At 43.3% G+C, this 209,201-nt stretch overlaps 8 protein-coding genes across 11 annotated transcripts; 5 read left to right on the top strand and 3 right to left on the bottom strand.

Moving 5' to 3' along the window:
• Window positions 1-10,785: 10,785 nt before the first annotated feature.
• On the top strand, window positions 10,786-28,292 carry ankrd10b (ankyrin repeat domain 10b). Of its 2 annotated transcripts, XM_071516167.1 has the most exons (6): window positions 10,786-11,128; window positions 12,046-12,198; window positions 13,361-13,452; window positions 24,023-24,294; window positions 24,916-25,023; window positions 27,561-28,292. In XM_071516167.1, exons 1-6 carry the CDS (start codon window positions 10,931-10,933, stop codon window positions 27,800-27,802), a joined length of 1,065 nt encoding a protein of 354 aa, XP_071372268.1. In that variant the 5' UTR covers window positions 10,786-10,930; the 3' UTR covers window positions 27,803-28,292. The 2 variants fall into 2 exon arrangements, with proteins under 2 accessions (XP_071372268.1, XP_071372270.1); XM_071516169.1 differs by lacking the exon at window positions 27,561-28,292 and having other exon boundaries at window positions 24,916-26,863.
• An 828-nt stretch (window positions 28,293-29,120) lies between these two features.
• ube2al (ubiquitin conjugating enzyme E2 A, like) lies at window positions 29,121-33,575 on the top strand. Of its 2 annotated transcripts, XM_071516147.1 has the most exons (6): window positions 29,121-29,317; window positions 31,245-31,325; window positions 31,439-31,464; window positions 31,740-31,829; window positions 31,911-31,999; window positions 32,741-33,575. In XM_071516147.1, exons 1-6 carry the CDS (start codon window positions 29,274-29,276, stop codon window positions 32,867-32,869), a joined length of 459 nt encoding a protein of 152 aa, XP_071372248.1. In that variant the 5' UTR covers window positions 29,121-29,273; the 3' UTR covers window positions 32,870-33,575. The 2 variants fall into 2 exon arrangements, with proteins under 2 accessions (XP_071372248.1, XP_071372250.1); XM_071516149.1 differs by lacking the exon at window positions 31,740-31,829.
• A 1,162-nt stretch (window positions 33,576-34,737) lies between these two features.
• Window positions 34,738-39,615, bottom strand: ing1 (inhibitor of growth family, member 1). Its single transcript, XM_071516170.1, has 4 exons — window positions 39,367-39,615; window positions 37,347-37,526; window positions 36,651-36,799; window positions 34,738-35,708 (listed from the first exon to the last, which is right to left on the bottom strand). Exons 2-4 carry the CDS (start codon window positions 37,483-37,485, stop codon window positions 35,076-35,078), a joined length of 921 nt encoding a protein of 306 aa, XP_071372271.1. The 5' UTR covers window positions 37,486-37,526; window positions 39,367-39,615; the 3' UTR covers window positions 34,738-35,075.
• Window positions 39,616-41,382: 1,767 nt separating this feature from the next.
• Window positions 41,383-47,413, bottom strand: naxd (NAD(P)HX dehydratase). The gene is made up of 11 exons (XM_071516161.1): window positions 46,240-47,413; window positions 45,682-46,113; window positions 45,205-45,355; window positions 45,011-45,056; window positions 44,813-44,901; window positions 44,088-44,196; window positions 43,362-43,412; window positions 43,145-43,249; window positions 42,894-43,014; window positions 42,164-42,284; window positions 41,383-42,014 (listed from the first exon to the last, which is right to left on the bottom strand). The coding sequence occupies exons 1-11, from the start codon at window positions 46,751-46,753 to the stop codon at window positions 41,864-41,866; spliced, it is 1,890 nt and encodes a 629-aa protein (XP_071372262.1). The 5' UTR covers window positions 46,754-47,413; the 3' UTR covers window positions 41,383-41,863.
• A 1,289-nt stretch (window positions 47,414-48,702) lies between these two features.
• Window positions 48,703-53,628, top strand: rab20 (RAB20, member RAS oncogene family). The gene is made up of 2 exons (XM_071516189.1): window positions 48,703-49,198; window positions 53,020-53,628. The coding sequence occupies exons 1-2, from the start codon at window positions 49,009-49,011 to the stop codon at window positions 53,619-53,621; spliced, it is 792 nt and encodes a 263-aa protein (XP_071372290.1). The 5' UTR covers window positions 48,703-49,008; the 3' UTR covers window positions 53,622-53,628.
• Window positions 53,629-54,493: 865 nt separating this feature from the next.
• col4a2 (collagen, type IV, alpha 2) lies at window positions 54,494-109,231 on the bottom strand. 2 transcript variants are annotated; one of them, XM_071516155.1, is made up of 48 exons: window positions 109,081-109,231; window positions 108,716-108,833; window positions 108,568-108,619; window positions 90,311-90,391; window positions 72,703-72,837; window positions 72,567-72,611; window positions 72,344-72,460; window positions 72,088-72,156; window positions 71,892-71,927; window positions 71,667-71,720; window positions 71,511-71,546; window positions 71,305-71,346; window positions 71,001-71,072; window positions 70,831-70,875; window positions 70,548-70,595; window positions 70,420-70,455; window positions 70,259-70,303; window positions 68,976-69,027; window positions 68,653-68,766; window positions 68,210-68,359; window positions 68,028-68,099; window positions 67,635-67,786; window positions 67,408-67,480; window positions 67,099-67,205; window positions 66,515-66,698; window positions 66,026-66,076; window positions 65,638-65,712; window positions 65,447-65,545; window positions 65,047-65,268; window positions 64,746-64,907; window positions 64,428-64,598; window positions 62,389-62,532; window positions 62,158-62,283; window positions 61,876-62,057; window positions 61,466-61,529; window positions 61,288-61,362; window positions 61,057-61,164; window positions 60,799-60,906; window positions 60,600-60,671; window positions 60,101-60,226; window positions 59,804-59,920; window positions 59,383-59,544; window positions 58,615-58,713; window positions 58,338-58,484; window positions 58,132-58,248; window positions 57,504-57,695; window positions 56,188-56,474; window positions 54,494-55,892 (listed from the first exon to the last, which is right to left on the bottom strand). In XM_071516155.1, exons 2-48 carry the CDS (start codon window positions 108,775-108,777, stop codon window positions 55,638-55,640), a joined length of 5,040 nt encoding a protein of 1,679 aa, XP_071372256.1. In that variant the 5' UTR covers window positions 108,778-108,833; window positions 109,081-109,231; the 3' UTR covers window positions 54,494-55,637. The 2 variants fall into 2 exon arrangements, with proteins under 2 accessions (XP_071372256.1, XP_071372257.1); XM_071516156.1 differs by lacking the exon at window positions 66,026-66,076.
• A 159-nt stretch (window positions 109,232-109,390) lies between these two features.
• Window positions 109,391-152,786, top strand: col4a1 (collagen, type IV, alpha 1). Its single transcript, XM_071516150.1, has 52 exons — window positions 109,391-109,592; window positions 128,836-128,889; window positions 131,499-131,588; window positions 131,895-131,939; window positions 132,146-132,190; window positions 132,445-132,507; window positions 132,646-132,699; window positions 133,016-133,042; window positions 133,170-133,244; window positions 133,348-133,410; window positions 133,729-133,764; window positions 133,891-133,929; window positions 134,394-134,489; window positions 134,684-134,719; window positions 134,837-134,896; window positions 135,685-135,720; window positions 135,836-135,880; window positions 136,010-136,042; window positions 136,594-136,654; window positions 136,773-136,808; window positions 136,965-137,111; window positions 137,239-137,322; window positions 137,585-137,668; window positions 138,044-138,114; window positions 138,617-138,808; window positions 143,223-143,391; window positions 143,702-143,794; window positions 143,922-144,026; window positions 144,167-144,264; window positions 144,475-144,625; window positions 144,754-144,867; window positions 145,028-145,195; window positions 145,330-145,419; window positions 145,570-145,722; window positions 145,932-146,030; window positions 146,180-146,269; window positions 146,633-146,772; window positions 146,860-146,986; window positions 147,114-147,194; window positions 147,370-147,468; window positions 147,638-147,688; window positions 147,769-147,954; window positions 148,123-148,256; window positions 148,410-148,482; window positions 148,642-148,713; window positions 148,898-149,026; window positions 149,169-149,267; window positions 149,367-149,579; window positions 149,672-149,849; window positions 149,956-150,070; window positions 150,518-150,690; window positions 150,871-152,786. The coding sequence occupies exons 1-52, from the start codon at window positions 109,521-109,523 to the stop codon at window positions 150,950-150,952; spliced, it is 4,926 nt and encodes a 1,641-aa protein (XP_071372251.1). The 5' UTR covers window positions 109,391-109,520; the 3' UTR covers window positions 150,953-152,786.
• Window positions 152,787-179,482: 26,696 nt separating this feature from the next.
• irs2b (insulin receptor substrate 2b) lies at window positions 179,483-193,451 on the top strand. The gene is made up of 2 exons (XM_071516172.1): window positions 179,483-183,034; window positions 190,983-193,451. Exons 1-2 carry the CDS (start codon window positions 179,659-179,661, stop codon window positions 190,985-190,987), a joined length of 3,381 nt encoding a protein of 1,126 aa, XP_071372273.1. The 5' UTR covers window positions 179,483-179,658; the 3' UTR covers window positions 190,988-193,451.
• Window positions 193,452-209,201: the final 15,750 nt, after the last annotated feature.

Raw genomic sequence — 209,201 nt, forward strand, 5'->3', positions numbered from 1 at the left:
TCACAACACTTCCCACACCTCATCCTGTGGGAGTTTACAATACTGGGAGCTAGAGAGGAAAAACCAAAATGGAATAAAACAGTATACACTGGAGGGGTTAAGGGTTAAAGGTTTTAACAGGAAAAATTCATCAAAAAGAGAGATGGAAACATCTAATACGCCATGTTGTAACAAATTTCTCACATTACTCTTATCTTCCTTTTCTACTTAAAGTCATTACTCTCTGTTTCCTTGCATTTTCTCTCTGACTGTAATGTAGAATAATGTCAGAGGAGAGAATATACATTGTGTCAGACGTCAGACTAATCATCGGTGTGTCTGTGTGTGTGTGTGTGTGTGTGTGTAGCGCAGGCCTTTGTCCGCTTTGGCAGACAAAGCAAATGCTATTTACTAACTAGGTCAAACTCCCTGGGTGCACAGTCTGTAGCTCTGTAGCCTGCATGGTGACAGTAGAAACATTCCTTCACAATTATTGTATATTAACAGTTTTTCACACAGCAGAAGGCTTTGACAGGAGGCTTATTGTATACAGCTTTTTATGCAACGGTTAAAGTAAATAAGCTGTAAAAAAGAACATGGGGCATATTAAATTACAACAATTACAGTGAATAACTTGACATGCAATACTGTGGTTAGCTTTACATAGAAGAGGATTAATGGAATAGTACTGCAAGAATAGCAGTGCCATTTATTTGCATCCATATAGTAAATATTGGCCAAGATGGCATCAACACACAGGACAGGTATCTGAATTCGACAGCTTCTGTCTGCTCTCTACTCAGATTCCTTGAGGTGAAGATTCAGACTCAGTTACAACATGTTAGTGTGGCATGTAGTTCATTAGGGATCTGAGGGCCTTTCATGCCATCTCTAATGTGGAAAATTTTGTTTTCGTTAAGAGCACCCCTTGCATAACTAGAATTGTATGAAGCCCTTTAGGGTCAAAGTTGAGGTTTTCTTGTTTAATCAATTATGGTGACATCTTTATTGGGTGCTGGACTGAGTATTTGATACAAATTGATGCAGAAGGTCTTGATAAACAGACTGCAGCCACCTCCACCGTGCCCTAAAGGTCCGCATTGTCTGTGATCCACACCACTAAGCAGAATGTAAGTAATGAGAGTGATTCTGCTTCACACACACTTAACTGGGGCAACCTTTAAGCCAAGGCTGCAGACCACAGAATTATCATTAGTGACGCGCTCAAGGCTGCAAGCTAAACAAAGCAAAGCAAATGGGAGAGAGTTTGTCAAGCTGGTGGGTCGTCTAAGGAAACGGGGTGGATCGAATTCAGAAGAAATGGTTTAGTAAACCTAATTTCCTGCTTGACCCTGAAAAACTTCACCATTGCCGCAGGTTTTGCCTTGTGCTTCCCAACTAGAGTAAAGAGATGAGTCACATTATGAACCAGCTTGCCATACTCACTAAGCTGGTGCCTGACATAAAATGGAAATGTGACAAAACTGAACTCTTGCCTCAACCAACCTTGACCATACTGTAGAAAGCAGAGCACAGCAACTCCATAAGATGCCTGGGGAAATCATCATCTGTTTGTGTAATAAGTGTTGTTAATACAGTTAAACATGTTTTGACATGCTGGAGTAAGAGGACAAAGAGTCTGTGATAAGAGGGGTAGTTTCTTTTTTTAATGTGGGTACAGCAAAGGCCTATGGATTTTAAAAGCTCCTTAGAAACTTCAGATCTACTATCAAACTAGTATTAAATTAGAGAAAGAAACGCAGGCAGGGAGACAGAGAAAGAAAGAAAAAAGAAAGAAAGAAAGAAAGAAAGAAAGGAAGAAAGAAAGAAAGGCAGAAATGAAGAGAGAAAGAGAAGGGAAGATAGGAAGGAAGAAAGAAAGGAGGGAAGGATGGAAGGAAGGAAAGAAGATAAAAGCTCTTAATCATCATCTCTCCACGTGAGAGCTGGTGCTGCACTGGCGTCAGAAGCAACTGATGTCATCTCCAGAGCTGAACCCCCCCCCCTGCCCCCCTCCTCCTCCTTCCCCTTCCTTCCCTGCCCAGCAAAACTGCATCACTGCTGGGCACAATGATCTGTAAACCTTGCACACAGACTGGATAAATGACTATAGATCTCCTCCTACAGGTATATCTCAGCTGTCTTGTATGTTTTTTTTGTTTTGGTGATTGACAGAGAGACCGGCGCACTGCCTGATCTGCTGTAATCTAATGAACATATGCTTCAGTCCCAGGTGCCCTACAGTCTATTGTAGACAAAGACGCTTTCACGCAGATAAATTAACAATGCGGGGGAAAGAACAATGCACTCAGGATGCACGATTCCCTAAACTAGTGGCATCAAATGTAAACATGCAAACATAGAAGACGAAGCAACATGACACTAGAGCAGGATGAATATTTGGAACAACATACAGTATAGCAGCGTGTGTGTTTCTGTATGTGTTTGTGTGTGTATGTGGTAATATGGTATACTTCCTTCCTGCAGTGGCTGAGAGATAGAATCACACAAAGCCAGACACGGCACAGAAGATCCATCTGCATTGGATGAAAACTGTACAGAACATGCAACAATCCAATACTGTATGTATAATGTGTCTATGAATCTGCGCCATAAACATCCCAGTCCAACCTCTGCACCACCAGACCCCTCTGTCATGTTCAGATTATTATGTGGAGAGGTGTGTGTGTGTGTGTGTGTGTGTGTGTGTGTGTTGTGGTGGTGGGGCGGAGGTGGTGGTGGGGATAAAACGTCAGAGAAAGGAACAATCATTCTAATACACTGGAAATGTGAGAGAGATTTGGCTCTAGCAGGTGCAGCTCTGAGATAAGAGACAGCGAAGGGGAGAAAAGGCAGGAAACACAAATATAGCAGCTTACGTACAAAGATGAATGACCACAGCCTTGCATATAGAGCTATGGCTGAGAATCTCTGTACGCAGCTTGCACGTTTATTATCAATGGTGCTGTGATAGACAGTGTTCAACTTAAAAAACAGAAACATGAAAACAGAAGAAGAATCCTATGGGTGTTACATTATGCAGCCAGACATAAAAGCATACCGTTCCTGAAAGTTACAAGACTCATTCATTACATTTCATATCATATTTTCCATACTTACTCATTCCTCCTAACACCCCCTATCCTCCTAATGTGTGTTATTGCTAGCAGTGTTAATACTATTACACTTACCAAAAATCCTTTAAATCCAGAAGAGGAGAAAACTACAAAGATAAGGTAGCTAAAAAAATGATGAAGGTACATAACCTTAGAGAAATCCTATTTGATATATCAATAAAGTCTGTGATCATTCAGAAACTGTTTTTGGTACATATAGCCAACACTGAGTAGTGCATATGGATAAACGTGAAGAGTTTGGGCTAAGTGGAAGGTATGGGCTAGTTTCAGATGATTGGTGAACCAAATCTAAACCTTTATTTTGTAAATGTGTCAGCCTGTCCTGTTGTTAGCTGTATCCAACCCTGCGCATCAGGCCACGCTCTGCATTATGCCACTACCGGCCCCTTGGCTCTCCCTTCCCAGCACTGGCCCGCTCATTGCTCCACCCCCTGGCTCCACAATGGAGGAATGACCTTCCCATTCCAGTCAAACAGCAGATTTACTCCCTATCTTCCATTATAGGCAGAAAACTCACTTGAATTGCTTTCATAATAAAAAAAATAAAAAAAATCCTACATCTCTCCTTGGCTCTTTTTATTTCTTTTCCAAGCACTTCTCTCTTCCATGGTCATTCCAGGGTCACAGGAACACGGTCAGGGCATTATGGCTCTGACACTCTTTTCTACTGATTGCTTATAATATTTGTTATCTAGAAATTCCAGCTCATTCTACTATTGCACTCATTCTAAATGTCAGCTAAATGCCTAAAATGTAAAATGCATAATGTCAGATCTTACATATTTGGCTCTTCCTGCTGTCAAGAGATTAATCTACAATTTGTAGTCTAACAGTCTAATATTAGTTTTGATAGAACAGTCATAATTCTGATATCATTCAATAGAGCAGTTTTGAAATGGCTTGATCTGCAGCACAGTCTCTCATGTTAGAGAGCATGGGACTTTTGGGTTTCAGACTGGGTTTGGGTGAAACGTCTCACCCCAAGAGGAAGTCACCCACAAAAACCCACACAAACATAAGCACTGTTGTGATGTGTGGAGCGAGTGGAGAAGGGCAAATATGATGCTGTTGAAGAAGTTGGTTAAACTCAACCTCTCATCTCACTCAGGAATCCACTTGTGAGCCGGCTCAGTCAGGAGTGTGGCCGTTTCTAATGCTGGCAGCCACAAGACTCGTGGGTCCAACACTGACAAAAGACACACTCCAAGAGGAAGCTGCAGTCTGAGGGGAAAGCTTTTACCTTTGACCCAGATAAACAAAAGCAGGAAGAGGGAAATACTTAACGCAAAGGCTTGTTCCAGCACGTATTCTGCAGGCTGTCTGTTCTGCTGCGTGCTTTTATATATACAGTAAATAGACAGTTACATGTGTAATGAGGAAATGAGTAGGGGGGTCCTGTGCTCTGTTGCAGTGTGCATCTGAAGTATAAACTCACACACACACACACATGCACACACACATATGCGCGCACACACACACACACACACGTATGCGTACACACAAACCCCCACAGAGTTATAATATCTATATTGATTATATGCATGGTCTTTGAAGCTTTCTAGCCAAGAAGCTGCTCACTGTGGCATATTGCCAAATGCCTCTGACTGACATTTTTCAATCTTCTAATAAGAAAACAACTTTAACTTAGGCTAGTGTATACACACAAAAAAGTGCATCTGAATTATATTTGCAGAGGTATTTACTTATTTGCAACAACACATTTTCTAATATATAGGAGTGCTTTTAGGGATGCGAAAGTTAAAGCGAAAATTCACCATTCCTATATTCTATTTCCATGATTTTCGAGGCTATACTGTAAGTATGGATTGGTGAACAAATCCCTCCCAGATCTAGAAATAAAGGAGCCAAGACTCCCGGGATACAACAAGCCCTGCTTCACTGGAGCAGAGTCCCTGACGGTGAAAAGCGGAGATTAACTTTGTGGATACATTGACAGCAGGGTGACCAGAGTACACACAAGCAAAACCACACGACTATTTGCAAAGGATCAAAACACATTTAGATGATGGGAGTATTACTTGATTGAGAAAGACGTAGAAGTGTCTGCATGTGTGATTGGAGGGGGTCGGACGAAATGATCTGACGCATTTCCAACTCACCGGGTCTACATCCCTAACCCTCCAACCCCTCCGCTGTCGGAGTGATGTCTAACAGCTTTGCGTCATCCTGCTTTCATCAGTGGGGAGTTGACTCAGAGGAGAGGTGTGTTTTCAGACAACAGCAAACAATCCATTGTGCTCCAGTAACATTAATAGAGGGGGACAAAAACAAGTAAAGCAAGGGATGACTATTTATGCACAGAAGAAATTGCAACATGCACCACCTCTTTAATGCCTAAAAAAAGACACACACGCACACACACGTAAGCACAGAATTTGTCACATAGTCTAATTTGTCCATTTCCGTCCACGCAGCAGGCTGATCAATAGGGACGTGGTCCCAGGAGGCGGCTGGACCGATGTTAGCTTGAGGACTCTTTCTCAGGTCGGCCTCACTGGTCTGAGCAAACAGACAGCCAGTCAGGTGGGATATTGACCCAGGCTGATAAGTTATCAGCGCACATTCCAGAGTAGATGTGTAGTCAAGGTCAGTGACAGGGATCAAGACACAGGAGCGGGGCCCAGGTCCATAAGCGAAGGGCACTGTGACATCACCAAGAGAGAGAAAGATCACTCATTATGATGGCTTGGTACTCAACAATAGGATTGAATGTGATCCGCCCAGAAAAAAAGACTCAATGATTCAGCTATAATGACTACTTTGATGTATAATCAGCTCTATTGTACTGACCTTACAAAGTGACTTTCCATGTCTATAGACCAATATAGCCTTATATCATACTCAAGCAGACTGGACAACCTTAAGTTAAAACAGGCTCACAGATAAGGCCCACGTCCTTTTTCACTGTAACCATCTCTTGCACTCAGAGATTGTAACCCTGCCCTCTGGCATTTGGTTCAAGCTGCCAAAAAATCACTACCAACAGACACAAACGCTTGTTTGTCCCGGCAGGCATCACACTGGTAAATAGATAGACTGTCTGCACGAACTGCATAGCAGCTCAAGACACTTTACTGTTGTTTTGTATGTAAATGTTGTGTTCTTGCTGTGCTCTGTTGCACTCTGTATATGCTACAAATCAACTGCTCTCTGGGAGTATAATAAAGACTGAGCTCAACTCAGAACACTGATCAAAGATGTAATAGCTTTATAAATTGATTGGCTTACACAGCTCACATATTAGCTGCTTAATACTTTTTCAGAGGAGCGGCCCAGAAGAAAGCAATATCCTAAATAAGATCTCCTCTTCCTCTCATGTACTTCTCCTAGACACAGATGAGTTTAATTTAAAATTGGTTTGAGATTTTGACCATTTTCTCATACTTCTGAAATTCTGCTCCTGGGAAACAAGCCTTGGATTGTCTCACTCTGGTATGTCATGCTTCTCGCTTAGCTCTTTCATTTTGTTCCTCACATGTCTTAATATGAGCTCATTCTAATGGGTCAGTAAGAAAAAACATCTCAAATCTATCAGCAGTCTGTGAGTGTAGCCATCTACAAATGAGATTTCATGCTTTTCTTATTTGCCTCCAGCATTTCTTACGATGAATGTATATTCTCATGTGTTCTCTCTTCATTGCTCTTAAGAGGGGATTTAGGAGAAATAATTCAAATATCATTAATCCTAAATTAATACAATATTGAGATATGCTATATTTCTCCAGAGACAAAGAAAAGGTGATCTCCATGTCCATATTCTATGTTCTTATTTGATGCTCAGCAGGAGATTCCATAAGAGATTAATCCTTATGAGCCAACAATTGAATAGCACTGCATAACCACTAACGATGTAACCATACTCTTCATTATACACTGATGCCTTACAGGAGCCACTTTAGAAACAGGTTCACCCTATTGAGAATACCTACTGAGCGGTTTAAATGGTGAGTGAGGCTTCAGTGAGGCTCTGGATAATGACACATTTTTAGATCTCACACTTAAATGTAACTTCCCTATAGTACAGCATGTGTGGTGTAGGCTGAGATATTTTTAGCTGTTATATTTCACATGCTTTTTGTTTTACAAGTGATGTAAGAATCTGTCCAGAAACAGAATCAATATGGTACCACCAACACTGTTATTAGTTATGACAACACTCAAAGAGAAAAAGAAAGGAAGGAGTGACATTTGAGTAAGGACCTATGGGAAAGTAGGAGGTGTCAAAATAAAGGGATGCTATCAGCAAGACAGGGAAATTGAAGATTGAGTAGATTGAGGTTGAAAAAATATGTTAATATGACTGTGCAATACAATCTGTATCCTTTATATATGATGCGTCTGTGTCTGAAGCTGAAGCTGAACCGTGGCTCTGAGTTGTCTTGTCAAGAGAGAGCTCCGCTGGAGAGGGTGGAGTCACTTGTTCCCTCTCTGTGGCAGGAGAGCCAAGATCTTTGCTAACGACCTACATACAAGGATGATACTGGTAATACAGAGAATTGTAAACACTGTGTTATTTTGTTGGTTATTGCTAAAAAATACATTTCCTCTCAGATCCTGTACGATAGAATTCATATTTATATGATTTAAAAATGTTGTACTGACCTCTAAGGGCCAGAGTGTTGTATTAATGTTGTATTGACCTCTAAGGGTCGTAAGTGTTGTGTTGCTGGATTAATATTGTATTGACCTAACAATGTCAGTTTGCAGTAAACAATACCAAACAGTCAGAGGTCTCCATCCGTCTGTCCTTGCTTTAGAATGGACAATGCTCTTTTTGTGCTTCTTGTGCTCGCAGCACAAACAAGATTGGGTAAATATACACTTGGCAGTAAGAAGAGGACAATCCGTTGGTTTGCAAAACACAGTCTGACTGCAAGAAACCAAATGCAACATGCAAACACAGAGGAAGCAGGCCGCAGGAGAAAAATACATCTGGTAGATAACTAATGAGTTGTAACGCTGCTGATGTAATCAACAATCAGTGTTGTAAGAATTTTAAAACAACCACAATACAAGTCATTTACGGTTGTTAGTCATAAATGTTCTCACTTTAGTTTGTGTCTAGCCACAGCAATTACTTTTACTGTGTCATCTCGCACAAAAAGAGCGGCAACACCCAAACATACACCTAGATGTCACCAATAGATGTGTATAAGATGAGAGGGAGTCAAGCTGAAGAGAGGCGAAGGAAGAGGAGAAAATTTGGGAATGAACTGCAGCACGGAGGATGCTAGATGGCTGGCCAATGAAGTGAGGCATTACATCATCACAATGAGATCAGAATGACGCACCTCACCAAGCTTCATTAACATTCTCTTCATTCCTAACCCTTCCAATACCCCAAACCAGCCCGGGAGCAACGAAAGAGCACAACAAAAGGTTCGCTCAATTAGGCCATTTTTTTATGGAGAGCGAAACTGCCACTGCATACAGTAGAAAAATATCATGATAATAGTAATATTAGGCGAGTTTCATCATCTTGCTTGGTGCAAAATCAGGTGGGTATCCAACCCATAACCACTGTGACTGTGAAAGCAAGCAAATAATGAAAAAGTCATGGTTTCATACATTAGATCTTAATGTAATATTAAGATCTAAGATTTGCTCCCAGTCTGACCTAAATTAGTACGTTTTGGTACTGAATCATAGTAGACTTCTTGTTACCACATGGCCTACTACTCAGAGCAGAGGGACCTCAGAAAACCATGTCATGTGGCAGAGGTAGACTGTTGTGGCCAATATCTCCCTCCAGTGGCCACAAACAGTTCTGATTAACAAAATGGTTTGTGTATTGTGCTTTGTTTTGCTTCATTGTGTTTTATTTTGTTGCATGCTGTATTACATTATTTTGTTCTGTGATTGACTGTTGATTAGTTAGATCTAGGTAGGCTCATTTGTTGTAAAGTACTTTGAGATGCATGCTTGTGATCAAGGGCCACATAAATAAATGAACTTGACTTGTCATAGATGGTGAATGAAGTGCAAATCTATCTTGCATGAATATACAAATACACTTACAAATACAAATACAGGTGAAATACAATAACTCACATTAAGCAAACATTCTGACATTACCGCCTAACTTCCCTGTCCTCATTTTAGTCATAACCTTATCTCTTTGTCTAATTCTTGTTCTCTACATCCATCTTGTGGTAAAAAGGAAACATGACATAGGGAGCAAAATGTTCCCATAAAAATGGGGTTTCATGTACTTTGTTGCCATTTGAGCTGCTTTTTGCAAACTGATATTACTCCCTGCCCTGCGAGTTTTGACAAAGGAGACAGTCGAGAGATAAAAGTGTCTGTATCCAGGCCTATCAACACTCATCTCTGACAGTTTTTGATTTGATTATGCTACTATATTTAACTGCAGCCAATAGCATATGAAGTGACATTTCACCCATAATACATCTTAACTCCATTTTGCCCAAGCCCTTGATGGAGCCTAATTGATGCTCCAAGTAAAGATTTTCACTACAATCTTAAGATCATTGGGAAATGCTTTCAATCTCTGAAAAGCAAGCTATAAAACACCTTACTAATTTACAGCAGGATCCCTCTGTGAGCCTTTAGGCTATGATATATTTTCATTTTCACCATTTCACTGAGCTGAATTTAACCCCACGTGGGATATGGGTTCCTAGATGATGCCACTCACAAAACAAATCCAAATTCACTAAATCTCAAATCAAATGAATTTGTGAGAGACAGAGTTTCTATAGTTTTGGAGTCTCAAAACAATCCCAAGCAGGACATTTTCTCCCAAATATTTTTGGCTGGCTTTGGCAAAGAGCAATTGTGTTCATAAAATAAAAATAAAATAAAATGTATTGCGTTATTGTAGTTGTAGACAATACTAAATGATGAACGCCACTTGGGATTCTTGAGAAACTTAGATGTTTGGTTTCTTTATTTTTGTGTTCTCTTGTTAGCTTTGTTTAGCAAAGTGTGGAAGCTGATCAGGCTGTTTTATCAGTAATATGATATAATAATTTTTCAATAATTTTGTTTAATTAATGTTACAGCTTTATGTCCAGAAAACGTTGGCATATGTCTTCTTCTTCTCCTTCTTCCCCCCTCCTCCTCCTCCTCCTTCTTCGTCGTCGTCGTCGTCTTCTTCTTCGCGGCAGTTTAAATGCTTCCGAGCATATTACTACCCTCCGCAGGCCAAAAAAGGGACTCCCTGCAACTACTTCAGTCTACTCCACTCCTGTATATTCGCATGTATGACTGAATTTGGCCCCTCACGCCCACGTCTACCTGCTTGAGCCGTGGGGAAAAGAAAGAACGGCAATGTTGAAGCAATATGTTTGTTCTAATCGATAATAATTCACCGATAACAAGTAAAGAACAATATCGTTTTTGAACAGTAGCTAAACACAATGTTAACGAAGTCGTAAGTACCGGTATAAACGGTAATTTTAGGTTTGCGCATTAATATTCAATCTCAGTGTTGTGCGGTCGCAGGTGTGGATGGTTTCGAACGTGCCTCGGCCAATCAGAACCGAGAACTGAAACTATCAGTTTCCTTGATCAGACGTTCGAACAGAATCCGGGACTGTGAAATCCACTCCGGAGTTTGCGGCTCACTTGCCGCTTCTCAAGTTTCACTTCGCGTGTGCTTTGCTTTCTGCTTTGTGTTGTCAGGCAGAAACACACACCAACGCAGTCGGGGTGGCGTGTGTCCTGATTTACGGGCACCCGTCAGCGACGAAATAAAGGCATTCGTAATTTATCTGCTCTCATATAGCTAGTTAGCGAATATCGTGTTACTTCTGCTCTCCTTAGTTACAATGTCGGTGGGAGTTGAATCCGGATTCTCTAGTGAGGAGGTACTGAACGTCCGTTTCCCTCTCCACCGGGCGTGCAGGGATGGAGATGTCGGCGCCTTGTGCTCCCTGCTTCAGTGCATCTCAAACCCGGCTGACCTAACGGTGGAGGATACCTTCTACGGCTGGACACCTATACATTGGGCCGCTCATTTCGGAAAGGTAGCTTTCTAGCTAGCCTAGCTGTTCGACGTCCTCATTTTCCTCGAATGGACATTTTGGGTAGCGCTGTCCAGAACGATAGCGGTTAACGCTTTCCGCCTCGTCTCGGCCATTTGCTAATGTTAACTGTTACAGTTAGCTGACGAGCTAGAAAGCAGCTCGTTAAACACACGACTGGGCAGGGCGAGGCGGGCATTTGACTTTGAAATTGATACGTTACTACAGTTCATCTCTTTTCTCTCGGAAAATATATATTGCATACAGATATAGCAGTAACGTATCGCTTCCGAAAACCTTTGCAGATGTGGAGCGGGAACAATGTTGAGGGGCCAATCAATGAAAGGCTCACTCACTGGTTTTACGAGGACCGTCTGTCTGCCAAATGAGCCTATTACTAAAAAGAAAAAACTGTAGAACTTGGTTGCTGAGCACAATAAATGTTCTGTTTTTCAGATGTTTCTTGGATCTTAGTATTAAGATTTATGTTTAAACGTGCGGCTGAGTGGACAGCAACTTCCAAGTCAACACAAAACGACTAATTTCAAATGCATTGGCAGTTAACATCTCTCATACGCGCGCGCGCGCACACACACACACACACACACACTACCTCTTCACTTAAGCTAGGGAGGTCAAAATGTTTGTTTTACACCACACCTAGGAAAGGTCAGGGCTACAGTTTGTAGAGGACTTGGATCCATGCCTAAAGTTAGAAGTATGCAGACTGAGTCAATCTGCACACATCACCAGCAGTGTTGCATTTTTCTCTGTAACCAGGGTCTCACCGCACTTGTCCATACCTGCCCTATCGCTTCTTGCTTATTGCATTTTTTTCCAGAGAGATTTGATTAATTAAATCACTTCCTCTCTCCCCTCTCTCTTACATTTCTGTGTCTCTATGCATTTGTCTCTGACAGTTGGAGTGTGTGATGCGTCTGGTCCAAGTGGGCTGTGGTGTGAACGCTGTGACCTCCAGGTTTGCACAGACGCCCACACACATTGCTGCATTTGGGGGCCACCCTGAGTGCTTGTTATGGCTACTCCAAACTGGTGCAGATATCAACAGACAGGTATGACACCACATGCACACTGAAAATTAAACAGTCTAACTTGGAACCATCAGAATCACTAAGTGCCAAGTGCAGTATGTGAACAGCAATTTGTCTTGGTGACATTGCTTGAGAGACACATTGACACCACACAGTTTTACACTGTTACAAGGACAACAGTACCTTAAATACAGTAAAAACAGGCATTATAAGACTTTATGTGCCTTTAACATTTAAAATAACACGTCACAAAAATGACTCCCTCCATAAAAACACTAATCTGTACAGACGCACACATGCATGCCTGAGTGAAAAAGGCAGAGCAGCCAGTGTGAGAGGTTGAGCTCAGAGTGATCTCATCAGGGGGGGGATCATCCTAACTTGGGGTCATGACCCCTGCAGTATACTCTAGCTCCTGACTGTTCCACTTGACCTATATTCAGATTATGTATCTAACACATTTTTTTCAGTTGTGGTTGCTCTCACACTCTTCTGTGTTTGGCTTTTTATGCCTCTTTGTGTATGTTGTCATGCACAGACTTCAGCACTAGGCTGTATTTTCTGCTCCACTGCGCTGCTGAGAGAAATCAGATTAGTAGGTCACGATTACATAATGTGTCGTCGTCATGAAACACATCACTGACTTTTATTTCTAATAATGCTCTTTGAATATAGTCTGCATATGTTTAAAAAACCATCACAGTCGGGGTAACTCTACGATTTGTGACCCCCCCCTCCACCACCCCCACCTCCCCTGGATACAATATTTGAGCTGTCTGTTGTTGGAGAGCAGAAAACCACAGCATTTAAGCATGGCCTACATTTACAGTGTGGTTAGAGGAGGGAGTTGGTTGAAAATCTTTCTGACTCTGCAGCCTTTTTGCTGTATTTAATTTTCCTTCCCTCCACCCTCTTACTGATGTGTAACCGTAAAGCTGTGTGGGTGGTGGTGAAGTCTGGGTGAAAAGTTCAGTCACACCCTGCTGTCCTCCTTTTGAATCTGTTTTGAACCTTGGAATTGTAAAGGCAGGGACTATGGGAGGGCAAATATGAGTTATGTATTCAGTATTGGAAACTATTTCTAAAATCACTCCTCAAAGCAGTGTTTTGGCTTATGCTACTGTTCTTGTGCACAACACTATCTTTTTTTCTTTGTATAACTGCCATCTCCGTCATCTCTCAGGACTATGTGGGCGAGGCGCCCATCCACAAGGCTGCTCGTGCGGGCAGTCTGGAGTGTATCAACGCTCTCTTGATTCAGGGAGCGAAAGCTGAGTAAGTCCTGTTAGATCACTCCTGTGTCCTTTTTTTTTCTTTCCCTCTATACTATCCAACATCTCAGTTACACCTTTACAAGGGATCACCACCAAAACCCAAATAGGAGCAGTGATGAAATTTAAATGCTAGATATATTCTTTTGCAGTTTCTACAATGTTGCAGACAGGCAAGATTAGTCAGAGGATCTGTGGAAACCAGCAATTTAACCATCAGGGTTTGAACATTAGATTTGGGAAACATACATTCGTGACACGTATTACAATTTAAGTAATAATTTAGAATTTAGAACAGCCACAGACAATTACCATATGCAGGCTAATTTTTGTATTGTAGATGTAGTATGGCTGGCCTATATACACCTGGCCAAATGGGGTTGACCTAGAAAGATCAATAAATGAAGATTCTCTATTAAAGCCCTGCATAATAGAACTCTGCTTTTCCCTGCAACGGCATTCAGTTCTGGTGTTCAAGTTGTACACCAAAAAACTGTGTGGAACCTTTGAATCTCTCTCCCAGCGGGATGTGGATATTCATGGTGACGCAACTTGTTAAACAGTGAGTGAGGAGGTTTAGCCAGATGGTGGTTTGCTAAGTAGTTAGCAACAGTGTCTGATGCAGAATGTCCCAAAGAATTCCCCAAAGACAAAATACCAGGTTGATCATGTCTTTCATGTCTGGTGGTAACGTCTCCAGCCTGCACTCAAAACAGACCACAAGATTTATTGGTCAGAGAATATTAACAGTTTTGGTGGAGCTCCCTTGAAAATGTGACACATCTTGATAAACCCTTGAAATTGTTGTTTAATGTTGCAACAATTCACATTAAGTTGCCCACTGTGTAATAATATTACTGTTAAAACTATTTGGCTTCAAAGAGAAGGATTTGTACCTACTTTTCATATAGAATTGTTTTACACTCAGCTGAAACTTAAATAGTGCTGATGTGGTTTGAGGAAGAACTAAATTGGTGTAAATGAACTGTAAACCATTAGCTCAGCAAAGTGGCTTGAAACTAAACTAATAAATCGCTTCAAATCCAGCGACATTATTATACATGCACAAGAACAACTTAATGTAAAGGTTGACAAAATCTTTTTAGCTTAGTAGGCCATAATGCATGTTCTTTGTTGAATCTAGAGTGTGTTTTTCTTTGTTAACCTTTGTTTTGGTTAGTGTCTTACATACAGCTGTATTGGATGACCAAATGCACATTTGCTCATTTTCTGAAGCCCTTTTCACTGTCTGTATGAAGAGGCTACATTTCTGTTGCATAGAATGAAAATGCATAGATCAAAATTGAATGCACTGATGTTAGATTACTTCTTAACTTGCTTGGAGACAATGTACAAGAAATGGAAGATTAGGTGTTGTTTCCTAGTTTTGACCAGGCTATTTTGGCTTCCGTCATTTCTACCCTTTTTTTAGAACAGATGTCATTTGACATAACAAGGCAAAGCTCTTGAGATTGAGAATATTGGGGGAAATAATGTTTGGTGACAAATGAATTTAACCGTCCCAACCTATCTACCCTGGCGCCTAGTGAGGAAGTTGATAAGTGACTGACCTCAGCTGTAGAGTACAGCCACACAGACACACCTTTAGAGTTGGCAGCTGTTCTTGTGGTTTGGCAGGATTGTGCCATTTATAGAAAACACTTTGTTATTGTTGGTGGACCTGAAGCATGAAGAAATGCATAAGGAGACACAACCCATCAATCCAGTTTCTTGAATTTAGGCTGTGACCAAGTTGTCTTGGAAAGCTCACTTGCTTACATTGATAGGTAATAAACGCATGTGTAATACGCATCCAAGACTGGCGGGGTTACAAGAATGTGCTGACTGGTTAGTCAGGTCACTTCAAATTGATTGCAACTTGCAATATTTTTCCTTGCTTGTAGCCTCAACACAGCATAGTTCTTGTAAGTCCCAAAGCTGATGTGTCAACTTGACCAACTCTCTTAACTTACTTAATTTATAAATAAGTACATTAATACACACTTAATTTACGTACTGCCAGAACATACTGTACACCAATTGTATTTGTTGATTAATTTATTTAAAATTTTAATTTATTTTACATTTTTGTACTCTCAGTTGAAGTGTTAGTTTCACTTGCAATTTCATCTCTGGAACAAGCTGTATGCCTTTTCATCTTGACACCATCGATGTTCAGAGAACTGAAACTACCAGGGAGTTTTCATGTGTGCTCTGTTAGTACTTATTTATCCTGTCATCACTTTGTTAACAGTCTTCACAATGATGGAAATGGTCATGATTTGGTGTAACAAGGATTTGAGTTCACCAAATGCTATCAGTGAAAATGGCTACACTCTGGCGTGTCATTGTGAAATTTGGGTTATTTCTGTTCATGAGGCATTTGTTACAGTGTGGAGGAAAAGGCTTTGCATTGGCAGTAACTGAAAAAGTCAGATCAGCATTGTTAGAATTCTTCACTACAAACTGATAGGTACTGCTAGCAGCAATCTGGCTTATTGACTTCTGCTCCAATGAGGAATACAAACAATGCTTCTTTTTTTTTTATTAGAGTTGTTGAAACACAAATGTAGAATATTTTCCTCACAGTATAACAAGTCCTTGGTGAAGAAGAATAAAAGTAAAATTTTAAATGTCAAGTTATTCATTTGAGGAATTTAAAATGAGGATGCAACAAGGCCGTCCCAGGAGGCTGGGGCACATTATGTTTTTTATGGTCAGACTGTAAACCAAGGTGATGTACTTTTTAGTGTTCAGACTTAATTTTCCATGACATTTGAAACCCCTGGTTGCATTGACTGTTTTATCAAATTAAATCCAATGTTTTCCCACTGACATGTTCAATAAATGCTTCAGTTCTGGTTGAGTTCATGTAATGTGCATTTGGTCATCAGCTGCTGAGTAATATTGATAAGTGATGAAAATGATATGTGATTTTTTCCCCTGCAGATCTTTGAGATTGTATTTTATTTATTATGATAATTTCTTTTAACTCATGACCCAGAAATATAGAGGGGCACAACTGGGAGGGAAACTAAGGCAAACTAGGTGGGGAAGAGGCTCATGACATAAAATATTTTAAGTTTTTAGACTCAATTTCCAAGAGCAATTAAAAAAAAAGTCTCTAGTTGTTACAACAGCTTACACCTAATCAGATGTGTTATCTAGTAATGTTGTCTTTTACTAATAATATATTCACCCTTATTTGAAGTTTTTAAAGGGGCTAGCTAATGTCAAACAGCTGCAAACAAAATCACTCTTCTGCTGTTGCGTAACTTTCAGCCTGTTACAAGATTTGAGTTTAAAATGAAACAAAGTATTTAAATACATAGGCGCACACACTTCAATGACCCAAAACTGAACTGACAGATTTTGATAGGGATTGAAGGGATTTCTTTTGGATTGTAGTATTGGAGGTATTTTGTAACATACTGTGTTAGTCAACTCTTCGGGCTATTAACCCTCTGAGGCATCAAACAATGCTGTGGAATATTGGTTGAAAAATTTAACGTTGATGACATTTATATGAGGTTACTTAATTTCTGCATACATGTAATTTGTGCATACATGTTCTTGTTAAAAAAAGAAAATACAGTTTAATAAAACTTTTGGCTGTAGTCACAGCTGATCATTACTGAAAATACAGATCTGTTTTACTCTAATCTTAAACAGTGCAAATTAATCCAAACTTTCTACAGCCTCAAAATGCATGTAAATGTTTGTCACATAACTGCCAGTCCTTGAAATGTGGGCAATAAATATCAGCATTGAAATGATAATCTTTCTTCCAAGTCAGTAGTTGAGTGACGTGTTTTACTTGGGGTTGCTATACTGCAACTACGGATGGGTCCTTTGGATTTTGAACAAATTTAAATAGCTGACAACAACAAATAGTTTCACAGTGAATTTTATTAATGGCAGTTATTAATAATTAATGATTAAATGTCCTCTATAATTTTCTCTTTGGATATTGAGACCATATTTGGGTGAGGCAGTGTAATTCATCATCATAAATGGGTAAATATGAAAATGGGCCTGCTTAATTGTTTTTCTTAATAGCATAAATGATATGTAAATGTATACAATACAATAGGTTTAAGAAGGTAATCAAGTATAAACTAGGCTCTACATTTCCTTTAACTGTCATAACCTAGTCTTAAATTGCTGTAAAATCCAGGCTGACCAACAATACACGAGAATAAATTACGCTCAACCTCTTATGGCATTGGCGGTCTCTTTATAGTATAAGTTAAATTGTCGCAGAACTTAATAAATGTCTTGCACCATTAAGGTTTGATCTTAAATTCCAGCTTTTGCCTTTCCACCGGCCGTGTTTCATATATCAGGCATATTGTCCAATCTCCTCCACAACAGTTTGACTCAAAGTTTGACTAGAAAGGATTGTGCATTACTCAACTGACTTCCTTCAGCCTCATGAATACTGCTCGTTTCTATTTTGACACTTCTTGTTCCATCACCCCAAGGAGAGCCTTTTCTTAATTCCAGGTTCAGGCTTTGGTCTAATTTCATGTTGCCCCTTTTCTTGGAAATCTGAACATTTAACAGGACACCTAGTTGCTTGCTGTCTCCACTCTAAGACCTTGCTTATTTTACTGACCATGCCTGCAGTATCTCACTGCCTTGGTATTCAGAGGACATTTAGATTAACCCTCAAAGCCTCTTTCAAATACGAACCCCAGTATGTGGATACTAAATTCCTTTGTCGTTGCGTTGTCCTGTAACCATCTTAGTTATTCAGTAAGGGCCCGATTTAGACTGTGTAACGTCATGCGGGTCTTACACGGATTAAGACATACGCGTTGAGGTGTTCCAATGGTCTATTCAGTGTACACACTGAGGATTTTGGTCGTTCCTTTGCTTGCGCATGTGTTTATTCCAAACCATGGTTTCTTTGTCCTGCCCACTGGTATAGTGGATAATCGGGTCATGGACTTAACTCCTTTTCATGTCTTTCTGCTAAAGCATTGCTTTTTAATACCATGTGGCATTTAATTCAGTTTTTGTTGGACAATGGCACACAAAGGTTGAATTGGCAACATATCCATATCCAGTTCGATAAAGACATGAGATATACTTTACAAAATCTGAAATGATTTAGGCTATGATGTTTAGATTAAGAAACAACACAATGCAATCTGTCTCTGATCGTGCATCTTTGTGCGTCAGTATCTGGCCAATGGATTCTTTGGTTCATCTACTTAAGAATTGCACCAGGCAGCGGGAGACAGAGGCCTCAGATATCCCCACAACATCCTTGAATACCGTGTCCAGCTGACGCAGCCCCTGTTACCAGGATGGAAAGGGCTCACCCTACCTTGAGTAACGCAGAAGGGATGTTGACTGTGCGATCTGGCTCTGCAACGCAGCTGCACAGCTCCATTTAATTAATTTCTTGGTGACCTCCGTGCGCCCTGTTAGTGCCATCTCCTTTAATCCCTTAAAAAATCGAGTACATAAATGGCAGGACACCTCTTGTTTGCTTATTTGTGGAGAGTCATCAGATTGCTTTAAATACCATTCCATTTTTTAAGAGACAAGTTAACAGCATTCTGCAGTCTAATGGATTTAGTTTAGTTTTTGTGACTTGCCAATTCATATCCTGTTGGATGTCTTTGGCATTTATTAGTATGGAGATTTATTTACATCATGAAACAATGGGAGCACCAGACGGGAAAAGAACATACAAATGGACATGAAAGTCAGAATCTGTGCATCGTAATGTGAAGCTGGGCATGCCTTGATATTCATCACCTCAAGTGCACATCTTGCAGAATGCCACATATCCCCACGCGTAACTCCAGGTTGGAATCAGCCGAGTGGAATGCACGTGTAAAAATGTCTTTAACGCCACTGGAAGGGGAAGGGGAGGTCCAGGTCGGGCCGTTAAATGAATTGAGAATTATTCGTAGAATGTTGAATGATAACAGCTCGATAATATTTCAAGGTGGGAACATTCTGTTTTATGGAGGAGGATTGTGACAAAGGGGCTTGCTTACACTGATCAAATGAAACTGGTCTTGTTTGCTGACCCCATCTGGATGTCTCACACTCTCATGATCAACTGGTGGACAATGGGTTGAGTTCTTTCTTTGAAAAAAGTCATGTTGATTCTTTGGTTTTGCAACCGTGAAGCCAAATTGCACTTCTTAACAGCATTCTTTGCCCAAGAAGACTTGAGATTTTTCAGTTTATCATTAGGCAGTTAATTCAAAAGAAAAGAATATGTTTGTCCCACTTTTCTGTACATGGAATTTCAGATCAAACATTCCAGTTCATTCAATTATAAGTTGAATTAATTATAAATTATGTGTAAAAATGAGCGCGGTTATTAAAAATTACAATACATGAACAGAAAATATTTTTCTAGTTTTTATATAACTCCTAAAAAAATAAAACATTTTAAAATATTTTATTCCTTGTTTTTTTTTTTTTTTTTTTTTTTTTTTTTTTTTTTTTTTTTTGTCATGAGCCTCAAAAGTGTTAAGGTTGTCCATTAGTAAATTAGGAACAAGTAGGATAGTGCGTAGAGGCTGCCGTTGGATAGAGTAGTGCAAAGAGAAAAGCTTGCTCAGTCAGATGGGTTAGATTTGCACAGCAGCATTAGCTGAGCTATTAACTGTATAATGCTAACAATCATCCTGTTGCAATGGTTATTCACTGTCATTTTATTGTTCAAAATATTTCACCTTATACAAAGAACTGTTTTATTTTGTATGTCACAGTATTAACCCTATACAATGATATCATACAGTCTGTTTTGACATCTAATCTTTGTCACCTTTTCCTTTATGAAAGTGACAATAAGTTTAAAAAAAGTTCTCTGTACTGTTAACAGAAACAGAACCGTACGTCTTAATGTCTTGCAGCCATTGAATTGGAAATGACTTGGTTTTTTCAAGTAATCCTAGAAAGGGGGAGAATAGACACTGCTGAGTCTGCCCCGTTCCCTGGGATAGCCGCACTGTTGTGGCATTGAGTGTTCTCACTATCGCTTCCTATCTACACACTGGCAAACTGTTGAGGTATTTCTTGCGGTGATTGGTTTTAATGCTAGGACTTTATGAATCAAATCTAAAAAAGTTTTAGACCTGCATGCTTTGCTTATTATCCATGACTGTTCCTGTATCTAGTTTTTCTGTTTGTTTTTTTTTCTTTTGTTTGTTTTTTTGATTTTGTGAAATAACCATAGGAGCCCCTTATGTGGACAGGTTTAATCATGTGAGTCCCATGTCAACATGTAGCATGATAATAGGTTGCCTCTGGAAGGTTAGACGATAGTGGGAGAAGATACTCATTGTGTGCTTAGGACGGAAAAGCAAAGCATACCAGGCATTTACAAAGAATTAACGCTTCCTTTTGAATTTGCAAACATGGGCCAATCAGTATACCCAGTTATCCATGTTGTTGGATCAATGAACTGGATCAAAGTCTCACCAAAGGAATATTTTTTTTTTTTGATTTTCAGGATATTGTGAAGCAGTGTTCTCTCCAATTATAGGCTTAAAAATAGTTAAGCAACAGGATTGAATTTTCAGAAAGAAGAGTTTACATACTTTGATTGGCCAGTTGAACTCATCGCCAACTGCAGCCAACAAGCAGATGATTTAGCTAACATTTTTAGCAAGTATTTTTCTAACTGATTGACACTTGTTTTTTTCATCTGCTTGTATCATCTCCAGTGTTGGTCTCCTATATTAGATGGACCAGCTGGTCTATTTGTATATGTTTCAAAGCATCCACTGTTGTAACGCTAGTTAAAGCTCTTTTTGCTCCTAGCTTAAAACAAGGCTGAGATAAGCAAGACTCTTAAGAGTTTCTATGACTGCTAAATTGTCAACAAAAATGAATTTTGTTGTGTTTTTATCCCCCCAAAAAGGTGGGTGGACAATCCATTCACCTTCAGTATTTTTTTTTTTTAATCTCTTCAGAGAGTTGGAAAACAAGCAGATTTGATCCTCAGCCAGCAGGGGCACACATGGTTCCAGGGGCTGCAAACTAAACCACTTGACTACCTCTGCTCAACAAAGATGACACGGTTGACTTAGTTTTGCATTTACCATAGAAAGAATGACTATTAATTCAGGTGACAGCACCCATTGCTTAAAGGAGAAGGCAATGCAATCATTCCTTAATATTCTTTTATCGCTTAGTGCTGCTGTCATTCATTTACCTTGGTGCTCCTCTGGTTGTGCAGCCCTTGGCAGAGGGAGCTATTCCTGTTCCAAAAAAGTAAGATTTGTTTTTAGAGTACTAAATTGTTAAATTAATTGAAACAAAGCAGCTGCTGACATTTGAACTGTAGAATTTCTATTCCTTGGAGTGAGACCAGTCCATCTACCTTACCACAAAATGGTTTTCGGTTTAAACCTTTCCAAAAGAGTTATCTCTTGGAAGCGTTAATTTGAAGGGGACGGGTAATGTGTATGCAAGTTAATGAGTGATTTTAATTTTGATTCTTCAGAAAATGTTTTTCATGTGCACTAGTTCTTGAACAAAATGTTTCTTTTTTGCACACCTGTTTAGATAAGGATTCAGAGAAAGAACAGTTTCTAAACAACATGAATGAGCAAACAGTGACCATATATTTTTAATGTTGTCTAATACCAATGTATGGAAGAGTGTCACTTTGTTTTAGTAGCTTAACAGCAAATAATTCTTTAGAATGAAACCTAGTGTTTTATCATGCAGTGCTCAAAGCACTGAACAAGTATGCCATACTAGAGATGGATTTGATATTATAGACATATGAGATGGCCGGCAAAAGGAGAAGTATTCATTTTTTCCCCTTCTCATTTCCAGTTGTAGGTGCAAGCTGCACACGTGGGCCACAAGTCCACTTCTTTCACAAAGATGTAGTTGTTTCCGCAGAAGCTCATTTTGCAACACAACACAATGACATTTAGCCTCAGAACAAGTGCAGTAGTGTTTTCAGATTGACCATTCAAAATATTTTCTGTTTGGCATCCCAACAATCACGCTGAAAGGCATCTACTGGTTAGTGGGATAGTTTTCTAGGTGCTTCTCAAGCATTAGTTTGTAGACATTTGTTCCTGGACAGTAGTTCATAGCAGCAGAAGACAACTTATTTGGCAACTTCAACACCAGATGGCTGCAGCAATCTGCTTTAGGCAAAATATATAGATATACAATTTATTTTAATTTACATAATTTAGTTTTAGTTTTAATTTTAGTTTAATTTCTTGTCATGGTCAGACTAGTTGTCCTTTGTCCTTTATCATCTAGTGACATTGCTTCCATACTGCCTACCAAGTGTTATACCATGTATAAGTCTGAAAATGACAGTTGAAACGTTTGGCTACCCCCTTTGAGTAAGAGTCCCACTCAGCACTGTTTGCTCATTCATAATCCCACTCAGAAGATCACAAGATTCCTGCTGCAACTGGACATGATTAACATAACTGTGTGTGATGCACACACTCAAATTCATATTAGCAATGGATTTACAAATACATATTTTGGTAATAATGCTGAGGTTTCTGTTGGTTAATTTTATTTTTCATTTTCTTGTTTATCTGTCTTTCTTAAAACAAGATGTAGCCTACTTAAGCTTGGTTCTGAGAGCTCCAACATGTGGAAAGAAGACTTCCAGATTTCTGATGCTTGAAGGTCACATTCCAACACTTTCATGTCCTTGTTTCATTCTCCCTCTTAACAATGAATTACATGAAATTTCCCATGAAGACAACTATGATGCATATTGGACCTTTTTGGATGATGAATCTCTGAATCCTGTACTTGTTCCTTGAAAAATCCTTTTATCTTGCCTTGCCAGGCTCTTTGACTTTTTTTTTCCCCTCAAGATTTTTTTTTTCTTTTAGCCTCCCACATTACACACATCTACATTATCTATACCTTCACACACACATAATGGGTACACACTCTATTAAGAATTTTTGGCAGACTTTGCCCTCCTGCAGTGCTAAATTGGAACATAGCAGCACTACTGCCTGGAATTTTTGTCAGCATTGCAAATGTCCTTCAGCTGTGTCTCTGGAAATGTGTGATGACTGCAGCCTTTTTACGTTGTGCTGAATCCTCCTTGATGTCCACCAGACAAGACAAGGCTCTCAAAGATTTTCATCACCCCAAAAATGCATCTCCTTTGGGTTCAATGAATCGTATATAACTAAATAACTATTATTTATCATCATAACCAATAGGTCAGATTGTTTCAGGTATTCATTAAAATAAATTGGTGTATACTTTCAGTCATCTTAATCATGTCCTTTTGCAGCAGACACTTACCCCTTTTTTTGGAAACTTTGTTTCCACATTTTAGTTGTATTATGGAAGATGAAAATGATCCCAAATGGATCAGTCGTCATCTCTCATGACGATGACGAAGAGGATGTGAGAGGATAGAGCAGCACAGGCAGTTTGTGTACATTTCTGTGTGTGTGAGTGTGTCTGTCTGTCTGTGTGTGAGTAATTGCTTATCGAGTTTGTGTATGTGTGCGTGTGTGTGTGTGTTTTTTGTGTTAACCGAAAAAACTGTTAGGGTCTCTCTAACACAGTTCCTTCCCGTTGTGCAGTATGAGGAATGCCAGTGGGCTGACGGCTGCTGACCTGGCCCATGCCCAGGGCTTCCAGGAGTGCGCGGAGATTCTCTCCAATGCCCAGAACCTTCAGCGGAACCTGGCTCAGTCTCAGACTCAGCTCAATGGGTTTTTTCTGAATGGCACGGCCCAGAATGGGGACCGCTCTCACCCCACTATTCAGGGACGGAGCTTCCCAAATGTGCCCAACAGAAAGAGGTCGTTTGACGGCATGGAAGTCAATCAAAGCAAGAAGGCAAGAACTAACGGTAGGTCTCTTGGCAAATCAAATCTGATCTTTAATGTGTGCGTACGGTGATGGAGGGGTCTTTGGCGGCTAATCATTTCATCAGAAGTTGTATCCAACTTAGATGAGCTTTACAAAATATGGTGCTTCGCAACATCTGCTAAACTCTGATTTATCTATTGTAAAACCAACTAATCTTCATTTAATTCTGTAGCATTATAATGCTGTGTGTAAGAGAATACTAGTCAGGATTCTGAAGAACCTCAACTATTTCAACTTGTCAGGAAAGATTTTCATTTGAATCAATGAGAACAAGTGTCCAGATTTATATTCACAGAACCCCTAGTACAGTGTTACTTGTTGAAGGCAGAAAGGCCATGAAATTGGATGTATCAACAGGAACAAATGCACAAATTGCATGTATTTTGCTGTTGTGGCATACTTTTTTGTTTTGTTTTGTTTTGTTTTTGTGCTTTTGCTTTTTTTGGTTGGGTGTGAAGGGGGGCGGGGGGGGGGTTGGTTCTGTCTGCCATTTCAGTAGACTACTTTGTTGGGATGTTTGAGGTTGTGGACGAACGAGGTTCTGTTCAACAAGTACTATTCATTCCTTTTTCATCCACATGGTGTCTCTGCTGGCTCTTAGGTCTGGGCATGCCACCAGCAATGCTGAACGGGAACGGGCCACTGGGTGGTGCTGGAGAGGTCCAGATGGAAAGCATGAATGTGGAGTTGGCAGCGACTGTGAGCTCAGGTGGGCCAGGACCCTTTGCATTTGGCCTGAACGGGTTTGCACCGCCACATGGGCAAGGCCCTATGGACCAGAGTGAGGACCAGGGGGGAGAGGACAGGTCAAGCCCGGCACCTAAAGAGCTGGAGATCATCACTGTGGCGTCAATGCAGATCCCTTGTCGCTGCACCAACTCCTATGCGTACCTGTAAAGGGCTTGTGTGTGATGGCACACTCTAATGTTCCCAATTGTGCAGAATGTCTTGGGTACCATGTGGCTGTGGTTTCCTGCAAATTGTATGCATAAAGGCATACATTGTTTTTTTTTACTTGGTGTAGCGCTATATTTGAGAAACATTCGTCAATTTGTGTGTTCTGTATTTTCTCCTTTACCTGGTTATACTTTAATGGATAAAAGTTTTCTTAAGATGTCTTTGTTTTGTTGTCATATAGGTAGATTTGACACATTCAAATTTATACAGAAAATTCTTGTACAATCCTTAGATTTTTTTTAGATAGGAAAGGATGAGTTTTGTTTTGCACAATTTTACAGCAACGTGTCCTAAATTACATGATGATTGGCATTCCTTTGACACCTGTAGGCCCACCTGTGCAGATATAGGTCATATTTGCTTTACAGAAAGAAATGAGCCTTATGCTGAGGACAAATCAGAGAGGTTGCAGTATTGCCTCTCATATTATGCTTGCAGCATAAGGTGAGAGGAGACAACTTAAATGATTATCTGAAGATCTCAACATTGGCCTGTGTACTCTTGAATATGAAGTGCTAGGTGTTAGTGAAACTAGCCTTGTTGTTACTTCACTGTCAGTAATTTACACAGATTTATTTACATTCTGTTGGAATGGCTAAAGAAGTTGTAATCCTCATTCCACATAGAAAGATGGGAGTGTGTAATGTCTTCTTAGACTGAATGTTCTTAAGAAAAGGGAGAAAAGAGAGTGCCGCTTTGTTACACATTAAATATAATATCTAAATAGTGATTGGAAGGTGATGGGGTTTTCAGGGGAATCCACAACATGAATGGCTTAGGCACCCTTCACTTTTACATAATGGCAGATTGATAAAGGCATTTATTTAAAAAATTAAGAGTGCCTAAGCTCTTTTTGGTTTTTGAATTTGATTCCACACTGTGGAAATTCCACTTATTGTTCAACTACTCATACATTAGCGATGCTTTTTTTTATATTCAAGAATTACCTTATGCCAAAGCATATCCTAACATGAATGTAGCTTATAAAGTATAAACTATTCACTGTGCGGCTTTTTTGTAGCTTTTAGGTGTCATGTACTAGGTAATTTAGGGGCTTGGCATTTAGTTATTCCTGTTGTGTTTTTCCTTGTGTCCATTTTGGCAGAGGAGACTGCTTTATTGTTTCCTCTGTATGGTGAGTAATGGCGTTTGCTGTGTAATAGCAAAAGCCTTAATGTTTGCATTTTTTAAGTAACTAGTAAGGCTTGCACATCTGTATATAAGCATTGATAACCCACACTACACTTTGGAAATTGGTAATTGGTTGTTTTACAATCAGTTAGTATTGCTCAAGCAAGTTTGCATGAGTATCTACATTTTGCTAAAAGCTTGATTTCTTGAGCTGTTTTGAACAGTTAACCAACGATTTGACATAATCTCCAACTCTGAAGGATGTCTTGGGGACATTCTTCCATCTGGTAAACGTTTTTTGTAGTACCATACATCACTCGTCGTGCCTGTTTAGCTTTAATTGTCAGCTGTTGACTGCATATTGATGCAAATTGGAGCTTCCAATGTTTAGTACTGAGCAGTTTTAGTTTTGTATTTGCTCATGTAATCTCATTAAATGTTGATTAATTTGATAAATATGATTGTGGTGGGCTTTGTGTGGTTTCTTAATGGTTTTCATTCACTGGCCAAGGCCTGTTCCTGTTTTAATTTTAGTGATTGAAAGTACCAGGTGGTCTGGGGAAAATTGGATTGAAAGTGGCATGTTTTTCAGATGAATAGAAAGAAGGGGTGATATTCCTTGTAAATAGTTAATTCACTAGACTAAGTTTAACTACTTTAAATCCCCTATGCTTGATCTGTCTGGCTTCGGCTTGTGACATGCCGACATCTGCAAAGGACTTTGGATTTTCTTGACTCTGTGCGATAGCTGAACCAACAGAGTGGGAGTGGAAGTAGGACAGTGTGCCACAGCCATACAGCACAGATTGTATGTCAAAGTGAAGTGGATCAGGATGTGACCCATTTCAAACAAGGCCTAAGGTCAAAACTTGTGCAGTTATGTAAGGCTTTCTGGAGTGTATTTTGCAATTCATTGATCAACATTTTGTGTAAGCTAGACTGGTTTATCAAGGTTTTTCTAGTGTGCTTGAAATGTCACAGAATGGCCTCTACATTACCTGTGTAGCTGCTGATATAACAGGCCCTCATGGAATAGTTGTGCAAAACAAAACCAATCCACTGATGTTTTATGCTTTTCTTGCCACTCTCATAAGTAGAGCAGCAGGAATATGGTCATATTTTATATATTTGCCAATTGACAATTTGTCTCATTTCCAGTGGCAGGTGAAACTCTGTGTGGGGCTTTTCCCTCAAATGGTCACAACCAACCAGAACTCCTAATTGGGTGTGACCCAGCAGCAGAAATCATCCACTGCCAACATCATACCTACAGTGACACACCTGAGACAGTTTCCAACAGTACTGCAGGCAGCCAAGTGGAGCACCAGAAGTCTGTGAAAGCAGAGCAGTTGTATGACCATGCTCTGTTCAGCACCATGCTTCTTTACCATGGGTCCTAAAGTCCAGATGATCTGGTTGACAGGCCGTCTGTTTTTTTGTTTGTATTTTTGCCAAACCTGATGTAAGCCTAAATAAGCATTCATTCGCCTTAAAGTCATTGAGAGGTTCAGTTCCTCATAATTTAAATTATTTGTGGTTGTAAAGGGACGGCCCAAATTTATGTAGTTCTGGAGGGCGGGCCGATTTTGTTCATGGATCTACAATTATTTTTTGATTCAGTTCTCTAAGTGGATTTCTGTTTGTGTTAATAAGAAAAAGTGCTAAATGCATTACAACTTTTGTTTATGTTGTGACTTTTGTGTTCAGCTGTAAATAGCTTTGTACTTCTTATATACATCCTGATAAACTGTAGCTCTGTCACTGAAATAAATAATCTGTATTGAACCAATGCCTATACTTCAGACACCTTGTTTCTGTCTCAATTCAAAGTGGGGTGATTTCATTTGTGTTTTTCCCCCACATATTTCTTGATGTTAATAAAAACTAGTAAAGTACTGAAATGCATCCTGTGTTACTCGATGTAAAACAAAATAGGCATATATAGTTTTGTGAAACTGAAACTTTGATCTTGCTGACCAGTTTATTTTAGAACTACTTCACACATACAGTATATAGTGCTGGAGAAATTAAATCCTTATCAACACCTAGATAATGTATCTTAACAACTTAAATTATAAGGCTGAAGGTATCAATACATTTTCTCCAAGTATATTGGGCACATGGAAAATCGTACTCGGTTTTTTTTTTATATATTCAGTGTAAAACTTTTCTATGCCTCCTGCTTTTCAAACTTGGTCCAGAAAACAGCCATAGCGATTAGAATTGGTCTTAGTATGTGTACGATTTAACTGCCTATATCAGCCCATTTTATCCAGAATACCGAACATAATGGTGCAAAAACGGCCCACCCCACCTCAGCTTCACTTCACTGAACCAATGACTAAAAAATAGGAATACACAGCTATGGTATGGTACACTCGGTTGCCAGTCACCTGTCACCAGAGCCGACCTTGATCACAGCCTGCACTGCACAAATAGCACGTCACTGTGACCACGCCCCCTGAAAGACGCTGCCCCCGATAAGCATAAGGGACATAACGCAAAAAGTATATAAGTAAAATATATTTTCACCATATTGATTCTGCCGGTGCATAACGCAATCTAGCCCCCGGAAATATCTTGGTTTAATAACAACGTATGGCTGTGGTGATATAAGGATATACAGTCATTATTTCTTGTTTGTGAAGCACTCGCATTGTTTGCCCCCCTTTTGTGAAGTGGTATCGCCTGATAAACCTAGCTGGGCTAGTCAGACTCGGGATTACCAGAGAGAACGACGCAAAGAATCGGGTAGCTACAGACTTGTGCTACCGTGATGGTGTAAAATAATCATTAATACAGTAACGTTTCGATAAAATAAGCTGCCGTTAACATCTCAGTGTTGTCAGTAGGTAACTCACAAATTAAGCAATGTCAACTCCGGCAAGAAGGCGACTTATGAGAGATTTTAAACGGTGAGTCGATTTTCCCAGGAATTATGCTGATGGTGGTATGATGTGTCAAAAACAGCTAACGCTAGCCAAGCTAGCTAACTGTTAGCTAACATGAGCCAGACTTGGCTAACCACAGTTTATTAACATAAACACTTTGACTCGCAACCCTCTAGAGTAAAAGGTGATGTTAACGCGAACACCGTGTAATTTATCTAGTATTTGTTACAAACCTGAAATATTTAAGAAAACATGTTCCGTGTGATGCTTCACGCGTAGAAGCTAGCTGCTATGTGTTAGCAGGTTAGCCAGCTACTGGATAATTTTATTGTAGCAGTTTACGGCAGCTGGCTAACTTCCAATCGGCAAGTTAACATTTAAATGTCTATTGAAAAGTGCCTCGCCATCTCAGTTTAACGTTAGTGAAGACTAACGTTAGTGTTTCATGTATTTCGATTTCATATGGCGGTAGCTCAAGTACATGTAGCTAATCGACTATTAACTTGTCTTACATATGTGACAAACTAACGCTAGCTTGTTGATCTGTTATTGGCGCTAGCTAGCTTAGCTAAGTTTGGTAAAACGTAGATAAAGTTTCTCAGATCTACCCTGAAGCGTGATTTGACATTACACAGTTTGTTCCTATGATCTCAGACTATTATATTAATGCTTGTGAACATGGCAAAACCCGAGGCGGAAAGCCAGGATGTACAAACAAGGCTCTAATCTCTGATGTCATAAAGATGCATCATGGAGCTTTTGACAATCATAGAACACCTTGATTGTCAAAGGAAACATGTTTGACAAGCAAGCTGCATTTCAATGCAGTGTGATCATGTATGAAACAATGTGCCCATATCTTCGTAAAGCCAACCTGGGCACCTTGAGTGTCCACAAAGTTGGTTTCACGTTACTGCTAATGGAAGCCCAAGTCAACTGCCTTCAGTCTCTTGATTGTATTGAATGTTGTCTTTCTTGTTCTTGGCATCTGGGGAGAATTGTTGCACAGATTTGAACAAAACTTTAAATACTTTAAAAGGTCCTAGGAATTATGTGAAATATAGCCACAGGCAGCAGCCCTGGTTCAAGCCAATGTGGGAATGTAAAATAAATTAATGCTGACGGCAGTGTTGGGCTCAATATGAATTCATGCTGTGTTTTTTAAGTCTGAGCAATCTTACTAAAAACAATTCACAAGCTGCTTTGAACTATCACTCTGTGGTATCACTTAAGCACAATTTGCTCAATAGACTGTGAATTAGCTGGTTATATGTACTAAGGCTTAGTACAAACAGTGTATTAGATAATTTTCAACTTTGATCTTCAATAATAGTGTTGCCATCTGGGTAGTTAGGGTGATGATGATTTGGGGGATAAATAAATCTTTAAAGCAGCACAAGAAACAGTTTTGATCACTACACTATTGAATCTCTTTTTCCCTCCAATATTTTCCCCTGTGGAGGCCTAGTGTTTAATAATGTTGATATATTTTTCAGTTGATACTACTTTTCAGATGTAGAAGAGTAAATAATTTACACATAACAAAATGTCCACTGTAAATGTGTGTTTTTGTAATTCATAAGACACTGACTTGATTGAGGAAGTTGATTAGTTGCTATAACATTGTGCATGTACAGTATGTGTTCACTAGCACAGTGCTGAATTGCATTTCATGAATATAGCCATTGTGGGTAAATGAATGGTACAACCAGGGTGGGGTTTGCCACCAACCAAATGCTGATAAATCGTAAACTATGGCTAGTAAGTCTTTTTTTCCCCCTACTAATCACTTTGTCAGGCAGTTTTGTCCATTCTAAAAAAAAAAAATCTGGCTGGTTAAATGGTGAAAGTGGAATTCATCTGACACTGTGGCTGGTAGAAGAAATTTGGTTTAGCTTATGGATCACGTCTTTAAACGAAGCCTTTTACTTTTTTTTTCATGGTTGTGAAGGCTACAAGAGGACCCTCCAGCTGGTGTCAGTGGTGCCCCATCTGAAAACAACATTATGGTGTGGAATGCAGTCATATTTGGGTAAGATGTTGATGCACAGCCAGAATGTATTTTTGTGTCATGTACAGATCATTTGAACTCAAGTGTGAAATGTATGACCAAATATTTTTTATTTATTTTTTTTAACCTCACAGCCCTGAGGGAACACCTTTTGAGGATGGTGAGTATCTCACTATGTTGTCAATGACCCCGTATTTGTTTTGTAAGGTATATTGTCACTATATTGCATGGTAGACATATCTACAAAGTTAGTTTCCCACATCAGAACCCCAACATTTACAATACATTCACATATAGTTTCTATTAGACCCAGCCCCATGGTTTGGCCCTCTGTGGAGTATTTGTTTTTAACTGACGATATGAAATATATTGTTATTCAGTAATCTTATGAAATAAGAGTTGCATTTCATTCTGTGTCTCTTTTCTTTGTCCCAGGTACATTTAAACTCACTGTAGAGTTCACAGAAGAATACCCCAACAAACCTCCCACAGTACGATTTGTGTCAAAGATGTTCCATCCAAATGGTATGAATGTTGTCCCATCCTATCCTGAGCCTTATATTATTGATGATGGTGGATAGTGTTTAATTGTGTTTTCATCTACAGTCTATGCAGATGGCAGTATATGTTTGGACATCCTACAGAATCGCTGGAGTCCCACTTATGATGTATCCTCTATCCTTACATCTATCCAGGTAGGCAGTGTTAAAACAATACACCAAAATAGTAGAAATCATAATTAGGAGTATTGCTGAAATCAGCTGGCATGTAAAGATTTACATGAATAACTGATTTTTACTTCCTGCTAAAGTTCTTGCTGAAGTGTGTGGGTAAATTTGTAGCAGAGACAACCATCAATCTTTATCTTAAAACTCTGAAGGGAACATGATGGCTCAAACCTGATTTCATAACCTCAAATTGTTTCCATTCACCTCAATGATGAAGTGCTGACTGCCTCAGGAGTTTACAGTTGTAGTCACAGTTGAATCCAGATAAAGATACACTGAAATACAAAAGGCTGGAAAGATAACCTAACAGTAAGAAATTCTGGTGATGTGTATTCAGACCTATAAATGTAATACTCTGCACATTGTGAAATCTGGAGTAGAGTTCTATTTTATTTTAATTGTTCAGTGAATTCTGTTTAAAAATTCCCTCAAATTTATCCTGATATTCTGGATCCAAACCAAATGAACTATATATTTTCTAAAGAATCTTTAGTCCTCGTTAGAGCGGGGGAAACCAAACCAGAGATGCACAGTATTCCACACTGTATGGGTGTTTGTGTGAGACTGAGTGGGTCAGTGTTAAGATGCAGGTTGGTTACTGGTCAGAATTATTGTCTATTAGCACATTGTCTACTTATAAGTGTGCTGTATTAGTCTTTGATATCTCTGATCTATAACCTATAATCACACCCACTGTTTTTCCCCCAGTCCCTGCTTGACGAACCAAACCCCAACAGTCCAGCCAACAGTCAGGCAGCTCAGCTCTACCAGGAGAACAAGCGGGAGTACGAGAAGCGTGTGTCTGCCATCGTAGAACAAAGCTGGAGAGACAGTTGACCGCACAATCCTGATGGCTGCTCTCTCCAGTGTTGAGCTGTGTGCTGCAAGTTTTAGTGGAGTACCTCTTAATTTTTTTGGACCCCTCACACCTTTTTGATTTTAAGCTTTTATGCACTTTACCTCCACCTTCCTTTCATAGAATCTGTTTTTTCTTGCCTGCCAGGAGCGATTTCTTTTTTCTTTTTTTCTTCTGTTCTCTCCTTTTTCGGTCTATCAGGGGAAATGTGCTGAATCTCGCCTTGGATATGTTTTGTCAATATGGACTGGTTTGGGCCATCAGCCAACAATGCCGGTGTGCTACCTTGCTGTAATAAATCCCCATGACAGATTACGTTAAATGTTTTGGAGGATGTATCAGTAAGTCATGATGGGTCCTTTTCTATTGCGCCCCTGATCTGTCATGTCATTAGTTTGTTTTCCCAAGCAGTTTCTCTGGGCTCCAATCCGATCACTCACCTTTCCTCGGGGAGAATTTGCAGCCTGAACGTCATGGACTACAACTAAATCTGACTGACATCTTTACACCATGTTTTTGCTGTGTTGTGAACTCTGTTACATGCATGACAGAAAGAGTGTATTCACGTTCCTGTTCAGTACTCATGTATATAAGAAGAAACTTGCATCTGAATTTATGTACAGATTTTGCACTGGTTGTCCCCCATGTCATTTTTTTCAGCACTTGTAAATAAAAAAGGCAAATTCATCCTCACGTGGAAGTTCTTTGTTCAAATTGTAAATCCAATACTAGTATTTGACCTAAAGATGACATTCTTGCTTTGATAAGACTTAATACTTAAGTCTCAAAAATATGTTACTCCAATGGTTTAGGAATATTTGAACAGAACTCCCTCCCAACCTAGATAATGGATAAATAAGACTTATACTCATGATATATTTTAGTATAGCCTATTGGGAGTGATTAGTAAGCACAAAACTACTATCACTACTGGAAAACTATGCCTAACAAGTCTTAGGAATTACTATCAGAGCTACACTGATGTATAAGAAGACCCACAAGTCAAAAAACTGGTATTGCCCAACAAGTAAATCACTTGCACATAAAAAATACTCATGTAAACATGCGCGTCTATACATAGCACTGAATAACACTTGGTGTGACACGTGAGGAGTTGTTGCTTTGCTATTTTTGAGTACGACAGTGAAGTGCAGGCGTCAGTGATGGGGGGAGTGCTATCACTGAGAACCTCTTCGCAAAGGCCAAGTGACTCCGTAATACATTCTTTGAGAGTTAAGATCTAGGGCAGAGAACACAATCATAGCTGCATGCAACTGGACTGCAGACACATTTTCACTTTACCCATCTTGCATCTAATATACCTTATGAATCGGCATGCAAATTTGAAGAGTGCTGAAAACTGCGATTCATAGGGGCTGGATACCAGGCTATCTAATATAAGTATTGATTTGCAGACTAGAAATGCCACTGTAAAAGTTTGGCTGCAGGTAAATTTTTATCTGCATAACTTAAATTAACAGTATGACAGGAACAGCCATACAGTTGTAAGAATCTTTCCAATCATTCCAAGGCAACACAGAATAACCCGCTACACAACAGACTACAACAAAACTCTTCCAGAGCTCCCCATTATGACTGAACAATACACTCACTCAGAACTCTTCATTTTCAGATGGAATTCTTTTATGATTGAATGGCAGCTTTCTTTAGAACTCGCTACAATATCGCTCCAATTAAATTCTCTAGGCAGAACCTCAGTTTGCCTCAGACAGAACTTTGCATGACGACGTCACTCTCAGCCTTTACCTTGGTCAGAATCTTCACTGAGGCAGAACTCTGTATAATGACACCACAATCAGATGAAATTCTTCATTGTTTATGAAGGTTTTATTTGTTAATTCAACATGAACAGTGAGGTGGGTAATGTTGCATGCATGATAAAGCTTCGCCAATTATAACTACTGGGGTGTAAGTGCGGGACAGTTGGTTCAAAACATGCAGGTTGCATTACATTATGTCCATTCTTCACAAATAATCCTGACCAGGAGGGAGCTATCTTGTTGTACAGCTATGTAGCAATTACAAAAATAACTATTTACAAGACATCCCTCATCAATTCTTCATTGTTTTTAAACAGCATTGATAGTAAATGAATACAAAAATTCAACAAACGGACAGAAAATTAACATTTATACATTAATAGTGTTCACTGGCCAGGCAGAGCAGCTACCTGTTGTACGCCCTCTCCTTCTTAGCCCTCTCCAAGGCCTTGTCCATGGTCTTCTCATTCTCACCCCTACACTTGGGGCAGAACCACTTGCCCTTGGGCTTATGATGGAGCCCCACGCAGGAGAAATGGAACCACTCAATGGGACATTCATCATTATCGCAGCCGATCATCTCCCCGTAGGACACCTGCTCACACAGGCAGTAGGTTGGCTCATCTGGATCGATGGGCAGGTCCGGAGGCGACACCTCTCGCTCAGACTTTCCTTTGGACCTCTTCTTCTTCTTAGAGGATGTTTTGGCCCTCTTTTCCCGGGACGCTCCCACTCCCGCATCCTCAGTGTGATCCAGACCGCCATAGCTTTCCCGATTTTCTCCATTTTTCTGCCGTCTTGAGCGTTTCCCTCCAGCCTTGTCTCCACCACCTGAGCTTGGGGTAACCTCATCACGCCTCTTGTCGTGGTGGCCTGTTTTGCCCGGAGTGATGGTGGCCGATGATGACGACATCATGGATCCTGCAGTGGTCGTCATGGAGGTTGCCGTAGGGACGTGGCTCTCTGGGCTTTCCTGAGAGGAATGAAGGAGCTCGGAATGCCATTCTACTTGTCGTGTTCGGTTCTCAACCAACTCCACCTGGAACAAAGCATCATGTTTTTTTTACTTACATTTTCTTTTCTTTACTGTAAAGGTCTGTCATCAGTTACTTGGAGTAGATGTGGTGGTAAATAACTAAACGTGTAGATGTCAGGACCATCTTTTTCCCCACCACAGTGCCAGACATCTCATTACTACATACTGTAACATATTTTTAAATTAGGAAGAAGACTATGGCTGCCACTTTTTTAGTTAATCTGACTTTAAAATCAAGAGTGCAGCCCTGGCAAAGCAGCTTGTTCCACACAGGCAGCATATTTCAACAATATTACTTGGAGGCAAGGGGTCAACCAATGTAACTTGAGTGAAACTGTTGATTCTATGCTGCACTATGGCTTGTACTATGATCTGCCTTGTATGGCAGCAGGCATTCCTGTGTGCACATTCCATTGACAATGGTGATTCATGATAAGTCAATAACATTTAACCAATTTTGAAAATGCATTGCATCACACACACATAATGGATTTCACTGATTTCCCCCCCTCTCAGCCGTAAATATGCTCACACTAGACAATTAGGTGAGAATGGGGTATCACACACTTAATATCAGAGATGATCTTGTTGGGTCCTGACATATCACTGATGTCAAAACCTCCAATCTCACACGAACATGCACAATCCACTGTGACACTAATCGAAAACAACAATGAGATGTACAGCCAGACTCTACTACCACTGCCTACTGTCGGTCTTCCCCTCCAATTGTTGGGGTGGGTAAATATGATGTAAATGGGCTGGGTAATCCTCTATTTTTTGTAGCTATAATAAGCAGATCCATTATTTATCAACTGCTGGACTTCTGAGGCTAAAAGAAATTGCAAACATGCTTGTAGAAGGTCTGTAACCACTTTTGTTCTATGGCTAAATTCAAAAGCTAACACCCCTCTCATCCAAGGTGAAAGATTGTTCTTCACACACCATTTGACCTGCAATCTGGATCTTTTCATCTCCAAGCTCTTGGCTGCGGATCAATGCCCTCTGAATGGATAACTGAAGCTTACGCCGCTGGAGTGAGTCAGATTCCCGGCGATACCGTTCATAGGCATCATCAAGCTCTTTCAGAACATCTGCCAAAGACAAATAAAGAAAAAAAACATGTCCATCAGAAGTAATGCCGAGAATATTGCAAGTAATACAATAAGGTACAAAATAAACTTCTACCCTTACAGTTTAGTACTTGACATAATGGATAATTTCCTTGACTGTTTAGGTGGGTGAAGGATGCTTTCTGAAGCTTTGGTATTTAATATAATTAACAAATTACACTAGGTGGCTAATCATGACACTATTCTGTCAGATTCTATGTCTACCTGGAGTAGACATCTCACTTCTGTCACTTTGACTTTCAAATGCTGTGCTGTCACATAAATCCATAGTTTCACAGTTTATTCATCAATCAACTAATGAGATACCAACCTAGACGGTACAATGCATCATTAAGGCTGGTAACATACTAGAATACGGTTAAAATCCTAACTGATTTTGAAAATGCACTGCATCACACACGACCAGTTTTCACAGATGATTTTTGTCTCCCAGTCACAAATCTGCTCAGAAAGAGATTGAGGTGTGTTAAACATCAGTTTCTACACCCATACTGTCTAGCTTCTTTACCTTGATATTTTGCGTCAATTTCCTTCATGAGGGACACACTCCTTTGCAAATCAAAAGGCAGCGATTCCACCAGATCCAAATATTCTTCAACATAATTTGCGACAACATGGCTCGGGTCGCCATTGGTCGGGTTCAGCATCGTTGATCTGTCTTTATCACAGGAAACTCTACCCTCTGTATCTGTCAACCAAAAAAAACAAACAAATTAAATATAAAGCTCCTTGTTCAAGAATTTGCAAATACAACATTTGAACTCACTAAACACCAATTAATTTATGAGGCTGCGTTGTGCACTACAAATGTACTGGCTCATCACGCTATCAGGGTTAGATGACAGGGCTAGATTTAAGTGACAACAACCGCTACAATATCAAGTGGCAGGGAGTTGGAGGAGAGCAACATCATGATTAACAAACTGTAATTGGTAAGAAGCTTGAGAAAATGCTCTTTGTGCAGCCCATACATTTCTGGCAAAATAAATGGGTTTTAATAGAAAATAACTGCCACAAATCCATGTTTACTGTTGCCACAGATATTCTTCAGAGGAGAGAAGATTCACCCCTCTGTATACTTTCAGTGTTACTGCTGGATTATGAGTTAAGTGTAAATGAGTAAAGAAAAATGACTAGGTGTGAAAGGGGCTACATAGCTAAAATGCCAATTCATGTGAATATGCAGGCATCAGACCCCAATGTTTCTGCGGTTGTGGAATTAACTCATCCCAACATCCCTGAATACCATTGCTTACATGGCCACATACTGACAATTTTCTATTTTTTTTTTTTTAATTATGGATTTACTGTGCCTAGAGCGCCACCTCTGGCCAATCGTTAAGTGGTTTCCCTTCTGCTACACCCCCTTTGCTATTGCTTAATAGCCACACTGCCCTTGCAGTGTTTTAGCAGAGGATTTTTGTACCAAATTAGAGATTTAGCCGACAACCCATACTTCATCCTACTTGTAGCAGTCACCCATGTACCATCCATTTTGTCCCATCTCATGTAATCAACTGGATCTGCATTACTTAATATTTACAAGAAGTCCAGTTTTCATCCAGTTTGAGTGATCTGAAATCACCCTGGAAATATTGCCTGTATTAGCCAAAACGTGGAAGGATGCAACTGATCTGCATTCAGCGCTTGTGAAAATGGCTACGTGTACTCTTCTCTTGAGAAATCTGCAAGGAGATAGTTTGAGACCTGACAAAATTATCCAATAAAGACGACGACAAATAAATGCGTAGCGTTAGTGATATCAAGAAAGATCATTAACGGCTTAAAATTGTGTTTTTATTTAGTAAGGTTAGCAGTCCTGGTTCCCAGCAAGGTCTTCGCCACGATGGAGGTTGACGTCTAAAATCACTACCCAAGAAACAAAGCTAAAAAAAATAAATAGCTAGCCTATATTTTCCGGACAAACGAACTCGTACGTGGATAAGTGATAACCAACATAACGTCAGATTAACCACAAACAAGCTTACATTCAGCCTGAATATTTTAAACTAGCACATTTATCAGTAGCTAGCCAACGTAACTAAGGCTAACGCAAGTTGCTAGGTAACGTTGGGTAACTTTTTCCTATCTTCATCGTCCACTCTGTGGAGTACACACCATGAACTGAGATGTGATTTTTTTTTTACTTGTAGCCGACTTTATTCGTTGGTTGATTAATTAACCGTATATGCTAACGACGTCCACAATGTGACAAACAGTAACGTTAGGTAAACAACGGTTTCATTCAACCACAAAGGACACAATGTCAGGAAACAAGGTACAAAGACAACTACGTTCGCAAAATCTCTGCAAATAACAGTATTAACAACCAGCTTGACATTGTATACCCACTCCTTATCCCTTGATGTTTGTTCTAGTCAACCAAGGTAAGTCAGCTAAGTTAGCTCATGCTAGCTTATACTACCTAGCTAACGTTAGCGTTTAGTCATAACAAGGCTAATACTTGATAACACTAACTAAACTTAGCTAGCTAGTGGCTAAGTTAAGTGCCCTGCAGAAAACGTTACCTTTAAGGATATTCGTAGTTTCTTCTGTATTTAGTAACGTATGTAGTCTGTGATACTGGTTTTGCTCCTAGTCTTGTTGCCAGCGATAGGTCGGTGTATGGACTACTACTGTACTAGCCCAGCAGCGGCTAATGTTAGCTGTTAGCTGAACCAATCTGTTCTGTTGTGCGCATGCACAACTAACAAGCAGCTATGGCAACAGCGGTTGCTGAATACATAAATTCATAACGATGTATATTTGCTTTGTCGTTCAGAATTAATTTCTGACGACATTCTATTTCTTATGAATATGCATATAATCACTCAGTGAAGCTCAACTAACCCCGAAGTTTCCATCGCTTTAGCACCAGCACCCAGCTTGCTCAGGATTCGTTTGACCCGTGGTATGGTGAGTGCTAAGTCAACATTGCCACCCTGTGGCTACAAAGCTATATTACTACTATTTAGACTGGTTTCAAGAATTAATTCACTTTGCTCACACAAAATCAAATTTATTTATTCTTTATTTCAAATTTCAAACAGGTTTATGGTTTACTGAGCACCAATTTATCTTACCATCCAGCGGCCCCGGAATGAGTTTTGAAGTGGGGGGGTGACTTGTTTTTTTTTATCTTGACCCTCCCCGGAGCTACAAATATTTTTCCTTGAGCCTCCCTGAGTGACTGGGGGAAAATGCATGACCCTCCCTCCACCATAAATAACCATATGTTATTATATTCACATCAAAGGTAGGTAGTATTGGAGAAAATAAAAGGAAAGGCTGGCCTTTTCCAACCATAGATGTTGATTGTAAAATTATGAATTGATAAAATAAAATAAGAACTGATGACTTTTTAAATATTATTTTTTAGAATAGACCCTGACGGTTCCCCTCGTGGTGCGCGTGCGTTCACGTTCACTGTGAACGCACGCGCACGGCGTATCCAACGTGCACAATGGGTATGACAGCCGCTGAGAATCTGAAACGCAATGAAAGAGAAACGTGGAATTTGGAGGGGCTGGGTCCTCATGTATAAAAGACTGCGCAGATTTCATACTGAAAATGGCGTACTCACAAAACTTGAAAAGTACGTACGCACAGAAATTTTCAGATGTATAAAACCATGCGCACGCCAGGTCCTGCGCACCTTTCCTTTATACATCCCAATCAACGTGAAATTGAGCGCACATGCATGAGCCTCTCACCCCGCCTCGTCTCCTCCCAGAATTAACTATGCAAATAACTTTAAATACGCCCCTCATGCCCTCATGTCATGTCATCAGTTCAATTGTGCAATTTTACCTTTATTTACAAAAACACTGCATGCGTAAAAGCACATTGGAAATATTTGGAGAGGGGAGCACTGAACACAGGCACATTCACCATCGTTTTTGACAAGAAGGTCACATGAGGGGCGTATTTACAGTCATTTGCATAGTTAATTCTGGGAGGAGACAAGGCGGGGTGAGAGGCTCGTGCATGTGCGCTCAATTTCACGTTGATTGGGATGTATGAAAGAAAGGTGCGCAGGACCTGGCGTGCGCATGGTTTTATACATCTGAAAATTTCTGTGCGTACGTACTTTTCAAGTTTTGTGAGTACGCCAACTTTCAGTATGAAATCTACGCAGTCTTTTATACATGAGGCCCCTCGTGTCTTTCCTGTAGGGACTGTGAAGAATATGAGCCCGGACACGACGCAAACCCATGAGGGTATTGTGGCTGTCCACCAGGAGCACATCTACCATATCATACTGCTGATGCGTCGGGCGTGAGGTCCAATGAGATTAAGGTCGGGGTGGGAGATACCAAGTTTAGTGAGTCCCGTCACCATACAGCGGTAAAACACATATTTTGAAAAGAAAAAACGTATTTAAAATAAATACAAAATACAACCATTTAAAGTTGTATGTCCCTCCCTTGAAGCCAAAATAAAAAACATAAGTCCCTCCCCCAGTGCTTAAAAAATTATTTGACGTGCCTCCCCCGTTTTGCACCCCCCCCCCCCCCCCCTCTCATAAATAACGAACAGTCCCTTACCACTTTATTACCATAAAAGTGGGGGGACAAAAAGTCTCGTTGTCCCCTATTCCGGCGCCAGTGTTACCATCTCAATCGCTGTGAAGAATCGGCCTCAACACGTTTGATCGATCAATACAGTCATGATTTATATCCACAAATGGAAGATGGTGTGCTGTTGGTTCATTTTATGGGGTTAATGTCATACACCTCAAATAACACATCAGCGTGTCCATATAAATATGACCTGAACATTTTTTGCATTGGATTTTGAGTACTATCTTGGAGGGTATAGTCCATACTTCTCCATTAACCTCCATTCAAATTCTGCCTGGTGAGGACACTTTCCACTAGCCCAGCCACAGCCTGCCCAGCAAGTGAAGTTTCTATCCCTGTGCGAAAAATAGTGTTTTATGTTGACAGTGTTTTATGAATGCAAAACTGAGTATGTATATGCTTATAAACAACGTTGTACAATTTGGATTTCAGATGGCAGTTTTTAGCTTTCAAAGAGCTTTTTGAAGGCTGAACCAATCTCCTGGATCATGTCTGAGGTGGTGGTGGATCTGCCGTGTTGGTGGAACGCTTGATTGTTGCACTGTCTGGTAAGAGAACAGGCCCCAAATGCCGCCACCATTGCCGGATTCATACTGAGGGAGGATAAGATTGATAGATTAGGAAACATATAATCACAGATATGCTAATAATGTCTTTAATAGTAAAACGACACACTTTAAGGATACTATGTAATAGTGTATCTGTGTAAACCCAATGTCCAAACAGCCAATCATTTATGTACCTTTTAACCATTCCTGCAGAGGAAGCATAGGCCCAGTGTGCCAGCACACCCAGAGATCCAGAGAGGAGGTCACCTTGTCCACCACATCTTCTTCCGCTGCCCTCAATATTGCATGAGATCACTGAAAACAAGACAACACTACTAGAGATCTGCGTGCGTGCGTGTGTGTGTGTGTGTGTGTGTGTGTGTGTGTGAGAAAGTTCTCAAAAGCAAAAGAACTACAGAGTGTGAAGTAAATATCTGCAGGTAATGTGTAATGTTATTACACAATACCTACATCAGTGGCTCTCAACGTGGGGTCCGGGGACCACCAGGGGTCCTTGAGGGGGTTCCAGGGGGTCCCCAGAAAATCGATGAATTGTTAAATTTCACCATTATTTCATTTAAAAAATGTTAACACAATTGAAGAATGCAGAAAAATGACTATTTCAATTATAGTTTCACTGTTATCTCTCTACCTACAATAAAGATAGACTTGTAATTCTGGACACAATCTTATCTAACAATAAAAATATTCTCATATTTGGGTCCAAGAGACAAAATCACATCAAATGGGGGCAGTGGCCCTAATGTGTACTACATTAGGGGTCCTTGATGTGAAAAAGGTTGAGAATCACTGATCTACATTACCTTGTGTAATGTTATTACACTGATGTAAAAAGTGAATCATGGGCCGACAGAGTTAAATGTGTCTTCTAAAGGTGTGTGCCTGTATTTGCTTGATACTAACCCTTGCTGCCGTCTGTGATGAGATCCTGTTCCCCTTTCAGCACCACAGTGAGGTTGCCCATAGCTACACTGAGCTGCATGGCACTGCGTTGATGATCACAGCTGTCCATAGGCTCATGGTGCTGAGACGGCATTTGTAACACACAGACAGGACGGACACAAATAAACAAACACACAGGATTATTATTGTGTTTGAATGCAGAATGATATGCTGTCGATTGGTGATTGATTGAACTGTGCGGAGAGACCCACCAGTGCCTCATACAGTCGGGTGAACTCCATGAAGTTAGGTGTAAGGATGCCCTTCTGGTACCCTTGAATGACAGATGGTTGCTGTGAAACTAGCCATAATCCGTCCTGTTGAAAACAAACACACCACACAGACGCAATCAGTGAATACAATACGCCTGTCTTTGCAATAAAATCCAATCTGTTCGACAGCCAGGACTTTATCAAGAAAAGTACTCACTGCATCAATAACTATAGGAATATCTCTCGCTTTAGACTTTTCTATCACCTCCTAAAAGACAAAGAAAACATGTTTAATTTAGAGACAATGTAATATTAATTGTGATTCAAAGAAAAATACTTCAGTGATGTTGGTCCTATAAATAGGCACTAAACTGCGAGCCCTTAAAGCTGCACGAGGAAGATTATTATGTAAAAATACACCTGTTTTATCAGCCTTATCAAAGTGGGGCTACAATACAGAAGAGCACCCCCCCCCCCCCAATTGAGACCCTGTAGATTCACTATTTGCCCAAATGAAATTCTGATGTCAGGTATGTACACTTCTCCCCCCAAAGGGAATGATGAATTGAAACTAAAGCATGAAATACAAAGTGTCTCCTGAACAGCAGCACACAAGCGCTTTGTCCAGAGATGGACACACTAATATGAGATCTTTAGCCTCTCTCATCCCTTTGGTATAAAGTGATTTACAGACTGGCTGGGTTGGTAAACATGAGCATGCTGTGCACAATTTACTGACGTCTAGATAATTTCTGGGTAATGAGGTTCAAATTTCTCAGTTGCAATTTGGAGCTGCCAACGTGCAAAGTTGCCTAGTGCAGCTTTAATTCAGCATTGTATTGCATCTGGCAAACAATTGTTGAAAATGTGTATGAATTCAGTTTTCTAAGTATGAACAAGCAGAGGGTTTGGGTGCAGTGGAGTGTTGGTATCTTCCACATGCCTTGGCTGTTTTCAGTAGTGCGTCTTCCCTCCCTAGACCTGGTCCCACCACAAGGCCGTGCAGTCTTGGGAGCCATTTCTCTATCTCTTCCACTGCATTAGCACTGTCCCTTGATACACACACACACACACACACACACACACACACACACACACACACACACACACACACACACACACCAATGTGTTATATAGAGTGTTTACATACACACAGTATTACCGATAATAACTCCTATCCTGGTTAAGCTCTTTTTCAGATAAGCTATTTATATGCATCTTCATGCCTTGCACATTAATAATCCTGGTTTACATAGATAAAAAGACTTATGAATGTTACCATGGCAACTGAGCACACACACACAAGCGCCGTGAAAACCAACAGTAAAAGGGATAAGGTGTATACATGACTCAATATCTCAAATTATTGGTATATCCCATGTATGCTATTTGGATTTCAATCACAATCTGGAAAAGAGCTTGTCTGGGTTATTGTAAATGGGATATGATGTTTGCACACATAAACTGAGAAAAAATACATATAGCCTATATTAATTTATATTTGACTTTCCCGAATAATAGCATAATATTGGTGAGTATATAAAAAGACTCATAGTTGAAGTCAATATATACCATTCCTCTATCAAAGATCAGATTGCCAACAATCAAGATAAATAAATCACAGAACGGTACTCTATTATTCAATGTTCCAAGTGGTACGATACTTACAGAACAGGATGAACTATGAGCTCAGGACTGTATGATTTGATTACAGTTGCAGCATCTCTAGTGCAGAATACATGAGACAGGTCAGCGCCCTAGAGAGAGCAAACAGGCAGCATCACTGTATGACCACTGGACACAAATCAAAAAGATCATGTCAGAATGAGAAATGAGAAATGAGAAATCAGCAAGCTTTTTGTTTACCACTTTCAATGCAGAGATGGCAGCAAAGTATGGAGCTCCTGTGTACCTTTACATGATATTCAGAGAAAGGATGGAAAGAATTATGAGCAGTGTTCCATGGAGAAACAAAAGCACATCAGAATTCAAATCGCTGTTTACTAAATAATACTGTTTATATAGTAAACCAAACCAGAAGGTGGTTTTGCACAGCGTACTCTTGGCATCCTCCAATGATGCCAATCCGTCCATCTTGTCCCTTGTGCTTTTTGGATGTCAGGGGAGGGATTGTGCTCTTTACCAGTGAAAGGATATCATCACCCATGCCTCTGTGTGACGTGGAGCCAAAGCTGTAGCAGCGTTCAAACACTGGGGAAATAAACATGGTGGGAGTTAAAAAGTGTGGAAAGCCAGTTTAGCCTGAGTCAGTATCTGTCTGTTTTAGCAGGTCTCTCTCACGCACAATACTATTGGAGTTGCTCAACAAAAACACCAGATGTACAACTAGCATAAGAGTCAACCATCTCATCCTGATAAGGACAAATTAACAAACCATCTAATTCACATACAATTAGGTGTAACAAAGTGACGGCTCTATCATGGAGCCTTGTCATTATTGCGGACACATCTTCCATTTCCTCTTTCTCGTCACACATTCCACCTTGAGGCTCCATATGTGACACCGAAGCTAATACCTAATGCCTGGGGATCTGTGTTCAACGGTTGACTTTGTTGGGTGAAACAGTCTGCCTGGGGCGAAGGCCGTCTGAGATGACCGGACGAGCCGCGTGTGCATGTGGGGGAGGCGCTGGAGTAGACGGGGGCGCGTGCAGGCGGCGCCGTCCTGGAGCCGAGGCTGGAGGAGGAGATGCTGGAGAACATCTGACCCAGCATCTGGAGCATGTGCAGCTCCCTGGCGTGTTCAGTCTCTCTCCGGCGGTCCTCCGCCTGCAAGCGCTGCTCCTCCATCCGGTAGAAGCTCTCCTCTGCCTGGGAGCTCTGCTCCAGGAACTGCTCCATCAGCTTCTCCATGGGGAAGTTAGCACGCCGCTTCCTTGGCCGTTTAGGTCTGCTGGATGACAAATTACTGGCCAGCTGGCTGCTATTGTTTGGTCTTACTGAAGCACCTGAAGTGGAGGGAAGTGAAACATTATGAGATCCATCCGTTAGCAAATACATTCAAATAATCATAGTATTAGATGGTAAAAAAAAAAAAATGAATTAGTGTATGTGTGCAAGGAGGGTGCACTTACTATTGTTGCCCACTGTCACTTTCACAGGAATAGGAATGGGAACTGTTGGATATTCCAACTTCACTTCAGTCTCTGCGGGAATAGGCCATTCCCCCATGCTCTCCGAGCATGCATCCTGAGCATCTTCTCCATCCTCCTCCACGCCATCCACCATCTCGTCTCCCCCCGCCCCGCTGTCAATCAACTCCTGGGGGTCAAGAGCGGGCCGGTTGCTCAAAATTCTCTCCATGGTGTCGTAAAACTTACATATCTTGTGATACTGCCCGTTGTTCCGTAGATTGCCTTCCTTCGCCAGCAAATACTGTCTCTTGAGGCTTTTAATCCTAACCCTGCATTGTTCCGGTGTCCTTTCAAACCCCATCACCCCCAGCCTCCGCGCCACATCGCGGTAGACGAAGCTGTTTCGGAAATTTCCATCCAGCGCCGTCTGGATATCCTGCTCACCCCAGATGTTCAGTAAGGTCCTCGTCTCCACGTCCGACCACAAAAAGCCTCGTGTTGTATTGGCATGCATAGCTGATCCCAACACGCTTGCTTACGGAGTAACCTCCGAGACAAGGAGTTGAATGGAGATGTTAACACTGCGGATTATGATGGACGTCTGGGCTGGATCTTTGCTCTTCGCTGCATCAAAGCCGCGGGGCGCCGTTAACCCAAACAACGTCAACAACAACAGCTGGTCGTTTGGGTAGCTTAGTACGACTTGGAAGGCTAATACCTTCAGTTTTAAACTCTGGGATCATTACAATAGCTTGTATAGAGCAACTCTTTGTATATTAACCTAAACCTAAACCCGTGTCTAGTATATTTATCCTCTACGTCGTTGACAAAATGCGTAGCTTACTACGTTTCTGGGATACACTGACTGGGGATCGGCTTCCCCGCCCCTTTCACAACCTCAACCTTCATTAAGGAAATTACAAAACTGACCTCTGATCAGTCCTCTGAGGGTAACTTCACCTTTCTCCGCCTGCTAACACCGCCCATGCTAGGTGTCTGCGGGGTCCTAGAGACCCTAACTTGTTATTTTCTCCAACCAACCTGGCAAGTCTTCGAGGTTGAGCACCATTGATTTGGGAAGACACTGACACACCGAGGGTTAATCAGTTGGTATCTACAACGAAGTCTAGACGCAGACGCAGATTGGCATGAAAATGACTTTGATAATTCTGCTTTCACTTTACCTTTCTCGTTCAGACAGGCCAATGTTACGACAATCGACAGCGCAACTGTGATAAAGCAAAAGGCGACCATCTGAGTCTGTTGCAGCATTCTGTCATTCACTCTCTAATTCTCAGTGTTTCACTGAAACTGTAGCCACCGACATAACCAACTTTCCCCGAGAACAAGCCTTCTTACCTAATCTGGAATTGCGTGTCAACGCTGAGAACAGCACAAACATATTATTGTTCATGAGGCACGCTGATCGGTACAGGACCGGAAGAAAGCTTATGTTGCCTTTAAAAGCTCCTCGTACGCTCCTACATCCGAGTACATGCGCGAGTTATTTTGGTTGGAATAATAACAAAATGGACTCTTTTTTTTTTTTTTTTGGATGGTTGTTGTTTTGTTTTAGAAATCAAGTGTCACGGGACGGTTCTGCTTTGTGCTTCAGCAGCAGGATAAAGAGAAAATGTGCATCAGACATGTAATAGATGTTTTATTTAAGGTATTAGCGGCCCAGCTATCTGCACACCTTCAAAAAAAACTTCACTACAGGTGCAAAGGGAGATAAACAAAACAAGAAACTCCATGTATTGACTGCATTGCAATACACTGTTTAATACCTGAGCTTTCGGTCGCAGGTCACCCATTATCATTGTTAATTAATATATTAGCCAAACGTGTGAGTGTGATAATTACGTTAAACACAAAGTGAAAATAGAAATATAAAACATATAATAATATGCATACATTTTAGCATCAGGTGTTGACACGGCTCCCATATGCTCACAGAGTCCTGAGCGTCCCACCTTAGCGACACGGTTGTCGCTGAATATTCCCACCTTCCGTGTCATATTACCTCTTTGTTGGGTCGTTCATGCGCGCTCATACTGGAAGTACGATTTTTACGACGGCACTTCAAGGCAACATGAGTTGATACAATACTGGAATTCAATTGGTTGGAGATCTTAAAGGTATAGTGGCCTGCTAAGGTCCAGAAGCAGCACCCTCTGGGATAAAGGTTAAATTAGACTTTTCACTCAACACAATAGACTAAAACATACTGGTTTGTGTAAACGAGCTATCAGCTTTATCTTGATAATCACATGGCGCAAATGCAATTACTGTTCGACCTCTTTGGCTTGTTCAAAATTATTTCGCCCGCAGTTTGAGAAACACACACAAAAAAAGATATATTTCATTACCGTGATCGCAAGTTAAATTTTTTCGATTCAGAAAGAGTAAGAACGAGAGAGCCTGTGTGTCAAGCGCGTGTGAAACGTGCCATCCGCCTGCCGGGGCGGACCCATGTCACAAATCAGGCGTCCCTTTTCTACCTACAGCTTTGGCTTCACGTACTTCCTGTTTCATCTCACTTACTTTTTGAAGTTCGTTAACAGATCTGACCGAGAACGGGCTAATACTCCCATGGCTAACGTTGGCTAGTCACGTTGTCAACATCTAATTTCTCACTTATGGGATGGCGGATCCCAGAAACTTGGTGTTTTTTTCTGACGGGAATTCGCTAACAAACTTAAGTTAAATCGACCAGCTAGACTGTTTCCTTTCGACACTGTAAATAAAAAGCGGACACGACTGAGCATCATGCCCGAGGTGTCGAAGATGAAGAAGCCGGACGTCAAGGTTGTAATCCTGGGAGACATGAACGTGGGGAAAACCTCCTTGCTCCACAGGTACACGGAGAGGAAGTTCAAAGACACCATCAGCACCGTCGGAGGGGCGTTTTTCCTCAAACAGTGGGGACCCTACAATATCTCAATATGGGACACCGCAGGTAATACTCCTTTCATGTGATTTATCATACTTTTCGACAGTGTGTTTCAAACTTAGTCACGTCCCTTCCCCCTGACCTGGTTCATTAACTTTGTTTACCTGATAACGCGTGATCCCTCCACCTGAGGCAACCATTGGCATGTGACTGTTTATCTCAGCCATGCTCTGTGTATAGAGGCAGCCTAGTCTCATGAGAACCATCTACATTTTTGAAACTCTTCCAGTTGCCTCTAAATAATAGGTCACATATAAAACTGATAGTGCCAGTCGTCAATTCTGATTGGCTGAGACACATTCGAAGCCGTTGTAACATAACCGATAAACACACACCTGTGACCCCATTATTGATAACATACTAGTGCGCTAGCCAATAACCAACTCAAAAACAATCACCACTCCTACAGGTACTTAGGGTGTCGCTTAGCAACCACTTAAGCTATTGTTCAAGTGCTATATTGCTTGGCGGAGAAATAGGCTACCTTTTAATTATTTGATTGTCATTGATTAAAATTAAAAGCTTCAGCTTATTGAACATTTACGTTCTTTATTTTTTTAATACAACTTACTGCCGTTTTTTTTAAGCAACGAGCAACTCTACTCCGTGCCCCGTGTTGCCGTACAACGCAGATGTTATAAAATCAGTGTGAAACATTGGCTCGTGGCTTATTGCTTCATATTGGACTGATTTGACCTCAGCGAAACCGTTGTCGCTACCCTACTTTTGCAATAGCACGCACAAATACTAGTTCTAGCCTGTTTTATGGCTCTTAAGGATTCAATACCAACTACCTGAGATAGGGACTTAAAGAAACTGTACATAGCAACAGATCTAGATCAAGAACTACCAATCAGAAAGTGTGACTTTGAGCTCAAAATGCTCACAACACAGCCTGCTTCTTAGGAAGTATGTCCAAAGAAACCTCATATCTTGTTGACAGAAGATATGCAACAGTAGGTCATATAGGCTATCTTGAAAGTCTCCCATTGACACAATTACATGCAAGCAGACTAGTCTGTACTGCACTGAACCACTTAAGTACAGATGATGATAATATAGAGTATGAAAGGGTCAGCAGTGATGAAGTGTAGGGCAGAGCGATCAAGTACATCGAGTGAGTTGAGCCCTATGGTAGATCTTCAATCTACAACTGAGAGTTCTTGTTCATTCATGTTCTGTGGTGCCTGGCAAGTTACACCTCAGCAAGTCTGTAATAGATAGTATTGTTCATTTGTTTTACAGGGAACCAGTGCCTTGATGCACCTTTTGACCTTGATTGTTCCCCAGACCTGACTCAATGGTTGGCAATCCCAGGATTTCAGAACTGTATTACGAAAGTCTTTTTTTTTACTGTCTATTGCATACAAGTTCACAACTTAAGCCTACCTAGTTTCTATCTCTAGTAGAGCTAACTCTAAGGTTCATAGCGGCCTGACAGTTTTTTGTTTTTTGTTGTTGTTTTTTTTTTAACTACCCTGGCTATTCAGGAGTAATGATCAGGTGTTTGTCCCAGTTACTATTGGTGAATAATCTCTAAACTGCCACATTTTTTCCAACATTGTAGAAACATTAACTATATTAGGCCTCCTCAGGCAAATACATGTCTAGCAAAAATGAGCTAGTTCATGTTGGTGTACTACAAAGATAAGGAATGACCAAGTCACCCATACACCACTTCCTGTCTGTGTTCCAGATCCCCATGACCTCTCACAAGATGCTGTTGCGTTCTTTTATTTTAGTCACTGTGCTAGAGAAACGCTGGATCAGCGCTGACTCATTTCAACGGGAGTGTTGCAGACCTATCAGCACAGATGATAAAACTACGGGAGGGTGGCCATTAAGAGTCCTAAAATCTGTTATATTTTCTCCTGAACACTTTCAAAACAGGTTGTGGTGCTCACTTTCCCACGGATACTGCTGTCTCGGAGTTTTGTTGTTGACTTATTTTCAAAACTCCAGGCGTTTCAGCTGCCTGCTGTGTTCCTCTTATCAGTCACATGACAGCGCCATGATAGGATGACCGTAGCAGAGAGAATCATGACTCCACATGCTTTAACCCCTCTTTCGCTTTCCCACACTTACATGCTACAGTACTTTCCAGAAAGACGATTAATGTATCTGCAAGCGAGGGCTGAGTCTGGGTTTTTTCATTATTGGTCACAACACTTCAACTAATTCCAAAATTCCACTTCCACTTCCACTGTTAGATATCATTGTTTGTGATGTTCAATGCATTCCAGGAGTTATTTTGTGATGAAGAGTTGTAATTTACCTTTTTGTTGTATCCACTTTCCCTCAACCCTACCTCATCTACTTTTACTTCAGTAAGTGATTCCCTACGTTTCCCAGAATGCCTTTTGAAAACCCCCAGAGAACAGACATGAATTTGCTGCATGTAACTGGAGTAATGTTAGCTTGATATTGTGTATTGTGTATTCGGTGGATATTTGTTTTTTCCCCAACTTCTATAACTTGTGAAGCGAAACAGTAAAAGCACATTAATGAATATATTTGTTATTACTGGAAGAGGGAAAACCATTTACAACCACTTTTTCAATATTTGAGAAAATAATTTACTTATGCGACCTAGTTCATATGGGAAATGAGCTATTGAAATTTGAATGTTTTTATACATAAGAAAAATGTTTTCTTAAATATTGAAACCAGTGGTTGTAAATTTTCCGCCAGTAATCACAAATAGATTCATCAGTGTGGTTTTACTTGTGTGCTTTACAAGTGGAGAGAGCAGTAGCAATAGCTGTTGACTCAGTTGCCAGTTGAGAAAAAGTGAGAGTTGTGCCACTTTTACAAAACGCAACTTGTCTTGTGGCTGCATTGCATTCTGGTCTATTGAGGCTACTGTCAGTGGAGAAACTGGTCTCTCTGCCTCTTCTACAATGGATTTCTCCCTGTCTGATTGTTAAACATTGGTGCAAAACGGTGAGCCTAAAAAGAAGCCTTTAGTCTTTTATTCTGAGGAACTGACGCCAAAACCAGACATTTACTGTTAATGTTTTAGATAATTGAAAAATCTTCTGCCATTATACTCAGTTGTAGCTGCGCTGGAAATATCTCATGATGTGATGTCACGTTGCCTATGTTCAGCCAGTTATCCATGAATATAAGAAAAATAAACCACTAAACAACAAAACAGACCCAGGAATGCAAGGTACATCAGCAGTGCCTGTTTTTTCACAATGTTCAAGTGTTTTAGGGTTGATTTTTCCTTTAAACAGATCAGTCATGTAATGGTTACAACATTGCAGTCCCCTATGTTTTACCACCAGTGTCGGCAAAGAACTGTTTTTCCTCTTTTTACTGTACAAGACTATTTCAGACCATGAATCCAAAAAGTTTCCTCTACGTATCTCAGACAAGTGGCACATTTCACTTGGGCTAAGGTCAAAGAAATACTGCATTTCTTACATTTGCTGCTGCCGCTGATATAATAAACAAGGGGAACAAAGAACTCTTGCATACCCTATATTAATAAATTGGCTACCAGACTGACAAATTATTCACACACTGTGCACCGTCAAGAGTTGTGCATATTTCAACAACAAAGGTTGTCTCTGTTTTCCAACCGCTGACTGACTCACAACGTTTCTGTCTCTGTCTCTCTTTTGCAGCATTTTCTCCTCCCTTTTTCTTCTGTTCTTTGGCTGTTGTAAGATTGTGTTGCCCATTGTTTGAGCTGAATGGATTTGAGTAGCTGTGTGTTCATTTGGCTCTTTTAAATTGTGTGTTGGATACATTTATGGGGTTTGAATGGGTGATTGTCTCAGAGCACCTCAGTCATTGTTGATGTCCACCCGTCTCCCCAGGCCGTGAGCAGTTCCATGGGTTGGGCTCCATGTACTGCCGAGGTGCGGCAGCCGTCATCCTCACTTATGACGTCACCAATTGGCAGAGCCTCGCCGAACTGGAGGAGCGCTTCCTGTCCCTGACCGATACCGCCAACCATGACTGCATTTACGCCATAGTGGGCAACAAGGCCGATCTCACAGACCCTAAGGCCCAGCTGGCTCAGGACTCAGATGGAGTGTCTGAGGATCGAACTGAGTGTGAGGAGGACAGGACGGGGCCGCAGGTACCGTCCGCCTGCCCCACACCCCCGGCCTCCCCCGCCTCCCTCTCCGGCGTGACGGTTCACAAACAGGTCTGCCACGAGGATGCAGTGGCTCTGTACGGGAGAATACTGCGCTACAAGGGCCTGGAGGAAAAGAGCAGCCTGCCCGCAGAGAAGATGTGCTTCGAGACAAGTGCCAAGACGGGCTTTAATGTGGACAGTCTGTTTGAGACGCTATTCGACCTGGTGCTGCCTTCCATCCTGAGGAAGAGGAATGAGAACCAGGGGTCCCCTACAGTGGACCTGGAGGACTGCAGGGGCGGCAACAGCAAGCGGACCAAAACTGCCTGCTGCTAGTGTCTGCCGGGGGGAGGGGAGGGGGGGGGGCTGCCACTGACAGAGAGGGACTGTTTTTGCAAGTTCTGCAAGTTGGTCTGATCTGCAAGTTGGTCCGAGCACCGAAGAGATACTGAGATGGTGCTGCTTGGTTGCCTTGCTTAAATCCGTTAGCATTAATTGCCTGATAACACACACACACACACACACACACACACACACACACACACACGTACACACAGTTGATGCTGTTAGACAAAGTGAAAAAGCAACTCTTTATTTCATAGATATTTTAAGGATTGCTGTGTGTGAGGAAGGGAAGCAGTTCAGTGTTGGGTTATTTGTTTCTACACTTTGAAACCGTGCATCCAAAGGACTGAAACCACACTTGGCTGCCAAAGATGCGTCTACGTGCAAACAGACTAATATTATATTCAAATGATGCACACCAGAAGTCAGTCACTGCTATTTGTTAATGTTTTGGAATGAAAATGTCACAGATCTCATTGTTTAACAGCACTAATTGTTACTTGGGTGGCACATTGCACTGTGTATAGTAGTCCTATTTTAAGGATTGTTTTCAAATTCATAGAAATCGCACACTTTTTATTTTTGCTCTTATGTTCTGTTATCAGCATTGATATTGATCTTAACATTCCATTTGCACATGATCTGAACTGTTCAATAAGTGTAAATACATTGAATTTCACATTGGAAATATACCTGTTAAATTTTTAAAGATACTATGATAATAAAGATTTTTATTTTGAAATCATGTAAAGCAGTTTGTGTGGCATGACTGATTAGGCTAAGAGAACATAGAAGTAGAGTAAATGAAACAGTCACATGTATAACAAACAACATTTAATGTATTTTTCAATTACAATGCAATGATATTGTCGCTTTGTGGAAATGAATATGATTACATTTAAACAAATGGTCTGAATTTACTTTACCTAATTAGACAGTTGAATCTCTAAAAGAATGTGTTTAGACGGAGTTGCAGATTTGTCCTCCTGAATTATGTGAAAGAAAAGCTCCAAACCAGGATCGCTGACCAAAGCAAAGATTTGCCACAATCAAATCTTTGGATCAGACCTTTGATCCGAGCTGTTTACATTCTGTACTGTTGGCAGCTTAGGGCGGTTAAATTATTAGTAGAAATTTGTAAAGGAAAACCGACCGTGTGAAATGGGTAGGATTCAACAAAAAATACACATATATTTAAAGCTCTGAGGGGAAAAAATCAAGTTCATTCAGCTGATATAAATACAGGGAAAAGAGTCAGTGCATTGTGTGTGATCCAATGGTATATGTAAGAGTAAAGAGCTACAAGATATACACAATTCAGAGATAGGCGATAAATGTGTTAAACATATTAACAACTTGGAAATGAGACTGTCATTCTGTAAAAAAAAAATGTTAGGTTTTGTAAGAACATTGGAAGGAAAGTAGAATAATACTTTCAACTTAGTGTAAAACACTTTGTTTAAGGCCTCAAACCAGACATCATGTACGGTTGGTTGAGAAGCAGTGTTAGTGGCATTGCTGGGCTGCAAACCCTGAACAAGAACGAAAACATATTTAGAAAAGTACTAAAGCAGTGCATACACATGGGCATCTTTGGTTCAGCTGTATGGTGTATGTGTACGGTCTCTGGTCTGTTAACACAATGTATCATAGTAGCTGAGGTAATAAGTTAAAGAGTAAGCACCATTCCACATTAAACATATAAAAATACACTTTTCTATAATGCTGTTGACGTCCTGATGGGGCTTCTATTCTACCTCTTATTAACAGTGGGGCTTTTCACTCACAGCTTGAGGCATCACACAGTCCTTCCGTCTCTAAGCCTGAGCTTTGTGGTCTGAGGAAAAAAAGTTTCCCATTTACACTGATCTAAGGTCAGCATTTCAGATTCCCCTCTGTTTCACAGGTTTAATACACGTACAGAGAAGGACGACACTAGATCAGTGTCATTGGAACAACTTCTCCCTGAAACTGAAAACACAGAGTCAAAGGTGAGCTGGGAAGTGTTCACAGGTTCTTCATGCAGACCTGGCAGCGGCTGATGCGTGACAGGAGCTGGCCTGCTTTGAGGGTCTCTGATGCTGGCTCGCTCTGGAACGACTGATCTATGGAGGTTAGCCAGAAGCTGTGCTTGTTAGCAAAGTAGTGGCAAGTGCCTTTGGCCCCGTTACACTCAATAAATGGGGTTGTACGGAAGTCTTCCAGGCAGGAGCCGGGCGATGACAGGGACTGACCTCCCCCTTCATCTCCTGCTGCCGTGTGCTGTGGGGACAGACAGGAGGGTGAGGAAGAAAGAAATGAGGTAGGTGTGAGCAACAAGTAGCAATATTCTTTTTGCAATGGGGTATATGGGAAAAGCCTTAATTTTGAGAACTACTAGCACTAACAATGGCACTGATGTGAGATAGAGGCTACCGATGGTCCCATTTGTTCAAGGTAATTATATCACAATTAATTTGACCATGATTTATTGATGTTTAAAAGTGCTACACCTTTGTTTGAGGAGACACCTCGGGTCATAATGACTTCCTTGGTCCAACAGGAAGACCAAACTCACCATGAGGAAGGAGTAGCCAATCCACAGGCTGCGCCAGCCCGCAGGACACTGCGGGATGGTGATGTCCTGGCTGTGGACCGCTATGGCAACAGACGGAGCCTCACACACTGAGCACCGGCTGATGTACGGTTTGATCTCTCCCTCTTCTACAGGCATCATTGGAAGAGGTGCAGTTGTTGACAGCCAGTAAGACTTATCGTTTCTGCTGGCATAGTAGCATATATCTCCAGGGTTGCAGTACAGGAAGGGCATGGTGTTGAAGCGTGGGAGGCAGGAACCAGCCAATCCTGAAAAAGGCCAGTCAGCCGATCAAATTATACTTTGCAATACACACATGTATTGTACAATAAGGCACAAGTGGGACTTAAACAAGCTGATTATTTGCTCTGTTGTTAGAATCGCATGCATTAGTTAAAGATGGTCAAATTTATGGCATGTAACCTTCAAATAAAATGATCTCTTTAGCTCTATTGCCTATGCATAGTTGATTCATTTACAGACAAAATCAGATTACATTCATCATTGATTCATTGCTTAAAAACCAAAGTTAAAAGTGAGGTAGAATTAGCATGCACAATTAGACTGAGAGGATGGAATGAGGTAATGATGTATTGATGTTATCACAGAGGAGGATACTGCTTGCTATGCCACAGTAGACAATGCGATGACTTTGATAGGAATGGGAAATTATAACTGCTAGTTTCAGTAGCTGCTAGTCTGCCCTCCTCTGTTAGTGTTTCAAGTAATCTTCGTCTTCTCCTCTCCTCACTTTCCTATTCTTTCAGTCCTAAATGCCAATGCAGCTCTACATAAGCTGTAGTTATTATTGTATTATATTATTTGAACCCAGTTAGAAGCAGACAACAAATCAGTCTTTGGCTGTTACACTTGTCTTTTCAATGCAACTTCTATCATCCTATCATGCCAGGATGGATAGATTGGCAGGTCTCAATGCTCCCAGATCAGATTTTGCCCATACTATGATCCAATGAGCCTGACCTAGGGATGTGGTCTGGCTCATCAGATCACAATGTGAGAAAAATCAGACCTGAGAACTTTCACACACTTGCCCAGTTAATGTGTTCTGGCATGATCGGATAATAAAAGTCGCATTGAAAAGACAAGCATAACCGTGTCCAGACAATAGACTGAGAACAACAATTATAAAGTAGAAACAAACTAAATAGATAATAAATAGAATAGAAAATGATATTTGTACCCTATAGAATTTTGAGAAGGTAGTTACTAAGCACACTAACCTAGAACAATTATCGTTTCAACATAGTTTTTGGAACTGACTGTCCACTCTGACTTACCGAGATCCTGGTTGTGGGCCTTTTCCTGGCCCTCAAAGTACAGCAGACTGTACCCATCCCACAGTTTGGACATGCCCACAGGGCACATGGGCTTCTGCTCTGACTGGCTGTGTTTCACCAGCAGGTAACCCACACTGACGCTGCGGCCAGGCATACCAGGTAACCCAGAGATACCAGGGTTACCACGGTGACCTATGGAGGGGATGATTTGAGTTCAGGTTTGTCTCTCACAAAATAAACAAATAAATCCTCATATGCAGTATATGTATACAGTATATACTGTATTTGTATCATAATGCCTAAGGTATACTTATGTAAATACAAACCTGAAAATACATATATGTAGCCGAATTCTTTCATAATTGCCCTCAAGCCCTGGCAACCCTCCACTAAGCTAATTACATCATAATGCGAAAAGAGCCTGATGGAGTTTCTAGACTCCAGCTCTCTGTGGATAACTTTCAGTTCTCAATCCTTAGTGGTTTATTCACTAAAGCAACTCTCACTAAAATTATGATCAAACCCCCCTTGGTGTCTGGCTCCCTGCCCAAGCCTCCACCTCCCCCTAAATCCTTTAATCCAGGCTTAGTTACCCTAATCCTAAATTGCCCCATAGTGTCAGACGCACCTTCCATGCCTTGCAGACCGGGGTGGCCCATTTTTCCAACGTTTCCACGGAATCCAGGGGTACCTGGTGTACCACCAATCCCGGGCATGCCCTTCTGTCCCCTGGGTCCCATGAAGCCTATACAGTAAGGGGGTTTCATTATGTTACTGTATAGGACAATTCATTGAGAGATGTTTAAGAACGAGTGTTTGATTAGAACAACAAACCTGGATCCCCAGGGAGTCCGTGTGGCCCTGATTCCCCTCGGATCCCCTCTGGTCCTCGGATACCCTGCGGCCCCGAAGGGCCCCTCTCCCCTGGAAGTCTGGGCGGGAGTGGCGGACGACCCTGGCTGCCTGGGGCCCCAGGAAAACCTGCAGCAGAGATGGATCATGTGATGAACAGGACATAAAAAGAAAATCTAAAATGGAAAGCAGCAGAGGACCAGTGAGCACTCTTATGTTACAATGCTGGTATAAGATCATATTAAAGTGCATAATTTACCTGTGGGTCCAGTGTTTCCTTTTGGACCGACTGGTCCTCTGTCTCCATACGCACCAGACCTACCAGGATATCCCATCATTCCTTGCTCTCCTTTCACTCCTGTAAGACAAAAGCAATTCAACCCTATGTGGACACATAGTTGCTGATGTTAAATGGTAAATGGACTGCATTTATATAGCGCTTTTCTACTCTACCGACCACTCAAAGCGCTTTACAACAATGCCTATATTCACCCATTCACACACACATTGATACACCGATGGCAGCAAGCTACCACGCAGGGTGCTGGTGCAACCATCGGGAGCAATTTGGGGTTCAGTATCTTGCCCAAGGACACTTCGACATGCGGACTGGAGAAGCCGGGGATCGAACCACCGACCTTCTGATTAGTGGACGACCCACTCTACCTCCTGAGCCACAGCCACCCCTATGTTGATATCATCCATCTGTCTGGGCTTACAACATGAAAGTCACGGGTATGTTCACAAGATTTTAGGGGCCAAGATAATAATGTAGTTGAATACCAAACCATAGGTAATGGATTATCTGATGCAGCAAAACATTTATTAGTACTTTACTTATCATGTCATGTGCAGTTCAGTTGGTTGACCATCATGTATTCCTGACTCAAATAAGGTTAGAAGTTTGATTCTTCTTAGGAGCTGCTAATGCGAAAATGCTGACACTCATGATACAGTAGGTAACTTTGGATAGAAGCGACTGTTAAATGGCTTATCCTTGGAAAATGCTTAGACCTTTGATCCATACCTTTCTTGCCAGACACACCGCTGGGTCCCCTGTATCCAAATGGACCTTGATCTCCTTTGAATCCTTTGCTACCAGGGAATCCAGGGAATCCATAGTCTCCAAGAATACCCTTTTCTCCAGGGGGAGAGTCCACACCGGGAAGTCCTCTGGCTCCAGGGAAACCTGGGAAACAAATCATTACAGGTAATAAATACCATCGAAACAAGAACTCATCAACACCCAATCAGTCTTAATTAAATTACAGCTCACTAATTTCTTTAATTATGGTCTAATTAGATAGAAATTAAATATAATACACAGTTGATTAAGAACTGTTACACAGAAAGTTCTAATAATGCAAGGAAGATGGAGATATGGCATTGCTTTTGTTTCCATTAACAATGGTTTGCTTTTCTCGAGGTGTAACCAACTACCTTCTCACCTGGGAATCCTTTAGCTCCTTGAAAGCCGGGGTACCCAGTTAATCCAGGTCTGTCTGGGGTCCCCTCTGGTCCTTGGGGTCCTCTGAACCCTGGCAGTCCTGGGTGGCCGTGGTCACCTGAACAAATCAAACATGGGCTGGTTTCAAACTTTATGTTGGTTTAATGGAAAAATTATTTACAACAGACCCTAGGTGTTGCTATGCATCATTTATTCTTTTATTGAGAACCCAGTAAGCCTTTAGTCTTGCTGGGGTCCTATTAGGAAGCCCTATTAGTGCAACAGGACAGTGACTAACCTGGAGGTCCCTGAAAGCCTTTCAAACCCACTGTGCCTGGAATACCACCCTCGTTGTTGGGGTTGCCACCCTCTCCCTTCTGTCCTTTAGCTCCCGGCTCCCCTGCTGGTCCAAAGGTATCCACGCCTGACAAGAGATAACAGGCACCATCAGAAAACATGTCTGACTCCTAGGGTCTTACATAACAGAAACACAGACACATGGTTTCAACAAAGACCCTTGTTTCATGAAAGAGTTTGCTCACTGTTTTAAGCTATATAGATCTTCATGATATAAATCTTCCTCATATGAATTCATAGTATACTGTATATTATGGTAATTTGGTATATTATGGTCATTTTTCAGTCTGGAGTTGGAGCTGGAGTTCACAGAGCATTCCCATCTTTTGGTTCACCGCTACACCACTGGTTCTGACTGTTACAGTTTTACAACATTTACAGTGCATTCTAATGTACACAGAGAAATAGTTTCCATGAACACTTGTAATTCTGTGGAATACCTGGGACTCCGGGGATTCCCTTTTGTCCCTTCAGTCCATTTAATCCATACAGGCCCGTCAGGCCAGGGAAACCTGCAAACATTAGCACAGATAAGATGGAATGAATATGGTGGACAACAAATATATAGCTTCTCTCTAGTTGTGTTTGTGTGTGGATGGATTATGAAACAAAGACAGATCGGTGGGCCGGTCCTGTTACCTTTGTCTCCTGGGAATCCAGGTGAGCCAGGGGTCCCTGATTTTCCAGGAACCCCAGGAAAGCCCTTCTGACCTTGGTTACCAGGAGATCCCCTCTGCCCGTCTGAGCCTGAGAAGAAATGACTGTTGAGCACAAGTCTATACAAGTGAGGGTCAAAGCCATCACAGTGTAATGCTCTTACGATGTAAAACCTGTAAAATAATGTAACATACTTTAATTGGAATGTGTGTGATAAGGAAGTGAATGGGGGTCTCATACCTGGGACTCCACCTATGCCAGGATCACCTGACCCGCCCTTCATCCCCCCGATACCATCGAAACCAGAGCTGCCCCTGTCCCCAGTGTGTCCGATCAATCCTTTGTTGCCTGTAAGGAGGGTGTCAGCCGTTTCATATCAGTCAAGTCCGAGCCTCTAACTGTTCTGCCATCACTCTACTGATGGTATTGATCAACATCGGATGAGAAGAAACTGAGAAGTCTATGACTTACCTTGCAACCCTGGGAAACCAAGCTCCCCTCTCAGTCCTGTAGATCCAGGAAGGTCTATGGTAGGACCTCTCTCACCTGTGAAAGTATGCTAAAATTACCAAACAGTTGAAATACTCACAACATAATCACTTCCTACTGTGTATCTAACCAAATTTCTATCTGTGTGGGTTAGGGTTACCTTTGAATCCCTTCCGTCCTAGGTCTCCTGTAGCGCCATAGGCACCAGGGCTTCCTTTTTGTCCCTGAAAAGTAACAGACAAAAAAACATTGTTAGACCGTACAATAAAAGTTACAAATTAATAGTAATAATGATGACAGTGATGGCAGCATTAATCTAAATTGCAGTGATAGGTGAAAACAAACAGCTATAATTGCTTTGAAGAGACATATAATAGACTTTAGGCATACTAATTTGAATAGACCACTTGAAATCCACTATGAAATCCCCATTATGGCTCTGCTCAGCCTGTTTAAACTTCAAGAGGAAGAACACACACCCAGTGAGGTGCAGACATGACGCTTTTGTAAAAACTCCACCATGAAGAAACACACTATTCTCTTTTCTTTTAGCTTTTTTTTCCCGCTCACCTGGTTGCCATCCATCCCTGGAAAGCCACTAATTCCACGAATCCCAGTTATGCCTGGCATTCCTTTTGGCCCTGGGAGTCCTTCTGCACCTGGGTTTCCATGGAGACCTTTCTTATTGTTGGGTTCTCCAGGAAGACCGTGAGTCCCCCTGTGTCCCGGCACACCGGGGTAACCCTTAGAACCTGATGTGGAAAAGAGAGGGATGTGAGCAAGCAAGGTGTGTCAAGATGGAGGAGAAGGTGAGAAGGAAAATGTGATTGATATTGGGCTACTGCTGCACACCTCTGGGCCCAGTGAAGCCTTGTTCCCCATGGTTTCCATAGTCTCCCTTGGCTCCCTTCATGTCAGCAATGATCTGGCGCGGGATGTGAGGCTTGTCCCCTGGTGCCCCCCTCAGACCACGATCACCTGGGAGATGATGGTGGGGCACAGGGGCAGAGTCAATATGCGGTACTCTCAGCATAAAACACCAGAGAAATGATACCAAAGATTTTTATGAAAGAAAGCTCTCACCCTTCTCTCCGCTCTGGCCCATGCCTCCTTTCACGCCATCATGACCCAACACCCCAGTTTCTCCTTTCAGCCCGCCAAAGCCCGCGGGCCCTGCTTCACCCCTGGGCCCCTCGAAGCCTGACATGCCGCGGGAACCTTTGCCTCCTAGGGCAGAAACAGACATCAGAGGTCACAGAAAAGAACATTCTGACCTAAACCGAGTTCTAATTAAAGCTGTACAGTAACAAAAGCAACCCAAAGAAACAATTACATATATGTCACATGATGGTTCATTATACTGTATATACTTTTGATAAGGGAATACGTACCCCTTTCCAATCCAAATGTCTCTCTGCCCAAGGCCCTATCTGTTATGGAAGCTTTTGGCAAAGTATCAGGGTATAAGTTGAATGTGGGGAAAAGTGAACTGTTCCCGGTAAACAATGTTGCCTTGAATAGCTCATTTTCACACTTTCAGTTCAGAGTGGTCCGTGATCAGTTTACATATCTAGGAGTAAAAGTAACACGAAAGTACTCAGACTTATTCAAGGCAAACATTGCTGCTCTAGTTGATAGCCTCAAGCAATCTTTTATATATTGGAAGTCTCTACCTCTTTCACTCATTGGCCGGGTTAATGTTATAAAAATGAATGTGCTCCCGAAATTCTTGTATTTTTTCCAATGTTTACCTGTTTTTATACCCACGTCATTTTTCACTTTAATTGAACAAACTTTTCTGTCTTTTATTTGGGATGGTAAAGTACCACGCATTGGTAAGAAACACTTACAAAAATCCAAAGACTCGGGGGGTCTTGCACTACCAAATTTCCAAACACATTACTGGGCAGCGAATTTCAGAGGCCTTCTATACTGGATACCACCAGATCAAGGGCATACAATTCCTCTCTGGGTCCAGCTAGAGTCAGAATCATGCAAGCCTGCCACTCTGTCCTCTTTACTATGTTGCTCTCTTCCATTTCCTTTAAGAAAATGTGGCGACAACCCAGTGGTAAAACAATCACTCAGGATCTGGAATCAATTCCGATTAGCCTTTAACTTGAAACATCTTTCCATATCTGGTCCAATTTCTCAGAATACCATGTTTCCCCCATCATTAAATGATGGAGCCTTTAGGGTTTGGCATACGTCGGGGCTATCATCTTTATCACAGCTATACATTGGTGGCACGTTTGCCTCATTTGACCAGCTGAAAGAAAAGTTTAAGTTACCCGCATCTCAATTTTTCCGCTATCTACAAGTTAGGGATTTTGTACGCAAAAACACACTCGGATTCCCCAATATGCCCACAGGAACCCGTCTAGATGATATCCTTAGCTTTAATAAGGTTTCTAAGGGTGTAATTTCAATTATATACGGAATCGTTAGTAACCTCCTGAACCCACCAACTCCTTTCAAGGCACTATGGGAGAATGACCTGGGGGAAGACTTTGATGAGGAGACATGGAACTCTATTCTGAATAGGATTCACTCCTCCTCTTTTAGTGAAAGGCATTGTCTTATTCAGTTTAAAGTAGTTCACCGCATTCATTGGTCTAGGGCTAAACTTGGAAAGATATTCCCTAACACTGACCCTACCTGCCCTCGCTGTAAACTGGAACCAGCCACTTTATTTCACCAATTCTGGTCATACCCTAAACTGTCAGATTTCTGGGGATCTATTTTTAAATATTTTTCTGAGGTCTTTGAATTTGATTTTGAACCTTGCCCCCTTACGGCTATCTTTGGGATTCTACTGGTGGGCTGTCCATTATCACGTGCCCAATCTGATACAGTAGCATACGCCACTCTTTTGGCTAGATGGGTCATTTTGCTCAATTGGAAACTTACCTTTTTGCCCTCTTACAATCATTGGGTCAGAGACTTATTAGGCTGCCTTAAACTGGAGAAACTTAAATTCAGCTCCCGTGGAAAACCTGAATGTTTTTATGTGACCTAGTTTCCATTCTGGGCCTACTTTGAGCATGTCAACCCGTGAGCCCCTTTATTTATTTATTTATTTTTTTCCCATTCTACACTCTCCGAATACGTATGGAACCAACCCTTGACTCCTGGAATTCCTGGGTGTCCATCTGGCCCAGGCAGTCCTGGGTCACCTGGTGAACCGTGCTCTCCTATGGAACCATAATCACCAAAAGTCCCTGGGGTCCCTTTCAGTCCCACTTCACCTACAGGACCTGGGTCGCCATCACTTCCCCTCCCTCCACTGATGCCTGGAGGATGACGGAACACAAGACCCGGCTGTGTTAGACACAGGTATACATGGATCTTCCCCACAGCAGGTGGACCTTTGTTGTGTGAAGAACATATTTGAAGATTGTGTGTGTGTGTGTGTGTGTGTGTGTGTGTGTATGTCTAACCTGGCTGTCCAGTGGCCCCAGGAAGCCCAGGTGAGCCTGCTTTGCCAGACACACCAGGATAGCCATACTTGCCAGCTGGCCCAGGTCTCCCTTCCTCCCCCTGCAGGCCTGGAGGGCCTGTCTCACCCTTGAAACCAATCATACCAGGCATGCCGTCCATTCCTGGAGGAGGAGGATGAAGAACATGAGAGTGCTAAAAAGGATCCAATTCTGTCCCCTAATGTTGAAAATGATTGAATGGTAAGAGATTAGTATAACAAATTGTTGTATTTGAAGATTACTATGTGAAAACATGACTAACCTTGATAGCCTGGCTCTCCTTGCTCTCCAGACAGGCCTTTAACTCCCTGAAACCCGGCCAGTCCTGGGTCGCCGGGGGGTCCGGTTGATGCTCCTAAGATCTCTCCATGAGGACCCTTGTCACCTTGGGCCCCGTCCCGGCCAGGCACACCAGGCAAACCGGGGTTTCCTACCCCACCCTTGCTGCCAGGCCAACCCAAGTCTCCACGAATACCGGAAAAACCTGCAGAGGATCGATAGCAGGTAAGAAATTAAACTGAGCTGGATGAAAGAAAGCGGTATTATTTTACAGCAATGATTTAAAGATAAATTACATTCTATTCTATGTCTAGGTCTAATTGTCCATTGAGTGTTGTCGATAGTCATGCAAATATCATCTGTGTTTTCCCTTCACACCTTACCTGGCTGTCCAGGAAAGCCACCTATGCCTTGATCTCCTTTTTCTCCTTTCTCTCCCTCTGCTCCACGCAGACCGTCTGGTCCTTTAACACCTGGGGGGCCTGTTGTATCACAAAATATAAACAGGGCATTAAATATGATTAGAAGCATTCCCAATGAGGCAACATTCAGCACTTGTTTCTTGTTATGTTACCTGGGAAACCCGCTAATCCAATGGGTCCTGGAATTCCAGGCAACCCTGGAGGTCCTGGTACAGCTTCACAAGGACCTGAGAAAAAAAATAACAAAATACACTCTTTAGGACAAGATCATGGTTTTACGCACAAACGACTGCCGTGAAACTATTTAGGTGGTGACTTTTGCTTGCTTGTTGCCCAGCGTGGATTGTGGTCCAGAACATAACATTATCATTACATTAGCTGACTAAGTGAAAACTAAAATGGTGGAGGGAAAACAAAACAAAACAAAAACAAACAAAAAAAAAGAATTATTATGCACACAGGTCAAAAAATACAGAAGCAAAGCACAAAAGAGTTGTTATGAAGGGAGCTGTAAGGTGAAAATGTTGTTATACCAGCTACCTGTTACATCCAACTGGCCTCCATCTCCTCTTGGACTAGGACTACAGCCTCCTTTCAGTTGCAAATGAGAGAGAGAGAGAGAGAGAGAGAGTAAGAGAGAAAGAGAGAGAGAGAGAATGAAAGAGAGAGGCATTCGGAACAAGAGTTATTTAAAAGCAGAAGCATAATCTCAAACAAGCTCTGCCACAGCTGGTTTGAGGGATGCAGCTACTGCATCAGGGCTTGTCTCAGAGAAAGTTAGCGCGAACAGGAAGGGGGAAGAAAGAAAAAGGATAAAACCATCAGCAAAGATTTATTTGTCATGCTTCCTCCCTAAAATCATAAGCCATTAATGTTCAACCTAGCTGCTCTGCAGTAAATGACAAAAAGGCGAGGTAATGGAGAGAAAACAAAGAGGAAAGTCATAAAGGATAAAGGGAGAAAACGTGTGTAATGCCGTATCAAGATAAACAATAAAGGTGAGGGACAAGACAGTCGGCTGCCTCTCACCTGGGCTGCCGGCGGGTCCTATAACTCCATTGTAGCCCGCCGGGCCATCGTCACCGGGTAGACCAGGTTGGCCTTTGGGTGCTCCGAGAGCCTGTCCAGGTTCTCCCCTCTGGCCCGCTGCACCGGGCAGACCAGGCCGGCCTGGGAAACCCTTCACTCCAGGCTCTCCCACTGGGCCTTCACCCTGTCCACATGAACCAGGACACTCACTGTAGTACTGCTAATACCAGACACTTGTCATTTATTAGGTGGTGAGAGTCATATTTTATCATTGGATTAGATGAAACCTTAATGATCCCCATGGGGAAGCTGGTTCATTGCAGCAGCAGCAGATAATAGGACAGGTCAAGGCAAAGATAAAGAAGCAAAATTAAGAATAGAATAGGGGTATTAATTATCAGACAACCAACATTACAACACCAGAAATTATATGAATGAAGAAATATGAACATGAATTTATAGCATGTATGCAAACTGGTGTGCAAACTAACAGCAGTAGAACTAACTGAAACAACATTGAGACAAAGAAAAAAAAAAAACATTCAATATGGAAATATCATTATGGCAATGAGTGCTGTACTCACTTGAAGACCACGGCTGCCGGGGAAGCCAGAGAGCCCGCTTGGGCCCGGAACACCCTGCACTCCTGGCTCACCAGCTCGACCCGGATCACCTGGGTCCCCAGCATATCCTGTGGAGATCACATGTGTACACGCAGTCACACACACACACACACACACACACACACACACACACACACACGCATGCACACAAACACATCCACACGGAAGCGACACATACATACACATTACATTCAAAGTACTGTTAACCCACACCCATCTACACTCCTGGTGCTTGTGTGAAATGAAGTGAAACAACAGGTGGCCCCGCACCTTTCTCTTTGGCCACAGTGGCGTCGCCTTTTCTGCCTCTTGGGCCTTGAAACCCGCTGGGACCAGGGAACCCCTACAACACAACAGAGAAATACATAAGGGAACAGAGAGAGACAAGACAACAAAACAAAAGAATGAAGGAAAAAACAGAAACTATGCTCAATGATGGTGGATGTTGTCAGGTATCCAGGTGCCTTCACATATACAGTATATATTATTTTTCTTACAGGCAATCCGTTGGCACCCTGGGGTCCTGCCTCTCCTGAGTCGCCCTGCTGACCGAACTCTCCACTCATCCCGTCATCGCCACGGCCACCAGCGGGGCCAGGTGAGCCTATTTGAGGGTTTATGACGCTGCACTCACATTGCCCGTGATCACCTAAACACACACACACACACACACACACACACACACAATGGTCAGCCACATGTCCTTGGGCATTTTAGGCATTTAGCTGCTCTTATCCAGGGCAACTTTCAATGACTGAGCAGAGGGTTCAGTGTCTTGTTTGGGGGATTGAACCTGTGACTTTCATGGTTTTGTGACAGTCTCTCTAAGGCCATAAGGCCATCCTGCTGCCTCAACAATCCTCTTTTAGTATCCAGTGTGCCTACAGTACCTTTCTCTCCTTTAAAGCCTGCATTGCCTGGTCTTCCTCTCTCGCCTGGAGCCCCCTTGAAGAACTCTGCCCCTGTAGACGCACAGAATCATATAGTAGAGTCATTTTAGGAACAAAGACACACACACATACACACACACAAGCATGCGGTCAGTCAGTCAGTGTGTCGGTCAGTCACTCACATGATCCTTTGGGACCTGGAGGACCCCTGATTCCTGACAGGCCTTTGAAGCCTGGGGGTCCGGCGGTGGTGGCAGGGATTCCTGGCTCTCCTGTTGGGCCTTTCTCTCCTGCCTCCCCCTTTATACCAAATGGCCCTACGAAGTCCCATGCTGAAGGACAAAAAAGGACATTTACATTTTGCATTGACATTTCAGATATTTCAATGAAGCTCTTATCCACAGCAACTTAGAATGAGTACAGTATTGGTTGTTGGTCAATTAATCAAAGTTCTAGATTATCATGAAGAACTTTGTTGTTGCAGAAGGCCCTTCGGCACATTTAGCTTGATTCTAGGTTGATTCACACTCAGGTTGATTCTGCATCAACAGCTATCTTGATGATGATTATTTCAGTGTGTGAGAATGTGTTATCGCATATCATTATATAGCTTTCATTTACAGACCTAGCTGCTGAGATTCACCAGCTGGGCGTCCTGGGGGACCGGGGAAGCCTTTGTCTCCCAGCGGGCCCCTCTCTCCTTGTGGACCCTGCTCACCAGGGGGACCGGGAAGACCAACTGTAAAAGTCAAAGCATAATTAGAAGGAACAATTATTAGCATTCTGTGCAACAGCAAGCAACCTCTAGCAGTTCCAGATAACAGCTGCTAACCTACACAACAGATAGGAAGTCACTGAAGTTGCCTGTAACTGTTTTAATTGTATTGTAGCTCCGAAACAAATGATTGACAGATTAGTTGACCGTTTCCTGAATATTAATCACTGTACCATTTTGAGACCAAGGCCATGAAATCAACTCTCCAGGGTCGCCTCTGGCTCCCTGAAACACAAACCTTATGTCAGTCCTTGAGTATTCAATGTCTGTGGTTTCACTTGTCTTTTTTTAACCCTCCTGTTGTGTTCTGGTCGAATTGGACCGATTTACAAGTTTTCTCTCTGAAAAATGTAGTTCATTTAATCTGATTGTCATAAGGTTCCATGACTTTGTCCACACAGGGCATCTGAACACACAAAATACATTTTGATAATTTTCATTAAATTTTGGGTGTTTTATTTAACTTTTGTACACCTGTGGTGTTTCCTGTCAAAAATGACCAGCCATTAGAAATGAATGGGTGAGACTACAATTAGTGTATAAAATTGAGTTCAGGCACATGACCATTCATCAGATGGACACACTTCCTCTCCCAGACCCCCACATGCATGTGTGTTTGAGCATACACACACACACACACACACACACTAATACTAATACTACTAATAAAATCATACCGGTCAGTTTTGACCGGGAACACAACAGATGTTATTTTGTTTTTTATTTAAAAATTTGAAATGGTTTCAAAACAAATGTCCTTGTTAAACTTTGACACAAAGTAGTCTGTGATAAATAGCACAATATGTTTCATCTGAGTATTTGTTACAGTCAAAATATTCCATACATTATGTTTTTTTTTTACTCAAAAACGAGTTGTATGAGCTCAGGTCAATGAGGCCTACAGGCCATAAATAGCAAATAGAAGTTCAAAACTTGTAATGTTCACAAGAACTTAAGTTGATAAAAAGATCTAACACAACATTAGGTGATAATATATGTATTATTATGGATTTATAATCAGCTATAATTGGGCGGCCATTTTGGACCGGGAACACAGAATTAATTAACATGAAACGAACACACCAGGAGGGTTAAGATAATTTCTTTTGGCATTTTTGCGTTTATTAGATACCCTGTGGGCAGTATACATACCTTATACCAGATTTTCATTGGGAAAATAGCATGAATCTACAGCGTGTCTTTAGGGGGGATGCAACATTCTGTATTGCAGACCCACTTAGTGATTTAGGCTGATGAGATGTTTGTATTTCACATAAAAATCTTGCTTAGTGCAGCTTTAATGTGTCCTGGCATGATCACATCAGAAAATTTTCATTGAAAAAGTATAATTGGAGCCTATGTGTCTTAGTGCAAACAATATCGTTGTCAGTCAATTAGAATAAATAGTATTGATGCATGATCCATAATCAGTAATCATGATAAGCTGCATTATCACCTTAGAACCACCTCTGCCATTTTGTCCTGGTTCCCCAGCGTCTCCCTGAGAGGACAGACAGAGAGACAGGTATAGATGATGAGACCACGGCACTACAAAATTATCATTTATTTTAACTGGATAATAAATTATAATAAATCTCAGTTTCCACACTAACATACCCTGAGTCCAGGCTGCCCATCTTGACCAGGTGCACCCTAGAACAACATGCAAACATCATATGAGGTGAACTCATCACATGGTTAGAGGACACTGTGGCTGAAATGTGCAGAAATGTGCTCGTGCTAACCCGTGTTCCTGGGAATCCCATCACACCAACTTCTCCTTTGTTGTCAGCCTGAAAGAGACAGAGAGAAAAGGAAATAAGAAAAGGAAATAAGGAAAAAAGGAAATGACACGCTGTGTGCATGTGATGTTTGTGTGCGTGTTTGTCTGCATGTATGTGTGAGAGAGAGAGAGAGGGAGAGAGAGAGAGAGGGCGAGACCAAGAAATAGTGAGTGTACGAGAGAGTGTGTATGCATGTGTGTGCATGTGTGGAAGTGTGCATAATTGCCCATAATTGATCACATACCAGATCTCCTGTTTCTCCCTTCAGCCCCTTCTCTCCTTTCCTTCCCTAAAATAATGAAAAAATGATCATTTTGTGGGAAAATGAAATATCCAAATTACTTAATGTATTTCAGAAACAACTTTTTAATGTCAACATAACATAAAGTAAGGGGAGTTTGCTGCTGTACTGACCTGGGGCCCGTAGGGGGGCAGTGTGTGGGGATGGGTTGAGTTCCCTTGAGGCCCTGGCTCTCCAGCCTCACCCTGTGGCGACAGATAGATGTGCAATGAAAATCAGCCAGGTCAGAAAGAAGCAGATGAGGAAGTATAGAAGTAGATCAATGACTAAAACAGGGCAGATGAAATGTACAAGTGATGCGTTTTGATCTAACTGAATTTATAATATCCATGGCACAGCAAACCATTTTGTTGTCAGAGCATCCGCCTCACAGCAGTGAAAATGGACCCGACTAATAGATACAACATGGTCACTCACTTGTTCTCCTTTGACACCCTTCAGCACTTTGGTCATGGTGCCCTGTTCAGAAAACATAGCAGTTTATATTGCATCCATACATTCAATTTCACCTTCTCCTCAAGTTACATGCTTGATATAAGATTCTAGTAGCCTTTTATATGGTATCTACACAATCACATGCACTGATTATAAAAGCACAGGCACATTTTGTTGTTGTAACATACCTTTGGTCCAGGGGGACCTGGAGGCCCCTGGGGACCCTAGAAGAAGACACAAAGAGCATCCGAATTGAATAGATAAGAATAGATTAGAGGAGCAGGTATTCAGAAACGTTATACTCAAACAAATGCACAAACCTACACACACGCACACACACTTACTTTTGGTCCTGGAACGCCTCTGGTACCAACCCATCCAGATTTTCCTTGTGGCCCCTGAAAAAATACAGAATGAAAGACAGTAGATGGGAGAGACGCACAGTGGGGGGAGATGGGAAAGTATGAGATGGTGAAATGTTATGACAGTAATAATATTTTAATATTATCTGATCATGTCTGTGGGATCAACACATTTAAGTAACAAAGACTTTGAATAATGAGCCTTACGTATATTCCAGGGAACCCTGGAGCACCTGGATCCCCCTGTGGAGAAATGACAAGGAGCCAAGAATTGTATACCGGAGCATGTGGTGGTTATGCCTTCATTACAGCAATATCAAGTCATAAATGCCTTTGAATAAAGCTAGAAGTCCTTCAGAACTGTAGTAATGTATGGTGTGAGCCCTTTCCCCTTGCTCCTCACCCTAAAACGCTCCATGAAGACACTCAGCTCCAGAGAGTCTCCCTTCGCTCCCTTCCTGCCTGGTTCACCCTGAGAGAGAGAAAGGGGAGAGAGGGAAAGAGAGACACAGACAGAGAAAGCATAAAAAGAGAGAGAAAAGAAAGAGAAAGAGATGAATATGTTTAAAGGTCACTTACAGGGCTTTGGGGTTGATAACACTTCCTGTATTTTACTTTAATTGTAATCACTATCGAGACAGTGTTGGAGCGACACATACAGGGAAACCACGCGAGCCTTCATAGCCGGGTTGTCCTGCTGTCCCTGGGTCTCCCTGTGTCCCATTGCAGCCGTCTGCTCCTGGCCTCCCCCTGGGCCCAGCCTGGCCTGGGTGGCCCTGCAGTGGGGACAGATCAAAACAGTAAGAACAGACCAGCAACAGAAAGCATACATACAGTAGTTGAGTTTCTGTTGCATTCAGCCAAGTTGCTGGATGGACTTACAGGAATTCCATCTGCTCCAGAAAACCCAGGAACGCCGGTCATTCCCTGCAGTGCGAGGAGAATCATATATTAAGCCAAAGGAAGTGTTGGTGTAATTGCTGTTAACAAACGAACACAACACAGGACCATGTCTCACCACAGCTCCTTTAAGACCAGTGATGCCTCCACGGCCCCGGTCACCCTTCTCTCCCTTGGGCCCTTGGATGCCGAGTTCCCCTGGTCTCCCTGGTGGCCCCTGGGACCCCTGGGGGCCAAGAGGCCCAGGCTGGCCCTGAGGTAGGAAAGGTAGAAAGAGGGTCGATCAACGTGCAGTCAAGGATGCAATACATCAAACAACCAGGCAGAGTTCATTAGCTTACATTTTGAGGCACAATCTATCAGAATGAATTATCCTTTCATTTTTTGTATTTCTTCTTATCAGTAATGTCATGAGTGTTACAATTTTAATAAAAGCTAGGCTTTCATGCAATAATAAAATAGGTCATGTTGGAGAAAATGTAAACTCACCTGTTGAAAATACAGGAATTAGAATAGACGAGATTCACAGTACAGGAAAATATGGGTTGAAGAGATCAGAGCATCACAACAAAGCAACCAAGACACTCTATAGTACAATTCTGCTGCTACTCTGGAACAATTTCACAAGGGGGAGACATAGGCTACACCTTTCCTTTACTGGTGAAACCCTACTCTCTCCTCCAGCACTCCAGGCTCTCTACAGCCATCCAGTGGCCATACAGTAGTTGAGCAAATGGCCACTGGCAGGATAGAGCTGCCAGGCAATTAAAGATCTTTATCATGTAGTGATACAGACCATTATATTTGAACAGTATCCATGCTACACTTTTGTTTTTTAATAGCTTCCTCAAAAGTTCTGTCCACTTTAACTCATGACCTACTGTAAGTAGAAAGAGGGGAAGAATCTGAGTGAGAGTGAGAGTGAGAGAGAGAGAGAAAGAGAGAGAGAGAGAGAGAGAGGGGGGGGGGGAATCTTGTCTATTAGCATGACCAGTGTTAAAGTCTGAAGTTACTGTGGTGCAAGTGGTGTACACGCATTCCTTTGATTGATGCAATCCATTTCTAGTCTCTTTTCTAGGGAGAGAGCAAGCAGACACAATAAGTGATAGTGGTAATTATATAAATATATTATTGTCTGTCCTACTTCGGTTTATGCACGCAGGGAAATCTGCCTGGGAACAGTGTAAAGCCTGCATGGTGAAATATCTGTTTTGACCTGCAATAACAAGTCAGACCCTCTTCATCTCAAACACATCTCAAGACTCTCTGAGACTGACAGACCCATACTCACACAACCACACACACACACACACACACACACACACAGCCACACGCACACACACACACACACACACAATGTTATTACACAAGACATACATACAGAGATAGGGCGGTGAAGAGATAAAGGTATGGTGGATAGAGGCAGAACGTACTGTCAGACGGCTCTTTTAAAAAAAACAAGAAAAAGATGATGCTCACAGTGCACCTCCCAGTCAGTCAAAAGGCAAATCAAAGGGTTTTTCAGACAGGATATTTTGGTTGCTGGCCATCTGAAACTGCAGAAAGGCCCCTAATCTGCCAGCTAAATATAACAGTTTGATTATGATACTTAGTGTGTTGAAAGAGAGAGGACAGACAGTCAGATAGGGAGGAGGGAAAATGTCTGTGAGCTTGGCAGTGGTAGAAATATGTTTCTATTCTCCGCCCTGTACCTCTGCTACACTGAAATACATCCTATTTTATCTTTTAATAGACTCGCAATGTAGACATATAGATCGGTATACAGGTTTGGCAGTGAAATATGGGTCTTTTCTTCACCCTCCATACCTACATCACTGCTGCATTTCAATAAAGACAACAACAGGACACAAACACACACACACACACACACACACTCCCAAGGGCAGGGCAGGGTCAAGTACTTCAACCCTTGGGAACAAAGATCAGGTAGAATCTCCAGAGAGATGGAAAAAAGGTGCTACACACTTCAAACACACACAAACACACATCTCAGCCCTCCTCAGTAATAGTACTCTGTGACGGTCTAACTCCCTGTGTCATTCCCATGGCTGAGAGGGACTGGACTACAGCCAGGGGAGATGCTGGCGGGGGCGGGGAGCAGACAAGAGGTGGTGGGATGGAAACAGAAAAGGCGGGGAGAGCACTTGAAAAACGGCGGGTCAAGAAACAAGTGAGGCTGATGATACCATGGGAAATGGGCCTGTTTGGACGGTCTGGGAGTTCAGGGGGTCGGTCTGCGATGACCTCTGAGGTTTGGGGGTCTGACAACGTTACTGTGAGAACCAACAAACACACTGATGTTTGTCCCCAGGCAGACATGGTCTGGGCCTGCTGGTATGAAGCTAGAGCCAAGGGTCTTAGGGTAATGCAAAGGAATTAATAAAACCCAAGAGAGCCTAAACAATGTCAGACAACAATTCAAACAATCTCACTGACAAATCAGATACAGATACTGTGAGATATAGAGGCTCAGTTGAGCTCATTTAATTGACGGCTAGATGTATGTGTGTGTGTGTGTGTGTGTGTGTGTGTGTGTGTGTGTGTGTGTGTGTGTGCGGGCGGATACATCCTATGTGTGTGGTAGGCAAGGCTTTGTCTTTGGGTGGCTTTTTGGAACAGGAGGTGTGTGTTTGGTCTGTGGTTCAACCCAAAACCTGCAGCTGTTCCCTATAGGGCAGACAACAGACTGACAGACAACAGTCCTGTCAAAACAACTCAAACTCTGTAACCTACATGGAAAATGACTGGTGCAATACAGCCTGGTCTGGGAATTGTTATATCTAAGCCAGAAAACCAGCTAGAACATGTTTGGAGTGTGTATCCAATCAATAACTCTCAAAGTGTTTCTCATCGATCAAATTAGATTCATTTTAAATTAACATTACAAACAACATAATGTCATAATGTTCATGTCTGCCTTCTTGTCATGATGATGGATATAATTTGGCAGGTATATCTTTGAAAGGAAACTGCCACCTGTTTCCTTTGCCACGAGAGCCAACGTTGTCTATTGTTACAGTGGTGACACAAAAAAAAAACTTGTACACAATGTAAGGGGAACTCTACCCATACACACACTTAAATCACTGACCTCATAACAGGGAAATTAATCAAACTGACAAATTTATTGAAGACAAATGGTCCTGTCACAGTAATAATTTTGCTGTAATTCCCATTGGAGAAGAAAGAAAATATACAGTGACAGAAAGGAGGAGTGGAGTGAGATGGAATGGAGTGTTGGAATTCTGAAGCGGCTGATGTCTGGAGTAGACTGTGTGTGTGTGTGTGTGTGTGTGTGTGTGTGTGTGTATATAAGTGTGTGTATAAGTGTGGAAGTGCATAAGAGATTACTGTCTGGAGCACCGGGATGGTATGTGTGCTGCTCTGTATCTTTCTGCATGGCTAAAACACAGGGGTGATAAATACCAGTCTTCATGCAAAGCTGATAGCGGGGGAGATGTTTCTAAGTGCTTATTTGTGTGTGTGTGTGTGTGTGCGTGTGTGTGCGTGCGTGTGTGTGTGTGTGTGTGCGTGCGTGTGCAGAGGAGTGGGCTTAAACCATCACTGGCTACAATGCTAGAGTAAAGTCTAAATCAATCTGACCAGACCTTTTCCCTGCTATAGTATACTATGTTGTTCCATGAGCTCTCTCTACACCTCCTAGCTCTATTTTTGCTAATAATTTCCCCTCTCCTTCCTCTCCTGAGCTAAATCTCCCTAGTCCTCTGCATGCAGTTCGTCCTCCACTATAATTACCACTCCTCCACAGCCTCACTTCCTTCATACCTCTATACTCCCCCGTTCTTATCTGCTTACACTACTTCCACCCTGCCTTTCCTCCCCTCCGCTCCCCAAACTCTCGAGACTTCTCACATCCCTTTGCATCTCTTCTCATCCTCCTTTTGTCTCCCTGTCTTCCTTTCGCCTTCCTCTCCCCTGCTGGGAGGAGAGGGACCCACAGCTACCCCTGCTAATCAGCCAGCCACGGGCCTATATGTGGAGAGAAAAGTGCAAGTGTAAAGTTGAAATGGTGCAGTTACAGTAAGAAGAGTCAGAGAGATCACTCAGGAGGGCAAAACGCTGTGTGGGTAGTGATGAGAGGCGTTCAAATTGTCGTCTGCTATCCATTGTACTTCTGTGTAAACCCAATGGAGAGATGGGGAATGAGAGGGACTAGGGAAAGAGAAAGCAATCTGATACAGATTTAGTCTCATACAATTCTGCAACTGCATAAACAGAGATAAAATAGATCAGAGGAAACGTGCTCTTCAAACATCCTCCATGTCTTGGATTTACAAAGGACACTGAACTTATGAGCGGTGTGTGCCTGTTTGTGTGTAAATGTGTGTATGTCTGTTTATGTCCGAGTTCCTCTCTGTCTTTGAACGCTGATCAAGACTTCAGTAGACTATGAAGCTCAGGAGATACATGCTGCCCTCTGCCTTTCTCGGTTAACTGCAGCCTTTTATTTTTCTTCCTCTCAGTGAAGGCTCACGTCATTCCTTTAACCTTTCTGTCTCGTGAGCTCCATAATGGGAAACGACCAGTCATCACTCAGCAGTCCAATCTAATAAAGTCTCAGGGGGGAAGAGAGAGGGAAATGAGGAAGGCAGTGGGTAGATCAAAGTTGATAATAATCTAGGTCGATAGGTACCTCAGATGATTCCATTATGCCAATTTAGTTTCATTTTTCATTTTCAACCTTTTACTTTCCATATTAATCTGTAGCATTCCTTTCTCCGTGTGGTCTGTGTTTCGCTTTAACTCATCTTTTTAACTCTGTTGTTTACTTAATAATACTGACAATGGGGGGAGCTGGTGTGCGCGGCTCTTCTCAGGAAATTTGCCACAAGAAAGTTTTCCACATACTCTGCCGTACCGACCTGCTGTTGTGTGAGAGATAAAGCTAATTTTAACACAGTATCATCAGTATCTGAGTCAAAAACACATTGCTCAAATCGGTACTTCCCGCTCTGGCATGGGTGTATCACCATGGCAACGGAAGAAGCACGGAACCACGCCTGTGTATCGACAATCCTTCACATTCCAGAACACTGTACATCCTTTCACTCGCACACACACACACACACACACACACACACACACACACAAGCATCTCTATTCCCTAAAAGGATGCAACATAAGCCTGCAATGACATTTCAACATGTCAAAGCGATTCTATTCTCTGATAGGGACTCCAGATCTCTTCCAAATAGTGCTGCTCGTAGTTGAGGTAGGGAGAGGGGTGGTGTGTGTGTGTGTGTGTGGAGGGGGTGGTGGTGGCGGGTGGGGGTGGTAGATCTGGGTCTGATTAGGCCTTGCAGCAGAGTGTGTAACTCTGTAAGCCCACAGCAGTGAAACGTGCTCCACACACCAATCACTGCTGTCTAAGGAAATCTTGTATCTCCGAAGAGAGGCTTATATTCAGACTGATGAGACCATGAGTTTTTAAAATTATACAGTGGATTTTAAATGTGTTTCACGGATGCTAGGCTGAAATGATAACAGTCGCTCCCTAATATAACCTGCATTTAAATCCTCAGTCCCCCTCCCCCAGCCAGACAAGCAGAGTGGGAACAGTAGGCTAAATAAGAGAGACGGGGAGACAGATGGACAGGTGGAGGAGAGCTGTGAGCACCTCAAGGGAAAAGAAAAAAACACTGAGATGACAGCATCAGATAGAAGAGAGATGAATAAGAACAAGAGAGAATAAAAGAAAAGAGTGACAGTGAATACAGGCAGGAAATCAGGATTGTAGAGGCAGACTCAGAGAAAGATGAAAGTGCAATAAAACTGCCAAGCGGCGTCTGCTTTTTATCCGATCACTTCTCACCTCATTGGAGGGGCATTAACTACCGCAGAAACACACACACACACAGGTGTACACACATCCTGGGCAAGGTGAACAGAGTAATTGAGGCTAAGGTGAGGGATGATGGGATCCTGACAGAAAAGAAATTCCTTATCTCTCTTTCTTGCTTGTTGCTCTCTCACGCCGGTCTGTCATACTGCTGTCTCACAGCAGATAAATATACATCCCGTCTCTTAGTAACTGCTGGAGTTAAACACATGTCATTCCCAACTCCACCTTGGCTATTTTGCATCACGTTCTGCCCCCTGGTTTCATAAATCTAACAGGTCACTGACAATGAGACGTCACGGAGCTGATCATCCCGCAGCTGTAGGAATGTGTGAGGAGGATTTTGGACAGTCTCATCCAGTTAAATATGACCTGTGAGAGGCAGGATGAGGGGAGACCTGGTGCCCACTGGACAGAACAGGTTTGAACCAAACCTCTGAACTAAACAAGACACCGAATGCTGTGGTGCTGCTGAGGTGATGGGGGTGACTTTAATAAGATCCACAGGTGCAGGTGTGAGACGGGTCCCCCCCCCCCCCCCTCTCTCACACACACAGAAAAGTAAATGTTTATTCAACTGTGATATTTAGGCTACATATTGCTGTTGTAGGTATTGTTTACTATTCTTATTCTCTTTATGTCTGCCCCCCACCTCCCACCCTATTTTTTCCATACAAGAGCCCAAACTCATATTTACTTGCCTGCCTATGTGCACAAGTATGTGTCGTCACCTACATTTCTAATTACTAAATTGAGATATTTATGTGTCCTCTTCACTGCAGCTCTTCTGTATATCTGGCCAGCGCCTTTATGACGTCTGTCTGACCCATATTGGACAAACTCTGAGAAAATCCCTCCTCTTCACACTGCATGACGTGCAGTGACCAAATTCTTTCTCTCTCTCTCTCTCTCTCTCTCTCTTCCTGTGTGTGTGCGGGTGTGTGTTTGCATTTCTGATTTCTAACTCCCAGATCTACTAAAAGGGCCCCTGTCTGATATGACAGCATAAATCTAATCTGGGCCCAGAGTCTCCTCTGGGAAGGAAGGTTCGGGAATGACCCACTAAGAGCAGGATGGGAAAACACAGACCAGCAGGCCAACCTCTGACCTCCGAGACAAATAAAATAAATCAATAAACAAACGGCCGGAAGCTCCCTCTGTCTGTTGGGAACAGTTTTTGTAATTTCTTATCCAAGAAATGAGTTACTGATTAAAAAGTCACAGTTTATAGGTTGAAGGGGCAGCACAAATAAGGTTATGATGAGAGATGGTCAAATTAAAAAGCATTGTAGAGGTGAACATGAAAACCCTCTGGTATCAAACAGAACAGGAGTTTAATAATATTCCCTAAATAAATGAAAATTCTACTGTCCTCTAGGTGTTGGTGTTGCTCTTGTCATGTTGGAGCTCCAGGACGGAGAAGTTATTTGCTTTGGTAATTCATTGGTTCAGTCCCTCTCCCACAAGACCAAGAGATAACATTTAGTCTATGACTGATCCAAGTTATGAAATACCTCCTGTTCTCAGGGAACACACACACACATGTATGTACCTACGCACGGACATACACACACACACGCACACAAATTAGTCACTGTCCTTTCCCACACACATAAACCATCCCTCCATGCCTCCTTTTCATGGATATGAGCAATTTATTCCAGTCTACATTTACTTTGTTGCAAATCAGGATGCTGTCGGTCATCACTAACAATGTTAATATATAAAGTCTCAGCTGGCTTTCTCTTCCAGCAGCTGGACATACAATATCTCCTCAGAAATAACACAGGAATCTAAACAGGATGGTGAGGAAAGACTGATACTGTGCTGTGTGAACGGTGTCCTCTGATGTCATCAATGTGAGACAGAGAACTGCCAGCAACTCACATCCACAGAACCTTCTATGGGCCGTCGCTGCACTCACATTCACACAACACTCATGCAAATAAACTGCTAATAGACTTGAAATCATGGTGAGTGTCTTTGTGAGCTGCCTGCGGTGCCATGCCAACTCCCAGAAGGCCGCAGCTGAAAAGTTTTGACTCCATATAGAGGAAGACGGCTGAAGCCACTGAAGCCTTTTTCTCTAGAGTCATGGAATAAAATCCCTCTAGTGGTAGCTGATCTGTTTCCTCCTCACACTACTGAGGGAAGGAAAGAAGGAATGAAAGTAGAGAAGAAAGGAATCAAGAAAGAAGAAATGGTGTGAAAGGAGGGGGGAGGGGAAGGAAATAAGGAAGGAAGATGGGAAGGAGGGAAAAGGGGAAGGAAGAAAGAATATAAGGAAGGAAGCAGGGAAGGAAGGGAGGAAGGAAGGAATGAAATGAAGGAAAGACGGTATGTAGGAAGGAAGGAAAGAAGGGAGAAGGGAAGGGAAGAAGGGAAGGAAGATAGTAAGGAAAGAAGGAAGGAATGGAAGGAGCAAATGGTGAAAAGATGGAAGGAAGGTAGATTCCAGCAGGCCATCATTACATGCTTGCTCATTCTGATGTGTGTTTCTGACTCCCACAGCCTGGCCCAGACACTTTGGTGGATTGAGTCCCACTGCTGTGTGACCCATGTGACCCGGCTCATATGTTTTTCTTGGACACATTTCCTAAAGATCAACATCCCCTCTCCATGATGCCCAGGGGGACGGGACGGGACGGGACGGGGCTCAGCTCCCCTGGAGGGGGGTGAGGGGTTAGGGGAGGTTAGTAGGCCTGAGGGGTTCAGCCCAGAGGACGAGGAGGCTGGAGGGTCCCAAACTGGATGCCCCGAGGAGGACTCAGGGCGAGTAAATAAACGTCTGTAGATGATGTTTAGATATCTATGAGAGTGTGTTTAGATCTCCTTGCTGCAGTCAGCGAGGTCAGCTTCCCGTCTCCCCTGCTGGATAAATGTTCTACTTCTGAAAATCCTCCGTGATGGTTTCATATTAGAGCGGATATAAAATGATGGAATCAGATATGAAAAAAAAAGCGAGAGAACCATGCAGGCTATGGATGGATCAGCGACGAGACCTGCACTGATGAAATATGTAATGAAGACTTGTGATTTTCTTTCTAAAAAGCCTTCAGTAAGTATCAATAACGTGAGCAATGCCTTGACATTGGGAAAGAAACCCCCTGGCTGGACCTGTAAAAACATCTCTCTGTCTGCACTCAAGCCTTCAAGATAATGTTGTCCGCTGGTACAATAACAGAGCCTTCTGACTCATCCTCTTAAAATCTCTCATGCGCAGAGAGAGGGATGAAGTGCAGGGAGAAGAATGGATGACACTCAGACAAACACAAGACATTTGTTGTCACTTGCTATGTTTCTGGCTGTGGTTGCTTTCTTGCTGTGGTTTGGCCACGTTCAGCCCAGTTTACATTAGAATTAATGTGTTTAGATTCTGAGCTAACATGTGTCGTCCTTACTGAGCACGTGCACACGCTTGTGCCTGAGAACTGACAGCATCCAGAAAGAGAAAGGGGTGGTGGGGGGTGGTGGCGAGAGAATGCTAATGACCCAGTGGTTGGACTGCGGTTACTAATTCCTTGTGATGTGTGTGTGAGTCTGTGTATGTGTGTGTGCTGCTTTTGCAGGGGTATGTGTTAAAGATCAAGGCTCGGGGGGATCCCAGGCTGAGAACAGCACAGCTTGGACCTCCAGCTATCCCAGGGGTCTTTGGGGCCTGACACCTGTGCTATTGCCTCACGCTGAAGGAATGACATGCCTCAAGTCTGTGGTCCAAGCACATGTGTGTGTCTAAACAGGACACAGCTGCAGTTTGTGTGTGTATATGTGTGTGTGTGTGCGTGCGAGAAAGAGGGAGAAATACTGCATACGGTCTCAAATGAGGTGTTGCCCTCACCTTAGAGACTAATCCCTCATATGCGTGTGTGTGTGTGCCTATCTATGTATGCGTGTGCATGTGTGTTTAAATGTGTGTATGTGAGTGTGTGTGTGTAAGGGGATCTATGATGGGCGTATAGCCTCTATAATCCCATTGTTACATTTATCACCATGATTATAATGCTATTACAGCTCACATCCTTCCATACAGTGGATCCCCCAGAGAATTGTCTCCTTCTGTTTATTATAGCCCACACAAGGAAAACTCAATTTCCTCAACATAGCTGTACAACGGCGTTATATATATACCCAAGAGTATAAAGTTATGTATTATGCACTGTATTTGGAGGGTAACAGTTTGGGAGACCATTGGAAAACTCTATGATAAAGTATGAGAAAGTTCCTTTGTGTTGTTTTTACAGGGATCCGTTATTTTGACCCAAACCAGATTTAATACCAAGCTCTTTCATGGGGATCAGAGGTTTGAAAACAACATGATCCTTGATATTGAAGCAGGTTTGCAGTGAAAAGAATTGAGACTGGATAATGAGATCAACAGTGGAACATCCAGCTGTGATGATCCACAATCCATCCAACTCTCACAATGTCTTGATTTTGGCCCTGATTGACATGGACTTCAGCCAATCACATTAGAGTCAGGGATACCCATGTAATCCGCTATGTCTCTTTCTGCACCCTCCAACCGTTCCAGCTGGCCTAATCCACAGTCCACTTGGTCCAGCTCTGCCATCTTGGAAAAATCTTTCATTTTCCCACACTGGGATACACTGCCCACTCCCATTCCAGCTGTGAAGCGCATTCCAGGACAGTGCGCAATTGAGCAAATCAGGGCAAAGGCCCACGCGTGGGATTGGTTACTGATTGGACGGCTTGTCATGCGATTGAGGACAGGTTCTAGCTTCTAAATATGGACATCTGCCTTGTACCTTGGAACAAAGAACTGCCTGATTGATTGATTCAACCAATTAGGGCACAACACTTTCAAAATTACAAGATTGACAAAACTGAGTGCTGAGTACAAACCACAGAGTGCTGAATACAAGCTGCAGAGCGCCACAGGCGACAACAATCGCTGCTCCTGAGAAAAGGTCTGTGCTGAAAATGTGGCTTTCTCAGAAAAGTGGAAGTCTGGGAGAGATAAATGTGAGAGGACTAGCGGAGCTCTAATTGTTTCCTCTGCAGCCTGCAGCAGGCCCCTGCCTCAGGCTTCCACAACAAGGCCTGATGGGGAACACATGGCGTTGCCGTGGTGACCCACAACTCTGGTCACATTCTTCCTATAGCCCCGAGGACCTTCTCCTCCAACCCACCATCCCCTGGCCGCAGTGTGGAAACCAAACACATGCACAGCAGAGGATTAAGGGCAAACGGCTTTATTTAACACTTTCTTCAACTGATTTATTTATTCTGAGACACAGACAGACTTGATTCATCTAGAATAGCATGTCTGTATGTGTTTCTAAATAAGAGAGAATGTGTAAGAGAGTGGGAAAGTGAGATGGGGGGCGGATGGAGAGAGCTCTCTGTCGAAAAACAGATGGTAACAATAGGCATCAGCAAGAAAACTACATATAATCTCATGAGTGACAGGGTGGGTAATCCTCTTCCTGTGCAGTTTTGAGAAAATTAAAGAAAGGGGAAAGGGTGGTGCACATATTGCCGTATTTTTTAGGTGATCAGGCCTGAGGTCATCCCTCTAAAGTAAGCTTGAGTTCGGGGTCACATCCAGCAGCAGACTCCCAGCCACAACATGAGACAAAGTACAGTATGTCTCCGCTTCATTGTGCTCATCTTGATCTTTGTTCACCCCGTTTGTCCTCGGTTACGCTGACGCCATGTGCCCTGGGTTGATGATAACACAGTCAGGCGACAGATGGGTGCTCATAGGTTACACAAGGCCAATGTCTACCATCTAAATACACAAGGTCACACAAATACTGGACAACTGCACGACTACGTAGCAACTTTAATCTCCTTTGCTGATATGAACAGGGGGTAAGGATCAAGGTGGTGCTGACATGACATTCTAGGTAATTATATGAGAAAATCAAAATTTGGTTTCTTTTATGTATCCATCTAATCAATAGGCCCTTCCATGGCTGAGATACTGTGTAATTACTCCATCTTCTGTAATAACTATATGTATCAAGTGTGTGCATGTGTGTCCCTGTGTGTGTGCGTAAGAGTGCATGTGTGTGTCATTTAAAAGAGGTGCTCCTTTGTATGCACAAACAATAGCCCTCTTGTCCCTAAAGAGCACCCATCATCTTAAAATGTGAAAGTGAGGCACTTTTACAGGCTCTTAAAGCCGGACCGCAGCTGGGTGCAGGACGGACGGGTCAAGCTTGGCTTTGGCAGCGAGGAAAATAAAAAAAAAAGAGAAGGGGAAGAGAAGAATTTCTTTTGATTGCAGAGGCAGACGAAGATGTCATTGAAGAAATATGACGCGATCTTGTGATGTAGATTATCTGAGTTATGGGTTATGAGGCGCTTGTGTGTCTGTGAGCTGCAGTATGTGTCTGTCTTCTGTAGCTTGTTGTCCTTGACTGAATATACCCCACACTCCACACCTAACTTACACACACACACACACACACACACACACACACACACACACATACAAATAAATATGCTGGCAATATACAAGTGTTCAAAAACCATTTCAACAGTTCTAGTCAAGCATCACCAAGCTTTAATGAGCCAGTAGTATCAGTTGTCATTTTAGCTTCAATTTCATGGTGTACTTAGTGGTTGCTGAACTGCTGAGTCGGCGGGCCTATAGTTTAATTCACTCTTATGTAAATCTATCTAGCAGACCTTACTGGACTGCAAGTCTTCCCTTTATTATTACTGATTATTTATTATTGCTTAATATTTTACAGCGCTTTGCAACTTTGTTAAGAAAAGTGTGGTACAAATTACTGTGACTATTACTCAGCTCTATTGTTCACTGGTCTGTATGTTCAACATCCAGACAGCTCTGACTTGTGTCTAGGAGCAGAAGTGAAAGCAAACAAACCACACGAGGAATGTGTTAGGTGTGAAGATTTAACAGGCTAGTTAAGAGTCTGTGTTTCTTCTATGCATGACTTCGCAGTCTCACCATGATTTTTAACAGGTTCGGGTCAGACAGTGGCTCAGGCGTCTTTAAAATCCTCGACCCTTAGCAACAGTAAGCGGTGACATTTCTCTCCCACTTTTGCCATGTATATTGTGGTGTTTTAACACACACACACACACACACACACACACACACACACACATGCAGCTGGATACTGTCCGTCTAAGCATCTCTTTAGAGATTTATTTTTTCATGTTATGTCTTTTATTGCCCCACAGCTTGCCTAGATTGACTCTCCACACAGGACAAAGCCAGCCCATGATCCCCACTGAATTCCTCTCTCCAACAATCTTAGCCAGGGGAAAAGAAAATCCTCCCATCCAAAAGTTTTAGTGATAGCAGCAGGTTTGCACTTCCCTCTCCTCCCTTCCCCTCGTCCACACACCCATACACCCTGTTCTTTCTCATCATCCCTCCATAGGGGCTTGTTCTTCTCTGACAGGCCCGGGGGTCAAGGTCAGGGAGAGAGGCTACAGGAATGGATGAGGCTCCTGATTGCAGGTTTGGGCTGAGGGCTTGCAGCATGACTACCCACACACATCATACTGCCTACTGATAAGTACAGCTCTAACAGACCCAAAAGCCAGACAACCAAGCTGTCAGCAAATCAGCCCACTAACTTATCTCTCCTTCCCTCCCTCTCCTTTAGGGTTACTGTCAAACAATCTGTTTCCATCAGAAGAGATCAATCATGTCTGATCACTGAAGTTACTGACCACTGATGGCAATATGGGTCTAATCAGAAGAGTTCGACAAGTTCAACGATGTAAGGGTCGAGACTCAGAATAAGTTTATTCTTTGTACACACTGCAAATAGTGCATCCAACTAAAATGTCTGCATTCATGGTACTATAAGGTGCTTTTAGTAAAAGCATCCGCCAAATGACATATCGCTGTTGTTGGGTAAAAAACACAAACAGCATTGTTTTTAGCTTGATGGTCATGCATTTGTGAGTTTTATTTAATTGGTTTTGAAAAGGTTTCATAAACCCAAGTGTTGTACAATGTTCTCAACACAATGAGGAGGGTGTAATTGTTTAGTTGAGGTTAAAACATGAAAATCACCAAAATTGGAGTGGTTTTCACCTGACATTGGTGATATTTATGTTCTCACTAGTCTTTGATCTTTTTCCAGAGCAACAGCCTATGGCATTCTCTTCTGTTCTGTTATCCTGTCCCCGAGGAGGCAGGAAAGTACATGACGGTTATGGGCACTGAATTCAGAATGTATATATGGACTTGTTTTCATGGAACAAGGAAATCTTTGCCATTTATAGTCACAGGCAAAAAACACAGGCGCGCGCGCACACACACACACACAAGCTATCTTGTTCCCACAAAAACAGAGACACTGTCTATATTAAAAAGATCAGTGGAGTGTCATTGTGCTCAGCTTCCTGTGACGTATGTCATTTCCTGTCCCACACTGACTGTGGCGGCTTTTCCCATGGAGGAAGGGATAGCATCTCTCCATCTGTACAGTGTCTATAAACCTGTGTCTCTATCACACACACACACGCGTTATCTCTCTCTCCCTCCCGTGTCCTGTCTCTCTCTCGCTCTAGTTCTTTATCTCTCCATGTCCACCATATAGGACAGGGGGAGATGGTGAGCTCACTCTGATTCTCTCTGCTGTTGTTCAAGCCGAAGTTTCTCCCTGCGACAGCCAGCGCCCCTCCCTGTTTCTGAGAACTGAAGGGTGGAAGACTCCCAGCACAAAGGAGAGCATTGATCTGCTAAACATGTTTTCTGGTGAGGACGCAGGGTGCCTTGTGTTCCACTCCTCACGCTGGTCCTGGCTTTTCATGGCTTAGAGAGTGCAAAGCGTTCTGCTTTTACTGTACTGCCTAGCTCGCTGGGCCTGCGTTTCTCATCTCTATTTGGGAAGGGTTTACTCTCTCCATACATTTCTTCAAACATTTAGCGTTCCTCAGCTATTAGCACGGCCTCGTGAACTACCTCAGATGCCTTATGTGCCTAATTTATTTCCTCGTTACTCTGTTTTAGTGTGCTTGTTTTCGGTTTTATTGCAGCAATCTCAGAAGCACAATCCACTAAAGATACAAAAGAACAATGCACACTGTGGAAGTGTGCTGTGGGAAGCATGATATTTTTCTGAACGCCTTCAATGCATACTCTGCCAGGGGAGTGGGTGGTAAGGCTGGAGAGTGCGCTTGCCAAATCTCTGCTCTCCCCCAAAGAAAAACCCCATGAAATTAACATCTTGACTCCCTCCTAAACAATTCTCTCCATTCTCTCTCTCTCTCTGTCTCGCTCTCTCTCCTCTCTCTCATTGCATTTTTTGACACTGTATCTCCTTCACACTCACCATCTCACTCTGTCCGTCTGCATGTTCATTATCAGGCTCTTTGAGAAAATTATGTATGGGATTTCTAGAGAACTGAGTCCTCCTCTCTGCTTCGTCATGGGCTGAAAACTCATCTCCTCAAGAAAAACATAAGTCATAATCACTTTGCCATATCTTCCTCCATTATTCGCACCTTATGTTTTTATCTTGAAGTTCGACACAGATGTGATGATGATACTACCCTAATAACAGAATCCCACTACTAGCCAAGTTGACATGGCTATGGCTGCCATTTACACATAAACAACCTTCGCCCAATCACCACAGCTGTGTCCGGTCTCAGCCAATCCAGACAGCTGTGAAAGATCAGTCCAACCCATTCAGCACAGCGCTCATCGCCGTGGCTCTCCTTGGGGATCGATCTGGATGGAAAGGAGAGGGACGTGAAGCAAGAGAGACGGATGGGATGAACGACATCTGTGAGAATCCATCTTGGTCTCCATTGTATTCGCAAACAAGTCCATCAGTTGGATTATGTGTATAAGTGGGGAAAAACTAAGAGCTGAGGATTTGGATCAAGTGATGTGCAAGACTCCTAAGCCATGGGAAATTTACGGCTCAAATATGTAAGCAATAAGGCCATGAAACACCACAACAACTGACAGACAAAAACAGTCGAGAATTTATAATGCGTGGCTTCTCAGAAAGTAGAAACTTATCTTTTAGGAACAAATTGTGAAAGAGCCAAATTATTTTGCTGGAAAAAGTTTTTACAGCACATCTTCAGCAGACCAGATGTGTCAATCAAGATGGAAAGATGGAAGGGGGGGGGGGGACCGGAAGATGTTGTTAATTCTGTTTTTTCTATTGTTTTTCAGAGTAAAAGCTAAAACCATGCCAAGGTTTCACTGGCCGTAATGAAAAGCCCCTCACCCCCTTGGCACCATCGTTATCACTTATTCATTGAACAATCAAGGTCATTTCCCTCTCATCCGGCCAACAGAAGAGGGGGAGAGAGAGAGAGAGAGAGGGAGAGAGAGAGAGAGAGAGAGAGAGAGAGAGAGAGAGACCCTCTCATCGACCCTCTCATCGTGCCTTTGCATCCTTCAGAAGTGGAATGTGGAATGCACTTCCTCTCTCTCTCCCTTTACTCCTCCTTGTGGGGTTTCCTGTATCCACGGCGAGCGTGTAGGTCAAAGATCGGACTCACTGTAAAATTGGTCCGGTAAATTCTCAATGCATGCCAGCCAGAATACAATTGCTAGACCATTCCTTTCTTCACCTCTGTATTTTTAAGAACACCTCCCCAAGGCACTGTCTGGAGGTTTTAAGACTCCATTTCAGGCCTTGGGTTTACCACAGCACACAGGCTGAACTGAGAGGTTTACAGCTCCTATGAGCAATCTTTTGAAGATGAAAGAAGCAAAGGAATCTGGACAATGCTATGGAAAACCTTGTCTTTGAATTAGAGAAAAGGTCAGCCTTCCCTGCAGACAAACACAAAACTGATACATGTAGTTTGAGATTTAGATAGAAACTCTCATTTCTGCCCAACTTTTGTGTTCCAACTGAATTCCATGGTAATTTTATTCACTGCAGATTCATTGATGAATGATGACACCAAAATCTAATTTGATGCCCTTGGGTTCTCATTGGCTGGTTTTAGAATCATGTAGACCGCCTGTCTCTCACTCTAAGCCTCTTATTTCATTATGAAGATGATGTTTAGTCTGTGTCGCCCTGGCAGATTTCAAAGCATCAGATCTCTCCTTTCTGTCTTTCCTCCCTCTCCCTAATGGGACTCCCACACTCCACTCTGACCTCTTAAGGTTAATGGTGTGAATTTCACCACTTACGCTATAAGAATGTGCGATAAGCATGTGAAGCCTGTGGGAGGAGAGGCCTCTTTCTCTTTGAGCTAATAAGTTTGTGCAGTATATGGCTAAATCTCCAAGTTAGGATCACCCATTCACATTATCTAACAAGTTTATATTGCATTGTTGTGATGCTTTGATTTCTCCTGGATAGCTAATAGAAGGTTTTAGGCTGTGATCACATATGACACTCTTTTCTCCTGCTCAAGCAGCTTTGTGCTTCGCTAGTAACAGAGAGAACAGGGGCGCAAGGACAGTTACAGCATTTTTGTTGCTATGCAACTTTCTAATTGGTGTTAGCTAGCTAATCTGAAGTAACAAAGGAGATAATGCTGGTGAAAATAATAATGGACAAGAGAAAGTTAGCGATTCCATTCTGAAACTAGGAAAACTATGTCTGAAACTATGACATTGACATTGACAATGTGCAGTGTAGCTAAAGTTGAGGGATGTTCAGGAGTGCCATAAAACACAACACTTTAAAAACGTGAAGTGCATGGTTTGGAGGGAGATGTGCACCTTCTGCGACCAAACCATTGAAACTAACTGAAAAAAGGCGCAGGTGCATCAAAAAAGCGTCCTATGTGATTACAGCCTTATTTGGTCCTCTAGATTGAGAACAAAAGGATGAGACAGAGGTTAAGGAAGGGAGACAGGTATCTAGAAAGCTCTTTGGACGAGTAGTTTGAGTATGGGACTTACCCTGGCACCTTTCTCTGGGAAACACTTGCAGCCTCCACTGCAGTCTCTTCCTCCACAGGGGCCACTGTGCTTCTTCCCACCCTGCCATGGAGAAAACAGACAACATGCAGGTTAGAGCTGGGCCACAAAAGGCCAAGGTATACATACTGTAGGTCTGAAATATATATGAAACCCACTGAAACATTTTGCATACATTATACATGCAAACATCTGAGAGCTGTGCCCATGTGTTGTTGCCGCTGCATTTTGTTTGCCTTCCTCTTTGAGCAGCAGTATGGGACAGGGTGTGGGGTAAATAGTTGTGTACTATAGGTGTGACAGGCTGTGTTTGTGTACTCTGCGGTTTGTGAATACGTTTGTTGTTTACGCCTGCGGATCCGTTGCATGAGTGTGGATGATTGTTGCAGTGCTGTCTGAAGCCTTGTGTATATTGGTCTGGTGTGCTGAAAGGATGTTTTGGATATGGCTCCAATGACTCATGACGGATGTCCAGACATAAGGGACAGCCGTGTGTCCATAAAAATCCTATTCATCAGAGAAGCTGGGCCTGGCCTCTGACAACAAGAATGTGTCTGGGAGAAACTCAGAAAACTCCCCATCTAGATGTTAGTCTGCATACCAACACAACCACCCCCGCTGCCATCACTGGGCGATCTGCAGCAGACTGGACACAAACACATGCAGCCCATGGCCGGAGGTCACTGTGGACATGACATGATCAAAGAGAGCAGTCACACAAACAGGGTTTCCCAACCCACAGGTCAGGGGTGTCAAGACACTAATGGGTGGCTGAGACAGGCTTGTCTTCTTGGGACATGATAAAAGACAGAATGGAGTCTTGGAGAATGGTTCTGTTTATCTGGTAGGTCAAATGGAAAAAAAAGAAACACAATGCAAAAGCCAATTTGAAACCACTGCCTTTGGACCACATTATGACTCACCATGGTCACAGAAACAAATCATTTTAAAGACTTGACAAGACTGTAGACACAATAACTTGCTAAGAGACAGAAGACACAAATTAACCCTCAACACTGCAACACAGATACGCTTTATATCAAGATGTTAGGAACATATCACGCTTCCAAATGTTCTTAATAGAAACAGAGCATTTGAATAGTTTGAAATGTTCTGTTGTGTTTTCACCATGGTGCCTGAGAATGGATAGTAATGATAGGATGGAAACACACACACACACACACACACACACACACAAACACACACACAGGGCATTCAATTCCAAGTTTCCACAGTTTTGGGAATTGGGTGAAAAGGCCCTTCAGTGAGCTTTCAATTAGCATGTATGAGTGAAGCTTTGAGTCTATAGACATGCAGAGAGGCTCCATCTTGGCGGTTCATCTCATAACGTCTCTGCCCTGTGTCTGCCTACGTCCTCCACCTACACAGCCATACCATAGCCTGCTTAGACAGCAAATGCCTCAATACCCTCCCCCCTCCCTCACATAAAAAAAAAATAAAAAAAAGAAATATTCAAAATGGCCACTTTATGCCCACAGTGGCAACAAAGTGGCGGATAAAGAATCAGAATAATTCTCCCTCATCACTCTGACATGAGATCCCAAAGGCCCAGCTGACAAAGGCCACATTGAGACCCTCCTCACACACAAAGACCCTCTTTTACCACAGAGACTACGTCCTTTAATGATCCCCTATCTCCACAACACAAAAGACCCTCTTCCCCTCCCTCATGGAATGCACAAGGCTGAATTTCTTCCTTAACTATCTGTTCATCTGAAGGGGGGCTTTTCAAACTGCTGTTTGATATAGCTGAGGCATGATGTTATGGGGTTTATTTAGCCTGCACGCTATGGTGGTAGACCCACTCTATTCATAACTCAGTACATGGCCAAAAATGGCATTCTCTACTTACACCCAGTCCTCATTCGAAACTGATTGTCAAAGAGTTTAGCGTACTTTCGATAACATACACCTTGCTAAACTTAACTTTCAGGAGAGGAGACAAAACCAGAAGGTCATTCCAGACCATCATCCCAGTCAAGATGTGACAGAGGCGTTGCGTGACCCCCCTCTACAGTGAAGTGGACGTCCAAAACACAGACAATAGCCTGCGTCATCTCCGGACAGACACACAAAGGAAAGGTCCCCATAAAGGCAATTACATGACAGGTAACTATGCAAAATCCATTAGAGTTCACAGTTTACAGGCTGAAAATAGTTGATGACTGTTTCAGCAGAGGACAATGGGACTGTGCTACAGTATCCTGTTTCCCCCACCCAGCATCACAATAACCCACTTTTCAAAATCACCTTTTTCATACTTTCTGTGCAGTAATCATTTTAACATTGTGGGGAAAATGGTGTGTGTATGTGTGTGCACTCAAGCTCTAAATACTATATTACTCCACCATATAAAGAAAACAAAACTTCTAAAAATGTCAAATGTTAGCTGAATTAATGAGGTCCTCACCATAATAATAATAATAATAATAATAATTATAAGACTAACCAAGGTATTTCATATCATTTCCTCTCCAGTCATTCTCTATTTCCCCTCTTCCTTGCAGTATGTTCAGACAAAAGACCAAGGGTCAGATAGGGGTCTCTAGTGAACCAGACCAGACCAAGTCTTGGACCGAGTAGTCGCTAACATACCGGCCCATGTGACACGAGAGACAGATGAAACCAGACCACCCAGCACCACAGCTGGGGGTTTTGGCTGGCCGACAACAATCTGAAGCTATTAACATAAATCTGACACCTATGTAAAGCTATAGCGATAGAGGACCAGCTCCCAGTCTCAACACTGGGAAACTGAACGCTATACCAGACTCAACACTTCAGCCTTGGGACTCAGAGACACGCAAAGAAGTTATAGGCAAAAGATGCATTGCTGAAGCGTCTGCTGGTGAGTGTTCATTTCCACTATAGACATAAACATTAGCTGATGTCATCCTGCAATATCTCCCATTTTCACGTAAAGAAACAATCAATATTCTTACTCTACATTCCACAGAGATTGTCAGAGTGGAAATCAATGCTCTTCCTCCTCCCTTGTTATGAGAAGTGCCAGACAACAGTGTGTATGGTATATGAAACAATGACAGCAACTCCATGGCAGTTCCCAGGAACCATGTTGGGACGATTATTCATCTGTGGTTGCTGGTTTACAGTACAGCTCTCCAGTGTTGATCATCTCTCATGTCCTAACATCAGCGGTCTGGGAGAACCACTGTGGTCTGCTCTACCACGATAATGCATGCAACAACACACACACACACACACACACACACACACACACACACACACACACACACTCACATAAGCATGCTTTCCACACAACTAAACACCCACCCACTCCCCTCCACACTTAAATTTATTTGACCAACCCATTTATCTGTGTGCCACTCTCTGCCCACACAGGCACGACAAAGGAGAAGTTAAACATTCCCTCATTCCCTAAAGCTCAGACGATCCCAGACAACACTGACCGCTCAATATTAACACTTCAGACATAGCAGAGGGATGGACTCAGCGTGTCTATGTTGTTTTTGAGCCAACATGGAGTCTCATGAGCCAAAACAAATCCTCCTACTCCTCCTCTCTTCGTAGGTTCTTGTTGTGAAACGTGTCTGGAGTGTGTGTATCGGTCTCTCACTGTAAACAGACCTGGCAGAGGAGGATAACCGTTAAGAGCTGCGTCATGAGGAGGAAATCTACCAGTTAGCAGCTCGTTCCCCTTTAAAGTTGAACTTTCATTGGAAGGCAAGAACACCATCAGAGACATACTATGAGGGATATATCAGGTCAAGGGTTTGTGTCTTTGTATTCATTACAATGGAGAGATGAGTTATAGAAACCCTGTATCTCCCTTCTCTTTTAGCAACAGTTATTACTAGTGATGGGACGATATATCGAAATTCAATATATTGCAATATATCGTGGGGCAGAAAAATTAATCGCGACATTGGCTACATTTTATCCTGCTGTCGTAATCACAAATGAAATGGCTTGTACATCACAATTTCACAAGCTCTCCATCGAAATTATATTAGATGAACTTTGTAATGACATTTTTAAATTGTTGTTTACATTCTAGCAAGCCAGTGCCCTTGCATGAAAGATTTGTGGCTCAGAGGTTAACATAATTCTGCTCAGTCATACTTTGTCATTGAACTTTTATTTATTACATCGTATGGTGGTTGTATCAAATCGTGAACCCCATATTGCATATTGAATCGTATCTTGAGATAAGCATATCATCCCATCCCTTGTTATTATATTTGAATGTGAAAGTAACTGTTTGGTTCAACAAGTAATGGCCACGCTGAAGTTGAAATCAAACAAAGGATTGCATATAATGACTGACAAGTAAGTATTATAGATTGAACTTATTGTTTCACTTTTGAAATACTACTTTCTCCTTGCAGAAACAGGCTCTCTGAATCAGCCTGAAGACAGTCAGCCACAGGAGAGCTGGTATGACAGATGTCGGTTGCCAAGTCTGTACAATATACAGTGCTGCCCTTCAGGAACAGACTGGAGAGACAAATATGGTTGTGTGTGTGTGTGTGTGTGTGTGTGTGTGTGTGTATGCAGGCATGTTCACACACATTGTCTGTTTGTCCATCTACCTGCCTTCTTTTGTGAAGACGTTCGTGTGTGGAGTTTGACTTTGAGTGTGCAGGTGTGTATACAGGGAAGTGGGTATTTCCAGTGAGAGGCCACAGTGGTCAGATTAATGCCTCTCTTAATGAGGAATGTTGTTTTTTTGTTGCCTCCCTGTTCTTTATGACTGCACTGGTGCTTCCCTCCCATGTACACAGACTCCCTCAATATATATGAAATGAATCCAGCTGGGTCAACAGCACACTTAACTCTCTCTCTCTCTCTCCCTCTCCCTCTCTCTTTCTTTCTTTCTCTCTCTGTTAATGCTATTAGAAGAGAGCGATATACATTTATTTATTTCTCTTCTTATCAAAGCATCTTTATTTGGCTTCGTGAGTGCAGAGGTGGGCGATGCTGAGAACTCTGTTTATTCAATAAATCTGTGTGCTATTACGTATCCTTAATGAATAGGTAGATTCCCAGTTTTAATCTTGTAGGTGTCCAGTCTAACATTCTGTACCATCACATATTCAGACAAAACAACAAGCTGTTCTCAGAGCTTGTCGTTGGTTTGTGTGGACCGTCTGTGGTCAGCTTGAGTCACCATGGTCCTGGTTTATCCATGTACTGTATACAGAAGGTTCACCACAGGCTGAACCACATCCTAGCGCTTCCAGTCAGTGTCAAACCCAGCCAGGATCAACACAGGACCTCAGGCACAATGACAAGATGATGACAAGATGATGACAAGACCAAAATATGGGACCGATGTTCAGACGAAACAAACCGAAGACAAATCAAATGCAGATAAAGAAAGTCAAACTTGAGAAGATCGGGAACCGTCAATTATACACAAGACAGAAATTTTACTTGTCTTTTGAGAGGGAGTGGGAATTAATTTGGTTGGAGTCAGTCACATTAGACAAGATGGACACATAATCCCCAGGTGGTTGAAAAGATGCTGAACTCCCCCCAATAATCCCCTTCTTTACACACACACAGACACACACACACACACACTCACACGCACTCTCACACACACACACACACACACACAGAGAGAGAGAGAGAGAGAGAGAGAGAGAGAGAGAGAGAGAGAGGGAGAGAGAGCTGAATTCAAAATCCAATTTAAATTACTTCAGTTAATGCAGATCACAGCATGAAAAATGACCATCTATGCAATCCAGAAAATGCATCACTCAGCCTCTCTGCCCAGAAACAGCAAACAAGAAATCAAAAGCACACAAACACACACACACACACACACACACACACAGTAAGAGAGAGAGAGAGAGAGAGAGAGAGAGAGAGAGAGAGAGAGAGAGAGAGGGAGAGAGAGAGAGAGAGAGTCAATGATGTCGACCCACAGCTGTACATTCCACATCTCTCCAGACAAATCACTCACTGAGAAATCCAATGTTCACCCCCGGATCATTAATTTGCCTCCAACTAATAACATTATTTAGAAAATGTGTATGAAAATTGGACCTAAGGATGATCTTTTTCTAAAGGGGCTTTTAGTGACGAAGAAAGACGCAATTCAAATTAACTCCGTAAATCTCCTGTTTCCGCCAGTCATTTTCCTCATGAACCGCTCATCTTTGGTATGTAGATCTCAGATAAATGTGCGAGGGGATTGGGACTCTCAATATATCTCAATGAAAACGACAAATTCCTATTCGCTGTCGGTTAAACTTCCAAGCACTCACAGATGTCAACCCCCAATGTCACCGACAGATCTTAAAACAGCCATCACTCCCAATGTGAAGTGATGGATATGACAGATCGCCTCTCCAAGATGGCTTCTCAGCTTACATACATGAAACGGCAAAGTGGAGCATAAACAGTGTTTGTGTGAGACTCCTCCATGCTTGAGGGATCAAATGAACAGAGATCAGAGGCTACTGCGGGTCGGGATCGCTGTTTGATCTGGGATCGGTGGTGACACGCTCCTTACCTCTTCTCTAACTCACCCCATGGGGAGGACAGCGCAGAGGAAACAGAGCGGAGAGATGTAAAATATGGCTGCTTTGATTATGATAGTGAAGAATCTCAGGGCTATTGGAGTCAAGGGTAACCAGATCCTGCACCGCAAGGAAGCATGTGAGCGTAAGTGGTTGATCTGAGGTGTGTTTGGCAGTGGCTGTTGCTCATCCTCAATGGGGGATCTGACCTGTGACCTTTCCTCTTTGGCCTTGGACCAGAGGAATGTTTGAACTCAGTATTCAAGTTGGTAGATGACCAATCCACCTCTCTGCTGCCACTGGTCAGGTATAGCGAACCCCAAGAGGGCTGCAGCAGTAGCCACACAACCTCCACAGTCATGAGTAAACAAAACCAAAACACTCGCTTAGGGTGTTCTCACACTACTCTGCTTTTTGGTAGAAAAAGTGCTGCCACAAAACTACTTTTTGTGCTGATCATATGAAAAAGTCATGCAACGCAAACTTTCAGCTCTATTTTTGTTAATCAATGGCGCATGGCACAAGGCGCAGTCAAAGGTGTGGCGACAGGAAAAGGAACCAAAACTATTTGCTATTGGTTCATTCCGAACATTCCGTTATGACCGATAAATTAAAGTTCTGAATGAAACCAAGCACTGGTTCATAATGTTCTTTTTCATGTTCCAGATCATGGGAACTATACATTACAAGCAGTAGTAAAGCTTACATGACGGCGCATCAAGTGTGTTTTGTGTGTAATCATCACTCATTCATTTGACAGTTACCTTCTCATGGTCAAGGTCTCAATTGTGTTGTGCAGTTGTCAGGACAGGAGAGGAGTCAGAGGACTGACGCTTTCGGGATTTTTTTTTTCAAGTGGAGAGGGAGACACAGGACTGGCATACAGGAATTTATTACATTAACAGGTTTTATTACATTTTTGACCTATTCAGAGGGACATTTAATGATATTTTGAAAGTTATTACATTATCTGACTGTTATTATGTGTGCGTGTGTGTGCGTGTGTGTACATGTGCACGCGTGTGTCAGACTATATATCACTGCTTTGACTTCGCAAGGTAACAGCTGCACCTCTTCACACTAATGATGTGAAAGACCTCATCTTAGTGCGATCTCGCTGAATATGAACCATCTGGACACTCTCAGCAGGAAGCTCTTTTGCATTACTGTATGTGTAACACATCTGTGACGGAAACGTGTACGATGTGATACGTCTTGATGTACGTCTGCATTGTATCTCTGTCTCAGTGTGAGACAGTGAGTGTGTGATACTCCCTTTGCCAGCTGAGAAACATCTCTGTGTAGGATTCACCGCAAACAAGCGAGGATCTAATCACCCCGGCAAAACAAGTTGTGTGTGAAAGGCTATGAAGGCTAAATGATGTTCTGCTAATGAAGTTTGGAATGACTAGTGTGACCTACATGCTGTAGTTCAAGGCCATTTAACTGCCCATGACCAATTCACTGATTAATAGGCTGGTGGCTGTGACAGCAGCCGAGGTTGGGCTCTAGAAGAGAATGAGGTCAAGGATCCAACTCAAGGATTTGTGATTCTGTATGAAAGGAAGATATCTTGGATGTCAGATAGTGAAACACTGTTTACAGCCTCCTTATAGCCCACATCCGGGTCTCATATAGAGATCTACAGACACGGCATCCTTATAAGTCCAGGACAATATAAGGAAAGATTTGGGAGAGAGTAATCTTGTTCTGCTGGATAAAAGAGAGAAGAAGCAGGTCTAAATGACCCTTATGGTGGGTGTGAAGGTATGCATATAAAACCACAAATGTGTGTGTGAGTGGGCGTACATACGCAGACTGAAAATAGTTGAAAAGCAGACTTGGTGGACAAGCCATGCTATTCATTGTTGCTGTCTGTGTGACTCACACAAGAGTTGTGGGAACTATTTCCCATTCACATGCACACACACACACACACACACACACGCACACACACACACACACACACACACACACACACACAATCAAACAAAAAGTCAGGAAAATGTGACTGGTAAAAACGTTAGAGCACCATTTTAATTAGTTTATCAGTTGGTTAAGAACAATCAATTCAATATTTTATTTGTTTCGTATGCAGGGTTTCCTGTCTTATTTTGTCTTTCAGTCTGGTCCTTCTTCTTTTAAGCAGACTACTGCAACATAAACTTAAAAAAACAGAATGCCAAAACCAAAAGGGCCTAAAAAGTAGGGCAGCATGTCAAACGGGTGAGTTTATAATTCCAGTGCAGCTCAGCCTTCCGGCAATAGTCGAACATAGAATTGTATAAAATAATCAGATTGCAGTTGTTAAACAAACACATTCACAAACATACACACAGACACCAAGACAAACACACACACACACACACACACACACACTCACACACACACACACACACACACACACACAGCAGAAAGCAAAACATCAAACATAACCATGTTTGTCTTGGCTTGGGTTTTAGTATTGAGGCATATCTTGATACTGCACTAGATCTCCCATAAAAGGCCTCCATTATGGTGATAAGGGGAATTCTGGTGAGCTGCTGAGGGCCACGTTATAGTAAGAGGCCATTATGGATCATTATGGATCTCATGGATCTCTCACTTGCTTGATGTTCAACTTGTCTGACCATTGACCATTGCTTCTGTTCAGCTAATTCAGCTTCCTTTCACACCACCATCTACTTCCCATGAGAGAGTTTAAGAGTCTCTTCCAAGTTTGCACTCATATGGATATTCAGACAGACAGAAAGGCACACACACACACACACACACACACACACACACACACACACACACACACACACACACACACACACACACACACACACACACACACACACACACACACACACACACACAATTGGAAATGGGGCAAAGAGTGTATGATAAAGGTGACGATAAGGAGATGAGATGATACATACAGGTGAGCCTGGGGCAGAGATTTGTGAAGAAGAGAGAAAAGAGAGATAATACATTGAATGTCCAAGAGAGGAGAAAAAAAATGTCTGAGGTCCAGCATGGGAACAGCTGTGAGACTGAACACAGGAACTAGTGATTTCCCATGTTCATGCAGAGCAGCCATGGAAACCAACTCAACATTTTGAGTAATAGAGATATATAGAAACAGAGAGAGAGAAAGACAGAGCGTGACAAGGTCACACTGGAAAGAGTAGGACAGGAGTTTGGGGAGAGAACATGAACCAGAGGATGGGGAGCAGAGAGAAGCGGGGCAGAGCAGAGTCTCCCACTGCGCTCCTCTGGCTGGGCTCCAGTGTAAACACAGCTCTGGTTTCTGCCCTGGGCCTGACACAGCTGGACCCTTCCTCTCTTAACTGGCCTCAGGTCACACACAGACTCAACTCCATTTCCCAGGGGGCCGCGCTTCTAATCAGTGCTTCCTGCTAGGGCCGTAGCTAAATGGAGGTGGGATTAGGCTCTGCTGGCTAGCTCTCTTTTCCCGCAGCTTGGTGCTAACAGGCTAACCTGTCCAACATTGTCACCCTGCTGCTCACCTCTCTGATCAGATGATCAATGACATCCAGATGGGAGGATGCGCTTAGTAACAACCCGGACACCCGAGAGGCCTGAGAATACTAGGTGTGTTTGTATTTTTACACTTATGGGGACCAAGAGACCTCGCGTGGATAGAATGATAAGGAAAATTGGGTTTAGGGTTGAGATTTGCTTTAGGTTAGGGCAAGAGTTGAGGTTAGACAAGTAGGGGAGAGGGTTAAGGTTAGGGGACAGGGAATGAATGTAGTCAGTGAAGGTCCTCGCAAGTATAGCAATACAAACATGTGTGTGTGTGAGAGTGTGTGTTGAGTTCAGACACAGAAAAGAAAGGGGATGGTAAGACAGAAGGAAACACTGACTGTCATGAACCCTGATACCTATGTCAAAGTGAGAGAGGAAAGAGAGAGAGGGGGTGATGAGAGAGAAAGGAGAGAGACAGAGAGAGAGAGAGAAACAGAGACAGAGAGAGAGAGAGAGACAGAGAGAGAGAGAGAGAGAGAGGGGGGAGAAATCTGGTCTATTAGCATGGCTAGTGTTAAAGTCTTAAGTTACTGTGGTGAGAGAGAAAGAGATTGGACAAAGTCATGTTATCATAGTGAGCGGATTTAACTTTGCTAACATTCTTCCCATGACAAGAAATAATTCAATCTAATCAATTAGACCACAGCTGGGCTAAAAACGGAACGGTGTGTGTCTTCTGTCCAGAATAGGAATCGTTCAAGGCACAACAATGAGCTCAGTGAACGGTCCAGCTCCTAATTACTGTAGATGAGATGTCATGGACAGTTGCTGGAGGGTGGGGGGGCTATATACCCTCTGCAGGATATGACTAAGTCCAGCCTAAACGTCAGTGTATCTTTAGCGTCACATGGCTATCTCCAAGAAACATAAATCAACTAATTCAAACAAATGACTCCAGAAACCCTATCGCTATGTGAGCACCTGTTGAACCAAACAGCGCGTAAACTAGAAAGCCCAGAGTGATTTTGTGAAAACGAAGTAGGTATGTTCTTTGTCCAAACACAGCTGAAACAATCCTTCCATGTGAGCTCACTGAGAAGCTTCTCCTCCGCTGAAGAGAGACAGACGACCAGAGACGCACGTGTAGCAGAGGGACAGGAGGAGGGATGGATGGGGAGAGAGCTGAAATGAGAGGGAGAGAGAAAGAGAGAGGAGGGGAGAGAGAGAGAGAGAGAGAAGGACCCTCTGCCAAGTGTCCCTTTCAGAGATAGATGGAGAGAGAGTGAGGGGAGAGAAGGCAGGGGAGGTAGAGATCAGGGCAGAGATGAGGCTATAAAAGGAAGAGAGAGAGAGAGAGAGAGGGAGGGAGGGAGGGATGGAGCGGCGGAGAGTTGTGCTGAGAGACTGAAGCCCAGGAGGATTGGGAAGACCAAGGCTTTGGAATTCTTTCAGTGTAGCCTGATGGGACCCCTGCGTCCCCCCATTAATCACCGGGAGATGGGGAGAGGGGAGAGGACGGGGGTGGATATACTGTATATAGGGACTTTCCGGAGGCAGCGTCCACAATGAATTTACTTCCTAACTTCATTCCAAGTCAAATAAAAGTCAGTTCACGCTGGACTTTCTAAACTAAATTAACATTTTCACAAACTGCTGCATTCCACAACAAACTGCAACTATGAAAACTCAACAAGGCAAGAAGGTAACATCTTGCCTTGTTGCCCCTGAACTACTGCTGCTAGTGGGTTTAAACAGGGAGACAAGAGAGAGAAGTGTTAAGGGAAAGGTGATAAGGGAAGATCTGGTTCCGTTTGTTAAAAACTGAATGTTAAAGGAAAAGGAAAAGGCTGCATCTTTAAGGCTCAACTTGATAAAGGCTGATAGCATCTTGTCTGGGGTGGGTGCTGTGAAATCTTCAATCTTGGAAGTACAGAGCAATTTCTGTGCGTGTGTGTGTGTGTGTGTGTGTGATAGAGAGAGATTTTATGCATATGTGTGTGTGTTGGGAGGGTAGGTGGGTGTATGTGTGTGCGCACATTTGGAGTGTGACTGGGGGTTGTCACACATGAGTGGGAATGAAAATGGAGCGTGAAAAGTGGTTATCCATGGAATCAAACCACTGGCATCCCTACCTTTTTATTTTCTTGCATTTTCTTCTATTTTCTGCCTCTTCCATTTTCATATTATTAGCCTGCGTTTGAGAGTTTCTTTGTGACAATAGAAAGACACTGACTATGTTATAAGCTGTCATAAAGGCTCTGTACAATAGCAGAAATGTATACAATCTACAGTATACTGTATCTGTGTGTTGAAGGCTAGCAGACACACATTCTCTCTGGTTCATATCAGCTGACGTTTTTATCTGCGTATCTCACAAACTAGTCCGACAAGGAAGTATGACCTGGTCCTGTGATAGTTTCAAGAATCCCAGAGTCACCTCACTGCTCTTGGGTCTCTGAAAGGATTTTAAAGGTCAAATATAATGTAATGTAAGAGTGTTACTCATCTCTGAGCATGTACTGTAAGGATCTAAGTGCAGAAATGAGTTCAAGCCATGTGGACCGCACAGCATCCAGATGAAGTCAAATGGTCCAGTGGCAGACACCCATGACTGCATGGGGAATAAACCCTTTGAGCTACCAGAGTGTTGTCCATGTGTGGAGGCTCAGAGGGATCAGAAAAGAGACCAGAACTACACAGCATGCAAAGCACTGGATGGGAAGATGGGAGTCATTCTACAGCTTGAAGCACATTTTAAAATAGCTTGTCAAATATAAAAGTTCCTAAGGTCCAGATTTAGCTGTATATATACAGAGTATATTTGATCATATAGCAAGTCAAAAGGAGAAAAATAGCAGCCTGCTAGCTGCAGGAAAAAATTCAAACGATCAAACAATACAAGACCACCGACAATGCGTTAGGCTGTTATACAACATATATACATGAATCTATATCCATTCTTCTTCTCTTGCTGCATCTACAGAACGAACAGGACTGGGTTTACATAGAGAATATACGACTCAGTAAACATTCTCTGGAGTAACCAAACGATGCGGGGTCTCTCTCGTACGCGGGGTTGTAAAGAAACCCTGACACATTTGGCTTCCCCCATTTCCTTTTCCTGTTTAAAGAGCTTCTCTGGATAATCTATTTTCTGTTCACACAATTCTGGACTCAGGATGTTTCCCACTCAAAATCGAACTCCACTAAGCCCACAGATAAACACAACCCACACTCACCGCATGCCAAAAGGAAAATTATGCACACACACACACACACACACACACACACACACACACACACACACACACACACACATCCTGCTTCCAAGCAGGGAAAACAAATTGGCAAACAAATTAACGACAGTTTTCAGTACCTTACAAGCAACCCCAAGCTGACCTTTCAGATATAGACTTCACTGACCTTTTTTCTACCAGCCTCCCCTATAACAATGTTCTGCCTCCAGTAACTGTTTCAGTGTGTTGTGTCCATGCATGCCCAAGCCTTCACTGGTTCATGGGAAAGGCCCAGGCGTCCTTGTTAGCTTTAACTGTACTACTAGAACTTGACCAAATTCCTTACACACACTTTGGTCTGCCCTTTCACTTGACCCCTGTCATGTTTAGGGTTCATGTCTGTCAGGGGTTCACATCTGCATCACAATCAATGGAATGAATCACTCATGTAGGCATCACCCCCAAGGAGGCAGTCTCCAAACCAATGGGGGCGAACAGCCAAGCTCACCAGGCCTTTCCTTATTGTCACAATGCCGAACCTCAGAGACTAATCAAATAATCACCACACAAAGTCTTGTTTTATGAAAAATACTGTTGCTGAGGAAACAATACTTAAGCAAACAAAAGACACACATACATCCATTCATGCGTACAAGCAAGCACGTCCACACAAACACACACATGCAACATAAAAGGACTGTAGAGTATGTGTTTGTGTGAAGAAGAGAAGGTAGAGGAGGGGATTTTAAGCAGTAAGAACTCACAATACCAAGAAAGGTCAGAGGGGTGAATCTCTGAGGTGAGGGCAACACCTCCATCTCTGTTTCTCTCTCTGACTCACACACACACACACACACACACACACTCTCACACACTCCACTCACATACCAGTGACAGGGAAGCCCCACACATGGCGTTCTCGTCCGAGGCTGTGGCTTCCTGTGGGCCGGTACAATGGGCCCTTCCCCTGATTGTTACAGCCAGGCACTCTTTATATCACAGGCGTTATTTTGGCAGGGGATGTGCCGACCGTTTTTCTGCCCTTATCACCAGCAGACATCTTCCCCTCGCCCCGGACACACGCCTTCCTCCTCCATAAAACAATCACATCCAAGAGGTCAGTCACGTGTCTGCCTTCCACTGGGTGACCCTGTCACTCATTCACAGCTACACATGCACAATTAGAGACACTCTTATGCATACTGCATAGACTCTATTAAACTCAGTGTTTCCCACATGACCTGCACAGCTATGTAACTAATGTAAATTCCTTGTGAGCATTTGCATTTTCTTTTCTTTCAATCATACCCTTATGGATATTTGGAACACATTCAGTTTGACTGCATAGTTGCTGTGGAATACCAGGCCAAAAGGGCACATGCAAAAACCACATTTATCATAATCATCCACTTAGCTAAGAAGAGGTAATCGCTACAGCAGACGTTGGTGCTACATTTCCAGGTAGGATTCTGCAGCCAGAAAGATCCCTTCTGCCGTCACAGACACACTTCCCACAACTCACACATCCGCTGCCAGTATTATCCTCTCATTCCACCGGCCTGAAACACATCTTGAAATATATTCTCAAACACGGGAGAAACGAATCCTCTCCAAAAGTCCTCCATGAAACATCCTGTTAACATTACTGCCTCAAGAGCCTTCCTTCCCACTCCAGTGGAGACTGAAAGGCTGTGTGTGTGTGTGCGCGCATCCATGCACACATCTTTGCTCTCAAGAACCCTAGGGTTACATTTTCCCAATAAAGTATGGCATCTCTATGGAGAATGCAGAGCAGGAAATCCTAACAAAATAGGATCCTCCAATGTACTGTAGTAAACGTCCCTAAGGCCTTGTAGTGTGCCACTATGGATTCAAAGGGGCATGACTGACAAAGCTGACCTTGTTCATAAACACAGAGGCTCTCACTTTATAACTCACTGTGCTGAAACAGGGAGTCACATTGCACCTTGTGTAGTACTTTCTGCTTTCAATAGCAGAGGAACATGAAAATTGTGAAAATAAAGAACTAAATCACACATCCGAAACATCTTGAGAATGACGTTTTCAGAGAGGCAGGGGAATGCCAAATGTAAAACATCACATGTGGACGGATGGTGGGAAAGAGCTGCACAACACAGAGACCGGGGTCCGGTTCAAAGAACTGAAGCAGTCCCACGGGTCAGATATGGATTTGATATTAAACAGACACAGACATTTTCTTAGAATCAGTTGAGATTAATGATCAATGTGTGAGTTTGATGTAAAACATCAACAGAGGGGTGTATGACTGATGATGCATTAACTTGCTGCTTCCCTCACACTTTTTACATGAAAAATCAACACTGAACACCTACAGCCTGTAGCCAATGAAATGGACTCCTTGGCATCCTTTCAACAACTTCTGTAATGTCCATAGAGGGAGATATTATCCCTAAAACTCAGATACTGGCTATAATTTAAATACAGAATCAGAAGCTATTTTACTTATTTCAAATTACTGGAACTTGCAGGCATGGATGGTGTCAATCTAAAAATAGTCTCCTGTTTCCTAGTATCACTGCCTTGGTCTGAAGCTGCACAATACACAGAGGACCTGAGCTGTGTCACACGCTTTTCATCAAGCCCAGACCAAATCTGATAAGAGCAACAGACAATGGGGCCTTTTCATCACACCCCAGAAAATCACTTTTCATCTGACGGGCTTGAGTATGATATTAAATATCTAGTTATAGAACCTTAGAGCATCTGATACTGGCACAAACAGTCCTGAGCATGAGCAAGAAATAAACAGAAAAGCAAAACACATACACGTGCACACACACACACGTTGCACGCTCACACACACACACACACACACACACACACACACACACACACACACAGAGAAACACAGTGTGCAAATCAGCATCACAAGGGTGGAATGGGAAAAGGGGGAAATAAAGTAGCCCATGTGAAGTGAGAAGGTCCGGAGAGAGAGAGGATAAAAAATAATAAAACCACTATAAGGCCATTTTTATGGGTTATTTAATGTCCAGTGAAACATTATAATCTTTTTCATGGAACATCCATACTTTCTCTCAGAGGACTCGTTTAACTGAAATTTTTCTGGCAACTTGTAACAGTCTGGTACAATCTGAGCAAGAGTGTGTGAAAAAGAGTGTGTTTATGTAGGTGCATGAGAAAGAGTTCAATCAATTCAATATTTGTGAACAGGAATGTCTTTCCTTGTGATGTCAGCAAACGCAATGAGCTGCTCCATTGACAATGAATTGGAACCTGACTTGGTGGAAAATTATTCTGAATTTCATGTCCATAACGCTAACAGGCATGATACCAGTGCATCATGGGTCCCATAAATTCCTCCTCAGCACTGTCACTATGAGAACAAAACCTTTCCCATTCACTGTCATTGGAGCAGCTCCAAGATTTTTTTAGAAGTGACATCATCAACAGTCTTTTCTGTCTAGTTTCTAGCCTGGGAGAGAGTTGTTCATGTTCACAAATCAAGACTGGATTAAACATGATTGTGTCTGTTGAATTTACATTTAGATTTTATATTGATGCTCTTATCAGGAATGACTTAAAATAAGTGAGAAGGTATTGGTTCAGCATCATGCTCAGTCACACTTGGACAGGACATAAGGTAGTTCTCTACAGCATTATTTTATTAACACTAATGTAAACACACATTTACGGATTAATAATAAAAGTAAGGCCTTCATATTAGGATGTTTCGAGTGAACCGCCATCCTCATCACACTTAACTGAGGTACTGTAGGTCTGGATAGATTCATTAAATCTTGGGGAGAATAACGTAGACAGACAGACAGACAGACAGACAGACACACACACACACACACACACACACACACACACACACATTCAAACAAAACAAGAAATGTAATGGCACACACGCGTTTCTCATTAAGGAGGGTATTGGTTAAGGGTTACTCTATTACATATAAAAGAAGCATGACAAATTTATCACTACAAAGGTCAACAGAGTTTCATCCTGTCTCAGGAGGTCATGACCCCACCCCATAATCCCTGCCAGGTCAAAGGTCAAGCCTCAAGTAAATCATAGCATGGCCCTACATGACACCCCATCTTTATTTATGTATTCATTTAGCAAATGGAAAGCAGTGAGAATGTTCTTAAATGAATAGTTCACCCAAAAATGAAAATTGTGTCATCATCTACTCAACCTCATGCCAGTTGAAACACAGGTGAAGTTTGTCCATATAACACACAGGGAGGCTGCCAGCACAACTTGGTAGCAGCCTTCTCCAAAACAACTGAAGTCAGTGGGGACCAGTTCTTCAGAGTTCCAAAAAGACCTACAGTATATTTATACCATAATTTAGTGCAAATCTTAACTACAGCTGATTGATTTGCAACAAATAATGGTGTATAGGCCTTTCTATTCACAGTGTGATTGTTTGGCTGTTTTTGTTTTGGAACTCTAAAGAACAGGTCCCCATTGACTTCAGTTGTTTTGGAGAAGGCTGCTACCAAGTTGTGCTGGCAACCTCCCTGTGTGTTATATGGACTAACAAATTTCACCTGTGTTTCATTTGGCATGAAGGTGAGTAGATGATGACAGAATTTCCATTTTTGGGTGAACTATTCCATTAATTCAAGCAGTCTTGCGCCATGAGTCATTTCTAAAGAAGCAGTCTGAGTTTTAGCTTCAGGTTGCTTTACAACATCATGCTCTGCAAAGCTGAAGTATCTGAACCCTCCTACAAGAGGTAGCAGTCGGAAAGAAACGCCCCAAAGCCTTTCTCCTCTGGCACTCCCACTGTCAGCATAACATACTGATGTGTGTGTGTGTGTGTGTGTGTGTGCCTGGTAAGCAGCTCCAAGCCTGACTGGCTAAGACTGGAGACAACTGCTGTCTTTTTTTGTTTTAGCCTTAATTGTCAACAGGTTGCAAGTGAATGCATACAACAAGTAGTGTGAAAATCAACAACATGTGAGATAGAGAACTTACTGCTTGCACTCCCGAGGCGAGGATGGCAATGGAGAGGCACAAAAGCAGCAGCCTGTAGTCAATGAAAATGACAGCGTTGATTATGCTGATCAGTTAATCAAGTGGTGATGTATTACAGTTGAATGCAATGCACACATATTCTGCTTGCCTCAAACTCCTCAGGTCTCTGGTGTGCGGCACGGTCCCACTCATGCAGACCGCAAACTTCATTCCTACGCCGCTGTTTCCCTTGTTGCAGAGACAGGTCTACAGCATGTCTGCCCGACCTGAGGCACACCAACGCTAACATCAGTAATCAGTGGCTAATATTGACTCGATACATTTGATCCATCTGCTGAGAGTCTTAATGAATTAGCATATGTCCTATACCTCAAACAGTTTTGCTGTAAAGTAGAGCGCATGCTGCTCCATATGATGTGCTCTAAGGGAAATAGTTGCAATCCTACTACAATATAGTTTCTGACAAGTGTATGTTATTACTTTGTTATTGCTTTAATAAAATCCGTTACTTACAGTCACTCAAGGGTTGCGGTGAATAGTTTTCTCGGGGAAAGAGAGGCGCGGGTTCCTGGGCTGGAAAGTTTCAGAACAGGTACCACAGTCACTGGCGCACCAAAACCTCCTCCAATATTGTCATAAAAGTACCAAAGTGTGCAGAGCAGTCCCTCTCCTTACCGAGAAAAGTCAAAGTGTTTGTAACAACAGGGTTGTGTCCGTGTGCATGGGCGAGGGTGGTCGTTTCGGGAGGGGGTGTGGTGCAGGAGAAACAAGACCAAGTTGCATTGATCAGTACCTCACAACGTCTCGGACAAAGATGCAGCCAAACGTGCGGCTTATGCTCTGTTGATAACCTGTGTATTACTTGAAGACAGAGGACAAGAAGCGGTCAACAGGTGGTTGTTTGGGGCCACTCTGCACAGCCGCGCATACAGTTTCCACTGCGCACCGCCACGATGCTGTTACCGACCTGCACCCTGTTTCTACTGGCGTCTCTCTCCTCAAATGTAGACCTGTCAGGGGCTGAGGTAAGTGCAATAAGGATCTAGAGCTATACTGCCCTATTGGGGAGCTTACATGTATACTTGTGCAAGAATGAAAGTATCAGGTGAATTGTAGCGGTATCTGTTGTTGTGTGGCGCGCATCTTCATGCGCTTCGCACCTTCTCCAAGCTCAAACTGAGAGAGTGCGCCTGGAGATGAAGTCCAGTCATTATTTCATAGTTTCTTAAGAAATGTATTGAATTGTGCGGCATATATGCATATAACACAATCTTTTCGTATTATGTTAGGATTTGCTCTGTTTATACAGTTAATAAAGAAAAGCAGTGGTTGTTGAAAATTGCCACAACTTCCAGTGTTTCGGTGTAATTTAGGCGCACATTCTTTTCATACTACAGCAGATATTATTATGCAAAGCTCATCAGAAGTTTAATAAAACTCAGCCTGCAGTACATGTCCCCTGTCCCATGTCTCTTAAGTGATTTTCTGTTTTTGGATCGGACTCTGGCAGGCTGGTGGCGTCCATCTGCTCACTAGTCCAGCCTACTGCTGGAGGAGAGCAGAAAGAGATAGAGAGAGGGAGAGGAAACAGAGAGAGAGGGAGAGGGTGGGGCAGAGTGGCTGGCTGAGGTTAATTTGTGTGTGTGTGTGTGTGTGTGTGTGTGTGTGAGAGAGAGAGACAGAGACAGAGACACAGATTTAGTGTGTGTGGTGTGCAGTGTCTCATTTGTACTGCTGACCATTAATCATTGATATAGATATTATCTATGTAAACTTTTCATGAATGTTTCTCTTTGGTTTAGAAACAGAAACATCCTACTCTTTCTCTATCAGACAGCAAGTGGCTCAGTCTGCTTCGCCCGCTCATCCCTCCCCAGACAGAGCGATAACTTTTCAATATTGCCTCTTCAATCTTCAGTGTGTTCTGTATCCCTGTTAGCCTGTGGGAATTTTAAGCATGCAGCCTCTTCACCTTCCCTCCCATACTGACACACAGTTGCACAGTTGCAAGGGAGGCAGTGAGACATTTAGAGTGATCAGGGAGAAGCCAACAGAAAAGCTGTTGTTGATATTCATGTTGTTATAATTGAGGGAGCCTTTAACTGTCTTCTCAGTTTACAAAAGAAAATGCCTGTTTGATGTTGGATGCCTTATGTTTGGTAATATGGAACATGTTTAGAAATATCAATTATATCTGAGGAATTTTGCGCTAAACATTGTGTCATGTTAAAACTTAAAGTCTGAGGGCAATGGGATGAGTCAGACCAGTTATGCTTTCAATCAGTAATATAATAGATGTTCTTTCTCAGCTGTGAGGATTTCACAGGAAAAGATAGTCCTTGCACTGTGAGTAATATCAATGCAACAGACTGGTTTCCATATCATTTTCTCAACCTGTCAGCGATGTAAGTCACTGTTTTAGTCAGAATTCATTAGGAATTGCCAGAGGAAGTGGCATTCCTGAAAAAGTGCCATTGGCAATATTTGGATGCTCATGAGAAAGAGGCATTTTCCAGAAGCACTCCTGCTCCAATCGCCTCTGATCCCATTTCCACTTTAAAAAGTATATGATCCATGAATGAGTTAATGACAAACAGCAGTGGAGGCAGAGAGCTGGAAAAGAGCATGAGAAGGGGAAGAAGAGGATCGGAGCTTGGAGACAAACACACTTGTGCATTGGAGTCTCCCATGAGAATAGAAACATTTTGGGTGATTTTCTACTCCATATGTTCTATTCTCTCTCCTAACGTTGACTCTGTGGGTGCTGTTTGTTGAAATGTGAGTAACCAGAGTGGTTGGAGTCTGCTGAAAGGCTTCGACAAACATGTCAGAGCTGATGCTTTATTTTAAAATCTAGGTGGAGTTTCCAACAGAAACATCTCCTAGCTGCTAGCACACCCGAGTAACAGAAAGCCAGGTGAGGGGGAGGCATCATGGGTAGATAACATAACGTCTAAACAGGAGGAAGAGGAGGCTATTAATCAGTCAGTATTACTGCACAACAGAGCAATGTTTCAGAGGAAAGTAACACCTCACAGGGGAACATGGCAATTTCATTATGTGGGGGAGTTTCTTGATCTTCCAGGTGTTTTAAAGTTATATTTTCAGATCTAATGGAAGGCTGTAGATGTGAGGAAACAACACAAAATGCCAACAAAATATTTCAACAAGAGACCGAGAGATTCAGGACAATGGTTTGAGGTATTAACTGATATAAGAGCAACAATAACATAGGATCCACATGCTAAAAAGTAAGTATCCATTACTGCTATTATTCTTAGAGGAACAGACAATATCGACAAAAGAGCTCTTAGAATATTATTATCCATATTATGCAGTTCTCAGTTATTAATAGTGGTTTCAGTAATGTTTAGCTACAGACAGACGCAGTAATTCTAATAATCTCTCCATAAAGGCTGTGCTTTGATTTAGGAACCAGCATAGGAGAGCTGTGGAGAGCAGACCTATCAGGTTAAACAAAGCAGCAGAGGTGGCTTTTATCCAATGTGTGGGTTTGGAAGCAGAACCGCAGGACATAGGACATCTGGACCGACAAACTCCCAGAGAGAGAGAGAGATGAGAGGAGAGATGAGAGGAGGAGAGGAGGATGGGTGAAGAGGTGAGGAACCAGTTGGCTGAACGTCTTGTCACTGATCAGATGACATCAAGGAAACTGAGCCACAGAAGATGAAGGGGTGAATTATAGAGGATTTCAACATTCCCATCCACCCATGGGAGGTCCGCAACAGGACGTTTGTGATCCTGACAGACGCTCTCACCCGTCCAAAGCGTCACGATAGACAGGATATATAACTCTCCTGTAGCACCACACAGAAGGGGCTTTCTTCGTCTGTCATATTCAGGACATTCACACTCATTCCAGGGTGAAAATCAGTTCCAAGAATAATTCGTTTTTCAACATAGTCTCTTCTCTTCTTGCGTCTGCAACCTGCGTTTACATTAATGTGAGTCTGGTGATAGAAATCAGTGGGTTGGCTGATGTCCAGGCGGGGCTCTTCAGTGTGTTTATCTCTTCTTTATTTCCACATACAGAGGGACGTGACTTTCCCTGAGTATCGGAGCCTCCTGTTTGGTCTCCCTGGCAATCAGCGGGGCTAACCTAAGGCCAGGAGCGAATATATGTAAACACTCAGGCACACACGCATGCACATACACACGAATGTGATAACACTGAGCATTCGAATATGGGTCAGGTTAACTTGAGGAAGGCTATAACAAGAACATAATGTAAGATCGCCCTGCCCTTACTAACCAATCATGTCTCCTCCTATTTGGCTATTAAGGGAGGAGGTAAAGTGAAGAAGCAACAGGCTAATATTTAGATCCGTGTAGACCTTTGCTCCCCTTCTTTTTCACCGCGTGATTTGTTACAGAGTGAACCTCTCCACAGTGATTATATAAAATTCCTCTCCCTTGGCTGTCACTTAGTCTGGTCAGAATGAATTGCCAGTGATTCCTAGAGGAGGAGGAGGACGGGCAGATTAGCAGATTCCTGGAGTGAGAGTGTGTGTGTGGGATGAGTGGATTGGGAAAGGCAGTAGCCGGTGGGAATTAAAGGCAAGATCCTCTGTGCTGCCTAGTTCCCCCTCCAGGCTCGGCCATGATGTTCCAGGACGGCCCCAAGGGAGGATGAACAGAATGCAGAAACGGAGGAAGCAGCACTAATAACTGTTTATCCTCATACTGCACCGGGGATGTGTGTGTGTGTGTGTGTGTGTGGATTGTCTCTCGAGAGTTGAGGATTATGATAAAGACTTTGTGTTCTGTCAAAAAAAGCTGACCTCCAGCCTAGAGTGCAGACAAGAAGGCTGGTAGTTTGGTCTGGGCCTAATCCTGTAGACCCCCCCTCCTGCCCAACAAAACCCCCCACAGAGACAACAGCTGACCCCGTCACTGCGACTGGCCACCAACCAAGCAATGCACCCTGGGAAAGCATGACCTGCCTACCCCCAACATTGTAAAAATGCCTACATTTGAAAGAGTTGTGATTGTCTGTGTTTGTGTCTCTTGTGTATTTTGATAGGGGTTCCTGGGTGGCAAGCTTCTCTGGCTTTAATACTCAAATAATGTGGCAGGTATGCCCCACTTTGTGTGTGTGTGTTTGTGTTTGTGTGTGTGTGTGTGTGTGTGTGTGTGTGTGTGTGTGTGTGTGAGCCCCTCTGTGTGTGTTCCCCCCTTGTGCCAAGTGAGAAGAGGATTAAGCGATAGTTAAGCACCGTAAAACCCCTTTCTATTCCCCATGGTCCAAGGATCATCATGAGGGCAATTCAATCTGACTTGTCACGGCTATACAGTATTCTACTTTTCATATACAAAATGTTTCTGTAGTCCTACAATATGTTTACCATAACTATCTCAAGAGATCAACTTGACAGTGTGTGTTATCCTCAAGTTGGTTACTAACCGAGGGTCAGTTGTTAATAGTGAACATGTTGTTTTGCCGACAATTTAACTGTGAAATTGGTGTGAGTCATAAACGCCATTCACAGTTTGGACAGTGATGGTGTAATGGATACGTCTGTCTGACACACACACACAGACGACTGGCAGGATGAGGGAGCTGGGAGATGGAGAGTGATGGAGGGATAGAGGGAAAGCTTAGGAGGAGGAGGGGGGTTATGAGCCCCAGAAGTGGGCGAGGAATGCGGGTTGGAGCCGGGGATGACACCCCGTAGCAAATCTTTTAGTCTCACTCTCTGGTCCTTGACCTGCTCTACTACCCCCTGCTGCCAAATGCTCTCACTCTAGCCTGACGGAGGATAATGAAGACAGTGATGATGGTATCATTAGATTTATGACTTTCTGTTGTTTTTGTATTAGTCCCCATGAAACAGTGAAGTTTTTGGCCTTCTCTGTCTGTTCCTTCAGCTGTTCTGCCTTGTCAGGTTTTGACCTGGAAGGATTCCAGTTGAGTGTCCTGCTTCAAGCGCAGGACAAGAGTCAATGTGAAAGACTTGTTTCTATCCATGAATCTGCCTTAAAAACAGTGTTTATCAAGGGATTTTGTACAATGTGAATACATGATGACGTTATCTGTGATTTTGTGACCCTCTGCGTTTTGTTATGAACACAGGTGGGACCCAAACGCAGGACACGGAGAGGGTGGTGTTGGTAAGGAAAGGTTTTATTGTTAGGGAGGATCTGGATGAGGGGCTGATGGCAGGAAACAGGAATCCGGTGGCTGCAGGGGGGAGTGATGGTGAGGAGGAGCGGGGCATGGCGTGAGCGTGGGATGAGGGGAAGCGTGGCAGGCAGGTGCAGCTTGGAGGCTAGGAGGTTGCTAGCAGGCAGGCAGGAGGACAGGCAGGCAGCTGATGATCCTGGGGGCACAGGAGAGACTAGTTAGTCACAGGAAACACAAAGAGACAAAGTCATAACTACCACTGTGGTTGAAACAACAATCTGGCGAAGAATGGTTGAAGAGCCGGGGTAGATACACTGCAGGTAGATGAGCTGATGAGAGGCAGGTGAGCAGACTGGGAGAGGTGATGAGCCGATTGCAGACAGGTGCGCAGGATGAGCAGAGCCGGGAGCCAGGAGAACGAGGAAGGGAGACCACGCCCATGCCAATACACACACACAAACAAAACAGACAGAGAGAGAGACAGACAGGGGAGCACTGGGAACACAGGGAAAGGGAAACACAAGGAAACACTAGGGAATCTTCTGGGGGTACGGCCACGGCCGTAACACGTTTGTGTTTAATACGGCACAACTACTGTGTCTGTATATGGATGTGTGTTTGTGTTTGTGTGTGTGTGTGTGTGTGTGTGTGTGTGTGTGTGTGTGTTAGTGTGTATGGAAAAACTCAGAATATCCCCATGGCAACAATCACAATCCACATTGGTCATGCACCATTTCTATTTTTGCTATAAAAGTGCCCTCCTCTCTCTCTCTCTCTCTCTCTCTCTCTCTTTCTAAATGTTGTGTTAAACACGTATTGTCTTGTAAAGTAAACACACATGTAGAAACAAAACTCCTCCTGCCTCAGATGAGGAAGAGGTAAACTGATGAAGGCTTTGTCTGAGTTTTTTTCTCCTCATATTTATCTTTGTTGTATCTTGCTCTGCACAAGGCATGGCGCAGGATATTTGTAACGAGAAGAGAGAGCCATGCTGTTTCTAATTATTTTGCTCTTAGAGATGCCACAGAAACTTAATTCACATTTGTTTGTTTCTCTAAAAATCCATTCAAATCAAATAAAGAGCAGATCAGAGTTGGCTGAATAGCTCAGTCTGTCTTCACAGACCCTCTTGTGTGCCACACTGCAGGACTGACTGTTCTTGGGCTGCTGTTACATTGCCATGTTTTTAACCGCATTTGGAGGGATAATATCACCCTCAGCAGGGATGGGGTTTGGCAAATGACAAAAATCACTGCTTACAACAGATTTGGTTTTAAAAGAATACTTCTAGCTATTTGTCCTACTCACCCAGAGTCAGACAAACTCGTGGATGCCATTTGTATGTCTGTGCATGCAAGTTGAAGGAATGGGAACAGTTCTCTCCATTCCACTCTCCATCTCCATTGCCTGAATGTTAAGACTGTCAGATTCTGCCTCACAGTACAGAACTCAAGATTTTTTGCTTGATGTTTCACATTTTACTTCTTTTTAAAATGTCTCCAAGTACCACATTGTTACTGCTGTTGGAATTACTGAAGTGACAAACACACAGGCTCACATGTACTAAGGTCAGGAGGTCATTCAAGAGAAAGTGAGCTCATGGGTTGAGACTGGGGCCAGTGGTTCAGGTTCAGAGGAGGGACCCTCTGACTTCCTTCCTGACAACACCCCCCCTCTGAGACACACACTGTATCCCCTGTCCTCACTCACCACCACTGGGCCCCTCAGCTACCTCTGCTGCCCTCCCTTGTCAGAGAAGCTGAACTCATGTTAATTATTTTTGGGGCATTTTTGCTTTTATTTGACAGAATACAGTGGGGGGGGTGGGGGGGTGGGGGGGGTGGGGGGGGTGACATGCGACAAGGGTCCCAGGCTGGATTTGAACCCAGAATGAACCATCTGCAGTAGAGACTTTAAGAGACTCCACTTCAAGTTTCTAGGAGAGACTTTGTTGTAGAACTGGGGTCAAGGCCAATGTGTGTGTGTGTGTGTGTGTGTGTGTTAGTGGAGTTCATGATGGCAGATAGAGGTGTATCCAGTGTTGAAGAGAGACAGAGGCCGAAGACACATGAACATGTGACAGTAAAGATGAGAAAAACACATGCTACATGTTAAAAGTTAACTGATTAATGGCCTTGCCAGAATGTGGTTATATGCAGGATATGTCATCTACTTTGAGCATTAGATGAATGGAGATATTTCGGCCCAATTGAACATGACAGCGTAATCTGGTTTTTAACTCTTCTGTGCCCTACACCTCTCACTGTGGACCTCACATTCTCTCGCACGCTCCCTCCATCCTAACTGAGCTAGAGTTACACTGTGTTTCTACCAGACACAGTACTGGGCTGTTATGGCACTGTATTCACAGAGGAGGATTGATAGAGATAGCAGATCTCTGTTATGATGTCCCACTATGTCATGTGAGTCAGACCGGACTGTAACTCACAGGACCTGAGCATGCTCACGTATCCATACCTACACCCTTGAACCTCTTTCCTGGAAGAACAGATGCTTTATTCATCTCCTTCACTGTTGCCCTTTTATGTTGCTGCTGGAGGTTGCGCTCTGTCGACTTGCTGGACAATGAGGATTGTTCATTTAGCTCTTATTCTATTGAAGTATTCCAGAAAGCTTTATCAGATAGCCTTAAGTAGGAAATAAGCTAGACCAGTCACATGATACAGTTCACATAAGTCGAAGTGGCGACATACTGTACACTGCATTGTCTTGCTAATCCCTCAACGCATAGCTAAGCCTGTTCAGGCATTTTAGGCTGATACGAGAGCAGTTTTGTTGTCAGCACCCAGTATCTCTCTGGCAGCAAAGCACTGGCCCCAGAGCTGTGATGTCTATAAGTTACAATCTCGCCATATGTTAAAGTGGCAGTGATGTCATGGTGATGTGGGAGATAAGGCCTGATAAGGGAACACAGGAGAACAATAGAGAAAAGCTCTGCCTATTAGATAGCTATCAGGAGGCAAGGCAGCTGAAGTGTATGGTATGATAATGGTGCTAAAAGGCTCCATTTAAGCTTTTTATGGACTTGGAAGTGAATGGGAGAGATGAAGGCATTCTTTCACTGGGCCTTGGAATTTGCCTGTTTCGTCTCTTTCTCACACTTATTCTTGTTTCCTTCAGCGCCGCCTTAATTATGTATCCCATGAAGCCCAGTGTGTGTCATTATGAGGCGCTCCCAAAGATGATGATTTTACAAGGGGATAATCCTCTCCATGGCAACTAACAACATCAACATATGTACAGTACGCCCTAATGGGAAAAACCTTTGTTGTGTAGGATGTGAAATAGAGCACACACACACAAAGACACACACACACACACATAGACACACACACACACACCCACACACACACACACAAACAGCAGCAGCTCCTTCCTGGACATGTATACTCCCTGATTGACTTATTGTGTCACTCTGTTAATGGCAGGAGTGGTTATACTTCTTTGTCTAAATTACAAACTCATTTGTCTAAGTTACTAACCCATATCCCAGATGCTTCCATGAAACAATATAGTGTGTGTGTGTGTGTGTGTGTGTGTGTGTGTGTAAGCTGGTTTTCCATTTGAAAATTACACCATTGTGTTTCTTGCACATCTGTGAAACAATAACATGTTGATTTCTGTTGTGTGACATATGCTAGGTTTTTTGTAGTACTTTTTAGAATAAAGTGACCATTCATCTCATCAGTTCCTATTATGGATGTACAGATCACATTAGCCCACAGAACAATGTTGTCTTTTTACATGGCTAACTTAGTTAGCCATGTAAAAAGTTAGGTTAGTTAGGTTTGTGAAAGTAAACATGGGCATAGGTCTTTCATCACTTCCTCTCTCATGCTGGTCTGAGAAAGATCTTGTCCATCTGTCAGGGAGATAAAACAAAGTACAAGTTTCGGTCAGTGCAAAATAAGTAATAGAAAATCCATTTTTAATAAAGAGTAAAAACAAGATAGAGTAATACAATTGAGAAGAAGGGAGTGTGTGATAATATTTGAGGTTAGGGGTTTGAAGTGTGGTTTGTCCCAAGTCACAGAGGTCACTGCTTCTCCTCACGTGCTGACGCTATTCCCAGATACCGGAACACTCTTGAGAGAGCGGCGAGGCTGACCCAACCCCTTCTTGTCTTTGTGAGCATAAAAGGCAAGGAAGAGGCTTTCCTCCTTAGAGAAAGAATGGCTTCCCTCTTCCTAAGTCCCACATCCTGTGGCACAGTGCTACACATTCACAGAGAGGCCAGAGGCAGAGCCGAGCTGCTGAGGCTCTCAGCCTGCAGCAGCTCACTTAGACTCAACTGGCTCTCTCTCAGAGAAAACAAACTGCAAGTTTTTGTTATTGTTACTCTCTCTCTCTCCCTCTCCCCCACCACCCCCTTATCATTATCATTCTCTCTCTCTCTCTGACTCAATACCATATTTGTTAGCAGAGAAGAACAATTTCAAAATTTGGTTCTAGGGCAAACGTTTCAAACATGTAGGGAACAAGTGAAAGAAGTGGAGAGAGAGAGCTTACGATTAGATGTTTGTGTGTATTGGTACTTGGACCGAGTCGTGTTCCTGTGGGATTGTTGAGGAATGTTTTCTTTTACTATGTGGAACAATAACCGCCCAAACTAGTGATGTGTGGGCACGCAAACAGAGCCTTGCACAGAAACCAAGAACCCCATCTCTCCCCCTGGCAGGGGCAACACAGCAGGATAAATCTCACAGCTAGCTAGCCAACTCTCTCTGCTCAGACAGACACGCTGCAGAAGGTTTCCCAGTACAGAGACCCAGCAGCCTCCTGTCTGAGGACTGAAGAGCTTCTGTTGTCCCAAACATGGAGCCAGCTTGAGGGCATGTCTGCAATCAGCTGTTCTTGGGTGGAGTGCTAGTGTTCGTGTGGGAGTGCTGTATGTGTGCGATTGCAACTCTGCATGTGTGTTGTGGGCGAATGTGTGTGTGTGTGTGTATGTGTGTGTGTGTGTGTTTGTGCACTAGTTAGAGCCGGAAAGTCCCCTCTATAGCCAGAAGATTAGTAGAAGCCTCCCTGAATTTGTTAACAAGTTAACCTTTCACTCTGACATTTTGGAGAGACTGTGCATGCACACACACACACACACACACACACACACAGATGTGCATACACACAAATAGATGCACACACACACACAGTGAGGAAGAGCTTGGTTATCAAGATGACCCTTATACTGGGCAGCTCGTTTGAAACTCTAAATCCTCTCTAATGGCCTGGCCGAAGGTTAAAGGTCAGCAGGACGACCCTCCACAGGTCATGTGACTGGTCAAGAGGGGGTGCAGATAGACTACCTGATTAAGAGAGGTCGGGGACCTCTGTAATGCAGGACTGATTGTATAGGATCTATTGGAAGCATTAATGTGCCTTGGAATACGCTTGAAGGCATTTTAGTAATAGGTGGCCTATTGGATTCAGTGTTTGGTGATGGTGATGACAACTAGAGCAATGTCATCACTAATGCTACACCCTGAAATTACTTTTAATGAATTGTAATGAGGTTGTTTTAACTGACCAATTGAGTTTTTATCAGCCACTTTGGCGACAGTCCAACCTACACATCCCCCTCTCACACCTCTTTTTTTCTCAACGTGCCGAGTGGGTGAGCAGGAAAGGGCAGATTTCTGGAGTGGCCTCTATACCAGCTGGAGTTATCCTGGCATCTGGCTAGCACATGAAAATCAATCAACTCCAGGGTTTCTATATTAGCACACGCACACACACACACACACACACACACACACACACACACACACACCAAGGCCTGAGAAATTCTCCGAAGCAATTTTCCCATTTTCTCTAAAAGCGGCTGGATTTTGCATGTGAGAATTCCTGTGTGGACTGTTGGCTTGGCCGGTGCTGTACAGTGATGGCAGAGCGTTCCTGCTTTATGTTGCCTGTGCGCTGACATGCTCAACAACCTCATCTGTCCCTGTGTCAGCGCTGTGTTTGTCTCATGGGCCTGTCCTTATGACAGATCTCAGTGTAGACTTGCTTGATATGTGGATCCCAAACTTGATGTTTTGATTGTGTTGTTTTCTTAACTTTGAGACCATGCCGTTCTTAGCTGTCCTGGTCTCCTGACCCCAGCTTTGATGACAGGCAAAATGAACATGGTCACGCTTGGTCATGCGTGAACAGAGTGGCGACTGGCTGCTGTGTTTGTTAACTTTGTGTGGTCATTAACTTTGTGTGTGTGTGTGTGTGTGTGTTCAGTTCATGTATTTGCTTAGAGAAAGCAATACCTTTGTCAAGGGTAAAATAAGCATAATACCTTGACTTGTTTTATGATAGGTAACTATTCTATATTTTGAGGGATTTTTTAACGTCTGGTTTTCATTTGTATGTTTGTGTTTGTTTGTATGTATCTCTCTCTGTGTGTGTGTGTGTTTGTATGTGTATGTGTGTGTGTGCTTATGTGTGACTTTGTTGCATGCATGATTTGTGTACAAGTGTGTGTGAGAACAGCTCTCTGCAGATGCATCTGCTTTTGGTTACAGAAGCCCTAAATCATTTCTGTGGTGTAGATGAATACCTGCTGCCTTCAGCCGAATTAGGGCATGTTTTACATCAAGATGGTCACAGCCAATCAGCGGCGCAGGAATACTTAAATAAAGGAAACAGAAAACATTGCCCTGTTTTATTGCCGGAATGAACATACATTATGTATCTAAGTATGATCCTCACCTTGTGCTTTGTCTTGATCTCTACTGTTTGTCTCTGGAGTTTGTAATCCTAGTATGGGAAATGAGATAAGACATGAATCCTCAAATATTTAAGATATTTGTTTTCATTAAATTAGCTGTGATGTGTAACGGCAGCCAAAAACCAACTACTGCCGTTAGAAACTGTAGCCACAATAATAGCTACAATTATGCTCCATTTTGGTCTGATTTGAGGCTCAGTTTCCCCCGAAAATTACTCAGATGGTACTTTTTTATACTTTGAAGTCATGTATTAAAAGTAAGAGAATATGAAATATGTCTATTGACTAGAGAATGCAGCTCACATGGGCTACTATTCAGCCCTGTGGTTTGTTATCATCTTTTATTACATATTTATAAAAAAAAACCCAGGTGGTTTGGCTTAAACTTTATTATCAGACCTGGCATTTAAAAAAAATGCTGTTTCACGGTGTACCATTACAGTGTGTACACGTGCGGCTCACACACACACAGACATAGACACACACTCACACTGTTTACAAAGCCTGTTGCGCCAGGAGCCTTGTCTTCCAAGTATGGCAGTCAGACAGAGAATTCCTCTCCTCTCCTATTCTCTCATCCCAGCCTCTCAGTACCAGAGAAGGCCTGGAATGCAGCACGCAGTTCAACCCAGCTCATCCAGTCTGAGTGGGAAGATGACGCATATCTCTCTCCCCTCCTCTCATCATCTACCATTCCAGTGCTCATCTGCCCAGTCTGTCTCCAGTGTCAGTGTATAGTTGAGGGCTGTGGTGGGAACAGTGTAGTTGTGGTCAGAAGCACCTGGGACCTTATGGACCAAGCAGCGACCACAAATAAATACCCAGAACCACAAGCTGGAATGAGCCAACGCTGAGACACAGACTCAGGGTCATACTGGAAGAATATACCTTCTTTTACATTATTACATGGGAATTAGCTGAGTAGTAGAACTATTATGTGTGTGTGTTTCCTTGTTTGTGTGCACACGTGTTCATGTGTGTGTTGCTATTACATACCATGTGTTTTACTGCAAGGTTAAGTGCAGACAGGTCTATGCGACAGAGTCCAGTAGTGCTTAACTCTTAATGAGTCCTGCTGCCAAGATCCTTCTGTCTTTTATGGAGTAAAACTAGCCTGATTGTCCCCATATGGAAACTGTGATCTGTGGTTTAACGCCATGAGCAGGTCTTTATGGGGTGGCTTCCACGGGTTACACATATTAGACCAGCTAATGCTAATGCCACAGTGGTAAATTGACTGTAATTGAGCAGGATCCTGTTTGATGGCTTATAATAGGGGCGAGTGTAGCTACGGCCTGCAAACATTTCTGACATGTATTGGAATTGGGGTTGATTGTAAAAGGATACAGGAGCTGGGAAGACTCTCTTGAACACGTGAGACTTTGAAAATAAAGCATGCGTTGGATAACTCTACTTGTTTTTCAGTGGCTGGAGTGGGACTCACTCAATCCACACAAGAGCCCAGATGTTTGTGTTAAAGTTCATGGATACGTTCAATTTAACAATGTTGCACAATATTTACCAGTGGGACACAAAGCCAGAGCGCATCGCACGTCATTAAGAGCAATTAGAGCAGCCGTCTCAAAATCAACCAAAACAACTGAATGGCAAAAACACAGAGCCAAATGTAAACACGTGTAAACAGAGTGATGCAACATTATGGTAAACTATTGTACCTTTCCTTGCATGGTGAAGCCTGTGTTGAGTTGACATGATTGCGTGGCCATAATAGGGCGACGATTTCAGTTTCATTACACCAAGCCAAAACAACTGACTGGAAGGAGTAGCGATAGTCTAAACCTCAGAGACTCAGGCTTTCCTCTGGAGAAATCTGGGCAGGAGAAATAAATACAAAACACTCTCCTCTCCCTACCATCGAGGTGCCCCTAGGATATTTAACCCCAGACTTCTCCAGTGGAGCTGCACAGTGGCCAACAGCAGAAGATTTTGTTTGAATTGGTCAGCTCCCAGGTGACAGTGAGTCTAAGTGGATGAATGTGTGTTAGGGCATTGTTGAAAAAGCGCATTCGTGCTCAGCAAAACCCTTTCTGGATAAATAAAGCAAAAATGGCCAAGTGAGTTAGAATAGTTATCTCCATGGTTTCCCTCTCAGTGAAACCCATATCAATGTGGAAGGAAGGCTCCTCTCCGCTCCCCCGTGGCCAAGGAGATAAAGAGAGAGGGAATGCAATCTAAAGTCTACCCAAATATTCACACCGCTAGGCCAGGAAAACTTGTGTTTTGGTTTCTGAAAGCAATAACAACAACAACAAACAGTCTTCCGCAGCATTTGTTCTCTGATAAGAGCAGTCGGATAAGGCCCAGGACCATTGTGCCTTACTCTGGCCAAGGATGTCAGCCTCAACAGAAAGTGGAATCAGAATTAAAGAGGAAATAACTTCAAAGGAGAAATAGCTTCTCAGCTTGCTGTGCGTTTATATAAGGAAGGTTATAGATATTGTATCACACGGTCACGCTAGGTCATGCGTGAACAAACTGGTGGCTGGCTAGTGTGTTCGTTAACCTGGTGTGTTAATAAATGTGCGCATGTGTGGGTTGTGTGTGTGTGGGTCCTGAGGGAGAGGAATTAAATTAATGTACTTACAACACATACACATTTTTTTTTTCATGGGCAACAACGCGCAATACCTTGACTTGATGTCGTGAAGTTTACTATAGTTTTTTGATAGGTAACCATTCTCCACTTTCAGGGATTATCACAATGTCTGGTTTCTATTTGTGTTTGTGTGTTTGTGTGTGTGTGTGTGTGTGTGTATAAAGCAGCAGAGAGAGAGGGGGTTTGGAATGACAAACCCTCCCACACGTCAGACTCAGCGTTAGGTTGGGCACCAAGCCTCTCCAGGATACTCCAGGGGTTTGTGGGATACGTCAGCAGTAGTGGGAGGTTATGGCGGGAATGTGCTGGTAATGTCATGGTATTCTACAGAAATGTGTGGCCATAGCTGTTCCCGGCTGCAACATGACATTGGCCAGATGTCAGTGTGATCTCCAGTTTACATGGAAGGAAGTACACAGTCAAACACCTACGACTTTCTAAGAATGTAACCCAGCAGTGGTTGAAAATGTACTGTCAATGTAAAGCACTTCAGTGTGGCAATGTTTCTGCCCCCATCTGGTAGAAATCAGTACTGCTGTAACTTGTGCTGCGCATCATACAAATAGTGTAATTGTTTTCATACAAGATACAAGAGTTCATGTCCTTCCTGAATAACTAAAGCAGGCATGTTGGGTGGCCAGCTACAAAATGTGGAGCGTATTTTGGCCTACTTTTGGCAAGGAGAACAGAGGCTCTGAGTCACACAGCTACAAAAAGCTGAAGGACAGACTTTTATTGAACGGCTGTACCCTCTGGGTTGCAAAGACAGGAACCCTCTATGTGGGTTGGGGGAAAACCTGTTGCCTGGAGAGAAGCACAAAATTGCGCAAATACCCTCTTTTCTCCCTCTCTCCCTCATTTACTGTTAGTACAAAATTGAGTTAAGATGTCTCAATAATGTAGCAGGATGTTTCAGTCTACAGTATTTTGATGAGAAACACAAGGTCAGGAATACAGTTGATTGGGTGTGGTCAAGACACGGTACCCTAATGATGTGGCTGCTGGAAGGCCTCACAGTTCCGGTTGACAACAGGTTTCAAGATTTTGTAATACAAAAATTCATGGGAAAAGCCATGGGAACCGAGCAACAACCAGGGAAAACACTTGAGCATGTTGTAATACAACCAGCCAAGGGAACTAGAGTACTGTATTCCCAGAACTGCTGCTTCCTTTCCCTCTGTCTAATCAAGTGAGGTCAGCTGGGGTCAACGACTAAGTTAAGGTGAAATCTGGGAAACTTCATTAGAGATTTATGATGGGGCGTCCATGCTAGCCATTCTGTAACAGTCTCTTCTCCTGTCGAGATGGTGCCTCGACACTTACCATCTGCCGCCATGCATCTCTCCATGAGGATCCAGTTATGCAATCAATGCCATACACTCACCCCCTGGTTTATATAAAGGGTGTTTGTGTTAACGTCAGGATCTCTGGAGCGGTATCTCTTGCTGGACAAGGCCTATAATCTGGAGAGTAAACATTACTCATCATCTCCTCTCTCCTGGGCGCTGGACTTTAGAGAGGACCACATCTTTGGTGATGTCAGACGAGTCCCGCGAGCAGTGTTGACAGCAAAATAGATATGAAGTCCCCAAATCCATCAGTCTACATCATGAAGCCCAGTGCTCCACCCGTACACGTGCCTCTCTTTACCACAACGCCACAAGCTTTGGCAATTACGCTGCCCCCCGCCCACACTTCCCTCATTCTCATGTTCTCCCTCCATCTCTCTCTACCGCCCTTCCTGTTGGCATTTCATGCTTCTATCTCAGATTCCGTCACAGCTAACTTTCAAGCCTGAGTTTCCTTTCCAGCTCAAGCCTCAGTAAACAACCACAAACAGAATGCCAGGCACTTACTCATCTATACACGCAATTATGACGAGGCACTGGGTCGCACACCACCTTGTATACGTCAATACTGTACCAGCACATGTCATGTTCATTTTTTCAGTTTGGAGATTTGACATCCAGCCACAGAGGCTTAGGAATGACATAAACACTTGTCCAGAGGCACGTGAGGCTGTCTGCTGCAGGTGTTTACTTGATCTGGTAGAGACGGTCCAGAGCTCAGTGACTCACCAGCCACTGTATATTCACAGCGGACAATGACTAACACTCAGCACTACCGAGCCTCAGGCTTCTGCTCAGAGTCTGTTTGCTCTCTGTTTGGTCTGTGGAGCATCACGCTGTTTGGGGAGAATGCCTTCACTCCTGCCAAGCTACAGCTCATACATAACAAAATCCTCACTCCTTTCTTTCTCACATTCTATGGCTCCAATAAACTCCCACATGTGCGTGCCATACACTGCACTTAAAGTCTCCATGTTCACTTCACCCTGGGCTTGTGTGTGAACCGGTAAGCCTTCAATCCACCTTTCACCTCCAGAGGAAAAGTGCAGGGAAATGGTTTAAATGGTGGAAATGGTTCCCTGTCCTGTGCTATTTGATAGTCATGATAGCCCTCAGCATCCTATAGACTTATGGATCTGTGTGATAAGGCCTTCTTAAGATCCCTTTTTCTCCAAAGCCCAGATACGAAATCAGACAGTAGTCCTCTCTATGGCAGCAAGACTCATTAGCAGGATGCTCTTTTTGTGCGGATGTCAGTTTGGTCTTTGTGCCGTCGCGCCCATCTGGTGTTTGGGTTTACGGAGATGCATAACGGACGTAGAAGGAAAACAAACTGGAGAAATCAAAGACAGGAGCGCTACTTTGATCTACCTGCAGATTACGGTGCTGTGTTTAGAGATCCAGCGTTAGATGTCTTAGAGTGGTACAGTACATTACACACACACAAGCACACATAAGGAAGCATCCTCATCATGCGTGTCGGTACGGGGTTTGGGTTCTGTGGTCATGCCATGAAGAAACTGGAATGTCTGCTCGGCTAAGTTGTGTCTAACAAGAAAGTTGGAGAAAACTGCAGAGAAGACAGACAGAGAGCAACAGGTGAATGAGGAAATACTTATTCTTAACCATGAGCAGCAGCTGTGATTTACTTTAGTGGTGTTGACAATATGCAAGCTTGTTCCCTCATTGCATTAGCGTGCTTTAATTCCCCTGGTGAATGGTCAAAAAATAATGTTAATGCGGCACCGGGAGCTCCATTGCTGCGAGCCAGCAGGTTGGCTGTAATGAAACACACATGTAGTTCATTCTCAGAGTCAATATTCCTTTTCCTCTGTTTGTCTTATGATACTAATCTGATCTGAAGCAGGTGTTCCTGCAGTTTTCCTGTGGCATATTAGAATCTTGTGAAAAAGAAAACTAATCTTGAGAAACCATATGAGTGGAGAGGTGAGATGGACTGAATGAAAGGGTGTGAGAGACCCAGAGTGGGCATGACGTCGCAGGCCACACATGTACAATACACTGCCTATAGAGGGGAACAAGAGCACCGGGACAGGGCGGGGGGGACTGGAGATTCAAGGTCCTGAGAGTGAAAACTGTGTTTCCCATGGTTTCCCATAGTTGTAGGAACCACATATTGATTCAGTTAGCCTGAGGTATGTCAGAGAGGGGTGCGTGTGAGAGAGAAAGTGGGGAATGAGAGTGAGAATTGAGAGGGGAAGTGAGTTTATAGATAATGTAGAGATGTAGGGAGGGATGAGTGATGTATGGGATGTCAGCAGTGTGTGAGTGTGTGTTTAAGGAAGTTCTGAAAGGATCACGAGTGTTGTTGATGAATGGTAAAGGAGCCATTTGTTTGTTGCATGTGTGTGTATGTGAGAGAGAGACCGACAGACAGAGAGAGAGAGAGAGAGAGGTTGTTGCGGGCTGTGTGGCTGTGTATGCTCTGCCCATGCCTCCAGAGTCTCTAAGCCTTGACAGGCTTTTGGCTGGACGCCTTGCACGTGAGTGAAGCAACAGCTGGCTGATGCTGAGAGGGAGGAGAGCAGCGGTGGAGGAGAGAGCCAAGGCAGAGCAGGCCAGTTCCCAGGCCCTGGCCTCTGGAGACCCCAGAGGAGAGGAAAGGAGGGGGGGGGGGGGTAATGAGAGGAATGAGGCCAGCTGCATACATGTCCTGCTGCCTGCCTGCAGTGCTACAAAGCTCCTCAGTGACCTTTGATCTGACTTAGCTGATTACAGGAAATTATATACCAGGATAAACCAGTTTTTCTCCATCGTCAACAAAATCCTCCATCCTGTACCACAGCTGAGTACCTAAAAACTATTGATGAGGTGCACAAAGGTGGTGACATCTTAGTTTGAAGATGCTCCTCTGTGAGATAGATCAGGAGGATTAAATCACTCCAAGATGCACCATCATGCACCTGGACCATTGAATGGTATCTGCATCTGCGCCTATTCCTGCCCACGGTGGGGTTTTACAGTGTCAGTGGGATATCTATGATCCATCTGACAGGGGCAGGACACTAACATGCTGTAAAAGAATGAAGAGATTGTGTAGCACACGTTGCACATCTGATGGACGACATAAATACCGACCCTCAACAGCTGTCTGTTATACTCTACAGCTGGCAAAGATTATCTAGGTCACCATGCAAGTCCAAGGCTCCATTATATATTTCTGACCATGAAAATGTGAGATAAGGCCTGAAGAAGGTTTCAAATAAAAAAATGTAAATCGACAGAGTATGTGCTGCTTTCTTTAGCGGATGTACTGCTGGTTTAAAACTGCATTTTCACCCATAATCCCCACTTTATTTGTCACCCACAAATCTATACCCTTATAAAATAACTCCAAATGGTCCAAAAGTGATATATTGTTTGACCATTTATTCTTATCTTTCTCTCTCTTTATCTCCAGGGGTGCGGGACATCATGTGGAAAATGTGACTGTAGTGGTGTGAAAGGAGCAAAGGTGAGACTTCTATTCATCATTTCATTTTCCACCATCAATCAATCCTTAAGCAGTCACTCGATAATGAGCCTTTAACTCAATCTGCCACTGATGATTCAGACAACGGAAGTGTTTCATTCAGGCTCCGGGCCTGAATGTATGAGTGTGCGGCTCAGACCAGCGCAGGCTCTGTATGTTCATCGCAGGCTCTAAGCAGCCGTGACAATGCCTGCTATGTTCTGACTAACGGGTCAGCTCAGTGGGACGGGCGGGAGCCAGGCCTGGGTGGAAAATGGTGGATGGGGCTCAGTCACGGAGCAGAGACCCGGACGGGAAGGAGGATCAGGTGGAATTAGAGCATGTCCGGACACACAGCTGGCTGAGGGCCTTATTCCCACCGGACACAGCAAGGCTTTCAGATGCAGACACAGAAGCAGCAGGGACACTAGCCACGGACTAGCTGTGAGCCCTTGAGCTTTCAGCACACTGGCATGAGTGTTAATAACTGAGCTGAAAGCTGCTGTGAGTTGCTATGCACTGACTTTGGCAAGGGTAGTTTTAACTAGCTGTTTTTGTTTTCCTGTAAATGGACACTCAGACAATAACACCTTTCATTCATTCACAATTATTTATTATTTTAACGTGAAAGGTAGCAACTAACATCCAACAGGGATTTATGTGGGGTAGACAGCTGGACAACAATAATAATACAGAGATGAGACAAGTAAAGATAAATGAATAACAATGAGATGATAAAACAAGCGAAGGAACATAAATAAAACAAAATAAATACATAAATAGGATAAATAAATACATAAAAAATAAGGAGAGGTGGAGGAGGAGAGATAAAAATAATCTATGCCGATACATATACATACAGAATATAAACAGTATATGTAAATAAGTCAATTGTTTCTATTGTATTTAACAGTAACGGTGAACACCAAAAAATATTACACAGAGGCAGAAATGTATGCATACTTTATAGATAGATATAGATACTTGGATACTTTATACATAAACCACATTTGATCGGTTGTGAAAGTGGCCAGTAAGCAAATACATTTGAAGTTTATCCTTCAAAGGAATTAAAAACTAAGCAGATGTTTTTGTACCGCAGCTCCTCCTGTGTGTTTGTGCATTATTGGCCCAGTTGTATCAGAGCTTTGCAGTGTGTTATCTGTCCTCTTGGTGCACCAGTCTGGCCTTTTATGGCTCATTCTTACAGAAGCAGTAGCCAAACATTCAGCTGACCAAAAACAACAGACGCACTGACTGTTTCAGTGGAGTCTGGCCAAAACACTGTGGTTTCAAAGCACCACTGTGCTTTGAAAGGTGATGAAGCCCCTCACAGCCTTCCCAAATTCTCCTACCAGATTTATTTTCAGTGACATCATTTCCTGACACAGTTGCCTTGGTAACCAGCCCTTATCGTGATTCCCATGGTCCACAGTGCATCATTCGTCCTCACTGGTCTGAGTCAGGAATGTGTGGTCAAGGAATAGCAATCAATTGGGGTTGGATCCAAAAATCACTGTTTTTATGGCTCCTCTCCTCTCCATGGCCTAGATTTCCATGTCACTCTCTCATCCGTGGCAACTCAGAGATGGTTGTGCAGATTACTGGAGTAGAACATCAGGCCCTCAGGAGGATTATGCTGCCATCTAGTGGCACATAGAGAAACTTACATATCCCAGAATATTTCTGGGAAGATGTTTCTGCCAAAAGATAAATACATAGGTACCAAAGTCCATTTCATTTACACAGAAGAGCTTTTTTGTGATCAATTATTGTATTGTTTTTAAATTAAACAGATGTACAAATACAGCATGGAAACACAAAATTAACAGAGGAGAGGCTTTATTATAAATTCAAATACATTATTTTGAAATTAGCTCTGAAATAAATAGACAACATACTATAACATATTTAAAATTATATTCACAAATCATCTTGCTTTTTTCCAATGATCTGTAATGCTTTATCTGTTGATTCATAAGTTAACCAAAGTTAGTGATTCTTATATTTCTGTTGTACTTCCACTATATTTTTATGCTGTTACTTTTTCTTTCTTGATGTCCTGTGAGATGCTACATGTTAGAGACTTGCCATTTTTCACACTAATAGAGAATGGCATCTCCCAGGATACTGTGTAAAATGACCTCAGTTGGGTGCTATCATTAAATACATATTATCATTTCTCAAAATGTGGATATCAGGACCTCTGTTTGGGCCATTCTTTTTTATGAAAAATCCACCAATGGAGGCTTGAATATTATATACACAGGAATACACAGTAATGTTAATACAAAGAGGGAAACATACACAGTAGCTCTGTCACAATGGCATTGGATGGATATCCTTATTACTATGAAACTTGCTGTAGGTGTATGCCCGCAATATGCCCATTGGCGATATTAAATTATAAAATAGCTTGAAACCTAATGCGTGAGGTCATAATTATTCCTTCCCATTGCAAGGGAAACATACTCATTTGTCACCTACTGTGTTTTTAATTCATATTTTAAAGTTGTGTGACACTTACAAACAAGCAAAACAACCAAAATATATATAAAGTTTAAATTATTTTTTTCCCTTGCATCACCAACTTGATCCTCTGTGCCTCACAGGGTGAGCGGGGATTTCCAGGTCTTCAAGGCAACATGGGATTCCCAGGGATGCAGGGACATGAAGGGCCTCCAGGGCCAATAGGCCCCAAGGTGAGTACACACACACACACACACACACACAGATACAAAATATGGTTGGTTTCCATTATTGTTATCCTGCAGCAGGGATTATCAATCTTTTGAGACACGAAGACACACTGCACACTTGAACAAGACACAACAATACAAAACACACCAACATATTGATTGTTTAAGAAATGTCTCACAGGATTGATGATTATGATTTGTTCTTACTCAATCACGAAATTTTCAAGTTAATATGCACTCACTTTGGCCCACCAGAGCCACATTTTCTATGGTGTGTGTTGCTTCATGATGTCATTTGTCTCTCCCTAGGGAGATTTCGGTGAGCCTGGCGCTGCTGGACTGAAAGGAATGCGGGTGAGTATCTGATCTTGTCTGTCTGGCCACACCAACAACAAGACTTGATGTGAGTGTGCACACACACTTCTGCCAGGTCAAAAAATTATTGCTTTGGATGTCATGGACAAGTTCACCAGCTTCTTTAGTCGATGTGATATCACTGATAGTTTCTTTCATGCACGTACAGTTTGCAATATGTTTACAATATGTTTGTGACATTGCAGGGTCCTCCTGGTTTGCCAGGCTTCCCAGGAAACCCAGGACTACCGGTGAGTTCCTGCACAAGTCTCACATCCTGCCACATCCCAGCAAAGTCCTCCCATAACAAATAAAAATGTTGTCTCATGTAATTACATGTAACATGTAATTACCATCACAAGTAATTATGTATTTAAGTCTATTGAAACTGATGCCCTCTTAAGAAAGACAGTTTTGCAAATAAAAACATTGTTTAACAAAATGAAATTGTGTGTGTGTGTGTGTGTGTGTGTGTGTGTGTGTGTTTCTTCACTCCCACTCATAGGGCATCAATGGAAACGACGGCCCTGCAGGTGCACCAGGAATTCCAGGATGCAATGGAACGAAAGTAAGCCAATTCTCAAACCTCTACTGCAGTTTGAAGCATTCACCCAGTTCTTTGTGTCCGTTCCTGATATAAAATTTTTCGTTCATAACCTGATCTCTGTTCGTCCCTGACTGACCTTGTTGTGTGTCTGTGTTCCAGGGAGAAAGAGGCAGGGACGGTACTAATGGTTTCCCTGGCCTTCAAGGACCTCCTGTAAGCAGAAATCAATATGACACCCACCAACACACTGACCGGCACACATTTCACATGTCACTGTCTGGTGAAAACCATGTATCTCCAAATTTTTCACTTTTCAGGAACTAAGAAAAACTGGCTTGTTTTTAGATTGACCACCATTAGTTTTTGAGATTGTCCAATGGGTTTTAAAGGGTTTCATAAGGAGTTACACGGTTTTCACATGACAACAGCGTAAAGATAACTGTGCCCCATCTCAAAAATGGAAACATTCATGCCACCAGATGATGCTGCCTGTACTGAGCTGACTGTCTCTGCTCTCCTCTCTCTGCAGGGTTTGCCGGGAGTCGCTGGAATGAAGGTTAGCTGAAATCTATGAAGCTTTAAGATCTTACGTGTGAAAAATGTTTGTCAATCAACACCAGCATGTCCTTCATACCAGTAAGAGACACATGAGAAACCATTCCTTTTTGTTTTGTCTCCTACAGGGTGACCCTGGTGGTGTTATTGGCATTGTTCCTCTGAAAGGAGAAAGAGGATTCCCTGGCACACCTGGACTACCTGTACGTTGTGCATGTGTGTGTGTGTGTGTGTTTGTGTATATGCATTTGTGTGTAGAGTGAGAGAAAGTAATCTGAATTCTTCCCACACACATCTCTCTTCCAGGGACAAAGTGGCCATCCTGGACCTACTGGCCCTCCAGGACCTCGAGGCTATGAAGGATCCAAAGTGAGTTACTGTTACAGTGATGGACTGTTCATGAGCCGCAGTAAAAGCACTAATATATTTCATTAGCATAGGAATCTCAGGCTCAATGTACAGTGCAAAACACAACAAATATTCGGACTGAAAAAAAGACAAGCTTCGCAAGTACAAAAACTAAGTATATTCTGGGTAGACGTACTTTCATAGATATCTGGCACAAAAGCAGTATGTCTGTCAGTCAGTCATATGTATGAGTTCAGAGTGAATCATCATCGCTCATCAGCTAGATACAGTATTGATCTGACCCAATTGTTTGACTGACTGGAGAACTGTATTCTATAGGGTGATCCTGGCCCCCCCGGACCCCAAGGAGAGAAGGTAAGACTAATAATAGAAAGTGATCTTACAGTCATAAAATAAAATCAACCGTCTTCTCGCCAAGCTCTGATTGGCTGCCCCAGCTGTGATGTCACAGGAAGTTGTTTTTCTTCCCCTCTCCTGTAGGGAGACAGACTGTCCTTCCAGAGTGAGAAAGGAGAAAAGGTAAGGAAATATTCTAAACATAAAAAAGGGTAGAGGAGAGGTGGCTCCCGTTATGCATGCAGTGGAGTTTGGTGAATAAAATCTGTACAGTATTGACTAAATTAGGTTTGAGGAAAAGGGAGATGCTCAGGACTGAAAGGTTTTCTCCTTTGTGTGACTTACTTACCGAACCCTGGAAACAGAATAGCTTTTTTTTGGAGGCAGCAAAGGAGGATCTTTAGTTTGCCCTCTGATAAAAAATAATGAAGCCTTTTGCAAGTTGGAAATTTCCATAGTCACTGTTGCATTTTCATCTCTTTTTCATTTAATTATACTACCAAATGTTCATACTTTATGTTCAAGTCTGAAGATGATGATCATCTATTTCCCAGTGATCATCAGATGATGAATTGCTTTTTTCAAAGTATCCAATGAATTTTTTTGTTGTGGTGCTGTATTGTAATGGTTGGCCTCTCCTCCTGCAGGGTGAGCAAGGATTCCGTGGCCCACCCGGCCCACCTGGACCTCCATCACAAGAAGTGGGAGGACACCCCGTCACTCAGTACCTGCCTGGACCACCGGTACACATTCAGTCACTTTCTTTTCAGTCACTGAAGAGAGATTTTGCCATTGCTGTATTTTATGTACACAGAGCATTATTGCTGGGTGGATGGATGGATAGATGAATGGATGGATGGATAGATGGATGGATAGGCCCTCTATATTTAGGCCCTCTGTTCTTTCCTAAATGTGTTTGTGGGGGTTTTTTCAACAGGGAGAGAGAGGATCTCGAGGAGACAAAGGAGATAAAGTTAGTATTTTACTTTCAAATGTTGTCACATTACAATACACACAGAGTGTGATCTTATAGAATGTTCAAGCTTTCTACTGTTTCTGAGAGCCGTTGATCACCTGGTTTCCTTTGCAGGGCTTGTGCATTCCATATCAGAACGGGGTCAAAGGTGAACAAGGCCCACCCGGACCAAGAGTGAGTGGCAGAGATCCTTCTCTATAGGATCCTTGTAGATTTCACATTTGTGTAATAATAAATTGAAAAAATACTCATCTTGTTAAAATGTCAGCATGGGGCTTCTATAAAAGCTACAATACAGAAATACTTGCTAATATAACTTTTAGATATATTTATGTAGATTCTTCAGAAGATTGATTGTAACATGGAAAATATTCCTTTTGCAACTTACATAACCCGTCATGACTAAAACTACAGGATTATTCATCTTCAAGGTTTACAAATATTACCAATGAGAGCACATGGACCTAGCTATCGGTCCATGTGACAAAATGTCAATCTGAGAGTGAAAAACTGTCAGATTTCAATAGAACAGTGCCACAGTGGATTGAAGTTTCAATCCAAAGTGAGATCTCTACTATTTGAAAATTGTACCTCTATGCTCTTACAAATTGATTGCTGACATGAAAGTAAAACTCATTAGGAAATATCATTAAGTTATTAGCGAACTTAAGATATTTGTTAACATTATTTAATGTGGGATCACCTGTATTTTTGAAACATTAAGACATAAATTAAAGTTATTATTTTTTACCTCAAAATGTAGTTTTTTGAACTATAAAAGTACAGAAAATGTGTGGGCAAGCTGAAAGCAGCTGGAAGTGTGCTTACAATGGAGTCTCTAGTTGTAGATGTGGTTTAAAAGGATTGGAGATACTACTACTACTACTGCTACTACTAAACATAATAATATGGACTTACATGCTGGATAACATTAGAATGAGTTTCTGTTTCTGTGATTTCAGGGCAAACCTGGCAAGGATGGAGATGATGGGCTGAAGGTAATAATAATGCTCTGTACAGTCTTTTCTTCTCTACCTATCTACCAACTGCTGTTTGGTTTAATAGCAGAAGGTATCCATCCCTGTCCTAATGTCTGTGTCTACTCTCACACAGGGAGAAAGAGGCGTCCCTGGGACTCCTGGATACGATGGGATCCCGGTAACTAATGCACCTTCATTCACTTGAGATCCGCCAATGTCTGAACATAGTTGTGACCTGAACATTCAAGACTTTAATCCAGATGTTGTGATTAGGGAGCAGGAGGCTAAATTCTCTGTGTTATTTCAGGGTGAAAAAGGAGAGAAAGGACCACCGGGATATGTAAGTACCCTCTCTCTCTCTCTCTCTCTCTCTCTCTCTCCCCCTCTCTCTCTATCCCCCCCCTCTCTCACCTACTCATCACTTTAACCATTTCCGCCCATTTATTTCCCCATAGCAGTTCTGAAACGTACCAGCAGATGTCGCCATATTTGCATTCAGCTAAAATGTTTCAATAGGAATGTGTCCAATAGTCTATGGGCAAAGAGTGCAGAATAGCAGTCAAGTGGCCAGAGTTATAAACACAAAGATATAAACACTGAATATTCAAGAAAAAAATATACAACACAAATATACAACACACTCCTGACAAAGATCCTTTGGGTGATGGACGTGTTGAGAATAAACACATCCATCAACAACCATATAACCATATTTTCTTTTCACAGAAATTCGACATAGGTGTTTTCCCTACTGTAATATCTACTTATATCCTTAAATTCTTTATTTTTAGAGGATATAATAAGATTTATTTTGTCAGCGTCAAGTCTGGATGAGAGTGATGTTTGCTTGACATCATCTTGTCCTTGATCTCTGTAATGTTGCTGTTTCAGGGTGAGGGCGCCCCCGGTCCCATCGGCCCTCCTGGTCTCCCAGGGTTACAAGGAGAGAAAGGTACAGTGAGGCCACCAAACACACACACACACACACACACACACCCAGTCACATTGTTGATCAATTTCCATAATATCCATGTTTTTCTTATTCTTTTTCATTTGTTCTCAACTTACAGGTTATCCTGGTCCTGCGGGAGAGCCGGGTCCACCAGGTAAAAGAATCAAGTGTTTAATTTCACTGCTTTGTTCTTCAAACATCATGACATAAAAACTTGAATTCACCATGCTCCACATACTGCAGCAGGTCTGCATGAAACATGCTAACCAGGATAATGGACTAACTGCTGCTCTCTTGTCTTGTACTTCAGGAAGGCAGGTTGAAGGGCCTCGTGGAGAGCAGGGTCAGAAGGGAAACGTGGGTCAGAAAGGAAACCGCGGTCTAGATGGAGAGTCTCTCCGTGGACCTCCAGGAGAACATGGGGACAGCGGCCCCCCTGGGCCCCCAGGAGCCCCGAGTATGCCTCATCTTAGACTATTACAATCATTTTTTATAAATGACACCTATGTAGAGTATCCATATTCTTCAAATGGTTAAAAAAATAATAATAATGTTTTGTAATGTGCTGTGACACGGCCACACAGTTAACCCTGGTGAATGCAACATTGAGAAAGGAGCTCCTGGCCCCCCTGGACCTGCAGGGTTACGAGGCGAGCTGGGACAGAAAGGTAAGAGGGCCTTCCATCAATACTGATCAGTAGGAGTGATGGATGCATTGATCCATGGCAATTAATTCTGTTGTTCCTTCTGTGAAGCACATTTCTGTCGTTGATGTGTAGTGATACCTGCGTACATACATAAACACATAAACACAACTCCAAACGCAGCCCATAAGATCATCAGAGCAGCCATAGAACTTAAACACCTTCATGCTCAGCTGAGGACATTTACATCATGTTGTGTGGATTGGATGTGTCTGTGTCCCATCAGGTGACAGGGGAGATACCTGTCTTCAGTGTGAAGCCTTCGGCGCCCCTGGATTGCCTGGACCCGCGGGCCCCAAAGGACTGCAGGGTGAGAGAGGATAGGATTTATGCAAAACACACACACACACACGTCCATATAATGGAAGTGTCTAGTTTTCATACAGCCAAAATCATTGGCTGTGAGCTAAAGTTGGCATGTTTTTTGCTGGAGATTCATCTACTGTAATTTGCCTTTCACAATTTAAAAAATGTGACAAATGTACAAACTAACTTTTGAGTATTTTCTTTGGCTTTTGGAGTATTTTTTGCCATTTGCCATTTTGAACAATGTCTACATAAACAAACCAATGACAACCAATGTTAACTCCAAACTTACATTTTTACCAGTATATTTACACTGTGATGGGTACTGAATGAGCTAAGGAAGTACAGTATACTGAAATTGTCCCTGGGTCCCTGGCAGGATATCCTGGGCCGGCAGGCAGTAAAGGAGACAAAGGTCAACCTGGCCCTGCTGGAACTCCTGGAAAGCATGTGAGTAGAATCTCATACGAGCTCTGTGCAGGTTCTACTCACAAGATGACAGGGAGCTGAATGTTTTCACAGTTCATTGTGCATTTCATTGAGGAATCGAATGGAGAATGGAACAAGAGGAAAACATCACATGTCATCATCCATGTTGCCTTATAAACTCATTGAGTTCCCACAAAATCTATTGAATTGCACCTGAATTGTGTGTTGTGTACACATATGTCTACCCTGCAAAAAAATGTCCATCTTAACAATGTAGTATTTAGTCTCAAAATCTTGTAATATCTTAAGTATATAAAAAAAACAGTCAATGGGGTGAGATACTTTCACCCCATAGAAATCAACTTGTTTCAAAACCTTTCTTGAATCAGTAATTTTCTTGATACTAAATTCCTGAAACAGGTGAAACTGCATTGGAAACAAGTGGAATTTTTCACTTGTTTTAAGAAAAATAAGATTTTAAGACTGGATATGATATGAGACTTGACTTGTCACCTATCTGCAGGGACTGCCAGGCAGTCCTGGGCTGATGGGATCACCCGGTGCTGTCGGTGAACCAGGCGACATCTTCATAGCTCCCGGCCTGAAGGGAGACAGAGGTCTGCCTGGTGCTGCTGGCTCCCCAGGCCTGCCAGGTGTGGACGGACTGCCTGGGAGAGACGGCCTGCCGGGTATACCTGGCCTTAAAGGAGAACCTGTAAGTGTGTGTGTGTGTGTGTGTGTGTGTGTGGTTTGTTTGATGAGGCAAAATATCAGAATATGGCAGCATAAGCTTCACTACTGGTGTAAATGCCTGCATATTACCACAATACAAAGCAGAGGGAACTGCCTGTGAAATGGGTGATCAGAGGGGCCCCTGGATCTAGAAGAGCTGACCCGCCAAACTCAACCAGTGTCTGCTTTTAAAACATTTTAAAACCCTTTTAAAAACACACTTTTACAGGCACCTTTCCTCCACTTTTTACTCGAACATTGGTTTGTATTTTGCTTTTATTCTTCTTTTATTTATTCTGTACATTTACCCGGTAGCATTCTTCTTTATTCTTTATTCATTGTTAAAGTCCCCATGAAATGTACTCCCATTACTTTTACCTCCTGGAAAACAGAGTATCTTTCATTGTGACCTCATGCTGCACTAGTAGGCGTAAATATACATTTCTAACCAATAAAACCATCAGATTTTTGAACAGTCCTGCCCCTCCGCAGTCCTCCCATCAAATAAAACTGCCTTTCTCTCCCTGATTGATACTCCATTGGTTTAGACTTTTGAATGATCCCTCACTGCATTATGCCCCACCCCAACATCCTATTTCAAGAGGAAATGCATGATATCCAGGAAGTAAAGATGCCATTTCATAATAATAATAATAATAATAATAATAATAATAATAATAATAATGATAATAATAATAATAATAATAATAATAATAACCTTTATTTGTATAGCACCTTTCATACACAACATGCAGCTCAAAGGGCTTTACATCAATAGAAGGCAGATAAAAGACAGATAAAAAGATAAAATTCATATAAAAGAACAAGCAAAATGCACTGCATTAAAATAATCAAACCAAGTAAAATAGAAAGGTAAAAGTACACAACAAATATTCCCACTTTTAGATGCACATTGTGAGTGAACCCATATGTTTTTCTGTAATTTTCTTTTCCCCTGTCCTTCCTGATTCTACTCTTGATCTGATATTTACGTCAGATCTCACTGCCTAAGGCAGATGAGAATCATAGATTCTCCTCTTGGTCAAAAACCTCACCATCCACAGATGGATGAGAATCATACAGAGTAAAGCTCTGTCCCCCCCCACATATAGTGTTCACTCGTGCAAATAAGCATTACCCGGACAAGACGAATGAAAATTTGTACTTGCCCGTGTCAGCTCTGTTGGGATCCAGAACAGAAACAGTTAAAATGAAAGCTATTTAAAAGCTAAGCTGAAAAGATACGTTTTTAGCAGTCATTTGAAAATGCTTACAGAGCCCGCCTCTCTACTATTCTTTGGCAGGGTGTTCCACAGTTTAGGAGCATAGTTAAAAAAGGCTGCATCCCCAATCTTCTTTTGAGTGGGGTTTTGTACTTCTAACAAACCAGCAGTAGAAGACCTAAGGGCTCTTGATGGAAGCAGGGATTCTGTAATGTAGGCCGGTCTAAGCCATTAAGAGCTTTGTATACAAGTAAAATAACTTTAAAATCAATTCTAAAGGACACTGGGAGCCAGTGCAATGCAGCTAAAACCGGAGTGATATGCTCTCGCTTCCTTGTTTTTGTTAAAAGTCTAGCTGCAGAGTTTTGGATAAGCTGAAGCCTCTCAATAGACTTTTTAGGGAGGCCGGTAAAAAGGATGTTGCAGTAGTCCAGTCTACTTGTAACAAACGCGTGAGTTCGCTTTTCAGCATCTTTCTGGGTTAGGAAGGGCCGCACCCTGGCAATATTTCTAAGATGAAAGAATGCTGTTCTGGTCACCTTGTTTATATGGGAATTAAAACTTAGATCAGAATCTAAGATAACACCCAGGCTTGTTACTTCTGATTTGATCGAGGGATTCAGGTTCCCAAGTCTTTTGGCTTTGGGGCCGACCAGAAGTATTTCTGTCTTATCTTCATTCAGTTTTAAGAAATTTGTGTTCATCCAATCATTGATAGCCAATAGACAAGTAGTGAGGGAGTTTAAGGCATCTGCATGATTTGGCTCTACAGAAATGTATAGTTGTGTATCATCAGCATAGCTATGGAAATTGACATTATGTTCTCTGATAATATCACAAAATGGAAGCATGTATAGTGAGAAAAACAGGGGACCAAGACAGCTTCCTTGTGCAACACCAGAAGTTAGATCATGTTTCTCTGATACATGATCTCCAAGACAGATGAAAAATTTCCTCCCTGTAATGTAAGTTCTGAACCAGTTTAGGACACATTCAGAGAGACCAACCCAGTTCTCCAGATGATCTATGAGAATATTGTGGTCGATGGTGTCAAATGCTGCACTCAAGTCCAAAAGAACAAGAACTGAGACCCTGTTGGCAGTAGTGCTAAGTCTCAAATCATTGACTATTTTGGTGAGAGCAGTTTCTGTGCTGTGGCTGGCACTGAAACCTGACTGAAACTTCTCCAGAATGTTGTTTTCATTTAAAAAGTTGTTAATTTGGTTAGAAACCACTTTTTCAAGTACCTTACTTAAAAAAGGAAGGTTTGATATGGGCCTGTAGTTACTTAGGACCCCACAGTCCAAATGTGATTTCTTCAACAGCGGTTTCACAACAGCGGTTTTAAAGGCATCAGGAAAAACCCCAGTCCCAAGTGATGTATCAATGATTTTCAGAGTTTGAAACACTATTGAAAACCCTCTTAAAAAATGTAGTGGGGACAGGGTCAAGAGAGCAGGTGGAAGATTTACTCTCTATTACAAACTTATTAAGCTCTGTAACAGAAATACTACAAAATGCCCTCATGGATGTATGCCTTTTACAAGGTTGGTTATTGAAATTACCAGCACCTGAAGCGATACTAGCCCTGATAGTTGTGATTTTGTTTTGAAAAAAGTTAGCAAATTCCTCACATTTTGCATCAGAGGCTTGGCTTAAAATGTCAGAGACAGGGGCAGGATTCAGCAGTTGGTCAATGGTGGAAAACAGTATTCTAGGATCACTCCCGCTCTCTGTAATGATCTTTGAGAAATGGACTTTTCTTGCAGCACGTACAGCATTGTTATATGCAGTTAAGGATTCTTTATAAATGCTACGATGGACCTCAAGTCCAGATTTTCTCCACTTCCTTTCTGCTGCTCTACATGTTCTCTTGAGCTCATGGACAGAGTTATTTATCCATGGTGATATTTTACTTTTTGACCTTGAGTTGGGCCACTTTGTTCAGTGTATTACTCAGATAGTTATTGAAAGCATCAACCATTTCATGTACTGAGCAGTTTAGATGACATGAGTCCAGTTCTCTTACAAGCTCTGAGAACTCAAGTTCTGCTGTTGCATCTAGGAACCGCTTTTGAGCAACAATTTCTTTCATGTTCCTGGTTACAATCAAATGAGCATCAAAGAATACACAGTAGTGGTCGGAAACAGAGACATTAGACACTGATACATTGTCAATCATTAACCCTTTCGTCACAACCAGGTCGAGTGTGTTACCATGTTGGTGTGTAGCCTCAGTGACATGTTGAGTTAGTTCTAAACTGTCCAGTAGGTTGATGAATTCCATAGCCTTCGAATCAGACATATTATTTATGTGAATGTTTAGATCACCATTCAAAATGATTCTATCATATCTGGTGATAATAAGTGATGCCAATTCAGAGAATTCTGCCTAGGTGGCCGATAGAGTGTTAAAATAAGTACTGGAGCTTCAGCTTTGAGGACAAAGGCCAGATATTCAAAAGACGAAAACTCTCCTAGGTCAACCTTTGTACAGTTAAACTGATCTGAGTAGATTGCGGCTATTCCACCCCCTCGTCTAACTGTCTAACTGACTGATAGAGGTTGTAATTTGGAGGACATGCTTCAATAAGTGTAGCATTGCTATTTTCATCTAACCAAGTTTCCGTTAAAAACATGAAATCAAGTTTAAAATTAACAATAAGATAATTAATTAAAAATGATTTGTTTGTTAGTGACCTAACATTTAGTAAAACTAATTTGAAGTTTTGACAGGGCCTGAACCCAATTTTGAGTGATGAGGGACACATATCAAATTCGATAGGTTTGCAGAGTGAGTTGAGTACATCTTATTTAGCCTGTTCCTAGTCAAAACAGGAATGGGGCCAGCAAGAACACTGGGTCCCGGCTTGATATGGGAGCAGTCACGGGTGCCATCTCTACAGCAGCAGGGACCCTGAACATATCAGTTGTTATGTTTTCTGGGGTTGATATCAGCACTGTTGGCCTGACACAGAGTACTTGATGCAGCCGGTGAGGATGAATGCTGGGGAAGAGGAAGTGGGGGGGAAGGCTGTTGTGGTGGTGTCTTGACCGAGGGGAGAGATGGAGCTGGGGGGCACAGCTTTGAGTGTGGAAAGGTGCTTTGTATTTCTTGCTCACACATTAAAGCTAAGTGGACTGGACATAACCTCTCTCTAATCTTGCTTGCAGGCCAGAGAGGGCATCAAGGGTGAGCGTGGACTGGACGGGGACCCCGGTCTCATCGGGCCCTCAGGAGAGAGGGGCCCCCCTGGGGTGCCAGGCTTCGGTCGACCAGGAGAGCCTGGAGAAAAGGGCGGCCAGGGGAGACCTGGCCTGCCGGGAACCCCCGGATATCCCGGTAGGCTTGACATGTACACACAAACCCACAGATGAAAAGACAGACACAGGCGCATAGTCATAAAAACACATATCACATTAAGGAACTATCACATAGAGAACTTCACCATAATGTGCACATGCCCACACACACACACACACACACACACACACAGAGGAATAAAACCTAGACAGAGGCTTCTGAAAAGAGTTTATTGTTGGGACACATCTCAAAGTCCTCTGGCAGGATGTTTCAGCAAACACACACAGACACACAGGCATTCACACATGTGTAATCTACTTATCTACTTATGTTACCTTGCCTCCACCAGGTCCCAAAGGTGAGCCAGGTCAAGGTGTGAGCACTCCTGGACCTCAGGGTGTCCCTGGACCACGAGGAGAAAGTGGCATACCTGGACTTCAAGGTGGGCATTGCCACATTCTGCATGCATGAATAATTTAGGGTTCAAAGTCTTTGTAAAGGCCAGTTTTGGGACAGCTGTCCTGTTAGGAATTGGTCCTGTGTATCACACAGCCTTTGTTTGGCTGCAGGTGACACAGGAGTGCGGGGAGACCCGGGGTTGCCAGGTTTCCCTGGAAAGAAGGGGGACTACGGTGTCCCTGGAATTGGATTCCCAGGCCCACCTGGGCCTAAAGGTAGGAACGTAACCTTCCTACTCTTCCTCTCAACATCACATGGTCACTCATGGATTCTTCAGCAAAAACTTAAACTTTACATGATAGCACAACATGTGAATAATTGCCACTCAGAGGAAACTTCTTGTCCATGTTTCCAGGAATCTCTGGAATCCCAGGTGCTGCGGGAATACCAGGAGAACCAGGAAGACCAGGAAAGGAGGGTTCAACAGGAAAACCTGGTATACCTGGACAAAAGGTGCATATTTGTGTGTGGATGACTAAGAGGGCTTTAGCGTGCATGCGTGTATATACTATGTGTGTGTGTGTGTGTGTGTGTGGATCGTAAACAAACAACCACAACTATGATGTGTTTTGGATGTTGATCCACTGGGAGGTTTGACTGTAATGTCAGACCTGTGCTGCCAGTGTTGAGACGTGAACCGGTGCTCATGTCTCCCGCCTGCAGGGTGAACCGGGGCGAGGCCTGCCAGGCCCCAAAGGTGCACAGGGCTTCCCTGGAGATATCGGCTTCCCCGGAGAGAAGGGTAAACTTGGGCCAACTGGTATCCCTGGACGAGAAGGAAACACAGGACCACCGGGACCTCAGGGACTCAAAGGTGCAGTAGGGCTCTTAAAAAAATTCCCATCCCAATGTGAAGTGTGGCTTGATTTCGTCTCCTGTCTGGTGCGTTCAAAGGCCCTTCTGCCTAGCACAAAATCATTTCTCTCTGCTCTTCACCTTCAGGTGACTCTGGGCCGCCAGGAAGCGCTGGAGTGATTGGCCCAGCAGGCCCTCCGGGAGAAGGCCTGCCGGGAGCTCCTGGACCCCAAGGACTACCTGGGGAGCCTGGGCCATACGGTGAGGAAAAACTCAGAACCAAAGCATTCAAAGATTACACATGCCAAACAAGTTCAGGTTCAGATGCACACACTTCAGTTCTTTCAGCTGACTGTTGCAGTGGAAATCACTGAATACACTTGATATATTTGTGTGTGTGTGTGTGTGTGTGTGTGTGCAGGCAGGGAAGGTGTGAAGGGAGAAAAGGGCTTGCCTGGTCCTCCTGGTCTGGACATGCCAGGGCCTCAGGGAGAGAAAGGAGCCTCCGGGTTTCCTGGATTACCCGGTGGTAAAGGGATACCGGGGCGACAGGGCCTCTCAGGCAGGGACGGACTGACTGGAAGCCAAGGTGAGACTGACAAGCAAGGAATACTAATAATAATAATATAATAACAATCTTGATCTGTAGACAAGTCACAAGTCATGAAACATCAGTCAATGGTCATTTATAGCAATCTTGGTGTGTGTGTGTGTGTTTGCCAGGTCCTAAAGGAGAGATGGGGGTCATCGGGACACCAGGAGTACCAGGATTTCCCGGACCGCCTGGCACACCTGGATCTCCTGGTCTGAGAGGTGAGAGAGGAGACTGGATGCTGACAGAGTTCCCAATCTATATAAATATCTTCAGCCGGTCTCTCTGTGGTCCACAGTGTTCTTGGTTTGTTTTTAGGTTTCTGACAGCGGATGGAAGTGATAATCCCCCTTTTCCACCTTTCCTCTCAGGTGATCCTGGCATTCCTGGACCAAGAGGAGGGTTTGGTGAGTCTGGACCTAAAGGAGAGAGGGGAGAGCCGGGTCTGCAGGGACCTCCGGGGAACATGACCGATGTGGATATGGAGCACATGAAGGGGGAGAAGGGAGACAGCGGAGACAGAGGTGTGAAACAACAGGCTGGCCCTAATGTACAAAGACAAAATGGCTGATACAGATACGTTGGCTGGTGCCACATTGAGTCACTTTAGTCTCACACTGGCTCATTAAACATAATAGTACTTTTGTCATGCGGTCCATTCTGGATCCTGACCCGTGTTTAAGAAGCACCACCACAGATCATACCACCGTCATTAATCATATTTTCCTATCAGGTGGCCCTGGGGTCACTGGAGAGAAAGGCTACCCCGGACAGCCTGGAGACCCTGGCATGCCAGGGAAAGATGGAGAGCCTGGTTTACCTGGACAACCAGGTGAGCAACATAACATTTTAGACGACATTTAAACAGTGTAGAGCTATCACAGTAATTATCTTTTTTGTCTTACTCAGAAATTGATTCATTCAACTCTAATTAAGATTTCACTTTATTTTTTCTAACTCTCAATGTTTGACTTGGCTCAGGTGAGAAAGGAGACCCAGGTTTTCCCGGAGAGCCCGGCAATATTGGGCAGCCTGGACAGAAGGGCACTATAGGAGAGATGGGACTACCAGGTAGGCATGCTCCAACAAAACACTCTTCATCCTGCTGGAGAAACACTGTCTGTGTCATGAAAACCCAACCAGCTCAACCAGAAAAGATTAACTCTAACACTTAAGTCCAGTGTGTGTGTGTGTGTGTGTGTTACAAACATAAAATCCAATCATGTAAACAAAGACTGTATGTATTAAGCTTTTCAGAGCAAGGGAAAGCTCACATGTTACAAGAGAAACGTTTTATTTATTTATTTTTATTTATGGAGGCGGCCCTCATAAATATTTGGAGTTTGTGTGTTAACTGTGTGTGTGTGTGTGTGTGTGTGTGTGTGTGTGTGTGTGTGTGTGTGTGTGTGTGTGTGTGTGTGTGTGTGTGTGAAGGCCCTGTCGGTCCGAAGGGTACTAAAGGAGGAGTGGGCATACCTGGACATCCTGGGTTCAGAGGCACAGATGGACAGAAAGGAGACAAGGGAACAGCCGGTGATCCAGGTATCGGTGTCCCAGGACCTCCAGGGGACAAGGTAACACAGCAGTTTCTGTGCTATTGAGATATTAGAGTGCCAATGCCTGTCTTGACTTAACAATTCTCCAATCCTCTGCTCCACTAGGGTGAGACAGGCCAGCCAGGATTCCCGGGGACGACTGGAGAGAAGGGTCAGAAGGGTTTTATGGGTATGCCAGGCATTCCAGGACATCCGGGATCCAAAGGAGAACAGGGAACCATCGGCTATCCAGGTCGGGATTCAATATGTGTTGTTAACCTTTTACCTGTCAGGACAGAAGTGCCCCTATATGTATTGTTATTCCAAGTGTGCTCATAATGTGGTGTGTGTATGTGTGTGTGTGTGTGTGTGCTGCACAGGTCAGCCGGGTAGATCAGGAGAGAAAGGAATTGCTGGGCTGCCTGGGTCTGCAGGAGAGCCCGGTCGTGAAGGTCGGCCTGGTACGTAACAGAGCGGCTTATTATCATCTCTTACACAGTGAAACTAGTCAGACTGATACACACACAGTAATGGATATACACACATACAGCAACTATTTCTTTCATTTGAACAAGCTTTGACAGTCCCAAGTACTTTTTGGCAAGCCCATCAGGTAAACCGGTTCCTCTCCTGTAGGTGAACCAGGCCTGCAGGGTCCTCCTGGTCCTACTGGAGAGAAAGGAGGGGCTGGAGTGGATGGCATCCCAGGATCCTCAGGGGAGAGAGGAGACCCAGGTTAGTGTTGGACGAGTCAACAGAAGGCCGAGGCACAGGGGCGCTGCTAGAAATTCTGGGGCCCCCGAAAAGATGAAACACTCATTTCCATTCCTTACCTGAGGGAATACATTATGGATTATATGTTTGTTCATTGGAAGTCCTTATCTGACACGGTCCTCCTGTGCAGGTGTAGCTGGCAGAGGTTTCCCCGGGACTCCTGGAGTGGGCGGCAGCAAAGGTGAGAGTCCCTCCTTCTCCCATTCAAATCACTGCAGTCAAACACAGCCTCCCTTAATCCCTTTCTCCTTTGCTCTCCAGGTGACAAAGGTACTCCTGGCTTCCCTGGCACTCCCGGTCATCCGGGTATCCCCGGTGTCAAAGGCGACAAGGGAATTCCAGGCCCACATGGGTCCCAGGGTGGGCCAGGAGAGAGGGGCCTCCCAGGAGTCTCTCTAGAGGGTCCTAAAGGAGATAGAGGAGAACAGGGACTGCCCGGAGAAGCAGGTACGCTGCATACATGATATACCAGGAACACTTTCAATAGGTACATGAGGACCTGTTGCCAAAATACAGTATGAGCCACTGTGGTGAGGGAAGAATGTTTGAAATAGAGATGTACATTTTATTGGAAAAGATCTCCTCACCTTCTTCTTGTCTTGCTCTCTTTAACAGGATCCACAGGAGTCCCGGGACCTGCTGGTGTGCCAGGCAGAGAGGGACATAAGGGAGACAAGGGAGAGCGCGGTGTCGCTGGTGTCCAGGGGGAGACGGGACATAAGGGAGACCATGGAATTGCTGGACTTCCTGTAGGTCACTTAGAGACTTGGCTGGCAGTTTTCCATGACTTAAGCTTTGACTACTTACATGTCAGCTAATATTTCATGTGCATTTAGTTCAATTGCTGTCCTCTTTAGACCCTTGTGTAACTGTGTGTGTGTGTGTGTGTGTGTGTATTACAGGGACAACCTGGGCTTCCAGGTGTTGATGGGCTGAAGGGAGAGATAGGATTGCAGGGTGTACCGGGCTTCCCAGGTGAGTGTGTACAGTATGATGTGTGTGTGTGTGTGTGTGTACTCTATGTCTATGCATGTGCATTCGTATGTGAAAGACATACATAAAGACAAGTCATATGATATATTTACATAATTGACAGGAAAAATAAACTAACTCTAAATATGTACCTGACTCCAGGTACAAAAGGTGAACTTGGGATAGTTGGATTCAAAGGAGAACTTGGAGACAGAGGATTCCCAGGAGAAAAGGGTAAAAAAGACGGAAACAGTTATACTACAGTGTGGTTATATTCAAAACTAGCACAGTGTTTCACACAATGGAGTCATTGTATATTAAAATTCTCTCAGTATGTTGTCATATCTGAAGTTATCAATATCAATACGAGCAGCAGGAAGATCTCTTGTGGCGGTTCTAATGATGCAGTGTATTTCAGGTAATGAAGGCCCCCCCGGTCCCCCTGGCGCCCACACCTTCATCAAAGGAGACATTGGGTTCCCAGGGACGCAGGGCCTGCCGGGACCCCAGGGGCCAACTGGGTTCCATGGACTGAAAGGACAGCAAGGTGAAATTTGGCTTAAAAGCCTGCTGAATGTGCAGATCTGCTCCATCATCATTCCCACTGATGTAGCCCCAGTAGACCCAGCAATTTTCCCCTCCTCATCCATTTATCTACTTATTCCACCATTTCTTTTGTTCCCTCTCAGGTGTGACAGGTCACACAGGGCCAAAAGGTGAAGATGGCCACCCTGGGTACAACGGTCAAGCTGGAGCCAAAGGAGAGCCTGGTCTGACCGGGCCAACAGGTGAGAGGTTTGCAGGGATGAAAGGAGCAGAGATAGAGTAACGTCTGTCCCCAGTTGTGCCGTCTCTTTGTGAAGTTGTTAATCGGTCTGTCTCTTTAGGACCCAGAGGACACCCTGGCCCCCCCGGACCTGACGGTGTGCCAGGTCAGGTGGGTCCGCCCGGCCCCTCCTCCATGGATCACGGGTTCCTGGTGACTCGGCACAGCCAGTCAGTGGAGGTGCCACAGTGTCCTGAAGGCACCATTCTCATCTACGATGGTTACTCCCTGCTCTACGTGCAAGGCAACGAACGCTCACACGGACAGGACCTAGGTGAGAGAGAGAGAGAGAGAGAGAAGAGGAAGAAAGAAAGAAAGACAGACAGACAGAAGAATGAAATAATGTCTTGTGTCCCTGTGGTTTAGGTACGGCGGGGAGCTGCCTAAGGAAGTTCAGCCCCATGCCTTTCCTCTTCTGCAACATCAACAACGTGTGCAACTTCGCCTCCCGTAACGACTACTCCTACTGGCTCACCTCTCCTGAGCCCATGCCCATGAGCATGGCTCCTGTCACCGGCCACAGCATCAAGCCCTTCATCAGCAGGCAAGTTGGCGTCTGCAGAAATGGCTTCATATTGTTCTGTTGTGACTATTTGTGATACTCATGTATTGGCCTGCGTGGGTGCGTACCTGTTTTTGTGTATGTGCAGGTGTTCTGTGTGTGAAGCCCCAGCCATGGTGATAGCAGTTCACAGTCAGACCATCATGATCCCACCATGCCCCCACGGCTGGGACTCTCTGTGGATCGGCTACTCCTTTGTCATGGTGAGAGGAACAGAAAGCGGCAGACTAACTGTCACTACTGGTGTTGTGTAGCACTCACACTGCAGGAGAAAGTCCAAATACAAGAACATAGAGTCTGCCCTTTTGTTAAGAAAATGAATACATTTAGTTCTTCATCACAACACTGATGTATCGGCCAAGCCCGTGATGTTTTACACGGCCAACATGTCATGATGATTAATTAAATTCTGGGGAACATTTTTCCCAATATTGTGCAGAATCTGTTTTCTTGGCATTTGGATCCAGTTTTGTCCAGTTCTCTCCTTGCCTTCCAACATCAGGTTTCAGTTCCTTACACATCATGAATAATTCATTAGTGTTCAATTTTGTAGCGCTGGAATCAAACAATAGCTCTCTTACAGATAGTGTTACAGCACAGCATGTCTGTGTTCATTCATGTAATGATGAATTGACTGTGTGTATGTGTAGCACACCAGTGCTGGTGCTGAGGGCTCAGGCCAGGCCCTGGCCTCTCCTGGTTCCTGCCTGGAGGAATTCCGCAGCGCTCCCTTCATTGAGTGCCACGGCCGCGGAACCTGCAACTACTACGCCAACTCCTACAGCTTCTGGCTGGCCACCATCGAAGACGATGAGATGTTTACGTAAGACACACACTCTCAAGACATACACACAGATTACCATTACTGCTTCCGTCACCCGCTTCTCTGTTTTATCCAGCAGTGTAACTCTCCTTCTACCCAAAATGACTGATTCCCCCTCTGTTTCTTTTATGGTTATTTCAGTTCTTCAGTTCTTATGTTTCTCTCTGTACCTCATTCCAGGAAACCCGTCCCGACAACGCTAAAGGCGGGAAATCTCCGAACACACATAAGCCGCTGTCAGGTGTGCATGAAGAGGACATAAACCCCGCCCCCCTGAGCCCTCCTTCCTAACCTCCGACCAATCCCCTGTCCGTCGACGTCCGCAACCTGGCTCCCTGTTTTTAACAAAGGATGGTGCTATTTCCCTGCATGTGTGAGCGGAGAGGGACAGAGATGTGAGATCGACGATCACTAGACCAGAACACACACATCAGAGACCAAAGCCATGAGACCAAGCGGCCCTTCGCTCCACGCAGAACACTTAACTAACATGATCACAACATGTCTCTAACGAATGGCACCCAGTTTACCGCTGCACTGAGTACATGGCCCCCATGAGTAAACTGGTGTTCATTTTGAAAGGGTTGTTTGTGTAAGTCAGGTGCTATTGAATCTTCCCTATCTGCCTTATTCCACTTTGGTATGATGTTATTTTCCCTCCCCACCCGTGCCACGTCATTCAAGATATAGCTACATATTATTATTGATTTTCACGTCTTTTATCTTTTTGTTAACATGTACTAATGTAAAGGATGGGAGTTACCACTGGTTACAGAGGCTTGTCATTTGATAAATCACCATATGTTGCCAGCACACATGCATAACAATGGCTCTGTTGTAAATATACTGCGTTGTTTTCCTCTCTAACATACTTCACCATACTCTCTTCAGGTTATTATTGCATTACTTTGCGTGTTATTAAGTCCATTTTTTTATTTATAAGATTTATGAGAATATGTTGAACTTGAGTGTATTGGAGATGCCACAGATCCAAAAACAGTGACACAGTATGATGTTCCAGTGGACAACCGAACCAGTGCCTCATTACCAAGACAGCACTGAAATAGCTTGGCAGGTGTGTGTGAGTGTGTGTGTATGTGTATGTGTATGTGTATGTGTGCATGTGTGTGTATGTACATGAGTGTGTGTGTATGTGTATGTTTGCATGTGTTTGTATGTACATGAGTGTGTGTATGTGTATGTGTGCATGTGTGTGTATGTACATGAGTGTGTGTGTGTGTGTGTGTGTGTGTGTGCATTTCAGCTGTTTGGTAGTGGTGTGTGTTGTGATGTCTGCATATAAGTTGTTGCACAACCCTGTCTTTACATAAAAACAAACACACACACAAAAGAAATAGAATAGAAATAACCCTTTGACCTTTCTACCCTTACTCTGTCAGAACATTGTGCATAACAGTTGTGTGTTACCTGAATTCTTCTTCTCACAATATGAGAACTAAATCTTTTTTCTGATCCTTGATCCCAAAGAAATGCACGTGTATATATACTTACGCATAACCTGTATTTGCTACTCTGCTGATGGACTTGATTGTACCCTCTGTGAGTTACTTTTATTCTCCCAGTAGATTTAATGCAAGATTTATTCTCCCTTTAGATTTAAAGGTCATCAAGTTATGGTTTTACATGCTAGTCAAAGGCAGAGAGGTGAGGAGGGCTGTATTTATAAGTGCCTTTACAAGTTGAGATTGAGAAGCTTTAACATAGGCCTGTGTTTAAACTCGGAGGAAAGTCAAACTCCCATGTTTTAGGTGTGTGCCTAGTGGAGGAAGGCCTCTTGAACCCCAAACATCATTTCTGCTATGTCCCTTTTTGTTGCCGAATGTTGACAGATGCAAATGTTTCCACTGCTCAAGTTACAGCAATAACTCTACACTGACCTCAACCTGTTTTTGTGTGCGTTGTGTTCAATTGTGAAAATGCTCCATGACATACATACAGTATTAGCAGTATTTTCCAAGGAAAGAAACTTGAGTTCAGTGGGAATGTTCTTGGTTTTAGTCTCAAGATTGATTAACAAACAGAACAAATGCTTTATTGACATTTTATCATTTCCCAATCCCATACTGTGTAATTCATGCAATAAAATTATTTGTATAGAATATTTTGAATCATTTATCACAGGTATTATTTTTGCTTTGTTTTGAACCATGTTTGTTTTTGAACCAAATACTACCTACACCTGATGTGATTTCAGATACAGTACTTATAATTGCCACAAGATGGCAGCATCAGCCCACTTTGCTAATAGGTTTCCAGTGGCTTCAGTTGATCTCAAGGCTTTTCAACCGGATGATTCATGGTCCAACAATGTTTTTTTTTTCCTGCCACTGTCTCATCTGCCAACAACAGGCAACAGAGGCAGAACTTTGAGGTTGACCTCAAATGTCTCTTGAACCCTAATTTCAGTGCAGCCTCTGCACCAACGCTGCCACTCAGAGCGATACCGCCACTACCTCAGCACTTCTGCTGGGACTGTGGCCAACAAACCCGTTCACCCCATGAAAACACAAACAGATCAATACACTCCGCAGAGAACCAGATAACCCCTGCTTTCATCTCCACTCTCGTCTTTCATCTATTACCGGAATCCTATCCCTTGTTTCCTCTCTTGTCACCGGCCAGACAAACAGAGCCCTTGACCCCCGGCTATCTTCATAAACATGTCTAACAAGGCCTTGACCTCCGACCGGGAAGTACGAGGTCACTCAGGTAGAAGTCGCACTGGATGGTCTTACCGCACAGGACCAAATGACTGTTACGGCCCAGAGCAATCGTGTTATGACCGTGAGCAAGACTATTTGTTACAGGGCTGAGATGACTGCAGTTAGGGCAAAGGCTACATTCAGAGATAAGTGGGTGAAAACAATCTTTTGGCTTATAAAAAGGGCAGTCTATAACACAAGAGACAATAGGGTGCTATTACACCTTTTTTTAATTATATCTAATAAATACTTTCAGTCGTATTAACCAGTCAGCATTATCAAATGAAGAGTTCATTCCAAAATGTGAACTGAAAGAAAAAAAAAAAGAAGATGCCCCCTCAAACAAAAATTATCTCTAGTATGAAATAAAGCATGTCTCACCTTAAGAGAAATCAGTTAGTACTAACTAATGAATTTCATGTGCATTTTTTTCTTTTTATCCAAAATAGCTGCATAATGTTTTGGAATGAAACCCTTCAATTACACAGAACAGATACAGAATAAGGTCACATATTTCTTAATGGAAATTCAGCACTATTTTTGGTGGGTAAGTGTGGATGAAAGAAAGTGACAAAAATGAAACCAAGTCAAGTCACATTTATATTCAACAAAATCAATTAAACCAATGAAGTTATTACAAAATTAAGATGCAAAAAGTAGTTGAAATCAGGATCATGAAACCTGAGTGACTTTTGCACCAAGTCTGAACATCACCGCCATCCTGAAAACAAAATGAAGAACCGTTCAAACTGTGGTATGAAAAACAACCTCTAGCCTCTTGCGGTAGCTTTCAGGTTAGAGAAACGGACTTGTGACTAGAAAGTTGCGGAGGAGAAAGGGAGATGGGGAGAAGGAATGAGTAACAATCTCCCTCCCTCAACAACAACAGCTGAGGTGCCCTTGAGCAAGGCACTGATCCCCCAAACTGTTCCAGCGGAGTAAAGACTGTGATTGCGCCGTGCAGCTCCCAGGTGTGTCTGTGTGGAACTGTGTGAATGTGAAGCAGAGCGTTTGCTGGAAAAGAGCAAGAGTGGTCAGTCAACTTCCCTTTGCTAAATTAAACCAACAACAAAACCCACATGCCAGAGTGTGTAGATGTGTATGTGTGTCTCTCAACAGTCTCAGTACATTCCATTTAATCTCACCTTGACATTTCTCACAAATGAAGTTGAGTTTCTCTGTCCCTGGAAGGCTTACCCTGAATTCCTCCTCAGTGTCCAAGGCCCCTGCTGCTCCGCAGTTCTCTGTTGCACCTCCAAAGCCTTCGGCCCACTTTTTGTACTTCAGGCCCTCATTACTCACCCAGAAGCAGGATTCCAGGGTGCAGGTGTAGTAGAGGCCCAGTCTGACACTTCTGGCCACTGACTGACCCGCTGCTGTCACCAGGTCACTGTATCTCTCTCTGCAGAACAGTCCACAGCGTCTTCCCAGGTATATTTCCCAGTGATCGGGACCAAATATCTGCATGTAAAGGACAAAACAGGGAGATGTATGTTTGTCTCTACTGTCAGAGTCAAACCATCCATCGTTGACAAGCGGCCATCTTTTGCTTCCAATCACTGATCCAGTCATACATTTTGGTAGCAAGGGTAAGTTTTTTTTACACCATTGTTGAGTCCAATCAGTTTGTTGAATACGCAGCGCTCCAACAACTTTAAACTTTAAAATTTACAGTACAAAGTTCAACTCGCCATCATAGCATTCAAACTGCTGGGCTCTTCATTGTATCCAACACCCCAACATTTTCCTCTCCTATCAACATTGGCCAAAGCACATTCCTCTTCCTCTCAGTCATCGTTCGGTTCACCACCCTTCCACTTGGTGAATGACAGTGGGGTCTGATCTGACTGCTCCCAGGACAGGAGAGCCTGAACACACCAGTGATGATGATCTTTTGAATTTCATAACTTTCTCTGTTCTCAGTCTGGTTCCTCACAGTAACCAGGTCTGTACGGTGCTCTCTCTCCCTGTATTTCTCTGATGCTGCTTCTGATTGGGATACAAAATTTTTTCAGTGCTTAAATGAAGCTGATTTGCATTTACATTATATGCTACAATTACACATGCTGTGGTGCCTTTAGTCATGATTGAGCGGGATATACAGTATGTGATTGCGGCACTCTGTGTTTCGTTTCCCATCGAACCGTCTTCCATTATCTCCCATCAATGGACAATTCTCAAAAGTACCCTCATACTTGTTTGGTTCACTGTGTTTGCAATTTCTATAGTGAGTTTCCCCTTTCCTGTGGAAGTGCCTGCCACTCTAAGTCCACTGCCAACGGTCCTACAGAAGAAGATAGATAAAAAGGATTCCTGTTAACAGATTTGCAATCTGCAACTGTGCAAGATAGAATTACCAGGCCATGTCAGATGTGAGAGGAGTTTGTAGTATCTGCTGCTTTCTGTGTAGTCTCCTATCCTTCTTGGTCCTTCAGTGTCACTCTTCCACTCTTTCACTTAGATATAATGTTCTGTAGACTTTCTATCTCTGCCTCCCATCACAGAAAATGCAATTATTTCATTGCTATAGAACATATGGTATAGGCCACTTTAATGCTAATGCTTTTAAAGCCTTTCCAGAGAGGAAGGAGAAGGTTTTCTAGAAATCCCTTCTAAATAAAAGCTATTTCCAACATTTTAGAGTTTTATCCTCATTTTTCATAGTTGAAGAATATACGGTAATACATTAGCCTTGTGTAGTGGACAGCCGTGGATGAAACACTCAATATGCTGAAAATCATGATGTGTAAAAGAAGTGTGTATCTAATTATTATTTTACCCTTGTGACAAGTGGAGGCGGGGCCAATCAGCAACACCTGATCCAGATTTAAGGTTTGCACTGGTCATGGAATTTGTGTAATATCATAGAGTTGTATTGCAGGCAGGGAAAGCCAGGGAATTTAATAAATTCTCTGGGGAAATCAGGAAATATCAGGGAATTTAACCAATGGATTACAGGAATATACTACCAGAATGCTTATTTTACAACTTGTTTCACACATTCATTGAATTAGATGGTGGTTTTCAGCTGTTTTTATTAATTGTATGACCACTTCTCCATAGCAAGTCCAACTGTAGTGGAAACCAGACTGTTTAACCCTTTGGATTTTTTCAAGTAGAACATTTACAAACCAAACATATTTTATCATCATATATTTTGTCATCAAGCCATCATGATTTAGTTATGGAAAGAAAATCACAGCCATACTGGATACCCTGTCATAAATTATCTTGTTTTATTAGTACTAGTTTGTCATTCAGAAAGTTAAAGGACACTTATTTGAACTTTCCCCGTCGCCCTTGTTCCTGGGTGCTAAACCCAGAATAAGCTTGAGGTTGTGACTCAAGACCAGTTGATTCGAGAAATTAAGCCATCTTATACCATGTAAACCAACTGGAATTCACACAACACATTAAATGCCATGTGTATAGGGTCAGCGTTGAGGCTTACTCAGGGATACAGGGGGTTTGGAGATCAAAACCTTAACCTCTTTAAGTGTTTTAATCCTATTGGTTGTTTGCTACATCGGCGGATAAACTGGTCTTAACACCACTGGGTTGTGACCATTGTAAGTAAGGGTGAGTAAATAAAGAGTTACCTTTATGTTGGTAAAACCTGCTGTAATAATCCTTCCATGTTGTTGCTAATGGAGATTTGCAGCGGTAATATTTACCACCACATCTGATGATTATATTTGACTCATGCCATTTGATTTAGCAATTAATTACCTTAAGCCATGCTGGAATTTGAAAATCAAAAGTGACACCAAGCTGGAAATGAGCGCTCTACTGAGTTACTGTAACTCAATAAGTTAGTGTAGGAGTTTTTCCAGGATGTGTTTATGCCAGAGCGAGGGAATGTGTCAGGAGGCTAAGATGACCCTGACCTTTCTCCTGAGCCGATCATACAGCGAGGCCACAACCCCCACCACACCCCCTTGACCTGAGCCCGGCCAAATACAGATTAGCTTGCAACATAGCACGCAATACAAAACTTAACAGAAGCCATGTGCACACACGCACACACACACACCCAAACATACAAAAACATACAACTGAAAGAGTGGCGTAGTTGTATCACAATACCTTTGATTCTGAGATCACGCTAACAACTAAAATCAGAGGTAATAACAGAGAGAGCTTTGGTGAAAAAGCTCAAGTTGATTAAAATATACCTGCAGGCGTTCACACACAGGATGAGAAACACTCAGCTTCTATTCTATATTGTTAATGTGTTCATCCTATTTTCTCAAAGACAACACCAACTTTCACTTTCATTCTGACAATAAACTTGCCAAACCCTGATCTGTCCTCTTGAATAAGTGAATATCGGCAGCTACAGGCCTCTATTGGCTGCAGTCTGAGGGAGGCAGATAAGATGGGTAGGAGGAGTTTCATCCCCTGTCAAAACTAACAACTTTCTAAAAGGTCCAGTACTGTCATGGTTTTGTTTAACAGAGGGCATGTTACTGTAAAGTTACCCAACATTTTATAACTGTCAGTGTGGAAATCTGACACCCTTAGAGAAACTATCCCTCTGGTTGTCAAAAGAATCAAACCATTTTAGATATCCAATCTACTTTCTGGTGAAAAAAAAACATAAGATAAACTCAGATTTTTCTGATTGGTTGACAGTATGCATAGTTAATGAAGTACCCCATAGTCTGTCAGACAGTAGCCAGCTGGCTGCTTGCCAAACTAGCCAAACTCAGATGCTTCGATTATCGTATTGTTGAGTCCCAAAACTGGTTATTTGTTCCCCAAATATAAAATATTCATATTAGAGGAAGGATTAGACTCTCAGTCTGTCCTTCAAGCTTTGTCTGCTTTTGGAAGGAGGATCTCAGCAACTAGCAACTGTGTGTGCTGACAGTGTGAAAGAGAGTGAGGAGGAAGGCAATTGAGAAATTGTCTTGGTGGTTGGCGAGAGCTGTGTAGGCTGGTGTAAAATGATAATAATGCAGTTATTTGCAATTTCTCACTTCTCTGCTTATCTTGAACATGCATATTATTTTTCAACAGACCACAAAACTTAAGTGAACGAGATGGGCAAACAGAGAAGGGAGCTGGTCTGTGTATAGGTGTGTGAGTAAGGCAGAGACTGAGACAGAAGGAGGCAGAGAGAGAGATCTGTTGATAACCTCTGGCTCATTTGGCATGGAAGTTGGCATTAGTCATTTGAAATATTTCATGATTTTCACAGTAGGGTTGTTTTTCCGTTGGCCAACAAGAATGATGGCCAACAAGAAATCAGTGGTGCTGAGCATGCTAAGAGGGCCACAGCGTCTCATCCTACTGAGAATTGACTGAGCATAGAGAGATGGTCACTAAATCCATTATGACAAATTAGATGCACCATCAAAAACTGACACCTCGCATCAGAAATCCATATAAGCATAACAAGCTTTTCCTTACTGAATAAAAATCATTGCACTGGATGTGTTGTTTGACTATGTCCTCCTACACGTCTGCCATGTAATTGGTGAAGAAGAGTCCACTGGCCTTGCTGTGAGGCTCCTGAATTAACCAGGATGGAATGGATGTAAATTAAGTCCATGACCTCTACACCTTGTGTGGATACTGTCTAAATCCAGTCATTCATCATAAATGCGTGATCTCAAAGAAATGGAAACATTCCGATAGTTCTGAAGCTGTATTCTGCACTGTGGATCATCCTATACAATAAAAGGCCCTTTCCAAGCTATAGGCTAGTATTGCATGGCAGCTGTAGCATTCTGTGTGTATATGGTATGTTACACTACTTCCCAACATGCTCTGTCTACCACATATGGGTAACAGAGGAAAAAGAGAGATGTAAAGATGTAAAGCTTCCTATAAAAATAAAATCAGTCCTTAGTTATTTCTAGTTAAAAGTATACAATTGGAGCAAAATCAAATGTACTGTCTTTATAGTTAGGGCATATGGCTGTATCATATGATTTTGCATGAATGGTCTATGTGTAAATGTGACATAATGATTCCATCTGTAGAGCTTGGCTCTCGTGCGAGGCCCGATCACGATCTCGGCATGATCGGAAATCTGATGTGTCTCAGATGAAGCCAAACATGGTGCTTCCTCCTCCTCCTCCTCTCTTCCGCCTCCTCTTCCTCCGCTGACATTCACCTCCATGTGCAGTGTCCACTCAGAGACACGCGGAGATAGCGTGGTGGTGGATGAATGAGAGGAGAACAGAACGCCTACACAGCAGAGCGGAGGAGTAGAGAGGAAGAGTGGACGTCACGGCAACAGAGAGTGCGTGGGCACAAGAGGAAGAGTGGGAGTGATGCTGTGGGAGGCATTCCAGCATAACTCTCAGTCTGTCTCTTCTCTTTATTCATATCATTCATATTCCTCTTCATCTTCAAAATGGCTCTTGATTCTTCTCTTAGTCCCTTCCTTTTCATTTAAGGATATAAAACACACATTTTGCCACAATTTCCATACAACTCCCCTAGTGTGAAAAGAGACATGTACCTCTATCTTGGCTGGAATCTCATGGGTGTGCTCCATACCCGTTCACCACAACACTGCTATCTGCATTTTAAATGGCACTTCACAACTAACACCCCAAGGAGACCCGTGTTGAGTGCTTAAGTGTGTGCCCTTCATGCACATGTGTGTGTGTGTGTGTACATCATGATTAATATTTCCCCTCACCCGGCCACTCCTTGTGCCGCTGCCTGTCCTTCTGCTGACCAGACCGCAACAGAGGAGAGAAGAATCCTGTAGAAAGATGCTGACTCATCTCTCTCAGGAAGACACAAATAGACAAGGAAGAGAAGAGGAACGGGGAGTTGGAGGAGAAAGAAAACTCCAAACTGACAGTGAACTGAACTGAGTAGAAAGGGAAGCAGATGGATGTGGCGGTTTGAGTGTCCTGAGACTTCTGAGATACTGGAGAAGATATTCAAATTTGCTAATAGCATTCTTAGAGTGTAAGCTATAGCAGGGAGAAGGGTGGCTTTTAGGACAACGCGTGCTTTGTGCTAAAAAGACTTGCATCCATGAAATACATAAAGGTCTGCCTGGCCCTTCTGGACCGTTACTACCATCAGATGGTTGGCACTTGGCAGACAGACCGTCCATGTCTAGTACTGGTGCTGCCTCTCTTTCTCTGTCCCTCCTTTCTGTCCCTGGAAGCAGAGGGGGCAGTGCCACATGGAAAGAGAGGGGGGTCAAAGCATGCATCTATAAAATGCTGATATGATGTGTAATATACAGGTGAGGTAAGGTCATGAAACACTTGGTGTGTGTGGAGAGTCAGGATATTCAGAGTCACTATGAAGGAATAAAAAAACATGAAGGAATTTGACTTCTGTATGTTTTTAATGACAGTTTACATTAGCTCATATAGTCAAGATGGACATCACTGCCCATTCTAATGGCATTAAAGATGAAGAACTTTAATGTCCTCTCTTAACCCATCTGGTTGTCCATACAGAGTCTGAGATTACACATCCCACATCCACCACCCCTTCCCTGAACAGCCAATGGAGCAATCTGGCTTTGAAGTCTTGCCTGTCAGAAATGCTAATGGGGAAATCAAACAGTATGCTTGATTAGTATGTACAGAAAGTAAAAGAGGAATCCTTTTTATGGCTGTCTGGTGTGTCAGGAATTAATTTCTCTGCACTCGCTGCTGAGCAGTGGACAGAGCATCTGCTCTTGGTTCTGGGGCAACACATGGAGTATGGATGTATGGATGGTAGTTTTTGGTTGGACATGTTTGTGGTGTCAGCCTCAGAGAAAAAAAGTACAGATTCTGTGCAGTTACAGTTTCATCACGATGAGGTATAGTGATTAGGTATTGTTCTTTCTGAATACGAAAAGAAGATTGTGGGAGTTGTGTGAAAATTCGCAGCTGAGGTGTGAAGATGCATGGTTAAAATTACATTTTCACAAAAATACAACTTTTACTTCCTTTAACTAATTAGATACTGCATCAGAAAAGAAAAGACACAATTTGTAGAAAATTATTCTCTCAAAAGTTGTAAGCTAATGAAGTTTGACAGCGCACAGATACAGAGGAGTGAAATGTCTCACCCCTGACTGACTGACCTGCAACAAACTGAACACTCTTTCTTCATCCTTTATGGTCTTTTCACATCATAATGTAAATTACAAACTAATGATTATTAAAGTATGTCTTGAGAAGAAATGCACAGTTGGTCATGTATGACTCTGCCATCTGTCTTCATGTCACTACCTCATGTGAAAGGTTGGAGTAGAGGTCTTAGCTCACTGCACAGTACGCACTGGCTGCGTCTAAAAGACTAGGCACTAACTTACATTCTCATTACATAGAAGACACATCTATATTAGTACACCACACTTAGTAAATAACCTTTTACTGTGTTTCATGCTAAATTACCTCAGTTAATATTATGAGCTGGATGCATGCGTATCTCTCTGACTCGGCTGCTTCATTTGCATGCTGAGTGAAGTCATCACTTACCTCTCTCCATGAAGTCAAGCACCATTAACAGACGTGCTCCCACTAAAGCAAGCCTAATTACACCAGATGAAAGGGCCGAATGTGCTAAAGCTAACCAGCTAGAGCTGCTAATGCTGAGAATCTCAAACAACCAAGTCTATAGATGTTAAGCTCAACAACTAGAAAAAGACCAGTGAGCAAAGCGACGGCAGCTGTAACACCATTCTTCAATAATAAATGTGGGTTAAGTCAAACCACCATACTTTTCTGTATTGTACACTGGATAACAGGCTGCACTGAATTTCTGAGTAAAGCTATAAGTATGCCACATTGTCATGTGTCTATGAGTTGTGCCCCTGGTTATCACATTATGTTTGTCTGCAGTTTGTTGTTTGTTCTTGTGTGGAAAGCTGTAGTGTTGATTTTCTCAGCAGCTGTTGAATTATTGAACAAAGCTATCATCGCACCAGCAGACCAAGTATTTACAATACTATTAGTGTTGTTGTGGTGTTAATGGGCCCTTCCATTAGCCTTTGTGAAGGCCATAGTAACACCTGCATCAACAAAACACACACACATGCACATGCACACACACACACACACACACACACACACTCTGTCGCACAGTTGTTCTGGGGGGACCCTTGTGGGAGTTGGTTGTTTTTCAATGGTCTGAGCCCGTCAGAAAATGTGCTTACACCATCGCGACACATGCTGGCTCAACAGTATTACAGAGCGTGGCTGTCCTTCAACGTCTCAGGAGACTCCAGATTAAACAACACACAATCACATACACAGGCCCTATGGCGACAGGCAGATTGAAGGATGGAAGTGAGCTCTAAAGTCTTTGCCTTCCTTGGTTACCCTCTCTGTGTGTGTGTGTATGCATATGTGTGTTTCTGACCTTTATATTTACGTGACCCGAGTCGCTCCCATCACCATGGGCTATGAGGGAACAGCTGAGAAGAGACTGGTAACTCTGCTCCTCTCCAGAGAGATGTGGGACGTCTTTGGCCTTTCCCCTGTAGCCCATGTTTAGAGCGTCTACCCCCTGACTCCTCTGCTCTTCTGTCACCTGACCAACAGTTATGTAAGGCAACACAGCGGCAACAACAAGATTTACATTTGGATCACTCTCTGCCAAACCACCCCTATCATCTCACACACACTCACACACACACACCTCTTCCCAAAAGAGGAATTTTTGTTTGCCCTCTGCACCCAAGAGTTTGTGTTGGGGGTTATAGATTTGTTGCCAAAAACGCATACATACACACACACTTAAAACTCATAACCGTTGGCGTTGAGCTACTTGGATGACCTTTAAACCCGATGCTGCCATCTAATGCTTTTATCTGCTTTATTTGTCTTTTCTTCTCAGGTTCTCCTCCTAAACGACAGCTGATCTGTGTACACCCACATCTCTGTTTCTCTCTCTCTCTCTCTCTCTCTCTCTCTCTTTCTGTCCCTTGTTGCCGTCTTGATTTTTCTTGTTTCTTCTGTCATCAGGTGTCCTCTGATCTGGAGGATCCATTGTGGACAGATTAAGAGGCTAGGCTTATCATCATAATCATCTCCCCATTTTCTCCTTTTTGGGTGGAGGTGGGAGGGAGGGCTGCTCCTTTGATCTTAATCAGGGGATCATATTCCATACGGAGCAAGAGCCAGAGTGCTTTATTGTTGCTAATATATGTAATGCGACGCTGCTGAATAACTCCTTTCCTGACTGAAAGTTCCCAAATGAGTTGAATCGACACTGACAGACCCATGCTGTGTCTAGTCTATATTTATTAAAGGTTGACAGAGTGTAACTAAAGAATAGGCATTGCTGTTGATGAAGACAAGTGAAACAGTGGAGGACACTGGGAAAGCCTGACATCTCAGCGCTGTCACACATGAAAGCTCAGCTCATCAACCCTACCAACCCATTTCTTACATTTCAAAGCTCCTCCCACACACCCTCCCACACACCATCTCTGTCAAGGCCCATCTCATGGTGCCACAACCTACGAGAGCACTCTCAGGTGCCAAAGGCGCCCCACATGCAAATGTATGTCTAATAATTCCCTCCTATATATCCTTTCAAGATGTAATGTATTCTATACACAAGGGCGCCCATGCGTTGGGCAAATGTCTCCTCTCTATACCAAGCTTCTGTGGTTTCTACCCGCCTTTCACACACAATCACGGCCTTTTCTACTGTTGTCTAGGCTATTTTTGATTGGTCTTGGTAGGAATTTTGTCATGTAAGGCTTACTGGAACACATCATCCTTATCAAATTAATGCAGATGGACTCACTTCACGTGTTTTTTCTAGGTCTACCTATCACATATGCATGCATACTTTATATGAGATAAGATACCCCCACCCACACACACACACACATGAATATACACAGACTTACAGGTATGCATTCATGCATGCGCAACCACACACACACACACACACACACAGTTTGTGCCTATAAGGTATTCATTAACCAGTCTCGCTCTTACCAGTCTAGCTGAAACCCCATTAAACACAGAATGGAGCGATTGGAACGTTGGTATGTAAATGTATGTAAATGGAGACCTCTCCTACAGCATCAGTCTCACTGAGCGCTAACAGACATCATTTTGAGTAGTGCGGTAGCTACAGTATGACAGCCTCAAAGTCATGGCCCCGGGCTTCCTGCCCCCTCCAGTCACGCCATTCGGGGGAATTTCATTATTCACCGTGTTCCTCTCTCAGCCCTGTAACATAATGATTATATCTGAAATCTGGAATTCTGCTTAATGTATGTGCAATTAGCCCTCGTCTTAATCAATTATGGTAATCTAAATTAAACCAGGGATTCATTATTGATCGAATAATCAAGATCTTAGGGCTTCTGTCTGACCTTTTTCCTTGCACAAGGGATAACATGCCTGAAAGTCAGCATCTCTGCAGATATATGGCAAAAGAGCTCAACACTGCTGGATGTATTATGTTTAAAAACTGTTAAAGACCCCCTCCGATGAAAATCAAGTTTTTAACCTTGTTAACATGTCCATGTGGTGTTTTTCTAATGTTACAAGACATATCAGGAGCAAAATAAGCAGTCAACGCCATGGCTGAGCATATCTGCTTTGAAACTGCAGTGTACCAAGGACAGTCTCAAAAAAACGGATTCAGTCAGGCAGGACTTCTTACGTCACAAACCTAAGGAACCAATGCCGTAAAAGATACGTAAAAGATACGCTCATTTCATATGCCTGCCTACAGCACCGTCCGCCATTGTCCAGCAACTGAATGTGATGTGGAAGACCAAATCCTGTTGTCTGTAGGGTAGCGTAGTCCCGATGAGACTGAGTTTGATGCGGGCCTGTGAATATGAGGAAGCCTGTTGGCCACAACGACAACAGTTAGCAATAGGGGCAAAAACATGTGCAGCCAGAGTCGGTTGTAGGCTACCTCAGCCGGCCAAAACGAGCACCTCGTCTTGTTAACCCGGTGCCATTAGGACACACGTACAGCAGCAAGCTAATCTAGGGTTAGCCGCTAGCGCTAGCTAAGGTTAGCTCCTCTGGCTCACTTTGCGGACACATCTTCTTACACGAGACAACCGCAACTGTAACGTGGCAAAACTCAAAAAGTACTTTGTCGATCAGGGACTCTTGTCACCATGAATATTTCACTTCTAACGCCAAATGAATGGAAGGGAGTTAGTGGTTGATGAGATGTAACATTTCACGTTCTGTCTTTGCCCCTAGTCTGGTAAATCTGGTCTTGTAATCAGCTGGGGTTGTGGCAACCTAGAAAACCTGAACAACAACACTACAACAAATACTACCTCTCTGGAGGTTATAATGTCCTATTTTCCTTGAGACTGTGTTGGAGACATTTAGAATCAACTACATAGTAATTATTGAGGCTGTAGTTTGTGGTAATGTAGTTTTGGATTGCAGAGATGCAGAGATTTCAGATTTCTTCAACTGTCCCCTTTGTTCCTCCACAACCTAGCCTGACCTCCCCACCTACCAAGAGACCATCCAGGAGACGTCTTGACCTAACAGAGGAGGAAGAGGATGAGGAGGACCCTGGGTCTACTTAGCCAACCCCCTGAGCCAAATTTCAGTTTACCAACACATTTTTATTGCACACACAAAACTTTGTAAATATGAAAATTCAATATACAAATGTCATAAACTATAAACTATAGTATAAAGTAATCTATAAATGAAAATTGCAAATTTGCTACACACTAGTATGTGATGTACACTCTTGTAATGGAACTGATGATTTCTGTGTTTCTGTTACTCCACAGATTACGTCGATGAGTTGATCACGTGTTCCAGGACCCTGCACCTTATGTGAGCCAGGTTTTGAATATCCCCATCCCAGAAGACCCGTGCACCCAGTCTGACAGGCCAGCCAAGGAGGACGTCATTGCAGCCACGTGTCTCGGTTCAATCAAGAGGCAGTCTGAACCCGACGTAGCTGGCAGCATCATGGAGCTCAGCATATGCACAGCACCAAACACACTGGTATCAATACTCTGACCCTGCCAACTAGAAAGCCCCAGCACTAGCTGACAAAGGATCTGTAGGCTAGACACTGAGAAGAGGGTACACATACTGTCTATATATTTCATTTGAATACTTAGTCTCTTCTTTTGTTGTTTTGGTTATCTGGCATGAGATCAGGTTGTAGTTGGGTGTGTTCCACGAATACATAACAGATAACTAAAAACATCAAATTATAAATCATTTTTGTGATTGATACTGCACTACTTTACTACACTGCAATAACTGCTACAGTGGAACACTCCCCTGTGTACACTCACAGATGTAGATTTTGTAACATAACAGCACCCCATTATGGTCCTGCACAAGCAGTGTTATGTTTTTACATGTGCCTTTTTAATGCCTTTTCTATAATAAAATAATTTTATTCTGCATGAACAGTCAATGTTGTGGTTACTTTTTGGTTTCACGTTTAATTTACATGGGTGTGTAATAGGGCTGAACAATTAATCGAAATTTTATCGAAATCGCAATATGGCCTACTGCAATTCTCAAATCGCGGGCGGGGCAATATTTGTTAAAGACAAAATGTGTCAAAATACCATTTTAAATTAAATACTGTCGTGCTGCAGAGATGTCCTGGCCTACACATCATATTCTACAGACTTAAGAAAACATCTTTGTTTGGTACAGATCCCCCGCAAAAATCACACCATAATCATTATGTGGGATTATATTACTTTTTCAGTAACTTTTGTCCGATGCCCCTGTCACTAAAAGACTTTTAGGTGTGCTACAGTTGTTTTTCTACATGGATGTGTAATTAAGTATAACAACACAGTTATTTTACTCAAATTTATTGTCATGTACAGTATTATCCAAAGTCACATGTTGGCCATATTATTTGGCAAATCAATTCATGCACTGAATGCATAAAATAAACTTACTGCTCTATACCTCTAAGCTGTAAGGGCCCATAGTCTGCTTTATAAATGTTCATTGCATTCTGTAGTGAGAACACATTCAAACATACAGGCTCCAGACCAGGATGATCAACATGCATGTAGGTGGATCCTGAAGCTGATTCATTCTTCTGGCAACCTAAGGAATGACAAAGGGTAACTGTTATTGAATTTTGCAAGCTTTATAAGAACATTACACTGACAGTGACGTTTATATTATATGTTTATCATTTAGCACAGACAATTTAGAGTAGATGTGAGTACTGTACAAACTAATGTAACATACGACATAAACAATAAAGGTGTCAACTCTAAAAGAGGTAAGATGTTATGTACAGGGGGAATGACCAGCAGGCCTCCATGAGATGTGATTTTTGAATATTTCAGCTACAGTTCTAAAACTGTTGAGCTGTAGCTGAATAACACTGGCATAAATTACGACAGTCACATGTCCAAATGGTAGATAGCATGGGACATAACCATATGTTTGCCAGTGTTGTGACAATATTTGTATCCCCTGAAGATGAGTTCTTCTTTTGCGTCTTCACATCAATTTGATGTAATTGAACGCAATAACTACATAATGTCTGGTGTGGATTTGTTTCCTATCGCTAGCCAGTACAATGGCAATTGTAAGACATTTCATGGAACAACATTACAGCAGCTATCCAAGTAGCCAGCAAAAAGCTACCAACACCTACTCTGTTGACGAGCTTACTAGACAGCCTCAAACCACCGGCACCGGTGAACATCAGGCTAAAAATGAATCAAACAAACCATACGGTATAGTTACCATGGGAAACACTCCGGCAGGTAACGTTAGATATCGTTTTTATGGGATATAAATTTGTCTGCTATGGCTATCCAGAAAGACCACATAGCCGACGCAACCACATACACATGCAAGTTGAGAAAGTACGAAAACAGTGAAATTTCAACCTACCAGTCAGAGACATCCTGCTGTAACCTTGTCTGTTGACAGATTCCGCCTCAAAAATGTAGGTTTTACATGTTCTGTCACAGAGTTTTCTTCTACAAGCAGCTGCCATGTTGGTTTTGGGGTTTTTCCAAGTCTGCACCCTCCCCCCTCACCCAGCCGATCAGGCAGCCAATCAGACCAGCGCCTCATTATCAGAGCATCCCCGCCCACTCAGAACAGTGGATAGTTAATGAGAAACAGAGAGGATGGAGAGGCTCCACAGAGCCTGGATTTGTGGGTTTTTTTGCAACAGAATTCATAACCTTGTTTTAAACACTAAGTGTTTTAAACAGCTAAACAGAGCATAATATGGGGACTTTAAAGTAGTAATAAATCTTTCTATTATCCAACTTACTTTTGCATACGTTTAGTCTTAGAATACAGTGTGTAATGTTGAAGAGAATATCTTTGATGCAAATATTTGAATATCTGTGGGTGGATTCAACGTCTTGTAGGCTATCTATAAAAGTTGTGACACAGATGGATTGAGAATTATTTCAAGCCTCCGGTGGTTCAGTTTTTAGTTCTTACGACTAAATCATGTTGCAAAGCAATTCTGGTTTACTGGATGGAATTGTAAAGCATTGAGCTGCAGATTCTATCAGGAAATGTCGGGGAACACTGAGGTCTTGCAGCTTTAATATTTTAAGATTTAGCTTTTTAAACCTTTGATGGCTTGGGTTGGGCCCAAAACCCAAAATACTGGTGAAAGATGAATATTTTCCTAAGGTTGGTGATGGCTAGGTTTGTGAAGATGTTTTGTACCCATACTGTTGATTCTCTAGGAGGGGTGGGGTGCAGACGACCCCAGCTGGCTGTCCCACAGGGGGTGTCCAGTGCCTGAGGAGGACATTTCCTCTGTCTACTCTGTTGATCAGTCCTCCTCCTCCTCTCCTCCTCCTCACATCCTCCCACCCCCATGGCTGCCAGAACCACTCCACTACTCAACTACCCACTCACACAGCCAACCTCTGATTGATGATAGTGCTAGTAGACAGGGTATTTTACACAACTACATGATACACATATATGATCTCCACCCACCGCCCACTCAAACAGGTTCGCAGAAACATGCTGCATGAAGACCAAACCTTCAAGAACAGCCACTTCTCAGTATGGAGAGTCTGGGTTCAAGCAAACCTATATGATTCAGCGTAGAAGTGGAAGACAGAGGGAGATCATTCTTAAGTGTTAAATATTTCAGAGCTGCAGCCCTCTGAGCGGCGAGGGGGAGGGAGGAGAGAGGGTGGGGGAGGAGGAGTAGAAGTGAGAAAGATGAGGGAGGAGAGGGCAGAACAATATAAAACTCCATCCTTCTCATTTCAGTGTAGACTTCATTACATATTCATGTGATGGAGCACCCAGTGCGTGTGCGTGCGTGCAAAACCAGTTCAGCTAGTGATCATACATATTACCTATCACATCCATTTTAATTGCACACGGCCATGCTAGATAGTGGGGGTGGGCTCATATCAATAATTCTAATAATACATGAAAGCAAATATCCTCATTCTTCAAATGATTTGGTTGAACGCACACTCTGGGGTGTTGGATGAATGTATGTATGTATGTGTGTGAGTGTGTGTCTGGGATATGTTATTATGACTGATTCTTTCATTAGGAGAGCCTGTGTGTATGTGCAGGCATGTATGTGTTTGTGTGTGTATGTATGTATGTGTGTGTGTGTGTATGCTCATGTGTGCCCCACTGTCTCCATTTAGATTTTCATTACAGCCCCAAATGTCCAATTCATTAGATATCATATGTCCTGACTCGTAGCACATTGCACTTCTGATAAATATGATTACTGTCCTGTTGTGTATGTATGCGAGGAGCGCTCAGCGAATCATTTATGGTGTCTTAATTTGATGTACCATGACTAATAACGATTTAATAACACTACAAACCATGGAAGATTAATATAAAAAACCCAAATGATTGTACGGCAAGCCAGTAAATTTCCACCTTATCCACAATTCTGCTTTCATGCACATAGTATTGAACAATGAGAAAGTAAGTCAGAACCTGAATGATAATGAAAAGGGAATGAAGAGAGATAAATAACACATTACGTATGTATTTCAGTTTTCGGATTACACCAGAATTGCAATGACAGACGTGAAATAAAAGTGTGATGTTAGCTTACCTGCACCTCCTGTTTGAGGAGCTGCTCATGTGGTGTGTGTGTGTGTGTGTGTGTGTGTGTGTGCACGTGTGTGTATGTGCGTGCGTGCGCGTGTGTCAGACAGGGGCATGCCCCATTACACACACCCCGGGGACTTGGTAAAATGAAGGGTGACACAGTCTCAGCGTATTTTTGTCATAGAGGGCTCATCCACTTACTGATCTACATATAGTGGGGGCAGTAAATTTTGACCGTTCATGACGTGTATCAGGACAGAAGTGGAAATGGAGGCACCTGGCACTGTTTCAACCTGTAGGGGGTAGAAAGAGACAAAGTTACTTCCTGAACTGCTGATATCATCATATTTGCGTAGAAATCTTGATATTATGACCAGGATTGATGTATTTCACCATAGACAAGTATATATACTGCGTATATATGTGCGTTTGTAGCGTGTGTAGCCTCACTTTAAAAAGCAGCTCAACTCGTGAACACATATAGACGCTGGTGGATGTGATGAGGTTCAGAGTTATTGAACCGGTACAGTTAAAAAGGATGTGATGCTAATGTAGCCACATGCTACACAACATATCGAATCCCCTCTCCTCTCGAAGATACAGTAATTAGAGCCATATATCAGATAAGCCAATAAGCCACTAATGGCATCATTGGAAAAAAGTAAATGCAAGGCCTAATTATAGCCCACTGAATACGAAAACACCCATACTTCATTAACCCAGTGATAAACTGAGGGTGTTTGTGCAGTGGGCATTAATGTGCATGTGTGTGAGTGTGTGTGTGTGCGCGTGCAAAGTACACCTGTGTGTATTTGTGCTACTTGTCAGTATTGCTGTTTCCAGCCACTGGGGGGGAAAGTCCTCTCTGACCTGAGGGAGTGTCATCTCCTCATCTCAGACAGACAGTCATTAACACTCAACATTCAATTAAATCACTTGATTGGCTAATCACCCCACATGCATAATTTAACTGTCTAACCTCTCTCCCTCTTTTTTTCTGTCTTCATTAGTTTAATGCACACACCTGCAAACACACACACACACACACACACATACACACACACACACACACACACACATTGACACATACACAGACTGTACTTCACATGATGTTAATTGCATTGCCCCTCATCGTTGCATTACCCTCAGACATAGCTTAGCTCTTAGTGTGTGTGTGTGCGTGTGTATAAATAGGGGCCAAATGAGAGACAATTGCTGCTGTTAGCTAAGAATCCCGGTGAAAACATTCAAAAGAGACACATTCACACATTCAGTCGTATAGCTAAAAGCAAACTACTGTACAGAAACATGAAACTACATGAACATCACTGTTATTCAGACAGGAATATCCATATCAAAAAGAATCAGGATGAGTTGAACTACCGAGGGAAAGTGAATATTCACCTGTAATATGGGCTGAGCATCAGACCCATGTAGGCCTACATAAGGGGTGACATAGTGGTGTAGCATGTAGGCCACTTAATTTCCCCTTGGTGATCAATAAAGTTCACCATCTAAATCTTCTTTAGTTCATCACTTTAATCTTAATTACTATATCAACTAATCAACCTATCAACTATAAGTGGAACTATAAGTGGACTTAGTGCTGCGGCCAAAAGCACCAGCGACCCCAGAGAGTCACTCTGAATCCACAGCGATCCTTTCATCCCCTTACCTTCTCAAGCCTGTTAAACAATTGTTAGCTGTTATGCCTCTGAGCACTTATTGCAAAATGGATAATTGCCAAAGACTATTATTATTATATAATTACTATTATAGACATGTTTGCCTACACTTGAAGCATGTCTTCTAATTGGGGTTGGACCTCAAAACAAAACCATGGGAGAGAATGTGATGGCAGGTCTGCGGTCAGTCAACAGGAATGTTGGAAAATAAACATGCTTCCAGTCCGGATAAATCTCAGACCTTATAACGGTGGTGAAACTATTTAATAATGCATCTAATTCAATTACATTAGTCTTGATCCTAAGCTGTCCAACGCATTCAGTAATTCCATAATGTTTTTCCTCATTACCATGACTTTAAAGTGGGAGGGTCCTGAGGTGTCCCTGAGGATTACCGGGAGGGACAATAAGCTCTGTGCCACTCGACTGCCGAGGAGCCTGTGGCTAACAGAGCACTCTACTTCATCCAATAACAGTGTGATTTGGCATCCTCACTCTATCTCCTGTCTCCCTCGTCTGTCCATCCCATCTTTATTATTTTATTTTTTTCATCAATCATCTACACAGAGCTATTTCAAAACTCCATTTGTCCACCCGTCCATCCTTCCCATGAAACTAACTTCTGATATCAAGAGAGAATGCGGGTGTGTCAGCCCCAAACTCTGACCACAACAGTCATACTGAAGCATCTGTGCGCTGCTGAGGTTATGAACCATCACCTTCATGCGCATGTGACCCCACGATCCCAACAGCCGTGAGCGACTGACCCTTCACTGCCGTGGTTTTTATCTGACCAGGTTGCCATAACCTCCATTTCAAGCAGGCTGTTCCGGTCTCACAGGGTCAGAGATGCGCTATTTGTGTCGTTTTTAAAAACACCCTGCGGCGAAACAAGCGCCTTGGCCCACCGTGCATCCTACTTTTCATAGCTTTGTTTCATTCAGTCCATGCTGAACTTGCGGGTATATGGGTGTCACACACAGCAGCTGCTCAAGCATGTAATCTATGGAACAATGTGACAACCTCGCAGTAACGACAAGGTTCCTCGTTTTATGATGTTTTTGTGCCTGTGTCCGTCTGATTTATGGCAACTGGCATATGGCTATGAAGCAGTGGGAAGACGCTAAATATACCTTCCTAATCTGTTCCTTACACTGTGACGCCTGAATCATACTTCCCTCTGTGAATCCTTGTCTGGTATCATTCAGTCTTTGACAAATTTCCCCTCCCTTACACGTTTAAACGTCCTTGTCTCTGGCTATTTGTCATCTGTGGTTTACTCCTCTTAAATTCCCTTCCTCCTTTTTTCCTTCTCCTGCTAGTCAATCCGTCATGAGGGTGGGCAGTCCACTCATCTGAGGTATTTATTGAGAAACAGTAGGAATGTAGAGAAGAAATAAGGAAGAGCAGGTGAGGAGGCATGTTACACGCAAGTATTTGCACCTCCATCATTTATCCTCCACTGGAAACACTTTTGGTTTAAATCGGCCCAAATATCAGCGCCTGAGCTTCTAAAACAAACAACAAACATGAGAGAGAAGTACTGCATGTGTTTGTGTATATAGTATGTGTGTGTGGGTGTGTGAGAGAGGGAGAGAGAGAAGGACAGAGAGGGAGAGAAAGAGAGCAAGAGAGAGGATGTTTTGGAGAGGAGAGAGTGAGCGTTAGATCAGTGGGTCAATTGAGGCCAATAATCAGAGGTAGACTCAGTTACAGCAACAACAAACACACAGGCTGCACTGCGCATGCGCACACACACACACACACACACACACACACACACACGCACACATGCACGCACACGCACAGCCTCCTACTCATTCCTCATACTTAGATCAGGTCAGGCCCAACTAGACGCCTCCTCCTTCCCTTCCGTCATCTTTCCTCTGTTCTTTTTGTGGACTGCATGATTCACTCTCCCAGAAAACAACATCTACACATTGATCTGCACTTGTCATTATGCTGCAGTCGACAAAAATACAACAAATATCATCCCTATCCAAACACTTCCCACAATTTCCTCTACAATCAATAAGATGGCATATCATCAATCTCAGGTCTCTGGAGGAGACATGAGAGAGAAGGCCTTGAGCCATGTGACAGACCCACGCATCCATATGGAGGCTACAGGTTTTAGAATGCTATTTTATACACATTTTTGACTTTAAAATCATTCTATTTTAGGAGACACATATTACATTTATGTCATCCGGTCTTTCTCTCTCACTGGCCCAGTGTCAGTCTCAAGTTTCCCCCCATTCTGATCGAGACAGAGAGAGGAGGCCCATGCATCATAGTCATTTACATCTCACCACGTGACTCCAGATAACGCATAATTATGACAAATGACTGATGACGGTATTATGGAGCCTGAATATCATATGCATTCATCTCTGTTTAATCAAAACTACGGAGAGCGGAGAGTTCAGATGCCAGACTGCTGCTATATGTATCTCTCTCTGTGTGGTCAGGTGAGTAATTTGTTGGGGAGGACACACTCATGAATAAATATGTTATCTGTGTATGTCTTCTGCTTACATAAACATGCTATCATTGGTTTCTCTTCTGGTCAAATAAACATGCTATATATCGCTGCATGGCTCTGCTTGAATAGATATGTCTCCTGTCTCTTCTCATGAGCATATTAAATAAATATCTGTCTCACTGACCCGTGAAATGAGAAAACCTCAGTCATTTAGAGTGTCAGCGCTACAAATTATTCAAAAGAGGTGAAAGAAAAAAGAGAGAGGCAATAAGGTAGAGGGCCACAGTAAAGAGTGAAATTGTCATAATACAGAAAGGTCATGTAGAAATGTCAAGTGAAAACATGTAAAAGGTAAACATCTCTACAGGTCGACTGTTTATCATCAAACATCCACAGGCATTTTTTCAGCACACAGCACAAGAATATAGGTGGGGCATTGAATACATCAGAGCTACTGCTGTAATTGACTTTCTAATACCATCCCACACATCCACGCCTACCCTGTGTCCAATTTGCAGATTAATCGAAAATAGATTATGTCCATTCCAATGAGTTAGTTAACTGAAGTAATCAAAACTGTAATCACTGGTGCTGTGGCTCGATACAGGAGCGTGTGGTCATGTCCAATAACACGAAGATCTCAACTAGCACACGCTGCCTTTCTTCTGGGTCAGTCCGCCTGTGATCAATCAGCAGGAAAATTAACCAGAAGAGAAATTTCAATTTCGCTTTTACTATATTGATTAGTGAATCGAGTCAATTATGGATGACAACATAAGATTGAATGGAGCAATCTATACTGTATGAGCCCAAGAACGCAGACAACAGCTGCCATTATGACTGCCTGGTTACAAAATAGGGTTTAAGAAAATTACACGGTTAATACAACATTCACAGAAAAAAATGACCAGGACAAGCTATATTAAAATGACACCCCACTGTGTCTTCCTATTTAATGCAAAGAAAACCCTAATGTAGTAATAGGAGAGTCAGTGGGGGCAGTCTAATTGCAGAGGGGCTTATTTATCCCTTGGACACGGATCATGTTTTCAGTGCTGTGTGGTTGCAACCAGACAAGTTACCAACCATGAGAACAAAGGCTAATCTGTCCAGTTGAGCCTCTGACATGACACTCCTAAAAAACACAAAAATATTCCCAGCTCAGGACAATAAATAACAACAGAATAATAATCAGATCCAAAACATCAAAACAGCAGCGCCACAACAATACGCTTCAGACACCCCAGGCTTTGGCTGTAATCTGTTTTGCCCCATGTTAATGAGATGAGGCAGAGGATGGGCGAAGGGTGTCTGTGATGTTGAGACCAACAATAGACTGCTGTTCATTTGAGGTGGAAGGCTTGTGTTGCAGTGAGTGGAGTAAGTCTGAGCCTGATCTCCACTCCCCCCTCTCCCTGCCCTTAAGCTTATCTCAACAGATCGGATATTCTAATCTGCTTTATGAAAGCTTATGAAACCAATCGTTGCACATAGTGACAGTGCAGGGGATGGGGTGGCTGAGACATGTGCTTGTGATTCAGCAAATAGGGCAAGGATCCATAAGTCTGTTTATATTTGAGGGCCGGCCAAGTGAGACTAAACAAGATTAGGTCTTTAATCAAAGACCACTCTACAAATAATATACTAAACATTATATAAACTGGAGTTAACATGAAGAATACCAAAGAGATAAAACAATTTAAGAGTATAGTTAACTGTTTATTTAACCCAATTTCACTGATTGCTCAAACTCAAAATTTAACATCACAGTGTAGACTGGTAAGCAAGGAAATAAATCCACAGAGTGCGACAGATCTCTCTGTTTTGAGAGAAAGCACCCTCACACAGTCACACCCCTATCCTTGGCTAAATAAATAAGCCTATAAAGACCTAATGGGCTCATACAAGGGGACGATGAGAGGGCCCGTTTAAGGCCTTGTAAATCAGGTTGTGGTGGCCGTTTAATTAACTTGTAAATTAATGCACCACGCTGTGTAAAGTGGAGGGTGATAAATATGCATACAGTTACCTAAGAAAAGGGAGAGGACATACCATAGGCAAAACCAGATTGGTTGTGCATGCAGGCTGATGGCACACAGTTTATGGGACTATCACCCACCTTATTGGGATTTTATAGACACCTGATTTGCATTTCTCAGTGGAATGGTTGATGGGTAATGCAAAGAGACTCCCTCCCTCCCCTGCTTTCACTTCACAACCCCCACTCGCGCTCTCTTTCTCTTGCCGGTCTCAGGTCATGGTATTATTTAAGGGGGGTTGTCATGGACCTCGTTGCTGTTTACAATGGTAGATTAAGGACATCTTATAGTCTATCAAAGGGTCCAGCTACAGTAGATACTGTGAATGTTACATAGCGCAGCACATTCACAATATAGTCTCAATCGATCCAGAATATGAGCGATAAAACAGGAAGTCATAGTGATTTATTATAAAATGGTGAAAATCCAGATTAAAACCCAGGTCTCCCATGTAGGAAACCTAATATCAACTGATGGGGAACCCTCCTTAGCCTAAAGGGGGATATTTGAGCCTAAAAGGTCATAGGCAGGGCATCTCTGCTACATCTATTTGTCTTCATAGCACTCACAGAATGGCCTATAGGTAAATGTAAATGTGCAGCCCAAAGAATGAAAATGAAACAACTGAACAAAACACAGGGGCAGAACTCTAGCTTCTCATCCTCCGGTACTGAACCACATCAGGAACTTAAAGGTCACTGAAGGGACGGACTACAGGAGGTTGTTGCCTGATTTGATTCCTTTTCCACAGTGGCAGTAGTCAAATCATTGCTACTGGTGGCATAATTGACCTGTACAGGGCATAGTAATTGACCTTGCTGCTGAGGACAGGGTTGGTTGGTGCTGAGCCAGCACAGTGGGCTTTAAAGGAAAATGGGGATAGAGGGCGAGGGGGGTGTGTATATGGGGGGGTAGCTTTCAACATTGTATCATGTGACTTACACAACTGTTTCAACAATGGTCTTATCAGAGGCATGGCTGATGGCTGATATAATGTATCTTGAATGACGTTAGAAATGGAGATTAAGCCTCAGTTAAATTAAGTTTATGATTAAGTTTTATTTCTATGGCTGCATTTGCCTAATATATGGATACTCGGATGCAGCCTATTCACTGACAGACGTGGGACAGATAAACACATTTTAAATTATGAGTAATAAATACCATACAGCCTAGCTTAATGTTTTACCAAGGAGGGGCCAGGTCATGGATAAATAAACAGTGCTCATGATCAATATTAAAATAGAGAATGAGGTAATATAGAAGAGGGTGTGAGGCAGCACCACCTCTCTGTCGGACACGAAGAAGTGAATCTGATTCTCTGAAGAGGAAAGGGCAGACTTTTGGATCTGAGCAGAGCGCGCTCATCACCGCCGACCGCGGTACCCAGTGGGCTCCAGCATTTTGTTCATCATTACGCACATCGCCAGCCACTGACGCATCAAGATCAGGATAAATTTTCTGCGTCATCGTAAACACTGAGATTTTTAAAATAGCCATATATGGGTCATCCCTCTGTTTCGTTGAGAGGAGGGAGGTGTAAAATCTTCCATGGGTTGGCCTTTTAATATTCTTTAGCCTTAAACATTTTTTTAAACGTGGCGTATATTGCCATTCCACATGATATCTGCCGCGATATCATATCCCATTTGTGAATGGGAAGGCAAACATCACAAATAAGCATGCAAATTCCAGATAAAGCAGTCGGAAACGCTAGAGGCAGTATAGCCGAGCAGCTCAGCCGTCCTGGGAGCTCCAGGCAAACATAAATAGAGCAGTAGGCGACCGCGTTACGCAATCAAGTACGCTGCGCTCTGACTACTCTCAGCCCTTACCGTAGTTGTTTATCATTCACACTGACGATTCCACTGAAGCCCGCAAAGGGGAAGGGAGGTGAGAAAGGGGGCTGGAATAATATCCAGTTTAAACCATGAATGCATTCTGGCTGGGCGACGCAGAGGGAATATTGAATTCCTGTGACAGAGCCGCAGTCTCAACTAGGTGATGCTTGTTTACCTCTGGAGTTAGAGAGGAGGACTGGAAAGACTCCCTCTGCTGCTCTGTCTCCACCACGTTTATACGCAGTTAATAGGGGAAAACGGTTGTTAAAAACATCCCATGTAATAATAATAATAGGCTAATACTACTAATAATAGGTTACTACGGATAATAATAATAATAATAATAGTAATAATAGTAATAACAGTAATAGTAATAATAGTAATAACAATAACAATTCAACCAAAAATAATAGTTTGGGGCAAATTCAACTTTCACAAACCATTCATTAATCTTCCTCAACTCTGTGCGCAATTACCTTATATTCAAGATCACTATCTTATAATTTACAATCCCCCTTAACTCTTCAAATATCATTAGGATAATGTAAAATCAAAGACTCTTTGGGGGGAAATATGTATAGGCTTTATGTAGTGTAGTGAACATAATACTTTAACGTCATCAAATAATTAGTTAACACAACCAACAATATATTCTGTTCAATACACTACACTTTATAGGCTAAAAAGAACTCTAGTTCAGTATATATAGAGTCACGAAATTCTTCGGAGTAGCCAAAATCCTATCCTGAATCACAGGGGCAGAGCTGCTATAAATAAAGCTACAGAAGCAGGGCTGACTGTGTCTACACACAAGTGAGTCGGAAGAGGGCAGAGTGATAGTAGGAGGGCTTTTTCTTCTCTCTCCTTTAAACGGGGCCATTTCACTCCAACATTCAGCCCTTTTCCACCAATAAGCCCAATGAGCTGAGAGCGCACCGCCCACTGTCGGTGTGTGTGTATTTTTTTCTTTTCCTTTCTTTTTTTGTAACCAAAGCTGGATGTGTAGATCGTCACATGTTGTTTCCCCTCCTCACTCCGGACACCAGGAGACATGTGTTATTTACTGCTCGGCTGCGGGAGAAGACGAACGCAGAACCGGCTCTGGAAATAGAGGACTGAATAAACAGCGTCGTTTTCATTAGCAACTCAAGGAATAGAAACATTTGTGTCTGTGTGTGTGAAGGACGGTATAATGGCGAGTCCGCCAGACACGGGAGGACAGCTGTTTTCCAGTAACGCGAACGTTAACAACAACACTATCAAGAAATGTGGATATCTAAAGAAGCAAAAGCACGGACACAAGCGCTTTTTCGTGTTGAAAGAGCCTAGCGAGGGTTTCCCTGCCCGGCTGGAGTACTACGAGAGCGAGAAGAAATGGAAAAACAAATCGGCCGCGAAGAGAGTTATTCCCCTGGACTGCTGCCTCAATATCAACAAGAGAGCGGACGCAAAACACAAATACCTTATCGCCCTTTATACCAAGGACGAGTATTTTGCCGTAGCGGCAGAAAACGAGCAAGAACAGGAGAACTGGTACCGGGTCCTGACGGATTTAATGGCCGAGGGGAAAGTGTATGACGGCGCGGCGTCCAACTCTGCGTCAGCGCTGGTGGGTTTCGACGAGGCGAGCTACGGCATGATAACGCCGGTTTCCGCTGCCTACAAGGAGGTATGGCAAGTGAATCTGAAATCCAAAGGGCTGGGGCAGAGCAGAAATTTGACCGGGGTGTACAGGCTCTGCCTCTCCAGCCGGACTATCAGCTTCGTCAAGCTGAATTCAGAGGTTGCCTCCGTCAGCTTACAGCTGATGAATATCCGGAGGTGCGGTCACTCGGACAGCTTTTTCTTCATTGAGGTTGGCCGATCGGCAGCCACGGGTCCCGGGGAGCTGTGGATGCAGGCTGATGACTCTGTGGTGGCGCAAAACATCCACGAAACTATCTTGGAGGCAATGAAAGCCATGAAGGAGCTGTCGGAATTCCGTCCGCGCAGCAAGAGCCAGTCGTCTGGTACAAATCCCATCTCTGTGCCCACACGGAGGCACCTAAACAATCTGCCCCCCAGTCAGACCGGGCTGCCCCGGCGGTCGCGCACTGATAGCATGGCTGCGACGTCCCCCGTGAGCAAATTTACCTCCTGTCGGATACGCACGGCCAGTGAGGGAGATGGCACCATGGCACGCCCCATGTCAGTAAACGGGAGCCCCCTCAGCCCGGGCGTCCACAGGACCCTCCTGGGCAGATCTAATACCATTACAGCCCGCCCTTGTCGGACATTTGAGTCTTCTTCCCTCCAACATAGTAAGTCCATGTCTATGCCTGTGTCTCACTCCCCACCCATGGCCACCCCTAGCCCAGTGAGTCTGTCCTCCTGCCCAGAGAGCAGTGCTCCTCGCCCCTCCAGCTGCAGTGCCTCCTTTTCGGGCTCCCCCAGTGATGCAGGTTTCATTTCATGTGATGAGTATGGCTCCAGCCCTGCCGAGGCGCGGGACCTCAGGCTACCTCTCACCCTTCGCAGCAACACTCCTGAGTCTCTCAATGCTGACACGCCCCCCTCCCGGGATGGCAGCAACCTCCATGGCTACATGGTAATGGAGCGGCAGAATCAGAATGGTTACCGTCGGTTACCAGAACTGGACAAAGCCTATCGAAAGCGCACATACTCCCTCACCACCCCTCGCCAGCAGAGGGGTCCCCCGCAAGTATCTTCAGCCTCCCTGGATGAATACACTCTTATGAGAGCCACTTACACCAGCGGAAGTCAGTCTTCTCGCAGGTGTCACACTGCCTCCCCTAAAGGGACCTATCCTGAGGATTATGGGGATGTCCAGATTGGCTCTAACAGTCACCAAGGAGACAGTGGCTACATGCCCATGATGCCAGGCGTGGCACCAACAGGGGGCAAGGATGACGCCTACATGCCCATGAGCCCCATGTGTGTTTCTGCTCCTAAGCAGATCATCAACCCCCGTACGCACCCCTCTCCAGTTGGGCTGGTCCCGCGCACAGACTCTCCCGGGAGTGTGTCTCTGGAGGACAGTGGCTATATGCGCATGTGGTGTGGAGCCAAGATGTCAGTGGAGAGCACCGATGGGAAGCTCACCAATGGAGAGTACCTTAACATGTCTCCTGTGGACCCTCTGGTGTCTCTCACACCCCCGGACTACTTCCCGAGTCCACTAGGAGGAGACCCCCACCCCCAGCCACATCACAGACAGCCTTACACTTACAGCTCCCTGCCCCGCTCTCTTAAAGGTCAGCCGCAGCGCAGCGGGTCCACAGACACGGACCAGTATGTGGTGATGAGTTTACAGAGACAGCGGATAGAGGAGGAGTCAAACTACTGTCCTGTGTCTCCGGGAGGCTCTGTGCCCAGCAGCTCCCCAGGGACCCCGGTCACCCCCTCCTCAGTCCTGTCTCCCCTCAGAGCAGCCAGGGTAGAGGGGGGTCTGGTCCACCGGGGTAGGGTGAGTCGGCCTACCCGCCTGGCTCTGGAGTCCCTCAGAACCCTACCATGTATGAGCGAACACCCCCTTCCTTCGGAGCCACGCAGCCCGGGAGAATACATCAACATAGACTTCAGTAGTGCAACCCGCTACCCGCCGGTGTCAACAACATCAGAGAGCTCTGACTCCTCACTCAGTTTATCGTGTGCGCAGGGGAGGTCTCTGCCACTCTCAGACTATGTTAATGTTGACGTCAGCTCCCCGGGTCACCTCGGCTCACACCAAGCTGGGGGTTCCCCCTCTGCAGGGCTCCTAAACCACACACCTGGGGTCCCAACTTCCCCCTGTCTGCCGAAACCACAGCAGGACACGCAGGGAGGCGAGGAGGAGGAAAAGGAGAAAAGAGCAGAGGGAGAGAGAGAGGGGGAGGAGAGGGGGATGGTAGAGGAATACCCTCTGCAACAGCAGGTGAGCCCGGTGTGTCAGTCTGGTCCAGTCAAGGATGACTACACAGAGATGACCTTCAGCCCTCCCGCCCCTCTGCCTTCTCTCTGCACCACCGATGCTGCCCCCCTCCCCACCAGCCCCACCGCCTGCGTCCAGAGACTCAGCCTGGGGGGCAACGCTGTGGAGGCTGTGCCCCCTGTGCCAGTGGACTCTTTTCTTCTGGGGGGACCCTCGTTGTCCATCCCCCTCGTGGATCCAGACAGAGGGGCCAAGGTGATCCGGGCCGACCCCCAGGGGCGAAGGCGGCACAGCTCCGAGACCTTCTCCTCCACCACCACTGTCACGCCCGTGTGCCCGTCCTTCGCCCACGACACCAAACGGCACAGCTCTGCCTCCGTGGAGAACGTGTCCCGCCCTGTACGCAACTCTGAGGGATCTGATGAGGAGTATGGCAGCAACAGCCCCATGTGCAGGGAGACATCGGCAGGTTATCAGAACGGACTCAACTACATTGCCTTAAACCTGATGGAGGGAAGCCTTGGAGGATGCAGTTTAGGGGGCTGCGAGGGACTTCTGAGGTTCAAGACGGCTTGCGGCTGCAAGGGGGGCATGAATGGTTTCAGCGCCAACCCCTATGCCAGCATGGGCTTCAAGGAGACTGCCACTGCTGTGAAAGGTGAGCCCAGTCATAAAATGTGTCTGTGTGTTTTCATGCATATCACAAACTCATTCATTCAGACAGGCTTTCATTCATGGAGGGAGTGTTGTCAGGGCTTGGGTAGAGATGTGCCTACAGAGATATGGCTCAATGTAGCCTACTTTGCAGACATACCCGTTGCCAAGCAGCAAAAAAAACTAGAGTTAATTTTCCTTTCAAAGTTAACTACTATTGATAAGTAATCTTCCAGAGAAGCCCAGAGAATATGATTAGTATGCTGAACACGGCACATACAGATCCATTTTTTACTCGTGTGTCTACAGTAGAGTCTGCTTGTCTGACACTGTACTGACGGTGGACGTATCTATTGCATGCTGGTCAGAGCTGGGAAGTAGTAGTTGTATTGTTCTGATAGGTTATGAACATGGTATTTCAAATTCGCTTTAAATAATATTTGTTGATTGATTTCCTTACTAGTCTTCTAATTAGAGGTACGCCACCGACTAGCTACAAGCGTGACTGAGCATCTCTGCAATGTAGCAAATACAGTATTATATAATAGTAATAGTGTAGCCTAATAGTTATATCACACAAACGTGGCGTCGGTTTTATATGAACGGTGGTTAGGAACAGACGCCGTGGTTTTCTTATTAGCATAGTAGTGTTTGGGAAAACACTGTAAACGCGGGCTGCATAAGCCTCGGCAAGTACAGTTATTATGAGCATTGCTGTTGGGTGTAGGCTGTGATGTTTAGATAGGATTAGTCACTTACTCGTCACACCCATGATACATCGACAAACCTCAAGGCTATGCGATGTTGTGAACTGTGCTCGCCGGTGTTTGGAGCTGCGTCAAGCCACGCAGAGATATTAGGCAGAATATTACCGGAAAGTAGGCGACTTTGCCTTCAAAATAAAAGCGTAGAATTTGTCAGTTGGAAAAAACAACTGAATAACGCACTAGGTTGTAGGCCTACAAAATATCAAAAATCGTATTAAAATACTCATGGAAGCATTACTTCATGGGGTGGAACAGGTTGTCTCATCCTCCCATTTCTCTACATGACATGTTGTGTAGGCATATATGGTAGCCTAATAAACGGATACTTGGAGAAAAACAACAATTGTATTTTGATGCAGTATTGAACCCTCCTTAAATGTGGTATTCATTACATTTATTATTCATATTAGGCTACTACTCAGGTATTTTGTATATGAAAGAAAACATTGCAGCACGTTCGACAATGACGATTTTATTTTGAAAGTCATAACCGGATGTGGTATTTTTCTGTTCTGACTAGCTTGACCCTGGTGTGTGTGTGTGTGTGTGTGTGTGTGTGTGTGTGTGTGTGTGGATGGTCTGCTCTGGTCGTATCCACTCAGTGACGCAGTTCTTATTCCACGTCAGTGATAAAAACATCTAAACTGATCCAATGACGCATGCATCTTCATACCAGATTCATAGAACAGAGTGGCTGAGGTAAAGCTCTTGAAAACAGTAAATGTTTATTGTTAACATTTAATTAGTGTTTAGTGTTAAAAGTTAACAGTATTTTTTTTTTGATTTTTTTTTTTTTGAGGACGGTGTGTCTGTGTATGCTGTGAAATCCTCAGGAGTATAAAGGTGTATATGGGAAGGAACTGTCAGCATCACAATATTACCTTTCACCTCATTCTGTGCGCTGTTACATCAATGGCTTTTCATGCATCCCTAAATGGCAGGGATTATTTTCAGGGAGGGATGTCCTAACAGGGGCATGTCAGAAGTTGCTGTTGTTTGAAAAGAAAATACACTGTATAGGGATTATCATGAGTCACTGTTCCTGATGGTGAAATACAAGAGTTTAATTGCTGTTTGTGGTTTCACAACTAAGTTGTCTCCCTTTGTCTCTTGCTTTTCTGGCTGCCATGCTGTGAGCACAGCCAGCGTGGGGCTTGGTGCAAGTCATCGGGTTCCCCAGAAAAACAAGTGAGTCAGTTGTTTATCAGTTGTCAGGTACTGGGTTTCAGGACAGGAATGCAGGCAGTGTGCAAAGGTTGCTGGGAGAGGTGAATGCTCACTTGTTTTTCTAACCTGGTGGGATGGACTTTGGGGGGGATGGGAGGACACTTTTTCACTGCGAGCAACTTTACAAAACACGCTGATGAAACTGTTGTACACACGAGCGCGTATGCACGTGTGTTTTGTGTGAACACATTCGTGATGTGGACACACACACACACACACACACACACACACTCACCTTTTGTGAACTGCCACTTATTGTTTCATCACTTGTTTGTGTCTGGGCACTTTGTGTTCCAGAGGACAGGACCTATATTTTCAGATTCTGCTTTCCCAACTCCAACAGCAGATAGAGACTCAGCTCAGCGGAGCAGTTTGTCCACAGGCTACAAAAGCAAGGGAGGAGAGAGAGGGAGGTGGAGGAAAAATGGAGAAGAAAGGAAGGGAAAGGGATGACGTGTTGTTTTGTTTTTCAAGTATCACGACAAAATAGACCATTGAGCTGTTGGCTGAAGGGAGGGAGAGAGTGAGGGGGAGGAATGGAGGAGAAAGAAGGAAGAAAGAAGACAGAAAGTAAGACAGAAAGATAGAGATCATTGTTGTTCTGGTAAGAGTTGGCTGTAGCTGTCTTTGTTATATATGGCCTTCCGGAAAAACCAAAGATCAGCTGGAGTGAAAGAACGCTGAACATCCCAATACTCTGCCCCGATCAACAATGTCGCCAGTGCAGCCGCTCAATGATGTTCTCATCAAAATACAAACCACTGAGAGGCTTTCGTGGCCCTCTGTGTTTGTATGTGTGTGTGTCAGAGAGAGAGAGTGAGTGTGTGTGAGTGTGTGCGAATGTGTTTACTACAAAATGACCGGCTTTTCCACATTCTCATCTCGGCACCACTTGACAAACCATAGTCAACATTCCCCACACTCACAATAATTTGAAACCAGTAGATTAGGAATTCAAATCATCAGAGAGAGAGAAAGAGAGAGAGAGAGCGAGAGAGAGAGAGAGAGAGAGAGAGAAGCTGCTCCTTCAACAAACATGCAAATGTGGCAGCACATCCTGTTTGTCTGTATGGGGAAGTTTTCGAGTGGCAGATTGAGGAATGGTGAAGTCCGTTTGTGATTTTGTAGTTTATTGGTTCTCTGACACATTAAGTTGATGGGTTGCACTGTTGTTGTTTGGGTTTTGGCCAGACATGCCGGGCGGGGAGAGGGGAGAGGGGAGGCGACTGGGCAGAGGAGGGGGCGACTGAATGGCTCGCTCGCTGTTTAACTTTCAAAGCACGCCTCTGGTCCCTGCCGCCAAAGTCAGTTACTTGACCTCTGAACCAGCACTGTGTGTGTGTGAGACAGAGGCAGAGAGAGATATTGCCATCAGGGCCCTTACAGAAAACCCACACACCCCCACTATGTCTGCAAAGAATAGAGAGGCCTGCTTACTATTTTTACAGCTTATCTGTCTTTCACACTTTCTCCCTTTCTTTAGCTGTCTTGGTCTTATCTTTCCGTTACAGTATGTCTCTGTCTTGCCCTTTCTCGCTTTTCTCTGAAAACTTCTTCTTTATCATCCTCCTCTCCTCCCCCCGCCCTCTCCTCAGGTTTTCCTCTCATTTATCAAGCCTCTCTCCCTCTCTGTCCCCCTCTGTCTGGCTTGGGCAGTCAGGTGTTTGGGTGCAGACAGGGGAGAAGACTGACTCACTCTCTCCATGTTTTCATTTGTGTGCCCAGACTGACCCCCCCGCCGCCACACACACACACACACTTCCCTCTCTACCTTTGTGTGTGTGTGTGCGTTTTCCCGTGCGTGCATATATATGGCCATCAGCAGATGGTGGGGGGGGCCGGGGTCTTGCACCTGCCCCACCAAGCAGTGCTCACTGGTTATCTGGCCCTTCAGAGGGGAGTGACAATACGCTAATGACTGGCCACCATCTGCCACAACAACAACAGGGAGAGAGGAGGAGGAGGAGGAGGTGGGGGGGTAAGAAGCTGTATACCAACCCGAAACCCCTCCCCCCTCTGTTCCCCTCCTTTCCCTCCTCCTTCTCCTCTCCAAGCATTGGTTTCTGTTTTCCGGAAATCATGTGATTTAGCCCCCCCTCCCCCTGCACCCTCCCCCTGCACCGGTGAATTTGAGCCCTGTGTTCTTCCTGCTCACCTTAGAGAGAGGAGTTATCTGTCCTCAGTGGGCTGTTTCTGATTGGTTTTTACAACGCAGGCCATAGAGGTTTGTCTAACGATGCATTAAACAATTAGCTAATTATCTAGCTTAGAGCCACTGTTGGGTTTTGCCTGCAACACTCTCACCCTTGCTGGTCGCTTTACCTCAGACTGTTGCGACACTAACCGACAACTAACAACTAATTAACTAATGTGGATATACATCATAGGGTTTATTGTTGCAGCGTGGAAGCGGTGATGAAATCTCTTTGGCTTCTGCCAGACGCTCTAAGCTTAGAACATTAGGCTCCTGTAGCAGTACTTCTGTTTGATTACATAGAGTATTTTGAGGAACGTCTAGTCTCCGTCCTCACCTGTCCTGCCCCCCCCCACACACACACACCCCCACCCTGCTGCTGCTGGCTGTCTGATACATAACCCTTTGAGTAAAGTAGGGCGGGATGTTCCAGCACTAGATAAAAACTCAGTCAACGTACTGTATCCTCCATTTAGCTGGGAGGTAAGAAGGATTACATTCACTTCAGGATTAGACATTGTTGAGCAGCTTGTTTTGTTTAGAGTTGGAAGAAGAGAGAGTTTGTGTGTGGCATGGGCGCACTGACTGGCGTACACATGCGAACGCTTGCATGCATGCACGCGCACGCCTCATTCATACACACACATGCACACTTAGTAAGCTCAATCGGCTCCTGCCCGCTCAGAATCTCTTCAGTCATACCTTCCAAACAATCCAGCTCATAACAGATAATAACCTCTTCTCTATCTCTCTGGGCGCTCAGCATTTGGTGGTGTGGCTTCTATGGTGGTCCCAGCCATCGCACGTGGAAATGATTCAATATGAGCAGCATTATGAACGCGTGCTTTTGTAATTACAGAATAGAATTTGGCGCAGGGATCTCTTTAAGAGCTTTTGGCGTGACTGAATGTAATTGCTCAGCATGTGACATGAATTTATATTCACATATCTCTCCGTTGCCCCACAGAGTGCTTGGCAGTTAGACAATGTGTGTGAAGGAGAGAGAGTAATGTAATATATGTATAATGACTTGATATCGTCTGGATTCTAATCATGATGATGATAAATGTCATATCTCGTAGAATCTGAGCCTGTTTAGTAGCCTGCCATAAAGCTAATGACAAGAAGTCTGTGAAAAAGCCCCCCTCCCTCCCCCATCTGCCGTCACTCATGCATTTTGATTTAACAAAGAGCTTTTGAACGTGAAAATCTTGAAATATTGTTGCAGAAAGTGGCTTTTTATTAGAATTCCTTGTAGCAAATATCTAGACAAATAATTAATTAACAGCACATGACCTCATAGTGATGCGTGTGGGTGTCCTACATGCTTAAAGGGTTGTTGTTGTTGTTGTTCAGGAAGAGGTGTGAGAGGTCAGAGGTGAGAGTCAGGAACTACTAGTCCAGTGTTTTTTGGTGGAACTCCGCTGTAAGTCAGGGAGGAGCCGGGAGGGCAGGAATGTAAACAGAGCAGATCTGTGTCTGCTGACCTCTCCCTTTCTGTAGAAGGAAACCAGCTACTGAGATCAGTTTTGTTGTTTGCAGACACTCCTTTTCCAGTATATCGGAAACGCACTGAGCCGCGGTGATCCTCTTTCTCACTGCCGCTGTTCAGGGACGCTGTATGTTGGGTCAACTCCACTTCCTAAAAGTTCATTCAGTCTGTCTGCCCACTACTGAACTATATGAGCAGGCATCAACAGACGTGGGCATGTTTACTTTGCTTCTCAAGCACTAGAGAAGGACTGCTAATACATGCCTCTGTGTGTGTGTGTGTGTGTGTGTGTGTCCTAACCCTGAGTGGAGCAGGGCTAAATTTAGCCTGTGAGAACTAAATAAATAATGAAGAGAGCCAGGGTGTGCGTGTGGGACGGGACAGGGGGCGCTGAGGGGGTTTGCAGGGAGGGGCAGAGGGGTGTGTGTGCTCCGCAGGGGAGGGGCAGGGGCCATTGGGTTCATACCCTGCCGGACCTCTGTCCCCTTCCCTCAATAACACCCCCCCGCTTCCCTACCCGCCCACCCCTTTCTCCGATCAGCATGTGTTAGATTAGCAGTGTGTGTGGTGAGGCTGTCAGTATCAGCTGAGTCCCTATACACCGCATTGCTCCTAGCAAAGCTGCCGGGGGCACCATTGATAATAGGGGGGATTGAAGCCTCGTCTGCGTATGTGTGTTTGAGTGGGTGTGTGTATGTGTGTGTGCGCCCGGGAGCAAACCTGGGCTGTTAGTGAGGTGATTCAACTCTCCTTCCCGGCAGCTCTCAGTCATTCTCACCCAAGTGTCTGCCTCTACAGGCAACCGACTGGCTCAGACCAGCCCTGGGAGACACACACATACATACACACACACACAGATTGTTATGGACGGTCGGTCCCATGACCTCACTGCATTCCCGTTCCTCTCTGTCAGGTTCATTCTGTTACTCTGGTTTTCCACCCCTGCCCCCCACCTCTCTCTCTCTTTCTATTTTTCTCTCTCTAACTGACGCCCCTGGCAGTGAAGAGACAGACCCCAGCCTACCTAGCTGGCCTAGAGAGAGAAATCAACCAAAACTAGTTTTCAGATTAACTCGCATTTTACATCTGAGACATCCCCGGGCATCTATGGAACTGGGTCAGCCTGCAATATGATTAGCACGTAAATGAAGATGCTAAAGACACTAACTATGTTTGTGTGTGTGAGTGTGTGTTAGCACTCTTTCATAACTCCATCCCATCTTTTCTTTTCACTCTATGATGTTTCAGTCATTAGTAAGGTTTGAGCCTCCAAAAGCTTTTTGATTTGACACTAGCGTCTGATGTTGATTTGGAGGAACTACATATGGGACAGAGAGAGAGAGAACAGACGTGTGTGTGTATATATATATATATGTGTCTGTGTGGGGGGGTGGGGGTGGGGGTAACAGAGAGGACTCTGAATCGAGGGTTTGTTTTAGAGAATGACGATCACATCCAGCTTTGTGAAAACAGCTCTTGTTCGTGGCTGGAAAAGCGAGGGAGAGGAGAGAGCGAGCGAGGGAAGAAAGGCAGCCACGGAGAGAGGCTGTGTGTGTGTTAGCCGAGACTTCCGCTGCCATTTGAGGGCTGCATGCAAATGAAACCTCACAAACAAGTACACAGGGGCAAGGGTCAGCACAGCTTTCCACTGGGAGAAAAGAGACACTCTCAAACACACAGGGTTTATACGAGAGGTTGAAAATACCCTCGGCTGTGGTGTGTGTGTGGGAGTGCACTTGGCAGTTTCTTTTTGTCTCAGTAGGTATGAATTCAAGAATACCTGTGTTTGTGTGTGTGTGTGTGTGTGTGTGTGTGTGTGTGTGTGTCTCTATCTGCCGTCATTGGTGACTGCCCTCCGTCAGCTGCATAGTGCTAAATGCCACTCTGTTTTTCCCCTGCAGTGAAAGCACCTGCCACTTCAGTGTCTACCAGCTGAGCAATACACACACACACACACACACACACACACACACACACACACACATACACACATATACACACACACACACACACACACACAGACAGGCTGAAGAGCACTTATTCCTTACTTGGTAACAGAGTGGGGGTATACCGTTTGACCTCCCCATCCCCCCTAATGCCTATCCCTACGTAATAAATCACACATACTGTACAGACAAATGCACATGGACACACACGCACTTGACAGGAAGAGAGTATGGAGCGGGGAAAACTTTTCATACGTTCAGCTTTGTGTCTGTTGCCGGTGTGAATCACATGACTAACGTACCCGCTCTTTCTCCTCTTCTTGCAGACTGAAGGCTGATGGGCCCCCTCCGCATCCCTCCCCCCCTCTCTTTCCTGTGAACGTGGGATTGCGCTGCAGCCTAGTGACGAGGTCGCCACGCCGACAGCTGGACCATGTGCTGCAGCAGACGACCTTTCACCTCTACCCCCCTCCAGGGGTCACAGGGACGGCCATCGCCATGGCAACAAGGACACTTGACCCTTCCCCCAAATCTTCCCTCCCCTTTTCTCGGCACCCAAACATTCAGGCGCCATTGCTGCTGCTGTATTAGATGACTTAAAAAAACAAACACTTAAAACGGACTCTAACACTTAGATAACTATTTATCTGTGTACGTAGGCCTACAAAATTATTCTTCAGTATATTATTATGTTAATTATTATTATTGTTGTTATCATTCATACACTTTCCACTGGTTTTCCTTTGGCTTTAGCCAACAGGGCCAGATACCCTCACCTTAAAACCTGTGAACCAAACCTGGAGAGCATGTGTACTCACACACACACAAAAACCCTTTCATGCATACAGATTGCATATATATTTATTTATTTATCATGTACGTATGCATTTAGTGAAACGTGTGTGTGAATTTGTACACAGATTGTACTGCAAAAAGAGGTGGCATTTATGAACATATTTAAAGATCCAAGTTAACGATTGCGTAAAAAAAAACCCTACCTCACAGCAAAAACCAGGTTAGTACCAATTCACACAGCAGAAACATATATATAAAATAATCTATTTATTTTCAGAGGTGAATGTTTTTGTAAAACCACCAATCCAAAGCCTTACTCTAGCCGTCAGCCCCTGTCTGATGGACCTTTTAGTTTGGACCTATGAACACGCAGTATATCAAAGATTTAACCGATCGTCATGGAGACCGAATGTTTGTCAGAGCAGTAGGAGAGACAGCCTCTCTGAGATTACGTGTCTACTGTTCACATGCTACATTTACGACAAGAGTATGTACTAAAGATCCAGAGTAATATATTTATTATTATGCCTGAGATGGAGGAGTATTGATTCATACACACAAAGAAAATACCAAGAGGACCTTGGAGGAATACATCACATTGCATCGCATCACGCGTGCATGCAGATACACACATGCACATGCAAACACTGCAGTATGATCCAGTTCCAACCTGACCACTAGATCTGTGGCCTGTCCGAGTCAAAGCCTCGGCACCTTTTATACACTTTACCTTTCGACCCAGCTCATCCACTGTTCACCTGTGATGTCCTGCACACCCACACACACTGCAGGGAGGTACGACCCGTCAGGGCAGGGGACAGCGACATGGCCAACAGACTGTTTGATGAAGTTACTTATAGAGTAAACGGACAGCCCAGAATCTCTGGTTCAGAGTTGATGCGCGCCACAGTCTCGGCTGGTTGTTCAGTGAGCCTTTTCGACAGCTTGAATCCACGGCCGCCGCAGCCACTCTCAGCTGAGAGAGAGCGGGCGGGACACACCGGAGCTAATGCATGGTCTTGCACTTACAAACTCCCTAGATTGTAACACAAGACACTTTTGAATGTAGTACATGCTGTGTTCCGAGCTTGGGAACACACAACCCAACACCACAACAACTACAACAACCACAACAACTATGAAACATGCAGAGGTACAGAACGAAAACTACGAAACAGATAAAAACAGACTAAAAGAAACAAACCAGGACGAATATCTCTTCATTTATCTGAGTTCACTGGTACTCAACGTTTGCCTATATACTGTAAATAGTGTAATATTACAGAGAATTACATCTAAGCAAAAGCTGAGAAACTTTGTTGAGAGATTTTAAGTTAAATAACTTATGTTGTTTGTACTGTACATAATATGTGTTTGAGTGAATTCCCTGATACAACGAAAGCACTAATTAAGTTATATGCTAAACAACATGGTTTGGCCTTGATTTTTTTAACTGTCATGGGATGGTCTTGTGAAATGGATGCCACTATGAGGACATTTTCTAATGCTGTAATTCTGAAAAAGATTTTAAGAGAAATCATTAATTAATACTTGACATAGTTAAGTCTTGCTACTTAGGTACAATACAAATGGCATATATGCAATATTTACACTTTTGAAAATTAGTTTACAAAGAGGTACCAAATGTATAAATACTATGTTAATAATGTTTGTTAAACCTTAAAATCAGATTTTTGCTGTTTGTACATTTTTTCTGCCAATTTGAAATGGAAAGTTTTTCTGTTTGTTTTTGCTAATCGAGCCTATTGGTGTTTTGAGCAGTGTTTTGCATTTGGATAATGTTTCAAGTTGAGTTTTTATTCAGCATCTAAAGGTTACGATATGGGCCCTGGCTTATCTTGCTGTGTCTTCCATTGTAAATACTTCATATCTTGCTTATTGTAATGCTACTAAGAGATGATAATTTAAACATGTAGTTCATTGCTTTAGACTGTATTGATTCTTTATAGACACATGCAATAAATAATGATGTTATTTAAGAAAGCCAATTGCCTCTGTTTCTTTCTCCTCCCTCTGTCCTCCCCTGCCACATCACAAACAAGTGCTCTCTTTTCATCTCTCATTTGAATAGGCGCTTGCCAGAGCAGATGTCTCAATTCAGTTTCCTGGCTCCTTCATTAAGAAAACCCTCATTAGGAAAGAGAGAGACAAGAACATATCTTGGTTCTCTTTTCTGTCTCTTTCATCTGCTCTGTCCCTCCTTGTTTTCACTGAGTGTTTTTGAAGCTCCACTTCCCATTGAGAAAGACCCCATCATGAATCGTAGTAGACTGGGTGGAGGGCTAACCCAGCATCCCCTCCAGCATTAGCATTGTTATTGTTTTGCAGCCCTTGTCTCCCAGTCCCCACCCCCAGCAATAGTAATTAGACGAGCATGTCGAAACAGCCCCCAGAACTGGGAGGGAATAAATAACGCTGTGATAGGATTATGATTTTGCGCCTTCAGCCATATGCTGTCAGATTATTCATTCTCACAGCCTTGCTAATTAAAATGGTAATTAAGGCTGAGAAACAGGTTTAATTGTCTAGTACGGCTAGTCGTATGTGTTGGCGTGGGAGGATGGGTTGATTTGTTCATCTGTGTGTGTGTGCATTTGTTGGGGGGAGGGACATGGGATGGTTGTGTTTGTATCTAAATAATAAAATATAATGTGTTCTGAATATGCATGAAGGCAAGTGGAGATGGGGCTAGCCAGAGTAGCATGGAGGTGATGAGAACAGCTGCAAAGGAGGGGCAGTTTGTTGAGAAGTCTACAGATGGACTTATGGCCTGCCAGTCCATCCAGTAGGGCAGAATGAAAGATTAGAGGTAAAGACAGCATGATGTGGGCCAGCAGCACATAGATGCAAGGAGAGAGGCTAATGAGAGAGAGAGAAAGAGAGACCTAGAGGACACAGTGTCACTTATTTTCTGTAAACCAAGTCTCATCCATCACTTCTCTCATCCCTCCTCTTCTCCCTCTTGCTCCTAAAGTTTAATTAAGGAGTCTAATTTATCCCATTAAATAATAAAGGAGGGATAGGGAGCAAGTGGCTGGCCATGTCTGTCTGTCTGTCTGTCTGTCTGTCTCTCTCTCTCTCTCTCCCTTTCTCTCTCTCTCTCTCTCTCTCCTCCATTCTTCAGTCCCGCTCATGCAGTCTCATAATCATTCATCAGGAGGCAAGGAAATACAGTATTCATTGGGGGAAATAATGTGATAATTTAGCTTGCCATGTAGAACATATCAAACACAGGAGATAATGCCTTGGCGCAGACCAAGAAACGAGATGAGAAACTGACACACATTGTGGTAAACAAATTCAGGTCAAAGCCATGCAAATTACTAATATTGTAAGACAATGCAAGCTTAATGAATCAGCTAGCCAGTGGATACTATCAATTTGTCCACTGGTGTGTGTCTGTGCATCTGTTGTGTCTGCATGTGTGTGTGTGAGTGCATGTGTGTGTTGGGGGTTGGTTGTGTAACAGTAGATAGGTCCATATGAGCAGCGTAAAGTAGCCTATTGCCCCAGGGAGTCATCAGCCTTATGGACAGAGACCTGCGCTCGCTCCACAGGAAATGGCTTGCTTCCGGAAAGCTGTCTGGGACACCGCCACTACATTAGTGGCCGTGTGTGTGTGTGTGTGTGTGTGTGTGTGTGTGGTAGATGTTAGTGTGTGCTTTTAAAAGCCAGTAGGCCCTGTGGCCATTTGTTGCTCTCCCCCACGCCAATCAATTCCCAGTTGGCTCGTGTGACCATCCTTGGTCAACTTGCAATGTCTCTTATGCATTATAGTGTGCATGTGAAAGAGAGACAGAGAGAGAGAGAGAGAGAGAGAGAGAGGGAGAGAGAGAGAGAGAGAGAGAGAGAGAGAGAGAAAGAATACGGTGTGGACGAGGAGGATACAAATTCAAATCTCTGGTTTAACATCTCATCAAACACAATTCATTTCCCCTTGCTACCTTGAACACAAACGTAAACACATACAAAACAAAAACACACAAATGAGAAATACACACAAAGTTACTTGTATGCTTTCTGACACTGAAAAATAAAAATGACGTTGCCTTTGTAAGCTATATAGGATGAGACTGGCTCTGTTGCCTGCTAGCGATGATGATGTCACTGCATGGGGCTCAGTAGACCAATCCTGGAGCCACACGTCTTGATGCAGAAGGAGCGTGTGAGAGCTGGATCTGAGGGTGTAGGTGGTGGAGCAGGCTGCGATTTCTGTTGTTTCTGGGCTCTCTGTTGATGTGTCCACTGGGTTTCAAATGTGGCTGCTCCAGAAATACATATTTAACACTGCAGTGGATGATTAGCTGCAATCACTGTGAGATTGTTGGGTTTAATGTCTTCAGCTGGCCTTTGAAGAGGAGTTTTTGTCCAGCATGCTCTCTGCTGTAGAGTACCTCAGGTGTTTGTTGTAATTTTACCGAGGTAGGCTCCATACTGATGATCTTGGTTTTTTGGTGGATGTTGACGTGATGGATGCGATCCACCCAGGTGACTTGAAGTGTTTGATGGAGGCAACGGATGTGAAAGGCCTCCAATCACATGACATGGGAACGGTATACAGTCTAAGCATCAGAGCTATTAGTAATGTTGTGATACCCACTGCATCGTTAAGTGAAAAATTTGATTGACATTTCAAGGTTATTGTCCTCAAAGACTCAGGAATGCATTCTCCTGAAAGGAGCTGAGACTTTGTTGATGCAGGCGTGGATATTGTTGTTGGCAAGTCAAGATGTTAGGAGTTAGGATGCTGCCAACAACCTTGACAGAAGTGCCATTACACTGTGGGGGTTGGAGAATAGAGATTGCTTATATGAAATGATTTCTGTTTTCTCTATGTTCACCAGGAGGTGGTACAGAGGGCACAACATTGAGAAGGTTTCACGATGGGCAGGGAGGTCACAGTCATCTATGCATTTCAGTTTGTATTGCACAGATCTTGGTTTTGGTGAGAGCTTGTGATTTTCTGAGGTTAAACAGACTTCCAGTGAAGGTGAATTGGAGTTAAAAGTATTGAGGGATTTGTGGAAGAGAAGTGTGACTGCTGCCAGATAGACTGAAGATTATTGGGGCTGGTACAGATCGCTGCTTCACCCCCATTTTCACTGGGAAAGATGGTTACAGAACTGAATTGTTAAAGAATAGAGACATTCTTTAAGAGGGACACCAAATTTGCTAAGTAGCATCCAGGCAGAGTAGAGAGCTTTATTTTGTTCTCTACACTTCTCTATGATTTGGAAATCATGCAATCTTCAGGTCAGATGTGTTCCTGTCTTTTCTGAAACAACATGTTTCAGGAAAAGTGGACTCAGTGATGGGGGTCGAGGAAGTGAAACAGTGTGACCTATGCTGGTAGTTTGGTACAAAACACACAGACTGAGTATAAGAAATGCCACAACTGTTTCTGCATATGGGTTTGTTAGCCTTCTTTTTTGTAGATGGTGACTATGCTGCAGTCCTGCCATTCTGTATGGATGTCTTCATACGGACAATGAAGTTGAGAATGAAGTGGTGAAGACTTGTAAGAAGATAACCTCCACTCTTGATCATCTCAGCCAGCAGGAATTTCATCTGGGCCTGAGCTCTTACTTCTGGGTGCTGAGAAAGTGAACTGTTGGCAGGTTGAGAGCGTCCAGGCCTGAGAGGTTTGAGGAGTTACTTTATGGAGGGGTTAGTTTATTGAGTGGGCCATAGTTTTGACATTAGAGTAGAAAGCATGTCTGTTATCTGAGCTCTGGATGTGGTGTAGCTCTGGATTTCATGAGCTTTCCGGAGCTACCACTCATTTTCCAGGAGTCCAAAATCCAAACCTCTGGGTTAATGCTTTATTACCATAAATACACAAACATGATCTATTGCCACTCACCACCTTGAACCCAAACATATACACATACACATACAAACACACTCAAAATTAGAAGTACACACACACAGCTCATTGGCACTCAGCAGCCTCAGAGGCAGATGGTGTTTCCCTCTAAGGAGCTGGTGGCTCTAGGCTGGGGCTGGGCCGTCTGCGGGTCGTGTGCCGTCTCCACCATCCACATCCATCACTGCAGGCAACAGGAGGGAGGGGAGCAGAGGGCTCCAAGGAGGGGGGGCGTTCCTAAAACTCTCCCACATACTGTACTCTCAGAAAGGATGTGGTTACTTTCAAGGGACTCCCTACTCCGGGTTTCCTAATTTGTGATCCTTACATCATACGCTCTCAGGGGCTGCTCTTTCTCGCTTTCTCCGCTCCCCCATCGCATTTTTCTTCCAGAAAACTTTCTTTTGAAACCCTCTCCTGTATGTTTTTTTTTTCCACTCTCGCCTTCGCTGCTCATTGTTCATTCTCACTGTTGCTTTGTTGATTAGGCCAGGCCGCGCTGTAATAAAGTGCTGAAGCTGTTGAAACACCGGTGTGATGAATAGCTCTACCTGTGCTTGAGGAGACATGTTCCCTCGCAGTGTAATGAGGACACACCCCGACCTGACCTGCAGCTGCAAACACACATACACACACATGCAGACACACCTGCCAAGTATGAGTCACGCATGGTGGGCTGGGTCAGGAGGCAGCATGAGCTCATCCTGTTGGTTCCCGCACATTCCCACCTATCATCCTGTTACCCCCCTCTCTCTTTCCCTCTCTCTCTCTTTGTCTTTCCATCTCTCTCTTACCTAGCTCTTCCTGTTTCTCTCTCTTCACCTCTTACTCGTTTCGTTCCCTCTCCCACTGTGTGTGTGTGTGTGTGTGTGTTTGTTTGTGCGTGCTTGTTTTCCTGTCCTGTCTTTGTTGTGGCTGGTTCTCTATCATCAGAGGCAGGAAAGGGTGTGTGTGTGTGTGTGTATGAGATGGGCTTTGTTCACCTGGTGGCCAGGTAGAGAGGCGGGGCGGTGTGTGTGTGTGTGTGTGTTGGTGGGGATTACAGTCAAACCAGCCAGCGTGAGAAACAGGAGATGCAGAAGAAGCGTGAGAACACTACCTGGAAAACAGCTGGGAATGTCTGCTGAGCAGGCTGACCAAACACACATGCGCGCACACACACACACACACACACTAACAAATGCAAGTACACAGGCACAGGCACTCCCATACACACATTCCTCTAAAACACACATGCTGGGTCAGACCCAGCTGGGACGTCCATCCTGATTCATCTCTCAGGAATCACAGTTTCAGGGTCTGGGAATTCAGAGGAACGTCCTCTCCTAAAAGCCAGGAAGAGCGTACTGCCTTTAGCTCGAAATCAAAGGAGATTCTGGAAAAACACAGCTTTGCAGAACGTCATCATCTCCTCCAGCACTACCCCCCCCACCCCCACCCCCCACCCCCCACCCCCCTCTCTCTCTTTCTCCAGTGTTCAGTTAGGTTTGTCCTTGTCTTTATGTAGACTCTCTCGTCCCAGTTTGTTTGACTTCTTATTTGCCCCTTTTCCAGGCTCTGTTCAGGCCTCAAGTATATATATGGATATTGACTGAGATTGTAGTATGCATGTGTGTGTGTGTGTGTGTGTGTGTGTGTGTGTGTATGCGTGTGTGTGTGTTTAAAAGGGTGAGCCTGTGCATTAGAATGATAGATAGCTCTTCTGGTCTCAGGATTCAATGGAAAGAGGAAGTTAACTTTTGTTTACTTCACTCTTTTACTGGCAGATTATGCAACACTGAAAAGATGACACAAGTGTGTTTGTGTGTTCCAATGCTCTGAGTGTATGTGTGTGTGTGTGTGTGTGTGTGTGTGAGAGAGAGAGAGAGAGAGAGAGAGAGGGAGAGAGAGAGAGAGAGAGAGAGAGAGAGTGAGTGAGTGAAGCTGTTGATAGTCATCAGCCACAGTGGAAGCTCATACAAATAGGAAGTATTATTTGAATAGGTGGCCCCAGGGAGAGAAGGATCAGTTACACACACACATACATACACAAACGCACACACATTGGCACGGAAAAGGGGCACGCCTCAGGGATATGTGTGCACTGTTATGTGACCCTCCCTCTCCCTCTCTCTCTCTCTCTCTCTCTCTCTGTCCCTCCCCTCTCCCCTTCTCTCTCTCTTTTTTCTCTCTCTCATTTTGTGAACCTGTCCTCCATTCTGCCCCATGCAGCATATGTACAAATATGGTGAAAACTTCTTGAATTAAGGAATGTTTGCATTCCTGTTTGTTGGATCTGTGGGAAATATCTGGCAACCAGAATATAGATGGATCTACGAAGGTCCAGACCACATCTGCAGGCAGACACACGCGACACGACAGAGTTAGAGAAAAGACAGAGTTTGAGAAAATACAGAGTGTCTTAGGAAACGTGACAAATGTTTGGCTTGCAATCACAGGGGGACCACATTTGGTGCTGCACACAGCCAGCTATTTTAAGGTTCTGTGTAGAAACATCCTCACATGTCAGAATCAAATTGTTCTTCACTATGACTGACAATCATTCAGCTACTTTGGACAGCATGATTAAAACTCTACAATAAAGATTTTGAAGGATCTAAAGAGTTTTATTCTAAAATGATACCATGCACCATTTAAAAAAAAAGTGTAACTTACTTGGACAAAATGCTGGTATGAAGTAAAAGTCGCCATTAGCTATCCTTTAGTTAAAACAATAGTGGCATTTTAAAGGATGCAATCATCAGTGTTTTAAAATGATTGCACAATGACCATCATGTAACAATTGTTATTTCTAAAATGGATATATACTGTTTTGGAATGGAACCTGTCCCAACGATTCCACCGTTCAGTGGATCGCATGTCAGTGTCTTGGGAGTAACTATTATGGTGGCAGATGGGCGCAAACGCACTACAAGGGCCCAAAGCAACTGAATTAAGAGAAATCGTTTCCATCATTCAGAAATGCAAATTCAAAAACTCTCACGAAAATCCAAAGCAAATACAACGGAAACGTGCTTCAAAAGAAGAAAGGCCTTGCAGAATGCCAATGCAAATACAGGAAACTGCAAAGTAAAATTCCAAAACACATGCAAACCACAAACACAAATGCAACAGAAAAGCACTGCGGTCGCTCCAGGCCTCTAGGGGAGCGCTAAGTGGAACAGATTAGTCTTGGTCAAGAAACGTCCCCTAAACACTCGTCCTGAACACGAACCCTCATTTTTGTGCTTTTGCATGAGCCGCCGCCATGTTTGAATTTGGATGTCCCATTATCCAAGTGACCCAAAAAAATTACTGTAGGCTAATATTTACTTACACAAAATAATGTGAATAAAATATATGTGGATTTGCCACATTTTGTTTGACAGATTATTAACAATTATGTACAATAACATTGATAGGAATTTTACTGTTTTCATTGGACCATTTGAAAACTGAAATTTACCATTTTTTTCCTTTTTAAAAACATAAAAACAAAACTTTTCAATGTTTTCCCCAATATATGATACAAAGTTGAAAATTTTACAATTATCGCCATTCATTTAAATTAGGCTTGACTGATGAGAAATTCTTTTTTGTTGTTGTTTTCATTTATTCATCCAGTCTCTCCCATAGGGCTCTGAAACAAATATGCTAACAATATTAAGAAGATGCGTGTTGCTCAATCTGTGTAATACACCACTGTGATGCACACAGGAGTCTTAACTTTATGGTCTATGGACAGCACTGCATAACCACTGTAAAATCAATGGTATACTGTATAAAAAAAACACAGTAGAACCTCTCTAGACCCATTTATGGTTCACTCTAGTCACTTGGCTCTACATCTAAATAGAGTCCCTCTTTGTCATATCTTCGAATGACAGTGAAGAGTTAGGGAGTAGAAAATCAAATTAATCTCAATTTCTCAATAATCCCACCAAGAACCTCTGTGGATCTATTTTAAATCCTCATGCCTCCTGCTAACATCTCCTCAGTGTTCCTCCATATCTTCTTGACCTCTCCTCCCTCCCTCCACGCCTCTCTACACCTGTAACTAAAACTGCCCAACTAACACCTAAAACATTTTTCATCTCAACTGACAACCACATGTGCTTCAGTCCCTCTAATCTCCGAGTCGCCTCTATCTCCTATTTTCTTTATCTCGCATAATGTTCTGCATTCCCAGTGCTCGTGTCTTATCTTGGCCGTTCTCCCTGTGACGCACAGAGCCGAGCAAGGACACACAATTTCTTTGCTACATTGAAACAATGTCCTCAAATTCCCACTTGCAGAGTAACGCCATGCTCTGTGTGAACGCTTGTATGCATGAGAGAGAGAGAGAGAGAGAGGGAGAGAGAGAGAGAGAGAGAGAGATACAGAGGTGATATGAGGGGAGAGATGGAGGACAAGGGCAGGTGTAATGCGTATTGTTTACACTGTAGCATTGACTTATAACACTGCGGGTTATATAAGACAGAACAGGCCTGATCGTTGACCCTTACATGAGGTCCTTTATGTTTAGATATGAACTATATTGTATATAGTGTGTGTGTGTGTGTGTGTGTGTGTGTGTGTGTGTGTGTGTGTGTGTGTGTGTGTGAGGGGTCTTTACAGAAAAATATCCAAGCAGTATCGGTAATAAACAGAATAGGTGGGGAACGCAGCTGGTGGAGAGTGAGAGGAGAGGTGGAGAGAGGGGGATGGGGGTCTCATTTGGGAATTACCACTCCATTATATGAGTGATGGAGGCTGGTGGGGGGGAAGGGAAGATAAATAAATAATTAGGCAAACACACGCTCAAGCAACACAAGGCCTCCTCTTTGTCAGAATCACGGACAAACAGCCAAGAGCAGGAGCTAAAAACACTTGGCCCGGACGAAAACAGAGGCACAGAGCGATTTCCCTGCGCGACTATTCATTTCATTGACAGCAATAATGAAATGGGACTCGAGATACAAAAGAATTCCTTGTTTGGGTTCTCCTGTATCAGTGTAATGAAAGCTGTTTTCCATCACTGAGATCACACAGCGGGTTTACTGAGCGCTCCAAAGACACTGACACTGTCTGGAAGTAGGCCATCAGTTTCCTTCAATCACCCTAATGTGGAGGACTGTGAGGCTGACAGCCATCTATAGCCGACTGATACCCCCCCCCCCCCCCCCCCCCCACTCTGGTAAACAAACACACACCCTCCCCTGGAGGCCCCCAGGTGGTCTCAGTCAACACATGAATGGAGCGTCACTCAATGATGGATCAGAAGAAAGACTGTCCGCCCATAGCTCACCCTCTCATCCCCCTCCTCCCGACTGTCCTCTCCTCCAATCCCGTTCTCTTCCATTCCATGATCCACCTTTTCTCGTTTAGCCCCTCTGTCATCCATCTTGGGTGTTCCTGCTCAGCTCTGAGCTCCAGACGCAGGCCCAGGGTCTCTAGACCTCATCCCTCACCTGGCTCTCCCTTCTGGGACAAATAGGTCCCTGAGCGCCCCTGGTGAAGGATGAGCCTGGTGCGCATACGACCAGTTGTTGTTGTTTTTTGTTTTTTTAAAACTAATCCCTCTGTCTTGCCCCTGTTTCTCTCCACACTGTTTCACATCCACACACACATACACACACTCACATTCAGATACATCAAGCTCAACTCCTGTTGTCCGTCCTATACATGGGATAGGCTCCATTACGAAGCGATTTGTCAGAGATGCGGTGAGATATGTTCTCCTATCCTGATGGCTGTTACATCTATCTGGGCTACAGCATCCATCTCATCCACTAACACCCTGCACAGCACAATTCCTAGGCCGGGCAGGTACATTCTGACTTGTAATTCTAGCCCAGCACTAACCCGTTAAGTGTGGATTGGGAGGTGTGTGTGTGTGTGTATGTGTATTAGCACTGGGCTTGGACGGCAGCTGACTGACTTCCAGGCCCGGTGGAGTAGAAGAGGAACACAAGCCCTAAGGGGGAGAGACTTTAGGAGCAGGAGGAAGGTTTAGACTAGCAGCTCAATAACAGGCAGGCGGTTATGCAAGCGCAGGGCCTGGCCAGAGCACAGAGCATCATAACAGCTGTAATGAAAACCAGAGACAGAGACACAGAGAGAGAGAGAGAGAGAGAGAGAGAGAGAGAGAGAGAGAGAGAGAGAGAGAGAGAGAGAGAGAGAGAGAGAGAGAGAGAGGGACTCGGACGGTGAACAGCAGCCAATGGCACATCACAGCTCCGACCGCAGCGAGGAGAATTCACTACCCCCCGGTTTACACTTAACAGTAATGGACTGTTTTTCCGCAAGTAGTTTTGGCCTGGCCCGCTCTGTTTTTTTTTTCCTTCTCACTTTTCTTCACTTTTTATTTCTCTCTCGTTCCTTCTCCTCCTTCTCTCGTCCTCCCCTCTTTTTCCTCTTCCGCCCCCTCCTTCTCTCTATTTCACTCTCTTTCCCTGTCTTTCTGTATGCCTCTCTCTCTCTCTCTCTCTCTCTCTCTCTCTCTCTCTCTCTCCTTCTCTCTCTCCTTCTTTCCAGTTTTTCCTCCAGCGTGATAGCATGATAGGTTTTTCTCCCTCGGAGCACTAGCAGAGCAACAACACATTCCTGTCCGCATTCCAGCCCCAGGAAAAACAGTGTCCGGAACATAATAAAAGGCCAAGCACGTCATTTGTTTTTAAACCCACTTGCTCGCTGGAACAAAGCTGCTCTGAGGGGTGGATTGGGCAAATGTGTTTGTGCATGCGTGTGTGTGTGTGTAAGAGAGAGAGAGAGAGAAAAAGAGAGAGAGAGACGTGTTTGTATTTACGTGAATGTGAACTTTTGTGTGTAGGTGTGTGTGTGTGTTTTCTGTTTTTCTCTGCGGTGGTGAGAGTGTGATGAACTGACCCACACACCACCGCCGCCCAGCCACACGCCATGAAATACAAATCTGTGGAAAAGAGGCCAGGCCGACTTACCCTGACTTCATTAACTGACCGAACCGACTGTAACACATCAACAGCCACACAATGGCACATAACTTGTTTTTCCATTTGTCCCCTTTATCTCCTCCGCCTCCTGTTATTGACATATTGTCCAACTTGTGTCATTTCTCTTGTGCGTTATAGGTCAGAGGAAAATCCCCAGGTACACTGTGACCTTGTTAGGGCTACCTGCATTCTCAGGTATCTGCTGTTCAAACATACGCACCGGTCAGTGGCACACACACACAAATACACACTCACTCACATATTTGGCTGTACACACAATAATTACCATTGGACAGCTGATAAGGGGAGCTGCAGGACACTTTGGCGCTGTCCAAGGCGGCACTTGTGTTTGTTGTGGAGACAGCCTTTCATTCGCGTGCGCACACACACACACACTGACACACTGAAACCTTGGTCATTAACCATGCAAACAACAGTCTCCCTGACAGTGGTGGAGAGTTGAAGGACGGGGCAGTTTTAATGGAGTGTTTTGGCCATGGAGTATCCTTGGTCAGAGAGTCTCTTGACCTCTACATCCTGGATCAGCCTGGAACAGTATCACTTTCACTCCCGCTCTTCAATGCCACCCATCACTCTCCTCGCGTCTAAACGTGACTGTGACCGATTTCTGTGCGAAACCCTCCTTGTTGATGTTTCCCATCGCTCACCCTATTTTTGTCTTTGAATCCATCCTTCCATCCCTCTTCATCTGCCCCCAAACCCCCAAAACTCTCCATCTCTAGCTGTCTCGAGGTTGTGCGGTAACGGATACTGAGAGCTTCCGACCGGCCAATCCATAGCACCGCTGACCTCATCCTGTCCTCCTGTATGCCTGCTGACCCCCCCCCCCCCCCCCTCTCCCTCTGCTCCCATCAGCTCCTCAGGAAGCTAATAATCTCCTTCCTGTGTCTGACACAGGACGTGCCGGCTGGCGGAGCCCATGTGTGAGGGTGTGTGTGTGTGTGAGCGTATGCGTGCGCGCAAACTCGTGCGTAATGATTATTCAGCCATAACGGAACTCATAAAGACTTCCGCTGATCACTATCAGTGTAGACAGAGGGAGTGGAGAGGAAATATAGCCACAGGGTATACACACAACAGTAGGCCAGCGCTCTACTAACACCCAAACAAAGCTGCTGCCTGACAGGCTGGGAGACTCCGCACACCACTCACATTACTGCTAAATGTCACTAAATGTCACTCAGCTATTTGTCAGTTAAAAGCCACGGTTGTGCGGTAGTAACATGCAAATATGGTTTACACGCACCTGCTTGCTGCACGGCAAAAATGGCTGGGCATAGACACGTGAGACACGATAAATGAGTGCTTCTCAACGTGGGGCCTGGGAACCTTGAGGATGTTCCAAGGGGTCCCCAGCAAAATGATGAATTGTTAAACATCACCATTATTTAATTTACAATAAGTTAACACAATTAGAGAATGTAGAAGAATGACTATTTTGATCATAATTTCACTGTTATCTCATTACAGATAGTAATGGAATTCTGGACAAAATCATAACTAACAATATAAATATTCTCAGATTTGGGTCCGAGATACCAAATCTCATCAAATGAGGGTCCGTGACCCTAATGTGTAGTAAATTAGGTGTCCTTGATATAAAAAAGGTTGAGAATCACTGTGTTAAAACACACAGACAAGCACTTTGGGCTTTTATTGCTGGAATATATGCCAGTCTGTTTTGGTGGAGTTTAGTTGCCATCCCAATGTCTCTTTGGCAGGAGGAGAATTTCACGCATTACACAATAACAGAGTTTAACACACTCCCTGCACTCTGTTCTGTTTTGCTCTAATTCTAGTCTGCAAAAGCTCTTAGAGCAAAGGGACTAAATTATCCGGAGTTATGCAATGCTGTCTGGAAAATTGGCAAAAAAAACGTACTATGCATGCACTCTGGGGCTCAGTAATGTACTGTATGGTACATGAGCAGACAGACAGACAGACGACAGACACACACACTCACTTACACACTAACCACACAGATTGATGCCCCCTGTGAGGTGTTGGCTGTAGATCAGTGCTATGTTAGCATGGTGAGGCATCTGTCCAGTGATTAGTACTGCTGAGTCCTCAAGGGGGAGAGAGGAGAGGAGAGGAGAGGAGAGGAGAGGGAGGAGAGGAGAGGAGAGGAGAGGAGAGGAGAGGAGGAGAAGAGCCTGTATTGGAGGGCATTAGGTTAATTTCACTGTAACCCAGCAGGAAAAATGTGTCAGGCGTCATATTTTCCTGCATAACGGAAGTATGTGTGACTGTGCTGCTATTGCCCTATGGAAAAATGACCTACATCATTTGAATATCATATTAATGTCATGTCTAGCAAGCTAACTTAGGCCATCTAATTCAGATTCTAATTTGACATGGGACAATATCTATGTATCTATTTATACATCTTTCTATCTATATATCTATCTATATATCTTACTAGGGGCTTCAACTTATTCAGTTTTGATCCAGCTTGTACTTTGAATCTATTTTAACTCCAGAAGTTGGGTAGTCAAAATACTTTTTTTTTTTTCAAAGCACTTTAAAACTGTTGAACAGAATTTCACTACATGCGGTACTTTCCTTAAATTAACCCTGAAATCAGTTTCAAAGCAGCCAGAACTGTGACAGCAGTAACGCGGCCGCTATCTGTGTCCGGACGCAAGTGTTCACCCATATTTATCCCACACAGGATACATCAAAGGGTCAAAGTTTAACAACCCACCAATAAAACAGCAGTTCTTACAACCTGCTTTTATATGGCCCACTATCAAACTACCACTCTGTTAGGACTTGGGGGACCAATAACTTGTCTCATTAATGACCACGGCTTATCCTGCCTCTTGACCTGGACATCTCTCGTAAAAAAAAGGAAGAAAAAAAAATTGTGAGCCCCACCCGCCTTTCCCCTTTCTCCATTGTTCAAGCCATTGCCTCTACCAACCTTCAGCCATCCACTTTCCTTCTTGTCCTCTGTCTCTGTCAGCCTCCCTCCCTCCGCTAGGTAGACACAAACACACACATACACACACACACACACACGCTGTCAGGCAGCTCCATCTCAGCTATTGATTGTTTACCACTGCTCCTCCTGTCTTGAACCCTGGTGGCAGCCTATATGGGCATGGTGTTGGGGTGGGTAAGGGGCGATTGTAGTTTTTTTTTTTTTTTTTTTTAGTAGTAATGACACTTTCCTTGGTAAAAAATACTACGATGTGAGTCATGGTGACGATGAGAGAATAGCAGGAGGAGAGTAAAAAAAAAAGTAAATTCTGCCTGGGTTTACGGCCCGCTCTCTTTTGCTCTTTCGGTCTCTCCTTTCTCTTTCTGTCTCTCTCTCTCTTTCTCACTCACTCGCTTTCCCTCCCTCTCCCTTTCTCTCACCCTGCTCTGATTCTTGTTTTCCCCGTAGTGGTCGTGGTGTTGTAATCCATACCTGGACGGGCGCCAAGCATGTCTGCAGACACCTGCGTCAGACCAGCTGAGAAAAACAAGAGAGAAAAGAACAGACCAGCCCCCCTTCATCCTTTTACTCCCTCTTTCTCTCACTCTCTCTCTCTCTCCCCCCCTCTCTGTGGGTAGCCTTGTTTTTAGTTTGCCCATCTTTTTTTTTTTTTTACTCCAGTCATTTGTCTTAGCCTGAATTGATGTCGATGTTTACTCTTTCTCTCTCCCTCTCACTCTCTGTGAGTTTGAATGAGGCATGTGACTTCCTTCCTGTTGTTTTGACCCGGAGGTCAGTCTGCCTCAGGGTCAACGTAGCCTCCTGCTTATTAAACACAATCTCACAATCTCTCTGTCTCTCTCTCTCTCTCTCACACATGCACACACACACACACACACACACATACACAGATACAAACATATAGAAAGACAGAGGAGCGCAGGAGAGACGGAGGGAGCGAGGTGGGGGTGCTGTTGAATCTGATTGAACTTTAGAGGAACTCAATGACCTTCCTCTACTCCTCTTTATGGCGCTCCCAGCCTGACCTTTCTGTCTGTGGAGGACAGCGGAGAGTGAGGAGGCGGGTGTGTGTGTGTGAGTATGGTGGGGGGGAAGGGGCACTGGCCTATTGTTATGGTTAACTCAAATAAAGAGCACTCTGTTTTGGGTCCAAACAGCGCTTGTTGGATAAAGACTACTATTGATTCCCACTCAGTCAGCCAGCGTCTCATTGTAGGTGCATCACATACTTCCTCTATCAGTCTAGACGGCAGATTAGCATGAATGTCATGGGGGTTTCTGATATGTTTCTCTGAATATCGTTCATGCAGCTCCTCATCTCAATGACATATTCGAGTTGCCACCATTTGGTATTTTCGCCTTTCAAATGTGCATACTTACTGAGGTCAGTGAGAGCGCCACAGAGCGCCCAAAGTCACCGGGACATGAAATGCCCAAAAACCCTGCGGGATTTTGACCTGTAATCTCCTGAATTATCAACAGTTCTGCTATCTCGCCAGTTTTTCCACTGAGGCAGGGTCCTGTTCCTATCTAAACACCACTCACGACACTGTGTCGCTCCTATTCAGAACAAGCGTCACAGGGCCCACAGTGGATCTTGTGCGTGTTGTCATGGTTACAGGTAAAGTTGTGTTATCGCTATCTTAGGCTGTGGAAAGCACATGAGTCTCATGGCAGAACGTGCGGTATATGTGTGTGGTTGCATGCGCTTGTGTGTGCACATGTGTGTGTGTGTGCGTGCGTGTGTGTGTGTGATTATTGGTACTCATGCGTGCCTGCATGTATGTGTGTACAACGGCGGTGTCACTGGCTGCATGAAAGGAGTGCTATTTAAACAAACATTGACATTCATACGCATATAGTGAATTGAACTTATTAAACTTATCATAAGCACACATCTACCTCTTTAAATAGGTAAATAGAATAAGTCAACGTGTATAAAAAATAGCAGCCCTTCACTAATCAG

This window comes from Centroberyx affinis, unplaced genomic scaffold (genome assembly GCF_046629955.1).
Source record: "Centroberyx affinis isolate AG114_WGS23_722 - 3 ecotype Tasmania unplaced genomic scaffold, CSIRO-AGI_Caff_v1 ptg000393l_1, whole genome shotgun sequence".
NCBI classification, from domain to species: Eukaryota; Metazoa; Chordata; class Actinopteri; order Beryciformes; family Berycidae; genus Centroberyx; species Centroberyx affinis.

Bases quoted from the DNA above. Each gene is read 5' to 3' on its own strand.
- ankrd10b (XM_071516167.1), top strand. From the start codon at position 10,931: ATGTCGGTGGGAGTTGAATCCGGATTCTCTAGTGAGGAGGTACTGAAC. The intron at 12,199-13,360 runs GTATGACACCAC...GTCATCTCTCAG, and splicing joins GTGCAGATATCAACAGACAG to GACTATGTGGGCGAGGCGCC. The intron at 13,453-24,022 runs GTAAGTCCTGTT...CCCGTTGTGCAG, and splicing joins ATTCAGGGAGCGAAAGCTGA to TATGAGGAATGCCAGTGGGC.
- ube2al (XM_071516147.1), top strand. From the start codon at position 29,274: ATGTCAACTCCGGCAAGAAGGCGACTTATGAGAGATTTTAAACG. The intron at 31,465-31,739 runs GTGAGTATCTCA...TCTTTGTCCCAG, and splicing joins GGGAACACCTTTTGAGGATG to GTACATTTAAACTCACTGTA. The intron at 32,000-32,740 runs GTAGGCAGTGTT...TTTTTCCCCCAG, and splicing joins CTATCCTTACATCTATCCAG to TCCCTGCTTGACGAACCAAA.
- ing1 (XM_071516170.1), bottom strand. From the start codon at position 37,485: ATGCTGAACCCGACCAATGGCGACCCGAGCCATGTTGTCGCAAATTAT. The intron at 36,800-37,346 runs GTAAAGAAGCTA...TGTCTTTGGCAG, and splicing joins AATTGACGCAAAATATCAAG to ATGTTCTGAAAGAGCTTGAT. The intron at 35,709-36,650 runs GTGTGTGAAGAA...GCTTTGTTCCAG, and splicing joins TCCAGATTGCAGGTCAAATG to GTGGAGTTGGTTGAGAACCG.
- naxd (XM_071516161.1), bottom strand. From the start codon at position 46,753: ATGCATGCCAATACAACACGAGGCTTTTTGTGGTCGGACGTGGAGACG. The intron at 45,356-45,681 runs GTATTAGCTTCG...TTATTTCCCCAG, and splicing joins CACAGATCCCCAGGCATTAG to TGTTTGAACGCTGCTACAGC. The intron at 44,902-45,010 runs GTAAACAAAAAG...TGCTCTCTCTAG, and splicing joins CCATCTCTGCATTGAAAGTG to GGCGCTGACCTGTCTCATGT.
- rab20 (XM_071516189.1), top strand. From the start codon at position 49,009: ATGCCCGAGGTGTCGAAGATGAAGAAGCCGGACGTCAAGGTTGTAATC. The intron at 49,199-53,019 runs GTAATACTCCTT...CCGTCTCCCCAG, and splicing joins CTCAATATGGGACACCGCAG to GCCGTGAGCAGTTCCATGGG.
- col4a2 (XM_071516155.1), bottom strand. From the start codon at position 108,777: ATGAAGTTTGCGGTCTGCATGAGTGGGACCGTGCCGCACACCAGAGAC. The intron at 90,392-108,567 runs GTAAGTTCTCTA...TCTCCATGGCAG, and splicing joins TCGCCTCGGGAGTGCAAGCA to GGTGGGAAGAAGCACAGTGG. The intron at 56,475-57,503 runs GTAAGTCAGAGT...GGCCTTTTTCAG, and splicing joins GGCCCACAACCAGGATCTCG to GATTGGCTGGTTCCTGCCTC.
- col4a1 (XM_071516150.1), top strand. From the start codon at position 109,521: ATGCTGTTACCGACCTGCACCCTGTTTCTACTGGCGTCTCTCTCCTCA. The intron at 138,115-138,616 runs GTGAGTAGAATC...ACCTATCTGCAG, and splicing joins CTGGAACTCCTGGAAAGCAT to GGACTGCCAGGCAGTCCTGG. The intron at 148,257-148,409 runs GTAGGTCACTTA...TGTGTATTACAG, and splicing joins ATGGAATTGCTGGACTTCCT to GGACAACCTGGGCTTCCAGG.
- irs2b (XM_071516172.1), top strand. From the start codon at position 179,659: ATGGCGAGTCCGCCAGACACGGGAGGACAGCTGTTTTCCAGTAACGCG.